This window comes from Cavia porcellus, unplaced genomic scaffold (genome assembly GCF_034190915.1).
Source record: "Cavia porcellus strain 051 isolate PalLab524CR breed Dunkin Hartley unplaced genomic scaffold, mCavPor4.1 scaffold_25, whole genome shotgun sequence".
Lineage (NCBI taxonomy): Eukaryota > Metazoa > Chordata > Mammalia > Rodentia > Caviidae > Cavia > Cavia porcellus.
Window position 1 is genome coordinate 49,117,547 of NW_026947508.1, and position 283,365 is coordinate 49,400,911.

A 283,365-nucleotide genomic window follows, 5' to 3' on the forward strand; every position below is an offset into this window, starting at 1 on the left:
TCGCTTTGCCCATTCCTAGAGTTGAAGGCAGAGCTGGCCTGCTTTCAGTGAGATCCTCAGCCTGTCCAGGGCTGTGGAGGGCCTGGCAGGTTACTGGACTTCTTGCTCAAGAAGACAATTACCACAGTTTACAAAGTTTTTGTCCCTTTATTCTCTTCTGAGCCTCACACCAGCCCTGGGAGACAGTGGGTCAAGGGAGCCTAGGAAATGGAGACTCAAAGAGAGTCTTGACTTGAGGCCACCAACGAGCACCATCCCACCCTGCTGTGCTGCCCACACCACCTCCCAGGGATGCCAGATGCCAGTTTCCTGCCCTGTCTGCTCACAGCAGCATCAGGACCACGATGGCAATGAGCATTAGGATGCCAGCGAGGATGCAGAGGCCCAAGAAGACGATGTCACTAGTGTCCTGGGCTACCATGGTCACTGGGCGCTCCAGTGCCTCCTCCTCATCCCTGGGCGGTGCCTCCTGAAGGTGCTCGGCCGCGGCAGCATAGGGCCCAAGCCAGTCAGAGCCGGACAGCAGATGGACAGAAGCTTCCTTGCGCCGCGGCTCGCAGCGGACCTCGTACTCATGGACGTCCTCCTGCCCAGCCACCGAGAAGTCGATGTACAGCACACTGACGATCACCGAGGTATTGTTTCTCCTCTGCAGGGTCACAGGGCACTCGCTAGCACCGGCCAGGCCTGTGCCCCTAGGTTTGTGTAGCCCTGGGTTCCAGCTCTAGCTGGACTCTAGCCCCAGCCTGAGCCTAAGTGTCCTTGCTTCAAAGGGGGCACTCTGAGGACAGGCTGTCTGCCCTGGAGGGCCATGTCAGAGTCACAAGCAACTGTCTGCTCTGGCTTGAGGATGCAGGGTTGATAAAAGTTGTTAACAATAATAACAGCTAACATTTGGGGCCATCTCCTATGTTCTGGGCTCTGTATTTTAAGTGCACTGTATCTTTTCATTCTCACAGTAACATGTTTTGTTTGTTTGTTTTTATTTTTGTGTTTTTTTGAGATAGTGTCTCACCCTGTAGCACAGGGTGGCTTCAAACTCATGTCGATCCTCCTGTTCCTGCTCCCCCAGTGCTAGGCCCACAGGCCTGTACTACCACACCCTGCTAACGCTCCTATTGGTACTATAAATATGCATATTTTACATGTGAGGAAACTGAGGCCCAGAGATAAAGTCTCTTGTCTGAGATTGCACTGCAGACAAGTGACAGAGACCATATTCTCCTCCAGCACTGCCAACTCTTAATGGTGCTCCTAACATCTCGCTTCACGCAGACCAACGAGCATCTAACGAATCCCATCAGGTCAGGGATGTGACTACGAGGCCTACTGACTTGCCCACAGTGAGGTCCAGAAGCAAGTCCCCTGCCTCTCAGCAGCTTTGCCCTTCCTGTCCTACGGCCTTGTCTGGGCTCTTTCTTCTCCATTACCTGTCCAGCAGCGTCCTTGCTTTGAGCCACTCAGGACACCACCCTACTGTTGGAAGAGCCCCGAAGAGGGACATGTATGTAAAGGGGCCGAGGAAGCAGGGATCTGAGTGCCCTGAGTAGGGCCAGGGCAAAATCGTGGTGGGCAGAGCGGCAGGGTATAGGGCTATTCCCACCCACGCTGAATCCACAGCAGCCGTTACACTTCCAGACTGCCCAGCTCCTCCCTCCAATGGGCGCCTCTTCTAGGATGTAGTTCTAAAAGTCCACGCTGTCCAAGTCAGTGGGAGCAGCTGTGAGTGAGGGGCTACCATCATTCGGCCCCCTTGGGAAGGGTGGAAGGGGGAGGTCACCATCAGGAGCTTCATGGACCGGTGGCGTGGGAGTCTCAAGCTCTGATCTCCTCAAGGGACCCTTCTGCATCTGCACCTCAGCCTGGCTCCCTTCCCAACCTCTGAAGGGGTTTGGGGACATGGGGCAAAGTTAGACAGAGCTGAGAGCAGAACGAGACCCACCAGAGAACTGAAATCAATCTGCATAGTAAAGGAGAGAAAATCCCAGTGGAGGGGTGGGGGAAAGCAGGAGGTTCTGACAAGTGACAGCCTTGGGAGGGAGGGGAGCCCAGAGATGTGGCACTACAGCGGGGAGGCTCCGTGGGCCCCTGAGCGGTTCAGAGGGAGGCGTGGCAAGGCTCCCGCGGCTCTTGGCCATCTGAGCCTCTGGAAAGCAGCTCCATGCAGAGACGGGGCCTCCTGGTCTAGGCTGATGAGGGTAACACTAAGCATCTAGGGGCCCACGGCTCTCAGGTTTTATATTTCCATGCAACTGACTCCGCGATTCTGTGGCTCTATGGTTCTGGCCTCTGGTGGTGGCTTGGTGACTTAGAGACTAGGGGCCACCTGCCCTTGGTTCACGAGTACAGGATCCCTTGTTTCAGGGATTCTTTGTTGCTCTTATCCTATGATTCTATTTCTTTCTCCCAAAGAAAACTCTGGGGGTCACTAGCGTGGAGCTGGGGTGACCACAGGAGGTCTTGGTAGCCTGAAGACCTCCCCACCTCCATAGCCTCTCAGGTCCAAGGGTGGGTGCTGAGCAGCAGGGGGCAGCAGGGCAGCAGGTTCGGGGGGGGGGGGGGGGGGCGGGGCTGCTGGCGCACCTGGTGCTGGAAGCCAGGATCTAGGCCAGGAGTCTCTCCGGCAGACCCCACCGTCCAGCCCCCTGCCTTTTCTGACCCATTCATCAGAGCACAAACATCCAGGATGCTTGGTCCACTGCCCAGGGACTCTGAGCAGTCCGGGCCTGGGTTCCGGGCCTTTGAAATCCATGAGTAGCAGAACGTGGTCACGCACAGTGCTTGCAGCACAGGGTATCATTTGGACCCTATTATTCAAAGGCCCTTTTGTTTGCAAAGCTGGGATGGATTTGGAGCACCAGTTGGACAGGGTGGGTAAAGTTGTGTAGGGTTCTGATGCTCTGCATATTAAAGGGTTGAGGAGCTGGGTCCTCTGGGGGGCTCCCAGGGAGAAGGGGGGACAGCAAGGAAGTTTGTGGTGTTCACCTCTAGGCCCCCTGAGAGGTGTGCAAGGAGGCTGCGGGCTGTGCCTGGCCATCGCAGGGACCCTCTCTTCCATTTCTACTATCTGAGTTCTTAACTGCTGCAGCTACCCTGAGCAAGGCTGTGGAAATCAGAAAACTCAGGAAGAGGTGAGTCCCGTACCGGCTGAGGCAGAAGCCCAGGGACAGCAGGGCTGAGCCCCAGCTTATGCCGGCCCTCTTGCCCGCCCGCTGGGCCCCTACCTGAGACTCCGTACCGCAGGTGTCAAAGCGGGCCTGGATCCGGAAGTTGCTGCCAACTTCCTGGGCAGCACAGTTCCGGCTGCCCAAGTAGACCTTGGTCCGCTCCAGCGGGGCCAGCGCCTGCGCAGAGATCAGGATCTGGAAGTCTGTGCGGGAGCAGCTCACGTTCATGGGCACCACTGGGAATGAGAGGGAGGAGCCAGAGGCTGCAGGGGCGGGGCTGACCCCCACCTCCCCAGAGGAGCGAATGAGGAAACTGAGGCTCAGAGGGGGAAGGCCCTCATGGAGACCGGTAGAGCCCAGTGCAGGATGTGTTACAAATGTGAGCACTTGGGCAGTGAACTCCCGCGGGCAGACACTGTCTGATCCTCTCAGCCTCCTCTGAGCCCAGTGAAAGTTAAATGAATGAATGAACTGAATAAATGAACATACTTAACCATAATAAAGCTACTATTTGCTAGTTACCTTGCCATGTGCCTGGCAATCCATTCAATCGGTCCTTTATTCAGTCATGTCGTAAACATCTATGGATGGCCTACTATGCACAGGCTGCTATGCTAAGCACGAGAGAAAAGACGTAAACACAACAAAAAATCCAGCCCCAATCCCTGCCCTGCTGGAATTCTAGTTGGCAGAGGGGGTAACACATATGTAAAATACACGTTAAGTGTAGAGGGCTCTGAAGGGAAAAATCAGGAAAAGACAGAAGTCAGAAGAGCGGCACGGGGGAGGACGGGAAGGTGCAGGTCTGAAGAGGGAAGGGAGGGAACCCAGTGTCCCTTCCTGTGGTGACCCTGTGAGGAGGATCCACTAACCCCATTTTATTCTAGAAGTGCAGCTCTGAAAGGCAAAGTTGTTTGCAGGGCCTACATTGAGGTTTTAGTCTTTGGGTTGCCAGGGCCCCCCAAGTGCATGGTCTCTCAAGCTATTTGGCAGCCAGGGCAGAGTGGGGGTCTGGCTTGTGTGTCTGGGTCTGTGTGAGGGTGTGTAAGAGTGTGTGAGTGTGTGTGCTCGTAGGGGCACTCGGGTGGGTGTGAATGGTGGGAGGAAGCAGAGACCTGGCAGCGGATGCCTGATGGCTCAGTCCGTCTCCCGGAAATGCCTCAGACATATTTCAGCTCTGGTGTCTGGGCAGCCAGGGATTTATGGGGCCGCCGGCTCCCGAGACGATCTCCGTAGGGCTGAACTGTGTGTCACCCCAGGCTTGCTGTGCTGCCCTCCCAGAGGGGAGACTGCTAGCAGCCTGGTCTTCATCTGGAGTCTGGCTGGGAAGTTAGTGGCCCATATGACCCTGGGGAGGGGTGGCTTCGGGTGGGGGCTCCTGCACACAAGGTCCTGGGGTGAGCCAGGACCAGAGCCTGCCTGATCTCCATCTTTGCCATGCTGCAGGGGGATGGGTTGGTCCTTGATTAATGGGTTGAGAGGAGTCAGACCTGTGGGGAAGACTAGCAGAGGCAGGGACTCTAAGGACCCTGTGTCCCTGTCCTCACTTTACCAGTGGGAGACCGAGCCTGGAGAAAGGACAAGCCAGAGCCCCAGGGCACCCTCAGCTCCTGGCTCCCGAGCCCCTGCCTCCTAGAACCCGACAAGGGCATGGTGCTGAAAGGGCCCTGCCATCTGTTCCTCCTGCAGGGACAGAGCCTGCCAAGCCCAGAGGGGCGGGGTCTGCCCAAGGCTGCTTCTTGACCCCCAGCTAACTGTAGCTCTCTTTCCCTCATCGCTGGGGACCCAAGCTCCTCTGTCCATTCGGAAGGAGGACAGGTCCTAACAGGTCTGGGACATACGAGGGCAGAGGTGCTCAGGGCCAGGCCTTGGGACTTGTGTTCCCTCATTAATCTTTGTAACTGTCTGTCTAGGATATTTATCAACAACTGTACCTTCTTTTGTGGTACAGGGGATTGAATCAGGGACTGATATGTGTCCTAGCTTTTATTTATTTATTTATTTGAGACAGAATCTCAATAAGTGGTCAAGCACCCTAGGATGGGGTCAAATTTGTGATCCTCCTGCCTCAGCCTCCCAGAGTGCTGGATTTACAGACATGCACCACCACACTCAACTTCATTAACCCTTTTTTTTTTTTTTTTTGTCTTTTTCCTTTTTATCAGTACCGGGGATCGAACTCACGACTGCCTGCTTGCAAGGCAGGTGCTATGCTGCTGAGCTAAATCCCCAGCCCCTAACCCTTTTTACAAATACACCTGTGTGCATGGTCAGTCAATGGCCACCTCTGGGTGTGGCCCTGGTCTGCTTGTGCTCAGTCCAGGCAGCCTCCTTGTGTCCTGCTCAGATACACAGAAGGCAGGAAGTGAGTTCTAGTCCCACCTGTGCCCTGGCAGCCTGTGAGACTATGAGGACGTCGGATCCCTCTCAGAGCCTCCATTTCCGTATCTCCACAGTGAAGGCCCAGAGTGCAACAGGTCTAGGCACAGGCATCCAGGGCCCACGGCCCAGGGAGGGTGGCGGGAGGAGAGGAGAGATGGTGGCACTGTTCCTGACCAACCAGAGCTCAGCCTCCCCGGACCTTCTGAGGCAGGCTCAGCCATCTGAGTTCAGAGCAAGCAGACAGGAAAATCTGGTGAGGGCTTCTGGACATGCTTTTGCCTTTCTGATAAAAGGACACTTTGGGAGGATTCCACTCCTACCCTCTTCCAGCCTCTGCCATGGACATGATGAGCAGAGCAGCGGTGGTCATGTTGCAACTATGAGACTGAGCACTCCAGAGATACTGTTTGGGGTAGTGTTGTGTGCCTGAGCCAGTACAGTAGCTGCCTGGCTCCAGACTTCCTGTGTAGGGACAAACAAGGGCTGCTTGTTCCATCAGTGTCTCAGAAGGACATGAGAAGGCTGCTAGGCTTCTCCACGCTCCACCAACCATTGCTATAGAGAGCATTGCCATGCCTCGGGTATGACCCGTGGGCACAGGGGATCAGCCATGATAGGAGAGGAGCCGGGGCTCGTGGGGGAAGGGGACAGGTGGGGAGGAGTAGGAATCCCCAGTTAGGAACCGAAGAAAGAGGCTCCTACCACTACAACAATGGCTCCAGGAGGTGGCAGCTGAGGTCAGCAGAGGAGGGACTGGAGGGTACCTAGAGGTGGGCACAAGTCATGGGATGGAGGTGAACCCCACTCACCTCCAATGTAGGCCACGGAGAAGCCCCTGCCTGTGGTGCTGCGGTCTGTGTGCAGGACCAGCAGGAGCTGGTTGTGGCTGGAGGTGACCGGTGGCGGTGAGTGGCGGCCACACCACTTGCCAAGCAGAGGTGCGTCCTCACTGGCCCCATCAAAGGCTGCCAGGTGGTCAAAATCACAGGTCCTGGTCAGGCTGTTGGGGTCCTCCAGGTCCAGATCTAGGAAGAATGCCTTGACCCGGTAGCCTGGGGGCAGACGGACTGTCCAGTGGCACTGGATGTTGTTGGGATAGGAGCTGGGGTACTGAGGGCTGGAGAAGTTGCCCCGCACGGCCACGTACACCTCCTGGCATTCTCCTGGGTGCGGGAGGAGATGGGAGGAGCAACAGGGAGGAGGGAGAATTGCCCAGTGGAAAGAAGTTGGGTCATCAGGGTCCCTGAGGGGGACACCGGGACCCTAGTCCCTTCCTGACTCTCTTTTGCTTCCTGGCTGCCATGAAGTGAGCAGCTTTGCCCCACCATGATGTCCTGCCTCACTAGAGGCCAAAGGCAATGGTCAGCCTACCACAGCCTGAACCTCTGAACAGGGAGCCAGAAGAACCCTTTCCACCGTAGCTAAATCGGCTCTCCAAGGTATTTTGTCACAGAAACAGAGCTCTGACCAATGAACCCATTTGTACTCTATCCTTGCCTCCACCTCCCAGGGCTATGAGCGCAGCCCAGACTCTGCCCTTTGGCTTCCCACATGGCCTCCTCCCGCTAACTCCCTCCTCCCCCCGCTGACTTCCTGAGGCACTGCCCCCACCTCTCCTCCTCCAGGAAGCCTCCTGTGACTCTTGCTATTAGCACATGTCACCGTGGGTCATCCTCCCTCATTGTCTCCCGTCTCCCCCCTGGACTAGGAACCGTCTAAAGTTTCATTCATTCTTTCCGCTTCCTACATTCTAGATAAGGAGAAGCCTGTAAGGAACTCATAGGCGAGGAAGATGGACGTCCAAACCACAGGAATGGTATGTGTGAGGGCACAGTGTACAAATTTCTCTGAGTTCTTGAGCAGTGATCTCAGTGAATCGAGTCTCAGTGAATCGAGAAGACTTTGGCCTCTGGCAGGAAGAGTATGCTGGAGAACCAGAAGACAGTGACCAGCCCCAAGCCCCAAGAGACAAGCCTGTGGTTCTACCAGTGTAATAGGGAGGCCCAGGGTCAGGGGGGCTGCTTACCTGAGAAGTAGTGGGCCTTGAAGCCTCGGCCTCCAATGTTGAAGTCTGACTTAAAGACCACCTGAAGCTCACTGCCTAGTGACACAAGGGTTGGGGGCCTGGTGCCACCACAATAGTGCTGCCCATGGGCTGGCCCGGGTCCCCCGAGCACAGCCACGTAGTCATAGGTACACTGCTCACTGGCCTCCACCTGGAAGTCCATGAACACCAGCTTCACCGTGGCTGGCCCCGTGGCCCGGATCACCCAGCGGCACTCCATGTTGTTGGGGTAGTTGTTGGGGTACTCAGGGCTGGCAAGGACCCCCGACAGGCCAGTCAGGACGCCACCACACACATCTGTAAGAGAACCCTCTTGGATGAACTTTCCCTCTCCCCAAAGCTCCAAACCCCCAGCCCACAACACACACCCCAAATGCTGCTGCTAGAGGGATGTCATGGGATCCTCACCACCACCCAGCGAACTCTGGTGTGTGGCAGGGACCTGTGCCAAGTCACCTTCGCACACTGCACCCTAACCTGGCCAGGAGGATGCTGCAGCCTCCCCATTCTACAATGAGAAAATGAGGCACTAGGAGTTAGATACCACACCTGTCTGTGTTGGGGCTGCCTCAGCAGACCCGAGACAAGGACTGGGCAGAGCAAGTTTATCTAAGAGATCTGGAGAGCAGGGAGGTGAGTGTGAGGCTGGAAGGAGCTGGGCTGGGAGCCAGCTGTGAACCCCCTTGCATGGCCCAGGGATGTCGCTCTAGGGAGAGGAAGCTGTAGCATTAGTATCCTGTCTCCTAAGCCTAGGCCAAGGGTTGCTGGGGTTGGAGGCCTGCTGGGATTTTAGAACAAAGCCTGAATGCATGCATACAGAGGCTGGCAAGACACAAGGCCTAGAGGCCAAGCACAGTGCCCTGAGAGGATGTCCCAGGCCAGAAGGAAGATTAACCGGAGTCCTCTCACTCCATACCGGGACAGAGCTCTCCCATCGGGTCAGTGGGGCCCAGGGGCTAAGGCACCCAAATCAGAGATGGGCCTGAGCAAGTAGCCTCTGTGCCCTGTCTTTTGTCAACAAAGTGACCCAAGGCGAGTGATCTAGCCTCTCTGAGCCCCCTCAGAATATTAAGAATCACAGGAGCCGCCCAGCCCCAGCTCCTGGTCTCTGACCGCAAGTGTGGGGACATGCTGCTGACAGCCCTTGGGAAGTCAGCACTGCAGGTGACAGCAACTGCTTTGCGGGCTGGAGGGCACGAGCAGGGAAGCTGAGCTAGGGAGGTAACTCCTGAGCCCCAGGGCCTGGGCCTGCACGGCTGTGCGCCCAGAGCATGGCCTTGCGAAGCTCAGGACCTGGTTTCTTGTCTGAGCCCTGCCACTCTCCGCTGTGTGACTTGGCCTCAGCTCTGCTGTCTGCAAAGTGAGAGGGCAGGTGAGACCTGCTGGACGCTACTTAGCAGCGGCTCCCTAACTGGGCTGTGGGTTCCCCAGTGTCCAGGGCATCTGTTGGCCCCTGGCACAAACTTCATTCTTATGCTACATTTATTTCCAGCTATCTCAGTAAAAGATGGTACCAGCAGGGCACAGCAGTACACTTGGCATTTCAGCACTTGGGAGCTGAGGCAGGAAGATCCCGAGGTCAAGTGCCTCCTGGGTGCCCAGCAAGACTCTGCTCCCCATAAAAGAAGTAAAAGGAGCTGAAAACAGTGTCAAAGTGTCTGTGAGTTTCATCCTCAGCACCACAAAAATGGGAGGGAGAAAAGGACGGCACCTGCAGGCTGCATGCCTTAAATGTAAAAATTTAGCTCCCCAGGATCAGCGACATCAGCGTGTTTCCAATGGCTGGCTTATCATAAATAAATGTTAGACATATGAACTTAGAAATGTAAGTCACTAGGACACGGCCTGTGTCCCTTTCATCCGCTGGGAATTAGCACACAGTTCCATGCAACAGAAGAGGATTCCTGGTTATGAAAATGTTTGGGCTGTGCCTGTGGCATTTTGACTTTCCTGTCCTGTCATTCTTAGCCTCTAGGGGACGAACTTCCCAAACCTCTGATTCATTTGGCAGGGACTGGGTGCCCCCTGCACGAATCCTCTGGAGCCCGTGGAGCAGGAGCACTGGGCGGAGAGCAGAGCCTGTGCCCTGGCCTTGGGAGAAGGGGTAGGTTTGTCTGCCTAGAGAGGCCAAGGAGGAGGAGCCAGTGGCCAAGAGGAGAGAAGCAGGAGGTGGGGCAGGGGACAAGCCTGCTTGGGGACCCCGTGCACGTGCATGTGAGGGGCAGTTCAGGGAGAGGCATGGGGAGAGCCAGCAGCTGCACAGGGCCCGGGGTGGGGTGGCTGGGGTGGGGGCAGGAGTGGGGCCCACCAGGAAGTGGGAGCCGTGGGGTGGTGCCCCGCAGCCTGATGCCATGTCAGGGACTACGACAGGGCACGTGAGCTCGAGAGCCTCGTTGGGAGCCCAGGCTGGGGCGCCAGCGGGCAGCACTGGCCTGCGGGCCGCGTGGCCACCTCCCCACCCCGGCCCGAGGCAGCCGCACGCCTGACCTTTCTGGTAGCCCGCAGAGAAGCCGTGGCTGGCCACGTGCTTGTCGGAGTGGAAGACGACGGACATGACATGCCACGACGAGGTGAAGGGGGGCGGCGGCACCCGGCCGCAGAACCTGCCCAGCAGGTTGCCCTGGTCCGCCGAGGCGCCGTTGTAGATCTCCAGGAAGTCGAAGCCGCAGCTGTCGTGGTACTCCAGCTCGAAGGCGTGGAAGGTGAGCAGCACGGAGGAGCCCTCGGCCACCACGATCAGCCAGCTGCACTCCGTGTCGTAGGGGTACAGTCTCGGGAAGTTGGGGCTGGAGAAGTTCCCGGCGGGCGCAGAGAGGACCCCACCGCATTTGACGCCTGGGACAAGGGACAAGGAGACTGGTGGGTGCTGCTCGGCTGCAGCGGGCACCTGGGACAGCGCGGGGACACAGGCATGGCTCCTCCGCACACGTCTGCTCCCGAGCCTAAACAGTCTTCAAGTAGCCGCTTTCTGTTAGTCATTCCACAAATATTGTTGAGTGCTAGGCCTTGTCCTAGAGCTGGGATTACACAGGAACAAACCAGAGTAGCACTCCCGCCCTCGTGGAAATGAAATTCTAGTGAGAAGTAGAATGCGGAGAAACTAAAGAGATATTCGTGGTGAGGAAGAGCAAGCAAGTGAAGGAAGGAAAGCATGGGCCGGCCTCCAGCTTTAGTTATTTATGTATTTATACTTAATTTTTTGGTTTTTTGAGACAGGGTCTTGCTACGCCGTGCAGGCTGACCTTGAACTCAGTTTGTAGCCCAGGCTGGCCTAAGACTCACAGCAATCCTACAAGCGCTGGGATTACATTTTAGATCAGACATTCCCAGGCCCTAGAGGTGCGCAGCTGGGAGGTTAAACATGCACAGTAACAACTCGCCTCACTGAAAACGTGCAGGGTTAAATTACTGTGATAAATTCTCGGGTGATAGCTCGGTGAAAAAGCGCTTGCCCAGCATGCATGAGACTCTGTGTTGCATCTCCAGTACTGAAAAAAAAAGACATTCTATATGTTTTTTTCACTTCTATTTAAAGAGAAATGGTAAAGTTAGCTATGACGTCATACACTTGTAATCCCAGCCCTGTGAGATGCTGAGGCAGGAGGGTCCCAGGTTTGAAGTCAACCTTGACAATTTAGAAACTCAGTGAATAAAGAGGAAACAGTGACATAAAGCTAATAAGAATAATTATCTGGCAGAGATAAAAGTCAAAAAAAAGAAAAACAGAAAAGAGAAGAAATAGGATGTCTGCTAGACCTCTTTAAATGTACTTTGCTTCAAAATTTCAACTTTATAATCACATAAGATAATTCGTGATGTTAAAAGATAAAAAGTTAATATAAACATTAAGCATCCAGTATGAAATCCAGTATGAAATAAATAAATGTTACTATGTGCCAAGTTGGTGGCAGTCCAGGGAAAGTGATTTCAAGTGACTTCGGGCTACTTTATTTTAACTGTACATTCCCAGCACAATATATTCCTAAGGAAAAAGTGAGCCACGGAAAGATCTTAATATTTAATAGTCTTGTGTTAGTAATAATATCAAATATTGTTATTTCACAATATTTTAGATATTGAAATAAAGCAAATTACACTGTTTTTCAGTGTAAGAGATAAAAGATACAAATTTAAAATTTAAAAATCAGCCAGGCGTGGCGGTGCATGCCTGTAATCCGGCCTCTGAGAGGCTGAGACAGCAACGCTGAAAGTTCAAGACCAGGCTGGACAATTGGTGACTCAGCAAGACCTGGTCTCAAAACACTGCAGCTCAGCCGGTGTGGGGGGCACGCTTGCAGTCTCAGCACTCAGAGGCAGAGGCAGGAGGGTTGCTGCAAGTGTGTGGCCAGCCTGGGCTACGAAGCAGCCTGAACTGCATTGAATGAAAGGCCCTGTTTAAAAACCAAAAATCAATGCAGCTCGGTGTGGAGGCCCTGGGTTCAATCCCCAGCACTGAAACAAAACAGAACAAAAGTCTCTCCTGTGATCCTTCATATGAATTGAAAATATCAATTTGAATGTAAGATTTGTTTTTAAAACTATATTTCCTGTCTCTGTTTATTAAACAGACCAAGAAGCAACGATATTTCAGGAGCACTGTGCAGCCCTGAGCCTCAGATTAGGATTATTACGCCCAACTGAGGCAGGACTTCTTTGGGAAAGGCCAGTGCCGGGGAACGCACAGAACGTGCTCGGAAGGTCATGGTGCTAGGTGGAGAGGAAGCTGTCAAAGGCTCGGGAGCACATCGGGGGACACGGGGACCTGCCTGAAGACTGAGGAGATCCAATCCAGGTGTCATCAAGGAACAGTGATGGCAGGGAACGGAAACGGGTCAAATATATAAAACTCATCAATTCATAATGCAACTTGGAAGAAATTAAAAAGGCTTTCCTTTAGCGATTGCTAGGGCACTAATTCATTTTATGAAAATTGATAACCAGAAAAAGAAAGAAAATAATGTATTAGATTTTTGAAAACCAAATAACTGGCAAGGAAAAAACCTGTTATTTATAGAAGACTGCAGAAATAACTTCAGCACTGAAAAATCATAATTTTGCAAACCTAAATGAAATACTGGATGTAGATGACATCTCTAGTGTCTATTCTAATCACTGAGTTAATCCTAGATAGTTGAGTACATAAGAATTCTCTGCAAAGTTCTTTCGACTATGTTAAATGTTTTAAAATTGAGTGTGTGTGTGTGTGTGTGTGTGTGTGTGTGTGTGTGTGTGTTGAAATGGGTCTCACTGTGTTGTCTAGGCTTGACCTGAATTTGTGAGCTCAAGTGATCCTACTGCCTCATCCTCTCAGGTACTTTGAACTACAGGTATACATGAGCAGGCCTAGCTGAAACTTTTTATACTTAAAAAATACCAGGGCCAAGAATGTAGCTCAGTTGATAAAGAGCTAGCACAGCACTAAGTTTGATTCTAGCACCAGAGAGAGAGAGAGAGAGAGAGAGAGAGAGAGAGAGAGAGAGAGAATTAGTTAATTGGGAGGTTGAGGCAGGAGGATTGCAAGAGTGAGACCAGCCTTCCTGACTGAGCCCCTCCCTCGGATCAGAAAGTGTAGGACCCTGGGTTCAATCACCAGTATGGAAAGAAAAAGTCAGAAGTTAACTTTGTAGGGAACTTTATAATGGATGAATCAGACTAATAACCCCCAATCTGTGAGCTCAGACTGAAGAGCCCTATCATCACGGTGGAACGGTGCCCAATATGTAACACACACACACACACACACACCACCACCACCACCACCACCACCACCACCACCACCACCACCATCACCCAGTATAAAGTTTTCCCAAAAAACCCCTGAAGGAACCTGAATCTAATGAATCTCCAGATTGATGCAGAAGTTAGAATGAATGCGGGTGAGGAGACTGTTTGCTTGTTTGGTTTTTGTGCTAGGAACCAAACCCAGGCCCTCACACATGCCAAGTAAACCCTCTACCACTGAGCCACATCCTGGCCCTCGAGCACGTATGGTGTGGGGGCAAGGGGACTCTCACTAAAAATCTCACTAAGTTGTCCAGACTGGTTTGGAGCTCCTGGGCTCCCTCCTGCCTCAGCCTCCTGAGTAGCTGGGACTACAGGTACACCCAGCCTAGAGGGACATTTTTAAAGACAACATGATGAGATATTCAGCTGACTCCAGAATGTTACAAATTTGAGAAGATAAATAACTCAGAACTTCAAAGAAATTATGTGAGGGGGAGACATCATTGTTACAATAGAAGAGTCAAATATCAACCAATACAACGTGTGGATTTCTTTTGGATTCTGATTTGAACAAATCACCCGTGTGACATTTCTCAGGGTTAGAAGTTTACAAAGGCTGATGCAGAAGTTAGAACCCCTCCCCTCCCCCCACTCACAGAGGAAACCCTCCCCACCCCGTCCTCTCCTCCCCCTTGTGCTGTTTTTCTCCATTATCCCTCACTCTGGAACACCCTGCTCACTTATCTGGCTCATCACCAGCACCCCTCCTGCATCTTAGACAACTTCAGCCCCTTCTCTTAGACCCCACTCTCTCCTCGCCTCCTTGGGGCCCCTCTCTTCCTTTCCTGGGGAGACATAGGGACCTCCTGGCCCCCACCATCACCACAGCAACTGGTCTGTGGGATGGCACCTGCCCAGGCAGGCCACAGCCCTGCTCAGGATGTCCAGAGGCCACAGAACTTCCTCCCTACTCCCTCACCAGGAGTGGGTATCAGGGGCCAGAATGGGGCATCTGGGAGAGTCCCATTGGCAGCTGGCAGGGGCCATATGAAGGGTACAGAGGGTCCCTGAGGCTGAGCGCTCTGTCCAGCCCTACCTCCTCGGCCACAGAGCACCTGAGTCAGCCCAGCCTGCTCCCTGCCTGCCATTCAGGTTGGGCTTCTGCCACTGCAACCAAAGCATCCTGAAGAACAGACTTCGAGACAGCGACACATGGTCACCTGTGTGCTATGCCAGGTCCGGGCTGTCTCAGGACAGGGCCGCCACAGGCAGCTCTCAGAGGGCAAGCGAGATAAAGCCACACCATGTGCATGAGCTTTGCCGGGGCTCTGGGGTCCAGAGAGAAGGCAGATGGAGGGACATTCTGTCCAGTGTCACTCCCATGTCCTTCCCACAGCGGTGGGAAGCCATAGCAGTGGCCCAGGCCACTGTGTGAGTGGAGACCTTGTCCACCAGGCTCAGGAGGCATGCTAACCCCAGGGTCACTCCACTGAAACTCTGGTGGCTGAAAATAGGAGCAGTTAGCTTGTGCCTCCTGCCCCCAGGTGTGGGCTGAGACCTGTGGGTGCCCACTCCATCTCTGCCAGCTGTGGGGTGCCTAGAAAGGAACCTTTTCTCTCTCGGCTTCCCCAAGCTTGCAGAAATGTCTGCCAAGTCCCGAGGGCCTGCATAGCCCTTGCAGAAGGTGAAATGGTATCACTCCAGTGTCACAAAGGGTCACACAGCGCCAGAGTCTTCTGGAACCTCAGGGCAGCCAGGGGCTTCTGAGGGAGGCTGGCTGAATGTGGATAGCTTCCTGGAGGAGATGACATTTGACCTAAGTTTGAAGAACGACCCAGAAGTTTTCAGGTTAGGAACTCTGGGAAAGAAGAATCCTTTGTAGGCAGGAGAGCAGCATGGCTTAAGGGCCCCAAAGGTAATGCATCCTCAGAAAGAGTTGTGATTCCCTGCCAGAGCTCAGGATGCCAAAGGGGCACAGGGGACCCAAGGCAATGCCTAGGAGCCCTGCATGCCATGGTAAGGAGGCTGATGGCCCTGGCTAGCCCATGTAGCACAGCAAGCTCTGGAAAGATGAAGTGGCTCCTCTAAGAGTTGTCTGGGCCATTCTCACCACCCTGGGTAACTGTGTGACCTTAGACAAGTTGTTTAACCTCTCTAGTCCTCAGCTGCTTCAACTCTAAACAGAATGTGTGTATGCGCATGCGTGTGTGCGTGCAAATGCTCACCTCAGAGTTGCTGTAAACATGGATTAATGCATGTGAAGCAGACAGTTCAACAAACACCCCCTCTTCGTCCCAGACACAAAATCCCGTCCACCCAGTCACTCACCTGGCCGGGCCAGGCCTTCTGTTTCCTAGCTCTTTCCCGGCCCTCCCCGGAGGCCCTGGCCCAGCCTAGGTCCTTCCTGGCTCCTGGGGGCCCCCAAGAGCACCTACCTTTCATGGCCTGGGCTCCCAGGCCTATACTCAGCAGTGCCACTGCCAGCAGCAGATGGGATCCCAGCTTGGCCAGCATCTCCTCACCGGGAACCCACGGGGCTGCAGAGCTGAGTGGGCCAAGACCTGAGGGTCCGAGCAGGGGAAGAGAGGTGGAGCACAAGGGCCTCCCAGCTAATGGCAGTGTGAATAATTCATCAGCCTCGAATTAGTAAGCTGATCCCCAGGTGCTTCCTCTGCTCCGCCAAGTGGCCACCGAGGTGCTGGATCTGGTGTCACCAGGTTGACACGCTCCGAGATCTGCACAGTCACACTGTATCTGGAAGGGAAGCCTGGGCCTGGATGGAAACTGAGTGACAGAGAAAGGGCCTAAGTGTTAGGACCAGGCAGACCTGGGATTCACCCCAGTCCAGCCTCTAACCAGATAGGTGACCGTGGACAACTCACAAAACTCCTGTGGCTCCTGCTCCTCCTCCACCCAGGGCGCCACTCAGTGCCAGCTGCAGGTCCTGGGGGAGGGAGTGGGTAGCTGGTGCTGAAGCCCACTGCAGTCACCCACTCCTGGCTTTTCCCACTGGAGGGAGGAGCAGGAGCCTTGAATTCGTGGGACTCATGGGACAAGCTGTTTCCAGATGTGAGTGCTCACACAGACTGACAGAGAAGGCTGCTGAGTCATGAATAACAGGACTGGAACCTCGGAACCACACTGTGCCCTCTCAGTGCAGCAACGGCCCAAGGCTGAGAACACTGAGTGTTCCTCCGTCTCCACAGCCTTGCTCAGAGGCTGCCATGTGCTGGTTCCCTTGCTGGGAGAGCTGGGGCTGCAGCAGTGCCCTGGAGGACTCAGTCTCACAGGGAATGAGACCTTTCTTTCCCTCTGGGGCTCTGGTTCTGTCCAGCCCAACATATTGTTTTTTATTTTATTTTACTTATTTGCAGAACTGGGGATTGAACCCAGGACCTTTGCACTAAGCTGCATCCTATTTTATATTTTATTTTGAGACACTAAGTTGCCCAAGCTGGGCTCCAAGTTGGAAGCCTCCTGCCTCAGTCTTCCAAAGTGCTGAGGTTACAGAGCATCATGCCCAGTTTCAACATGCATTTCCAAACTCAGTTGCTGCACAGTGCCTGAGCCAGGGGTGGGAGCGCTGGAGGAAGCATGCTTCTGGGGTCCTGGGAAAGCTCACAGGCTCTGAGCCCAGCAGGTGTGGTAGTGGCCAGTGCAGTCTATAGTGTGGGTGAAGTGAGACCATGGGTGGGGCTTCTCAGCCAGCCCAGCTTGGGGCATAAAAAAGTGTGTTTTCTCTCTGCCCAGAGCATTTGACAAAGCAGGCATCTCTGGTCACCCACTTGTCAGCATGTCCCCAGGGAGCTGTGGTTGCCAGCAGAGGAGTCCGCCTGGAAGGAGTCCAGCAAAACGCATTGGGAATGCTCAGGCCTGAGGGGTTGGTTTACCTGCTGGATTGACTGGCAGCAAGGAAAGTTCCAGCTGCTCCCGAAGTCTGAGATGGGGCAGCTTGCACTGAAGTCCTACTGTGTGAAGGAGAGGAAGACAGAGTGAAACCAGCACCTGCTGGCCAGGGCTCAGGGACCCTCGCTGAGCACCGGTGATGGCAGCTCACAGTGCTCCTGCCTTGGCAGCGAGCAAGCTGGCACCAGAGGACCTGAGCTACATCTTCAGGTGGGCCCTGCTGCAAGGGGAGGCTGTGACCTTTGGTCTGCTGGAGAGGCTATCCAGGAAGGGTGCAAGACGGGGATGGGAAGAAGCAAGTGTTCTGGGCAGGTCACCCCTGTGGGCACTTCCGGGAGGTCGTGTGCCCCACTGGCATGGGAAGCAGAGAGTTTCACTACCCCTGGGAACATCACAGTCCCAGGATGTCCAGCCTGCCATGCCTGGCCCCATTGCCCATGGACAAGGGCAGGACCATGCCAGAATATCTACTGAGCCACCATAACAAAAGGCTGTCATCATTTTGTGACCACATCTTGAAGCTGATATCCCCAGGTCACCTCTGAAACATCTGTCCCACTGCCTTGAACAACTGCTTCTCTTCTGGAACTCTCATATGGGCTTTCCAATTGCACCCCAACCCTGGGCACTGCCATGGTGGCCCTCGGGCTCCCCCAGATCAGCATTTCCCAAAGTGAACCCCCCTGCCCATCAGCCCCTGCCTTGCTTGTCCTCCGGTGTTCCCTATTTCTGGTCGTGACACAACCAGCACACTGAGCTAGCAACCGGGGAGCCCGTCTCAGCTTCCTTCCCTCCACCTTCTGCCTGTTGCTCACGCTTGAGTTTGATCTCAACTCGCCTCCAAGTGACTTCTGAACCGTTTGGTTTTCACAATCTCTCCTGCACTGCTCCAGCTGCCCCTTGCTGGCCTATGTGTCCCTAGCTCCCTGTCCATCCCCAAACCACCCTCCACTCTAATCTTTCTAGAATGCTAACTGAACCATGGCTCTCCTCTTCTTGGGACAAAATCCGAAGTCCTTTGCTCAGCATTCATGTCCCTTCAAGGCACCTCCCCAGCTCATCACAGACTTTCTCAGCTTGAGTTGTACATCCTGGCCAACTGACCTTTCTTCATTTTTCTGTGTGTACTGTGTCTCCAGCCTAACTAGCCCTTCTTTCTGTCCCATTGTTCCTCGATGGACTCTACACACTGTTAAACCACCTGTCACGTTGTAGACGGTGGTGCACACCTGTGATCACAGCTGGTCAGGTGCTGGGCAGGAAGGTCACAAGTTCAAGGACAGCCTGGATAACTTAGCAGGACCCTGTCTCAAACTAAAATAAGATGAGGAGGGCTGCAGATATAACTCAGTGCTCCCTGGGTTTAATCTTCAGCACTGTGAAAACAAAACAAACTCTCATCACCTGCTAGAGGGTGCTGTCCTGACCCCACCCCAAGCTGTGGCATCCCTTCTCACTGGCTGGCGGGTCTTTCTGAGGTGCCCTGCCTTCTGAGCTGTCATCCAGTGTCCTGCATGGGGCGTAGCCCGGAGCACATCTTCCGTCCCTCTGCCTGCATGTCCTAAGCACTCAGCAGCATGGATGGATGGAAGGGCTCAGAGTGCACAGCGTCTCTCCCCACAGTGATGGGCACTGAGCACAGAGCAGGCTGCTCAGAGACTCTGCTCTGCACACCAGCAGGACCTGTGTTCACCTGGTTCCAAATCCTCTGTGTTTTTCACTGTGCTCTCTATCTGTCAGGCAGCCATCTACCGTGCTATTGACTGCTGGCTCCCAAGCAGACATTTATTTCTCAGAGTTACAGAGTTCAGAAGTCTAAGATCAAAGTGCTAGCAGGCTTGATGTCTAGTAAGAGACCATTTCCTGGCTGTATCCTCACAGGCTGGAGAGGGTGAGGGTCTCTCTGGGGACCTCTTTTATAAGAGCACTAATTCCAAAAGCACTAATCATCTCCCGAAGACCCCATGTCTAAACACCATTGTCTTGGGGTTAAGCTTGCTGAACCAGGGGAGTGGCAGCATGTTCTACACAGCAAAGCACAACGCTGAGTCACTAGCTGTGTGGTCTGGGTAAGTTGTGTCACCTTGGGACCTGGTTTTTGTGTGACGGTAGTTGTGAGTGTGGACACGCCCTATGCTGCCCCCCAGCACTGCCTGCTTCTCCCGTACCCAGATCCACCCTGTGCACACGCAGGGATCACCTGGTGATGCGCATCGAGACCTGCGTTATCTCCAGCTGTCGACGTGTCTGTTTCTCCCTCAGGACAGCCACAAAGATCTAAGAGTGATTGTCCCTCGCTGAAAGTACACCCAGCTCCCAGTGCCAGCCCCTGCTGAGTGTCAGGTGTGTGAGTGAGTGCCCATGGGCCAGCTGCCTGCCCATCTGCAGACGTGTATTTCTGCAGGCACACAGCTCCCACTGGTGTGTGGATCCATGTCTCTGGGTGTGCTCCTCTGCACGTGCACTCTCACTGGCAGGATGGAAACTCACACAGTCTCTGTCCACAGCTGTGTGGGTGTCTGGGGTGACGTCCACAGCTAGGGCTCCTCTGTAAGCCAGTTCTCTTCACACTTGCTTCTGTCACTGGCTGCTAAGCACAGGAGTGGTTCCTGTGTGACAGTCCCTCGATCCTACTAACAGAGGGATGGCAGAGGGTGGAAGCAGAGGGGCCAGTCCATCCCTGGGTTCCTGGTCATGTCTCGAGTCATATTACTTCCCTGACAAGGGCCCTGGTGAGTTGGGGGGATTTGCCACCAATATAGGCCCTGTGGCAGAGGCTGGGAGGGAGGAACAGCAGGAGCAGAGCCAGGGCTGGGCATGCAGGGCACCTATTGACCTGGGACAGGGCAGGAGCTGGGGGTCAGGCACAGAATCACATGGAGCTGCCACCCCAATGATGCTGGCTCACTGCTATTATCCACTGTTCAGCGGAAAGAGCAATGGTTTGGGTTTGAAACTCCCAGAATTTGGATCCTAGTTCCACCTCTAATGCATTGCACACTCTTGGCCAACTCCCTCTCCTCTCAGGGCCTTATGTGCAGAGAGAGATTCTTCATCATCTGTTTCACTGGGCTGCTGTGAAAACCAATTCTGTGATCCAACAGATGAAATTTGCACACTGTTGAGGGTGTGTCCACAGGTGCCCGTGTGTGGGCAGGTAAAGAGGGAGCTAGCATGGCCACGGGCTGAGCTGGGTGTTTAGTCCAGCACTTTATATCTTTATTTCATCCCCTCACAGTGCTCAGAGGAGCTACCATCCTCAACCGCTGCACAGATGAGAAGCCAGGGAGAAACAGCCACCCGAGGCCCCATAGCCAACGCGTGGCAAGACCAGCACTCAAATCCAGCACCCTCTGGCTGCAGGGCTGGAGCTCTGGGCCCTCAGCTGCAATCACCAGGAAAGGACAACAGAAAGGTGCCCTAAAGAGGACTCCAGGCCCGCGAGGCAGAGAGGGTGAGGAGGTACCCAAAGGGAGCATCCTGCTGCTCTGGCCTCTCCTCCTGTCCTTCCACAACCACCCAGGCTTGCTGCTCTGGCCAAGCAGGGGCCTCTTCGATCAAATTATAAGGAGGATAGTTAGAGGAAGTTCCTGGTTGCATAAGGGGCAACTGCTGTGCTGTTCTTCCTGCCTCAGGAGAGGCTGCCGGGAAGGCAGTCCCAAGGCCTGGACCTCTAGAGAGAGGTTCTGGAGATTCTGCCACCGCCTTTTACCCCCCGGGCTGTTCTGTCCTTCCCCCGCACTCTGCTCCTCAGCCTCTTTATTCATGGCCGGAGCTCAGGAGCCAAGAATGGCTCTGCACAGAACCTTCCAGGTGCCTGCCCTGTCCTGGAGGCCAAACGCAAGCCTCCTGCTCCACACGAGGCAACAACTGCACTTCCTATTGCCAGCCACATCCATGTGTGTTCCTTAACTCCCCTCCAGCCTCACCTGTAAAATGGGAATAATGCATTAACATTTTCAGAGGGTTTAGAACAGGGGAACACGGCCATGTGCTCTGCTCTATTTAGGCACTCACTAATTTAAATTAACTTTAAAACTTTGTAACAACTCTGCAGAGGTAAAGACTCCTGGCTCCATTCCACTGGTGAGTAGGATTCAGACATAACTACTTTATTATTTCAACAAGCATTTATTAAGTACCTACTTACTACACTGTCAGGCCCAATGTTGGATAATTATGCTCCTTATTCTACCTACTCCCCACAGCTCAGTGAGGGATATTAGTATCCCCTGATATTTCCCAAGTCCCCCTCAGGGGCAGGAGCACCTGCTGACACCGTCTGGTTACTGCTTCTCCAGCACATGCTGCAAACTACACAAATAGCTGTTGAGAGAAGGAATACAATCATCCCCAGTTTTCAAATGTGGGAGCTGAAGTCCAGAGAACTGAAGTCATTTGCTGAGATCACACAACTGTTCAGTGACACAGGTGAGGCTGGAACCTACTGCCAGCTCGAAAGTCTGAGTCTGTCCTAATTCTGCCCCTGTAGAGTGGCTCTGACCAGGTACAGCCACGTGGCAGTGCCTGCAGTGGGGTGTAGCTGGGCCAAGACCCCACCAGGCTCCTTCATTGAATACCCAGGGTCCTGCTGTCTCCCCTTGGCCCCTGGGTCTCTCACAGGCCACCAGCCATGCCAGCCAAGGAAGTAGCACTCCCTTTTCAAGTACTCCATTGAGAAGGGGAGCCTGCCAACCTTCCAGAAGTCCAGATGCGGAAGCTATGCCAGTCAGTTTCTGGGGCCTCCTGGCCGTACGCAGGCTCAACCAGCAGCTCCAGGTGAGTGGCCAGGGCTCCCTGCAGACAGGCAGCCAAGGTGGCAGAGACTTCAAAGGGCAAGTCAGATCACCTCTTCCTGCCCACCATCTGGGTACAGAAACAGACCAGAGAGGACAAAAAGAAAAGACAAACCTGCGCCCACAGAGTGTCTGCTGGGTGTCAGGCAGACGGCAGGGCCTTGTGTTCTTGCTACAGGGACTTCCGTAGCCCCCATGATACGGGGACACCCCCAGACCAGCAGGAAGGCATTTAGAAATGTTTGTTAACTTCTAAATGAACGCATTAGTCTGCAGAATAGTCAGGGAGGTAGGAATTATGATCCCATTGAAACAGGCTCAGAAGGGAGAGAATCAACAGCACCAAATGCTGCTGAGAAACGTGCTCTAGGCACCACGGGCCTTGGGAGGCAGCCAGAGTGGAGGAGTGGAAGGCAGATTGCTGCAGGGTGAGGAGAGGAGCAGGGAGTAGCTTCACGGTACAGGCAGCTCCACAGGGAGGCTGAAGATTAGAGAGGGGGAGAGAGAGCACGACCAGAGTGCATTCTTCTCTGGAGTAACATGGAGGTGCTTCCTTTCCCTTTCCCTTTCCCTTGTGTTAAAGTGGGGGAAACTGGGCCATGCTTTGGTGCTGGTGAGCAGAGCTGGTAGAGATTCCCAGGGGAGAGGATCCATTGTCAGGAGATCCAGGGGCTCACTGAGCAGGGAATGACACTTGGCTTCTTGGCAAAGACTCTTCCTCTTAAAGGGGCAGAGGAGAGGCTGAGGTTTCCTTTGGGCAGGGCCCTGAGCTGGGGCTTATCTTGTGCAATCTCCTGTACTCCTCAGAGCCTGGCTAGGAGGACTGGAATTACCATCCTCGTTTCACAGGGCAGGATCAGCGTCCCCACCATCTCAAGGCTTGCATCCACTCATTCATTCACTCTTTTACCTGTCGCTGGTCCTGCCCTCACTGACCACACACTGTACCAGACAGTGGCGGGGACATGGTGCCACGCCCTGCCCTCATCTAAGAACACCACTCTCCATCAGCTATTTTACCTTGTGAGCATCTCTTTCCCAATAAAAAGCCTGAGCATTAAGCATGACTCAGTAGGGGACTCCTGCTACCCAGCCTCTCCACCCCAGCCTGCTTGGAGGCCCAGCAGGAAGTTTCTGTGTGCACTGAGGGATTCCTCTCTCTGCCCGAGGGTTGCTCTGGTTGCCAATGAGTTTACTCAGTGGGTACCAGTAGTGCTAGGAGTTCTTACCCTCCGTCAGTGAGGGAGCATAAATGTGTGACCTCCTGGGATAATCCTAAAGCATGCTGCAGCCTCCTGGCAGCACCCCGAAGAGGTGGGCTCCAGCTGCTGCCAGGGCTGATGTGTTTTTCCTCCCCAACTCCACTTGCTTCCCTGATCACCTCCCACAGACATTTCTTGCAACCAGATCCTTGCTCCGAGCAAACCTAGCCTCAAACAAAGTAATTTTAAAATCTGGCACCCAGCAGACTTGTAGTAAATGCTCAATTTCATCTTCATAGGACATCTTTGAGAACACAGTTGCAGCTGCCGGCCTGGCAGCATCATCCAGGAGCAGTGGCTGGCCAGGGGCCTGGGGGCGCAGTAAGGTGTGTGTGAGTGTGTGGGGGGGAGTCAGGGCCACAGGGCCCAAGGCACTTAGAGTGGACGGGAGCCACTTGGAATCTCTACCATAGCCTTTCTCATCCGGGTCTTCCTAATCTTCTGTTCCAATGCAGGGCTCTATGTTCCGCATTTGAGGCTTCCAGCCCAAACGCTATTTGTCCCCAGCATGGTCCACCCTTGCCACATTCTTCTCCTGTTCCCAGGCATGCTGGTGGTCACCTGGCCAGAGGCAAAGCTCCTCTACATTCAGGCAAAGGTCCCAATGCAGGCTCACCGGCCCTCCAAACTGGCCTGTGTAGCCCACCATCCAGCCAGTGTGCCCTCCTGGCTGCCACTCTGAGTGCCGACATCCAGGACCTGGTCAAGGCTATCACCTCAGTCCAGAAAAGCTGATGTGCACTGCTCATATTGAGAGCAAGCGGCAGGATGGCATGCTTGTCTCTAGCCAGAGCCTGTGGGACCCGCGTGCGGACAGCTTTGCCACTCTGAACACCACACTTTTCTGCGTGGTGCTGGTGCCCACCTCCTATCTGCAGTAAGCTCTTCAGGCCGCAAGCTGCCGCCTGGCCTGGAAACTGAGTTCCTCGTCAGTGAGCACCTGGGAAGGCAGCATGCGTCTGGGACAGGCTAGCAACTTCCAGGCCTCAGGGCGGTTCAAAGAGAAAAGCAGCGAGACGCAGCTCCACTGACTGCTCGGCAGCTGTGCAGACCACGCGTGCCGCGGAGCTCCTGCTCTCCTGTCGGGACCGCGTCAGCTGCGGGCCCTCTCAGCTGGACACGCGGACCAGAAGCTCTGAGGGGCAGCTATCTATGTCTTTGATTAATAAAAAATGGAAGATAAATTAATAATGGCTTTAATACGTGCAATTTGGGATCAGAATCTTCTAAAGCACAGGGAAAATAGTAAGGGAAGGTTTCTTTTCCTTCCTTTCGTTCCTCTCTTTCTGTCAGGGTCTCTCTATACTGCCCAGGCTGAATGTGAAACTCTAGGCTCGAGTGATCCTCCTGCCTCAGTCTGTTGTGTGGCGGTGACACTGGGCAAAGAAGAAGAAGGAGGAGAAGGAGAAGGAGGAGGAGAAGGTGTCTACCACTGAGATGTCTGACAAGCCATTCTGTTTGAGTTGATGCGGGGGGAAAAGTGGGCCAAGCAGAGGGAAGAGCTGTCAGGGCTGACTATGGGAACGAGTCACTCTTTACTGCTGGGCTGCCCACACTTAGAAGATGGCCTGGCACACAGTAGGTGCCCAGGAAGAGTCCTAAATGACTGATGGAAGACTGTGGGGACACAGAGAGCACAGCCTACTGTGAGGCAGGGAGAAGTGAATGTTTTCAGACCTCTAGTTTCTGAAGAGCTTTGACAATGGATAATTTTTTTCTGTTCTTAATTTTATAACTGTATTAAGCACAGAAAAAATATATATAGCAGACAATAGGGAACCCACTACCCAGATATACCAGAATTCTAGTTTTTGCAATGTTTCATTTCAAATTTTTACAGGTGCAGATATGGTCAAAAGCCCTCCCCAGCCCACCCCTTCCCTTCATTCCTTGGGGCCATCCTTGCTGGTATCTGACGTGTCTCCTCCTTGGAGGATTATTTTGGGGCTGTACTCACTAGGTGCTTGATGTGGGTTTATAATCGATATAGGAATCCAAGCAGCCAAATTGATAAATTTTGGGATTTTATTAGCTGAGCCTAGCAACCACTCACATAGACCCGTTTCAGAGTCAAACCAAGTGGCCCCAAACTGAAGGGTTACAGGGCATTTAAAGCAGAAAACCACAAAGCAAGACATCCTGATGGAAACAATTTAGCTAGAATCTTAAATTAATTTTGGTTGATACCTGCACCCTGCTTCTTTGTTGAGCAGGTTAATTTTTTCTTGTGGATGCAGCTCATTCTGCCTTTCTCATGGGACTTATACTGAGTAATTTTTCACTCTTCTGGGTCAAATACAGGGCACATGATGGCATCAGTTATGCCAAGCTACAACAGTACTTATGAGGGACTTTAGGATGCTGGTACCACATAGCCCATGTTGGCACAGGGAGACCCAGTTCACTCATTTTAGCTCCTGTCTGAGTACCTGTTTGTTGGGGTCAGGGTGGGGTAGCTCAGTGGTAAAGCATGCTTCACACACATGAGGCTCCAGGGTAAATAAGTAGCACGCCACACGTGTGCACACTTGCATACACACATGCAGACACATATACACAAGGAAATGTTTCTGTTTTTAATGAGTATATATAGCTGGGCATGTAGCTCAGTGATACAGCATGTGCCTAGCATGCATAAACCCCTGGATTCCATCCTTAGCAACATAAAAACAAAAGTCATGCCAGGGATAAAGCTCAGCAGTACGAACATCTGCTTGGCAAGCGTGAGGTCAGAAGTTCAATCCTGGTACCAAAAAAAAGTAATTTTTCATAGATATATTGATAGGTTTTAGTTCGGTGTTTTTGGTACCAGGAGTCAAAACTCATGACCTTGCAATTACCAGGCAGGTGCTGTGCTGCTGAGCTATATCCCCGGCCTAGGTTTTAGTTTTTGCTATTTCAAACAGCACAGTAATGCACAAATTTTTATATGTATCTCCAGGGACACTCATGTGTTACATATGACCTTTACAATGTTAGAATTTGTGTCCTTCTACATGACCATGGCTCATTGCTTCATGTCTTAAAAGCTTAGTTTCTTCATCTACAAATCTGGGCAATAAAATGGCACAAACGCCAGAGGTGGTGGTACACACCTATAATCCCAGCACTGGGGAGGCTGAGGCAGGAGAGGAGCACCATGAGTTCGAGGCCAGCCTGGGCTACATGCTGAATTCAAGGCAAGCCTGAACTGCCTAGCAAGAACCTGTCTCAAAAAACAAACACAAAAACCAAAATGGCACAAATATCTGTGAAGATTCTGTACTTCAGTATAGATGACAGGTGCTCTGCCACCTGTAAAGGTCAGCCTGGTCAGTGTAGAGGAGGGCACAAAGGGAAGAGATGGGCTGGGAGACCAGTGAAGGTGACGGTGAGGTGTTGCGGGCTGAACTGAGGTGGGCATGGCTTTGGTTACCCAGATCTGTCCCCTAGCCCCTTTGCTAGGTGCTGTCATTGGAAGCCTGGGACTGCTGCAGATCCATGGACATTTTGAACTCCTTCTGTCTTTGGGACAAGCCCAAAGTCTGCCCCATTCCCACAGCATCACACAGCACCCATCAGCCATCAGCAGCACACCTCCTGCATGGGGGCTGTGTCAGGAGAGAAGTGAGGAACAGGAGGTGAGGAGAACTTGCCCCGGTCCCAAGAGGCCTGTGCTTGCACATGCTAACCGCTCTTCTTCTAGAGGGCTCGCTTCCCTGTTATGGTTTGTGTCTGGATGTCCCCCCAGAGCCTCATGCGGTTATGGGGGTGGGCTTCTAGTTTGTAATGACTCATGGCCCAATGCTGGGATGATGGGTGTGAGAGCAACACCCAACTGGGTGTGCCTTTACATAAGGGACGGCGTCTTTTCTCATGCTCCTCCTTTTTGCTCTTGCTGCTTGTGCTGTTTTTGCCACCATGAGCTGTTGCCCTCTGTCATGTGCCATTTTGCCTTGGAGCCACCTGATTATGGACTGAAACCTCCACAAACTATGAGCTAAATAAACCTTTCCTTCCTTAACTTTGGGTGTTGGGTATTTTGTCTCAGCAATGAGAGAAAAGTAACCAAGACAACACTCAAGTCACTAGAGCTCAAATGTCCAGGTGACAAGGACCACCTGCCAGGGCCCTCACCAATGTCCCAGGATAAGGGATCACACCCACAGGCAGACTACATAAACCCTACATGGGGGGAGAGGATAGGAGGGTGAACCCATGAGAGGACAAGAAAGGGCTGATCTTTTCTGCTCTCTGAACATCAAATATCAAAAAGTGGAACAAAGGCCCATGTAAGAAGTGTCTGACCCTCCATTCTTTATGCACCACTTACACTCCTAGTGATGAGTGTGAATACTGCTTTTGAAACCTCACTTCCCAGTGGCCATGCTGTGTCCCTGGGCCTCCCTCTCCTAGCTTGCACATCTAATGCCTGCCTTTTCCCTGGCTGAAGCTTCCCACGGAAAGGCTGTGTGTGTCTCACTTGCTGATGCTTCCATGTCAGCTCATGACAGGTGCCCAGGTGCATGAGCACAATCAATGGACACACTGGTGGAGGGACGGGAGAAGGGGAGGACGAGGCCTGGCAGGAGATCACAGTCCCTGCTCAGAGCGCTGACTCAGAGCCTTTCCTACTCATCATGCTGCAAAGAGCCTTTGAGACCCACAGGACACTGACCACTGAGCCACAAGAAGCAGCTTGAAAACCTTTGGGTTAAACAAATGAGAAGTTTCTTGGCTGCTGGTCTTTCTGAATTTTAGTATGTTCATGTGTGTGATTCTTAGAGGGCACAGCCCTTAGCTCCCACACCTCGCTGACAAGGAATCTCTCTTGTAAACAATTTGAGACCTCTGCACCACCCCAGCTGCTTCTCATGACTGTGAGTGCCCAACTCGATGTAACTTTTGGGCAGGACAGGAAAATCCTGACAAACAGAAACTACTTCAAGCCCCAACACATACACTGGATAAAAACAGAGCTGCTCTAGCTAAGTAGGGCCTGGGGACCCCTGGCCATCAATTCTGCTGCCATATGTGCCAAGGGCCCTAGTGCCCTATGGAGCTCGGTATAAAAAACAGCAGTGCAGGGGTACGACACTGAAGTAAGGGGGCTTGGCGGCACTCCACGCTGTTTCACCTCAGCAAGTCGTTTAGCTTTGCTGGGCCTCAGTCTTCCCATTTACATGGCCAAGCTGTTAGGCTGGATGCTTCCAGGCATCCTGAACTTCCAGCTTTGATATGAGGACTGCAGTCCTGGGACCATACACAGCCTAACTCGTAGGTCCTACGGTTCCCTGATTCTAAGCCTCTGTTGCTGTTTTTTCCAGGTCTGGGATGGCTCATGGCCATCCCTGTGCTAGGACAGCACACTGGAGCCCAGGCTGCGGCAAACTGAACTCTCTAACTGCTGCCCAGGGACTGGGTGGGCAGTGAGGGCGAGGTGGACCTGATCGGCAGTCACTCAGTGGGCAGAGCAGAGAGAGGAGCCCAGGTCTCTGACTCCTGCTCTATCTTTAGATCTCCATAGCAACTGTCTCCCGGGCACTGAGCTGAAGGCTCAGGCTGAGCCAGCTGCCTGCCAGACAAGGGAGGGGCACTGGCCTCTTCTATCGCTGGGAACGGCTTCTGGGCTGGGGCTCCTGAGGCAGGGAAGGAGACTGAGCACAAAGCTGGGAAAGGCTGGGGCCAGCACAGGGTAATCTAGGGTAACACCGTGCTCTGGGAACACAACAAAGTCACAGAATGCAAGGCCTTCAGCATGTCGGGTTCATGGCCCTGAAGCTCTGGATGTGACTGTTCTCCGAAGAGCGCCGGCCTCTCCTGGTGTTGCTGCCTAAACACCTGGGAGCACTTAATCTGAGCCAGAGCTGAGCACACAGCTGGAGCCCCGAACACCTCTGATCAGAGGGGCCAGACGAGCTCCTCTTGGCCCTTGCCCGCTGGGCTCAGCTGGCCCTCGGCTTCCTCAGAGGAGTCCTCCGCCTCCCAGGTCACATGCTCCCTTCTGTCTCCCTGGCAGACTGGATGCTAGGAGAGGATGACCAACCTCACGGGGCACTTGGCCCTGTGGAAATTCCAAGAGGTGAGGACACTTGCCCAACGTCACCCAGCGAGTTTTCAGCGGGCCAGGCCTGGACCCTTGACTCTAGTCTGAGGTCCTTCCTGTGGCCCTGTACCAGACCCTTGCGCAGGGCTCCTGGAAGGGAGGCCAGGGCTAAAAGAAGAAGCAGGAGTCCTTGGCCAGGCCTGCACACAGCAAGCACTTGGCCATGTCTTTGGTAAACTCGGGCGAGCCGCAGACCAATGCAAATGGCTTTCTCCGACAGCAGCCAACCAGTTCTTTTATCAGGCCCAGGCCCAGGCGGCCAAAGCGGGTCTTCTCTTGGTAACTCCAGGGAAGCTGTTCTAGAGAGTTCTCCTGAGAAGACAAGAAAGAGCAGGGGTGACTGTGGAGGGCTTCTTGGGGTTCACAAAGGGTTTGGCTTTTCTCTGCCACATGAGGAAACTGAGGCAGGGAGGGTGGGAAGCCAACCTTCACCAAGCCCAAACACGAATGAGACTTCTCTTCATCATCCTCACAACAGCTACTCACAGATGAGGCTCAGGGAGGATGAGGGCTTCCTGGGCACAGGAGGGGCAGCGGCAGGCCCAGGACTCAAGTCTCCCCACTTCTTGCTGCCTCCCAGAAGCTGCTACACCTGGTATCAGGTGGAAGTCTGCTTCACAGAGGGCTCCCCAGAAGTCCTTCAAGGCTGTCACCATCACGTGGGGAGCACTTCATGTTAATCTGTTCTAAGGTTTCAATGAACTGACACAGCCACCTGGTGGGTATTTCTTGAGGACTCATTTGGCACTGGGCTAAGCAATGAGGACACAGTGGCTGCTCAAACACGAGGCTCTGGCCTCTCCGGGGCTGCATGGAACACAGGTCCCAGGGAGCAGGCGCCACTAGCAGGCTCTGTCCCTCAGGAGAGCAGCCAAGCAAGCCCTACAGGGATGCAGGAGGCCCCGGGGAGGAGGCGCCTCTTCTTTAGGCCTCTTTGGCCTTTTCTCCTGGCGTCCCAAAGTCAAGGTCCCTGTTCCATTTTTTTTAAGTAAACATTTTATTGAAGTATAAAATATGTATATAAAAAGTACAAATCATTAAGAATATGTAGTTTAAAGTCTTTGGTTTTTGTTTTTTTTTTTTTTTTTTTTTTTTTTGAGATGGTTTCTCTGTTTCGGGCTGGCCTTGAGCTCCAGTGCTAGGATTCCAGGTGAGCCCTATCACATGCAGCTAGGAGAACTTTCAAGAAGAGAAGAAACGATGTAATGACCTCACCAATAAGGAAATCAGCCCTGCTGATACACTGCCAACCTGAGAAGTTTAGAAGTTTCAGAGACTCAGGGAACCAGGGTCCTTTGTAAACATTCTCAGCCTGTGCAAGAGGGCGTAGAGATGGTCTGAGTGCTATACTCGCCCTAGGGTGGGCGGCCTGCTCACAGCAGAAGGTAGGAAAAGAGGCTTGTTCATCCCCTTTTTTGCTGTTGCTGCTTTTTCTGTCTTCTGCCATCTTGCACTGTTGCCTCTCACCACACCACCCTGCCTTGGAGTCAGCTGATTCTGGACCGAAACTTCCTCAAACTGTGAGCTAAATAAAACTTTCTTTTCTTCACTTTGGTGTTGGGTATTTTGTCTTAGCAACTGAGAGAAAAGGAATCAGGACAAGCCCAGAGCAAGACATGACTCTGCATACCTCCAAAGGCCAGCTGATGGGGCCCGGAATAAGGGCACAGACGGGGGGCGGGGTACCAGAGCAGAAATACTAGCCCCACCTCCCAGCTAAGTGCCTGCTTCTCTGAGTGATAGGATGTGGGTATAGGCTGTGGAAAGCCATGTCCAGTAAACCACATTGAGGGCGCCACCCGTGGAGGTCTCTGGTCTGATGTGTGTGTGCGGCAGCCTACCTCCCAGGACTGGTCTGACCCACAGGCCCTCTGCTGCTGACAGGCAGTCCTTTCTGCTCTTCCGACCTCTCTGATAAGGTCTTACCTCCCTTTCCACTGCCAGAGTCCCTCAGACCAGTTGGCAGTGGCAGATGCCATCCTGACTGCATGGGCCAGTCCGGCGGTCGCTCAGGTGGGGAGGGGCCTTGTGAACGTGTTGTGTAGGACGAGAGCTGGGGTTGGTGGCAGCAGAAGTGCCAGCACCAGCCCCGGGGCTCTGGGACAGCTTCCAGGGGAAGAAGGGGGAACAGCCCTTGGCCAGGGTAGCATACGCACAGCTCACCTGCACCCCCAGAGACAGTGACTGAAGTCACGGCAGCCAGGGAGAGCAGTGGGGCAGGCTCTGGAGGGGGGCAGCGATGTGATGAAGAGCAGACAGGAAGTGGCCAGAAGAGGGGATCCCCTGAGGTTTGCTACTGGGGGCCAGGCAGGGGACGAGGCCTCCTGGCTCCAGAGAGGATAAATGGGTTACTGCCCTTTACCTACCTGGCCCTGACACCCACCCACCCACCCACCTGCATGACCCCAGGTCCCTGGCAGAGTCACACAGCTAGCAGGTGGTAGGCTGGGTATGAATCCCAGTGGTCCCCCTCAGATGTCATGCTTGTCAGGATAGATACCACAAAGCACTAGAGGATGTCCAGGACTCTGATGGCCAGAGGGAGGCTCATAGGCCAGGTGGCATTTGCACTTGGTGCCAAGGTGTGTGTTAAAAGTTCACCTTCAGCCTTGGGTGGTGGCTGTGATGCTGCCAGGGACCTGGAGTCTAAATCATTCTGGGTCTCAGTTTCCAAATCAGAGGGGCACAACGGAGGTACAAACCTCATGAAAGCAGTGGGATTGAATGAGTTAATGCACATACAGTCCCCTGCAGGGAAGCCCTTGCCAACTGCAGGCCTCTGCCCTAACACGGGGGAGTGTCCAGAGGGCTGGGAGAGTCTCTAGCACATGACATGTGCTTGGGGACAGCACAGGAAAAGGTGCTGGCTAGCAGCTGGCTGGCCCTGAGGCAGGGGCTGGCGTGGGCCTCAGAGCCTTCTTTCACCTCGTCCCTCGGGTGAAGGCAGCCTGGCCCTACACCCTGCCCTGGGCACTTCCTGCTGCTGCCCTGTCGACACGCACGCCTCTCTTGATGTTCGGGCAGACCCTGGCTTCTACGGAACCCAGGAACTCCTGCACTAGAGAAGAAAACCAAGTTTCCCAGCCACAATGGTGAGAATCAGCAAATCGTCAGGGGTTATTTCAAACTGCCTACAGGAGGAAATGGACAAGAGAAGTGTCCACAGCACAGGGCAAGAAGCCTAACCCTGAGTAATGAGGAGGAGAGAGGCAGCCCCGCCCCGCACTAAGTCCCCAACCCACAGAGCTCAGGGAGAAGTTGAGCTACAGACCACAGGACAGTGACCAGAGCTGGGCTTAAGACAAGATGTGAAGAGACCCCAGGCCACAGCCCAGGCAGGGGGCTTCCACCCAGAGAACCTGCAGCCTGGTGAGCCTGACAGCAGCTGTCCTGCCACGGAGGGACACAGTGAGGTGGCAGGCACCCTACTACACGAAGTCACCTGGAGCAGTGCCTGCTGTCTCAGCAGGTGCAATGCTGAGCACCGAGGAGCAAGTGTTGGCAGGGACTTGTGCTCCTAGTCTCAAGGGGCTGCCGATAGTAGGCAGGCCCCAGCCCTAAGACTGATAAAGCAGAAGGTAAGGGAGGCAGGCAAGGAAGGCAACACCTGGCTTCAGCCAGGTGCAGGGCAGGTGCTCCTTTAGGGTCAGGGCCTAGTACAGCCCATGGGATGGGTTTGAGGGGACTGCAGGTTCCCAGGGAAGAAAGGTGCCACCCTGTGCTCACCTGGCTAAGTATGAAGAAGATGCGGACGTTCCAAAAACGGGCCTGCTCCTGCAGAAATGTTTTCAGGTAGATGCTGTCAAAGGTCTTGAAGCAGCAAACGAGGGTGACGAAGGTCTCGTCCTCTGCATTGTCTGTGATGCTCTGCAGGATGGGCACCATGGGCGCCAGGCCCGTGCCCGCAGCCAGCATGAGGAGCTCACCATACTGGGGAGGAGAAAGACAGGGAGAGTGGGGCTCTCACCCACCCCCCCACATGCTGTGCTGCTCTTTCTGGGCTTTCTTGAACGGCCAGCACTGTCTTTCTAAAAGGGTGCCCCACCTGGTCGGCTCCTCTCCCCTCTCCCAAGAAGCGTCCTGGTGGAGGGCAGTGAGGTCTGTGGAACAGAGATTATGGAGCCTAGAGGTCAAAAGGGAGCCTAGCAGTGCAGCCTGCAGGGCCTCCTTCCACCTTCTGCTGGCGAGGCCCAAGTGGCCTGCTCCTCAGTGCCTGGCCGGCTGCCCTTGTGGGGTCTGCCCACCTCAAACAGCTGAAATCTGCTCCCACTAAAGCCCGCCCACCCCAGCTCCCTTCCATCGCTGCCATCAGGCTGCCTCCTCCATCCCTGCAGCTTCAGAGCCCATCTTGGACCTTCTTAGCCTGCTCTCTTTTGGTTGGAAGAAACGAGGTAAAGAGCCATGCAATAGTGGTGAGGGCCAGCACCATCACCTGCAATCCTCAGGGCCTCCTAAAGAGTGAGACTTTTCAGGTCAGTGCCCTAAAGGCTGTCTGATGCATGCAGAGGCATTGTGTCCCCTCACTGTGAAGGTTGGGCCTCTGTGTAAAGAACCCCCAGCTATGTGATGTGGGCAGGTTCTTTCAACATCCAAACTTGTTTGTTTGCTGGTTAAAAAAAGGGAAATACTGACACTTTCCTGTAACAGCACCTGTTCTAGAACAGAGCTGTCATGACTGCTGGGAGGACAACAAGCCAAGGTTGGATCCTGCTAGGTTTCTTCCCTCCTAAACCAGAGCCTCCCTCCAGGGCTTCTGCCTTCCTCTCATCCCCATGGGGCTACTTCCGGTGTCCCTGAAGCTCCCGGGACTCCCTTGGTACAGCAATGGCATGCTGCAGCCGCGTGTCCATATGCCTGTCTCCTCCAGCAGGCGTCTGGGTCATCTGGCTCACCCCTGGCCCATGCCTGGGTGCCAGCCCTAGAGGCAGCTGTCAGGCCACTGCAGAGGAGCAAGTGGGTTGGCAACACGGTCAAGCCCTGGCCAAAGGGTCACTGGCCAATTGGACCATCCCTGTTCTCTTCCCTCTGGCCCTCCACACCTCTACATGAGAAATCCGGGCTTTTGAGTGCTCTGTAGACACCAAGCAATAGCCATAAGGCATCAGGAAGCTCCCTCGAAAAGGTGGCCAAGATGCTCATCCAGCATCTGCTGCAGGCCAGGAGGAAATAGGAACAATTTCTATGCCTGCCCTCAAAGCCCTGGGGGACAGGGTAGGGCCACTGAGTTAAAATGCACTCGTGGCTTTGGAGGCAGAGGCAGCAAGACTGCCCCAAATTTGAGGCCATCCTGAACTACACAGGGAGATCTTACATCAAAACAAAACAAAACATAACAAAACAAAACTAAACTAACTAAACTAAACTAAACTAAGCTTAAAAAAAAAAGCCAAAACAAGCCAAGCTATTCCGGCTATTCCACCTGTGTGACTTGACATCCTTGCTGTGCTGGGGTTGAATCCAAGGCCTCCTGGGTGCTGGACAAGAGCTCTACCTCTGAGCCACACCCCCAGGCCTGACAATTTTCTTATACACACATCTCAGGTGTGTATGTGTTTGCAAATACTCAGGCAGAGCAGAGGACTTGGAAGAATGCACAGCAGGGTGTGTCTGGGAGAGGGCCTGGGGGTGTTTTCTTTTTGCTCCTCTGTATCAGATGGGGGGACGGCAGCAATGAACATGTGCTGCATTTGCAATAAGGAAAGAAACAAACAAAAACTGTTGGAAAATTAAACAAAAAGAACGGAGGGGCGAGCATGATTCACCGTTTTTTGCTTTGCTTTGCTTTCCTAATTATAAAGGCAATAGGTGTTCACTGCAGATAACTTGGAAAGTGTAAGGAAGGAAAAAATCACCTAGATTTGTACCATCTAGAGCTGCTAACATCTCATTGCATTTTCTTTCATGTATTTTGCACAGTCAGTTTACAAACTTGTTAAATACTCAAGTTTTGTATGTGGAAGTTGCCGCTTGGCTGTACAGCCTAGGAAACCACAGAAAACAATTGGAAATAGAAATTTAAAATCCAGGCTAATACCCCGTCTACCTGTTCCCCCTGCTGCTGGATCTTCAGTTGTCTCTAGTGTGTGCTACTTCAAACACAGGTGCCATGGTGCACCAAGGACTTGGGATTTTGGATTCTTTCTGTATGACAGACTTCCAGAAGTGAATTGCTGGGTCAAAGGATTTAAAGACTTCTGGTACATGCCGCCAAACTGCTTCCCATTAGGGATGCAAAGCGAAGGAGAAATCCTTTCTGAGGAAGTTACTGGAAGGATTTGCCCATGCCAGGAGGATGAGGGCAGCAGGGGCCTTCTGAGCCGGGAAACAGGGGCGCCTCCGACAGCAGCCAGAGCTGCATTTACTGTTGTGAGTGGGATGTGCAGCTGGAGCAGTATCTGAGCGCCACAGGTACTGTGGTCCCAAGCACCAGTGCACAAGCCTGGTTTCCTAAGCAACGGGCAGCCACGGATAGTCCTGGGATGTGGCAGACAGCTCTTCTGGTGCCTGTTCCATCTCTGCCCCGTCCAGTCCCAAGGGTCCTCTTGGGATTGGCTTCATCCTCGGGATCGGTAGAGGCAGATTCCATGGCCTAAAACATGTCAGCCACAGCCCTGCCGAAAAGGTGGGGACCTCTCGCCATTTAGGGAGCTGGCACTGACCTGGTTTGGTTTATAGAAGAAGTCTCCGAAAGGTCCTCTCCAGAAAGCTGTGTCTCCAGCTCTCCAGGACTCGACATACTGGGACATCAGCCCTGTCTTGTAGCACTGGAAGCACACAGAGAGGGAGCTCAGCGGGACCCGCACGTGCTGCCAACAAACACATGCACAAGCCTCGAGTGGGCACTCTCCTGCCGCTGAGGGCTCACAGTGTGACCCCAGGTGATCCTCCTCTGCGTCCTGTGGGCTGGTATCGTCCCACCAAGTTTCAGATGAGCCAGAAACTCCCACACACGGTGAACAGCCAGGCTGGGTTGCAGACCCACAGGACTGAGGCCCTCGCCAGAGCTCTGGAGCCCCTGGGCCTGCAGGTCTCTGCGAAGGAGCCCTGTGAAGAACCAGGCAGTGACTAATGGCAGCACACACCTGGGGCAGGGTTGGGGGGCAGCAGGGAGGCGGGAACAGTGACACACTAGTGGGGGATCCTCTGCCAAGTGGGAGCCACTCTGTGGGATCCTCTCCTTACTTTGAGAGGGTGATGCTACCAGACCTTCTTTCTAATTTTCTAGGAGAGGCAGGAAGTCTATATTTTTATTTAAAATCTCCTCCACACCTTTTTTTCTCCTGCTTTTTTTGAGACAGGTTCTCGCTATACAGTTCAGTCTGGCCTAGCACTCACTATGTAGCCCGGCCGGGCTCACAGTGATCCTCCTGCCTCAGCCTCCTGTAATCCCTCCTAAAATAAAATCTCTCTCTCTCTTTGTTTCATTTTTTTTATTCAAAGATAAAAAAGAAAGAAGGAAGGAAGAAAGAGAAGAGGAGGAGTAAGGAAGAAGAGAAGGAACAGGAAGAGGAGGAAGAGGGGAAGAAGAAGAAGACAATAAAATTTTAAAATATGTCAATCAAGAGGCAACAATGGTACACACATTGCACACTGTCATCCCCGAATCATTCACTCAGACCACAGACATCTGTGTTCCACTGTCCGACAATACCAGCACAAATCTTTCTCTTCAGGGAACTTAGAGAAATCAGTATAACTATCTTAACTGTTTTTTATATACATATACATATACCTATTTTTTTCAGCTTGTTACACTAGGAAACAATAAAATCTCATTTTTAAATGTCAGAAATTCAAAAGAATGTAAGAACATTGCAGGTTAAAACTGAGTACTGCCTTTGTGTGCCAGGTGCAGTCTGCAGGCCACCCTCTGCAATCTCTGCACTATCCTATGCCATCCCTTGGCTGGAGAAGGGTGTTCCTCAGTGGGGACAAGCACATGGCACTGCCTGGGTGCCTGGTGCCATGCTGGGACTGTGGGGCAAACAGCTGCATGAAAGAAGCCGTTGTCTGAAACCTGGAAAACACTTAACACCTGAGCAGATGGATGAATGAGCCCTTTAATACAGATCCAGGTCCTGCCCACACCTATGTCTCAGACACACACAAAGGAGAGACCACCTAGCACTTTGTGAGCAGGATAAAGCCCGGAGGAGGGTGAGGTCCCAGAAGAGGAAGGTTTGAGCTGGACCACGAAGGATGGGCAGGATGGCGTTCCCTGGGGATAGGAACAGCCTCTGAGCATTGAAGCAGCACACTCAAGGTTAGGACAGCCCTGCCTGGAGGGCTGTGGGAAGGGGAAGCACTGGAGACAGGTGTTTGGAATGAAGGAAAGAGTAGGCTTCGGCAGGACAGCAGAGCACAGCACTGTAATCCCAGCACTTGAGAGGCTGAGGCAGGAGGATCATCACAAATTCAAGGCCAGCCTGGGCTACAAAGTAAGTTCAAAGCCAGCCTGAACTACGTAGCAAGATCCTACTTCAAAACAAATTAGTAGGTCTTAGAATTGCTTTTGAGCATCCACAGCCACCTGTAATACCATCCTGGAGTTCTATGGCACTATCTTCGTGTGTGTGTGTGTGAAGGCACAACTCCAAGGGCACAGCCTTGTTCCTGCCTTGCTGGAAGCAGTGTATGTCCGGGCACTCTGCTTTCTAGCCCCAGGCTGGAGGAGGCACAGCCAGCCATGGCCATAAGTTCCATAGCACAGACACCACCACAAGAAGGGAAGGGTTCCGCTGTGGCCCTGACAGACACAGTGTCTCCCTGCAGCAAATGCTCAGCACCGTAGTGAACTACAGTGACTATCCAGTAACTTCTGTCCTCCCACCAGGGATTGCACTGCTGAAGGGTCCCCTGAGCTCAGTTTTTCCATCTGTTAAATGGGGATAATGAGAGCTACTTGTGGTTTTGAGGTTGAAACAAGACAGTGAGAACAAAGAGCCTGGAGCACTCCTCGGTGGCCAGCAGGTCTCTAGGAAGCAGGAGCCCTCTCTCCTTTAGTCAGGAAGGAAGCCCACACGCCCTGCCACTTTCCCAGTTTGCAAAGGCATTTTCAGCTCTTCCCACCAGCAGCTTAGGGATAATGAGGCTTCGTGCAAATGAAGAAGCAGAGCAGCCTTGCAGCTGGGCAGGCTCCAGCTGCTCCGGAGAACCGTCTCCAGGCTTATCCTCTCGGCGAAAGCACCCAGACAAGCAGCATGGGAAGCAGGCCATTTGGAGAGGATTTTCGGAATCTCCCAGACAAACATCAGTGTGCAGAAGGATCCCATCCACCGTGTAAAGGAATAAACACTCATGCTGTGCGGGCAGCGGGGGAGGCAGGGGCCGGGCACAGTGCCCGGGCACAGTGCTGGGCTCTGAGTCAAGGGCCAGGGTGACAATGCGATGCACGTCTCGTAGGGGACGGTGTGATGCGGAGCTCTCCTCCTGTACTCCTGCTGCCTAGGACTGCACTGGGGAAAGCACAGTCTTAGGCTGACCCACAGCAAACTGCTGTTTCTGTAAATAAAAGCATTAGTGCACCAGTAGTTCGAAATACCTGACTTAACTACCTTCTGCAAGTCACGGGCCTCTGTGACTTCTGACACGTGCCACCCAGGCCTCGGCTCTCGGAGGCATTCTGTACCCAACTGATTTTGCTTAAGCGCACTGCCGCCGCCGCTGCCCTACAGCCAGTCCCCCCTCCTGCACTGGGGTTAGTACAGTTCCCAGACCTGCTCTGCGTCACCCCCGTGTCCATCCCTTCAGCCTGCAACGCCATCCTCTGCCACCACCAATCGGTCCCGACTCAAGCGCCCTGCCCACCTCCCCGAGAGGGGGGGTCATGACAGCTCCCTCTGCGAGGCCCTCCGTGTCCGCCTAAGTGCACACTGCCCCTCGGCCTCACCTTCGCCTCTGGGGAGGAGACTGACCTCCCTGAATGATGCCTCTTGCCACTGTCTATGCAGGTAGCAGCCTCCAAGCTTCCTCCTAGCCCTTCCACACACAGCTCTGCCAGGAGGCCCAGGTACCTTGCTCACACTCCCCGCTGAGCCCCCTGAGCCGGGCTGAGCCTCCAGTCACAGTGCCTACCATGCTGTGTCATCTACATCCAGTCATTGTCCTGGCTGGGTTCTTACAGGGCAGGCATAGTGTCTGACTCACCTCTGGTCTACAGCACCCAGCACACACAAGGTGCAGGTGCTCATCCTCCTCCCTGGCCTAGCCTGAAGCTTCCTGTCTAGCAGGTAAAACCTCCTGGGAATAGGCGCCCTACCCTTCCCCTGCCCTGTTATTCCTCAAGCCAGCCTCCTCCCTCCAAATCCAGGTAGGAACTGCGCCATCCTAAAAGAGCTCGTGAGGGAGGCACTGGCCCAGTGCATCAGACAGCAGCCTCCACAAGTGCCAACTCACCTTAATCAGAACTTCAAAGTATCCTTCTGCACTGGGAGGGCTGATGGGAGTATAGGCTCTCTGAATTTCTAAGTCTTCCACTGTCCCCCTAAGCAAGAGAAGCAGTCTGTCAGGCAGTGGTCAGCTAGTCATTCAACAAACCCTCCTTCAGCACTTCCTCTGTCAGGCTGGAGAAAGTACCAGTGAAGTCTAGTCATTGCTAGAGGACATCCCTGAGGGGCAGGTGAGGTGCTGCAGAAGAGCACTGGCTCACAATGCTTGAGACCCAACAGGCCCTTTAATGTCTCAGCAGTTCCCACTGCAAAGCAGAAACAGCTTGTCCGGATTGTGCGGCCCCACTGGAACGACAGGAGAAGGTGCTGCCCAAATGTACCGCTGGGACTGAGGCTCTGGCTCAGAGGGCTCACATGGTGAGAGAGGCCCTGGGTTTTGCCCCGGCACAGAAAAAAACCAAAAAAAAAAAAAAAAAAAAAAAACCCCAAAACCAAAACCTAGCAAAACAAACAAACGAAAAAAACCAGAAGGTAAACTGACAATCTTGGGGGTTTTCCTGATCTCAACTCTAGAGTGGTAAAGAGAAAAACGACACTCGCTGCCACGTTCCCGGAGAAGCAGACCTGGAGGGCCGCCCCATCTCCTGTATGAATCCCCTCCACGCATTGGCCATGGTGGGTCAGGTCAGTAATGGCCAGGGCCACGTGCTTCGAGTGCCCACTACCCATCATGCATATTATACACATGATCTTATTTTACTCAAAGTGCAGCACAAACGCAGAATCTAGAGTCATGAGGAGGGTTCTTCGCACAGCCAGAACTTCCCTGCGTCTTTGAGCCGGGCTCCTGGCTACTGCTTGGCCTGGGAGCGCCCATCACCTCCTCTCCTCAGGCCTGAGCAGGAAAACCAGCTTCACTCGGGTGCACAGTGAGCAGGCCTCGCCCTGGTGTGCCACAGCTCGGGAACTGGTGGGGAACCGTCAGGCTGAGAGCAGGGTTGTGGGGGAGGAGGGACCTGGTGGGACGGCGTGTTCTAGAAGGTAGACAAATGGGGAGCTACATGGCCAGATGTATGCCTGCTGCGAACGTTACCAGTGTGGTACAGAGGGTGGTAGACAGGATGTCATGTGGAAGCAGGAGTTCCGGGCATCCCTAGTTCATAATGGGGCTGCAACCCACTCCGTGGCTCTTCTCGCCCCTGGAACAGTGAAATTTAAGAATTCCCAGTTTTGGCACAGGCCAGAAGGAGCTGGCCACGAGGACCTGGGGCCACTGTGAGGCAAGTGGCCAGCCTCGCCTGGTCCCATACTGTTTCTGGCTGTTCCTGCCATCTCCTTCACTGGCACCTCCTCTTGCCAATCCTACGAACCCCAGTGTTTTGGCGTTTACTCTTTTCATACATGCATGCTCCTCAGTGCCAGCAGGTTCTATGCCGCTGACTCCCATGGAACCGAGTGCCTGGCAGGTGCTCTGCCTGGACGTCCTGCAGGCTCCACTCCTGGGAAGCAGAGGGGTGGCACCAGGAGTGAAGCAGAACACTGGGGCAGGCCAGGGGGAACCTCGGAGGCATGGCAGGAGCCAACGCTGTATGGGTCCGAATCCTGGCTCCAAGGCAGGTAGATGATCTTGGCCAAGTTTGTTGTTCTCAGTGACAGTATCCTTTCTATCAACTGGTCCTAATCAGACTAGGTTAAAACCACAGGCTCTGGAGCCAGAGGGCCTGCCCTCAAATTCTGGCTCTACCACCTCCTAACTGTGTGACCTTGGGTACATTTGCAAACTCCTCTGATTTCAGGTTCCTCTGACGCATGATAATGGGCCCTGGCTCACAGGACTTTGAGGCTCACACTAGCTCATGGATATATGTGCGTGTGCTGTGCCTTGCTTGGTAAGTGCTAATAAAGGGCTTGTTTGTCTTGAAAATGTACCACCTAGCTCCATCCCGCAAACCCTCGGGGTCACATGTGACTGACTGTTTCTATTCTGAAGATGAAAAATAGGAGCCTGAAGGGAGGTCAAGCAAGTTTTCTGGATCACTCAGCTAGTCAAGGGCAAAGCAGGGTGGCAGGGCTCCAGTCCCCCCGGCCTGATATACCGTAGGATGAGGTGCTGCCCGGGCCGCAGGCCAAGCTGGCTGTTCCCAGGCAGAGCAAACCGGACATGGTAGGTGTCATTGGTGACTTTGTCCAAAGCACTGATGCGGAAGGCCAAGAAGTTCTCCGGGTTCAGCTTGGAGGGGCAGCTCTGCAAAGGGAAAGACCGGAGGTAGAGGCTGAGCTCCAGGGTGCATGGCATCACTTTCCTGACAGCTCTCACCTGGGAGGCCTTCTGTGTGTGACAGACTGCAGCCTCTGATCCCAGAATGCTCCCCGGAGCCCCAGAATCAAGCATGGGCCTTTTGACCTACATTCCAGGGCCCAGTGGATGAACTTCAAGCCTCATTCTGTCTCTCCTACGTCTGATGCCTGACTTTTCTCCCTCCTTCAAGCACACCTGCTGCCCTACCACTGGGCCCTCGCCACTCAGGATGAGCTCTCCCCCCAGAACACACCTCCACTGTGTGAAACACCTGCGTGCCCTGCCAATGTGTTCAGCTTCAGATCGGCACAGCTGAGAAACCGATGGGCCTTTTAAGGTGATCAAGTCCAATACCCTTATTTTATATGAGGACACTGAGGCTGAGCAGTAGCAGCTTACATGGCCAAAGTAAGCAGGGACTCCCATTTATGAGTCTCAGTCCACTGACGGTATCATTCCATCCCTCCTGAGGACTCCTGCACAGGCCTTCTCTGAATGCCATAACTCATCAAGTGCTCCTCCATAAAATGCCACATGCACAGGAGTCCCTTGTCAGGTCAAGCCGGGGTACCAACTCTGGAGCCCTGTTACAGCTGTGTCTGATGTTCCTCCAAAGCCTCATTTGGTCATGGACGGAGCTCTTCAGAGGTAGCTGGCTTTAGGGTGCATGATGCTGGGATTGGGGGTGCCCTACCCTGGGTATGGGTGGCATCTCCCAAAGGGCAGGTACATGGACAAAATACAAAGGCAGGCCTGGCTGCTGTGACTTCGCTGCTGGCTGCCATCCGCCCGCCACGCAGTTTCTCCTCCATGTCGCCCCTCTGCTGCACCACCCTGGCTTGGAGCCAGCGGACTCCAGACTGAAGCCTCTACACACTGACACAGACCTTTCCTCCTTTACGTTTTGGTATTGGGTGGTTTGTCTCAGCAACGAGAAAAGTAAGACGAAACCCTAGTTACCCACGGCAGGGCCAAGTGTCACAAAGCCCACAGAAACTTTGCCTCCACTATATCAGTTCCTGTACCACACTCGCCATCTCGTGTAGGCTGAGGTGACCTGTTCATCAGCAGCCAGAGCACCCAGACACCTGTCACAGCTGCCACAGCGACCAAGAGCACTGCACTAGGAGCACCAGGTCACCCCAGCTGAACTGCTGCCCACCTGCGCAGTCTCACGTGGTCACCTGATCGTCTAGGTTTCAGTTTCCTCATCTACAAAAAAGGGCTATTTGCTCCTGATAAATGTATGGAGTTATCCTAAGGGGCAGATGAGATAATAGAAAAACATTTTATAAAGTATAAACGGCTATCAAAATATCAAATCGTTTTTGATTATTTATTAAAATTATTAAATATTCTATAAGATTTATAAGAATCATTTAACTATTTGTCACAATAGGTAGAAAACATCTACTTTTTACTGACCCCCTATTATACGTCAGAGGCTTTACATATTTATCTTACGAAATCCTTGTAATAACTTACCAAGTATTAACAGCCACATTATTCAGATGAGAAGACTGAAGTTTAGCCAACTAAATGACACAAAAATATGTGAACAGGGGCTTAGCACACATCTTTTGTGGTTTTCATCCTCCTTCTATGCGCAGAGGTTTGTGTGCGCATGTGTTGCTGAGGCTTGAACCCAGGGTCTTGTGTATTCAAGGCAGGAACTTTGTCACTGAGCTGCATCCCCTGCCCCTGCACTGAGTTTTTAGGGTTGTAACTCTGGCATCTTTTTCTTTTTTTGATACTGGGAATCAGGCAGGTGCTGCACCACTGAGCTACATCCCCAGCAATCCCGGCACCTTTATCATCAACTTCTTTGCACCTAGGACACAGAATGTGATACTTGGCAGAACTGTTTACTCATTTAGTGGTTATTAAAAGCAATACCAAGACGCTGAGGAGAGAAGAATAAGCCAGAGACTCTTTCTCTTATAAAACTTCCATTTTAACAAGAAGATATGGACAAGGCACATGCAAACAAGGACATCTAGAAGGCGTCTGATGCTGTGGAGAATCAGGAAGAAGACCAGGAGATGTGCCTCCGTGCAAGAGTGCTTGCCTAACATTTGTGAGACCCTGGGTTCAATTCCTAGCAAAACACACAAACACACACACACGCACAGAGAGCAAGATTTGAGCAGAGTCACCAAGCAGTGGTGGAGTGAACTACATAAAGGTGAAAGCAGTGAGAACAAAAATCACAGGGCTCCCCAGTTATTGGCAGAGGCCCAAAGGCAGAACTCTAAGGAGACACTGAACTGGAACCGAAATAGTCATGCTTTGGAGTTTTTTTAACTGCATTTGTTCAGAATCTAAAATCTATATGATCTATAGCTTAGGAATCACATGGATAAAAAGAACTACATTTTGGGGCAGTTCAGGTCAAACTGTGACAGCCAAAAAGTAACAATGGGGCCAAGCTGCGTGAACAGAGGCAGTAACAGGAAGGTCTCTACTCCACAGTGGCCAAAGGAGACAAGGACTGTGGCATCTCCACTTGGACGCAGGAGGCCAGCATAGGGACAGATTCAAAATTTGACCTGTGCACAATGTTGGAATGGGTCTCAGTTTCCCAAATTGTAGAACATGGAGTTGAACTCTCCAGTGTTAGACATCTGTAACTGAAATTCTGAACCCTCTTTTAAACATTATAATTAAGGCTTACATTGCTTGGTCCAGATGATAAAATCCCTTGGAGTTCAGAAAGGGAAGAAAAAAATCAGTCGGGATAAAGAGGAAGAAATAACAACAGTGTGCTCCACTAAACTAGTATGCACTATTAGCTCATCTGTTCCACGGGGCAAAGACCATGTCTGTCTGGTTCACTCCTAACTCTTCAAGAGCTCAGAGGGCCTGGTATAACATGGATACTCAGCAGGTATTTGTTAAGTGAAATAAATCCAGGTTTATGTCATACATCACAAATGTTTACCCCCCTTTTACAGATGAAGACATTAAGGCATAACTAGGTTAAGAGACTTTGACTACAACCACAGAGTGTTTCAGGCCTGGACTTTGTTCCCAGAGTACCTGCTTCCGGTAGAGACATTTGTTTCTCTGGCACCCAGACCAGGTAAAGGCTGCCCCCGTGGCCCTCTAGTTTGAAAAGCAGCCTGCTCACCTGTGGCTGCTTCCCGCTCAGCAGGCTCCTGTCGTTGCTGGCGTGGGCTGCCTCCCACCTTGCCAGGTCTCGGTGATAGAGGTCAAACACGCAAGGTGAGCAGCCGCTGCCGCAGCACTGGGACGGCAAGGGCTCCACAGGCCGCAGCTGCAGCCAGGCTTCCTCAGCATCTTCCTTCTCCCTCTCAGCCATTGTCAGCGGGGCTTGGGCAGCCTGGGTGGGACAACTGTGTGTTCTTCCCAGCGCAGGTCAGGCTCTGTGAGGCCTCAGGCCCAGGTCCGTCCTGCCTTGCTGGTGTGGGAGAAGGAAGACATGGGAGTTATGCTGTTGACTCCTCTCTTGCTCACCTTCTCCCCAAGGAGTGCTGGTGCCAGGCTCTGTGCATGACTGGGGCAACAACAGGTCAACCACAGACTCTACTATCTGGGTGGGATGTACTTACACTTACTACTACTGGTTTCTCTATACAAAATAAATCTTTTCATAGTAGAGAAAAGTTTTTGGCTTTAGGAAACCTGGTTCTACTACACAGGAACTCTATGACTTCAGAAAAGTTCAGTAGGCTGGGATCCTGATGTAGGCGAGGACGGTGTCTTACTCTTTCAGTATTTTCCAAAACTGAGCCCAGCCTGGCATACGGAAGGCTCCAGTTCATTCGTTTTACAGATGTGGTCTGGGAGGGCTGCAGATGTGGCTCTGAGGCCAAGCATTTGGCTAGCATGTGAGAGGCCTTCGGTTTGATCTCTAGCACCACAAAACAAATGAACAAAATACAAAAGAGAAACTTCTAGACTAATATGATCTGAGAGCCAGGCACAGGAACAGATTCTGAGAGACAACAGAGGGAAACAGGGTCAGGCAGGCCCTGCTCATAGAGCCCAGCAACCAGCATGGTGTGCCTGCGATCCAGCCCATTTGAATTGTGTGCTACGTACCAGGTATGGATTATGAGTGAGGTCCAGTCCCCTCTTTATGCCCATTTCTTACTTTGTGTGGTCCTGGGGGTTAAAGGGAGAAAAGGGAAAGTGTTCTGTTAACTGTAAACTGCTAAATAGTGTAAGAGTTAGTCTTATCAGTCTACCTTAAATGTACTTTTCCATGTTTTAATAATCTCTACTCTTTTAGACACCGGTGGAGAAGTTGGCCACATTAGCTATGCATTTTAAAGATATGATCCACGCTCCCTTTCCACCTCTGCTTTTTAAGTCTACCAGGTGCCATCAAGTCACATTCTGACAAATGTCAACTCTGTCTGGTTGCTTCTCCCAATCTCCAGACCTTGGCTGACAGCTTCCCTCAAGGGCATCCCTGAACCTCCCCCTTGTTATTCTCTACCACTCTTTTGTTTTGCATTCGTTTATTGAACATCCATTGACCATACGCCAGACACTGTTCTAGGTGCCCGGGACACAGAAGAGAAACAGAAACCTCTGCAATCACGGGGAGTCATTAAACTAAATCAAAAGGGAAAAGATACAATATGACAGCGTTAATCTAGAGAAAAGTATCCAGAGAGAAGCAATAGGATGTACTGTTTTCGTTGTCGGCCTGCGTGCTGTCCACGTATCCTACTAAAACTCTAAGCTCTACGCGTTGCATGTGGTATTCACCATAAAAGCACCCGCAGCGGGGAGAAGAGATCCGTGAGGAAATCACTAAGCACCGATTACGCGCTGGGCGCTGCGCTGGGACGTTAGCTTAGGCACCGTACTACTTTTTTCTTCTTTTTTTTTTTTATCGGTACCGGAGATCGAACTCACGATCTCGCGCTTGCAAGGCAGGCGCTTATGCCGCTGAGCTAAATCCCCAGCCCCTATACTACTTTCTTTTCACAGTGAAAGGAACTGGGGTCTTACACAAGTGCACTACCCTGTTAGCCATGAAGCAGTCTGGAGCTTAGCTATGAACTGCGGCGCTCTTGTCGTCCAGCCCTTGGTCCTGCCGCGACCACTCACCTAAAGTTCGCAAACTTCCCTCACGTGAGACTCCTCCACAATCCTCTCCATCCCCGCCCCCGGGAAAGGTGAGCGCGTTCAGTGGGCGCCACCTATAAGGAAATGAGAACGGCTCGCGGGGTGGGGACAAGGCAAGGTACGTTGACTGTGACTGGTTGAAGTTACTGCCATTCACAAAACGAGCCTCGGCGCCCAGCCCCTTTTGTTCCCGGCAGGCCCTGCGGGAAAGATGGCGGCGTCCGGGTACAGTTCTAGAGGAACCCTGATCGGAATGGCGTTGGCGTCTAGGCCCGCACAGCGGGCCTTCCTTGGCTCTGGACAGCTTGGCTTTGGGGCCTGCGGGATCCCGAGACGCGAGGCGTACGAATGGGGAGTGCGCTCCACCAGGAAACCTGAGCCTCCCCCACTGGACAGGGTATATGAGATCCCCGGACTGGAGCCCATCACCTACGCTGGAAAGATGCACTTCGTGCCTGGGCTGGCGCGGCCTGTCTTTCCGCCCTGGGACCGCGGTTGGAAGCACCCAAGGTACCACCGCTCTCCCCCGATCCACGAGCAGCCGCTGTACAAGGAAGAGCCATGCTACATCTTCCACCAGCGTTGCCGTCTCCTCGAGGGTGAGACCCCAGCATATACGGGAGGGGACCTTGTGCTCTGCCCGGTACTAACCCGGACCCTCTGTGTCTTTGGGCAAGATACTGAAACTCTGTGGGTCTTGGATTCTTGGCGAAATGTAGTCATAGTGATAGCTGTCTTCTGAGAGTTATCAAGAGTAGGTGGGTGGAGAGAACTGTGCTCTCATTTAAGGAGTAATCGAGTTTCAGAGTGAAAAGATCTAGTTTCCAGGTCTAGCCTCAGCTGTAACTCTTAGGGTGAATTCGGGAGAGTCCTCACTGTCCTGAGACTCCAGTTCGATGAAATAAGTGGCGTTGACTAGGCAGTACTTGTGCATTTAAGGAGTAGAAAAGAGAAGTCGTACTGAAAGGAGATAGCAGAAACAGTGTTTAATTTGCAGGCTTATTACCTCATTTACAGGGTTGCTAATTGTAAGAAAAAGGAAGTGATTTTCGTACTGAAGTATTGTCCTTTTTCAAAGGTGAGAACTGAGATGCTTTCAAGGAAAGGATCTGGGCCTTTCCTTTTCCCTACTTCTGTTCCTATGTCACTGTTTTACCAACACATTGAAATGATTAAGCCAAAGTCAGTCGTCTTTCTTGAGCATTGTCAGAAATTATTTTCTAGAGTGCGTGAGAGACCGGGTAGGGGGAAGGCGGTGTTCATTGAGAATGCCATTCCCCATCCCTTGTTTCCCACCAAATCAGGATGGGAGCAGGGCATGTCTTGAAAACAAAATGGTTGAGGTAAGTGGGAGTAGTATTTTCCAAGGCGTAATCAGGAAACATAGAGATCTGGCAGGATTTGGGGAGTAAGAGAATAAATCTTAAATTTGCAAAAACTGAAGTCAATTGGCCAGACTGTTAAGCTGCCAGCTGGTTTGCCAGCTGTTAAACATTTGAATGGTCCTCACAGGATGCTGTGACGGAACGAACTCACAAGACTTGGCACCCTTGAGTGACCCGTGTAACAGAATACCAAGTAGATAAATGTGGTAACAGTATTTAGAAGTTAAGATTACATTCATTTGACTAGGCTTTCAACACTAGAAGAGGTTTTATATTTTATAAAGTCAGTGACGAAACTGCAAGATACAGGGCTAGAGAAGCCTGTCTGGATAATGAAGAGATTATGGACTTTAGGGTAAACAGACTGAGTTATCCCTCCAACGCTGTCACTTTCAAGGTGTGTAATGGGAAACAGAAATTCCTTGGTCTGTGTTTTCTCTTTCATTTCATAAAAATCATGTCTTAAATTGCAGATAAAGCTGCTGGCAAAGGGTAGATAGTGACATTCTGTAAATGGCAACTCTGAGTAGTACGTAGTATGTATTGTACCAGCAAAGCATAAAATCTTAATGTTTTTTCCATTTTTAAGGTTAAGGAACAGTGGCAGTGGCAACACTAAAACAGTTTACCTGACTTGCAGTCCAGGGTTCTCCTGCTGCACCACCAAATGTAAACATGTCTAAACATTTGGATTTCTAGTATGAGGTCCTGTGAGTCTTAAAGTGAACCAAGTCCTGCTGCCCTTCTGGGTGGTTCATGTTTCCACAAGAGAAATTGCTTGAGGTGTTTCCTGCAAAGCCTGCCTTTATTCTTGGACACAACTTTTTGAATGCAGATGTATTCCAGAGTCAGTTTTTCCAGCGGGGATAGATAGTAGCCTGCCAACCAAAGCAGTCGCCAGCTCCCTTGTGAACTCGCAGGCATAATTAGTGAGAAGAAAGGGTGTAGTGCTATTTTCCTCTAACAGTAGAAGAGTTGCGTATTTACTTATCAGAATTTAGTTTCTGGGGCTGTGCCCTCTTTGGGGACCACAGTCCATACCAGTGAGAGTAGGTAGGCTCTCTAAGTTTAAAAGGACAGTCTAAAGTGAGTATGTTTAGTTTGTACACCCCATCTTTCTGAAAGGTATTTTGGAGAACTTAAAAATACTTTATAATGTTAGCAGATTACATTAGAAACACATAAAGATTGGAGATGTAACTCTGTGGTAGAGTGCTTGCCAAGTGATACACAGCTGGGATCGGCTAACTAGGCCAGCCCTCCTGTTTTTGTAAATCAAGTTTTATTGGTTACAACTGTGTGCACATGTTAGCTTGTGGCCTCTTTTGTGCTACATTGGCAAGGATGAGTAATTGTACTAGAGACTACTGAAAGTTTACTGTCTGGACTTTTTAAGAAAATGCTTATTGACCCTCAGTATACTGACAAACATTTTCATTTATTCACTGTGTCCAGCCTTTTTTGAGACACGGTCTTGCAATGTAGTTTAGGCCAGTCCTGAACTTACTGTGTAGCCCACCCACAGTGGCCTTGAATGTGCGTATGCCACGTGCAGGGATAAAAGCCAACCTTTCTGTACAAGGGCCAGTGAGAATGTCAGAGGTCTTAGAAAGTGAATTAGAGCAGCATCCTTATTAGTACAATTCTTGTGACAAAAATAGCAGTGTCTTACATAGTGCTGCTTTATATAAAAACCTGTTTATAAAATAGTTCCTAATAGAATATCAGGGTTAATTTAAATAAGATGTGAAAAATTATTTGTCCATATAGTCCCAAACTCTGGGCTTCTGAAATTATTCATGAAAGTCTAAAGGGATTCGTATTAATTCCAAAAGACACTTGGTAAGGTAGTATAGGTCTACGCCTGGACTCGTATCTAATAAATGAGGTATGTTGGGCTTTTTTAATTGGAGCTGGAGTATGGATGCATAGGAGAAATCTTCCTTTTCTTTTTTTTGGAAATAGGATCTCACTGTGTAAATCAGACTGGAACTCACTATGTAGTCTATGCTGGCTTTAAACTTACAATGTTCCACCTGCCTCAGCCTACCAAGTGCTGGAATTACAGGCATGTGTGACCATGCCTGGCCTCACAGGAGGAATTTTTGACATCCATGGTGTAGTTCCATGTCTCCAATGTGGCTACCTCCTGCAGGATTCCGCCGCATGACCTCAACTGTCCAAGCTCCCATATCAATGTGGCAAGTGCTTAGTACCTCAGTCGACTGACTGGTCATCATTTTTAAGTAGGTGGTGGTTCTTGAAGTTGAGTTGAAATCTGATTCCCCTGGCTTCCAGCTCTTCTGATGTGATCCACGTAGGTGTCCCAGACCAAATCCAGGCCCCTCTTGAAGCGGCTTTTTCTACATGATTCTGCCTCACCACCATGAGCATCTCCTTCTGAACCAGCTTGTCTTTTGTTGTTTGGTGTGAATTACTGAAGGAGTGAAGCAGGCTCTCTGGCTGACCAAGACCAAGCTAATAGAAGGCCTTCCTGAGAAAGTTTCCAGCCTTGTTGACGAGCAGCAGAACCACATAGAGAACCAAGATGAGCGTGTTCTGAATATTATCTCTCACGCCCGTCTCTGGCACTCCATGGAGGACATTCCCAAGAGAGAGACCTACTGGTAAGTGGCCCTAAGTAAATAAGATTTCTAACTGATGGGTCTTGGAGTCAGCTTGTTGCTTAAGTCCCTGTGTCTTTTTTTTTTTTTTTCTTTCTCCAAGCCCAATCATTGTGGACAGCTTGCTTCAGCTGTGTAAATCCCAGATTCTCAAGTACCCTTCTGTGGCCAGGCGGATTTGTGCCAAAAACCACTCGTTATCTGCCGCTTGGACTCGAGGTTGGTCATCTTGTACAGCAGAAAGTCTCGCTCTGTTTCTTTATCTTTCTACTCTCAGCTCTTCCACCACATTCCTCTACCTCTAGCTGCCCAGATACCTATCTACTCTTTTTTTTTTCTTTCTTTTGTCTTTTTGAGACAGGGTCTCACTATGCAGTCACTATGCAGTTCAGGCTGGCATTGCCGAGTGATACATAGCTCTTACTTTTGTAGCCCATGCTGGTCTTGAACTTGGAACGATCTACCTGCCTCGGCTTCCCAAGTGCTAGGGTTACAGGCGTGCGCCACCACACCCGTATCTTTACTCTTTCATGACCTGGTTTTGTAGGGTCAGATACATGGTCAGTATCATTAGTTATAACCCTATCTTTTAATTTTTAATTGCTTTTCTGAGATTGTTGATTCAGTTATTAACAGCCAACCATGTGCCACAGTGGGCTTGGGAATGCCTAAATGCTGACGATAAGGAGATAATAAAACACTGGATACTCTTCTCTTCATGTTCACATTCTGAGCAGTAGCCTTCTTGTCCCCTTCCAGCTTCAGTCTTTCCAATCTGTGCTGAATGTTAGCTACTAACCAGGCCTTTCTACAGGGTGGCTCTTTGTAGGTGTCTCCCCCAACTCAAATCCTTCACCGTCTCTCGTTGCCTTCACCCTCTTAGGTCACGTACCAGGCTGTCTGTGATTTGACCTAATCTAGGTTTGTCTCCTCCTCCAGTGCCCTCTCTCCTATCCTCAAACCTAAGTTAGCTCTGGCAACTTTTCCATCCGGAAGGCTCTTTTCAGTTGCTTCATGTGACCAAATTACACTTGGCTGCAAGACTCAGCTCAAGCCGTTGCTTTGGAAGTCCAGGCTGGCTTCGTGCTCCCCCAGCACGCTCCTGATGCTGCCATAACACTTCACACTCTGTTGCATCTTCCCGATGGCTTTTCTTACTTCTTGTATCTGCAGTGTCTCATAGGTTGTGCCACACAGTAGGAACTGACTGAAGGGTTAGCGAACGAGTACCAGCTCTCTGATGTTGCAAGGATGTCAGAGGACACAGATGCCCTGCAGGGTGGAGTCCTAGAGCAGGGAAAGCAGCTATTGAGTGATTTGGAACTTAAGGATGTCTCTTTGGTCACATTTCTCCAGTTTGCCCCTTTGCATATGGACTTCCTGGCAAGAAGTCAGCCTTGCAGAGGTAATGGCACCACTAAGGAAATTCGTGCACCTCATTAATGGAGGAGTCCTTTTTGGCCCATCATCAAGTATCACCTCTAATTAAACTGCCCCATTTGGAGCTGTCACTGGAGGAGAGATGTGGAGGGAATTGAATCAGTAACCACATTAGAGTGGTCTGTGGGGAGAGTATAAACCCCAAGGTTAGGAGAGGTCCAGTCTCATTTAGATTCCTTGAAAATTGTATATGAAGAAACAGGAAATTGGGGGCTGGGGATTTAGCTCAACAGCATAAGTACCTGCCTTGTAAGCAGGTGGTTGTGAGTTCGATCCCCGGTACCGATAAAAAGGAAAAAGACTGAAAAAAAAAGAAACAGGAAATGCTTTAGGAAGCTAATCTCAAGCTGTGATTATGATATATTTTAACAAGCAGACCAAGGTTTATTAATCCATAGATATTACATCCTTTTTTTTACCCAGTAAGGGAGGCTATATACTAATTAAATGGCAGTGCTGTTGACCAAACTAATTTTTGGGCTTATAAGATTAGCCTTAGCTAGGCATGGTGGTGCACACCTATAATCCCAGCACTCCAGAGGCTGAGACAGAAGGATCACTGTGAGTTCAAGGCCAGCCTGGGCTATCTTATAAGTTTAAGGCCAGCCTGAACTACATAGTGAAACCCTATTGCAAGAAAAGAAAATCAGGCTTATGTCCTCTCTGGAGCTGGTTTATTTCTGCAGAGTAAAGTGTGTTCCTCAGAGCCCTGCTGGCTATGCTCGAGGAACCTTACTGGGTGCATTTTGTTTGCTGGTGGCCTGTGCCCCCTGCAGGGACCCTGAGGAACATTTGCCCACATGGTCACTGGGGAGTCAGCCTCGAGCTTGTTCCTGCAGGCCCTCTGCAGCTGTGTAACATGTCTGCGTCCGATGGGCACAAAGCTTTGGCTCAGCGTTTCCCCCCCAGCCCCTGTGGGTCATGTGATCTCTGCCCTCCGGTCTCAGGGCTTTTCCCTATCTTTAGAGCCGGGTCACCCCGTGGTCCTGTGGGTGCATTTCCCTCTGGCGTGGCCTGTGTTACTCCCCATTTCACTTGCCTGGCAGACACCTACCTCATGGGTTTTCAACCAGAGCAGTCCCAGGGGACACATGGTGGTATCTGGAAAGATTTTTGATTGTCTTGTCTTGGATGAGGAAGGTCTTCACTGGATAAAGCCAGGGCTGCTGCCACATACCTTCCAATGCACAGGATGGCTCCCCTCGCCGAAAAATTGTCTGGTCTAAAGTGTGAACAGCGCCCAGGTTGAGAAATCCTGCTCGTTCCATATCTCTCTCTCTCTCTCTCTCTCTCTCTTTTTTCTTTCTCTCTCTCTCTCTTTTAGTTGTTTTTTCCAGTACTGGAGATTGTACCCAGGGAGCACCAAACTATACCCCCAGCCCTTCCCATTTTTATTTTGAGACAGAGTCTTGCTAAGTTGTCTAGGCTGTCCTCAAATTAGAGACCTTCCTGCCTCAGCCTCCTGTGTATCTGGGATTATAAGGCATGTGCCACCAGGCCTGGTCAGAAGACTGATTTTAAGGCACTGCTTCTTTCAGGAGTTCCCCAGGCTCCCCAGAGAAGCCCCATCTTCTTGTCTGAGCTGTATCCAAATCTGGCTCCTACTTTTTGCTATAGCATTTGTTTCCTGATAAGCATCATGACAGCAGATCTGGTCCCTGACTTAGAGCTGTGCTCCGGGACACTTGCGTGGGGCAGCCCAGACTCCCAGGGAACACAGGAAGAAGTACACGGGTTCATCTCCCACCTAGGACCCCTCCACTGACATTCTGCCACCAAGTCCTGCGTTCAGGCTTAGGCCAGTCATCTAGTCATCAGGTTATGGACCTGAGGTGCAGGGGGCTGAACGCTACAGATTCCGCCGGGCAGAGGAAAGCTTGAGGCCAGGTGGGACTAACCATCTTTTCCCCCTTTTAGAGTCTGTTCTCCTTCAGGTCCGAGGTACTAGTGGCATCCGACTGAGTGCCAAGGATCCTCTGCCCCCCATCGCCTCCAGAGAGGAGGTCGAAGCCACTCGGAATCATGTTCTGGAGACTTTCTACCCCATATCCCCCACGATTGATCTTCAGGAGTGCCATGTATACGACCTGAAGGATGACACAGGTGGGAAGCAGAGCCTGTTATTTTTACTGTGTGGAGATGAGGGAAATGACTTTGCTGAAGGGAGAAGGATATTCTGAGAACTGAGCAGGTGCCAGGCACTGGCGATTGAGAGATGCTGCCGTCGAGGGCACGGGGGCTCAGAGGGAGTGGTTAGCTCACAGGCCAGCTCATTTTCAAGAGGACTGTGACATCAGCGTTTTAACAATGGCGTGAGAGGCTTTATTTGTAGGTCCTGTGAGCCATGCACCCCTGTCTTCCTGGATAAGGCTTTGTAACCAGAGTCCATCCCACAGAGCTCAACTCTGTTGGACTGCAGGGAGTGAGGAGCTGGCCTGGGTGCTCCGTGGTGCCTCTGCGCACCCCTTCAGCGTGAGCTGTAGGGCTCCTCCGCACCCTCTCCCGCCTCACAGGCAATGTCACTGGCTGTTTTCTCTCCCTTCCTTTTAGCTGGTAGTTCCAGGGTAGCCTTGCTAAGCCAACAGCTTAGCCCCAGGCCCCTCCACGCCTCCTCCCACTCCTGCGGTGCAGCGGGTTCCCCTCCCCTCCCCTGTGATGGCCTTCACCCTCTTTGTCTTCAGCCTCATCCTTGCTCCCCCTGCCCCTTCATTTCAGCTGCCCCTGGAACTCAGGCCCCTCCTCTCCTGTGCTTCGCACATCTTTCCCTGTGCTAGACTCTGGTCCGTCTGTCCCTGTTGCCGCAGCTCGCCGACGCCTCACTTCCTCCCAGGAAAGCTGCGCTTTGTTCCCATTCGGGGTCCTGTATCTTCTCCCCACAGCGCCCTGAGTCACCTCACATCTGGATGTGGTCTCTTCCTTCTGCCTCTCCTCTGCACTGAGCTCCCAGAGACCGTGGCAGGCTCCTCTGGGGCCCTGCTGCTGGCCCCTGGCTCTGAGCCTGGCGCCAAGCGAGTGCTGAGTAGCTGCGCGGCCCTGAGGAGCCAGGCCTGCGGGACAGCCGCAGTCATCAGCTAGTGCTTGCCTCTCTCTGCCTCCTTCCACTCCTGTTCTCTGCTTCCGTCACTTGTCCTGGAAGCACCACCCTCCCCAGGTTTACTCCCAGCCGCAGCAGAGCAGGGTCAGGCTTTGTCAGGGTTGTGGCTGAGGTGCGCCGGTGCTCAGCTCTGAAGACTTGTGAGGTGTGAGGCAGCTCCTCTGTTACTGATGTTGTGAATTCTGCAAACGACTGGAGCTCTTTGAATAGTCACCACCGATTTCCAGGCACCCGTCTCCTGCTGTCATTGTCATGCAGGTGTTGACTGAGGAAGGGCTGGAGTCAGAGTGAGCACGGGAGAGGCAAGCGCCTGTCATAGGTTGCAGCCCTCTTCTGTAAAGAGCCAAGTAGCAACCATTTTCGGTTTCACAAGCCACATATGGTCTCACAGCTACCAGGAGACATATGAAATTGAGCGATGTGTGACAGGACAAACAGTATTTGTGAAATAGGTGGCAGGCAGTGTGTGGCCCAGAGCTGAGGTCTGCCACTACCAAGTGCAAAGGTAGTGCGTGCCTCCCACAGTCTCAGGTACTGAGGCTCCGAGGCAGGCTGGCTTGTCATCTGTGGCTCTGTCTTGCAGGGTTCCAGGAGGGCTATCCCTACCCCTACCCCCACACTCTATACCTCATGGAGACAGCCGACTTGCAGCCACACCGCTTTCATCCAGAGCAGCTGCGGGCCAAGATGATCCTTTTTGCTTTTGGCAGTGCCCTGGCACAGGCACGGCTCCTGTACGGGGTATGTATGTGGGGAGACTGCTGAGCTGCTCTGCTGTGTTGGTCTCCTGGCTTAGGGACATTGCTTAGAGCCTGAAGGGCCCTGTGGAGACGCACTTACCTGTGTGGGGCCAGCTTTTCTCAGACATGCAGCTTACGAGGTGGCAGTGCGTCACATGGCGCTCAGCTGCAGTGAGTGGCGGGCGAGGATGACACCAGGGCCCATGCCCTAGGTGCTATAGAACAGAGGCTGTGTGCTTGTCCCAGTGGCTGGGGGAAGCAGGAACAAAGGCCTCTATGCACAGGGGAGCCACCTAGGAGCCAAGACTGGCTCGGGGGAGGGCACAGAGGTGCTGCTGGGGTTCCTTAGGGCATCTGCAGGAGGGAGGAAATTCTCACTATCTTTTCCATCCTCCTGGTCTGGCATTAAGTCGGGTTGGAGAGATGTAATTAGCTATCTGAGTGGGAGTGGGCTGGACCGTGCCTGTATTGGGCAGATCTGCTGCGATCCAGGCATTGATCAGGGTTCTTGACACTAGTGATTTTCAAAATGCAGATGCCTCTGGGAGCTTATTGGAAATGCAGATTCCCAGGCCTGCTGTCAGAGAGAGGCCTGGGCTCTGGCTTAGCATTCAGTGTTTAAACAAGCTGAGTAAAGCCGAAACAACCTCAAGTTTGAGAACTCTGCACTCACATTTGAAGAACATGGTCTGATTCATACCTGGGAAAGCCCATGTGGCAGACACTTGGTTCGCTTGGCACCTGAGGAAGCTCAGGCCCAGAGAGGCTAAGTAACTTGCTAAAGGTCACACAGCTAAGAGATTGTCAGGTTGCCTGGCAGGGTAGCTGGGTGGAAGAGTACTTGCTTAGCCTGTGCAAAACCCTGCATCCGACGCCCAGGGCAAGTTAGAGGTCACTGGCATCTTTGTGTGACCTGGTGTCTTTCTGATCCTCAGGAGACTAGCTCTATTTCTGTCCTCTTATGCTTTCTGAAGGCTGTGGAGGCTTAGAATCTTGCCTGAGATCCCACAGCTGCTGAGTGGGGAAGCGAGGGTCACACTGAAGGGTGTGCTGCCTCCCAGCTCAGGCGGTGGAGGGAGGGGAGCAGTGTGACCACTAATTGCCACCCAGTTGGGTAGGGAAGGAGGCCTTCTCCACCCCCTCTAGTACAATTTGTTCCTGAGGATATACGGTTGGGCAATTATGGGAAGAGCCTCCATGTAAAAGGTAAAATTGCTGAGAAATTTATGTACTACCTGCAGTTTTATTGATCTGTAGAGGAGATAAGAGTCAATACAGAATCTCAGCTAACACTTCCAGGTATTTTCCTTTTTATTTATCTTTCGTGCAGCTAAGAGCAGGTATTTCTAAGGCCGGCACCCCGGTGTGATCCGTGCCGAGGTCTGCCATTGCCTCTGCCTACGGCAGATCGCCCTGGGGGCAAATCAGCAGCATTGTGAATCAGGAATGCCTGGCCGTGTGGGGCCTGCACTTTGAGTCTTTGTCCAGAAAGTAGCATTCACCAACCTGAATTGCTACAGAGTCTCTCTGTAGGTTGACCAGGTGATTTATCATCCAAACAGGGACACAGCTGAGAATGAGAGTTACTGCCGTCAGATATACCAGGGCCCCAGGGACCCGGAACGACAGGGTTTTAAACAGTGTAACTAGTAGCCTCAGTTTGATTCTGGTTCACACCTCATGGGTGATCTTGAGCAACTTATGCCACCTCTTTGGACCTCAGTTTCCTTAGCTGTTAAGTGGGAATGTGCCTCAAAGTTTGGGAGAATAGAGAGCCTGTTGAGATGTCTTGTGCCTAGGGTGTCTTCAGTGTGTGGTTTTAGTATGGTCACTAGTATGAAGACTAGGTGACTGTCCTCCACTCACTAGAAGATTTGGTGAAATCCTGGGCCACATGGCTTCGGTGGACTGCAGGGACATGGCCCGTTCTGAGTTGCAGTCAGAGTGTGAAGCTCAAGTGACTGGTGGCTGGTGTAGATGGTCCAGGATTCTGGGCACTTGGAAGCAGGGTGCCTGAGCTACTTTGGGGTCCAGTGACACACATCTTTGTGACTTCTGACAAGTCATTTTACCTCAGCAAGTCTCAGTTTCTTTGTCAAATAGGATGAGAACTGAGTGGCATTATTCATGGATCCTCCTCGTTACATTTGATAGTTGATGTCACTGTCACCTTGAGCTTACAAGATTGTCATTAACCTCCCAGTCGCCTGCCCAAGCCCTGTGGCCAGGAACTGCCTTGTAGTGATGGAAACTCTCAGTTTCCTGTGCTGGAGGTGAAGTGTCAGCTTCTTGGGGCTGTAAGCACGGGAGGCCGCCGTGAGCCAGGGATGAGGGCGGGCCGGCCCTAGAGAGCCCTGAGTGCCTCCTGTCTGAAGGCGAGCTGTGAGATGGGAGCCGGTGAGTGGCAGGGCAGAGTGAGAGCCTTCCCAGTCCACGCTGCTCCTCACAACGTTCCTTTTCCTCTCAGAAGGACAGCAAGGTCTTGGAGCAGCCTATAGTTGTGCAGAGTGTGGGCACGGATGGACGGGTCTTCCAGTTCCTCGTGCTACAGTTAAACACCACAGATCTGGCCTCGAATGAGGGCATCAAGAACTTGGTCTGGGTGGACTCGGACCAGCTCCTCTATCGGCACTTCTGGTGTCGCCCCGTGATCAAAAAGAAGGTGGTAGTGGTGAGTGTCCCTGTCTTCAGCCAGGCGCTTGGATCTCGGGGCACCCAGGGGATGCTGAGGGACGAGGGCCTGGCTCAGCAGTGGTTGAGTCTGTTGTGCCGGACCTGAGGTGTGATGGGCATGAGCGCAGGGGGCGATGGTGCTGTTCGGCAGTGCCTGTGGGTGCTGCACAAGCCCTGGGCAGAGTTGCTCAGTGGACTTGGGGGCCCTCAGCGTGCCGGCATGCTTTCTCTTTGCGCAAACTGTCACTGCCCTGTGTGAGCACACAGCCTGCTCCGCCTCTCTGTTCTTAGTGTCCTCGCCTTCCTGTCATTGGTCCTCCAGAATTTGATCACAGCACCAGGCATGTTGCTGTGGTCAGTTGGCCACCACTTCGTCCTGCAGCGGCAGCCCTGCCATCCCACCCACCACCCGACCCTTGACCTGCCTGCCTTCATTCCTGCTGCCCCACCACAGCTGCCTGTGCTGTTCTCGGAGGCTTTCTGGCCCATTCCCGCCCTTCCCTGTGTGCGAGTGAGTGAACTAGTCACTTCCCCCACTTTTTCAGCTGCCTTTTCCAGCTCTGCCTGGGCTCTGTCACTTTTAGTTCTGTCTGAGCACCTGTCAGCTCTTTGAGGAAGCAGATTCTTGCCCTGCCGAGTCTCCCACACGGGGGCCCAGGTGCAGCATGAACAGCATGAATGGGGCATCCCTAACTCTGGGACCCAACAGTTAGCAGAGCACTTGTCCTGTAGTTAGGGAGGGGCTGTGCCGGCAGATGGCTTCAGGAGTGCTCTGGCCTCCTGGCTACTGTCCTTCTGAGTCTCCTCACTGCCAGCTGTTCAGGACCCTTCTTGGTGCTTGAGTGATAGCGAAGGAAAGGAAATGATTGTCTGGGCACTGCAGATAGACCTGTGACCAGCTAATTTTAATGGCTACTGTTAAGCCTAGTACAGGGTCTTAATGGGCTCTGTTCTTTTCAGGAGCCGGTTGGGCCTGTTGACTTCCAGCCAGAGACCTTCAGGAAGTTCTTAGCTCTGTATCTGCACGGATGTCCTGAGCCCTGACGTTTCTCCTCCTAAGGAGCCTGCACTCTGGGCGGTGCCCAGGGTCTCTGTGTCCACTTGGCCCGGTACTTTCTCTGGCAATAAAGAGCCCTTGGCTGCCCTGGAATGTGTTGATGTGAGGTACAGTGCCACGTTGTCCCTGCACAGCTCCAGGCCGTGGAGTGTCCTGCCTCAGCCCGTCATGACCTGGGTGAGCTCATTTGCTTGAGTTTGAGTTTCTTCACCTGAAACCTGGGCTAGCATGACCTTTAAGACTGCCTGCCCACTGGCAGATGTTCCGCATGGTGCCAAGCTCTTATCAGACCACACACATCAGGCAGTACTCCACGGTGCCTGTGGGGATCTGAACAGAATATTCAAGGCAGATAGTTTCCTGCTAGATAAGCTGAGCACCCCCAGTCACATGGTCTCTGCTTGTTCCAGGGTCATTGGGTCCTGGCTGGACGCCACGTGGCCATGCCAGGCACTTTGGTGTAGTTCTTATCTTCACACGGCCTCAGGGTCTGGTAGGTGCAAGGCTCCAGGGACCCTGTGCAGGGCCAGGGTCATTCTCTGAGCTCTTTGGAGGCCAGGGAGCACTCTTCCCCTTGGTCGACAAGGGTCTGACTAGTAAGGCTGCACTGGAGCCTGTTGGGGCAAGTTGGGGCTGGGGAGCAAACCCACTGCTCCCTGCTAACCTCGAGAGGCAGAGCAGCCACCAGTGCGCGTTGTCGAAGCCTTGTACCTGCTGTCCGCATTGCACGCGGGGATCTGCGCACGTAACGAGGGAGCCGCAGCTCCTCCCCTAGGAGCTCCCTGCCTGTTCGGTGGCCACGGATGGCAGCCAGTCCCCTTTACCAGGCCTCCCTGTAAAGGACACTCTTTCCCTGCACCTCATAGGTGACAGCACAGTGGGGAGGGCTGTACCTGAACACATCTTGGAGGAACTGCTCATGGCTTTCCTGCATCAGCCAGGGCTGTGTGATTCTGGGAACAAGGACAACTCGGACACAGTCCCTGGCTTAGAGGAGGCAGGTACTTCACTGGGACTCAGGATGCCCCAGCCTACAAGGGTTTCTGAAAGAAGGGCATTTGAGCTGGGTTCCACAGGGCAAGCAGGAAGGGCAAACACCTAGGTAGGCATAACTGTAGGGTTGTGCATAGCTGGGTAGGAGAGGCCCATGAAAGAGGGCGCATGTGGGCTTGGGCTCCTCCCAGCTGAGGCGCTGCTGCCTGTCCACACCATTTTTCTCCACTTGATCCCTGGGCCCGTGGCGCTCTTGCTCTCCTCCCCTGCCACCTTCCCAGGTTTCTGATCACTGAGCACTTGAGGGCCTAGCCATTTACTCAGATGACCCAAAGCTTCTGGGGCCACCCAGTGCCACAATGCCAGAGATTCCCAGGTCACTCCAACCCAGACCCGCCTGCTGCCTTTGCTGCAGGAGATCTCATCAGTGTGTCAGTTTGCTTGCCCAGTTCATCTCCACTGCAGAAGGCACGGCCATGCTGCTGGGTCTGTGCTGCTGCATTTCAGCACTACACCGAGAACTGCTCAGCCAGTCTGTGAGGACTGGAGGGGAGAAGGAAGATCTGGAGGCCCAGAAACGAGCCGTGTGCATCGGCAGGACAGATGGGCAGGGAACCCAGAGGTGGCAGACTGTCCAGACAGCTGCTGCCAAGGGCTTGGGCTCTACAGGAGGAAAGGCCAGCACAGGGCATGACAAACCTTTACTTTTTCATGCCCCTGCCATCACGTGGTTCATTTCCCTCCCCACCCCCCATGCTAGCCCAGGCCTGGCAGAGCAGAGCCAGCTGCCTCCACCCCTTGCAGTGAGAACTGTACACTGCAGCTCCAGGGAGGAGCCGCAAAGGGCCAAGCCAGCTCTACCTGCACCATTCAGCTTCTCTGCCTCTCTGCCCAGTCCCTGTATCCAAGCCCTGGCGATCTCTGGAGTGTCCTGGCTCCACCTTCTAGAGTCTGGAATTTTCAAGTGATATCCTCAACATCACCATGGAGGCTGGGGCAGGTTCCTCTGTCATGAGAGGCAAGCTGAGTGGCCACAGCTCCAGCAGAAACCGGGGATCAAACTCATGACCTCGTACTTGCCAGGCAGGCGCTTATGCCACTGAGCTAAATCCCCAGCCCTAGCAGCAGAAACCATTTCTGCAGGCTGCAGCAGCATTCCCGGAGGGCCCTTTCTGCTTCCAGGCCCGAGGTTGGCCATCCCGCTGGAGCGAGGGCCTTGTGGACATGAGGACTAGCAGGGAATCAGTGGCCATGCTGGGCTCTTCCACCCCTCCAGGTGAGCTACCCTTGATTGAGGAAGGCCAGGCAAGACTCCCTCCTCCAGGGCACTCATGCTGGTGCAACGCAGAGCCCGGGCTGCCCCTGTGTCTCAGGCTGGGGCTGGGCAGTGAGGGAAACAAGAACCAGTCCTGTCCAAAGACCCCATGAACAACCCTGGCTGAAACTGTTGTGAAAGGAACTAGAAGGCCACTGGGGGGCCCAGTGGGGCTTCATTCTCTACCAGTTCCTGTCTGCAGGAACACAGGTGGCGTCTGCTGTGAACATGCGCCCCATCTTCCCCCTTCCCCAGCCCCAGGGTGTGCAGCAGATGCACAAGGCCAGGGGTAGACAGCCTGAGTTCCATCTGTCCAACAGAGATGTCCCCAATGGCTCAAAGACGTCTACACCAAGGAAAAGCCTGAGGAGTGAGGAGGTTCCGGGTGAGGAGGCCAGAACCAGGCAGTCTTCCAGATCCCATCCCAGCCTCAAGGCTGCTCCCCAAATCAACAGCATCATGGTTTCAGTGCACACCACGCTGACAGCTGTTCCCAGCTCCGTGAGGCAGGTAGCCACTACCTGATTCAGGGAGGGGCCTCAGACAGTGGCATGTTAACCTGCCACCTAGCAAGTAGCATCAAAGCACCTGGTCTGGTGCTTGGCAGCCGGCCAAAGGTGGACACGGCCACAGCTCACTTGCGCACTGCCTTCTCCCACCCTGTCAGGCCTGGGAAGGAATCCTCGGCACTCTGGCACTAACACTGCTGATGACCGGCCCGGCTGCGCACCTCATCTCAACCCTCCGTGTGTCCTGCCTGTGTGACAGCTGAGAATGGCTCCCCCCAGTACTTTTTCTACATCCAGCTCAGGCTGTGCTACCCTGAAAATCCTTCAAGGGGTCTCCACTGCCTTCAAAGTAAAGAAAACCATCTTCCCGGGGCCCAGCACCCACAGACCCTCCAGTCAACACTTTGGTTCTCTCTACACCAGGCCCACGGCGTGCTGCCCAAGCACAGGGTCATCCTGACCCCTTAAGTCCCGCAGAGGACATGGCAGCAGGAAGCTCTTCATCCAGAACTAGAGCTGAGCACACTGGCACATGCCTGTGATCTCAGCATTCGGGGAGCCTGAGATAGGAAGATGCCAAGTTCAGGCCCAACCTGGGCAACCTGGTGAGATGCTGTCTCAAAGCATTTAGGGGAGTCCCCCTTCCTCCAGGGACATAGCTCAACACGAAGGCCCTGGGAGTGGAAGGGGGACACATGGGGGGACTGTTTTTAAGACCTGAGAAAGGGAACCTGGCTCTCAGACTATTTGAAGTAAGGCCCATTCCCAAAGGGCCGTGATTCTCCATAAAACTTTGGACCAAGCTTGCCCAGGGAGAAGGCAGACACCAGCTACAAAAAGGAGAATCTTGTTCATACCAGGAATAAACTCAGTGCCCAAAGAGTCACCTTGCATTCTGTGATCAGTGTAATAAACTCCAACCCACATTCCCCAAGCATGTCAGGAAGGGCTGCGGAAAAAAGATGTCCCTTTAATAAAACGTTATCAACATATATCGTACACAAACTACAATGTATCATAATTACTTTTTTTTCCTCTCGTAATTCAGAACCAGACTACAAGGTAAGAAAAAACACAGAAACAGCTACAATGTTCCCAATAATCCGCACAAGGTCTTTTTTCAGGCAGATGGTATCTCACATAATATGATATACATGGATCAGAAAGGGACAGTAATAAAACAAAGACCAGCTACAAGGGGCGGGGGAGGGGGAGTGTAAATGTACAAAGAATTTGGTGTCTTCCAGGTGAGACACAAAGGTTCCCATGGGGGTGAGGTGTCATAGTCACCCCTCCTAGGAGGGGACAGGCTCCATCATTGAGTTCGTTGGTTTTTGAAAATAAAAACAGGACTGGAAACAGTACGTCTGTTTGGTGCTCCCCCCACCCCCCACAGCTGTGTGAAGTCTTCCGTCCAGTTCCAAGCATTTATAGAACAGTTCTGGTCAGCAGCCCATCTCTGGAAAAGGAGGGCAAAAAAAGAGGGGAGCAAGGGGTGGGGGAGAAAAGAACCCCAAATTCCAGCCCACTCTGCCCATGCACACAGCCACGATGCGAGGCGGCAGGCCCAGAATGCAGACGTCGCGGTTTCCAAGTCCCAGGTCATAGCCATCCTGTCGGTGGTGGCCGCACCTGCTCTGCCCAGGGCCACCAACCAGCCGGCAGGATTCTCGCTGGGAGGTCAGGGTGGGGCTGAAGAGGCAGGCGGGGGAGAAGGCTGTCCTGGGGACACAGTGCATGTGCCGGTCAGGTCAGGTCACAGCAGCAGCGGCCGTGGGGATCCTGGAGGGGTCAGTCGGGGCCCGTGGGATGGGCTGCGTCCAGAGGTTCAGGTGCGCTGTTGTTGCCAGAAACAAAGCAGGTTCCTGTCTGCCCCTGCCTGTCCCACAAACCAAAATCCCCAAGCAAAGAAGGGCGACTTCCTTTCGATTCCTTCCCCAAAAGGTTTTCAAAGAAACTACACATTGTGAACTGTGCAGTTCAGTTACTGTTTTTAGATGGCTACGAAGACTGTGGCATCTCACACACAGACTAGCTCTCCTGTGGCAGGGCCTGGGGACAGAGGGCCAGCAGGGCTTGTGGTTTCTTCTTTTTTCTTTTGCCTTTTCCTTTTTTTATTTTTTATTTTTCAAAGAAAGCAAAGAGGTTGGCTGAGGTGGGGGCTTGCTAGAAGCTTCCATTTTTAAAATTTTTTTCCCAAAGAAATCCCTCCTGAAAACAAATTAAAAAAAAAAAAATCCCAGCAACAGTAAAATCCTAAACAAACAAACAAACAAAACAACAACAAAAAGTGTCATGTACAGAAAAGGTCCTTTTGGGAAAGGGCAAGGGGTGGTTTTCCAGGTCTTTGACTTGAAATATATTTTTAAGTTTTGTCCTTCATGTTTTATGGAATAAAAAGTTCAGCCTTTTTATTGCATGAAACTAAAATTGGGGAAGGTGGGATATGGAGGAGAGGGTTGAGGAGAGTCGGGAGACGCCCTCCCAGCTCCTGGTAATGACACCTCACTTCTTGCATAATTCCTGGTATCTTCCCGCCTGCAAGGCCCAGGCTGGCTCTCTCAGCTTCCTGGAGAAGGGGGTCACACACTCATCGTCATGCTTGGAGAATACTAGAGGGAGAAGCAGAGAACAAAGACGTCGGGCACAGGCCACAGGTGGCACGGAGCTCAAGAGCACAGCTGAGGGTGCAGAGTGGCACTTGGTGGACAAGGGGCTGGGGAGACCAGGGTGAAGGTAAGCAGGTGGCAGCTCAGGGGCACCCGCCAGAACTTGCGGCAGCCACTGTGGCTTTTCCCCTCTAAATCAAGCCTTCTGCAAACTGGGGCTGCAGGGACCTAGACTCTCAAAGGCTGCTTGCTGCAATGAGCATGCACAGAATCCCACTGCAGAGAAGCTGATGGAAAAGCAGACAGTGCCCAGGTGGGGAGCCAGCCTCCCAGAGCCACTGTGCCCCCAGCCCAGGGTACCCAGACATGCTGTCACCAGGCAGGCTTGGAGGCAGGGGCCAGGACTCTGTGCTAGGTGTGGAAAATTACCAAGGTGAAAAGTCTGCAGCTTGGCTGCCAGGCCGCCTACTCAGTTGCCAGGTTGTAACCACAAGGTCCTGCCCCCCCCTCCCTGGGGCTGGGGGGAGAAGAGGAAGAGGACCCAGGGAAGAGGAGCACGAGGAGTGCGGGGCTTACGTTGTCGTTCTGGAAGGAGTGGAGAAAGTTCCCTCCGAGCTCACTGTCGTCCCGAGGGGTTCCTGGAGGATTGCTAATGCCACTTATGTTGTTAGGAGAATTCTGTGGAGAGAGCAGAGGCAGTTGAGTCTTGGGGTCCCCAACAGCCTGCCCTACAGACAGGGGCACTGCCAGGAGCAGACACTGGGTGTGCACTTACTTTTGGAAGTCCATCTATGTCGCCTGACCCTGGAAGGGAAGAAGAATCCTGTTCAGTTTCTTGCTCGCTCTTCCCTAAGGGATCTCTAGTACCCGAAAAGGACCCCTTCCTCCCTGGGCTCCTTGGGAGACCCAAGCCCTTCCCCTGAATCCCATACTCTATAGGGATCTTCTTAGGTAGGCATCCTCTTTCTCTCAGGACCTTGCTGTATGTCTGGCCGAAGCCAAGACCTAGGCTCAGCTCTGCCAGGAGATGGGGACAGCAAGGCTGCTGGGCAGAGTGGGGCCACCTTACCTAAGGATCCATTCATGTGGTGTGGCTCCATGCCGCCCATGCCGCCCATTGGGCCATCCGAGCCAGGACCCATCGGGAACTGAGAGAGAAGCACACGCATGGCAGTGGGCACTGAGAATTGGTCAAAGCCAGGCCAGCACCTCTGAGGGCACCTGACCCGGAGAAGGAAAGGGACTGGCTCTCAGCCTCCCAACCAGCACCTCCTGGATCTCCATCCCCAGGCCGAGTGCCAGGCTCAGCAGCCACACCTGCACACATGGTATTGAAACAGCCAGCCTCAGCGCAGCAGGGAGCAGGGTACAGAGTTGGGGTACGGGCTAAGGTGTGAGGCAGAACTGGGCTGACAAGGAACCTGCTCTGTGCCCCTCCCCAGAACCAAGTCCAGCTCAGAAAGGCTGCAGCGATGGGAGGCCGCAGAAGTCCCGTCCCATGCTGTCATCGGAGAGACTGGACAGAGATGGTGGTGGGTGGAGGACTGCTGGGCACGTGGCTGAGGCAAACAGCAGTCTGCACTTCAACCCCATACCCAACTGCCTCATGGGACAGAGGGCAGAGGTGCTAGGCTGCCTGGATGCGAAGTGGAGCATCTGTGACGGGGAGAAAAACGGGCAGGCACAGCAGTCTCAGAAGGCATTCCCCGTGTGCAGCCCAAGCAGAACGCTGCACACGGGGCAGCGTGGAACAGGAGTAGAGAACGGCCCGGGGGCAGGGCTGCCACCTGCACACGCCTCAGCAGCAGCACCTGGCCACACTCAGGCCTAGACGTGCACTGGGCCACCCAAGGGCAACAAACCCGAGCCATGCAGGATCAAGGGTGACCACCTTTAGGAAGCCGACCCCAGACAGTCATTCTAAACCATGAAACAAAGCCGTAATGTGTACCAACTTAATCTACACACTGTTACTTAACAAACACACGTATCTTCGTATTAAGCCCATAAAATATACTTTCACATATTTGAAATTGTTGTGTACTAACAGTGGTATTAAGCTATAGTTTACACATCATATGTTGACCCACTTAAAGCAAACAATTCAGTGGATTTTAGTATATTTATGGAGCTGTGCATACCATCACCACAATCAATTTTAGGACATTTCCATCAACCCAAAAAGAAATCCTGTGCCCATTAGCAGTTATTCCTCAGTTCCCCTCCAATCCCAGCCTTAAGGAACCATTCACCTACTTCCTGTCTCTCTGAACCTCTGTATTCTGGACACTGGATATAAAGGGAACTATGTGACCTTTGTGTTTTCAAGATCCATCCTTGCCACATCCTTGTCCTTCCCGTGGACAAACAAGTCCGCGGGATGGATCCTGCGCATTCTACTTCCCAGTCACCAGCTGGTGTATAGTCTGGTGGTGGGCACTCTGGGCTACTGTGAACACTATCATGCAAGTTACCACGTGGCAAACAGGTGTTTCCTTCTGTGAGATGCCTAGCAGTCAAGCGCCGACTCATGCAGGGCTCCATGCTTAACCTCGGGATGCCAGACTCTCCGACCCAGCAGCTGCACCCCAACAATCCCACGGGTGCTGTGTGAAGGCTCTGGTCTCCCCACCCGCCCCACGGGTCAGTATCCCCCTATTTGACTACAGCCATCCTAGTGGTGTGAAAAGGTGGCCGAGTGTGCTGTAATCTGCACTGCCGTCGAGTACGGATGACAGCACCCATTAATGTGCTGCTATTTGTGTATCTAGAATGTCTATTCAGATGCATGTCCCGTTTTAACTGAATTGTCTTTATCCTTGAGTTCTTTATATATTGTGAGTTCAACGCTCTTCTCAGATATGTAACTTAGAAATATTTTTTCCATCGCATGGGTTGTCTGTTGAAACTTTTTTTAAGAGACAGAGTCTTGCTATGTTGCCCAAGCAGCCTCAAACTCTTGGACTCAAGAGATCCTCCGGCTTCAGCCTCCACAGCAAGTAGCTGGGACTATAGGTGTGTGCCACTAATCTCTTTCTCTCTCTCTCTTTTTTTTAAAGTGGTAGAACCAGCTCAGGCTTTGTTTTGGAAAGGATAATTAAACTGGGTTTTGGTGGAAGGCATGGGCAAGAAAGGGTATCCCAGGCAGATTCCTACCCTGGAGGGTTGGCTGAGGGCCAGGCTGAGCCTCAAGAAGGTCTCTTGTTCCCAATACTCCCATGTACAGCTGTCTCCCCCACAGGCTATGGGGCAGGTATGGAGGGGAACAGGCTGGGGGAGGCTGTTGTGGCCATTCCCTTAGGCAGGAAGGACAACAGAGCTGTCACCAGCTTCCCATCTCAGGTCTTGATCTTCCTTAACCACGGCAGATTTGGTGTGGGGAAGCCAGGGCCTGGGAGGTCCCCATAGGGTGAGCTCACCACTACTGTACAGTCAGCGGTGGGCTGTGTGGATGCTCTGCTCTGCACCCTGGGCTCCAGCAGCTCACTGCAGGTAGTGATCTCGATGTGCAGCACCAGCCTGACGTTCACAGGCTCCTGGTACTCATGCAGCTGCCGCTGCTTAGCCTTCTACATGGTGGCCTCCAGTTGGGCTGGCCTGGTGTTGGCATCCTTAATGGCCAGCTCAACGTTGGTGATGGCAGTCTCCAGGGACGCCCTCTGGCTTTTGAGGCCTTCAATCTCCGCCTCAAAGCAGCAGAGGCTGCAGCTCAGCTCAAAGATCTTGGGAGTTCATGTGGCGGCAGAGGTTCTCCCTATACTTCCCAGCTAGAGCCTGCAGCTCCTCACATTCCATCTGGTTTGCACTCAGCCTCAGCCTGATGCTTCTGGCAATCAGCTCGTACAGTGCCTTGACCTGACCCATGTTACTGTCCAGGTCACGCAGTGGCCATCGTCCATGGACAGCACCACAAAATGTGTGTGAGATCTAAGCCTGCAGCTCAGGCATATCCTCTTCATACAGCTGGCTGAGAAGCTGATCTTGTCCATCAGTCCTTCCAGGGAAGACTCTACCTTGTTCACTTAAGTTTCATCCCCTTCTTTATTGATGAGGACAAATTCACTCTCCACCTGTGTATACTTCCTGATCTCATCCTCGTGCTTACCACTGAAGTCCTGCACTGGCCCCTACATGCTGCAGAGCTCCGCCTCCTGCTTCAGCTGCCAGCCACCTCGGGGGGTGGGGGAGCTTTTGAACACGTGGTCCACGTTGCCCAAGGACGGCTTCTGCTGCTGCAGGAGGCTTGGTCTCTGCCATGCTGCTCTGAGGCTCCAGGAACCACACCTTGTTGATGAAGGAGGCAAACTTGTTGAGATTCTTATTTACTCCTTCGTTTGAATGCACACCACTTGGATATTGGGGTCCACCTCCAGGTTCAGGGGGTTCAGCAGGCTCTGGTTTACCTGGACAGCCGAGATGTTCCCCATACCAATAGCCTCGCCACGGCTGCCAAGCTCCAGGCAGACCCAAAAGCTGCCACTGCTTTGGGAAAAGCTGGAGGAGCTGATCCAGAGACCCAGCTGCTAAGGATATCAGAGGCTGCTAAAGATCTGGGGGCCAGAGGTGGACACTTCATAGGACGCCTGGGTCACCCACATGGACATGAAGGAGGCTGAGGTGATGGTAGGTGGGTTCAAGACACAAGCAGCCAGGCAGCTGCTTCTGGGTGGTACCAATCTCCCTTTCACTGTGTGTCCTTCTGATGCACAAAGTACCCGACTGGTCCACTTTCTTTTCGTGTTATTTGTGCTTTTGCCGTTACTTCTAAGGCAGCTTTGCCTCCCCCAGGTCATGAATATTACCTTCCACATTTCAGGTGCTTTATAGTTTTAACCCTAATACACGCATGTGTGATCTACTTTGCGCTTGATTTTGTGTACTTGTGTCAGCTCACGCGCCTGCACAGGGATATCCAGTTGTCCCAGCCTGTTTATTGATTCTGTGTTCTTTACTTTTGCTATGTAAAGGCTATTATTTGAACAAAGTAACAGCAGGACACATTAATGGTGGCAATGAGTAAGATTAAATAAATGACATCAGCAAGTATGCTGTGACATCTCTGTGTTCCCATCCTTGGGTACAGTCACTCACCTGTTCTTTCTGGCCCATGACACAGTAGCAAGCTTGGGCTCAGCTGTTTTTCCCAGAGTGACTGCTCCTATGTGGAAGTGGCTTCCAGCTGAAATCTACACTGCAGGCGCCAGGCTGGCTTTGGGCTGCTCGCCAGCAGGGCCTCTCTAGCTGAGAGCTCTCGGAGGGACCCAGCCTGCTGTGCTGCCCAACATGTGCACATGCTGTGAAGCACACAGCGTGGAGATCACTAGAAATGAAACTTCCACTTCTCAGGAATGGTTTTAAAGCACAGAGGTACAGAACTTGGGAGACCCAAGGGAGAGCCCAAGTAAGGAGCAGGTTTTAACAAAGAAACTGAAGAAGTCCTGTTTAACTGGGCTTCCTTTTCTGAGGACGCTCATCTATTCAAGCAATTTCATTCGCAAAAAAGTGAGTTATTATGTCTGTAGTGTAAGGCTCTGTGGCAACCACCACACGGCAGGGAGCAACTCAGGTGGCCTGAGTGGCCTCTCGCACGAGCACAGCCCTGGAGGAGCAGTGACCACTGCTCTTCTGGCACAATTCCATCTCCACGGTCACAGCCGTTTCCACAGCAGAGATGGATTCTGACACCATTCTTGGCTCCCACTTTAATAAATATGGACTTTCAGGAGGCCACCGGTTGAACACTTCTTCTATGGCAGCAATAATGACAGTCACCCAGTGGGCACATGGGAGACATTCTCCATTTCTACGGGGTCAAAAACCTAACTTCTTCTGCATGCTTTGAGGACACTGAAAAGTGACCCAAAGGGACTAAGACATGGAGGACAGGAAAGGGAAAAGGAAGTAAGAAGATTTAAGATGGGTCTGCACCCGTACCGATTCCCCACGATGAATGTAATCATTATGTACCACAAACATGTACACACACATACACAAAACCTTTCTTTAAAAAAATGACCCCACTTTCCTTCATACACCTGGTATCACAGGTAGGCGCTCATAGCCTGGCGCCTTTTGTGGCAGTGTTTGGTACATGGTGTACAAGAACTTTAGCAGGTAAGGTATTTTCATTCCTGATGGTAAGATCCCATCTTTTCGTTTGGTTGGGGTTTTTGTGTTTTTGTTTTGTTTTGTTTGGTTTGGTCTCTCTCAGACAGGGTTTCACCATGCAGGTCATTCAGGCTGGCCTTGCACACACTTTGTAGCCCAGACTTACAGTAACCTGTCTGCCTCAGCCTCCCTAGTGCTGGGATTACAGGCATGCACCACCATGCCTGGCTCCTGACGGTGAAGATGTTTACAGACGAATTGAAATTTACCAAAATTAACTGTGTATTCTGCCAAACATGCAGATAAATGAGCACTGCCTAGTTTTGTGTTTGGGTAGGAGAAAAATTATTTGTTTCCTGCAGTTTTATTAAAATCTTCATACACATAAGGACTATTTAAAACTCCAGATTTTTAAATCACTGTACTAAGACCTGTCAGGAAGTTGGGTTTTTGAAAAATTTTGTCCTGCAGTCTCGGGGGAGCTAAACCCAAGGCTTCAGACCTGCTAGGCACGTGCTCTGGCTAAGTACTCTGCACACACTTGTTTTGGTTTATGTGAGGTGCTGCTGCCGTAGCTAGTGAGAGGAGACAGATCTGCTCCTCACACGGCCAGGACAGCTGCCATCAAAGCTTCTCTTTCAAGCACAAACGGGACTTTCAACATCGCCACCTTTGAATCAAGAAATGTAACCTTCTCCGTTCACGGTGCAATCAGGGAGTGAGATAATGCCACAGCTCACTCCAGAGGGTGCCCAAGTCACTCCACAGCTATTTTTGACTGAGTACCAATTCCTCTTAGACTCAGAACTATATGCCTGCGTGTCCGTCTCCATCTTCTGCACAGCCACGTCTAATCCCAAATTCTTTTCTGCTGTCTGCATTGTCTGGGTTCTCTTCTGCTCTAATCCAGTTGTGTGTATTCTTCTGGCTGTCACTGAAATAACACGGTCACTTGGCTTTCTTTCCCAATGATGCTAGGTCATGCTGGTACGGAGACTGTGTTGTTGCTCTTTTTTTCATGATCTGAGCTCACAGAAACCCAGTCACAATGCTAACAATGAAACCACCACTATTTCAACACGAAGTGCATGTGGGAGTCCGCAGGAGGCAGAAGGGACTCATAAATTAGGATGCCTGTGACTGTGGCACCCTGAGGAATGGCCTTCAGGCTGCTGCACCACAAGGAAGGCATTCCAGCATTTGTACTCAGGACAAATACAGCAACAGTGACCATGGGAAGTAGATAATCTGCACTGAAAACAGTGTTCTTACTCAAGAGGCTAAGGCAGGACGATCACAGTGAATTTGAGAGCACACTGTACTACACAGCAAGACCCTGTCTCAAAACAGCAAAACTCCAAACAATACAAACAGTATTCTCCGTTTTGTCTTTTGGGCCTCTGTATGAGTGTTATGCTTTTCTACTCAGTGTTGTGCATCTGCTGCTAGCACCCAGGACATTTCATGCCCTGAGATTCTCCGGGTGCAGAGCCTTCAGTGCTATTATCCCAGTAAGGAGGGGTCGGTGAGGCTGGGGCGGCAGGAGGTACTGGCTGACCAGGAGTGTCTGCACACTTCCTAGCCAGGAGAACCTGGTGACATGCACAGGTCAGAGAGTGTCCATAGAGGGCTGGGGAGGTGATGTGTGGGCAGTAGCCCAGGTAGCCACACCCTGGCCTTAACACATGGTGTAATTTGGGGCAACAAGCCCAAACAGTGTGCCCCAAAAGGCCTCACCCCATGACCCAGGCCAAAGCAAGCGCCTGGCCTAGCTCTGCAGCCCACAGTCCTGCTCTCTGGACCTGTAGTTCCAGGGCCGAGGCTAGATGGATCCTCTGCCTGTACACAGGACGTTGAGACTGGGCATGTAGGCAGCTCTGCAGTCAGTGAGCAGTCCAGGCTCAGTGCCGGGGCCAACTCCTAGCTGGCCAGGAAGGCAGCGAGGCCACACAACCAGCTTACCCCACAGGCTCAAGCAGGAGGCAGAATTAGGCTTTGTGCTGCGAGGGGATTCAAAGGCTAGACGCTCGTGAAGAAGGGAGTAGCGTGGCCTGGGCAGAGGCAAAGCTGCTGGGCAAACAAGTCTCAGAGGCCAGGGAAGCAAGGGTGGGTAGGTGGGTGCCAGACAGTCCTGCTGGAGTCTCTCCCTTCACCGCCTGCACCAGGACACAGCCTGGAGCCCAGAGGAACAGCCCAGGCTACACAGCCAGCATTTTGGGACCCACAGGCCTCACGCCCATTCTCTTTGTCTGCCACCCCCGCTAGCCATGGAACTGGCAGTGGGCTGCCCAGGAGTTAATCACTTTTCTGACAGTTTATTTTATTCATCTTTGGTAACAAATGGCTGAAATCAATTAAACTTGCTTTCCCTCAGCTGATGAAGTTAATTATGATTTGTTATGGGATCTGATATGTAAATTACTAGAAAGCAGACTTACGTTGGACCGGCTGCCTCCGGGCGGCACCGGATTAATCATTGTGTAGATGTTGTCACTGGAATTTGTTGAATCTGTAGAACACAGGAAATCCGCAAGTCGAGGTGATTAATTCATTTCTTAATTAAAACAAACTCCTGGCACTTGAACTCATTCTTCTGTATTTTATCACCTAAAATTTCCTCTAAGTACCACCATTTTCTAGTTAATTTGTATTTAATGAAGATTCACAAAGTTTTTAATCACAGAAAATTCAACTGTGAAAACCACTCAACCACAACACGAAGCATTTCAGGGTGTGTGGACAGCAGTGTGGACATGGAGCGGGAACCACAGGTTCTGTCCTTGGCTCCCCAATATCACCACTGCGGGGCGGGGGAGGGAAATGCTGCATGTTGCCCCGGGGACAGGCCTGCCAGGCGGAGGGGCAGGAGGGAGAGGCAGGGACGGAGATGGAGACACATTAACATATGGAGCGGGTTAGCATGACCCAGTCTGAATGTAGGTCACGCGGCTCATCAAAATGCAGCAGCAAAAGAGGAAGCCGGAGTGCAGCCTATCTTGGCCGCCAGTTCCAACCCGCAGTGGAGCAGCCTCTGTGTGGGGAGGGGAGTGGGGAGGGTCCCCTCCGGCTCCCCACTTTACCAGTGAAGTCTCCTTAGGAAATCAGCTAATATGCTTCCACAGGTGCAGGCCCTGGATTTCTCAGGCAGAAATCCTGACTGCCTCTCACTTTATTTTTGGGCTGGGGAGGGGCTGTGTTGAATCCCTTCTGGCTGGCGGGTGTGCTATTCTTAGCTGGGAAAGACACAGAAGTGTGACGCTATGTGAGCGTGTATGCACATGCCCACGTGTGCAGGCTCGTGTACTCTTCTGAGTAAAGAAAATGGGACAAGGGACCTCCTGAAGCGGCATAAAAGCCCAGTGCTCTGGATACTCAAGAGGGACCATGGCTCATAATGCCAGAGCCCCAAAGTCCATCTTGCATCCTCAGGAAATGCTCGCCCTGGACAGGGTTCTGCCTAAGAAGGAGGAGAAAAGGCCAGCAAGGCCCCTGGTTTTCTGACCTCTACACTCAGCACTGCAGTGTCCAAGATTCAGAAGAAGTGTGTCCTGTCTCACTGAGGCCACACAGTGGGTCAGGGGCACCGAGAGCCTGTAACTCCCTAAATGTCCTAATGTTACATTGCCCAGTGGAGCTGTGCTGCTCAGGAAGGAGTGGCTGCTAAGTTGGGCTCTGCACCCCACCCTCCAGGACTCCCTAGCAACTGCCACCCACAGGATACCCCTGACCCCCAACCCTCCTACCTGCGGGACTAGGCATGATAGGTGTTCCTGGAGGGCCGCCACCACCGGGGGGTCCCTGAGATGAAACAGAAGTTGGCATCAGTCACCCAGGGGTGTACCAGGTATGAGGAGAGGCTGCCACACCCCCTCTTGCAAGCAGTAATCACTGCCTGGCCTGGGTACATTCCTCCCACTGAACTCCAGGTCCTCGGAGCCAGGTATGAGCCTGTGGGGCTGGGCTTAGAGTCCCTCTGCTGAAGTCAAGAGGCATACCTGTGGCAGCTCATCAGCATGACATGTGGTGACAGCAGAGGCCTAAGGGCTGCCACACAGCCTGCTGGGTGGCTTCCTAGGAGCCCCCTCCCAGGCCTTGTTTGGGGATTTTGGGCCACCCAGGCCTACACACTGACTGCAAGTCACAGCAGTTTGGAACCTGTGCCCAGAACATGTCTGACAGACAGGTAGGGACCCTGAGTAATTTGCATGTGCAGCTGGTCCCATGTGGAAACCCAGCACCTTGGGCCCACACACTTACCACATAGGTGCCGGGCGATGAGGAGGAGTATGGAATCTGGAAAGGAGACGTGGGAGCTGCATGTTGGGGTCGCCTCCCCAGCATGCAGTGCCCCTTTGCTTAGCAACCCCTCTTCCCAGAAAAGCTGCAGGACCCAGTGAGCTTAGTGCTAGACAGCTCCCCAGGAGAGCTGGGTCCATCACACCCAGCACTGATCCATAGAGTCTTCAGAGGGTGCTGGGGCCCGTGTGGCCTCCAGTCCCCACCCTCTGGCCTGGACTTCAGTGCTGAGCCTCTGGCTTGCTGCTTCCTGGGATGCCGGGAGCCAGACCTGCTAGAGGAGACTGGCAGGGGTCTCTTCCTCAAACACCATCTCTGACCCCAGGGACAGCCCCACTGACCCCAGGCAGGTGGAATCCTACTTCAGGTTCCCCTCCTGACACCCCCCTGAAGACAGGAGTCACCCTGCCCTGCCTGGATACTCACTGAGTTAGCACTGTTGGGATTGGGCCAGGGTCTGCCAGCTCCCGGGCCCCTGGGAGGGAGAGATGAGACAATGAACAGGTGTGGCTCATCTAAGGGGTGAGCTGGCAGGGGTGGAGCAAGAGGGCTGACATCTGGATGGGACACCCTGCACACAGTCCCAGGGGCTCAGCGGCCAGCCGGCTCTGCCACAGTAGTGGTCTGTTGCAAGGGTGGAGATGTGTGAACTCCTTACAGTTCCATGTAAAATACATAATGTTTGCAAATTCATCTACGAAACACACAAAATTCCTTGGAATGTGTGCTTTCCTAGGAAAGCAAGCCACAATTCAAACACACACACACACACCAAAAAGGTTCAAATCATTAAGCACTCGTGAACAGCTGCTACCTGTTTAGGGGTACAAATTTTGACCCAGCCAATAAAAATTGTATGGACCTGCGAAAGTCATTGAGCTCTCTGTGCCTCAGTGGCCTCATACACAGGATGACAAGTGCCTCCCTGAGCTATCATGAAGATCAGGCAAATGAGTCCCCCAGGATGCTGGAAATGCTGCCAGGCTCACGGCCCTGGTGGAGGCTGGGTTCCCACCCCATCATCCTGCCGCCGAGGGGACTGAGGTCCAGAGAGGCCCTGGCACAGACTCCAAGTGTGAGCCTGCCGGGTGCCTGCAGAGGGCGGGGAGGGCATGGGCTCTGAGCCTGGCCAGGGCCCTTTCGCCTTACATGTTAATCCCAGGCATGGCGGGGCCGAGGGAGTTGGGTGGTGGTCTCATGCCGCTGCCGTAATTCTGCAACGATAACCAAGGGTCAGTCTATGAGAAGGAGAAGGGGACCAAGAGAGGAGGAAGGGAAAACGGACAGACAGAACACAAGCGAGAGGGTTAGTCTGTGAAGGAATCGATGAGAAAAAACAGTACATTCTTTCAAAAAGGGTGGGGTGGGGACCACAATGACAAGCCAGCACAGAGGGACAGTCACAATGATCAATGTGTTTTATGGGGTTTTTGGGGTGACAGCTCAAAAGCTTCTCACCTGTACCTCCCCCACAGGCCTTGAACTGACCAGTGATAGCAGTCATTTAAACTCTGAAGACTGGGAGTGGGGGTGGGGAATAGGACAAGTCTGAGCACAGGAGAGGGTGTGTGGCATGGACAGAACCCCAGCTGCCGCAGGCAGGTCCCCATCCAAGCCACGGGTCACAGCGCTGGGGAACAGGCAGGGACTCCACTTTTACTTGCGAGATGGCTTTTTGGCTGAGGAGTCTACGAACACCCAGACATGTCTCGGATCCACACACAGCTCAGTACAGCTAGCTGGGGCAGGGGCTGGGGAGGAAGAGGCTCCTGTCCTCCCACGCCATGCACCATCTGTCCATGTAGTAACCTCCCTTCCTGTGTGCTGTCCTCTTCACAGAGGTAACCACTGCACCTCTGTCTCAACTTGGCACCTTCTCTGTCTTCTCGACCCCTAGTTCAAGAGGCAGCACCTCTGTGACACTGTCACCACCAGCCCCCTGCGAGTTGCTCCCAGAAGGCCCGGTGCCCTCGCCCCAGCACTGCCCATACCACCCTGTGCCGGGACATGGTGGAGATGGCATTGCAGGTGGCACTGATCAGCTCAGGAGCCAGCACTGAGCTGCCAGGGAAAGGTTGTGATGGAATTCAGATAGCAAAGGAAGAGCAGCATAAGTGCCCTTCACCGAGCCGAGCAGGGTGCTTTACGGTCAATCTCCAGCTTGATCCTTCCAACAGCCCCACGAGGTCCATCTTATTATTTCCATCTTACTGCCAAGAAGGCTGATGGTCTTGGGAGGCAGGTTTGCTAAAGCACAGTTGGGGGGCTGGGCTTTACCCTGGACTGGCAGCCCCAGCGCCTGCATTCTTTACCACCCTCTGGAGGACAGTGCCAGAGCCAGACGCTGGAGGCATGACCAGCCATCAGGGTGACCGGTCTTTCGCCAGGGACTGGATCCACATCTCCCTGCTGTCTTAGGGCTACGTACTCTAGTCACTCATGGAGGCCTGAGTCTAGAATGCCCAGGTAGGCTGCTGAAACCAGGGAGCAAAACCAGGCTGGCTGGCCGCCAGCAGGCAGGCCTGGAGGCAGGGAAGACAGGAAGCCATGGAACTTGCTGGGAACCAGCACACACCGACTGGCAGCCTGAGCATTGTGAGATGAACAGCAGATATCCTGGGGCCCAGGCTGCAGGGCCAGGCCATAGGGAGACAGGTGCCGAAGCAGAGCCTGAGAGTGAGGTCAGCACACAGAGACTGGCCTCAGCATGGCTACTTACTGGTGACCCTGGCAAACCACACAAATAAGAGACAATGCTTCCTCACACCAGGCTGTGCTATCTACTATCACTCCTGCCTAATAGTCACAGCAACTCCTGTACTCCATCAGCTTTAGACACTAAAATCTGAAGTGCCGAAGCAGAGCTCCAGCCCTGGGCCCAGCTACACGCTGACTGGGATGAAGCCCTGTGGCCTGGCTCTGGCTCACTGCCTACCCTGTAGGGATGAAGAGGCCCTCAAGCTCCATCTTTCCAGGGCCTGGAGGACTGCACTGTAAGCTCAGGAAGCACACACTGCTGACAGTGACAATGGAGCAAACACAGCAGTCTTTAACGCTGCTGCGACACAAAGCACATGAAGCTGACCCCATGGCAGCGGCCTCTTGTCCATCGTGCACAACCCAGCCTGCGAGACACGTGCTCCAGGGGCAGCTGCAGCGGCAACTTCCCCAGCTAGGGGGACAGGCCTGCAGTCAGTGTGAGGAGAGCTCAGAACAAAAGGGGTCCAGTGCATGCTCTCCCAGAGTGGCGAGATGGCTGGCCATGCAGCGTGCAGCTGTGGGCCAGGAGGATGCAGGGAAGCGAGTAAAGCCCCGAAGCACCGGTGCCCTCCTGGCCCGCAGAAGCTTCCCATCAAGTTGCCTCCTGCGGATGCAGACCCCGAGGGTCCTCACTTTTACCTCACACAGGACAACCTGCGAGCCCAGAGAGGTCAGAAACTCGGCCAACGACATCTGCTGAGCTGGGAGTGAAAGCTGAGTGGCAGTCAGGTTTGGGCCAGTTTTCTAATGAGAAACTGGGCTTCCACACAGGGCTGCAGGCCCAGCAGTTGGATTCTGAGCCCCCAGTGCAGTGGGCTCCTGCCCTCCCAGTTCTTCCCTGACTGCAGCAGGTGCTGCTGGAAGAGAGGACACAGTTGTCACCAGACACTCCCCTTCACTTGCCACCAACACTGCACAGCAAAGACGGGGCTGTCAGTCATGTTGTGTCTATGTGCCCCAGTCCACATCCTCACATCAACTGAAGAGACTGACACCCTAGGCAGGGCCTCTGGGCCGTGGTCAGAAGCAAACAGGCCTCACCCTCTTGGTCTCAACCTTTGCTCCATGAGGTCCACAGTGACACAAAAACGGGTCACACGATGCCGTTTCCTGCTTTCTCTCTATGCTTCCTGTGATGCTGTCTGTACCACAGGACAGGGGATGAGACATCTAGTCATCAGGGAGACTGTCTGGAAGTTGCTGGGAACCCCATTCCCTCTTAACTGCACCCCCGTGCTCTGCACCAAGTACTGACGATTTGATTCCTTCACTTCTTTCTGTGTCCTCCAAAGAGACTGCTTGGATTGGCCCTGGGTCAGCAGGGGCCCAAGTATGACACATGATTGTTCCTGGGGGTTGTATATTACCCTTCACCTACACTCCCACAAACATAATGACATGATTCTGGCTCTGTGATGGTCACTTTATTTTGTCTTTCTTGAGGGAGGGTTCCACTATATGGTTCAGGATGGCCTTGAACTCATTTTGTAACCCAGGTTGGCCTTGAACTTGTGGCAATCCTTCTGCCTCAGCCTCCAGAGTACTGAGCTTACAAGAGTGTGTCACCACACCTGGCAGTGATGGTCACTCTTGACTGTCAATGTAATTGGCTTGAATGCACTGAAGATTTAGCAAAGCACACTTCTGGTGGGCTGTGGGCATGACCTTGGGGACCGTATCCGGTCCCTGCTTCACTCTCCTCTGGCTTGTCTTGTTCTGCTTCTTGGCTGCTGTGAGCTGAGCAGCTTCCGCCCCACCACAGTGCTTCTCCATGCCAGCCCAGCACTGACTGAAGCCCCTGAAATGGGGAGGCTACACAAACCCCTTCTCCTCTGTGTCATGTCTTTTTGCCACAACACTAAAAAGCCCCACTCCAAGTACCAGATCACTGAAGGGATGATGACCCTGGGGACCAAGACCTGTGGGTCTCTGATAGTGCCTCCCTGTTTGTCAAGGTCTGACCAGGAGCCTTGCAGCTTCAGCCTCATCTAAACGAATTCACACTCAAAGCACCTGGACAGAGGTCATAAGCAGCTTACTAAGGGGGACTTCCAAGTTCAAGGCAGCACATCCAGAACTTGACCACGCTCCTTTCAGCAACCTCCCAAGGCAGGTACTGTGCTAATTTCCACTTTACCTCCCAGGGCAGATACTGAGCCATGGATGGCGATGGAATTAAAATTGCCCTCTGCACAGTCCGTTTTCCTGAATCACTAAGAGCCCTCTGATGTTTCAGAAATCCACATCCACTACCAACTCCTCATTGCCCCGTGGCTGGGGCTGAAGGGGTGGAGCCTCACTTGTGACTCCACAGAAGGAGCCTACTTTCTGTCCACTCCACCAGCGGCCCTGCGGAAGTCAGCTTGGGGAAGCAGCCAGGCAAGGTGGAGCCAGACTCATGGCTTAAAAAGAATAAACATGAACCCTGGGGGCTCGAGGAAAAATACAACAACAACACTGGAGTTATCATAGAGGTCGACTTGCTTCCTTTTAGGAATATGGTCCAGAAGACAAGGACCCCCTAACTGTCATCACCGCAGATGTTCTAACCAGGATGAACTGAGAAGCGCTGGAACAGAGCTTGGGTCTGCAGAGCAGAGAGCTCCCTACAAAAGAAGGGGAGCATGGGCATGGGGGTACTGCTGTCTGCTACGCTGGGACCCATGAAGAAGCCTGGATGCCAAATACCTGCACACAAGGAAGGGTAGGGCAGCCAGAGCCAGGAGGGAAGACTGATGAGACCCCGCCCACCGCACACCAAGAGAAGCCCTTCTCCTGACGCTGCCTTCCAACTTCTTTCAGACAGTCGGGTCCAAAGGGTTCCCAAGGAGGGTGAAATGCAGCAAATGGCCATAGCCAAGCACTCAAGACGGACAGGAGCAACTGGGGGAAGCTTCTAGAAAGGCAAGGCTGGTCACATCTTGCCAGGGTGGTCCTTCCCTGTGAGGGATGCAGCTGTGCCCATCAAGGGCTGCACAGGGCCCCTGAGAATGAAACGTCTCCTGGAGGTTTCAGAATTGCTTTCTGACAACACAGCCCTCTGGTCCAAAGGACTCTTGCACCGAAGCCTGGCATATGAAGCAGGCTGAGGCCTGGTACCCTGGCAACCTGTCTTCCTCTCTCTCGAGAACACAGATGCGACTCACTGCTCATTTAACAGGAGAGGAAACCAAGACTCTGGCCTCAGTGGGTCCATTAGGACAAACGGAAAATGGCAGGCCGGATGAGAACAGCCCTCAGCTGCCCCACCTCTGAGTCACAACTCTGTGACCTCTGAGCCATCTCAAGTCAACTCTCCCCAGAGTGGATGGCTTTGGGATTCCTGGACACCATCTCCACCCATACACCACACACCAGGACATCTCACCCCTGAGGGCTCGGCCAACCAGCAAACTCCTCAACTCTGCCTGCTGCCTCCTGCCCTGGGGAGTGGGGACCCAGGCATGGTCTTCCTCCCACCACTGCGAGCCACAGACACGGAAGACAAACAGACTGTGGAAAGAGGAGAGGAGGCGGGTGCACACAGATGGCTGGGGAGACAGGGAGACAGACAGAACGGACGACTGGTTACCTGCGGGCCAGGACCCATGGGCCCCATGCCTCGGGGAGGGTTCATCCTCTGCATTGATCCTCCCATGTTGGGGTGGCCTGCACAAGAGAGGAGCCGAGATGAGCTGTGGGCTGGTGGGAGCAGAGCACGGAGCCCTCCTGAGGCCCTGGGCCGCCTGCCCCACCCTCTCTACCTTGTTGTCGTGTGGGATCCATAGAATTGGGCAGCAATGGCTGTGTCCCAGGAACTCCTCCTGGCGGCTGAAAGAGAGGTGAGACACAAGCTGAGCGGCTGCTCTGCAGAGTTTGTGGCTGGAGGAAAGAGGTATCTACTTGCCCCACTGGGTCCCCATCAGACTGTCAAGGACCACTCAGGGCCTCCTAGGACTATCCCTGCCATCTGGCAGCTGGGGACAGAAGCCCAGCACAGAGCAGCCAGCCCCGCAATCATTGCAGCACCGCAGCATCAGGCAGCGGGGAACGGGTCGCAGAGGCGGCAGCGGCGCAGGGTGGTGGGACGGTCGCCACAGCTGTCCTGCTGCGGGTTTGCCTGCGCCCTGACCAAGAGCATTCTGGAAGTCACACTCTGGCTGCACTGCTCACCTCCAATGCCACCCTGACACAGTGTCCCGTCCCTCCTGGGCTCCTAAAGCCTGGTGCCGCAGTGTTCAGCCTCCCCCAGCTCTCTTTTGGCTGAGATGTAGCACATTTTAATTCTCCATTCAAAGCTTGGGGGCTGAGAGATCTGCTGCTAAAACCCCATCATCATAGGCAGCCTTTTAAAGGGAGCAGGGCAAGAAGGCCTTCGGGGTTCAGAGGGCCAGGTGTCCAAGGGCCCTGGGCCACTCATCAGCTGAGCAAAGACAAGCACCCAAGCCTCCCAGCCCGGGGGAAACGAGGTAGCCTCAGGCAGCCGAGCAAGAGTTGCTGAAGGAGCCTCCTCCCTGAGAGCTACGGGTGCCAGTGTGATTGCTGCCCAGAGAGTGGGACAGGGTGCTGCAGACCCCAGGGGGTGTGCTGGACACAAACGCTGTGGAAACGTGCTAAAGCAGTTTACCTCTGATGGAACTTATTTCAGCTGCAATTTGAAAAAAGAATGCAGTAGAACCTGGGCAAAGTGAGACCAAACACAAGTTCCTCTTTCAGGGAGGAAAACCTTTGGTGACCACTGGCCATCACTCCCCAGCTGCAGATGCCAGTACTTCTGAAGAGTGCAGCGCTGGCAACAGGGCACCCATTCCTGAGCACGGCCAGCCCTGATGGCCCGAAGGGACCAGGTGAGCAGGGAACTTAACCTGCTCTGGGCCCAACAGCAACCTCTCAGGTTTGGAACCAAGCTGTGGGAAGCCAAGGGACAAACCTCCACGGCTTTCTGGGCTTCAGAAAGGAAGAGGGGGTGGCTGGGGCAGGGAGGATATGAAGAGGCCCTTTAACATCATGCCCACCTGCCCAAGGTACCTAACATGGTCCTAAGCGCCAGGCTCCGGCTGTTCCTATCACTCACTTTCCGCTCCCTGCTTCCAGGCCCAGCTTCCATCATCTGGCTGGTTTGTGTCTGCCCAGTGGGCTTGGAAACTCTACAGAGATGAGTACAGGTCTCTGACAGGCCCCAAGAAAGCCACCTCTGAGGCTGAATGGAAAGAGGACCTCCAAGTCCCAAGGTACTCAGCTCATGAACACCACCCATCCACCCAGCCCAAAAAAGCAGCTACACGGGGTGGGCAGCCATGCCTGTGGCAGGTGGTATCACATTGACACTGGTTCTCACTCCCCGCTCAACCTGCTATGTCCCCTGCCTCCCAGAGGAAAGGGAGGCGCCGAGAGTCACTTCTCTCCCTGGGGTGACCCTGGGATAGAGACGGGATAGTCTGGGACCTCACAGTAAGGGAAAGGAGGTACGCAATGACCAAGGAGGAAAAGTATCACATAGAGAAGGCTGAAGTCCTCAAACACAGCCAGGAAACACAAGGGCTCCTACGCAAAGCTGCAGAGGACAGGTGCTCTGGGGCTGCCCACCCCAGCTCCCACAGGCAGGTCAGACACCTTGCCTGGAGCTCTGCACGGCCAGGAAGAGGAAGCATGAATACTCGCTGCTCCCACAGCCCACTCACCTGTGCCCCAGTGAGACCTCTCCAGAGGCGGCAAAGGGACATCTGACCACCCAGACTCTAGTCTCTCCATTCTCAAACCCAACTGAACCCCCCTCTTCACCACCCACAGCCACCTTGGCTTGAAAAGAAGGCATGGGGGCCAGGTGAGTTGGTTATCAGCTTCTGGTTCCCCAAGCACTCTGCGTATTGTCCAGATGGCACAGGAAGTGGCCATGTGAGCTGGAGCAAGTCCCCTGCCTCTCTATTCTTCCACTTGTTGTAGGAGACGACTGAGCTAACATGGGGGGGGGGGGGTCCCAACTGAGGCACTCTCCACAAAACCTCCAGGGGCAACACTATGAAGGGGACACACCTGTCTTTGGGAAACAAAGATACACGGAGTTCAGGGTAAACTGGAAAGTCAGTGTGGATTTCTGAAACAGGCTGCAGAGAGACTGGGAAAATATCCCTAACACAAGCTGCAGATCTGCTCATGCCTCACTGCCGCACAGAAACACTCCTCCCCTCCCTGCCGCTTAACTGCTGGAAGAAGGACCACCACGACTGCAGCAAGGACAGCTAGTTTAGGCCAAAGACAATTCCTAGCAGACAGGGAAGACAGTCATTCCTAGGGCCTGTGCACGCAACAGCCACGGAAACCAGAAGCTGGGAGCAGCGATTTTCCAACTACGGTAACTGAGCAGCTGGGCAGGCCTGGAGTGGAGACCACACTAGGCTGGGGGCTGGGCCTGCACCTCTGGTCCTTGTCTGTGATGGGTCCAGGGAGCCCTTCTTGCTCAAGCTGGTTTTCTAATTTTTTATTCAAACCTATTCTTTTTGTGTCAGAGAAAATGAGAAATAAAGGATTATGGGAGATAAAACATGAAGCAGAAGCCTGATCATTTCCCACTGAGATGGGGGGCCTCTTCACCTGAGGTCCTCACCACAGCCCCTGAATCATCTCATGCAGAAGTTCCTTGCAGAGCAGAGAGAGAATGCCACTCAGACAGCATCAACCTGGTTGGTAACTCAACCACTTTCAAAGGTGGCGAGGGCTCAGTATGCCAGTGTCACTGAAAGAACCACTAAAAAATATTTTGGCAGGTGTTGCCAGGTGTTGCTTTCCTCTTTCTTCAAGAGAGGCGACTATTCATCCCGACCTCTCTGGCTCCCCTCCTGCCTTTGGAAGAGCTGAACAGGGGAGAGCAGCATGGGGACCAGTTTCTCTGGACCACCTAGAACTGCCAACCCTCCCGGGGCACTGCAAGGCCTGCAACCTCAGGCTGAAAAGCCCTTTTCGTAAGCAGACTGCTTTCCTAATTATGCAAACAAATCCTGCCTTGTTTTGAGTTGGGTCTGGGAAGCAGGCAGACATTGCTTTAAAACTCACAAATGCCCTGTTCTGCTGCAGCCAGGCTCCTGATCTAAGCATTCCTATGGGCCACTTCTTCCCCTAATAGCAGGATTGTATTTACCAGCCTTGCCAATCTCAAAAGCTCCCAGGAAAAAAAATGCACATTGTCAATTAACTTCATTAAGGAAGAAGACCCTCTTCCAAGAAAGGGCTGGGAGGGGCAGCAGCATTACTACCTTCTCTAGAAGCACAGAGACCTTGCAATCCCACCCAGACTGCAGACGCCACTGCCCTGTAAGGCTCAGAATGGGCCGCCTGAGGCCGCCCAGGACAGGCAGGTCAACACCCTACCCTCACTATGGGTGAAGGGGTAGGCCTGCTAGTAAGCTATCCCCAGCTTAAGAATAGGGCCCCCCACCCCTCCATCCTTCCCCCAGTCTTGATTTGAGTCAAAGTGCACCTAGAGCCACAGATGGCTGAGTGAAAGAAGAGAGAACACGAAAAGGTACAGTACCTGGTTTCCCATTCTGATCGGGGGCCTGGGGCCGCCTGCGTATCGCGGTGACATAAAAGGCTGCAATTACAGGGAATTAGTTCAATGACAGCCTGTGCTCCTGCACAGTGACAAACACAAATGCTCTCCACTCCACTGAGTCCAGTTTGTTACAACTAACCATCTTTTAAACTCTCTTCCTCCCTGTACCCTCTTCCCTCTGGACAAAACTTCCCGTGGGCAGTGATTCCCCACAGCAAATGTGTCTCCTCACTCTGCACTGGTCCGAGGAGATCTACTAGATGGTGGGGTGGCAGCTGGGAATTTGTACAGGTCGCAGAAGAGCAGTTAAATCAACACAGGGTGAGGGAGGCCACCACTGCTCCCCAAAAGGGTAAACGAAAGAGTAAGAACAGGGACTTGTATATAACGTCTTCAGGGTTTGCACACAGAGCCGGACACGCGTGCACACTCACGCACATACACGTGCACACACAGAAACCACCGACAGGGAGGTATGGAGGGGAAACGGAATGGAAACCTGCGGGGACAGCGGGGTCCCTAACTGGATGCAGGAGAACGGGCCAGAAAGCTTTCTCAGCAGCGAGAGCGCACAAAGAAAAGGCTCAGGATGCAGCCTCAGTTACAGACGAATGATTAACCGAACTCAAAAACCAAACCAAAAGTGAGAGAGGAAAAAACAAAAACGCAAAGGCCGCTGACAAGGTCACAGAAACGATTTTCTTTTCTTTTGGTTTCGTATCCAAGCTGGGTGTGATGGCCAAGGAATGAAGACTAGTTATTTTTCCAGGGGAAAATTTTTTTGTTTCCTTTTTTCAATTAAATTTGTCTCTAAAGACTCAAAGGCAAGGACTGAAGCACATTTTGATTTTTGTTTTTCCTCTGCTGGCTCTCTCCTTCCTCCTGCCCCGCGCCCCTGCGGGCAGGTGGGCGGATGGCGGGGAGCCGGTGCGTTTACCTGACTGTGGGGTCCCATCATGCTGCTGGGATTGTGAGGTGGAGGCTGTGCGTGCGGCGAGGGCTGTGACCCCGGAGGACCCTGTGAGGCCAGACAGTAGAGGCAGGTTATAGATCACAGCACATGGAGAAGCGCAGAAGCTTAAAAGAACAAAAATTAAACCAAAATGCAGGGTGGCGGCGGGCGTGCAGGTGGGGCTCTGGCTGGCGGAGGGGGGGGAGCTGCCGCGTAGGTCCTGGGCGCAATGTGTGGATGGCGGGCAGGGAGGAGGCTGACCAGAACACTCACAGGGGATTTGGAAGAACAAAAAGTCAAATGAAGCGCCTTCATCAAAGCACAGGGGAAGGGGGCTGCAGGGATCTGCCGTCTGAGCGGAGTTTGCCATGTTAAATACGTTGGTTGAGATGGGCCCCCAGGATACAGCGAGGCTCACAGCTGCTGCCTGAACCCGATGCAAGACGTGCTTGAGCAGCATGTGGGGAAGAACCTGGGGAGGCCCCTGCCCTCGAGGAGCTCACAGTCTGGAGCGGAGGGTCTCCCTGACTTGGGGAACTCGAGGATTAAGTGAGTGGGCGGCAGGTGCTGACGCTGTCGGTGGTGAGATACCTGTAGCTACAGTGACCTGGCTGCCACACGGATGAGATGGAGTCACTTAAAACTATGGAGTGGGTCAAACCCATTAGTGGGTAGTGAAATCAATTAATTGGGTTACAGCTGTTATTTTTCTATAAGCTGAAACATTAAAAAAATTACAGAGCTTTGTGTGTGTCAAGGCAGGTTATCTTTCATGAACCTTTATTTTAGTGTAAGTTGTGTGTAGAAACAAGTTTCCTACTGCGGGTCACAGCTGAAATGTGTGGAGAAGCCCTGCCAGGCCACTTGGAGCCGAGCTATGGCATGGGGACCAGGGAGACACACCCCAAAGTGTCTCCACCACGGATTGTGCTGTTAGCCTTGAAGTCACTCGTTGAGAAAACTTCACAATGTACATGGAGACTAGGTATGGTTAAACTTTTAAAAAGCGAGGGCACTGAAAAATGGAATCTTTTTTTCTCAGTTTTCTCCTCCCAAGTCAGGCCACCACCAGGCTCTGCTAGATGGTGCTGGGGTCACAGCCCAGAACTGGGGATGTAGAAGGGAGGGCATGGAGACAGCAGCGAGCCGAGCAGGGTGCAGGGCCGTACGGGAGTCTGAAGATGCCTCAGACAGGCGCAGGAGCTTCTTGGCTATGCGAGGGACTGCTCACTTCCGGAAAGCTCGCGGAGCAGATGTTCCCCTACCTGCCACGCTACTAATTTCAACAAGTGTGTGTCTTTCTAGTGGCTGCCAGCAACGGCATGGTTTGTTACCATGAGCAATTTTCTTAATTAACAGACATTAATTAGCCATTTAGCAATTTTGCAAGCATTTGTTTAGCGGCTTTCCTAAACATGAATACCACTGTGATAATGGCACTGATTAGAGGGTCCCCTAATTAACAGTACAGGGAAGGAAAATTGAAATCACATAAATTAAAAAGGGAGGGGAAGTTAATGAAGGCGGGACATATTTGCACCTGCAAGTCTTTTGTACCATGAAACTTGGGTGTAATATAAACAAAACAAGATAATTCGAAGCCAACTCCCCAAAAAAAGGAAAATAAAAAGAGGAGGAGAGTTCAAGGGTGAGGTCCAGTTGCCAAGAGGGGCAAAAGGCTTTCTGTTGCCGCCTCAGCTCTTGGCAACCAGTGAGCGCCTCCTCCCTCACCAGCCCTGTCTCGCTCCTGGTCGCCTGCAGTGCCTTGCAGAGCAGGCAGCTGGCACTGGGCAGGGCCCTCACCTGTGTGCCCAATGGCTGCGAGGTCAGTACGGACTGCTGCTGACATAAAACCGAAATCAGCACCTGAGGGGACCCAGTACACAAGGGGGCCCTGTGTGAATCAGTCCTCATTCAGGATGCACACTCAAACCTGGGCTGAAGGGCTCCCCCTGGAGACTCCTGAGGTTCACAGGGCAGATCCAGTGTGTGCCCCTCCTCTGTAGCCCTCAAAAGCTCACTCAGAGGGTCTCGGTAACTTGTCTCTAACGTGTGAAGGTAGAAAGTTTGCCCTCAAAGCCTCAACACAAATGCAGACAGCAAGGCTGCTCAGGGAGGCTGTGAGTGCACACAGGCTGCTGAGCCTGAGGATCGAGCAGCAGCTCAGCAGTCTCCCCAGGGACTAGGCCTCACAGCCCTGTGCACCGGGGGACCTGGACCTAGCCAGTCGCTCAGCACACACAAAATCTGACTGCAGCCTGACCTTGCCCTGGCAGCCCTGTCAGGTGCTGACCAGGCTCGGCTGGGCACCAGTTCTTCTGGGCGGAAGCGAAACCATCTCCCAGTGGGTCACCCACACCATCTGTGACTCTGCATCCCTGCTCAGCTTGGTGCTCTGTCTGGGCTATTCCCTGCCCTGCACAGCCTGCATGCCCTCAGAAGCAGAGGATGGAGGCTGCGTTCAGCAAAGAGGGCCTAACACCCATTGCGCGGAAGAGGCAAGGGCTCTAATGCCCTCCTCTCACTAGCCACAGAAAGCCCATCTGGTCTTCCCTGCCAGGAAGCATTCTCAGCAAGAGACCTTCAGCTAGGCTTAGAGAAAGTGGACCTTACCATCTTCTCAATTCATTACCTATAGGGGCAAAATGTTAGACAAAAAGAAAGGGTCTCACCCTTGTTGGGATGGGAGCCTTTCTCATTCTAAAGTCTGATCAGATGGGGCAGGGAGGAAGAGAGGACAGAGAGGAAGGAGCCCAAGGCTGCTAAACCTGGATCTGTTCCCCCATGCAGGACACACCGGTGGGCCTGCTTGTGAGTCCAGTTGCTGAAAGCTTTGGAGGGGCCCCAAACAGGCGAGCCTGGGAGCTCCATGCCTGGGTCCAGCCTCTGGGATGGTGTCCCCAGCTCATGCATGGAGGCTGGCTTTCTGTCACTGGTGTTACATAATACTGGGTGAACAAGTTGTCTTGCCACACACTTAGGGGCCCCAGCTGCCTTGCTGTCACTCGTTCATTGTGTGACTGTCGTATCTTCTGAGTGTCTTTTAACCCATTAGAGAAAAGAGAGGAGAAAGGTGAGACTTGTTCAAGGCCTCAGAGAGCTAACTAGCTGGCCCCTGAGCCAGGTGTCTTAACTCCAGCCAGGGCTCTCTCCATGACATCATGCTGCCACCCACATCTAATTAGAAGAAGAATGAGAGTTGGGAAAGGAGTGTGTTTAGAACCTGGATCTACCCTGACTCCCCTGGATCCTTTCATCAGAGAAATGGCTGAGTACAGTAACCCCAAGAGTAGGTGGGCTCTGTCTTCACCAGCTCACTCAGTGCTGGGCCCCTCTCAATAAGGGCCACGGATCACTTCACTTTATGGCCAAGAAGCCGGTTTCACACAGTGAGGCTGCTTGTTAGCACTGTGGAGTTACCAAATGGTGGAGCCAGCCAGGCCTCGGGATCTGATTCTGGAGCACGGGGGCCCACAGCAACCTGCGGTTCTCTAAGTCTGTGAGCACCAACTCCGTGTCCTGTGTCAGCGTGCAGAGAATCAAAAGTCTGCAGGATGCTAGATTCATCTTGACCTTGCAGAGCTCTGAGGCCAGATGGAAAGAAGGATGCACACCCGAGGCCTAACAAGCTTAAGTGTTGGTATAACCTCCTCGGGGCTCCTGAAGGAAGAACCCCTCTCACTTCCTGGTTGTAGAATGCAGGCTCTGTACCTCCTTGAGCCACTGGGAGCTTGGATGATAGCCAGGGCTCCCAAATGCCCAGAGCACTTTCCACTGTACCACACTGGTTCTTCAGGGGACCTTATTCCTAGAGGACCCTAATACAAGGAAATTCCTACTCTGGAATCTTGAAAAAAAGGCAGGAAATACACCGACTTCCTGTGCAACCTTCACGATGCCTCAGATTCTATGAATGGACTTGCTGCTCCATCTCAGCCAGCCCCTAGATCTTTGACTGTGGGCATCTGGCTTCCACACTTTCTTTTTATCTTTTTTCCTGTAATTTCAGCATTGAGTAGTGTTACAGCCAGCTGCTTCTGAGAGCAGGGTCCAGCAGACACTATTATGGGTGTGGTCAAGACAAACGTTTGTCACTGAAAGGCCTTTATGGGCATCACCACAGAAGTGGTGAGGGGCAAATTCCCACAGCGACAGAAAGGAACCCACTGTGGAAAGACACCTCAAAACTGTCTGCAGGTGTTTACCCTCCTGCCACATCCTACACCTCCACTGCAGCCTCGCTTGAGAGATGGGCTATGGCAAGAAAGGCAGTAAGTGACACAGGCCTGGGACCCACACTCAGCTCCTTTAGCAAATGTGGTAAAGCCAGCTTCCAATGACTCTCAGCTTTACCTCCTGAGGGTGGCTACTGACACCTCAGGGGTGTGGGCCAGCTGACGGTATGAGGAAGTCTAGGCTCTATGTTCCTGAGGGCCAGGAAAGTACTCTGCCAACTGCTATCAGGCCACATCTGCCTTCTGTCATCAAAGAAGCCATCAGGAAAAGAGGACTTGAAAGATTCAGATTGCTAAGAGAAATCATTCCACGTATCCCTCACCACTGCTGACCCTGGGACATGGCCACCAGTCTGAGGACCTAAAGGGGCAGGTACGCTGACCAATGTCAGGATGGAGAAGGCCTGCAGTGCTGGTGGCCAGTCTGGGATGCCTGTTGCATGTGTCTTTAACTGAGTGAGCGTAAAAGCACAATGACTATTCACAGACGCGCAGTAGACACTCCGATTCGTTTCTGGGCTATGAGGACTACACTGACAGAAAGGCTGTAAGTAACCCCACTCTGTGGCAAGGGCCAAGGTGAATCTGGGTGCCATGGACATCCTGCGTCTGTCAGCTGGTCTGCCCTCAGCCCCCAGAGCTCGGGGGCGGACTGCCAGCAGGATGGGAGGAGGAGAGCAGGTCAATTTTGCACGTAGCTCATCACAGGCAGTGGTTTCCTCCCTGCACCCCACAGGAATGAGCTCAGCATGAGTCTAGAGAGCTGTCTTTCAATCTTGCTTCCATCTGTGCCCTGGGAAGAGACTATGTATGCAGGTTGAGGGCTGGGGCTGTCAGAGTGAAGGCAGAGGGAGTCTGAGTGTCTGTGTGACTAACCGGGGGCCCAAGCCTACCATCATGACCCTCCAGGGGCACAAGACACAGAGTCTGGAGGCCCTGCAAGCCGTGGGGGCCCATCTTCCTGTAACAGCAGGCAGGGAGCAATTAGAGCAGGGATACCACATCTCTCTTTTGGGGTTACCCTCCTTTCACGCAAATGTCAGGAGAATACCACACTGAGCCTCCTTGGTGAAAGTTCGGCAAAGGCTCACTGCCCTCCTCCTAAGCTAAGACCTGGCTAATCTCACCTCCACCCCATCTCTAAGAAGCCAGGACAGCGCTGAGCAAATGACAAGGACACGAGTGGGCAGCATTAATCCCTATCCACACCCCAGGGCACATGCGCAGGATACACTCAGCTAAGGTTTTGCTCAATAATGTAAAGCATGCTTGCCCCATGGAGAAGTGGAATCAGCAGCCAACCGTTTTCAAAACAAAGCGAGGAAATATGTAAATGAAAGCACAGCCAAGCAGGGCACAGTGGCACACACCTGTAACTCCAGCCACCAGGGATACTGAGGAAGGAGGATCCCAAGATTGAGACTAGCCTGGGCAACTTAGCAAGACCTGGCTCATAAAAACCTGAATTAAAAATGGGTGGGGACTGGAGAGGTAGCTCAGTGGGAGAGCTCCCCTAGATTCACTCCCCGGAACTTAGGAGTTCCTCCATGCACAGCTCACCCTGGCCCTTGATTATGCCATTACACAAGGAGGAAGACCGAGCCTTAGGGATGTGTACTCACTGGCTCAGGCCTGCCCCAGCCCGGCAAGGTGGAGGGTCAGGTTTGGCTACTGCACCACTCTACCGTGTCAGAACACGGGTTGGGGCAGGGGCAGCAGCAGCAACAGGAGGTCCCCAAGGGCATGGCCACCATGTATGTTGGCTACAGTATGCTCAGGGTTGAATCTGGCCTGCCAGCTATTTCTGTAAATAAAGATTTATTGGAACACATCATAAGCTTTACTGGGACATGGCCACATCCATCTGTGACCTGTGCACTGTCTATAGCTCCCTTCAGGGACTGGATGGCTCACAAAACCTGCAACCTTGGCTGGCTTTTCACAGAGAAAAGTCTGCCCACCTCAAAGCCAGATGACAGCTCTAAGACTGAAGATGGAAACACGGGGGTCTTTTTAATTCTTACGGAGAAACAGAATAGCACTATGCCCGCTTTCTGGTTTCAACCTCATGTCTCTAAGACAAACAAAATTTTACAAATCTCTTGTTGCCAAGGAGAAAATTCAAGTCCAGTGATGTCAAGGCCTTATCAGAGCCAAGAGTCACTGCCCATGGGTGACTGGAATGAGCAGAGGCCTGAGGCCAGCAGTGCGGCACCTTTTCTGCCTCTCCTGTGAAGCAGCCCCAGAGCCGAGCTTGGCCCCGGTCCACTTGTCTCCCATTCCTGAGCAACAGCAGTTTCCCAGCACAGCACACTGGTCTGGCCGATAGAGTTCAGGGTCTCTTCCTGCTGATGATCTCCCCAGTGTCACCCTTGTCACAAAGCTCGGGACCCACGGGAGTGTGACTCCCAGCCCTGATTTCCTTCAGCAGGTTTAAAGGCCCCTTCAGGGGCCTTTCATGTGGAGTAAATCCACAGAGGATCTGGGACTGACCATCAGAAAATGGCTCAAACCTGAAAGGTCACAGCTAGGATGAATAGGGGGAAAATCAGGTGACTTTTGGGGACCACTAAGCAGGCCTCTCCCTCCTGGAGCCTGGCTATGTGTGTTGTATCTACATAACCGGGTTCCCTTTTCAGGGACCAAAAAAACAAAACCATGCAGTAAGATCAAGAACCACCGGGCAGAATCTACTTCTACCTGCCAGTCAGGCCATCCGGCCACCAGGATCCATTCCCTCAGCCAAGGCCGTGCTGAGCACTGGGGACACGCAGATTAGTAGCACTCTGCCCTCCCTTCAAGAGTCTCAGGCCTGGGGGACACCAGGATGTACCTAATACCACAGCACCACTCTAACGGGGCAGGGACAGGGAGCACAGGATAACAATCACAACACTGTCACATGTAGGCAGGGCCCTGAGGGATGGAGAGCTGTACTCCAGCAGAGAAGGGTGGACAGAGGATAAGAGTGTAGACAGCCCCAAAGCAGTAGGGGATGTGGTTCCGGAGGACCTTACATACAAGGAGAAAGGAGTACGGGAGCTCATGCAAGGAAGAGGCGATCAGACCTGTGTCTTAGGAGTCACACATCCACCTCGTACTCTCCTAAAGGTGTTTCTACACTGCCACTCAAGTCACAAACCAAGACATGTGGCCACAGGAGACCAGTGAGTTGTATAGGGTGCTAATTCTCATTTTTTGCTGACTACATGTGCTATGAGGAAACCCATTAGCTTCTCATTTGAGTGGTTCCTTCCATCCTATCAGCAGCCCACCAAGCCCTATCCTACTCCTAACCAGCCAGCTCCTCTCATGGCGTCAAGGAACTGGGTCCCATGATCAGGACAGGGTCTCCCATACCCATTCTCCCTGGTGCTCATGAGTGGCAGGGTCCAGATGGCAGGTGTCTCCTTCCATGCTGTGGAAGGGACATGCTTTGGGTGAGGAGGAAGTTAAGTCACAGACCCCTGATCTTGAACCCTGCCAGACCCTTGGGATGCAGGGAGAGCATGCTTGCTTTGCCAGGACAACCAGGTCCTGTCCCCATAACAGACTGCCTTTTGCTCTGACAGTGGATAGTGCCGCTGTCAGATGAAGCATGCTGCTGCCTGGCACCCTCCATCCCAGTGCTCAGGCTCCAATGCTCGTCATAACAACACCATAAAGGTGAGGAACACACTAAAGAGGCACCACTGTGCGCATCAGGAAAAGCCTTGCTCTCTTCTGGGTCTCAGAGCATACAGCCCTCCTGCTTCTCACTGGATGCAGAGATTCAGCAATTCCAGCCAGGAAAGGACTGCAGACCTGCATGTGTGGCCACACATCCAGAGTGTCCTGTGCAACCCCAACTAGCCACTAAGTAGAGGAGGCCTAAGAATGGACCAGGAAAATGGGCCAGGGTTTTCTCTTTGAGTGCAGCAGGTCTCTCATGCTTCTTCTGCCCTGGGTAGCTTGGGGAATGGCCTCTTTTCCCTTTCTAAGGTTAAGGTAAAGCAATGGGAGGGAGCAAGGCCAAGAACCAGGACCCTGGGGATGCACAGATAGGCTGCCTGGCCCAGCTATGTGGACAGCAGGCAGTGATCCCTTGGAGAACCACAGTAGAAATGCCAGGAGCAACTGTGGGGTGATCCCACAGATCAACGAGGTGGGAGCCCAGCCTGTGCATACGCACCAGTATGGAGAGCTGTCACACCTGCCTTGCCTTGCGGGAAATATGGACAGGTCTAAGGTACATGGTCAAGTACTTTCTCTGGGAACCGATGGGAAACCGGCCCTTATCGAAGGCCACTGCTGAGTCAGGCTGTGGCGTAGGATCCTCCGGTCTCCTGGAGTCCTTCAGAAAGCCCTCCTCCATCTCTGACTCAGCCTTATTATTCCAGTCCCAGGAACTGCACCCCCGCGATCCCCGGGAACCTCGCCGGATGCTGAGGGCTCTTCACAAACTCCATGAGTCATCTGGCCCTGGACATGGTGCTCTCTCTTTTTGCTCCCAAAGCCTCTGCCTGGTACCCGAATGGCCAGGGGTTAAACTTCTGCTCATCACTGCACCTCCCAGATCCACTTCCTATAATGCTGCTGGGGACTGAGACCCTGAAAGGAAGGCTACTTCCCCAGAACAGACCTGAGTCTCATCACACTTCTACAACTTCAGTGATTTCCTAGATCAGATTATCCCCAAGGAAGAGGAACTTGGTGAGAACTATTTGTTGGGCATATTTTTTTAACCTTGGGGCACACACTGGGCTAGAAGTTGTCAGTACCTTCTCAAATAAAACTGACCCAAGGACAGAGAGACTTCAAGAAAGGAAAGGGAGAATTCACATAGTTGGGTAGAGGGTCAGAGGCCAGATCTGAGCAACAGCTCTGGTCTTGTCCTGGGGACGGAGAGATGGCTCAACAATGGGCAAGGCAAGACCACAATGCACTCCAAAGGCCTTACCAAGAACATGCATGCTACTGTGGTAATGCAGGCTCACCACAGAGAGCAAGAGTTCTTGGTGGAGAACATGCCATCCTCTGACCTGCAGTCAGCCCAGTCTGAGTTTGGCCTATGGACCACAAACATGAGGGCCAAGAACTGCCTGGCCTCCCAAGCCTAGGACCTTGCAGAGATACACAGAAAGCTGTCACTTATGAATGCTGGAGGAATGAATGACTGAGAGCTGGCCTCTTAGAAGGAGCCCCAGCCTGCCTCCCATTCTTGGCATCATCCCAAACTCTCTGCTACCACTGACAGCAGTGAAGCAGGTAAAACCACGCCTGTTTTATAGGCTGAGAAAAAGAAAACTCCAATGACACTCTGATGAAATTCATTAGAGGCAGGACCCAGGTATCCAAGAGAAGACACAGCCCCTTGGGGCGGACAGCAGGTCTCCCTCCAGCTCACACAACCAAGTCTAGACTAGCTGGGACTAGAACCAGAAGCTCCATGACTTGCATGCTGCTTGTATCTTTCCAGGTGGCTCTTGTTGGGTGGGTCAGGGTGGTAACACCCAAGGAACCAAGTCAGGTGGGCAGGATTAAGTGAGGTAACATGTTAAAGGGTTAAATGGGACCCAATGTGTAATATGTGGCAAATTTTCAGTTGAACTGAACAAAAAGTCCGCTGCACTGGAGAATCCTTTGGATCTCTCCTGTACCAGTGCCACAAGGCTATGCTGAGCCCCTAAGACTCCCTTCTGTAAAGAGAAGAAAACTGGAGGTAGCCCTTGCTCATGGAGAAGCTGGAGGCTCTAGCTCACAGAAAAGAAAAGAAAACTAGCCCTAAGACACACAACCACCATCCAAAAGCCAATGGGCACCGAGCTTCACCCAGCACCAGGAGCAGGCAGATTTCCGTGTGTGACACGCCATCACTGCCTCACAAGGGCCCCAAGAGACCAAGGATTTCCTCACCCTCAGTTATCAGATGGAGACTGAGGTCCACAGAGCTTAGCTGACTTTTCACAGGACTACTCGCTTCCCAGCCAGGCTGTAAAACACCAAGCTGCCAGGAAGGGTACCTTGCCTTCACAGAAGATGTCAAGGATGGGGCACAGCTTCTCCCTATTCAAGGGAGAGGGAGTGGACAGGCCAGGGATCAGGCAAAGAGCTCCAGACCCAGCTGCTGGGCTTCTGTCCAATGGTCAGCACAAATCTTGGAGCCACCTAGTCATAAACTAGGACTGAACATGAGTATAGGTTTCTCTGTCCAATCAGTCCCCCACAGCAGTAGCCCAGCTTCCACAACACCACCAAGGAAGCAGTGCCTGAGGGATGGGAGGCTGTCAGGTCACACTCCTCCCTCTTCACAGCCACTTGCTGGCTTGTTGAGCCCAGCAGGGTGCCACCCACTCCCACCTCATATAGAGCAGGTGTGGTGCCCCAGGGCTGCAGAGCCCAGTATGTGACCCTGAGCTGGTACTTGATAAAGGTTGTGCCCTGTCTCCAGCTCTCCAGACTCTTTCCCCAACATTCTGCTCTTAGCGGGGGTGTGGGAGGGCAGTTTCATAAAGGACTCTTGGTGCTGGGCTCGCTGCCTGATTCACTCCATGCCTTCACTGGGGAAGGGAGCTTTGCAGGGAAAGGCTGCTGGGAGTGGACACAAAACAGGGCATGAACCTGAAACTCAAGACGGTAGCCTTGCCACAGCCGCAGCAGTTGAAGCCTCATACTATACCAAGCAACGCCTGGCCCTGACCCTGACCCAAGGCCACTGGCCCACAGCTGGCCCAGGTTCTCCCAAAGGCACTTTCCTTCCGCTGTGGCTTGATCTCCTCTGGGGGTCCATCCTATTCCAGGTATTGCTGTAGGGGGGTGTTATTAGGGTCCTGCTGGAACCCCTCTTCCTCAAACGTCTTCTGCTCAAGAGCTATGGAATCTCACTTTTTTTAAAAAAAGCAGAAACCCTCACGGCAAGTCTGCTGAGGCAAAGGTAGAGCAGGAGCAAAGGAGTTCAAAACAGAGACAAAACAAACTGCTCTACCCTGCAGGGGCACCCCAGGGGAGTCTCTAACAGGGCAGGAGGGCAGCACAGAGCTGGATGAGATGGAGCACAGCAGGACAGAACTCACTGCTAAGTGCCAGCACAGGTGTGAAGGGGAGAGGACAGATGCAGCTGGCTCCAATCCTTCCAGCATGAGAGCCACACAGATCAGAGAGACTTGGGAGTTCACTCACTGCTCTCGGAAGAGGAAGCCAGAGAGGGGCCAGGAGCAGAAGCAAGATCACATCCAGGGCTGCAGCCAGCCCCAGGTCCCATCACCCCAGCCTGCCTGCAGGAGGAGAGAGACCTGAAGGAAGGTGCAGAGGAGGAGGCAGCGTGCAGCCCGCAGGCTGTGCTCCGCGTTAGGGGGCAGTCAAGGCCTGTGGAGCCGCCAGGGCTTTGTTACCAGCAAATCTCCCAGGCGCTGACTGCTGAAGCATAGCTAACTGGGCAGCAGACATTGATTTATGTTCAACTTTCCATTTCATCAGTGAGAGTTACGGTGCTACATGTGGAGTGTACGTTTTTTGGGGGGAGGGGAGCCTGTGTGTGAAGACACAAACAGGTCCACAGGCGTGCACACAGGCAGGCGCACCCGTCAAGGCCATAACTTTTTTTTTTCTTTCTAGGGGGAGTGGGAGGGGGCCTGAGCAGCCGCAGAGGCAGCCTGGCACGTCACGAGCAACCTTTTGTCCACCGTTGCTAGGCTCCCTAGTGCCGGTCATCTGCGGTGGGGCGACGTTAGGCACCAGGCTGGCGGCAGGGCTGGAGCACAGCCTGACCTTTGTGGAGGTGGAGTTGGCAAGGAAATGAGGCTTTCTTCACAGTCCTGCCCCAGACCTCTTCACACAGGCCAGGAATGGGGATGAGGAGGTGCAGATCCACAGGGCCAGCAGCCCTCACTGAACAGAAGGGCAAACCTGGCCTGGAGAGAACAGGGTGAACCCCAAGGATGCAGACATCTGGTGCTGGGCCCATTGCCTGCTCCAGGGGCAGGGGCTTTCACCAGAGTAACTAGAGGAGGGGTGGCTTGAACAGGTGGGGGATGAAGGAGGAGCAGCAGTCCCCACCCCCACCTGTGGCCTGCAGCCCAGCATTTGGGGTACCCTGCCTCCTCTCTAATCCTTCTCAGCAGGGGTGACCCTGCCTTCTGTCAGTGTGGAGGCCTACACCAGCGTAAGGGGCTGGGGATGCTTCTGTCCCCTGGAAGGAAGCAGACACAGCACCTGTGTTTCCGCTCTCTTGAGCATCGGAGAGCAGACAGAGCAGAGGCTGGGGTTGGAGGGCAGGGCCCCGAAAGGTCAGTTTGAGCCTGGGTTTCCTCATCTAGTCAGCAGAAATGCTAGCCTCTTTGGAATCTGCCTTCTAGTGCCAATGAAATACAAAGGGACCCCTCTCCTATCCTGGAGAATCCTTCTACCCAATCTGACAGTGGTCACACAGCTCAACCCAAATGTCAGCTCCCGTTCCTGAAGGGCCCTCAGGCCACACTGCCTGTGCCTCCCAACCCAAGGCATCTCCTCCCATGAAGTCAACCCTGCTGCCTTTACTGAGAGCCGGCATCCTGGGGGCAACACCTGAGAGGCAGGGCCAACTCACCCCTACTCACCCTACACTTCCAACAGCCATCAGAGGCTGTCTCCTGGGGAGTCCCCAGCACTGTCTACCAGAGATGGGAGAAGGGCTATCCCCGTAACGGCGGTAGTAAAGGTTGAGGGCCCTGTGTGTCTCTCTCCCTTGTTTGCAAAGGCCACTTTGGTTTCTGGGCAATGCACATGGCTTGCTCCTTGCAGTCCTTCCCTCAGACAAGATGGGGGAGGAGCCTATAACCTCAATTCCAAATGCGTGGCCTTAGCTGGCAGGAATGAGGACCCACAAGGACAATGCTGACTACTCAGGAGGCTGTGAGCGGGACAGACTAAGCTTTCAGTAAAAGGAGCCGAATCCCTCTGCTGCCCCATTGCTTCAGGATTGTGTTTTCCAGAGAAGGCGTGGGCTTTAACCTCCTGGCCTCTGCTGGGCCTCTCCAAGGCCAATGTCCATGTCCATGTGGTCAGCTACTTCCGGAGCACCAGCTACAGTGCCCTCATCCCTGCCTCTCCAGAGCCACCACAGCACCCCTGTGGTGAATGCCTGAAATACAGATCTGGCCCAGACAGTGCCAGTCCAGACAACCCAGTGCCCACCAGACAAAGCTCCAACAAGGTCTTACAACTTTTTGGCAGCCCCTCTAGTGTTGCAGCAAGCACTAGTCACTCATCTCCTTCTAGACATCCAACCAGGACTTGTTCTCTTGGCACACAGGGTTCACCTGGCTGATTCAGCTTCAGCCCAGAACCAAGCTCTGTGCCTTGTGCCTCTGGGGTGGCCAATAACTACACTAACTTTTCCCCTTATCCCTTTGGGATCTGCTTCCACATCTCTAAATAATAATTGTGAGCAAATAAACAGGCATTTTCCTGGTAGACATCACCAACTGGTACCTGTGGCACAACTTCAGAATCACTCCCCACAGTATTCTGAGCAGCCACTGTGAGTTGGGCCCAGCTGGCATCTGAATGGAAATTTATTTGCTACTTCTGAGAGAAATGGTCACAGTCTTACTCTCTCCCTCTTGACAATCAATCACACATGAATCTACACCTGAACTTGAGTGTTGTGGAAGAACAGTACAGCTGGGATTGAATCCCAGTACAGCCCCGGTTGGTGACGTGGGACAGGCCAATCACCTTTCTGAGTCCTACTCTCCCAAGCAGCCGCACCTCCTCTGCAGAAAAATCCTGCAAGGTGAAAGCAAACTGCTCATTTAAAAATGCTACATAACCGAAAACAATTATTGGAATTTAAAAACAAAACAAGAACAAAAACAGCCTGGATGTAGCGCTCTGTTCCCTGTGACCCCTGCTCTCCTGTAATTCCCCACCTACAGACCAAAAAGTCCTTAATGGCCAGCATCCCGATAAGGGCCCCTATGAGGCTAAGGAACCAGAGAACCCACCCAGACCAGTGGACCCAGCCAAGGCCAAGCTGGGTTTGCCAAATATACAGCCAGAGTTAAGCTGCATGAAGAAGAAAAAAAGCCCCTGCTTGATTATGTAAAATATGCCTGGATCCAAAGCAGAAAATCAAAGTTGGAAGGACACTCAGAGACCAGCCTGCTCTACCTGCTGGTGAGAAAACCAGGGCTCAGAGGTAGGAACCACTTGCCCAGGGTCAATCAGCAAGTACAGAGCCAAGTCCAGAATACCAGTCCCAGCCAGCTTCCTATGAGACACTTCCTGTCGGAATGCTGGGCCTACTGCTTTATGGCTGGCAGGCTTCTCTCCCATGATGTGAGCTGCACAAATAAACTCAGTTCAAACATGTACCATGGCCCTCATACATGCCAGGTGTTGGGGATGCCAAGATTAGAGCTTTATTTATTTATTTGCTTTATTTAAATAGCATGGAATTAGACTACTTTCGCTAAATTTTGCCAAGAACCCCATACTACTAATTGACCATGAGGTGTGGTCAGATCAGTTTCTAAATCATCTCTCTGCCAGCCCGTAACTTGCTACCAGGTATGTTATCATGTCGTGCCGCAAGACAAAACAGGCACTTCCCATCTTAGCAACCTGGACACCGAAGATGACAAATCACACAGAGCTTGGCGTGTGGCTGTCCCAACCTGCAGTCTCCAGGGTGGCTCTGAAGCCTGGCAGTCAGAGGCTAGAGACAAGCAGTCCTATGTGCTGCTTTCTAAGGGGCTGGGATGGGGTGAGGGACACAGCTGTTCCCAGACACCCCCCTGCCTTCTAAATTTAGGCCCAAGTTGGTGCAGTCCTGACATGAAAACTGGACTGGCCACCATGGGACTTAGTTTGAGCACAGCTGGACCAGCTTTCCTGGTACAAAGCTCTCTCTGTGACAGCCACCCACCAAGGCCACAGTCAAAGAAGGGAAGAAGGACAATTGTTGGCAGAAGGTAAAGCCCTTGATACCATCTCTATTTCCCTTCTAATATCAGAGTAGCCATCTGTAAGATGAATGAGGGGCAGGTGGGTCAATCAATAGCTAATATTCCTGTTGTAAGCTGACCTGCTCTGGAAATGCACCACCACTAGCTCATGACCCAGCCCAAGTGCTCAGCATCGTAGCCAGAAAGGACTAGGCTGTCTTGCCCCATCCCTCTGCATCCAAATGATGGTGAAATGACGCTCCCAAATGAGAAAACAATCACTCAGAGCCACCCAGCCTATGCACAGAGCCCAGGGCAGCAAGCTCCCTACTGGGTGACCCAGCTAGTCCTTGATAATTCACCCTGACTGGGTGACAAAGATGACCTCTACTCAAGAGGGTCCAAAAGTTACTTCTGCTGGATGGTAGCTGGCAGTGGTAAATAAGAACAGGAATCAGCCTGGGTTTTTTGATCACGCACCTCCAAACATCACAGGGGAGGGGCCCAGGAAGAATGTCCGGAATTAGGTCTTGACCATGGACAATTATACCCAAGCAGGAAGCTGGGAGCTGCCCACATATCAGGCAGTCCTGTTCTTTTTCCTAGATTCAAGTCAAAATAAAAGTCGATGACCTATTTTTAAAATTGCAATTGGCTACTGTCCACCGACTCCCACCAGAGTGGCCTTCACAAACACCCAGAGACCAGCAAGCAGCATGCACGGTACATGGCTCCTGGATGGACTCCACTTGCCAGGCAGGGAGGCCACAATGCACCCTTATCAAGGGTATCCCTGGGATCAGGGATGAGGAAGGACACCTGAGCCCTGAATGAACTCAACTCCCAACTGTATCAGATTCCAGCGGAAAAGGCCCCAGGTGAGCACACAATACTCACCTGCAGGGCCAGGAGAAGGTGCTCCTGGTGTGGGAGGTCTCAGACACCAATCTCCTGGCTTCCCCACTGATATGGGGCAGAAGCCAACTGAGCTCCTGCCTTTCCAGGGTCCATGGGTTTCCAGAGATCTTAATCTTTCTCTCAGCCCCTCCTTCATAGATCTACAGTTCAACTATAAGCCAAGGCTCTAGTGATATTTTAGTTCAACCTAGAGCCTCACACATCTCAAGGTTTGAGCTGTACCTGACTCCACACCTTGCACAGGGTTGCAGCTCAGCAGTGGGCCAGGAATGGACACAGATACGTCTTTCCACCTATGCTGCATCTCTCCTCTCACTGTCAATGTCTCGGGGAGCTTGCTGCTTCTGCTTCAAGGGATACCAAAGTTCACTGGTGTCTTCCTTCGCTTGCAAGCAACACGATGCAGGAGTTGGTATCAACCAAAATGTGCAATCTTGAAAAGTCAAAGCATTTTCCACCAAGGGAAGCCCCTAACCTTCCTAACAGAAATCGGTCCTATCTTTGCTTAGCTATCTCAGGGACCAAGCAATCCTTCACCCCCCAGGGCCACCTGCTGGGCCTGTACTACTGGGTGAACATGGATGCTACATTTTCCCTGGACTCTGTCTCACTGGCCCCAGCTATGCATTCCTGGGCTTCGCAGGAGAAATCTCTGTGCTTTTGTCTACACCACAGCTCTTCACATATCCTTCTCAGCAGGGCAAGCCTTTCAGAAGGCGTGGAGAGTCAGGCACATTCTGGAGCACGGCACCAACAGGCTTGGGCAAATGAGCAACGTCACAATCAACAGCTTCATCAAAAAAGGGTCCTCCCAGCCGGCATGCTGACACCTCTCCAAGACCACATGTCCCAGTACCAATCTGGCTTAAGTAGAATGAGCCACCAGGAGAGAAGGGAGGGATGGAGGAGGTGCAGCACAGCTAACCCCAACAAGACAGAAAGCCTGATTCCGTGGCACCCCAGAAAGAGCCCAACAAGGTGTCCCAGAGAAAGCAAGGCTGGGGACCCACATGGGATCTGTTCCTGCTTGCATTGGGCACGGTGGGCACACATGCTTGTGGGATGCCATCTGTGATCACACTCGGAAAAAATCAAGTGGTTAACCAGGGGAAAGGATACCGAGACCTGCCAGGATGGTGGGGTTTTTTGATTTTTTAGATTATGCCTAAGGTTTGTCGTTTGGACAGGCAAAATAAACAATGACAACAACAGCGGCAACAAAACTGAAACAAAGAACAAGTTTACTTGTTAAAAAAAAAAAAAAAGAAACAAAACAAAAAGAAAGAAAATTTTAAAAAAAGAAAGGAAAGAAGCCTTTTGTTAAAGAAAGTTCCACATGGGCTTGCGGGCAGCCCCGCCGCCTCTCCGCCCAGGCACAGACAGTGCTGTGCCCGTGATGCTGGCATGAAGGAGGCGAACTGGGCACAAGGGCACTGAGTGCAGGAGCTGTGTGTGTCCCTGTCCCTGTTCTTCCTTCTCAGGTCTCAGGGAGAAAGCGATGGGAAGGGAGGATTTCAACCAGCACAAAGCAACTGTATTTAGACCATGGCAAACTGGGCTGTCCTCCTCCTCTGCTCTCCTGTCTGCCGCCCGCCCGCCCGCCTGGCCCAGTGTACGAGACGAGCACAGGCCCCAGAGCCCAGCACGTACCTGAAAGAAACCTGGCGGGATGGGGCCTCCGGGCATCCCATCGTTGGGCGGAATGTTGCCAAGCACTGGGCTCGGGGCAGCTGCTGCACTCTGTGGGAAATAAAGCGGAGGTCAGTGGCCAGATCCCCAACCAGGCCCAACGTTCCAGGCCTTGCACCGCTCACCCTCCCTCCCCACATCCCTCCTCCAAGGCCACCTTGCATATGAAGCCTTGCTGCTCCTTGAGGCCCAGATGCAGTCCTCACAGGGAGACAGTGACCTGCACAGCCTCAGTGCCCACCACTGGGGTGAGGACAGCAGGAGAGAAGAAAGTGCCAAGCGTATTCTGCATGGGACCTGGCAGAGGACTGCAAGCAGGCCACCACAGTGGCTACAAATGCATCATGACGCTCTTGCCTTCCCCACCCAGCTATTTCAAGATGCTCTCTGAGGGCAGGAAAGCAATTGATAATTTCTGGCACCCTTTCCAAGTGGCTGGCATGATGCACACAACAGTCAATACCCAGAAGACTAAGGAAATGTTTCAGAACAGTGTGAAGGCCAGCGTGTCCTTGGCCCTTTCAGGGGACCCAAATGAGGGGTTGGGGTGGAAGGTGCACATGGTGGGCTGCTGGTACTGTCATTACATTTCTCTTTAAATGCTGCTATGCTGGCACCCACCTGGTACATCTGCCTCAACAAACGCTCCCAGGGGTGAGCAGACGTTGCTCTCCCCGCCTGGCCCCTTTCCAACCATCTGTGTCCAACCTGTCTGTGTGACCAGCATGTCTGTGCCTAGCACTGTCCTCACACAGACACGACTGAGATCTGAGATGCCACGTCATGGCCACGGCCTGAGGAAGCCACAGGACTTCTCCTGGCTCCCCCTACTGATTCTAAACTACGGGCTGCTTATCCTGCAGAAGCCCCTTCCACCAACCCTGGAGGGGTCCACCTAGGTCTCCTTCCCCAGCCTGAGGGCACCAGCTCACTGATAACAAGGAGAAGACACCTGCTTTGCCCCAGCCACTGCTCCAGCATTATGGGGATACCCCAACTCCATCGAGGTAGAGACTGGGAAACTTAGCATCATTCCTCTCCTGGAATTCTGGGTGGAAGGCCACCCCACCCCGAGTCAGGAAACACAGCGCCTCATTCATAAACACAGCTCCCTCCCATCGCTACATGAGGAAGTCACTTCTGCTTTCCTACCTCAGCCATATGGCAGGATCTAAGCCCTCGCCTCCAGCTCTTAAGGGAGGAAATGTGGGACCCCCATGAACATACCGTACACAACAGTACAAACTAATGCACTTGGGTTCAAGTACCATCTGTCTCAGCAAGTGAAGGAGTTGGGGCAGACCACTGGGCCTTTCTGAGCCTGCTTCCTACACAGCTGCAGGGTGGGGAGGACTCACTGAAGGGACAGGAGGTGTTCTGGAAGCCAGGAAAGCTCTGTGAGTGAGCGAACGAAGACCACCCAGTGCGGGCACAAGAGGTTGCCAGGCAGATTGCAGGTAAAGCATCAGGGTGAGCTGAAGGTTATTTTCAGAAACACACCCTCTGCAATTAAAGAGACTGCTCACCACTCTAATGAGCATACAAGTCTGGAGCATCCCAAACTACGTCCACCTAGGTCTCCTTCCCTAGCCTGAGGGCACCAACTCACTGATAACAAGGAGAAGACACCTGCTTTGCCCCAGCCACTGCTCCAGCATTATGGGGAGGTGACCATAGAGGACATCTGCACTGTTTCCTGTGAGCAGCATAACTGTTTCTTTGTGGTTTGTGATTCCCATAGAAATGCAACTTTTTGTGCAATCAACAATTACGCCCCTGTAGAAGGAGCACATCATTTAAAAAATTGGGGTGAGCTGAACATCTACCTCTATCTTCCTCATTTCAGACATTTATGTCAACACTTGGCTCTAATCCTCCTTAACTGTACACTATTTAAGTAACTTAATAACACACTACATCATCCTTTGCTAACTTGTTTGTATTGCTTTGGTATTTGATATTCTGACTTATCTGATGGTTTACAATGGGTGTCTTTTTTTTTTACATTGGACATCTTTAGATCTATTTTATGGTACAATGCTCATGTCCTCTCCTGTCCATCTCTGTTATTTGGGTGTTCGACTTTTTTATATTTTTAAGATATAAGATCTGCTATAATAAGAAAAAAATCTTAAATAGAATCTTGAACTCCTAAGAATACTGTTGCATACTTAGGAAGCTCCTTCATTCTAAGGTGTGGGCTTCCTATGGGGTTGGAGTGAGTCAATGGTTCCAGGAACAGGGGCGCAGGGTAGGGTTGGGCAGTCAGTCACTGGTTCTTTAAACGAGCGGCCAGGGTAACCATGGTCCTAGCAAATGGGTGGAGTAATTCTCTGAAATCTGGGGAACAGGATGGGTTTTGCTATCCTCCAATGAAAATCAACAAAGAAAAACCATGTTAGCAATGACTACGGGGGGCAGGAAGCCAAGGAGACAAATTTTATCATAAAGCCTTCTCTAGCGGCAAAACTATAGCTCTGCAGTGTTTAAACTTGTGCCTTGCTTTATGATACCTATTGCTGTTCCTCTTTGATTATGAGGTGAACAAGGCTTCACAACAGAAAATGTAAAAGGCAGAAAAGCAGCAACTGGTGGTGTCGGGAGACCAGAGAGTAAGAGTTTGGGAAGGGCTCAGAAATAACTGTTGTGCCAAAGATTAGCTCAGTGGCATAAGCACCTGCCTGGTCGGGTCCTGAGTGTAGGGTGTAGGGTCCTGAGTTCAATTGCTGGCACCAGAAAGAAAGAACGAACGAACAAACGAACCAACGAACTGTTGCTCACACAACCCAGCCTCAGAACCCTCACACACATTTGGAGATGGCACGCTTAACAGCATAGACAGGTTTACTCCACTACAATGTAAGTAAGGCATACAGCAGGTATTCAATAAATGATTCGACTTGTATTTTTCAAAGACTTGCTCAAACCTGACCATCTGGAGCCAGGCCTTTCTGGATTGCTAGAATTGGCGTCTCCTTGTGGTTTCCAGCTTTGAGTTAGCGCTCCATTAAGGCACTCAGCAAAGCGTCTCATGTGAGTTTTCTCTGAAAACACAAAACCCAAACCCAAACCCCCTGACATTCACCGAGGCCCATGGCATGCTGAGGCTATGGTAGGTACATAGGATGAACCCCTCTGCGAAACCAGGCAAGGAAACATTGGATTCAGAAGCCAGAGACTATAAGTCTTAGCTGAGAGCCCACAGACAGGCCCCTCCTCTTTGAGGGACTCAGAGTATCCATCTGTCCAATGACGGTTTGGAAAGATGACCACTGAGGCCCCTCTTCCAAGTGCCTCTGCTCAGTCCTGTCCACGTACCCAAAGGAACTCCTAAAGAAGAGGATGGCACTGCTCCTACCAGAAGACCTGGAATTCCAACTCTTCTCTGTTCATCGCAGAACATTTAAAGATCAAAATATTAAGCAGCACTGGGGCTGGGGATTTAGTTCAGTGGCATAAGCGCCTGCCTTGCAAGCATACAGTTGTGAGTTCGATCCCTGGTACCGATAAAAATAGGAAAAAAAAGATTAAGCAGCACCCAGAGATCAGCCTGTTATCTGAGCCTGCAGGGAACAGTGGTGACATATATACTCCAGTCACCCACACTTCCCCCAGCTTTTGCCTATAAATATGTAGACATGGACTAAAAAGGCCTGGTCAACCGGGCAAGCAGCTGGTTAAGTTGCAAAAATATAAAAAATAAAAACAACAACAACAACAAAAACTAATGTGAAAGATCGTGCACAGGGCAAGATGGCCCACTTGGTCAGCTGTTTTGTCTATACCTGGCCAGTCAGGCCATCTGAAAGGACTAACATTTTCATTCCTCACCAGTCAGGCTTCTGAGCAGGGCTGAGCCCATGATTTTCTAGAGTGTATCTTTTGGATCCCAGGGCTGCAGGACAGGCAGGCATAAGACCCCTCAGTCCCTCCTCCTGTTCCTGTGCCCCATGGCAAAAGCACAGGCCACTATAATCTCAGGTGTCCCTGGCTGGTGGCTTTAAATCCTGAATGCCACCTGAATGCCTCACCTGCAGCACGGCAGAAGGGGATCAGGAACCAAGATTTGAACATGGGGCCTGAACAACTGGGCAGAGCCTTGGAAGGCAGGATAAGGAATTAGGACTTTCACTCTGGAGAGCAGGAAGGGTTTCTAAGCAGAAGAGGAGAGAACTTCACAGTGCCCCACCTCAGCCTGTGCCAAGCAGAATGCCTGATGACAAGCCTACCCGCGCCATCAGTGCCACTGCCCCGCCTCTACCTCAGCAATGCTCACAGGCCTGGGAGCCTCTCTCCTTCCCCAGAGGAGCGCCCTGCAGCAGGCATCAGCATTCATGTTTTCTTTAAGGAGCAAGGGACAGGAGATTCTCTCTAAGACATTATCAGGCCTCACCACAAGAACCCAGCTATCCTCACCCAAACTAGCACATACTCTGCCTATCCTTTTGTTATTCTCTTTAAAAACAGTTCTATGTTACTCGAAGCTCCTGGAAAACCAAATAAAAACAAGAGCTGAGAAGCAAACTGCAGGACTCCTACTAGATCAGCCAAGCCCTCCAGATGGATTTAGAAGGCTACAAAAACGGTACTTTGCTCTGCAAATTCCCTCCCTCTTCATCCTGCCCCAGTACTCGGGCGTGCACAGTACTAGCCATATGCAAAACACCAAGCGCAACTCAGCCCAGGCCAAATGGCCAGGGGCCCATGACACCAGCAGGTATGAGGTGTGGCCTGTGGATAGGCATGACCACCTGTACCTGGCTGGGACAGGGACAAGTAGGAGGAGACAAGGATACGTCTGAAATGGCCCAGGGAAGTAGGATAGGCTTCAGCATTCCTGGCAGAGTCCTGGAGTGGCCTGGCCTCTCTGGGGTTAAGTTTCCTGGAGGGAATTTCAGCAGTGTATCTCAGCTGAGGACTGAGATGCAGGAATGGAAGGAGCTGGGACAATGTCCTCACCCAGGTGCAAGGGCCAAGATGGGGTGTGTTGGGATCCAAAGAGGAAAGGAGAGAAAGAGGCCTGACCGCAGGGCAGGATGTGCCTGGGAGAGCAGGGCTTCAGTGCTGCAGCGTGGAGACAACACAGAGCTGCTGCTACATGGAGAGAGAGAATCAGCTGGTATTAAAATAAGTCTGGGTAACACAAGGGAGTAACACAGGATCCCTGCCTTCAAATAGCAATGGGGTGGTCACGTAGGAGGAAGGGCAGGTGTGCCTGCCCAGCACCAAGGGGTGACCCTAGGTCCAAAGCTTCGCCAACTCGAGTCCCAGAGCTGGCTGCCTCGAAGGTGGTGGGCTGTGCTAGTCTGAGGCACTCAGAGTAGTGACAAGGAAGAAGTCCAATTAAAAGAAGATTTCCACATTACTCGCCACTGCTAGTGTCTCCTGGGGATTCTTATAAGAACCACCCCAGACTGAGGGTCCCAAGGTCAAGGTTCAGCTCTGGCTGCAAAGCCCTCTCCCCTTACATGGTGCCAAGGGGCTTCGGATGGTCTGCCACTTCAGTAGCACTATGGAGAAGTCACACTGAGCTCTCCGCCCAAGCAACCTAAAAATGGCCATGTGCAGATCTGACCTGCCATAGCCAGGCCAGCAGGCCCAACGGAGTTAGGGTTTTGAAACCTGTGCTGCTTTCATAAAGCCCCGTCTCACTTCTCTCTCCTAGGGACAGGACTGACCCAAGGGCTTGCAAAGACGTGGAGAAGCAAGCACTGCTTGATTCTAATAACCCAGGACAAGGGGAAGGAGGGAAATATTTATACCCCAATTGTCACAAGGAAGAAACTGAGGCCCAGAGAGGTGTGTTAGCTTGAGGTCATGCAGCTATTAAAAGCTCTAAATTTGGTCCCTTTGTCCCTCGACTCCATCTTGGGCTCAAAAAATCATTAATAGTTTCCCCACCCACCCACACCTGCAGTTTCCAGAAAAGTTCTGTGTTTTCTAACTCATGAAAAGAAACAACAGACTACTAAAAACCTCTGATAATCACAGTTGTTCTCTGTGCTTGTGATCACCTATGTGTTCTCTTCTGTAATAGGCATGACCTTCTAACTTGGCTCTTTCTAACAAATATTTCAATAAGCTGGCATCCACCTAGAGGCAGGGCTGAGTGTGGGCATGTGTCTGTGTATGCTAAGAAAGGTGAGACCCCACCAGAGGGCCTGCTGGACCTAAGTGACAAATTACCCTGGGAAGAAAAGGACAAACCAGGCAGGTGGGGAGGTGTGAAAATGTTTCAGGTGCTTAATACACATTGGGTGCATCCAGTAAACCCCTGCTCCTGGCGCTGCCTGGAGGTGCTGTGCCCACCGGCCCAGAGATGATAGGGCATGGTACTGCAAGGAAAATCTCCAAGAGGAAATGAGTCGTGACAGAGAACTGAGGGATGCGGGAAGGTGCTCCAGGCAGGCTCTGTGGGGCAGGATTAGGGGGATCAAGGAGGCTTTGTGGAAGAGGCAGCACTCAGCCTAGGCCTTAAAGGACAGCAGGACTGGAAGATGTGGAAGGAGATACAGGGTGAATGATTACCACTGTCATCACAACCCTGTCGGCACGGGCTGCCAACAGCCACTCAGAGCCCAAGTACCCTCGGCACTCGATCCACTCAGCCTATACCCACCCACCACGGGGTGGTGGCAGCACGGAGCTTGCTACCTTCCCCAGCACAGAGGGGAGGAGGCCACCTGCATGCTACTGCTGTCACTGCCTGCCTCACACAGCAGTGCCTCCTCCCAGTCCCCTAACACTCTGGACTCACTCCCCCTGACAACAAGGCTCCTCCACACAGAGGGACTTGTCCAAGGTCATGGGCTCACAACGGGCAGACCAGGGGTCAAGGCTGACCTTTACAAACCACAGCCCAGCTCTTGGCCATGCCCCAGCTTTTCTGGCCCAAGCTTCAGGATGGATGTTAACAGCCGCCCCCAGCAACAGAGAGGTCTAGATTTACCCCTTCCATTCACCAGGACCCAGGGTGCCTCACTTTACCTTTCTGAGCCCTCAGTGGCCATGTACAGAAGAGGGGAGCCTCTTATCATCTGTGGCTGTGAACTTAAACACGACTCTTATGCAGGGCATCCTGCCTGGTTTAGATGAGGTATATACCCAGCAAATGGCAGCCTCAAAGCCAGTGACCCAGCCAGCACCAGGCAGTGACAGACAGGCTTAGGGCTTTTTATTGTTTCTTTTTTTGTTGCTGTTGTTTTCTTGACTTTTTTCTCCCTTCTCAGTGATCACCTTAGAGAAATGTTAATAAAATAAAAATGAAAGAAAGGAACTTCATTCAAAAGAAAATGGGATGTGCTACCCCGGGCAGGCGAGGGGACAGCACCAGCCCATGGGCCCTCCCTGGCCATCCCAGGCGGCTCTGGGGTGCTTCTGAGAAGTGGATCAACGGGCACCATTTGGGTAGGAAGTGGAGTCCCGTGTAATTAATCCCTGCGGGCACCGAGGCTCCCAGCCAGGGCATCTTCCTCCACATGTAAACACCTGCCCAGCTGGGCTACACAACACAGGGCATGGGTCCTACATGTGTGCGTGGAACATACAGGAGATGAGGGACAAGTGGTTCCCCACCTCCAAGAACTCTACAGAGAGGGTCAACAGCACACTATTTGCACAATGCTGATTTTCTTCTTAAAAGACAGATGAGCTTTCAAAGCCCTGGTTTATGCCATTGACAAAACACACACACACACACACACACACACACACACTCTCTCTCTCTCTCTCTCTCTCTCTCTCTCTCTCTCTCTCTCCACAGTCTTAAGGAGCTACTTACAATCACAAACATGTCATAGTAGGCCAGTGACAGCTCCTTAACAAGAACACTGGCAGTTGCTTCTGTGAAGTGGAAAATTCCCTGGCGTGGACCAGCACATGCACTCAATTCCAACGACAACTTAATCCTGCCAGGACCGAGGTGTGCACAGAACAGAAAGCCACCCACTTCTAGAAACTTTTTTTTTAAATTTAAAAGAAACCACTGAAGGCAAGTTCCTCTGAATGTCTATCAAGGATGGGAACACCACTGCCTGTCCCCTTCTGCCTCCCCATCCACTCGGGCTGATTCCCAGTTTAGTGGGGACAGAATTCTTTCTGGCCGCATCCTCTGCTAACAGGACCAAAGTGCACAGCTTGAAAAGTTCACTAGGGTCCCCTGATGTGGAAGCCAGGGAAGCTTACCCTTGGCAGGGAAGAGACACACAGCTCAAATAGCATGGCCTCTCTTGTGCAAAGACACCAGCTAGGAGCCCCTGCACTCTCTCAATGGGCCAGGAGAGAAGTGATGAGCAGCCGCCTGCCGTGGTTTACACAGCCATCCCTGGAGCGCACCTGACACACAAGCTCAGAGCAAGCAGATGCCGCCTAAGCCTTTAAAGCACGCACTAATTGCACTAATTTAGCTAACAGTCTCTGTTTTGTCCCCCACCCTGAGTCAACCAGCATCTTTTGGTACTGCTGGAGAGACGCAAGCTGTTGGCTTTAGTGTTATTTTGTCAGCCATTAAACGATTCATCGGAGTCATTAATTGATTTATTACTGCTGCCTGCTCAGAGGGTTTAGCAAATAAAGAATGATGTAGGTCACAATGCAAAGGAAATTGGACCAAACAACGCCATGAGGAGTGGGGCACTTGCAGGATCTGCCGCTGTCTGCTGCAGCCCTCTACTCCCCACAATCAGGCAGGGGACAGCGGAGAAGCTTCCCTGCCTGCAATCAGGAGCCAGCTGCCTCCTGCACAGGCACCAGAGCTGTCAAGGATGTGGGACTTGGGAGGCATTGTCTGAAGTCTTCAGAAGCCTGGCCCTGAGCACCTGCTAGACCCTGTCCAACTCCCAGGTGGGCCTGAATGCTGGGACCAGGCTTACTCCTCTGGAGGTGACACACTCCAGCCATGCCCTCTTCCCCGCACTGCTTAATGGAGCGGTAGGACAGCAACACTCGATACACTAACAGGTGCCTCCTAATGCTTGGCCTTTTATGTACTTATCTCTGATCCTCTCAACAGTCCTACGGAGCAGTGGCATTATCTTCCCTGTGTTACAGAGAAGCGCACTGGAGCTCAGGGAGCTGACCTGCCCCAGGCAGCCTAGCGGGCCAGAAAGTGGCAGTCCTAGGACTGCAGAGCAGCCTACCTGGCTTTAAAGCTCACATTTCTCCCCTTCTACCAAATTCACAGACACAAAAGGGCCCTATACTCACAGCATGGTTCCACAAGAACCCAGACAGAAACAGGACAAAGACTAAGGGCCAGGGCACCCGTGCTTCACAGACAAGCCAGATCTGCCCATTACACCCAGCCACATGGCAGCAGGGGTAGACCAGAGAGCTGTGACCTGGCCCACCCAGCTCCTGGTCTTCTGGGCAAACATGAGAGAGAGTGGCCCTGGGGCTAGGGCAACGCTGGCACCTCCAATGATGGGACTCAAGACCACAAACTTGTGTGTATCCTTAGCTGTGTCTGTCTCAGAGCAGGAAAGGTAACAGCCCTGCTCCTGGTTTCCTGGGAACCAAAGAGCCACTCTAGACTTCTTGCATTCTATTGTCATAGCCGCACAAAGAGGCCCCAGAGCCCTACACGTGTAGTCCAAGACACAGTCCAAATCTGGCAGGCTTTTCAGGTTTGGTCCTGAAATGATAAAGAGGTGGTGAAGAGGTGGGCCAGTTTGCCCACCAAAAACCAGTCCACTTCCTGCTTTGTCCCCAGGTTGGCTCTGGCCTACAAGTCCAGTCTGGGTCCTGCTGAGGTCCAGCAGCAGACAGCTACAAGACAGGGCAGGCTGCTGCTCACACTCACAATGGAGAGGCCCAGATATCTGTTGCAGTCTACCAGGCCCACAGGACAGGGCTTTCCTGTTGGAACCTCTTAGTCTGGTGCACCCAGGGACACCCATCCTAAAGGGAACTGCTTAAAGGGATGGACCAGGAAGCCAGCTGAGAAAGACCACAGGTAACCATTCAGAGGCTTCTGAGCGGCATGGGAGTGTACCAGCGGAGAATCTGGACTCACATCTGGCTCCTGAAACAACAGGATCCCCTGCAGAAGAGCTGCCCCCCTCCACCACCCACAAGGTACCACGGCACAATAAAGCTCTTCATGAGACTGTCCTCCGGGTCCAGCAAATGAAGGGACCCACATTCTATGGGGTAGCGGCTGGGGCTAATAGCTAATGGCTACTCTTTAGCATTGATTTACTCATTTATTTTGTATTTAGTCTCCACTTACAAAGGCCTTCTTTTTACACATGTGCTTACAGAACTTGCCCTACTAACCTTCCTACAGGCTGAGTCTCTCTCTCTGGAACTCTTACTTCCTCTCAGGCCTGGAATGATGCCTCTTCATCCTTTTGGCTCTTCATCACGGCACTGCTCACACCTGACTGTTAATTCCTTATTAAATTATCCAGCTATCTTTGCAGGGATGGGGCTGGAGTGGTTTGCATAGCAGAAGGAAGACACCAGCTCACCAAATATTCTGGGGTGAATATAATTCCTGCAAAAATTCTGTCTTTCAAGAGTAGGGTCACATCTTCAAGGTCAAATTCCACAGCCAGCTAACTCAGTGACCTTCCACTGACACACCAGAGGGACACATCCAAATGGCCAGCCTCTCCCCCTTGGAGTCACCACCATAGTCCTTAGGAAACACTGTTCCCTCTGCCTGGAACACCCCAGCTTTAGGCTGGGGCTGCTTGGCTTGGCCACTAAATCTCCCCTGGAGTTACTGGTCATGCCAAACACCATGGGGAATACTATATAACTATATATACTATATAACTTTCCCCAAGATGACTGAGAGGACGGCTTCAGGAACTGTCCTGGGAAGGCATCTGTATCCCCAAGGAAGGGCCAAGGCAATGAGTGGGAGTCGAGTAGCCTCAGGTAGCAGAAACCTTTTGTCATTTCTACTTTGGGAAGAAGTCAAGGCTGGGCCTTTGTGACTGGGTGCAGGAAGGGGACCCAATGGCTTCTGCAGGCCGCTAAGAAGATCTAGCTGCCTCTTGGCCTGTCAACCCACCCTCTCAAAGCTAAGCAAGCCCGCTATTTATATTCAGACAGGTTCTGTGCCCTGGCTCTTGGACTCTGTAATGAGTGCTGTCTCTTCCAGCCACCACGAGGACGGGAGCCACTTTACCCACAGGCCTCAGAAAGGGGCTGGCAGCCAATGCATACTTCTTACAGAGTGAGGATGGCAGAAGGGCAGGGGCCAAAGGAGACAAGGATGGCCAGCAGACGCCACCTTGAGAAGGCTTTCTCTGTATCCCAGAAGAGGCACAGATTTACAGGAGATGCCTGCTTGGAAGCAGAGACAAGCCACAGCGCACGCCCTAAGTGTACTCAGGAAACACATCATCTTCATTAAGTGAACCCCACCCCTCACTTGACAGGAGAAACAGTTGTGAGGGGCAGAGGGAAGGAGAAGCTGAGGGACTAGGCCCTGGCACCCCATTCTGCTCCTCCCAGTGCTGACCAGGTTCCAGGAATTACACCAGTCCCTTACCAACCCGGTCTCAGGTCCCCCTCCCTGGGAGACACAATGTACTGCTTTTGCTTTCTCTGCTCAACAAGCTTCCCCTTCCACTTCCAGTCATCTGCCCATGGAACTCCTAGCCATCACTGATGCACAGCTTAAATGTCCTTGTATCCTGGGCCAGAAGAGGCAGAGAAACCCTTGTGCCCTCATAAGCTAGAACTCAACACTAGAAGATGCTGGTTTCCGGCCAAACAGCCAACAGAACACAGAGCCCACCAATAGGCTCAGTGGGATGAAGAAGATCAGGCACCAGACTCAGCAGGAACAGCAGGCTCCCAGCTCCTTAATTCAGAAGTGCAGGCAAGTTTCCCCTGGTGTGGGACATGCCCTATAACACAGGTTGGCATGAGACTATAAGAAGCAAGGAGAACAGTAAAAGGGCTAAGATCTCATCTCAACCTCTCCTTCTTTCCAATCTCACATTCATTCTGTTTTCATCCCCTGAGAGGCAGCCACTAGCAATGCCCACCACCCTGCCAGCCTCTGCCACTCCAATGCATCCCTCCAGCTGCCCTGGGCACGGGCAGGATGACTTAGTCATTCTCCAAGTCCATATGAGTTCCTATCTGGCCTTATCACACAGACAAAGACTATCTCCCTGCAGGACTGCTGGTTCCAGAAAAGCAGAATCCAAATGCTTGCTGTATCTAATAATCAATACACATCAAATCACCAGGAACTGTGAAAGAGCTGGCTAAAGCTAGGCCTGGTCCTGCTGGGAAATCTCTCCCTTTCTCCTCCTCTTCCTCCTCCTTCATAAAGACAAAACTTCAAAGAGCAGAACAGACTTATATAAGCCCAATGTCAGGCAGAGAGGTGACCTTAACTCCCACAGGCTCCATGCTTCCCACTTGGTGCTGGTGGTAGTTGAGAGGGCAGAAACACAGTAGCTCCTGGAAAGATCTGAATCTGAACCTTGGTTCCGCTCCCAGCTCAAAATTCAGAAGTTACATAGCTACAGCAGGATCATCCTCAACAAATGACCCATCTTTCCATTCTGTGGTAAACCTGGCCTAAAACAATCTTACTTTTGCTTTTGTCTAGTTCCATTTAAAGCCATGACCTATGTCTTCTCCATCCAAGACAGGAGTTTTTAATTAAATATGGGCAATGCTTGAGTCTTCACAAACTCTGAGTAGAAAACCTTGCTAGGAAGGAGTCCCACAGCCCCCCTAGCAGATTCCAGGGCTAAGTGTAGAAAAGGCCTGGAACCCTGGTTTTTCAACCCAGGTTCTGTGTGCCTCCCCTGGAAAACCAGGACAATAACCTGCCTGCCTCCCAAGTCTGTGATAGCAAGCCTTGTTCCAGCTGTATCCACAGAGAAGTGCCAGACAGGTGTTCCGTAAATACCTGTGGAATGGCCACTCCTAAGTCTTCCCTTACACCTGTCCTCCAGCCAGGAAGGCTGCCCCTGTGGGGACCAGCTAATCACTGCAGCCCTGCCTCTGGGCCCCAGGTCTGCCGTAAGCGCCCACACTCTGAGACTTGCTCTGTGTATACATGGAGGGAGGTTAGCTTACTTACTCTCCAACAACCACCCAAGGTCCATAAATCTGCCTCTTTATGTGTATGGACCCATCCTGTCAGTGACAACTCAAATAGGTAAGTGTCTTGTACAAGGTTGCAGTTAACAGGTGCTGATTTTTCTTCCCGGCTGGATCCAGACATCCCAAGCCCACAAATTCCTACCATGAAAACCCCCATGCGAACCAGAATAAGACTTCAGTCAAAAAAAGAAAAGGCAACTTGAGGGTCAAGTCTCCTGGTTCTGGTGTTTATTTGGGACAAGTCCCTTCAACCTTAATTTGTCCACCTATACCCCACCTGGCCTGCCCCACACAAACCACAGTGGCATCAAAAAACAAAAACGGAAACAGTCTGTGAATGGGATCAATATCAGACCTCCACCTGGACAAACCCTGGAGCTAGGAAGGGAAAGGTGCTTCAGAGACCTGGGCACAGGGCGAGGACTCAGCCTAGCCAGCTTCCCCCACCCCATGGGCCTTTCTCTCCATAAACAAGGGAATGCGCTGAAGTCCTGGTTTCCCAGCCTGGCTGTGCAGGGAAATCCCCAAGGGAACTTGGCATCTCCCAGGCTGCCAATGCTTCCCAAGCAGGCATGCGCATGTATGTCTGTCCGTCTGTCCCAGCTTTGGGAGCTCCTGGGTTCCAGTTCTAACCTGACCTCAGCAGGGGAACAGACCACAGGCCTGGGGTTGGCTGAGCCAGATGGGCAGGCTGCAGCTGTCCCCTCACCCTCCCCAGCCAAGCTCCCAGGCGGTCTTCAGTTCGCCTCTGGGTGCAGGTCAGGGCTTAGACAGCCGCCCGAACATGTATGGGCCCAGATTTAATTGGCCTCTTGGTTAAGCTTTCTAATCTCATTAAAGCTGCCTCCATCATGCAGACTGAGGTCCTGAATTTAATAACAGAAGAGCACTGTCCTAGCCCACTATAAGCTGATTAGGTCTTCAGAGGCCCAACTGGACCCCTCTCTACCACATGAAGGACACAAACTCAGGCTTACTAAGAGGACCAGGGATTGGAAGGAAAGAGACCAGACCTGCCTGTGCCACCCTGGGGAGCCTGTGCTGTCCCCAAGACTTTCAACAAACACAAACCACAGAGTATTTTTGTTTCATATCTTATTGAGCATTTAAGAGTTCTCCCACCCCAGGAGATAATACCTCAATAGTAAGAGCACAGCTACCTCCCCTCTGTCCTAGCCCCCTTGGTCTTAGATGCCTGCTTCACTTGGGTGGAAGGCTGTGGTGTTGGGGTCCTGCAGCTGCTTTTCATCTCTGCAAGAGAAGGCTCTTCCTATTCCTCACTCCCTCCCCAAGCCCATCCACCCCCTAAGAGGGCTCACCACAGGCCTCCTCTGTAAGTACTAGAAGGCTGAGGAAGGGTTCCACTCCTTGGACATCAGCTCCTGAAACACCACGGTCAACGTGTTCAAACATCCCTGTGCAAACACACACCGCCTACTTCTCGATCATCTAGCTTTATCTAAATATATCCCAAGAAAACAACTTGGCAGCAGTGAGAAATTCTGTGGTGGGTCCAAAATAACAAAACAAAACACACACACACACACACACACACACACACACACACACACACACACACGGCCCACACACGCGCGTGCACATGGGCACATACACTGCTCTCTATTCAAAGTGCCACAGTGGGCCAAGGACAAGCACAAAGACACAAACACTCTGGTGACACCAGCTAGGTGTGCTGGGCTTCCGTGCCACAGAGAGCCTTGCTTGTTCCTAAGAACACAGAGGGAAGACTTCAGGAGGGGATGGACAGTGTGCAGGCTCCTAGGGGGCCAGCACAGATGCCCTGTCCAAGGGAGACGCTGGGGCACACCCAGCAGAGCGCACACATGCCCGCCCCACACCCTCTGGGGCTCCCTGTAAGACACTGGCATTTTCCACTCTGCTCGCCAAGAACAGAGCCACCCTGCCCTACATGCTTGAGCCTCCAACTCCTGGAAACAAAGACGTCAGTCACAGGGGCGTGCAAGCACACCTTGGCACTGGTTTGTGCTCTCCTAACCCCATCATTTTCACCAAGAGGGATACTAAGGCCCAAAGCAGGAGACAGACACACCCACAACCCAGTCTGGGTACCTCCAAAGCCACTGCCTTGTCACCCTTTAGTTGATTTAAATAGAGGCGACATTTTCATTTTTCAACAAATCCAGGCTGTTTATAATCAGCCCTAAGCTCACTCTCCTACGTGGAGGGGTACTGAATCATTAGGGAAGTATCCAAAGGCTGAGGGAGTGTGTGGGCCCCCCTGTTCATGTCAGTTCTCCAAGTTGGCCACAACTGCCCCCAGCCATCTGGAAGTGGACCTCGAGCTTGCCCACTATGGTCGGCCTCCTTCCTGGATTCTGTGCCTTTGTCCCCCCTCACCCCTGCACCTTTCTCCAGACAGCTCTAACCCGGAGAGCTCAGCCTGCTCACCACCTCGGAGGTTCCCTGCGCCATGCTGCACGGTGGCTTGGCTGGGCCCTGCAAGACCTGGCCTGACCCAAGCTTCAGTTGCAGTTCGCCCACACAGGCCCTCGCTCGCGGAGCCAGCATGTCTTTTCAAGCTCCCATGCGTCTGCACACTCTTCCCTCCCCTGGAATGCCCTCTTTACACTCTGCCCTCTCAATTGCTGAACTGTAGTTCTTTTTCCCATTCAGGACCACACAAAATTCTACTTCTTCAAGAAGGGCCTCCAGGGGGACCTAGTCAGATCCTCTCCGAGGAATCCCCAGGAATACATCCCTCTCAGGGTGCTTACGTCTCTAGCCAGATGTGAGATCGCAGAAAGCAGACAGCGTCTTCCACATCTCCAGTTCCCAGCCCAGGGTTCAACACCTCAAAAGCATGTGCAAACCAACATCATTTCCAAGAAAACCTTAGTCTCAACAACAAAGAAATCATTTAATCCAATCCTAGTTTTCTAAAGTGAGTAAAGTGAAGGATAAAGGAACACTGGATATCACATTGGTAGCCACACTAGTGAAGACTTTTCTACCTCTTCTACGCTGGCCCAAAGCCCCAACCTACCAGCCTACAGAAAGACTCAACGCCAGAGAGGGTTGGCCTCCTTACAAGGGCCACTGGGAGGCGCTGGCTCAGGCTGCATGAGCCCAGAAGAAACAAAAGCATTTCTGGCTGGAAGCCCCAAGTGTGGAGAGAGCCCCATGTCATGCAGCCATGGTGGCAGCACAGGTGCCCACAGGAGGAAGGACCAGGGATGGTACCTGGCACACGAAGGCATTCAATAAACATTTGCTATGGTCCCAGTGACCAACTACAAAAGGACACGTGCACAGTGCTGCACAGGCCTGTGCTCTGCTCCGGGTCACCAGAGAAAGGAAGGATTATTTCTGCTGGAGGGTGTGGCAGTCTGGGACCGCCTCACAGAGCAGTGTCATCTGATCAGACACCATCTGTTATTTTTCTCTAACTGTTCCACATGTGTGAAATTTTGATTCTCAAGCTAGATTGTACACTCCAGGAGGGCTAAGACCATGCCGGCTTCCCTGGCCCCTCCCGGTGTCCATTCCAGCAGACGTAGAGGAGGTCTGTGAAGAGGGACCACCCTCCTTATTTTAAAGGCAGGTCAAGGCACCGCTGCCTTCTTTTTAAGTCTGCTTTCCTCTGCTGAGGCACCCAGAACCCCATCCAGAAATCCAACGGTGCTCATGGGCACTTCTAACCCCCCAAGTGCTCTGGGTTCCAGCATGGCACGTCAGGGATGGGCATTCTCAGACTCCACTGAACACATCCAGTGCCCAGAATGTGGCCCTGAGCTTTACACACCTATCTCCTTCCCTGTCAACAACACTGCAAGAGGGCTGGGAGGGCAGCTCTGTGTGCTCACCTAGCACACGTGAGGTCCTGGGTTCAATTCTCCAGCAATGCCAAAAAACAAAACCAAACAAAACTGCAAGACAAGAATGAGTATCTTGGGTGGGAAAACTGAAGCCACTTCTTGAGGTGAGAGGCAGACCCGCATCAAATCTTCTACCACATCACACTACTCGGATTCATTCTGTACACATTTCCTGTCATGGAAATCTTGCCAGGACCACCATCCAGCAGAAAGGCAGTGCCCATTCAGAAAGTCCTTCCGCAACCAAGTGTGACTTTGATAAACAGCATCAGCGCATCACCTTAGGTTTAGCAGCACAAATCAGCCTAAGAGGCAACTCAACCAGGTGGCGCTCACTTACATTCGTGATGCTATAACCCCCGTTTCTGCAGACGACACATCACCTTCTCATTGCCCCACACCCTGCCGTGTCTCTGTCTTCACAGAAGCCGGGGAGAATCCATTTCTTGTTCTCTTGCCCACAGAGGGACCCTCTCTCTGCTCCTGAGGCACACAGCTCTGAGCAGGGCCAGGAAGAGAACAAACGGGTGGGGAAGAAAAGCACACAGCAGTAAGCTCCAACCCAAACAGAACTAATCCATTCAGAGCCAAGCTGGCTGAGCAGATGGAAAGCCAGGCTTCCCCCACCCGCCACGACCCTGGGTTCTGGGGCCTTCACCACAGTGGTGTAATTACAAGGGTGGCCCAGCCACATATCCCAGGGCTACCCCTGCTCCCGGGAACCGCGGGCACCACCTTCCTCTGGTTTGGGTTTCAAATGCTATCCATGCCTTGCCCAAATCATGCTGCAAAGGTACGAACATGAACACCCCAGCCTTCTGTGCCGCTGTGGGAGGCAGGATGGTGTAAGCTCTGCACCCTCCTCCAGGGGTCTCATAGAGCCCCTGGGGTTACCCTGACCTTCCCAGCCTTGCCCTGTGGCTCTTCCTCCAGCATCCCATGGGCTGTCTGCTTGCCTGTCTCCCCTCCAGCTGGGGACGGGGTGAGGGCAGGGACAGGACAACCTCTATTCTGCTCTGTGTGGCATCCCCAGTGCTTAGCATAGAACACTGAGCATAATACGGACAGGTTTAGTCCTCTAATGTTTCTTTCCTCCTCCAACTTTAGGGACTCTGAAGAAACCCCACATGCTCCACTGTCTCCCCATTGCCCAGCACTAAGCAGGCACCAATTGTAAACCCAAGGAGGAAAAAAATGCCAGGGCTCAATAGGTCCCTTTACTTGTGTGCAAGAGGAGGAAGAGCAACTTGCTTACAGCTACAGGCCAAGTCTGTCCACCCAGGCAGGACTCACACTTGGGCTCCCAGACCAGGTTCTGGGTACCCGCCTTGTAGTAGTGGTGCTAGGCCCAGAAGGGGACATAAGACAGGAAGGACAGTGCCTGCTGCTCAGAAGGAGCAGGTAGTCTTCTGGGGCAGGGCAGCCCTGACAAGCACGTGAAACAATTAGTGAATGAGGTGACTGCCAAGCTAACGGTATTATTTCCTCATATAATAAAGTACATGCTGAACAACACAATTAGAGATGAGAGTACCAGGCACACCACACTAATTACACAGGACAAAGAGTGAGCCACCGGGAGCCATGGGGCATGGGTGCTGTCACACAAGGCCCTGGAAGCCAAGGGGCTGGAGGAGAGCCTTTGCTAGGAGGCTCTCTGCACTGCAGCTGTCTCCTTGGTGCTCCTGCAGCCCGCTTACTGCATGTTAGAAGGTTCCCTCTGACACTGCTGCCTGCTCAGGTGGTCTGATACTGGCTACTGGAGAAGCCAGCCCTGGGGACAGGGGCAGGCCCTGGGGACAGGGGCAGGTCCTGGGCCAAGCTAGGCCTCAGTTCAGTGTTCCAACATATACAACTGTGTGCTCCCACTGTGCAGAGCTCTTGCACACATCCTCTCACTCAACCCTTGTGCCACCTCGGAGGTGCAGACAGTAAGGACAGAGAGGGGAGGTCACCAACCCAAGGCCACAGGTAGTGATGAGAGCATAACAGGTCACACTTCTGCAAACTTTGTGCCCTGGAATCTCTACACCCACAAAGAAGTCCTGGTCATCAGTGACACCAAACTCTTGAAATGTGGGCAGCTCAGAGATGTGCTGCAAGCATCACATATATACTCACAGAGGAAGGGCACGGCCCAAGTGAGATGAGGGAGTGGGGTGCATGAAGGAAGGAAATGGGAGGCGCAGCTTCCCAAGGCAGATGATCCGGTACACTTGAAGGTCACAAGCCTAGGGGAACAGGTGGGAGGGCAGCCACAGCAGAAGAGCACGTAGTCCAAGTGTCCTGTCCCACAAGCAGACCCCTGATTTGCTGCTAGAGGGGAAGGATTGTAGAAAGACTTGGAGACCAAGTGTAGGAAGCAAGCCTGGACCCAGGACCAGGTTCTCAGCTGTCCACGGCTGAGATGGGTCCTGACCCAGCCAGGGCAACCGCTGAAAAGGTGACTGCAGACACAGGCGTTCACGTGGCCCAGACACATGCATCACCAGCAGCCCTGTGAAGAGGCCAGGCTGCACTTTAGGAGGTTTCTGAAATAAACAGAGGGGAAGCCCACCTCACTCCCAGAGTCCATGGGAAAAATCACTGGGTGGTTTTGAACACAGACCCAGGCTCTTCCTTCCAAGGTTATGGGTTCTCTCAATGGCTTTTTTGGGGTGGAGGGCCACAGCACCTGCCCAGCACAGTGGGCTGCATGGCACGGGTTCCATGTAGAATATGTTTTCTATTTCCAGGTATTGGGGCTGACGAAATGGCAGCGAGATGTAGCTCTGGCTAGAGACTAAATCCAGGAGAAAAGGTACAACGTGACCCTGAAGTAGAGGTGCCAGGGAACATTCCTGAGAGAAGAAAAGCTTCAAGCTGGTGGCTGCTGCTAGGCTGGCCAACCAGGAGCCATGGACCAGAAGCAAGTTCGAATATGCTCATAAAAGATGCAGCAGAAGCGAAGAAACCCTCATCAGATCAGTGTTGGGACTAAAGAGTGTTACTGTCTGGTGCTCTGGCTGGCAGATTTTTCTTCCTAAGCTCAAACTGGCAAGGTGCTTCCTATGCCTTCATCTTTTACCAAGACACCCCGTCACAACTCCTCCCAGGTGCCGAGTGCCACCAACCTTCAACACCCAGAAGCCGCATTCCTCAGGATGCCCAGCCACTGCTCCTAACTAAGGATGCCTTCCCTTCCACCTGTCACCCGCGGTGGTGTTGTCCCAGGCAGGCTGGCAGCCATGCTCACTTTTTATTCCCTTCCTGGGTTACCAGCTCTACTTGGTCTACTAGACCAAGATGTGCCTACCCGGAGCTCACACGCTGCCTTCCCAGAGGAGGGGCCACAACCCACCCTGAGTGAGAGAATGGGAGGAATACGATAACACGCACTGGGTGTGATAAGCCCTGGGCTGGTGTCAGCCATGTGGCAAAGACAGCGTCCATGTTAAGACAGGGAAAACTACAGGACCAAACAGGCCAGGGCACCAGGCTCATTATTGACAAATGCCAGGCTATTTAAAACCAGCCTGTACAACAGAGATAAAAAGCCAGGGCCACTGTACCACCTCATCTGAAGTCATCTTCCCTCTGACCTGGGTCATCTCTGCGGTGAGGGGGAAAGGGGCTGGGGTCAGGCGGGGACTAACTCCCAGAAGCTGCCACTGGTGTTACTAGCAGAAGGATAATAACAACAGTGCACGCTAACCTGATGCTTCTATATGCTGAGCATTTCGCAAGATCACTTACTCCTCCACCCACCTTCGCACTAACCAAGACATGAATGCTTCTAAGAACCATTTTATAGAGCAGGAAACTGAGGCTTAGCTGGCTGAGTCACATGGAAGTAGCTGCTACCACCTAACACTAGGCTCTTTTGACTGCCAACTGTACTAGCAGGCCTACCAAGCATTCTTTACCCCGGCATCTTGCCGTTCTAGAGGTCAAACAACAAAGATAAAAACAGCACTACAGCCCCAGGAGGAAGCACAGATTTCAAGTGGCCTCCTAGCCCTACTGTGTAGGCCCTGTGCTGGGGCTCCTCGCACTTCCACCTCAGGGTCACAATGCACTCTTTAGCTGCTCTTCTGATCCCAAAGCACAGAAGGTCATTAGCTTTGTGTTTCTGCAGCTAGCCGCCACTTTGTGCTCCTGAAGCAAATCTAACATCTCCTTCTCTACCAGCGTTACACCCCGCCCTCTGTCTCTCTTGGTCCAGAGAGACCCAATGTCTCCTGCTTTCTCTGGGTCCTTCAGAAGCCCCACCACTTCGCTGTGTCTAATGCTGCTTCCTGCTCCACTAGATGTGGGCTCCTTGAGGTGAGAGCCTCTGCCTGCATTGCTTTTTGCATCCCCAGTGTTCGGAGAATCCATTAAGTCATGTTCCAAAGCACACCCGCCTCTCCTCAAACAAACAGCCTCTCCTCACCAGAGATCCTCATTAATAATTAAAATAAAAAGCAGAGCAGGAGAGGCCACAATCACTAGAAAATCAAGGATTCATTCCAAGGGCAGTTCTGAAAACTAAGAACTTGAATACCTAACAACCAACCAATCGCACTGGTTTGGAGTAACCAGGGACAGCTGAAGGAATGCCTGTCTGGCCTGTCCCTCTAGCTGAACCACGATGTTCTCCTGATGAAATATGATGGGCATCGGGCGTCGAGAACACAGCTCTGGTGACTAAACAGGGGACATCTCTCAAGGGTGCACCCAGTACAGTAAGCAAACCGGGCACCCTGATTTGAAGCAATTTAAGATTATCAAGCTGGAGGAACGTATTTATCAGGTACTACTACAAACATGTATGTATGAATATATACATACATACATAAAATTGAAAAGAAAGAAAATAAAGATTCTCAAGCTCCTCTTCTCGCATTTTACCGCTTCTCTGCTGGGCAAACATGACTTCCTCTCAGCCTGAAACAGTGAGGCACAAGCCATGTCCCAAGAGAAGTTACAAACTCCTATCACACCCATCAAACTGAGCCCTCCCCAAATAATACACAATTTTTCAAGTGGCCTAATTGCAGCGATGATGCTGAATCCAGCCAGATCAAGTGGACACCGGCCAGTGTCAAGCTCAGCCAAGATGCAGGAATAGCAGCACCAACACCAGCACCAGCACCGTCCCCTGCATGGCACAGAGAGAAACAAATGGAGCCGCGAACAGCCAGCCTGGCCTTGTGCTGATCTTTGGGCAAACATTCCTATCAGGATCTGAGGCAGGCTGTACTGTGAGAAATTATTGTCCTTTACATGCATTTACAATGAGCCAGGCGGTCAGAGAGTTGGCTTCAGTGCCACACACTTATTTCTGACACCACTCAGTAACTCTAGCAGCCTGGAGTGGTCCCGAGTCTCTAACTCCCCAGTTGCCCTGCACTCAGAAATAACCAAAAGCTTCACCCATTGCCAAAAAAGGAGAAAGAAAGAAAATCCTAGGAACACACCAAATCCATGTCCAACTTCTTTGCCCCTTAGAACAAAACTCATTGCGGGCGCATACAAAGGGAGGGAGGCAGGACAAAGGAGAGGCCAGGTCACACTCGACAAGGCACTCTTTTGTCGTTTTCAAAACAGAACTGTCCTCTATTAAAACGCTCTTGTTGCTCGGATGGGGAGGGGGGCAGGGGCAATATCACAAAACAAAAGGCGAGGCATGGCGGGAGGGGAGCCCCGGGCCACCCCCTTCTCCCTGCACACTTCTAAGCCTTTCAATGCCTGTGGAGCTCAGTCCAGAGCTGGCAGCTGTCTGTTATTATCCCAACTCCTAGGGACACTGGAGCACTGGGGAGCGTGTCCCGAGCAGGTGAACGCCATCTGCCCGCCTCTGACAAGATGCCCGTCTTGGTGCCTGCTGCTGCCAGCAGGCTGTGTGGACCTAGGGAGGCGCAGCCAGACTCCCCACCCTCTTCGACACTCCATCAGGCTCTCTCTTCCCTCGCAGGGCTGCAGGCTCAGTCACTACCTGGCACTTATCACAGAAGGAGAGTTCCTTTAAACACTTGGTCACCTTCCACAGACGTTCCAAGGCAGCCACAGTATGGCTACCTTTTTACAGGAGGCGATGTACAGTTAGCTACACAATTTTTAAAAGGCCACTGATACATCTTGCCAGGGGTTAATTTTATGAAGGGTTTTTAATTGTTCTATAAAGAAGAAGGTTTCTACCTGCCTTTTAAAAATACTCCTTACATTAGCTAAAACATTCCCAACACACCCACCCTAGTCTATTTCCTCCCTCTCTACCCCTCCCAGTTTTAATTGGGGTAAGTGGCTCCCTGATGTAATCTGTAAAATATACCAGGGAGAATGAGGTGGGCAAGAGCTAAGTGGAGAAGCGGGGCTGGATGGGCAGAACTCTGGTTCCGGGATGGACTTGGGAGGCCTGCAGTTCCGGCTCAGGCTTCCACTATCAGAGAGAGGGTTACCCCCTCCTCCCTGCACTATCTCACAGGTCACAGTATTCTTACCTGCTGGTCTGCCAAACGACTGAAATACCCACACCATGCAAGACAGGCAGGGGGAAGAAGTATCACCGCTTTAGGAGGCCAGGTGACAGGCCTCACCCAGAACATAGGTTCCTCAACAAAGCCACGCCTTCTGGGTCTGGATCTCCCTGGGGGCCAAGTGCACTTGGAAAGACCAACCATCCCTATCTGCCTCTCTCTCTGGGGCTCTCAAGCAGCAAGAAATATGTGGCTGACGCCTTGCAAGACACATTTGCTGGGGGCTGTTTCACTGACACCAGTGGTTACTGATAGGGGACAATTCTTTGATTGAAAAGGAGGTGGGGACGATGCCCGGGAGATACTGGCCACCCCAGAAGGGGGCAGCAGAGCTAAGGCCTAGGACTGGGCAGCCTCTACCACAGGCTTCAGTAGGACCAGGGCCTCACATGCCTAATGTGGTAGCTGAAATACCCTTGGGAAGGGCTGCTTCCAAACAAAAGCCAAAAAGGAGCCAGGCATGTGGACAGCCCATAACGTCAAAGCCAAGCCCAACCTCTACTAGACCCAGGCCCTGGGGCAACTCCCTGGGCTTAACTTCAGTAGCCATGGTGGTCCAGGCAAAAGAACCTGGAAAACAATAAAAGGCTACACTGACAAGATGCTCAAAGGCAACCCCATCTACCTAAAAGATCTTCATCAGAAGCCAGTGAGCTGGCTGGCCAGGCAGTCCACAAGGCTGAGCCATCTCTGGTCGTGGTTTCACTATCCCTCAGGAGAGGGAGACCAAAGGACTGTGCCAGTAGGTGGCCCCTCCTACCCCTCCCCCAGTATCCTGTGCAGTGTCCAAGTTCTGAGTTCCTCAGCTGGGGGACAAGCCAAATTGCTGTCACTATAAAAAGCAAGAAGGCTCATACAGAAATAATCGCACTCACTCTATCCAAAGTGAGCTCTGTGTTGCAGCCCCAGATCCACAGTTCTGGGAAGACTCCTACATTTACAGCAGCTAGGCCCTTTGCCCAGGGCACCCTATAGCAGCCTTAAAGACTCATTTGGATCTGACTTTGCCCAAATGCACTTCCACTCCTCTCCAGCATCCACAGGCTGACCTGCCTTCTCTCATTCTCACACAACAATGCAGCAGCTGTTGAGAAAAGGGTCCAGCACCCAGCACCAGTTCTGAACACTGTAGTAACGTGAAGGAAACGGAGATTGTTTGGGCAAGCAGTCAGACAGGGCTTCCTTTCAGGAGGGTGTCACTTTCAGTGACTCTTGAAGAATGTGCAGGGGGTTACAGAGGACTGGGGCACATGCTCCTGATCATTCCTCAGTTGTATCCTGTTGTCAAGTTCCAGGCCCCATGTTTAGTCCAGATTTCCTCTGCCATCCCAGGGCCTGCCAGGGCTCACACCCTGCCAATCCCACCTAAGAGAAAGAGCCCACGGTGCAGTGCCCACCGAAACTCCTCCTCTGGTAGGGGAAAAGGTCCACAATTCCCTGGAAATGTCTCCTCCACTCTGAATGCATTTCAGAAAGGCAGGCCCATGTGGGAGGCTGACTAAGGGCTGGGAGAAACATCCTGTCTGCATCTGCAGGGAAGGTGGCTCTTAGGCTGCCCATGTGTGCTTTGGGCTTTTTCCCCCCATTGAGCAGGAAGTGTTCACTGGACTGACAAACAAGCAGCTGGGGTCATGGTAGGGTTAGGGCGGTGGAGCCAATCTCTGATTTGTGGAAGTTAGCCATCTAAGACAATGAGTGTACAGGCGGAGAAATCAGCTCCAGATGCAGGCCAGAACCAGCTGCCCAGGGACCAATCAGGGGAGTCAATCCTATTGTTATGTTTATTCTCCAAAAAGAGGACCTGGAGGAGAAGGCTGAAGCCTCTGGCTCCCTAGACAATGGGAGGCAGCTGGAAGCCCAGGCCTGGGACCCTCATAATGTAGGCTGCGGGTTGGGCCTGCTCTTCTGCCTCAAGGACTTCCAGCTTCCACCTGTGCCATTTGCTGTAACAGTCCACCATTTCCCAAGGTCCTGCACGAAAGAGGGGGCTGAGACTCCCCTCACCGTGGCTGTAGGCTACATATGGCAGCCTTAAGGAGATGTTACTTAGGGTCAACAGCGCTACTGTCCCCTACCTCGGGGCAGCCAGGAAGCAAAAAACTTGGCATTTTCATTTCTCAGACCTGGTAGTACCAGGATGGGTAAGATGGAAAACAGGGGCAGGAGGAGGCCAGCTAGGCAGTGTATAAGGATCAGACTTGAGGCCAACACCTGGGTTTCTCTCCCTATCCTGAGGATCCTCCACACAGGCCCAAAGTTTTAACCACAGACCCTAGAGGAGACAGAGTCTGTGGGGCAACTGAGGGGATGGGAGGCACCCCCCACAATGACAAGCCAGAGCTGCCGAATATACACACAAAAGGTGTTGAGGATCAACGAGGTGACACAAATTCCAGTGAGAAGCAGATGGCATGAAGGACTTGCCCACCTCACGGAGCTCCCAGGCCCACAACAAGGGCACAAGAACCTCCCCATCATTCAACATAACCAAGTGCTGTGGCTAGGAAGCTTGGCCCTGACCTAGCTGGGTGCAGTTCCACCAGCAGGCTCACAGGGACACCCCCACCCAACATATACAAGTGAGCCCTCATACAGTGAGTGAACAAAGGTACACTATACAGATGACCAAATGGATGAGAAGGTGGGCCTGATACCTCAATCTCTCCCCCAGACAAGAACTCTATGAGCTTAAATATTTCTTTAAATTCTGATTTTAAAGGACCTCAAGAGGCACCCAAAGAAAAGTCTCCTGAGTGGGTTTCAGCAGGTCAGGAGAGGGAGCCACTCTTCTGGGCATGGAAAGCCCATGACGTTCAAAGCCACTTGGGGATACGCAGCGGACACGGAGGCAGTAACTGCTGCCTTGCCTAACCTACCTTGGAGAGCAAGAACGGGGGAAGGGAGCTAAAATCCCAAGAACAAAAGACCGGCAGAGCTTGTCACTCCGGCCCTGATCATCCATGGCACCCTATGTAGCCATCTGTCACATCATATAGAAACTCCCTGTGTGTGATTCTGTCTGCCTGGAGAGACTGCTGGCTCTTAGCCATCTTCCAATCCCTACTGAGCTCGATGCCCACGAGGCCCCCAAAACACTGTTGAACACATGATGCTTAATGGACATGGCAAGTACTAGTTGTGCCCATTCCTCAAGGTCAGGCTCCCTAGGCTACACAGCCACCTTCCCTCATCTTCCATGAGGACAGGCAGCCCATCCCGCACACTGGAGCGTGGGGTCTTCCTGTCTACCTTTGTTCCCACCTGCTGCCTGTCACCCCTCACGCAGGCAGCCTCGGGTGCCTGGAAGCCAAGGAGCAGAAAGAATGCACCCACCACATACCACTTGATGCTGTGCAAAGTACACACAGAAGCTGGAACAAAAAAATAGAAAAGGCACCGTTATAACACTTTGCATCTAGAGCAAAAGATTTTCCTCAAAGATTTATTTAATGGCCAGGCACCTATAATTCCAGTACTCTGGAGGCTGGGGCAGGAGAATCACTGTGAGTTCAAGACCAGCCTGGGCTACACAGTGAGTTCAAGGTCAGCCTGAATACAAAGACTTAATCTCCAAAAAAATCTGTCTAATAATCCTCAGTGTCAGTATATCTATAGTTAAAATATTCATCTATTGCTCACATCAGCATAAATCAAGTTAACTCTTCAGGAAATAGTTTAGCAAAATGGTTCAAAGGTCTTAAAAAGAGCCTATACTTTCTGGCCCAACAGTTTCACTTCTGAGAATGTGTTTCAAGGAAGCCCCCTAAAACGAAATACAAAGATGTTCACTGCAGTGTTGTATACAGTGATGGCAGGGTGACCAGAGGAAGGAATGGCCAGTGATAAAAATCTATGCACTCCTTAAAAGTGTACTTATGAATAACTGGGCTGGGAATATGGCTCAGAGGCACAGTACCTGCCTGGCAAGTATGAGATCATGAGTTCAAATCCTGATACCAAATAAATAAGTAAGTAAATATTTTTAAAATAAAGTGAAAGCTTTCAAAAAATTATGAATAACTTGAAACAAGTAGCAAAAGCAAAACCATCAAACCCCAAACACGGGAAGCCCAGGACAGCACTCTGTCCATGGCCAGAAGTTCTGACGGGGCAGTAACAGCAGCAATGTGTGCCTTTTACTTTCCAAGCTCTCTCCAAGTCATCTGAAAGCAACAGGGCGCCACCCTTCAGCTGGAGCCCGCCTCATCTCCAGGCCTGGCCACAGGCAAGGAGCGATGGAGGAGAGTGGAACCAGCCAAGTGAACGCGGGTACCAGCAGTGTTAACACTACACGTTTTAGAGTGACATTTAACCAACAGGAGGTATCTGAATACCCTCCGAAAAACCAAACCAGGCAGGCTTCATATATGTGATGTGCACGTCTGCCCAGAGAGCCATAATTTTCAACACAGAGAAAGATACCATTCCACTCTACAGAGCAGCAGTGGTGGCCAACTTTCTTCCCCAACCAGCCATCTGGGGCTCAAAGGGAAGGTGTCAGATTGATCACCAGGGTAGGATTAATTTTTTTTTTCTTCTTAAATCCCCTTAACTGAGAAAGCAGCTTGAGCCAATTCTGCTTTTCTCACAGACACCAAAACACTAAGCTAAGTTACACCAGTTCATGTTCACACCCCCAGAGCTTTCCAAGAGCTCTCGGCTGAGCGCCCCTCCCCACACAGGAGCTGGAATCAAGGAACAGGGATGTTGGGGGAGAAGCCCAGCATCCTCCCAGGCCTGCTTCAGAAAAAGGGGGCAGTAGTACCTAGCAGGAGCCTCTAGCTCCCTACCCGATGCTGGTCATCTTTTCCCCACTGCCAAGATTCTCCGGACTATTATACTTCTGTACCAGCCTGCTCAATGCAGATAAACTATTCTTAAAACTAAGAAAGCAGTGGGAAAGACCAGGCAACCCCTAAGCCATGATTCAGCAATTCAGGAAGTGGGCATTCCCATTCTACAGGTGAGCAAGTTGAGGCTTGGCAACACTGCAGTCCACGTTACAGGCCACCTACACCACACACAGAGAGCTGCAGCATCCTCTTGGGGAAGAAGGGCAGGACCAAGCACCTGGGAGCATTCTTCTAATCCTCCTCGTCTCTAACTTCCTTCCCACTCATCTGCTAAGTGGCCGCCTCGAAGAGACTGGGTTCACATTTGCCTCCACACAAGGACTGTTCAATTACCTTCTCAATCTCCAGCTGTCACACCTGATGGACACCAGGTCTGGGAGACCAAGATTTCCTGCTAGTGGGGGAAATTTCCAAACACACAAGGATGCTACCCACCCAACACAACAAGCCCACTACTGCTGGCCACTCTTCTTCCCACCAGAACTCCCCTGGTCAGTTAATCATCAACCCTCCAGCTGCCAGCTTCTTACAAAGAAGACAATGATCACCTCCAGAAAAACGGCCAGAAGCAGGTTCAGCACCAATTTACTAGGCTGTAAAAAAGTCTGGAAGAAAGAAGTAGGGAGGGCCTAGGACACAGTGCTTCTGGTATTTTTATTGTTCTTTTGTTGGGACCCTTCTCTTTGAAGGAGGCAGGTGGCCTAGGAAGGGCCTGGGGGATGCGCTGATTTCAACACTGTCTAGACAAGATGTCACCATGCCCACTCCTCATCATTGGCCAGGAGAAGGGGTTCCTCATCTCCTACCCCACTCTGAAATGCAGCAAGGAGGCAGCTGGTTGCTTTCATATAGCAGGCACCTGCTTCACCTGGGACAGGGAGGACTTCAGAGGTGAACCCAGGGTCCCTGTCCTCTGGGGCTTCCAATCCAGTGGCAGAGCTTCTGCACAAATGCAGAAAAGCACTGAATAAAAGTTATGTGAAAGAAGACCCATTTCCTAAATGAGAAATGCTGATGCTGCTGGGGGCAGCAGGGAGAGGAAGGAGGCCCTGCTTCAAGGAAGTCAAAGACAGGTTAGCCAGGCAGACCTGAACACCAGTGCTCAGCACCCCAGGTGTCAGGAACCTGGGGCAGACACAGAGTGACGGCCCTCACTTCAAGGAAACTGAGGACAGGGAAAGACAGCAGGCAGATCACTTGGCAATGCTAGCAACCAGCACAGTACCGGGCCAAAGGCAGGCGTTCGATCAGTACTTCTGAAGAATGGGTATACAGCAGTACCAAGCCACAAAGAGTTGTCATCAGGAGCAAAGAACCTGAGACCAGCTATAAAGGGAAACTTGTCCTCCAAACAAAATGCAAGGAGCCGGCCAGCAGAAAAGACCACGTGTGCAAAGGCACGGTGCAGGCAGGGGCGTGGGGGGTGGCAGATCCAGGAACTGCAGAAGAGACGGGATACTGCAGGCAACGATGCTGATCCCGTAACAGTCTTAGCGGCCCAGAGAGGAGCCCAGGCTTCAATCTGAAAGAGGAAGAGAAGCTTCTCAAGATGCAGACTGTGCAGCAGGGCCAGATCTGCATTTCAGAAAGTGGAGTCTGGCAGAAATCTGCTCATCTCAGTGACCAGAGCATTGCCAGGAAGCTTCTGTGACATGGGGAGGCTGAGATGTATGGAATGAGCAGCAGTGGCCAAGGGCCACCAGCATGGGTGATGGACAGCCTTCCCTTCCCTTCACCATAACCTTCTACCCTGAGCCAGGAGGCAGACAAGCCCTCCAGGACTCCCAACACACCTCATCCTTCCTGTCGCCACCATCTCATAACCCATGTGGCACTAGATTGATGATGACATCTGCCGAATTCCAGGTGGTCGTGGCCAGGTCCAGTCAAACATGATGTGTTTACTACAGAAATGCAGAAAGCATGTGCTTCCTGCCCCTAGAACACTGGAAAGGGGAGAGAAGGACCAGCCAGTCTCTACAAACAAGCCTCTTCCCCACCGTACTAGTCCCTCAGCATATCAAGCCAAGTACAGGCAAAACCAACAATCTACCTACCAAGGGTTAAGTCAACTGGCGTGACCTGGCAGCCTTCAAAAGTCTAACACAGCACCTAATATATGATTATATATATGGTTCCCCTAAAAGTATGCCAGGCATATTGCTGGAGGAGGCTGGGAATAAAGGCCAGAATCTGTCCTTTCTGGGACAATAATGATAAATAGTAACTTACACTCCACAGGTCTGGTCACTGAGCCCTGACCTATGGATTTTCAAAGAACGTGGGAGAAGCCCTCAAGCTTCCCATACAAAGAAAAGGCAGCTGCACTTTGAAGTATTAAGACCTTCCAAGGCTAAGCAAAGAGTATATCCTTGTACTTTCCCTCTCCCAGCCAAAGATCCAGGGGCAGCCTCTGAGCAAGTCAGTGAAGTGGTCAGAGCGCTTAGAAGTCAGTTGGGAAAGCAAGCCAGGGAGGGAGGGAGGGAGGGAGGGGAGAGAGAGAGAGAGAGAGAGAGAGAGAGAGAGAGAGAGAGAGAGAGAGAGAGAGAGAGAGAGAGAAGAGAAAGAAAGGAGAGAAAGAAAGGAAGGAAAGAGAGGAGGAAAGAAAAAAAGAAAGCCTAGCCCACCTGCCCACCCCTCCCCCACAAAAAAAAGCTAATAATCGAGGGATTATTAGCTTTGTAAAAGGCCAAGAAATGTACAGATACTTTACCCCACCAATGGGGGTAAAGTACTCCAGAAAACAACCACCGAGATCCATGCTCCAGGCCTCTGGATCCCAGGACCCTTCCAGCAGGCTAGCTGGAAGTCAAGCTGTGGAAACCAGTTCTTCCAGCAGGGCAGGATGCCAAGGCATCCTGCTGGAAGCAGGCTCCTTATCTTCCTGGGAAGAGGTGGTGCTCCAGGCTCCTGTCCCAGCCTGCTTGCCAGACCCTGTCCCAACAGGCAGGAGGGACTGCTCTTGGCCTTACCCCCATGCCATCTGCCTTCCAAAACACCAAGGGCAGGAAGAAAGCCTCAGAGGTGGTAGGTGCTTGGGATGGGTGGGCTGGTCTTAGATCACCAAAGTCTGGATTCCAATGACCCATATATTGGGTGTGCAAAGGACTCACATCTTGGAAGGACAAACGGAAGACTCTGACCCCCAGAGGCAGCCTGCTTCTAACTAGTAATTCAGCATCCACCTCTAAAGCAAGAAGGGGCAGGGAGACAGGAAACTAGCAAAAAACCATTGTGTCCCCCTTCAGCTGGCCCGAATGTGCAAATGGAATGCAGCAGGGGCCCTATTTGTCCCCCTCTAGTAAAATCTACCAAGTATCATTCATAAGAAAGCCAGCATTGTATCCAGTATTATCTGAAGCATTTGATAAGAATTATCTCACTTAATCCCTCAGCATTCTTGGATAATACATTTTATCCTCACTGTATAGCAGAGTCAACACAGGAGCAGGGAGGTAAAGTCCCAGTGTTAGTGTCCAAGAAAGCTTAACACAAGTGCACTGGGCTCCAAGCTCCAGAAACAGACAGTATCTTCTCCCAAACGGAGGAAGCCTCGTCATGGAAACCTGCAGTGAGGACAGAGACTCGCTCAAGAAGAGTCTTTGAAGCTGTGGTTAAAGGTCCTTCGCAATAAAATCCCTCTTTGGCACAATGGTCCTTATTCCCAGTCTTTGGCACAGCCCAGTACCCAGACTGGCTTCTGTGCCAGCAAGCCTTGCGACACTGGCTCACTGGCCCTTGGATTTCCGTGCCCACTCGACTGACCCTCCACTACTAAACCCTCAGCACAGGCCAGCTGGGGAGCGAACAGGAGAAAACCAGTCTGATTTACAGAATTCACCAAATTGGTCTGTTTTCCCCACATCCTAGTGCTTTTGGTAAAAACCCAGTTTTTAGGAGTAGTTGATTAATAGCAGGGAGTTAATGGGGCAGTGATATATCCTGCCTGAAATTTTTTTGAAAAGTTCTGCGAGCAAATCCAGTGGTCCTGCCGTGATTTAGTATGCCAGCCCCAGAGCACAGGCAGGTCGGAGGTGTCAGTAAATCTGCTAAACGAGGTAGTTTCTGGAGGGCGGCTTTCAAGATATACAGCCGGACCTGTTGCCAAACTTCAGAGTCCCTGCTCTCCTGAGGGGAAGGCGGGATTCGAAGCACTCAGAGCCGGGCTGGATGGAGGACAGCTAAACTTACAGCCTCAGGTTTTCTGTTTTGATGGGAGAACGGTGGTGCGAATTAAGTACTTTAAGAGGGGAAAGCCGAAAGGAAACCGGTATCATCTATGGCATTTCCATTTTATAAACAGGGGAAACAGAGCAGTTGGGGTGTGTGCTGAATACCAGCACCGAGCATGCACTGCCTTCCAGCATTTTCACCACAGCCCTGCCCTCTCCTCCAAATCCTAGCCAGACCGTACCAAGCAAGCCGTGCTTTTCTCCGTTAGTCATGTTAACCAGTAAGATGGTTCGTGTGCCTCTGACCTCACAGAAGAACTCTGGAACCAAGTGTCTTGGGCTCACCAGCTTCATGAGCCACACTCCCTGCCTGACAGGAGTGGAGTACAGACAGAAATGCTCCTTTCCGCTATCCTACCCTGCCGGGACCGGTCAAACCCATCCCACCAAAGCTACTCAAGGCCAGAATGTCAGAGGCACAACATAGCCAGTCTCCATCAGGCCTCCTAAAATCAAACGTACACGGTTGTTCCCACTGATAAAAAAAAAATCTGTATCCGATCAATTACAATGCCATTTTTCCCCATTACCTATGCTGGGTGAGTCAATTACTGGATTAAATTCTAATCTGCCTTGCTGGCTGTCTTTTGCTTATTGTTATTTCTTTTATTTGTTAACTAACCAAGATGACATGTTAAGTAGAACTTAATCGAACAGTCCAGAAAGGCATCTGAATTTGTCTTGACGGCTGATGTCAATTCATTAGAGATGTTATTATTTTTCCTCTGGTTCTTTCTGCATTCCTCTCCTCGTTCTGAAATCCCTAGAACCAAATCTCTTATCTGCAGACTTAACATAGGGGGGCAAACATAATCAAAGGAAAATCTTGCTTGCCATCAGGGAACTGTGTTCTCTGGTGGATTTTGCAGGAAGGGCCCATGCCGTGCAGCTTGTAGCATGTTCCTGTAATGGCTTACCTAGTGCCTGGCCAGACTGGGCATGGTGGGCACGGTGCAGGGCCCTTTTTGAGGGGACGGTGTTGCCTGTGGTGGCAATGGTAGCAGCTCAAACTCTCAAATCTCCCTCCTGGAATTCAGGGTAATCTGATGATAGCAGTAGATAATTAGAGTCTCTTATCAAAACAATTAGGAGATGAATGAACAGCCAGTGCCATCTCTGACAAGACACAGGCACGGCAATGGGGGAGAGGGACAGGGAAATGACACTTTCCAGCCTCAGCCATCCTGTCCTGCCCACTGCAGACGACAGAGCTCCAACCTCACCTCCAGGCTCTCCAGCAAGCCAAGGGGGTAGCACCTCCTTGAGATTCCTCTCTGTTCCCTGCCATGTTTTAGCCTTTCTCATTCAGAGCCGCCTCAGACACCCCCCACACACACACCCGTGCAGATCCACTTGCCCTGGCCCCCACAGCACCCAGCCACAGCCCCTAAGCTGCACTCACTTTACTGGGCTGGGCCACCCTGGCACACTTAACGGCACTGCTCACCACAGCTCCTGGCACATGAATACCCAGGTCGTTCCGTCCACTGCCCTCATCTGTAATTTCATTAGCTAATGCTCAAACTTCAAAGCTCTCTCATCATTTCCATGTCTCCCCATTTGTAAACAGGTCTGTGGGTCCAAAGCCATTTATTTCCACCACCAAACATACACAAGGATTAGCCAAAAAGCCTATTGGAAACCTAATCCTAAGCAGCAGGATCTTGAGGCAGGGACCATTTTCCAGGAGAGCCCAAAGTTGGTGGTGTTTGGTTTGTGGCCTTGGCAATGGGGCCAAGGAAAAGGCGGGGCAGGCCCAAGATATCACTCGGGTTTTCAAGGACAACTGAGGGAAGAACAGGCTCCTCCTGGTTTCTACGGAGACTTCAGGAATTTGGGGCTGGGGATGCCTCATGCTGGACCAATGACCTCTCTGCAGCATCACACTCCAAAGTGATAGGACCAGGGCCCCTGGGGAATGTGCACCCCTCCCCCACACTTCCTGGCATTCAACAGAAAGGGGAGACAAAAAGAAAGAAAAAAGAGGCCAAAATAGGGTTCTCCATCTGCTTTTGTTTTCCGTCATGTTCTTTTCAAGGCTGGGGGTCTGCTAAGCCCCTGAAAGCCATCATCTGTCCACTTCCCCCTCTGCAATCTGCCTGCCCTGCCTGCTCCTGACAGCCATCAATCACCCCATAATGTGTCGACCTCAAGGCTCAGGGGACAGAATTTTCAAGTCAAATGTAACCCGTTAACATAAATAAAGCATTGCTCTGGATCTCTCTCCATCTCCCTCTCTCTCTCTCTCTCTCTCTCTCTCTCTCTCTCTCTCTCTCTCTCTCTCTCTCTGTCTCCATTCTTCCCTCCCTCCCTCCCTCCATTCTTCCTCCCCCAGTGATTCTGCAGCTGCTGCTGGGGACTCGGTAGGCAACAAAAATGAAGGCAGACGGGCAATTCTACTTTTCTGAGCCATAAAAATTATGACTGGTGAGAAATAGTCTCTAGAATTTTTACGTACCCACCAGTTGTCCTGTTTTGCAACTGTCCCTGGGGAAAAGGACGACAGATTCAACAGGGTTGAAGGCTACGACATCTCATCTACCCTAGCCAGGCAGACCCTAGAAACTTTCCCCACCCTATCTCATACCTTCCCTAGCTGGGGATCCCTAGGCATCTTAAATAAAGCAGTTGTCCTCTATACACATTTACATGCAAACGACTTCCATATACCAAATATAGTTCTGTAAGCCAGCATTTATTTTTAAACACGAAGAAGTCTCCTGTAATAAAGCTTGTGATAAATGTTATGATCTTCAAAATGGTTTTTAGGGCAACTTGGAGGCAGGAGAAGAACTGGGGCTTTTCCTTGACCCCCTTCCCAGGCAGTCACATTCAAAGATGTCCCTCCCCATCTACCTTTCTCCCTGTGGGTCACAGGATCCAGCGGGGAAAGAATGAGTATGGACAAGGACCATGTCATCCAGGGTGTTCACAATACCAAAGGGACAGTCTCCCAAGATAAAGACTCCTGCATCTAGAATAGGGCAAGTGAGGATGCATGCCCAAGCTGTCTGCTATACCCTGGTTCACACGCTAAAATCAGGACCCCCAGTCATCAATCAGCACAGCCCACCTGAGCCAGACAGAGGAGACAAAAGCTTGGAAGATTCTGCCTACATGCTCCTCTTCTGTGTGACCTTGGCCAAGTCACTGCCCTCTCTGGGACTCCACTTCCTGGTGTCCAAGGGCAGAGGCCCCGGGCCTGACCATGTAGGGCCACCTCCTTGAGGCCGGAAGCTGGCTCGTAGCCTGCCCTTGAGCAGGACACTATTCTAAGTCCTCACCTGAGAGCAGTGCCCTGACATCTTCCCTTGCACTGAGAAAAAAAACTGGGGTTCCTCCAATTCCCTCTAGGAGGAAACCAACAGTTTTATAAAAGCCACACACAATGACAGTAAGTTATAAATCCCAGAGACAGCCTCACCCTCCAGTGGCATCTCCCTTGCCTGTGGCCCGACATCCACTGGTCCCAGCTTAGCTTAGAGAAGGTGGTTCTCCCAACCGTGGAAATGGAGCACTGGCCAAAAGGCACCCCACAAGCACACAAGCCCCTTCACCCAGCCCTCCTTCCTGCAATACTGGAATAGGGGTCTGGGCTTTCTGATACAGACAGCAGGGATTACAGCAAGCACCTTGGTTCCTCTGACTCTCCGTCAGGTGGGGTCTCAGGGCAGAAATAAAACTATGTGGATGGAAGTTGCTGCAGCCAGTGCCTAGTTCAGGGATCTAATGGGAACGTCCTAAAGTACAATCTAGAACTCTGTGCAGCTCTACCAGCCTGAGAATGGGGAAACAAACGTACCTCCTGGGTTTGGGGAGGAAGGCAGCTTGCTTCTGCTCCCCAGTCTGTCCACTGTCACACCACACACACACACACACACACACACACACACACACACACACACACTCCCCTCTGGAGGACATGCAGCCAGATCATCGCAGGTGGAGGGAGGAGGCAAGGGAGCTGAACAGCCTGTGACCCTGAGGATGAATGATACACTTTTTTAAAGGGCTGTTGAAGGCAGACACATTAAGAAGGCTGCATATTTATCTTTCTGACATTTTAAAATATGCTGCAAAAAGCTGAATCTTAAATCAAGGTGCATTTTTAAAGGCATGTTAGATCAGGGACAAAACCACTTCCCTTCTTCCTTCAAGGAGCATGCCTGCCAAGGAGCAAAGATTATGGTGTATGTCAGTCTCAGCCTCCTGAATAATCAACACTGAGTTATGTTTTGGGAGGCAGCAGGAAGGCCAGCCACACTGCAGCTCATACCCACACAGGGCCCACGGACAGCCTCTGCCTCCTGCCTGGGCCCTGGGCTACAGGGGCAGCTGAACAAGCCTGAAGAAGATCCCTGGCTCAGCAAGGGGTCACCAGCAAGGCCAGCCTCCCATCTAGCTCAGGGATGCAGCCTCCAGTTCAACTGTTCCAAGATACATAATACCAGGCCAGGAGCCCCAGCTTCTGAGACTATGGATGCCATGGCAGCAAACGCTCAACACAAAACAGCTACCCCAGCTGCACCCTCTCAGAGAATTGGGGGAGGCGACAGCTCTGGCTGGCTGTCCTCCTCACCCCACACTGCATATTAGGCTGCTAGGACTGATAAGGAGGCAGAGGAACTGTGGGTTGCTTTGGGGGTATATTTTAGTTCAAAGTCCAATAGTTAGCAGAAAAGCCTCCAGCATACACTAAAAGGACCATACATCCCAGACAATCCAGGCTTCCATCTGCTGCCCCTGCATACGGACCAAAAAAATCAATAAACAACTGTCAGCACCATGGAGGGGGGACCCTAAGGGACACTAGTATCAGGACAAGTGAAGACCAGTGTGGGACCTACAAGCTCCCTGTAATGGAGGATAGTGTGCAGCTCAGAGAAGAGCAGGTAGCAGCATCCCCACGACTCAGCCAGCCTGGCAACCCGAATTCCACTCACTTCTTCTAGGTTGCCATCTATTCCAGCTTATCTTGTGGCTACCAAGCTCATCCTAGCTCTGAGTCTAACATGCCTCTCTGAATCAGTCATCTCTTGGGACAAACAGAAGCCAGGATGACCCCGCTGTTTGCAGTGGTCCCTCTCTGCCATCATCAGTCAGCTCATCCCCATGACTCTCTCTCATGTCCCCTGGCCATCCTCTGCCAGATATGAACAAGGCGCTCACATCCTCTGCCTGTCGTGCTCGAAGTAACACCACAGGCTCTATATGCACAACCAATGGTTTCAACCTGGGTGGTCAAAATATTTCTTTCAGAGCCTAACTCTGAAGGACACAACCACCTGAAACCCCTCAAGCCAGGTTCTCACATGCTCTAACAGGCAGTGACAGGAACAGATTACTTACACAGGCCACCCTGAGCATGCAGCTGGGCACCCATGGGTGAGGATCTCTCTGAGGGGTGGAAAACATGCATCCTGTGACGCCTGCTACAGCAGAGCCTGGAAATAATGGGGTAATGGCTAATTACAGTCACTGATGGCACTGTTAAATGGTTTATTAAACTTCGTAAAGAAAAATACATTAACATCCATCACTGCAAATGCTTTTATATCCATGAAGCCCTTGAAATTTTCTGCATTCTAAGGAGAAACTGAAGTTTATACATGTGTACACCAAATACGCATATGCCCCAACATAATAAGGTCCACATGTAAGATCACTACCCAGAAAGGAACACAGCTCTATGCCTGGCTGGAGAGACAAAGGCATATTATCTGAATGCGGACCCGTTATACTACAGAAGTGAGTGCACACATGCACACACATTTCCTCAAGCCAGATGCCCAATCACTTCCAGATGTTAGGCTTGTGATAGCGTGTGTTAAAGAGGAGGAGAAAAAAGCTTGCCCTTCGTGTCCAAACACTTGAGTTCAGGTTACAGAAAACAGTGCAACCTCACAGCCAAGCCAAAAACCAAAGGATGAAAACCAGGTCAACAGCCAGCACAACAGCAAAACTGGACACTGCCGAGGCCAAAGGCTTTGGGTTTTACCTCGCTCGATGCCTCTGTTGTAGTGCACTTCTGATCTAACTAACCAGTGTGGAGTCTCCCTAAATTAATAATAACAGGAATAACATCCAATCCAGGAGATAACACAGGACTTGGTACTTGCCTGTGCCCAGCTGTCATCCTGCCCAAGGCTTTGCCAATCAGCTGGCTGGGCGTGTCTGCTTATAAGCCCACCAACACTCTTAAGCCTGGCAGTGCCACCAAGGGAGAGCAAAGCCCATGCCTACAGCATAGGGGGAGAGAAAGCAGCAGCAGGATAGGGACCAACCGAAGACAGTGGGATCCCTTACTCAGGTTGCATGCGGGTGCCTCAAACTATTCTCCACTGATGCCAGAGTTGTAGAACATGGCTCTACCCCCCGAGAGAGCTCTTCCCAAGAGTCCATGCCACCTGCTCTGCATGAGGGTCTCTCACCACGGTTCAGTGTGGCTCTCCCACCTTTCACAAAAAGCACCAGCTTGCAGGGCTGGATGGCCCCTAGAGGTCACCACATACAAATCATTCTGGCTCCCCGGTGGGAAACTGGGACTAAGGAAGATTAAATAGTCCATGCAAGGTCACACAGCTCACACCCGCAGGGAAGCCGGGTCTGGATTCTGAGGCTGCCTACTCAAGCTGTGCTCCTTCCACTCCCCTCCAGCCGCTCCTGGGAGACAAAGGAAGTAAACAGGATAATCAGACAGGGCACCCATGGAGGGTGGCAGGAGGCAGGCGAAAAGACACCTACAAGACAGTCACAACCACTCTGCATCAACCCAGCAGGAGGGCAGCAGCAGTACTGAGACACAAGAAAACTGAAAGAGAGGTGGGCGTGGGGGTGGGCTGTGGGATTCGGTGCTAGGCGAGCTCCTCAGCTCCAGTCCCAGCTCTACCATGGACAACCTTCAAGGCCTTGCCGGTCTGGGCTTCCCTTCCTCACTGTAAGATGGAAGGGCCATACAGGGTAATCTCCATTTCAAGTCACCAGGGCCTCCCAGCCTACACTTGCTGGTTTGGTGGCTTCCAGTAAATTCACCCCATCTCTCTGGGCCTCCACACACGCCCACAACTCGGCCAACTTGCTCCCCTGCCCCACAGCCAAGGCTGCGGCTCCCTGAGTGGGAGTTGTACACTGCCAGTCAGACTGAGCACCCACAGGGATCCAGAGGGAACAAATAACATGTGTCAGTGTTGGCACTCAGGTCAGGAGGCGAGCAAGCACAGGGACAGGCCACCTACTACGCCCACGCAGCATTGTTCACCAGTGCCGCCGTCAGCACTACTGTGGGGCTGGACAACAGGGCTTCCTAACACGGTAGGGCTGGCTGCGGCGAACTGCCCAGTCACTTCCCCTGCAGCGATCTGCAGGGACCATCATGGCCGAACACACCATGGCCTGGAGATAGGGGAGGTCCAGGAAAGCTAGCCTTGTCGTCAACAAAGCCCTGGGAGCCAGCCAGTGGAGTGACACATGGGCCCCAGAGACTTCACGTCCAGCAGAGAAACATCTGTCGGCTGTCATACCATATACTTGTATAGGGACCTCAGCCTCCCCCGTCGGGGGCGTCCTCTGATAACAGGAGCTCACTTTCTCCCTCAAGGAGCCCACATTCCAGCTGATGTCCACCCGGGTAAAGAGGCAAAAGCTGTGGACCAGCCTTGGTTGGTTGGTTCAAACAGAACCACTACTGTCCTGCCAAAGAACACAAGTCAGACCTCTCTCCACCCTGTCCAGTCTGGTAATTAAGAAATCTACGCCATACTCTCTAGGTTTGGATCCTATCTTTGCCACCTACAAGCTGTAGAATCTTGGGCAACTTAACCTCACTATGCCTCAGTTTCCTCATCTGTAGAATAGAGGTAACAAGGGAGCTGGCCTATATAAACTGGTCCAATTGGTGCCTGGCATACAGCCAGAGCTGCACAAAAGGCAGGTACTATTAGAAATGCGTTGAGCAAAATAAAATTAAATAAATGAATGAACAAACAAATGAATGAACTGCACTGAGCTACACACTCTCATCTCCTCTGGCATTTGTCACCCAGAACCTCACCACCTACTGACCCTCAAATTCAGTCCAGGTGGCAGAGACTCTGTGAGGGTCCTGGGTCAGCTCATTCTGCCCCTTTCATGCAATGGAAGGCTAGGCAAGTTGTCTTCCCCCCAAAAATGACAGTCACCAGGGACATAGCTCAGTGGTGCAGCACCTGTCTGGCAAGCACAAGATCTTGAGTTTAATTCTCAATACCCCCCACAAAAAAGAAAGAAACAAAAAGGGACAGTCATATGACTCACCTCAAAGATGGTTTTAAGGCAGAAAGATAATGCACATAAAGCACCTCACTATTCTTATTCATTATTAACAATAACAGCATCAGCTTTCTGCTTGTGGACATGATGCGTGTGCAGGAAGCCTGCGTTGCTTCCCGAGACAGCCGACTGCTGGCACGCAGAGCCAAATGTCAGGTGAACCTGAGGGCTGCTTTCTCACTCACTGTTAAAAGACTCTTCCTCATCCTGTGCCTGTGAAGCTGATATTTTTGAACCCACACACGGGACTTTTACATTTATGCCTATTAAATTTCATCCTGTTGTTTTGGGCCTGGAAATGGAACCAGGAGATCTACTAATCAGCACTGGCCCAGCCCGTGCAAAGGCTGAAATGGAAGGGCTGCCATCACCCAGGAAAGGTTGGGGTCCAGAGAAGCCACACTCTCAGGGCTGAGACGAGAACGTCCACGCTGTGAGGCCCTGGCCAGCACTGCCCTTTGTTTGTGTACCACCCAGACAGAGATGGAAAGCACCTCACCTTCAAGGGAAAGCCACATGTGCAAGCTGCGCTGATAACACACAGCCCCTCACCAGAGGCCTCTGCCACACTTATGCATGACTATGCAAAGAAAAGGAGACAAAAGGCAAAAGCACCTTCTGCCCTGCAGGCCATGAACTGCCTCAAGAAGCTCTGTGCAATGTGATCCCGTGAGGCTGCTGGGGACAGAGCTGGGGCTGGGGTAGGTCTGTGTCCTATGCGACTTGCAACCTGCCTGCCGCCAGCTGCAATTTCGCAACAAAGCCCAAACATGCCAATTCCATGAGCTTCCTAGAGCCCAAGCAGCCCAACAAGGCCTGAGGCCATTCTCTGCCTGTCCTCAAGAGACAGATGTTCCCTTGAAAGGTATTACAGAAGCAGAGAGGGGCCAGCTTCGGGCTTTTACTCAGATGTTCGGCTCAGCTCTTCAAGCTTCTCCCTGGCTGGATGAAGCCACATCCAGAGGGATTTCTGGGGAATCCAGGCAGGAAAAGGAAGTGAGAGAGGAAGAGCAGGAGAAATGAGTCTCACAGAAGGGAGGACTATGAGCAGAAGCCAATGTGATGTCACAGGACAAGTATGGGCGCTGGAGCCAGAGAGTCTGGCTTAAATTCCAACTATACCACTTCCTGTGTGGCTTTGGACAGATTCCTTAACCTCTCTGAGTTTCAGTTACTACATCTGTAGAAAGCAGGGAATAAACAGAACCTTCAACCTCTAAGGTTCTTCTAGCGCTAACACCTCCAGGTTCTTAGCCAAGACTTCTGTGTCCATTCCACAGAGACTATGATACATCAGGCATCTTCTTTCTTTTTTTTTTGGTCTTTTTCGTTTTTTTTATCGGTACTAGGGATCGAACTCACGACTGTCTGCTCGCAAGGCAGGTGCTTATGCCGCTGAGCTAAATCCCCAGCCCCCAGGCATCTTCTTTCCTTTTGCCTATTGGCTCTTTGCAACAAGCTGGTCCAATATGATACTAGATTCAACAGGTACTGACCAGCACGGGCCCACCACATTGAGAGACCCACCTGCACCCCTCTGGATTTCCACACCTCCCCCCTGCCCACAAAACACTAATGAGGAGGCACTGGTATCAAGTCCTTCCCAGGCTTGGGGGGGCACCCTGGCTGGAGAGGGGAGGAAAGAGCCAGCGGCATCCAGAGCTGCCCACACCCACAGAGCAGACAGGCACCAAGCAGATGCCCCCTGCCTCTGTGCAGATGGGCCCGGTTCAGCAGCTTTTCAAAGTCAACAAAGTAAGATTTCCAAATCCTAAAAGGCTCCTCGAGCTCCTTCTAATCTGTCTGCCATTTTGTTTCGTCTGCTCAGCTCAAGTCAAGGAGAACTTGACATTTAGAATACTTACTGCAAATAATTCTATGCCAAGGACAGGGCCAGGCATGCTGCACGGCTCATGAGGTGGTGGGGACATGCCAGCTATGTGCGCAAGGTCTCAGAGGCGAACCTATGCAGTGACTAACTTACATGCTGTAGCACCCCGCAGGAAGGCTGCATCGAAGTCACTGGCTCCTCAAAGCCTTGCCTGGGGCATGACCAAGAGAGACAGAGCCCAGTATCTGCTGGAAGAATCTGGACATCCAAGTGGCAGAAGCGAAGGAGCACTGAGCTAGTGTTTCTGCTACAGCAGATGTGAGTCCCTTCTCCAAACCAGCCTCAGACAACCACGCTCCACAGTCTTAAGCAAAATGCTCTGCTTCTCTGCTTTCTACTTTGTTCTAGCCTCTGAGTCTGCTCTCAGTCCTAACTGGGCTCTGCCGGCCACCTCTACCAGGCCACACACCCTGCTCCACCCTGCCAGTCCTGCAGGGTGCACGGGCAGGCCTTGTGTCCATCCCAGCCTCACACACATTCAGGCAGCACTGGGCACAAGGCAGTCAGCACTCAGCTGTGGGGAGCTGGCTTCATTAACCCCCGTCTGCAATGAACCACTGTGGCCCGGGCTCTCAAGAGGAAAAAAGACAAGAACCTGATGCCCAAGCTTTGTTGTTACAGCCATGGATGCTCCCATGTCTGACCTCTGCCACATCAAGGGCTGAGCTGCACAAAACATTTTCTTAAACTTTTCAAAGACAGTGTGCTCTTCGGGTAGAAACATAAAATCCCAGGACGCCAACTGAGTAATGAAACAGATACGACCACAACCACCCATACAGCATGTATGTATGTTCAAATAATGCTCAACAGCAGATACTCCTAAAGTATACACCTTTATGGGGGGAGGGCAGTGTTGAGAATTAAATATAGGAATTTGCACATGCTAGGTCAATACTCTGCCACTAAGACACACACCCAGCCCATACTTGAAACCTGCAACACGGCATCTCCTCCAGGAGCCACCTCTGGCCAGCTCATAGGACCCAGGCTCCTCCTCTGTACTCCCACAGGCCTGTGCTCCTCCCATGGCCAGCCCTGCACTACTGACACTTCCTCCAGAGCCTGGTTTGCACATAATCAACTGAAGGTTTATTTTTCCATTTCCTTATACTATAAAATCCTTAGGGACAATATCTTTTTCAACTTAACTTTGCAAATACCTGAGAAAAGATCTACCAAGTGTCTCAAACTGAAAAACTATCTGTTGAACAAAGAAGAATGTGGATGAGCAAAGGCCCTTTTGTCCATGCCCCGCATACTCAGCGCCCCTACTTGCAGGAGCCTTCTGAAGAGCCCCAGAGAATCTAAGTCCTAATAAGACAACTCCAAAAGATCAGGGTAAACTGCACGTCACCTTGCACATGTCACCTTGGGTCCCTCTGCCTTTATAGGAATAAATATACCCCAGGAGTACAAGCTCAAGTTTCCGTACAGACCCAGACAGCAGAGGGAGTTCTCTCCTCCCAGCTGAGGCCAAACAGGGACCCAACCACAAACATCCAGTAATTCAGAAAATGACGTGAACAATGCAAAAATAGCTCCTGTATCTTGTTGCCCCCACCCTTCTCCCCAGCAATACAGAGGGTGGAACAAAGTGACACTCCTAACAAGCCTTAGCTTGTTCTGACATGGGCAGTCCCAGTCTCCTACATCTGGACCAGCTGCTGTAAGCCAACAGGGGATCCCAAATTACATTTTAATTACAATAATTTTTCACAGGCACCTGAAACCAGATCATGACAGTGGTGCAAGAAATGCCCAAACAGTATGGCTGTCATCCAAGTTACAAGTGAATACTCCAAACATACACCTTTGCTCACATGCCTTTCATTTCATCAGCACTTTACAGCTTACAGAACACTTCTTTCCCCAAGGCTGTGCATGAACACAACATGGTTTTTTCTTAATGTCAGTACATGGCTGCAGTCCCAGCTATCCCAGAGGGTGCAGACAGGCGAGTCACCTGAGCCCACCTGAGTTTGAGGCCAGCCTGGGCAACTGCAGAAAGATACTATCCTATGAAAAGGAGGGGGGCAACATAACATGGGTCAACTCCAGCCTCTGCGAAGACTTCAGATAAACCCCTTCACCTATCACCACTAGCACCATTTTTGAAAAAACAAATGGGAAATGCGCATGTGGGGGTGGTGCTGGTGTGTCTGTTGTCTGAGGTTACTACAAACATTAAATAAAGCACATGGAAAATGGTAAAGGTTCTTTTAAGAGAAAGCACCTATTTAGGATCATTCATGCTGGGCCCACAGTGGATTCTCAGCAAACTCATACCCTCAGTGTGGACGCATCCATGGAGCAGGAGGTGAGGATTTGAACTTTGGAATTAATCTGCTTGGATTTGAATCCAGACTGCAACATTTTAGCTGTGGGGCTCTGGGCAAGTTAATTAACCTTTTTAGGCCTCAGTTTCATCAACTAGAAAACAGGAATGAGAGCAGTTACTTCATGGGCTCATGCCAAACTCATGAAATAAATGCAAGCAAAATATTAACCCAATCCTAGAGTATAGTAAGCAATCAAGAAAAGAAACACATTTCTACGACGAGAGGAATCTCAAGTACCTTAAAAGGGCGGAGAGATGTAACCCAGCAATGTCAGATGCTTCAGGTCAAAGGGCGGTTGGAGGAGGAGGAGTTTGTGGCTCTGGGTCCTGCTTGCCGTAACACTTATGTCTCTCTCCCCAAGCTCAAGGATAAGTGCCTTCCAGAAGACACTGTGTCATGTAAGCACTCATCCCTGTCACATGACTTGGCACAAAACCTCTGATGGGTCAATATTTACAAAATTAATTGAACACACTAACATTATCTCCCTTGCTTCTCTGTATTCCAGGTATCAAAAAGTAACAGCCTGTACAAAGGAAGTCCTCTAAAGGTGTCCGGCCTTTTTGGCTGCAGTCGTATTTGCAAAGGGAGTCAGCATCCCCACGTGTGCCAAAGCCACCACTGCACTGCCTGCTGCCAGAGGACCAGGGCTGCTTCCTCATAGAAGCTGGGGGCTTCTCTGCAGTGAGGCACCCTGCCTTGTAGGGCTCCCCATGCCTGCTGGAAGGGTGGGGGCAGAGGGCAAGTGGCATCCATGAAACTCCAAGAGAAAACCCATATGCAGTGAGGAGAAGCAAGTACATACTTTATTTTTAGCCACAAAGGATGGAAAGTTACTCTCCGAATAGTGCAAATTTTGCTTTGCCATCCTCAATACCTTTTCAGGATCCCCAGTGGCTTCCAGGGAAGTAGCAAAGGGAAGGAGAGAGGGGTTTCTGGGGCTCCCCGAGAGGCAGGAAGAGAAGAGACATGAGGAGGTGACGCTAGATGGGGGAGGAGAGGCTGTCTCTGTGGACTCCAGTCCAGATGGCTGGAGGCAACAAGGGTCCTATGAGTGGCTACAACTCCATGAGCTAACAGGGCACAGAGGGTCCCTGGCACAGCAGCCAGGAAGCAGGACTGTCCCTCACCCCACCTTGTTCTGGGAGGTGCCAAGCTCCTGGCCTCTGGACAGTTGGTAAAATCTCCTCTGGAGGGTCAGGGATTGTACTGTGAAACTACACCCTGCCCTCACAGCATGCCCACGGCTTAAGGAACACTAGTGAATCACAGCCAATTCTGAGTGCAATGTTACTCTCTCCACCTGCACCCAGGGCCCACACAGAACAGACCCTGACCTGCCGTCCAGGTAGGACTCACTGAGGGCGGAGGGTAGGTGCTGGCCAATGATTGTTTAGCCAACAGCAGCCAACTCGAAGCATACCCAGGACAGGAGAGGTCAAAAGAGAAGTCCTGAGAGCCAGGAGATGGGACAGGCTCCTGAGGAAGCACCCTCAGCTGAGATCTGAGGGATGAGCAGGTACTGACCTGGACAGCAGGATGGGTGGGACACTTTCTGGGCAGAAGGGACAGTGTATACAGAGGTAGGCACCGGGCATGAAAACCAAGAGACAAGTATGGCTCACAGATTGCAACCACACAGCCCAAAATGGGCCTGGCAAGCCCGGCACTCAGTCTGCCACTGCTCCCAGTAAAGTCACCCCTTCCCAGACCCTCTGGATTTGGATCAAATCCCCCTACACAGGCTAAGGCAGGAGAGGTACAGCTGGCCCAAGGTGTGAGAGAGGACAACAGTGCTGGGACCCAGGCTTAGCATCTTGACCTGGGGCTTGGAAGTATTTTGAAACAGATCCCCTTCAAAGGCCCTGCCAGTTTTCCTAAGGTTTTGCTCCACCCCACTCCACACACGCTTGTTTTGCTTATCTTATTTTTATTTATTTTTAAACTGAGGCCTGCTTATGGTCAGGTTAATACATTTTTAAAAAGAGAGCCTTGAATCTGCTGCAGCCTCCATCCCTGGGAGGAGACTATGGATCGATAGGTCTCTGTGCTTCCCCCTCTGCTACTAGCTGTGGTCCCTGCAGGGTGGGGACCAGGGCAGGCTCCCTACAAAGCAGGCTCAGAGCAAGGGTTACAGCTCTCAACTCTCCACCCCTCCCAAACCCCGCTGCGCCGTACTCCAAGGTGGAAGCTCAGAAGCAGGAGGGACAGACTGAACAGGGCCAGAACCCCAAAAGGCCGAAAGATGCTTTCAAATTCCAACTGCTCAGCCCCTTAGCAGCCTCAAAGGCCTGGACAAGAAAGAGGTAACCTTTCTGCATCTCAAATCCAAAGTGGAGCACTTCTTTACAAATTAAGTTTCGGGAAGGAAAAGGGCCCTGGCACGGCCTGGGAGGGAACCTAATCTCAGTCTCGCACCACCCAGCCCCCCAGCTCACCCATCACAGACCCCCCCCCTCACCCGCCTACCCCTCCTCCTGGTGAGCTGGCAGCCTTGGAGCCCCCTCAAGGGAAAACGCTTCCCAAAGCGACAGATGGGGAGTCCTAAAATACAGCGTATGGATCATGTTTCGTGACTAACAAAACATACCAGCCGGGACACTTTGAAACCGCCCGGTTTTCAGGAACAGGATTTTACACCTTTCCCAGGAGTGGTGGAAGGATGCTCGCCTCCACCTGTCCTCGAGCTCTCTAAAGCCAGGTCCTGCACCAGGGCAACACTTGGCACAGGTGTGGGCTGGGCAAAGGAAGGGCGTGACCAGATCTGCTGCTCCTTAGCACCACCATCACCGTTTACTGCATGCCGGTAAGTTCCTTGCTGTAAGTCAGGCGCCAGGCTCCCATCCTGGCTCTTACAGAGTCTCCATCACATTCCCTCTGAGTGTCAGCCACACTGCTGGTGTATGAAAGGGGCTGAGGCACCCTCCTTTCACTGGGTCACGTGACACTGGGGTGACTACCATCAGAGGCGTCCAGTGGATGCAAGACACAAATGTAACCATCACTGTTCTCACAACCACACACTCTGGGTGACTCACTACAGCTGTCCCACAGAAGGTAAAGTGGACACCAAGAGGCCACCCAAAGGCTACAGAGCATGCCTGTCTCTAAAGGGCCTCAGAATGTACCAAAACCATAGGTACTGTCTGTCTTGGGGATCTCAGGAATCAAAGTCAGAGTTTTCCACACCCTTGTCTACTACACACACACACACACACACACACACACACACACACCATCCTATGCCACAGCCCTAGCCTCTGGGACTTGGAGCAAGGATTACACTCCACCTCCCCACTCCAATGGAAAGAAGAGGCAACACCAATTACACTTTCTGATTGGGGACAGTGCTGGGAGAGCGAGTGGCAGCGAGGCCTGAGAGGTGCCCCTTGTTGAAGCAAGCTCTAGCATTTTGGAAGAGGTCACAAAAGTCCACAAATGGAGGAAAGGGGTGGTCTGTCCTCCCAATGTCTACAAAAACCAGAGGAGCAAGGAGAGATGGTGGCAGGGAGACAGGCCCCAGGGAACTGAGGAAGCACAGAGACGAAGCGGGCTGAGGACCAAGAGGAACCTCTGATTAACAAGCAGACCAATGCCACCCCCCAGACATGACCCCTAAGGACAGGGACATGTTTCGAAGAAAGGTCATACCAACAAGACGTCACTTAGGGTATGAGCAACACTAAGCAGGGCTACCAGAGACTTATGTTTATTATCCAACTTCCTTCACTACGAACCTATATCCACACATGCTTTGGAAATACAGACACAACATCAAGCTACTTAGGAAAACACCTCTGCTGTGCACACAGTCAGTCTTAACATAATAAATCTGTCCCATCAGACTGCTAAGGGCCCAACTGGGAAGGAGTGGGGCCAAGCCACTCCCAGGAAAGGCATCTATTTGGGGACAAAGAAAGGGATTTCCCCCCCACCTTTTTTTTTTTTAAACCGGTACCAGGAATCAAACTCACAACTGCACGCTTGCAAGGCAGGCGCTTATGCCGCTGAGCAAAATCTCCAGCCCCCAAAGAAAGGGATTTGTACATGCAAGATATTTCTCAGATCCCAAAGCCTGGTGTCACAGGGGCATGAAAATGTGCTCTTCCCTGGGCTGGCAGTCAGAAAGCACAGCTACACTGCTGGGCCCCAAACACAGTCTGTAAAGGGGACAGAACTGGAAAAACACCCCATTAATTTTCTTCTGTTTGGGGTGGGAGGGAGAACAGAGACCAGACTATGAAGGACTGAGATAAGGGTCAAGGTCCCCCACTACCTGGGTCCCTGCCACCTGCAGACAGCACGCTTGAGCCCATGGGCATACAGTGGTGAACTTCACTGGGCGTACACGGTTCTCCACAGTGGCACCCTCAAACTGTGTGTAGTCCAGACTTCCTAGTTACAGCCTGTTGGTTTTCACCAACACAATAGCTGCAGCACATCTTACCCTATTCCCATCTCTGCACAGAAACTCTTCCCAGACGCGAGTCCTAAGAATTCATACATGTGGCAGGAGACTCGGTCTTGGTTCTTTCTGCTCGGACAGGAAATTTCTGTGAGGGAAAAAAGCAAGCTGGCCCCAGCCATTAGGCACCAACCCACACCTGGCTTCTTCATGTTTACCTCCAGTAAAAACATGAAAGCCCCTATTTAAAATAAAACATCCTTATTGACACCACACAGTATTTGCCCTTCCAATAAAAGTTACCAGCTACCCAGGCTGCCTGGAACAGATCACACCAAGAACTACACTTTTAAAACCATCTAAATCCTGTCTTCGTTTACCAGGATAAGTGAGCCAGGCACAGAAATAGCCTCACACCCATAAGCTCCAGGCCACTCTCATCATCATCTTCTTCAGAGAGAAGGGACAGCAAATTCTGGTTTGAGCCAGGTGGTCTCAAAATTAATAGGGTAGGAGGCTGAGGTAGGAGGATCCCAAGTTCAAGACCAATCTGGCCAACAACTAAGTAACACCCTATCTACAAAAAATGAAAAAGGGCTGGGAATAGAGCTCAGGGGTAGAGCACTTATCTAGCATGTGGTGGGGAGGGGTTCTGGGTTCAAACCCTCTCCCCAGTGCCACAGAAAATAATAGGGTAAGAAGGGAAAAAAACCTGACTGAGTTCCTATGGCCATCCCTAAGTAATCACATCAACACTTCCTTTAAGCTTTCTTTAAAATTCTGTGGTTCCCACAGAAGTAACGCCCCACCACATCACTTCTATGCCTGACCAAGACCACATATAGCACTCATGAGATTCCTAACGTAAGTTTAGCAGCCGGACCAACGTGACACATGGGATAGAACATTTTTTCCCCACTTTGGGTACTGAGAGTTGAGCACAGAGCCTTCACTCATACTTCATCTTTCTTTCTATCTATCTTTCTTTCTTTCTTTCTTTCTTTCTTTCTTTCTTTCTTTCTTTCTTTCTTTCAATATTGAAACCATGACATTGTCTAAGTCATTACAATGCCCGAGGTGTACACGGACTTGTGATCCTCCTGCCTTGGCCTCCCAGAGTGCTAGGATTACAAGCGAGCACCACCACACCCCACTGCATAGGATCTGTAAGGCCCCTGATAACAGGAATTTGACTACCCCTCTGACTGCAGGCCGCCTTGCACTACCATCTGGTACTGTGACTGACTTGTGGCCCCAAAAATCATGCTCAAATCCTAACTCCTGGTACTGGTGAATGGGAACTTATGTGGAAGTAGGTCCTTTGCAGATGCAATCAAGCTAAAATGAGGTCACGCTGGATTAGAATGGGCCATAATCCAATGATGGTGTCCTTATAAAATGAGGAAAATCTGGGCACACAGATGTACAGGGAGAAGGCCATGTGATAAACAGAAGCAGAGACTGCAGGGACACAAGTTACAGGATGCCAAATATCACCAGCAACTCCAGAAGACATTGAAAAGCATGGAATACAGATTCTAGAAACTTGAGGAAACGCATGGCCCTGCTGGCCCTTGATTTTGGACTTCCAGCCTCCAGAAATGTGACAAGTACGAATTTCAGTGGCTTAAATCCACCTGTTTGTGGTACTTGGTTACTAGAGCCTTGGAGATATGTATCTAGAATTATTCCCAGCCCTCAGCACTCACCCACCCTCCCTTCTTCCTCTTCTCTGCCCTGTTCCTGCTTCGGGGTGAATGACCAAAATGACAGCCACACCTTGACATCCGTGCAACCAACCTTGACCTTGCACCAACACCATCAGGGAGGCGACCAGAGCCCCGCTGCCACTTGAGTCACAGCAATATGAAGTCATCTTTATTAGTGGTGGACTCTGCCCCTTGGCCTGCCAGCGAAGAACAGCCAAGGAGCGTCTGAGGCAACGCACCAGATGTTAGGAAACACGGGCAGGAAGCAGGAAGGGAAAAGTTGGCAAGAGCCAAGGAGAAGGTCCAAAGTGGAGCTGAAAGTCAAGGGGGCAGATAAGAAGCAAGGAAAGAAGTCCAGACTGACCTGTCCCCCGTGGCGGTCCCAAGCTTCAAACTCCCCTACCGCTGTGAAGCTTGGCTGGACTCTTATGCCAGACACACAGGTTAGTGCCAAGCACTGTCAGCCCATACAGCTGCTGTACTTTGAGCTTCTGCAAAGAGAAAATCAACCTGCTGCCAGTTGGGGACTGGGCTTTGTTTGCTATGGATTTCTAATACCTGGAACTTACTGGGGCCAAGTCAACAGCGGAAGGCTAAGGAGCTGCTGGCTGATGTACAGGCCTCGAGATTCTGTACCCTGCCCTACCAGTGCCAGCTTAAGGTCACCTACGGCCCTGAGGCAGGAGGTAGGTGTGCCCAGTTGCCCACCCCATCACATGTGCAGCTGAGAGAGAAACACCAATGTACCTCAGCAGCAAGGCCAGGGACTCACAGAAGTGAGTGGCCTCGATCTCCCCTCCGCGGTCACCAGAAGCAAAGGAATCCTCCCACTGTGGCAAGGGTGGTTAACACAGACCCAGCTGGTTACAGACCAAACCAGGACCTTGTAGCAGTCTTCCTAGATGTGGCGCTCGCCCACTCTCAAACAAGTGTAGAAATGGCACATATCCATAATGCTAGCATTCTGGGAGGCCAAGGCAGGAGGATCACAAGTTTGACACCAGCCGGGGCAACTTAGATCCTGTCTCAAAATTCAAAATGAGTGTAGGAGTGGGGAATCCTCAATGTGAAAGCCCTGGGGTTGAACCTCCAGTACTGAAACTTGCCCAAAATAACACGTTTCTGGCCCTAGAAAGACACCTGATGTCCTGCTGAGACATCAAATAGGCTAGCAATCTAGCTGCTGCCATGCACTCATCCCACAAGGATTTACTGAGTGTTTAACATGTCCTGAGAAGTAAAAATGGGGTGGCAATACCTACCTGAATAAGGCCCTTCTGAGCAGGGAACACAGGGACACACAAAGTGCTCAGTGCACAGCCAGGTACATGAAAAACCACTAAGAACAGATGAGAGTTACCATGCCCTCTCTTCCAATCTCAAGAGATCTCTAGACCATCCACTACAGCATCCACTCAAGGATACAGGAAATGCTGTCCCCTGGGGTGGTCCTAGCCCCTACAGCAGTTTCTGACACACAGCAGGCACTCAAATGTTTGTGATGGTAACAAAATGACTACGAAGCATCCACAAACCCCAAAGCTAGATACAGAAAAATCCAAACTGCAGGCCATACTGTTCATCTTGAAGAAAAATGATGGAATTTGAGGTCACAAAAAGGCAGCCCCACCACCACCACAGGAAACAAAAGGTACAAGAGGCCAATATTGCCTCCAAACAAAACTCAGTGAGACCAGCAAACACCTGCCCCAGGCTCTATCCTCAGGGAAGAATGCTGGCTTCTCCAGAACAGGCAGAGGATTAGACATGCAGTCTTAGGCTCCCTTATACACAGAGGGCCATGGGCCTCACAAGATGGTGGTCCACTGAGACAGGACGGGAATAGCCAGGAAAACACACACAAATCATCATTTTCAGATGACTTTTTCAGGCGCTGGCTCCTACCTCAGAGAGAATTCAAACCAATTTCATTTTTGCCCCCTCCCTGTGCTCTACCCATTCCCATTTTAGGTTCAGACACACCTGGCACATGTCCTGTGATGCACAACATAAATCCTGACCATCTGGAACCTGCTGGTATTTCACCCACCCAGGGTCCCTTGGCTGTTACTCTGGCCCTTGTACCCCAAGCCTCAACCCCAAATATTTTTATCCAGAATTCCCCTTACTATCGCTGGCACTACTGGTGGGCCTGCCCTGCCCTGTTGTGCAGCTCCAAACCTAGGATTATGCAACCCATTAACAACAGCAAGGAGACTTCCATTTGGAAAGGCACTGACAGTATGCAGATCTGGGAATCGGAGGCTCCATCCAGCACTGCCTCCTTTAGATGACCTGAGTTTGGACTGGGCACACTTTCTGAGTGTCCATCCAATCCATAAAAACTGGCATCATGGTAACAGCACCTCTCAACAGGAGGTGGAATGCAAGGAAAGAACATGAGCACATCCCCTAACTGATCCCACCGTAAGGTGCGGCACAAGTGCTGCTACAAGGAACTCCATTTTCCTTTTCCAGCAGCACAGGAATGAACCGAGGTACAAGCTGGAAACTGCGCCAAGTGCCGGGCAGCCCTGCAAAGCAGAAATGGTTCTCTTTTTCTCAAGTGATTAACAGGTCCAAGAAAGGCTGCGGTACAATTTACGAGGGCCATGGCCAAGAGAGATTTATCCGTGTAGGGCCTTCAGACGGTTTGCTAAGACATGCGTGCAACCCTAGTTTGGCTGAGGATTTCAGCAGCAAGTAATTTTCTAATTGATTCATTAGCACTCCAATCAGTGACTACTTTAGACACAAAAGGCCCTGCTTGGTCTGGATGCAGGAGCGGGGATGCTGAGCTGGAAGGACCCATCCTGCAGCAGCCCAGGGCAGCACAGAAGAGAATCCCACAACAGCAGCCTCAGAAAAAAAAAAAGAAAATCACAGTAACATGGAGAGAAAATTCAGTCCAGAAACAAAGCACAGCAAGGTATGCAAAAAGGTGAAGAAGACCACTAAGCCACAACCCCTGGCCCGAAAAACAACTGGGAAGAAAAGACCTCAGGACATTAGCACAAAGTTCCACTGTTAGAATTATGGGTGACTTGCTTCCTGCAACTTTTCAGAAGGAACACATACAGAACATACCTGCAGTCTTCTCAGGGCCAGGACACTGGCAATTACACCCATTCCCAGGGTTACTGGAAGGATGAACTGAGATTATGCAGGAAACCAGCGGAGCCTGAGAGTGGCAGCACTGGATGGAGCTCCAGGTGAGCCCACCAGCCTCTCAGGCAGGATTCACAGCTCCGGCTCAAGGTCAGAAATCATTCTTGGCCACTTGTGAACTGTCACGGTCATAGATGCTAAAACTCACAGACCCTAAGTCTAAATTAAACTTTAAAAACAATCTTTATGGGGCTGGGGATTTAGCTCAGTGGCATAAGCGTCTGCCTTGCAAGCAGGCAGTCGTGAGTTCGATCCCCGGTACTGATAAAAAAAGAAAAAAGAAAAAAAAAAACAATCTTTATTCACTGAAGGATCTTAGAAATCTGGCCCACTCCTTGTGAGAGCCCATCTTTCAGATGCCCGGCTGTGGAAAAGTTTCTGAATGCCACCACGCACTCTGGAAGGACTCCTCGCCCAACTTGCCCCTCATGGGCACCTTGTTCTACCTCCCCATCCAGCCACCCACTCTCCTGAAGGAGCTGGTGAGCCAGGGAGCGGTGTGAGCACCCAGCAAAGCAAAGCTCCGTATTACAAAAGGCAAACACACGGCTCCCTTCCAGCTGCGTTAGCTCTGAGCTAGACAGGCTCAAGGTACACAAAACTACAAAAAAAAAAAAACCCCAACATTTCAAAACCAGCAAGCCATCCCTGAGGAAACCTGAAGGAAACTCAAGCCCTGCATCACCTAGCAGGGAATTAGCTCTTGACCCTAGGAAGTGGCATTCTCCAGGGAAGCCAAATGGCTCCAGACTTCCTTGCTGGTAAGGAAGGTGGCTGCTTCACATGCAATCACGGAAGCCAAGCTTAGCCACAAAATGTCCCCGTCAGAAACTATTCCCACTGGTTCACCTCTACTTCCGAAAAGATTTCATCTTTTTTTCCACAGTCCCTCCTCTCTTCCCCTCACCTCTGCCCTCCAGAGCAGAAAGTACTCGGCTGTGTCTCACTACGGTGATGTAACATAAACCGAAGAGACTGCCACCCCTCAGGTCTCACGCTGCTAGGCTCTGTCTCACTGTCTATCTGACATGAGCCATGATCAGCACTGTCCTTCCTACTATCACTACTTCCTGAAACAGTGGGCAAGATTTAAGAGCCACCACCTCAGTCACGGGCCCTGAAGTGTCAATATGAGGGTACGTTCTTTGCCGTTTTTCTCTACTCTAAGCTGAAGGATGATTAATGACAGGAGAACCCCAGTAAAACCCATGGGCCCCATTAAGATGCCCAAGATAGACCATAAAACCCACCTAGCCCTATAAAACATTATACCAGTGGCAAACCCCAGGACCACAGCAGAATCATGAGGCGTGGGAGGAGGGGTGCTGGCCCTAGGGACCCAGGTTTGGGTGCTGGCCCCTGCAGCATTCCATACCATGTGGCTCTGTTTCCTCACTCATCTATAAGAAGGCTCCATGAGGTTCGAGGTTCCCCACACAACCCAGCCATTTGGAGAGTGGTTCTCAGAGGTCCTCGGACAATTCTTCAGGCTGGGTAGCACACAGTTCATATTTATTGTGCACAGAATCAGGCCTCATCTTTAATTATAAGAGGGCAGCCCTATTTCCCCCATAGAAACCAGGCCAACTATGAGGAGAATGTCGAGCCAAAATTCATACCAATGTGAGAAACAGGAAAGTTACCTCTACTTTAGCATCTTCCCTGTCCCAGAGGCCTTCAGCTCAGCCCGCCCCATGGACCCCACGACCCCTACACACACTCAGCCCCAAAGGCGGGCCTTCAAGATCTGTGCTTCGCTCTGCTTCCATTCTTAAGACTCTACACACTCGCCCTGCCTCCAACTCCAAATTTCTCCTAAAGAAAAACTAGGGTGACAGAGTAGCTAAGTGAACCCCACACAGTTGCAACCCAATTCTGATTACCTCTCAGAGCCCCATGGAGGGTAGACCAAAGCAGGCAGGGTCCTGGGACTATCCTTGGTGTACAGTCTAAGGTTAACTCCTTACCCAGATAAACCCTGAAGTTACTTCTGCACTGAGAAGCTAGTCTGGGGTCCAGAGCAGGCCTAGAAGTACAGCGATGCTGCTAAGGTATTTCTATCCACAAAAGCAGGGAGGCCCAGTCGATTCCTACACTTCATGGAGACCACAACACAGAGGGAATGGCTCCCCCAAAGCACGCAGGGACCAGAAGCTGAGCTGGAGCTGACCACTATCCACCCAAGAAGAGTCACACATCCCAGTGCTGTTGCTTCTGAACCAGCAAATCTGAAGCCCACACATCCGTTTTTTAAAAAATTTATTAGTACATAATGATAGCATTCGTCAAGGGAGTTGGTATTCCTTTTATATCCCCTACCCCTACCCCGAAGCCAACATACCTTACAGTCCAGGGCCTCCAGCTGTCCAAAGACACATGGCAACTCTGCTTTTTGCAGGGCTGGTGCACTTCCCCAACCCCAAGACCCTGCTCATCCAGAGTTGGCTTCCAGCTCGCCCCTTCTCACACACCTGCCACGTGGGTAGGAATGACACAGTGGAGTGGTACAAGTCCTTGCTTGGGATCCTAGACCCCCAGGAGTATATAAAGCCACCTCTGTCACGCTAGGACCTCTCTGATCTCAGTATTTCCATCTATGAAGTGGGAACAAGGAACCCCCAACTCTACTATGGGGCTTTAAAATAAGAACTCTGCTCTGAGGGGTTAGAAGGAAAGGACAGGAAGTAAGCACCCAGAAACTCAGTGAGTATATGAATCACCCTCCACTCTGTACCTCTCCTCCCTCCCAGGTCCCAAGAACACTGACCTCTTGGAGAGGAAAAAATCCAGAAAAATGGTCAAGAAGCTGACCCATCAGAAATTCCTTAGGAGCTGGGGCTGGCCTAACACAAATCCTGGTGTGAGACATGATGCCCTTGGAGGGTGGGCTTCAGAGCTTCCCACCCGGGCATGCCACCCCTTCTCAGGGACTGCATCCCAGAGAAAACAGCCTGGAGCAAAGAGAAAGGTGGGAGGAAAACTGACGTCTGCATCCTTTCCCAGGGCTAAAAGATGATCAGTTGCCCTGACAAGATGAGGAAGCACCCCAAGGAAGGGAAGGGGAGCACTGGATGGGGTGCTCCCTCCCTCTCTGGCTTTCAGGGCCCCGCACACGCCAGAAGGCCTGGAGGCCACAACAGTGTGACCTGCCTTTTCTCTGCAGCACCTGTCACATGGGCCACACCTGCGGAAGGATGAATGAAGCCAGGCCCTTTGCCCACAACTCCATCCTTACCACTGAGCAGACAGCAGGCCAGTGGGCACAGCGAGACCCAAACATCTGCACAGGAGCCACTCGGTAAATAGGAGGACACCAGCTATAGACACTGTGACTGGGGACCTACCCCACACTAACCAGACCCCAAATACAAGGACTCCGGGCCAACTAAAGTCCTCCTAAAAGGCCAGTCCCTCTCCAGTTACTAAAAACACGCCAGGATTCAGCTTGTTCAAGGTGATGTTTCCAGAAGACAGCTACCGTATACAGGAAAGCAGACCCAGTCGCACCACCCTTGGTATCTGTGAGGGGAGAGCCTTGTGTCCCTCGAAAGGGTCTTGGAGCCCAGCTCCCTCTCACCCGCCCACCCTGCTTGGCCAGACCCCCAATATTGCGCGGCTCCTGCCATCCGCACTGCTGTTTTGGAATGTGCCAGTAATTCTAGTGGCAGGAACAGCAAGCTTTAGCTCAGCAGAGAAACCAGCTGGAGAGGCAGCCTCATGAAATAATGAAATGCCACGCTAACCCCTACATCTTCTCCAGTCTCTCAGGTCACCTACCAGATTAGAAGGCCTGTTGCTACGGCAACCATATCTTGCAAGTGCCGGCTGAACTTCCCCATAATTTTTAACCCTTTAACTAGCTGGCAGAAAAGGGAGGTATACAATGTAACCCAAATCCTGGAGAGTTGGCTTGCTCTGGCTGTGCTCTCACAAATTTAAGCAAGAAAAAGGAAAAACCAGCAGCTGGGGAGGGACAGGAGTCCCCAGTTGGACAAATGAGACAAACAGCGCCCCACATAACAAAGGAGACAAACTTTTCCCACACCTGGCAACTCTCAAGCAAGCCAAGCCAGCAAGGACAGGAGCTGCAAGGGGCCCGAATAAACAAAGGCAAGATGGAACTCTGCCTGCTCCTCCCGGCCAGGCTCTATGCCCTCGCGCTGTGGAACAGTGCCGGGCCCTTCTGTGATAAGCAGAAGGCAGCCACGAGCTCGGCGCTGGGGACAGATGGCCACGCTAGCACTGGCACTTTCCAGTTGTCTGATAGGCTCCTGCTGCCAAACAGGCCCCCCACCTCCTTGCGGGCAGGCGTTCCCACCCCGACTGCAGCTTGGGGCTGCGGCACAGGCACTTGCTTCCCACGCATTCCACCCACATCTGCAAGTCATCCCTGCGTCCACTCTGTCCACTCCCCGGCGCCCAGGCCTCGCCCTCTCTCCATGTCAGAGGACACCCCACACTACCCCAGCAGCTGTCAGGGCCCACAGGGTCTTTCCAGAGTGAATCTTCAGAATGACTTTCCGCAACCCCAGACTTCCTAAAATCACATGCAGGTAGAACAAGGCGGTGGTGGATTCATCACTGGGGTGAGCCCACCACCCTACCTCTTCCTCTGGACAGGAGAGGCGGGACTGTCACAGGGAGCAGAGGTGTCTGGTCCACCAAATGACTGCATGACCACTCAGAAGACCAAGGAAAGGTGCCTGGGCAGGCCGGCAGGGCAGAGCAAGAGGAAGAGGACGGAGAGCAGAAGACTGAGGAGTCGGAGGCAGGCACGACGGACAGCAGCTCACCGGCCAGCTCTGCTGTAGGTGGGGACACAGCTGGAGGTTGGCCCACAGCACTGGGCACTGGGGCCCACCACAGGCAGAAGAGTGAGGCCACTGCACTACGGGCAGTTGACAGTGGCTCGGAAGGAAGCTAGGAAGCTTCCAACACATGGGCTGTGCTTCAGCCAGTATGTCCTCTTTGGGGGTGATGGGGGTACTTGGCACTACTCACACAGAAAAGACAATTCGACCCTGCACAGACCCTCCATCTCGCCTCGCTCTCCCCCTCCCTAATGCAGAAGGGAACACCTGAAGGAACCCAGTGCAGGGAATTAAAGTGCTAATATCCTCTTTGCTACTAAATAACCTGCAGAGCAGGGATGGTTTTCTCAGCGTGCTCCAACATCATTCAGCCTGCCCTTCCCTGCACGGAGCCCTCAGAGGGGTAAAGGTGGTGATGAGCAGGCCACAGAGCGGGGCTGAGGATGAGGCAGGACCTGCACCTGAGGCAGGGTTTCCCCAAGCACGGCCCACCCACGAACAGACACATTTGGGCACCAACAGGGACAGCTTTGGAGGGAGCCCCCTCAAGTCCAGCCTCCCCTAAATCCAAGCAGGCAAGTGTCAGAACCCCTACCCCAGCCCCACTCCGGCACAGGGAAGGTCTCTATCCCCAAATCCCCAGGGCCAAGGCTGGGACTACACCTTTATACCCTCTGCAGTGTCCCAGATGAGATAGAAGCTCCCATGATATTCTTCAGATAAAAAAGAATGCGCTTTCTCCATTTTAACTCACTACTTAGGCAGGCTGCCTCCAAGTTCACCCATTATTTGGTCTCCTTTACATCCAAATCTTTTGATTCATTCTACAAATCTTAATCGGGTACTTACTAGTGCCAGGGACAATGCAAACAAAAATGAAGACTGATACACCTGCCTGCCCTCAAGGAATATTTCTCACATAGCAACCAAATGCTGTACTCAGTCTCCTTGACACAAAGGCCTCCTGGGTTCCCTCACACAAGTCCTGCAGCCCACCCACCTCAGGCAGAGAGGGAGCAAACCCTACGGCCTGCTCACCAGCAGACCAACTGGACGCTTCCTAAGCTGTGCCACAACTAAAGACCAACACGAAGCTAAAAGTCACGTCTTGGGGAGTACTGCCAGACCCCGCTCCAAGGCAGAGAGCACTGTAATAGTCAAGAAGCCTGGCTTCCAGCTATGAGACAGGGGAAGAAAAGATGGACCACCCTCCACATCCTGTGCCTCAGTTTCTCCTGGTAAAACAAAGAACTCTTTTGACGTCCTGATGAATATTAGACTAGCCCAGCTGGCCAGGGCTAAAGTAACAAGGATGTGCACAGAGGGACCCAGGCAGAGCAGGCATCTCCCGCCCATGTGTCCCCACCTACACGCACTCATCGTGTCAGGGAAATCCTGCCCACAGCTCAGAATAATAATAGAAGTAACATTTAGGTAAGGTTAGAGATTAAGTTAAACCTCACTCAAGAAGCAGGGTTATCGGCTTTTGGGAGCAGGAAACAGGCTTGGGAATGCAGATAGTACCTTCTCAGAGGAGAGCGGATCCCTGCTGGCTCCTGACCAGTGTCTCCCTCCCCTGCCATCTCCCTTTTGCCAACTGCAGGCACCTCCAGGGCACCAGGCCACAGAGCAGAGAACAGGGGTCAGTTCCAAGAACATTTTCATAAGCCAGGGAGACACCTTTCAAATCAGAACTGAGGTGACGTGCACAGAAATGCACCATGGAGATGAAGACGGTGGAGGAGATGCCCCGAAATGGGCTGTGGGCACTACCACCCCGCCCCCAAGGGCTGTCACAGGAGCTACCCAGGTGTTCATGACGATACCTAGCACACAGATTTCTAGTCATCAAAAAACTGCAATGGGCAGCTCTCTCTGATGTGTGGGGGCTTTACACATTATCAATTAACAATATGCTGATGGGAAAAAGTACAGAGGGAGCATTCAGGCCTTCATATTTTAAAATAGCCTCTCCTTAAAAACAAAGTCTAGGATTCCAAAGAAGGGCCTAGAAACATTTCTGCCTTTTTATAAACATCAGGTTTCCTTGCAGCCTTGGTCAAACCCCACCCACCTTCCTCCTGGCTCCAGAGGTCACTGTGTTTTTGTGGCAAGAGCTGCAGGTGGTGACTGAAATGCTAGAGAAGTAAGAAGGGCCCCATTATGCAAAAACACAAACATTTAGGGGACTTCTGTAGAGCAGAAAATCAGAAGTCAGTTCTGGAGACTTGTCGGGCTTCAGAAGAGCAGGAGGTTGGTGGCTCTGCTTTATTTACGAGGATGTGCACCTATGGGTCTCCTCAGCAGCATCCCCTCCTGGCTGGCTGAGGACAGGGAGCTGGGCACCCTGATCCAATGAGGCTCACTACATACCTGGGCGAAGAGCTCGTCTGAGGGGGGATCACCAGGCAGCCAGCCCTGGGCCTCCCCCTACCCGGGGGTCAGTGTGTCTCAAGCACATCTTCACTAAAGCACCTGATCCTGCACTTTCGGGGTTCTTGGAACCTAGGTTGTACTCTGATACACACACCCGAAATACCTTAGAAAGGATGAATTCTTAAAATAAAAGGGCAGGGGCTGGGGATTTAGCTCAGCGGCATAAGCGCCTGCCTTGCAAGCGCGTGGTCGTGAGTTCGATCCCTGGTACCCGTAAAAATAAAATAAAATAAAAGGGCAAATCAAGTGCCTCTTCTTTCTGTTTTGGACACAGCTATATAACTTCTGTTTACCTATCTCCTTGTATTCTGCTCAAAATACTACTCTAAAATTATTCAGAATTCTGCATTCCCTGAACCCATGGTGGGATTTAAAGGGAAAAAGAAAAAAAGATCTAACAGACTAGAGAGAAAAATTACAACATGGGAACACAGAAACCTCAATGTGACCTCCATTAGAGTAGGAATTTCTGTACTTTGTGCACTGCTCTATCGCCAACATGCACTCAACAAACACCCAAAAAGCATCAACACACATCTTTGTGATTTCAACCAAGCCAATTACCTCTCTAGATCCTTTTTTGTCAACCACAAAACAACAATGCTGCTGAACCCAGAGGGCCTCAGCCAGTTCTACTATATCTCGAAGTTTAGGTAAACTGGCCAAGGCATGGCTTTGATCAGACGCGTGGCCCTCAGTGCTTCCACAGAGAGGAAGCTAGGAGGCAGTGTGGTGCCACAGAAGAGCAAAGCCTTTGGAGCCCAAGGCATGATTCTTGGCTCTGCTGGAGACACATGACCTTGGGGAAGTCACTAACTCGCCCTCCGAGAGCCCCAACCTCCTCATCTGCAATGGGGACCATGCTAGCTATCTCGCCAGGCTGGAGCCTCAATTTGAAAAATGCACATGAAAGCACTTTGTGGGAGACAGGTAGCACAGGGGAAGAGAAGACTCCACACATCATTCATTTGAGAAGAAACTGCTTGCCTCCAGCTCTCAATCTTACAATTACTTTCATTTGGGACAAAGGATAATTAAGACCAGTTTGTAAAATATTATTATACAAAGACTCAGGCTAGGCTGGGGATATAGCTAAGTTCAATTCCCAGTACCCACAAAAAATAAAATAAAACAAAAAACATAAAATGTATATGATATTTTAAACAAACAAACAAAACCTATAGGCTCTGTAACCTGGCTGGTCTTAGCTATAAAGATGAAAATTTTGACATACCTCAATTCATTTCAGAGTTTTTGCTCCCTTCTCAGGAAACTGAATGGGAAGAAATTTAAAGGATAGAAGGGAAAATATTTGGCAAATTGAATTGCTATAGACAAAGAAGAGTCCTTCCAAAGTTGCAAAAGAACCCCACACTCACTATGCATGATATAAGCAGAGAAACAGTGCCAGTTTAGGAAGAGCCTCTGGGATAACTATGGTCCTTCCTGTGAGCAGCCTAAGGAGCAGATACCAAGGCACAATGTGATGTGCATCAACAGTGCACTTACAAGTGATGGCCAAAATCAGGATAAGTGACCTTTCAAGACAAAACAGATGCCTGCAGCCCCAGCCCTCTAATGACTGTGGTAGCATGCGTCTTCACATGCAGGCAGAAGTCTCCCTGACCAGGAGGTCTCGCCACCCTCCTTCCCTTGGAGTTCAGCTGTCACTGCCTCAGAAAGCAGATGCAACCAGAGATTCCGGGCATCTCTGTATCCTAAGAGAACTCAAGAAGGTGAGGGGTTTATGGTCTCACTGAAGGCAAAATTCAGAATATGTACCTTCACATTTGCAGTCTGGCATCTTAATTTTATCTTATCCCCCATCATCACCTCTATAGTAAGGACAAGCAGATAAACACGACCACACAATATCCTAGCAAGAAAAAGTCCTCCCTTATCTCACTGCTCATTCATTTCCTCTCTCTGGACCAGGAGTTCCCAAGAGCGAGCTCGGGGGTTGTTGCCAACACCACAACCCCGGACAGTCCCAGAACCAATTAAAAGGAATCTCCTCATTCTTGATCTTAGTCTGACCCCTAACGGCATGGCAGTCCCCTCAGGTCTTCTCTTTCCCCAGACAATGCCCTGGCATAGCACGGGTTTCCGGGGCTGGCTGCCTTGACTGCCCTGAACGGAGCAGGGCATCTCAACTCAGGCTGCCCCATTCGCCACTCAACAGCTGCACGGAGCCGAAGCCTCAGTGCCACATCAGTGCTTCTGTAGGGGAACGGGCTCCTTTGGGCCACGGAGGGAAGCTGTCCATCTAGCAGGAACATACCATGACAGATCCTGGGCTTCTAGGGCCATGAAAGCTGCAGCAAAAAGCTGGAGGCCTCAGCCTGATTTTTTCATAGACCAGGTAGTTGGTTTTATTTATTTCAGTTCTAGTTTATCTTCTTAAGCTGTCCAAACATTTGCTGAGCGTCCCAGCTGCATGCCAGGCCGCCTTGAGGGCCAGCTCTGCTTTCAGTGGTGGGCTCCTCCATACCCCCCAGGATGAGCCACACTGCCCATCTGTAAGAGCCGATGCTTCCCAAGAGTGCAATCAACTGGAAGAGTAGGGGAGAAAATGAATGGTCTCCAAGCTGGAGCGCTGTACACCATTATTGTACTCAGACTGCTGTTTATGTGGGGAGTCCTGCAAGAAGGCTGTAATCCTCCCAGCCCCCACAGTCTGGGGCACCACTGTCAGAAGGGAGGTGCTGGCCCTCAGAAGCCTGCTCCACCCAGCACTTCTGAGGAGCCCAGGGGGTCTCCACTTAGGCTCATCTCAGTTTCCATGGGCTGTGGCCACACGAGATTCACAAAGCAGAACTGTCTAACCCTCTTCTCTGTGAAATGCCTCGCTTTGCCAACCTGGGACACAGAAGCCAGCTTCTCCCTACCAGCCAGCTTGAAGGCAACTGCATAAATGATGGCCCTTCTTCACTGGAGAAAAAGTATTTAAAGTAATTCAAAGAAACACAAGACAACTTTGCTACCAAATCAGCAATCTGATGCCACAGTGGACCAGTTATAAGAGGTGCCCACACCTGCCCTTCCAGTCCCTTCTCCATAGCCACCCACTCTTCTCTGGCCTTTTAGGAACCAGGGAGAATACTGCTACCTCTGAAACCATCCTCAGCAACATTTTTTAAAATGTGAAATTAAAGACAAAGAAATATCTAAAGTGACAAAAGAACCAAAGTTTGGTTTCTTCCCCTTTCAATGTAGGGGTGTATCAGGGACAGACATATTGTTTTGTTGTAGACTGTTTCTCCCATGGGATTTACCAAATCCCCAAGTTCTGTAGAACCAAGGTGATTTGCATCGAGCTAGGTACACCTGCTCTAGGACAGGCCTAGCTGGGCCACCTCCCCAGGGGTAGCCAGTGAGGCACAGACTGTATTTACAACAAGGTCTGGCCTCAGTACCTAAATCAAATAAGGATTCCTCTTTGCCAAGTGTGGTGGTACATACTTGAAATCCCAGCTACTTGGGAGGCTGAAGCAGGAAGATTGCAAGTCGGAGACCAGTCTGGGCAACACAGTAAGACTCTGTATTAACAACAAAAAAAACCTTCCTTGCAGACATTATAGAAACCTACTAAAGCTGGAAATGGACACTGGACTTGATAGCACACACCTATAATCCCAGCACTTGGGAGAGAAGCTGAGGCAGAAGGATCACTATAAGTTCAAGCCCAGCCTTGTTACATAGTGAGTTCAAAGCTAGTCTGAACTACACAGCGACCCTATCTCAAAATAACAATAGTAATCATTAGGGGCTGGGGATTTAGCTCAGCGGCATAAGCGCCTGCCTTGCAAGTAAGCAGTCGTGAGTTCAATCCCTGGTACCGATAAAAATGAAAAAGACAAAAAAAAAAAAAATCAAAATAACAATAGTAATCATTAATAAATAAATTTAAAGCTGGAGTTAGCAGGGCTGGAGATTTAGCTCAGCGGCATAAGCGCCTGCCTTACAAGCAGGCAGTTGTGAGTTCAATCCCCGGTACCAATAAGAAGGAAAAAGACACGATAAAAAGGAAAAAGACAAAAAAAAAAAAAAAAAACTGGAGTAAGGCCTATGGGCCAAGACTGGCCCAACACCAGTTTTTATAAATAAAGTTTTACTGGCATAAGCCACACTCAGTCGCTTTCTTACACTGCCTATGTCTGGTTTTGTGCTCCAAGTCACTATAAGAACCCACGTAGACCACAAAGCCTAAGACAGCTACTCTCTAGCCCTTTCCAGAAAAGTGTTACGACCCCGACTCTAGGGGCAAACACAACCACTAAAAAGGGGCTCTGAAGAACAATGACAGCTACCTCTGCACCTCCACTTTGTACATGGAGAAACTGAGGCCCAGAACAGGAGGCTTGACCTTTCAGAGTCAGACTGCTACCAAGACTAGGGTCCCAGGTGCCTTTCAACCCAGCACTCCATTTAGCACAAAGCAAGCAGAGAGGTGCTCAGAACAAAACACCAGCAGTAAGGCAGTAAAGGAAACATAAATAGCACAGTAAAACCCACACACACATCCAACCCTGTCCTATGTTGAACATCAGAAATGTGGAAAATGGGGGAAGGCATGGGATGGTCTAAGCAAGCCAACAGCCAAAGGACAGGCTATTTTAAGCCCTTCACAAGTACTCCTTCCAAACATCCAAAAGCACATGTGCTCAACACAAGCCAGGCCTCCCTCCGCCCAGCAGAAGGTCACTCCCCTCTCAGCAGTGAAGGTGAACTTGGCAAAGCTGCACACAAACAGCCTTTCATTACCAGCTGTCTGCAATGTCAGCTTTTCAGGTTCTCACTCAGCCCTGCCCTTGAGGAGTCCAAATTAGTGAGGTCTATGCTCAACTTTAACGCTTTCCCCAAGGAGAGTGTTCTAGACCGCTCCCAAAAGGCACATCTGTCACGTCCCCCAAAACAGCTGTGGCAAATCAGGCCAGGAAGGACATGCAGATGGAAAAGATCCAGGCAGAAGGAGCAGAACCCGCTTGCTCTGTGTCTGGCAACACTGCAAAAGCACCAGACAGCTTCCCCTGCAACTGTACTGGGAAAACATCAGAAAACACGAGCGGTGCGTGGAGGAGAGGCAAAGCTGCAGTTAGACTAATTAACTGGCATATCGACAGAGGCCCTATTGTGCCAGGGGGCGGTTAAGCAATCCAAGGCCAGGGCATCACCCACAATGTCGAGAGGCCCTTGGCAGTATAGGTACAAGAGACTGAGGACGTGCTCCGTCGTGTCACCAACGTGGCTCCCTGCAGGGAAGGTGTGCATGCTTTTGTGTGAACGTGTGTGCTGATTAGATGGCTGGTGGTAAGGCAAGTCCACGGTTAGATTTTCTTAAAATTAATTTCAGAAAAATATGAGGCAGGAAAACTGTGAATTCAAGGCCAGCCTGTGCTACACAGCAAGACCCTGTCTTTTAAAAAAAAATCCAAAAAGCAATACCCAAAAATACTAACAGGAACTACTCTACCATTTAAGAACCTCAGTGAAAGGCCACAACTGGAGAACTGGGCAGTGCAGAGCTTCTGTAAGCGTCCCAGCAGCCTGTCAGCTGAGGCAGGAGGTCAGAGACAGCACACTGGTGCGCGTCTGTGTGCTGGGGTGGGAGGAGACTATCACAGGTATTGGTGATTTTCTGCCCACAATCACCCCTCTAGCTCTGTCAAGAATTCCCACCTGTAAGGGGCTGGGGATTTAGCTCAGCGGCATAAGCACCTGCCTTGCAAGCAGGAGGTCGTGAGTTCGATAGCCAGTACCGATAAAAAAAAAAAAAGAATTCCCACCTGCCCTCACCAAGATGCCCTACATTTCCCAGACAGTACCCTACTCGTGCCAGTCTTGCTGACTTGGCCCCTGTACTCCTCCAGCCTAGTCCTTCCTGCCCTCTCTCTGCCTTGGCTTCTACTAACAGTTACTCAAGTGAAGAGTTTATTTACAAAGAGCACTTAGAGCCCTTGTGGCACGATGTCAGAACTGACAGGTTAGTGGCATCAAAATCTTCAGCCTTCTTTGGATAGGCCCTTTCTCCAGAAAGTCTTCTCTGACTCACTCTATGGGTTAACTGCTCCCTAGTGGTACCCCACCACCACCACCACCAGGGCCTGGAGCTCTGACTGCAGCTAACACCTCTCAGGTATGCAACACCCATATCTGTATCCTACAACATGGGGCATGGTTGCAAGCAACTTCACTTGCTGGGTACTGGACCATGACACAGTTACTGTGGTTAAGCAGTAGCTTTGGATTCAGACAAACCTGCTTCCGGTCTCACTAGGGCCCATCCTTTTCACAGTTGAGTGACACTATTCGTATTCGTAAGCCTCTGAGAACCTCAAATTCCTTGAGGTTCTAGAAAGGGAACAGTGACCTTGTGGATTTTCTGAGGGTCAACACAGTCCCTAGGCAAGGCTCTAATAACAGCACCCTGCACATGGGAGGCTGCAGTAGGGTGGCCTCCCACTGCTGCCCAGTCTGACCTGCTGTCTAAGGATTAATCCTTGGCTCTATCCAAAAGTCAAGTCTTCTCCAAAATGATCTGCCTGGGCAAACAAAGGGGCAGGGACCAAAAAAGCCATCAACCCTCTTGCACATCAATCCCACCTTAGAAGACGCTGTAGTAACTGAGTCAGGCAAGACCCAAACAATAAAAGTGAGGCAGAAACCTCCTTGTGAGCCAGGTCTCTGATGCCCTGTTGTCTCCACAGTCCAATCTGTGCCTCTCATGCCAGGCTTTGGGGACATAAGAAAGCATTCAGATAAATGGGCCTGCGTGACTGAGCTTGCACTCGGGGAAAAACATCTAAATATAAATCCATTAATATGTTCTAAGTTCCTACAGAGCTAGTGCTCGAGCACAGTGTTCAAAGAGTAAGTACAGGTGCTAAGGTACAGGGTCCCAGCCCTCCAGGGCCTGCCCTGCCAGATAAGGCAGCCCAGCAACTCCTGCAGGTCTTTCTCAGACCTCCCAGGGACTGGGGCTCCATGGGTCAGGCAGCCTCTGCAGCCAGCCCTTCCAATACTACTGATTAGTATTGGCCAGGAACGATGCTGGGAAGCAAAACTCAGAGGGTTCTTTTAAGCAATGTTCTGACAGTTCTGATGGAACTTTTTTTTCTACAGTGTGCTCTGTGTGCCAGATGACCCAAGATTCCCGTATCTAAAAATACCATCGTCTGTAGGGGCACAGATATCTAGCCACAATGATGTTCAGGAGGGTGCTGTTTACAGCATGAGAAAATCAGAAATGATCTTACTATGAGACAATTTACATGGAAGATTAAAATCAATAATAATAAAAGACCAGAGAGCTAAGTATGACACATCTAGCAGGATCTTCAGTGATCACTAAAAACGATGAAAAACTTGATGATATGGAAGGAGCCCTTGGGACCACCTCACTAACATCGCAATGGGCACTCAATAAGGAAGACACAAGGCTCTGCAGGACAGGGATGCTACGCTGCAACCCTAGGGACCTGCGCCTGGACTGTCCGCTGGACCATGCAGCCCTCCAGGGCTCAACAATTCTCTACATTGTGTGGGGGAGGGGCACCAACTCACAATCCAGGCACCTCTCAGCCTAGAGCACTTCTAAAAATTTTTAAATTACTCAACTAAGTGAGGGCTTGCAGTCAAATAAGCTTGACAGTTCTGGTTTTTGTACTGCCAGCCCACCCTACACCTAACCCCATTCCACCGCTGAGATCCACAATGCAACCCAATAGCTAGAATCTCTGAGAAGCCCTACATGACACAAACTGCTTCGTCTGGCATTACCCAGAAGCCTGGATTCATGCCAGCTTCTGAAATGCATCTGAACATCCCACTGGAGAGCAGAGGGTTGCCGGCAGACTAGAAAGTGCCACAGGTGGCAGGGCTCCTGGGACCACCATTATCTCTCACTTGCTGGGGAATCCTGGGTCAGGTCTTCATCCTGAGAGTGGCTAAATGGTGGGAGGTGTTGCAGTACTAGGGATGGAACCCAGGGCCTCACACATGCCAGGCAAGCGCTCTACCACTGAGCCACACTGCCACCCTACAGAGGCACCTGAACGATACTGCCTCAAAAATGAGACCTGTGGTGATAGAAGGTAGGAATGTGAAAAGCTCCCAGGCAGGCTGCTCAAACACAGATGGGTCTATTTTTTTGTTTTTTAACTTGGGCTTCCATATGGACCTGCGTTAATGAAAAAGGTTTTCCTGCTTAAGAAAGTCAGTCAGAATTACTGCAGCCCTCATCCTGTGAGGTCCCCTCCCCACCACTGCAGCCAACTTGCCTTAAATCTGCTTCCAATGGGAAAAGTCCTCTCAAGTGGGAGAGGCTTCACAAAGAAGCTCCTTGGCAACAGGGATGGGGATAAAGCAGCGAGGCCTGTCTGTGGGCAAGAGGGCAGGGAGCCAGGGTGACCATGGCTGAGGACATAAGATGAAAAGGCTCCTCAAAATCCAAGGTCAAGAATATCCACATGGAGAATGAAAGCAAGAAGTCAGCTGATGTTTGGCTTATCTGATCACAAGGAAGCCAGCAGTTAGGCAAGTGTGGCCAATGCGTGAGGAAGGACTAGAAGAGATGTTCTGCCAGTCCTGTGGTTGTATCCTGGCTACACGAGGCAGGTGCAGAGTTTGGGGTTCAATCTGAATGAGAACAGATCACATCCGGTACAGGAAGACACCCAGGATGAGATCAGATACTCACACTCTACATCTGTCTAATGACTTCACCTTATATCCTTTTGGACAACATAGGCTTTCCAGGGACAGTAACCAAGAGTGTCCTTGACACACTCCAATTTCTTCCATCTCCCTCCTGGAAGATGGTGGTTGGCCCTGTCAGACAGGTACAGGGAGGGCTCCCAACTGGAATTATTTACAGTGTGCGCCCAACTTGACTTACCTGAGAATCCAGAAGACCCAGAAACATACACAACATCACAGGCAGATTCTACCCTGGAGTGTGGGCCTGATGACAATGAACTCACCTAGTGGTATCTGACAGCCAACAGCTGAACAGGATGCTAAACAGAAAATTCTACACCTAAGTCGGTAGGAGAAGAGTTACTGTCACCAACTTCAGTGTCTGACGTGAGCAAGGGAGAATGTCAGAGCGTGTGCCAAGCGTCTGCCATCTGTCCTATACTAGCCTTCAGTTAGATTTTTACTCTTAGCTGCATCACACACCGGACATGAGACTTCAGAAAGTCAGTAGAGCCACCTGCCTTTTCATCAACAAAACAGGATAATAACCCTTGTCTGTCACTCCCCCAGGACTGCTGGAGGGTGCCAGCACACTTGTATACAGGAGCCCGCTCTGTAAAGCATCCATTGCAGGGGGTTATTATATTTAAGGGATTATAGCCCTTCTCCACAAGAGTGGCCTCGAGGCACTACACGATCCTGAAGAGGCGTCCAAATCAACAAAGAATTAGCACACGTGTGGTGGCTTACAGCAGTGGCAGCCCTCAGCTCAGCTCGGCTCAATTCTCAACCTGGGAACAGACTCAAGGCCTGGTTCTCTAATCTCCACCACACAGAATAAAGGCACCCAGTGTCTGCAATGGTTCCCATTAGCACTGCTCAGCACAGGGCCATAGGTCCGCGTGGTCCAGAGACCCGAACACTCCAACGTCGCCAAATGGAACCCGAAAGTGAAATGACAGAGCCAACCAGCTCTTGCCAGTGGTAGTGGGCAGGAGAAGAGCACCAATACTGTTGCCAGGAGTCCACTCAGAGTGGGTAGTGACCAGGAAAGGCAGTAGGTTTGTTTGTCCTCCGCTGCATGATTTTTATAACCACAGGGCACTGCACACTCTCTGCATACAACTGCATCTTCCTGCAAGACCAAGTCCAGAGTCTGGATCAGGTTTTGGCTACGTTAATATACCACAGCACAGAGGAGACCTGCATCACTGGTAGACAGACACATACGTAAACTCAAGACTAGCGAGAGAGCATCTATGGACAGCACCTACGCATGCGCAAGCCTCGCTTCACACAGCCTGCTCACGGTGAAAGGCTGTCTGGGAGAAAGCCTTGGACAACGGCAAGCCCTGTTTTACAGTGCACAGGGAGAGCCTGCCAGAGTCTCCTTGTGACGGGACACAGGAGCACGGGAATTGGACTCACCCCACTTGGTGTTTCAATGTGTCTCACCGATTACTAAGACTCTGGACACGTGACTGACACTCAAAGCTGTTCTCACTTCCATCAACTGAGGTTATGCTCACCCCTAAGACCGATGAGAGGACCGTCAGTAATAATTACTAACACGGACAGATAAGACACAATAACGAAAACAACTACTGCTTGCAGGGGCTGTGCACGTGCCAGGACTGTGCCGGGCACTCTGCCCGCATTTTATCTAATCCTGCACAAGTCTAGTGAGCTTGGCCTCTGAAACACAGGCTCAAGGCAGAGGCAGGGAGTGGCCGCCCGCCAGATGCAACACCTTTCTACCTGCAGCCACCACCAATGCAGAGCTGGGAGGAGGGGGTGATGCCTCCTCACACCAGGAACCACACTCAGAGCACACCACAACCCCCAGCCCCTGCCTCTGCACAGCAAACACCAGCCAGAAACCTCACGTCACTTCACTGACCCACCTCCAGTGGGCTGACACTCACATATATATCAGGAAACTCGTGCTGGGGATTCAGCTCAGTGGCATCAGCACCTGCTGTCAAGCTTGAGGTTGTGAGTTCGAGCCCCAGTACAAACGTACACACACACAAGGACACTAAGGAAAGGGGAACTCACTGAACTGCCCAACCCCACACACGTTAAGGCTCACAGTTCAACAATCAGACCTGGACTGGGGGCCAATGGCTGGGCCCAGGCCATTGGAGCCTGGGTGAGGGACCTCACTTCTCTGCGAGTTTGTTTTCTGATTTCAAAATAGAGTGACACCTGCCTCACATGGGTGGGTATAAGGATTAAAACCCTTCCAAATGGCAGACAATGGCCTGGACATCAGCCACCGTCAGTCCTCCTGAGCCACAGTGCTCCCAGACCAGCATGGGCACCTGCCTGGGATGCCCTCTTATCCTCTTTCCCACCCTTTCTTTGAGGCCCAGCTGCAACACTCCCTCCAGGAAGCCCTCTCAGCCCCAGAGGCAGCCAGCAGCTCCCCTCTCTAGGCTGCCCTCAAATTCTGACCATAGCCCACTTCGTCAATCAGTCTGTCTGCCTTTCCAGACAGACTGGACCATGGTCAAGAGTCCTCACTGGACGTTGCATCCCTGGTGCCACACCTCCACAGGACCTGTATGTCTCTTGACAACTGGTAACCAAGTGATTGGGAACCTCCAGCTGCAGGTTTCTAACTCCTCTTGCACAAGCGACCCCTGCACATTGATCACTTGCACATTGGGCATGGCAAGCATTGGCAGCCAATGGGCACCCTCTTCTGGGCCTCCCCTCTCCTGGGCCTCCCTTCTATAATAGGTAAACTGAAGCCCAGAGGGGTATAGTGATTAACCCAAGGATGCACAGCTAGAAATCAACTGAGACAGGACAAAAGCAAAGTACTCCAGTAGACCCACTCCCCAGTCAGCCTCTTTTTCTTCCTTTTCTATTCTTTTGTGGGAGGGAGGCAGGCTTTTGCATCAAGTATGATGTCTCTGCATATAATTTCCTCATGACTGGGAATAACTAATAACAAACCAACAGGCTTGTGCACGGATGGGTCTTCTGTGCCTGGGTCCTCCTGCCAGTGTCACCAGCACTAATTCAACTGCCACTTGACTGACAGCCTGGCTTCCACCTTCCTCCTTCTTCCCCTCAAGGGCCCCCAGAACCAACAGGGGAAGCAGGTTGCTAATGGCAACAGCCTTAGGAGCAAGGTGAGACCTACCAGTCCACTGCTCAGACAGAAGGAAAATTTTCAACAGCCACTGGGGCTCCTTTCCATCCATCAGGATGGCATCTTCCCTGCTCAAGACTCAGTTTCCTTGTTTCTGAAAATCAAGTGTCACCTTTCATGACTCCACTTACAGAGCATAAACGGCAAAGGGAACCCAGTCACTTTTGCTTCTGGTGGTAGCCTGAATACACTTAGATGGCCTCGCAAAGGGTTGTTTTTGAAGAACAGGAATGCTTGCCAACAAGAACCAGCTCAACAGAAACCCCACTCTCCCTACTCATGCCCAGGGCAGCACACACAGGTGTTTGAGCGGAGGGCCCTGGGCTTCCTGGGGAGATGTGGGTTCTGACCATTCTGCTCCAGCAATGTGCTCTGGACCCTGGGGCTACAGTTGCCAAGACTTTCCTGCCATCCTCCTCTACAGGAAAAGCAGGCTGTTCCAATGTTTCCCAGAGAGCTGGTGCACACGAGTTCATGAGAAAAGTTCACTGAGGGCTTAGGAGGGAATAGGCACTAGCTGGAAGCCTCTGCTGGAAAGAGGCAAAGTAGGTCTGTGTAGAAGCTAGGCTGACACTGGGCCTTGGGGACACAGACTGTGCTGGGAAGATACCCTTGGGCCTTGTGGACAGGTGCAGAGGGCAGGTAGTTGGCAGCCCCAGTGTGCCTGGTGACGGAGTACGACCTCCAGGAAAGGCCATCTTCGTCACTAATCTCTCCAGCAAGCCACAAAATGGCATCATCAGTTCCCTCAGTCACCACCGACCCAGCCCTTCCTACCTACAAATCCATAACCCACCCAAGCTTTTCTGGGGTTATCAACCTTTTCCAGAGTGAAATCTGTTCATAAACCACCTCAACCACCCTGTGACAGATGCTGATACTGTGTGACATTGCCCCCACCTCACAGGTGGAGAAGCTGAAGCTCAGAAATGAAGCAATGAGTAAGCCTGTGCGACTCAGATGCATTTCCATCCCTTCTGCACTCGGTGCTTGCCTGACCTGGCAAAGCACAGAACGCAAAGCCAAGGTGCTCTCACCAGCCTTGGCTCCCAAAACCTCAAGGAAATTGGACCTAAAACGCCAATCCCATGAGATACAACTGGACAGAAATGACCAGCAGGGTGGGGTCTTGCTTAAAAATACCTTCTAGTCCTCATTTTGCTTTTCAAAAGACCACAGGCAGGCTCAAGTCAGGCAGGTGGGGAGCCCGGACACCCTGGGAAGGTGCACACAGCAACACCCCTTCCACCTCCCTGCAGGGCTCGTCTCCAGACATACCCCTGACCCGTGAAGCCAAGCAGAGCAGCAGATGAGCCTGCCCTGGCTGCAGCTCCCCCACCTACTCCTCCTCCAGGTGCTGGCAGTGGAGTCAGGGCGGCCCTGTCCCCAGGTGTGGGCAGGACTGGGTCAGAGTTCAACACCTCAGCATGGCTCAGCTTGTTACCACCACCTTGCCTTCCAGATGGAAAAAGAGCCCAGAGGTGGGCGGCAAGCCAGGAAGGTTGCACACAGCGTACACGCCATCTCTCCGTTCATTCAGGCACCAGCCGCCCAGATGGCACTACTGAGGGTCTGCAGGTGACAAGAAGTGCCCCAGTCTACTCTGTCTCATTCCCCTTCTCACACCAGTGTACCACACCACTGCTCAGTACACGCTTACCCAGCAGCTGCCCTTGATTCTGTGGCTTCAGGAAACAGATCCCAGACAAACACCCCAGTGAGGGTCACCATGAGGTGGCCTCTGGTTTCCTGAGCAAGCCCCTGGGTGTGCACAGAGTAACGGTGTAGTACCAGCTTGGGAAGACACACAGCTGAAGCCCTGCTATCTCCACATGCCAGGAGGTCGGCCGCAGCCTGCCTACCACTGGGCCAGGCAGTGGGCAGCCAGAAGCAAGCCCGCCCAGGCCAGCAGCTAACCAGAGGCCTGCGAGGCCAGCGGTGCTGACCAGACTGAGGCCAGGCAGGGGAAAAAGAGACAGGAAGGGGAGGGAGAGGGACAGAAGGAGGGCAGGGGAAAGGAGGGGGTAGGGAGGGGAGAGGGAAGGAAAAGGCCTTTGTGTTGGCCTCCCTCTTCCCCAGGAGCAACAATCAGTTATGCAAATAGGCCCCTCCCCCACCATCCAGGCTTAGGACCCCTCCCCCACCATCAGTCCTGAATGTGTGTGTGTGTGTGTGACACACACACACACACACCCAAGGCCTTGGCCAATCAAAAGAAATCCAGCCCTAGTCCTGGATCCTTCCTCAAGTTCTCCAGTCCACATAATCTTTCCTTTTCTTTTTGAGACAAGGTCTCATTGAAGTCCAGGCTAGCCTTGAATTCACACTGCAGGGTGTCCCCATTCCCACGTCACGGTCCCACTTGTGAGACACAACTGACCCTGACCTTAGCACTGCCAAGGATGCAGCTTCTAGCCCACCGCTGGGTTCTGAGCTCAGCATCAGGAGAGGGAGCTCACAGCTGGAAGGAGGAGACAGCACTCAGAGCTTCAGAATCTGAATGTCACCGAATGCACCACCTGTTTTGACTTCAGTAATTCTCTCAATGCAATGCAACCATCTGAAGGGAAAACCAGCCTTGAGACTGTCCTCCACATTAGTCAGTCTGGACTCCTGCAAACCACATGGAAAGTCTCAGCCAGGGGACAACTTCAGGCAAGGGGGCTCTTATGCCCCTCCTTTTCTCATGAGATATATACTTTTGATCGTTTCAGTTTCAAATTACATCAAACATCTAAATTGGAAATCCCAGCTCCTCCACCACCAGCGCATCTAAGGTGGATATTCAAAGCAGCACTTATTTACAAACGGCGATGCAAATCTGTCCCATCAATCTGGGCAACCCTGACACACACCTCTGCGATGTCCACCCCAGGAGTTTCCATCCCAGGCAGGACTGGGGAGTGAGTACCATCTGTCACCCTGTAGCTGACAATAGCCATGACAATGAGGACAGCCACAGAAAACCTGGCCCCTATTACAACTCCAGTGACACTTTTGACAGTCCTAAAATAAAAGGCAGTTATTGAAAAAAGACAAAGACTAAATGCATGAGTCCTTTCTTTTTTTTGTTTTGGTTTTTTTGGGGGGTGGGGGGGGTACCTGGGATCTAACTCATGACCTCACGCTTGCCAAGCAGGCACTCATGCTGCTGAGCTAAATCCCTGGCCCTGAGTCCTTTCTACTGACATCCTCAAAGCAAGGGTATTGACAACACTCAATTCCAGTGCCAGAAGGAAGGTTCTACATCCCAAGCACCACATTTAAAAGGTGGGCGACCCACAAATGACCCATTACTGAGGGCAGGACCCTCTTCCCCTGGGATGGAGTGCTTTTCCCAACTCTAAAACCCACTGAGCTCCTGGTTTTCCCCAGCAGCTCTGCCTCCAGGCCTTGCCTGGTAGGCCCTCAAAGCTACTGGGAGTGCTCCAAACAGCCCAGCCTACAACAGTGAATATGTGCGTGTTTGCCACACAGCACACTGCCTGAACCCTCCACATCCTCACTCCTGAGCGGCAAGCCTGGGGCCTGGCATCTCCAGGGGAGGACACCCATAAGACACACTTCTACAAAGCCAATGTCTAAATGTTAACAATGGGTTCCTGTGGCCGGGGACACAATTCCTAGAGACAGCATCAGGAGGGCAATCAAACTGTGATACATTTCCAACAGCTCAGGCCGAGTGTGGATGACATGTTAGAAAGGGAGCAAAGAAAAGAAAAAACTAGCTTTCGTGACAGTATTTAAAGACACTGATGTCCTTAAATAAAAATTGTATGTAAGTTCAGATGAGAATACAGTTTCTAAACTCACATGTTATCCTTCATTACATTATACAAACATGGACAGTTAAATTAATAAAGCAAATATGGTTAAGAAGGACAGAGAAGAAAATACTTCCAACAACAATGAAGCCACATCACTGACCACAGTTCTGCCTGGGCTTGGCCCAGTGCAAATCCACACTCCTCTCTGCAGAACCTCCACAGATCTGGGCTCCACTACAACAACAGGAGCCTGGTCACAGTAGCCCAGGAAGCAGCCGCCCTCAGACCTCCGGCCATCAGGTTAGAAACTAGATACCAGAGTTCCCATTTTCATCATAAAAACCAAACCAAGCCCAGCTTGCCCCCATTTTTAGCAACCTAAGTTCATGATAGATTTTTCCCCATCTTTCAGGTTTCTCCTCTGATATTTTGCTTCACACCCTAACAATTGTGGACCCCTGCTTAAAGAGATGACAGTGTCTTGTAAGAAACATCTAATGCTTCGCTACCCAAAAGAGTGGACCAGGCTCTATTAACAACACAGCTCAGTAGAGGCTGAGAGCCATCACCAAACTTCAAAATGAACTGCCATCTTTCGGAGGCTGGGGTAACTGGTTCCTTTCTGTCCTAGGTGTGGAGACCCTGGCCTGGACTGCCAGGCTACTATTGCCTCCCCAGAGCCTCCACTAAGTTAAGTTTCACTGGTGAGTGGCCAGCGGGGCACAAAGGAAGCAACCACTGGGGGAGGGGAGGCGAGGCTGCAGAGCTGAGGGCTGGGACAAAGGGGACTGAGAGACAAAGGGACAGGAAGAGAGCCTGCTTTCTCTTCTGAGGAAGGAACTCCTCATTCAGCCTAACATTTCACTCACACAGAACTGCGCCATCACACATTTTAAGTGGTGGCTTTGTGCCCCTCCTAGCCCGGGACAACGCTGGCTCTCCAGACCCCTGCCGGATTTCAGATCCCTCCTGCCCACCGTTCAGTCAGCCACGCTGCCACTCTAGCCCCAATCTGCCACCCTGAGGAGACAAAGAATTATTTATTGGAAGAAAAGAACCCCACTTGGAGTGTTAGCCCGTGCCACACAGGATACTCAACTGTGCAGGGGTGAGGTACAAGTTTTCTACCGGGGGAGAGTGGGCCAGTGCCCGCTGCATCCCCTCCAAAGCCCTACCTGCCTGGCCCTTTGTTATGTTTTTCTCCTGCCTTCCTCACCCTGCAGCTGAGGAATGGTGAGGGGAGAGTGTCCAGTCCCTGTCCAGTCCCAGAGAAGAAGGTGTCTGCCATCCAGACGGCAAAATCTGAAATAACGTGGGTGAAGTCAGCCCAGACACCCAAGTCTGTCTTGCATGAGGCTCCTGGTCTGTTCTGGTTTTGGTTTGCTCCTCGTCTTAGTCCAGGACAGACAGGCTCCCATCACATTTGATATCAACAAAGCCATCAGTGCTCAGAACTGTGCCAGGAGAGGGGTGACAGTTCAAGGGTGGCTGTCCCCACCTGCGGGGATGGCAGGAGAAAGCCAAAAGCCAGTGGTGACCCCTTCCCTAGACCCCAGCTGCCACATATGCACTCATCCCCTACTCATGAAAGGTCCTGTTCCATCAGATACCTCTTGGCTTACCCAGAGAGTCCTGCCGTGTGCCAGGCACAGCTCAGGGCAGCGTAGACCTGCCCCATCCCACTGTGCTTCCTTCATCAGCCCTTCCCAACCCACCAGCACACAATGCAGACCTTTAGGGCTGGGGATTTAGCTCAGCGACATAAGTGCCTGCTTTGCAAGCGTATAGTATGAGTTCAAACCCCGGTACCAATTAAAAAAAAAAAAAAAAAACCCACAATGCAGACCTTTACTGCACACATCAACTGCATGCCAGGCCCTGGGGCCCCCACAGGTGCAGGGGCTGGGAAGGGGCACCACTGGCCGCGAAGGGGCACCACAGTGGGGCAGTGGGAAGCCTGAGGAGCTGCCTGCTAGCCAGTCATAATATATAAATTCAGATGAGAGGAGCCCTCCCGCCACAGGGAAGAAAGTGGAGCCAGAGAGACTGCTCCAAGCACCTCCCTCCAGTGGGGGTAGGGGCTGGGGGGATGAGGGTCCTAGGGCGCCCCAGGCTGCAGCAGCCTCAGCTCCCCCATTAGTCAGGGCTGAGTGGCAGCGGAGGACAGAGACAGGGTAGGTCCCAGCCTGCCTACCCCACCACCACTCCCCAACCTCTCTACCTCCACTCCAATGCTTGGGCCTTGACTATACTCTGGACAGGGCCCCAGTCATCAGCCTGCCAAAAATTAGACCGAGGACCAGGCCACAGTCGGTGCTGGATTGGAACCAGTCTCTCCACTGGTGCAGCAACAGTTTCTGTCCTCGTAAAGAGAACATTGTGGTGACACATGCTCAGCGCTAGAAACATTTTCAAAGAGAAAGCAGGAGGGGGAAGGAGCTATCTGTGTGTCTCACGCTCTGGATGGGCGCACCGGCTTCCTGAGAAGCTGCAGTCTCAGAGGCCCTGGCCCCTGACCTCAGCCCTCACCAGGAGAGGTACTCCAGGACACTGACTGACTCACCGGAAAAGGGTGGTGCTGTGGCCAGCACCTGTGCCTCAGAGGTAGCCCATGCCTAGCTGCAGTGCCTGCCCAACCCCCAGGTGGGGGCTAGGAGGGGCCAAGATGCTGAACTTTTTGGTGAAGCTGAAAAAATTATTAACAGTCTGAAAGAACTTGGGCTCCTGGAAAGCCTCCTGCAGACCAGCCTATCCTTTTTATTTAGGCTTTTGTGGACTTCTGTTTCTAATAATCAGGGTTTTCCCCCCTAAATGTTGTTAGAGTAATGGCTTTACAAGGATATTTCACTTCGAACAGCAGCTCCGACCAGGGCTCTCCCATACCTGGACCAGGCCTCCCACAGCTTAGTTCAGCCCACTCACATCTAAGCTGGGACCACAAAAGTATTCTTTATCAGTGCTCTACTGAGGAGGAGGCAAACCCTCAGTTACCGAGTCTAAGCAATAAGCACCAAATCCAGAGCTGGCCCAGGCTGCACAGGGAGCCAGAGTGCCAGGACAGCCAAAGAGCGAGCAACCTGGCTGACCCCCACACCAGGCAGGGGAGGAGGTGAGGAAGCATCACCATGCCCTCCTGGGGGATAACCAGTACAATGTCACTTATATTTAAAGACAAGGAGCTCCAGCCACAAACACACAAACCCTGATAAAGGGACAGATGTTCTGCAAGCACTATGTGGGTAAAGGATTTGCTAGTGTCCTTCGCTTCTGTAGCAACATGGCAGAGACACCAAATATTTGAAGAATGAAAGACCAGACAGACAAGATGAACATCTGGGAAAAACAAATATCTGCCGTGACCCAAGGTGCATTTTTGGAGAAACTGTCCTCCTGAACTGTCTTAGTAGAAAGTGGCGGTTGAAATGGAGTAAGCTATTTATTTCAGCCCAGCTTGCATAAGCCTGAATGGCCGGCTTAGAAAGAAACTCTCCGTCAGGGTGTGGCTGGATCCTCCTTGAAGAACAGATAAGAGCCACTTACAATTAGAAGCAACTGGCTGCACACAAAAACCCAGGGCCCAGGGCCCGGGACCCACGCCACCCCCACTGGAATCTTGTTTATCCTTGGCTAAGCAAACAGGAGTCGTCTCAGATAATGCAAAGGTCAAATGTACACTTGTAAGGCCTGATAAAATCACCAACAACCCTGAATTACAGGAGGCCAAATAATAAAATATGTCTATACAGATATGCAGGAAAGGCAGATGAATCAGAACCGGGCTATCTTCTGTCATTCTGAGTTAACAACTCACTGAGACACAAGCTGGCCTGGGTGATGGTCCTCTGGATTCTAACCACATCCTCCCCACCCCCTCCTCAACTCCCACACAAATGTGGAAATGATCACTGGGCTCCCAGCCTGAGAGGCTTCAGAAGTTAGCAAAAGTTGGGTTCGTAGAGGACTGAGCCTTATCTGACACATCTCTGAGGACACTTCACATCTGAAGCTCCATCCATAGGTCAATCAAAGACCTACTTCAGAAAAGAAAGGCAAACACCAAGGCCAGGCTCCCAATGAGCAGCCAACTCAGACTTGCTCTGAGAGCAGGGAGACCTCGAGGAGCAATTCAGGTGCACAGGACTGCACGCAGACAGGTCCAGAGGTGAGCAGCCTCTGGGAGTTGCTGATCACTCTTTCTGTCAACAAACGTGAGCTGGGTCTCCACCGTATGGCCCTACGTCTACAGGCTCCATTGCCAGAAGCTCAAAGATAATCACATGAAATTTCTTAGAAATAAGGGACAACTAAATTGACACATGAAAAACAAACAAGGTTCCCCCAGGAGGAGAAAGAATAGGGAAAAATGTCCAAAAGGGAACGTAAAGCCCCTGAGGCAGAAAACTGGTGCTCCTCTTCCTTAACAAGGTCCTGGCATTGCTCTCTAAGACTCAGAGTTCATATTCCAACCCAACAACAAAAAATTCAAGGCCGTAATTTCTATTCCAAAACTCAAACACTGCAAAAGCCCCTCAAATTTTTTCTTCTGACATACAAGCCCACCACCTTCTCTTCTCTCCCTGCTGGTCACTCTGCATGTCTGCAGGAGTCTTCCCAGCACAGAACCTCCTACTTCCTGGGCAGCTTTGGGGACCTGCAGCTTACAGTCTATAGTATACCCCCCTCGCTTGCCATGGGTCACCCCAGTGCCTGCCCATGACTCCAGAACAGGCTGAGCAGGGTCAAGGAAGATGTGCTTCCTAGCCAGAGGAAAAGAGCAAACTACAGGGCAGGAAGTCATCCGGAGTGCAGAAACCCTCACTCATCCCTAGATGCCCAGCAGCAAGCCACAGGTCCTCCATTCCTGGGGACCTGAAAGAGCATCTGGGGATGGAGAACAAGAGGAGACGCGCAGAGGAGTCCCTGGCCCTTCTGAAAGGCATGGTGAGTACTGAGGGACGGACAAACACTTCCAACCCAGAGACACTTGGCTTTCTCAGCTGCCTCTGTGCCCTGCCTCCCACTCTCCACCAAAAACAGACTTCAGCAAGAAAATGAATCAAGTTTTACAAGCTTCCCTATTTACCCAGGGCTACAAATCTATCAGTGGGGAAGCTTTTAAAATAAACTCTCTCCTAGCACTGCTGCCACTTCCTTTCTTCTGTTTGCCACCGACCCCAACACATGCATACCACCTTCGGTGGTCTCTTTAACCGTGCTGAAGATCCTCACTCAGTCTGAAGGAGGAATCCCAAATTCTGAGCCCACACCAATCCGTATTACAACTTGCTGCTTTGTACTCTACTCCTCTCATTCATGTGTCTAAAGATGACCCTATGTGGGGACGCCTCCCCAAGAACACTGTCACCTGTTAGCCTCGGATTCCTTCATTCTAGAAACATCTGCTAGGCAACATTTAAGATTCTCTGCATTATCTCAAATAGCCTGGGAGATTGGGTACAACCCCCCTTTACAGATGAGGACATTGAGATGCGGAAGTTGTGACAGGCACAGATTACACTGTGACCAGAACCCACATGGGGATAAAACTCAGGCTGCTCCTCTTCAAAAGCCTCTGTTCGCACCTTGGATTCCCAGCACCTTGTATTTATGAGACACCAAAAACAAACTGCTGTAAACTTGCAATCTTGAAAACTAAAAGGAACCAGGGATTTAGCTCAGTGGTTCAAGTACCTGCATAGTATAGGCACAAGGTCGGGAGTTTGATCCCTAGTACCAAAAAAAAAAAAAAAAAAAACAGAAGACGAAGGAAGGAAGGAAGGAAGGAAAGCAAGCAAGCAAGCTACAGGTCATTTTAATTGATGCTTCAAAGAATTCAAAAAGTACAGCTTCAGAGAGTGGACCCTGTGCTTCAGCCCCATGGATGCGGTTCAGGGTGGCCCGAGACACACACAACTTTCCCAAGACAGGGGTTGCCTCTTGGGCATCATCAGGGACCTGGTATTGATCTCAACTCCTGGCTTACACAGCACTTTGGGCAAGGAAAGGTGAGACCTGGCTGTGTTCCCTTTAGGGCTTGAGGTCCTTCAGATAAACTGGCCCTGTGTACTGAACCTCTCAGCTTCTTGGGGGTACCAAGAACATAATGGTCCCCAAGCCAAGGAGGCGATCCAGACTTGCTGGGGTCTGAAAGCTCAGATTTCCCTCTCCCTACTCTCAACACTACCTAAGTGCCATATTCCAGTGCTATGGGGGAGATGGCTACAGAGCACTTCCCAGAAAATCAAGGGCAAGAAGGGTTTACTCCGTCAGTAAACTGAGTGACCACATTCAACCTGAATTCACTGGCCGGCTTTCTAGGCCTCCAAATCTATAAATTCACATTATGTTCAGACCCATCTTCCTCCCAAGAAAGCGGCTCCTCCTTCCTGCCTATTACCATTCCACCTCACCCCAAAACCTCCACCCCAGTGTACCTCATTCCCCCAGCCCTCAGGTCTCCTCTGCCAAAGAGCAAGTCACAATCCATCAAGAAAAGAACATACAGTCAGAACTTTCCTCCCGGGGATACCCGGGGTTGAAGAAAATACTCTGCACAGAACTAGAAGTGGTTTTTCATACATGCTGGGCTCTGCCATCTCCCAGAACTCACTTACTGACATTTCCCCACTGGATTCAGTCCACTGTTGCTTTTTGTTTCCAGGGTGTTGGTCAGAAAAACCCCTGAAGGTAAGAGACTGCAAAGACCCTTGACGAGAATTCCATGACTCAACCCCTCCAGCTGAAATCCAAACCCCTGCTTACAGCAAGACAAGAGCTGCAATCTCCTTGAGCCTTCTTCCAGAAAGCAAGGTTCTCACCAGCATGGAAGTCCCTCCCACTCCGCTGAAGGCCTTCTCAGATTATTTTCCTTCAAAACACGCAATTTACACATCCAGTGTCTTTACTTTCCAAACTATTCAGAATCAGAGAAAGGGGGGAAAACTACGTCTGTTTCTATTTGAAACTGTCAAAATTAGCATTCGGTAATTAAAAATCACACCCTTTCTCTTAATAACCTAACCAGCATGATACAATCAGGTTGTGCCAACTCTTTAATCTAATTGACTAATTACAGATTTTAATTTAGTCAGTTACTGAACAACTGTTGACAATTTGTTTTCATTAGGGACAGAACAGAATAAATATTTAGGCTTCCAGTCACAAAGACTCCTGCAATCACTCGCCACTGTGACCCCAACTTCAGAGTGGGAGCTCTGGCTCCATCACCATCTTCACGTACTCTCCTGCCACTCCTCGGCAACCTTCCACACCCGAAAGATCTTTCCAGAAGCCCCTTTTCAGACAAAACCATCAGTACAAACAGCAGCCTCCACTCCCAAAGATCAGGCAATTCCCAAATCCACACACGTCACTCAAGAAGTGGTGAATGCTTAAACGTTGTGAAGAAAAATAAACGCAACACTACGTGTGTCACTGGAATTTAAGCAACAAAACAAGTTAACAGTCAAAATAGGTTTATCTGCATTCATCTCACCGGGAAGCAAACTGTCACTGACATCTTGTGTTTTTTTAAAGACACATTTACAGGTTTGTGTAACGAAATGATTCAACTCTTTCAAAGTACAATTTTCTCCAAGGCCCCATTTCCCAAAGCCATTCGAAAGTCTGTCAGATGAGTGGTAAGGCTCACCAAGTGGGGCCCTATGTTTAAATCCTGGCTCCCTATTAAATGACTTCATAACCGTGGGCTCGGGGCTTCTCTGTTTTCACGGTAGGTCTTCTCATTCAAGCAGTGGACTGACAGCCAGGAACCGCCCCACAACCCAGCGCTCTGGGAGGCTGAGGGAGAAGGATCGAAGACTGGGAGTCCTGTCTAACCAACCCAGCAAGTCCCTATCTCAAAGCAACAAACAAACAAACAAACAAATAAATGGGCCTGGAGGAATAGCTCAGTGGTAGAACATTCCCTGGGTCCAATCCCCAGAACCATGTTTACATTGAAGTGATCAAGACAGCCTCTGCTTGTAGAACTTAACAGGGATGAAATAGCATACCCATGTGCACAATGCCAGGGTAAATGAGCAATAAAATATCGGCCACCACTGTTTCATAACTCCTTCTTATATCCCTCCCCATCCCTGGAAACTTTTTGGAGGCCCCAAAGAACACAAGACCCACTGAATGGTATACAGCTATAAAGTTGAGGAGCTGGTTGAAAACGTCAACTCCTGGACTTGCTGTCTGGGGATCCATATCCTCCAGGTACCACCAGCTGAGAATGGCCAGGAAGCCAGGACTTCTCCCTTGTCAAGTCTGCAGGGAGAAAGAGCATGCAATATCCTCTGCAGATAGGAGCTTCCACCCAGAGATGTGTCCTCCCCAGCAGGGAGGCCTCGCTGGCCGTCTCTGGGAAGCACTGGTGGCTGCTCTGCAGAGGAGCCTGAATATTCCCAGGCAGAACACATAGTCTGAGCATCCAGACTCCTCAGGAAAACGCAAAGGACTTCGTTTGCTAGGGATCATGACCATGCGAGAACAGACAGTGCCTCTGATGCTGCTAGGTAGGCGAGAAAGCAGAGCCAAAAGGTGAGGACCCTAGCCTTCCAGGTCTCTGGAAAATTTGATGGTGGCCAAGCACAGTGGCACACGCCTGTAATCCCAGAACTCTGGTAGGCTGAGGCAAGAGGATCAAAATTTGGAGCTCAGCCTCAGGAACTTAGCAAGACTTTATCTCAAACTAAAAAACAATAAAAGGGCTAGGGATATGGTTTAGTGCAAAGGCCCTGGGTTCAATCCCCAATGTCACCAAAAAACAAGATTGTGACCACTTAAGCCATCACTAATGTTTTTGAAGTTCCATGAGAATTAGATCTGCCTCACTGATACGGACCCCAAATTCCCAATGTTTTCTGTTCACTAGAATTCTGCTAAGGTGGTGAATTTTTACTGCCCCCCCCCCCGGGCTGCTAAGAAGCTCTACTCATGACCATTGTTCTTACTTTCTGTATTTCTTCATTGAAATCAGTGGTGACTCAATGCATTCCAACTCTTTGCAAATAAAGTATTTCCAAGCACAGAGATCATGGCGGCAGTAATGCTCTAATAAAAGAGAGCCTTGTAATGAAGAGATGGAAACCCTTTCTGTTATGTTACACAGACCCAAAACAAGATATTTTCTTCCTGGATGATGGTACCAAAACCAACCTGTCCCCTGCCCGTGGAGAAGCTGGAACGGTCAGCCCAGGACAGAAGCCTGCGGTCCCAAGATAGGACCATAGCCGGCCAATCTCATTCAGAACCCACTCCCCCGCCCCCCCAGCTCCTCTCCTGCTGACCCAAGCATCAAACCACCAGACCACGGAACCGATTAATTTGGTAGAAAAAAATGGTCAATTTAGTACTAATTTTTTTTTCTGTGACACTGGGGACTGAACTCACAACCTCGTGCTTGCCAGGCTGGTACTTATGTCACTAAGCTAAATCCCTAGTACTAATTCTTAAAAGATACCATGATATCCTAGTGAAGACTGTGTGAGGAAAAAAAAAGACAAGCCTAGAATTTATGTATTGTTTTGCAACACTGGGGCTTAAACCTCAAGAGCTCTGTGCACGCTAGGCAAATGCTCTACCACTGAGTTATACCCCAGTTTTCTTCAGTTTATCATAAGAGAAGGTCTCATTACATTACCTGCCTAGGCTGGCCCAAAACTCACAATCCTCCTGCTTCAGCCTCTGGAATAGCTGGAATTCCAGGTGTGTACCCACCATGCCCAGCCATACTAACTTTAAGTCTTCCTTCAACTCTATCGAATTCCTCGAAACAACCCCATTTCCCTATCTACAAAATATGAATAGAAACAGAACTGAACCCACAGGACTCTGGAACACAACTTGAGATAAAACCTAAGGCATCAGAACAGTGCCTGGCACATAGTTAGCACTCAGTAACTGCCTGCTGTTATTAATCCTTCCTTCATGAAATAAATGGGCCAGGGTCCTGTCCCCTACTTTGTCCAAACAGGGAGGGAACTGAATAGGCAAACTTTTTTATGGGCTTAGGCCCACAGTAAGTGCTCAATAAACACATTTCCTCATTAAATTATAGTATTAATTATTACTACGCTATAATGTTGCTATTTAATAATTTACCTCTTACCAAGAAGCCACCCTGACTCCCCGAAGCTCAGCACCCCCAAGACTGCCCCTGTCCAAAATCACAGGGACCAGAGGCCGACAGAGAGACCTCCACCCAGTGTCCTCTCTTCAAGCTCCCACTGACGGAGATGCTACTAGCAAAATAATGCTGAAGAAAGTATGTGGCGACAGTCGACTAGATTTAAGTTCATTTTCTGTAGCTTGGGGTCAGAATCGACTGAAGCACTCTGGTGATCAAGTTTTCTCCAATTCCCTATTCCACGCATTAGCTCGCTGACAGAAATTCACTGCGGTATTTAAAGTGGCAGCCATCACAACTAACTCAAATTGTATTGGCTTCCCCAATGCTGAAATGCTCTGCTGAAACCATCAATTGGCCAATTCGGAGATAACACAGAGGCTGAAATTCCCTGTCAGGCTGTAAACCCCCTTCGGAAGCGGCTTGCCGCTCACCCAGAGACGCAGGCCAGAGCTGCCTGGTGTAACCCAAGCGGGCTGGTAGGGCGGGACCTGGCGGGCGGGAGGACGACACTGCCAAGAGGACGGGCCTCCAGAGAGAGGATAACATTTTGTCCTGGAAGCCTTCTAAAAGACAGCGCACACGCCTGACACCAGCCTGCCCACTGGGCCGTCTGCCCCCTCGGCGCAGGCTGGGCAGCCAAAGCCACAGCCAGTGCGTGGCCTCTCCCAAAGAAAGCTGCAAAATTCCTGAAAGATGGCACAGACACAGGCGAGGCACTGGCGCCAGCCTCTTAGGTGAGGTTTTCTGGGGCCATGGACTGGCTGCTTCTCCACTCCAAGCTAAGCCTTGGTTTCCCCAAACAGGAACTGAGAGGCTCCTGCCTGAAACACATTTCGTGAGTTGATGGCCAGTTCAAATTCAAAATAGCGTGCTCGGAAGGGCACAGCATGTGAGCATACCCTTATCCGACTCCCACGAAGCTGGAGAGGCCGACAGAAGCCAGCCGGATTTCACAACACAGCACTGTGAGGGATGAACAAACCAGGCATGGAGAGGCCAAATGACTCGCCCAAGGTCAGCTGAAGGAGTCAGCCTAGTCACGCTGGTCCAAATCTTCTGTACACTCCATGACACTGCATTAAGTCCCCAGCATCCAATGACACAAAGGCAAGCTGGCAGCAGTGGCAGCACTCAGGAAAAAAACCAGCCCCCACCGCTGCAGCCACGTCCTGAGGGGGAGGCTGCCATCCCACAGCCTCCCTGCCCAAGCAGCCCCTGTGACTGGGAAAGGAGGAGCCCAGAAAAAGCCCAGACACTGAAAGGCTCCAGGGAACCATGCGCTTCTTAAGGTCAGAGGACTGTGGAACACAAGAAAGTGTCAGCACATCACCGGAAAACACAAAGAGCAGGGACACAAAGCCTGCCCTAGGAACTGCGCAAACAGATGTCACTAGGAGGGGACCAGGAACTTTCGAGGCTGGGCCAAACTAGGTCACACAGTGTCTGCCACCTACTTAGCAGGGTCCTCACTGCAGGATTTGGACAACATTCTGGGGGGCCAAGAACCTCTGCATCACAGACAGACAGAAGGAGCTGCCTGGCCCCCAGCAGCAGAGCAAGCTGAACCATACTTGGGGCTTGCTTAGGATCCATGTGGATTCTGCTCTGAGAAGCCAGGGCACCCCTTCCCACTTGGGGTCTCATATCCTGCACAGCCTCCAGAGTGTGAACCAGCCACAACCCCCAACCCTTCAAGTGGGGGCTACTGCTACTCACACACACATGCTGAGCACCAGCTGTGTGTCCAGCACCATCAAAATAGTACCCACCAAGCTCCCACACAGAAGCATGAGATGTGGCAGGGACAGAGTCCCCGACTACTCTGCAGTAGGTATCATTTCCTTCTTATTACAGACCTGGAAACAGACTCCACAACTACTTATCACTATTTTGGGGGGGAGGGGGTACTAGGGATGGAACTCATGACCTCGCACTTGCCAGGCAGGCTAATACTTATGCCACTGAGCTGAATCCCTGGCCCTCCACAACTGCTTATCACTTGACCCAAGTTACCCAACCTGAACAACCAAGATCCTGCCTCAGCTTTCTCTGAGGCAGTGTCTTTCAAACTTTAGGCTGAGACTCACAATGAGGCAGATTTCCAGGGCAAACCCAGGGCACACATACATCACAGGCACTTGCAAGTCTTTGAAAACAGACATTTCCAGAAGCAACCCTTATGCAGACTCTATGTGATACAGTGCTTCTTTTTTAGTAATTGCCAGTCATGACCCGCTAAGTTGATTTCACAATGCACTAAAGGGTCACCACTCACTTTGCAAAACAATGCTTTTCCATACGCCACTTGTCCATCTTCATTAAAAAGTGTCTTGAACATGCCTGCTGCCTGGGCAGGGATCGAACACTTCTCACTTCTCAGGGCAAGGAAGTCTTGCTCACTGGTGTCAGGGTTAATTCAAGACTCACAGTGGGGGGCTGGGGATTTAGCTCAGCGGCATAAGTGCCTGCCTTGCAAGCAGACAGTCGTGAGTTCGATCCCTGGTACCGATAAAAATGAAAAAGACAAAAAAAAAAAAAAAAAAAAAAAAAAAAAAGACTCACAGTGGGCCCCAGGGACATGGGTAGCAGCAGCAGGGGATGAAGATAAGTTCCTGCCCTCAAGGAGTGTTCAGTCCAGAAGGCAGAGAAGAAATGACTCAACCTCAACTCAAACAACCCTCCTTCCAAACGGCAGGTCCCAAAGGAGAGAATTAGGGTACCTGGGGTAAGAAAAACACTTGTGTTCCCTCAGGGTGGCAGTGGGGTGACTTTTCAGGCTGGTTCCATGGAAAGGACAGTGAGCACAGGAGTAAAAACGCCCCTCTCTGGTGCCATAGCACCAAACATAACCATGGGCAGGGCCAAGGCAGCTGGGGAAAGAGCTGCTGCAGGTCCTGAGTACAGGAAGCTGGCAGAGGGAAAAGCAGGCATTGAGGGAAACACACTAGCCAGACACTGGCCAGGGGCATCGCTGATCCTCTCAAATACCAGGGGTAGTGCAGAGGCTGCACACGTGACCCGTCCACCCCCATGACTCAGGAGGCGGACAGAGACTCAACAGGTGAGAGGACACACAACGGCCATGCTCCACGGTCATCCACTTGCACCCACAGACCCCTCTGCCACTGCCCTCTCGTATCAGTCACTGACAACACTGACCATGGAAAACCCAACATTACAAAAAGACAATAAAAAAGAAAATGGATAGCACACATTAAATAGCACTTACACCATGCCAAGCACTACCATGTGCATAGTGTGTGTGTGTTACGCATGTGCGTGCACACTCATGTAATCTCATGACAGCCTTCTATGGTGGTTAAATAAACTGTATCTACTATTTTCCACCTGATGAAACAGCCACACAGGTAAGAGTGTCCATGTTCACACAACTAAAACATACCAGAAGTCAGCACAAGGGTAAAGAAAGAGCCCAGGTTGGGCTTACAGCCGTGGGTCCTACTGGTTTCCTCTCTGGGTCTAGGATGACCAGGTGACTAGGTGACACAGAGTCCCACCATCTGCAACCCTGCTGTTTCCATTAGGATCAGCACACATTATGCTGGGGTGGGACTGCTGCTAGCTCCCTGTCCTGACCCTCTGTGCAGTGGTTCCAGAGCAAGATCATGCCAGGGGCCTCTTTCTACCACATTTCACATCTTGGGCCACACCTGGCTCTTCAAGACACATGGCAGGGCCGGTGCCTCGCTGCGGTGACACTCAGCAATGTCTGGAACTCTTGTTCTGGGGCCTGACTGACCGAGGCTTGCAGCTCATCCAGGAACTCAGAGAAAAAGGCCGCCATCAGAACCGGCTTCCCCAGGTCCACAAAGGCCAGTGCAGCTCTCTACCAGCTTGGCTCCTCCTCAGGCTCATTCTGGGACTCACTCAGGACCCTTAACTCAGGACTGTCTACCCACTTCTATTAGCATTTACACAGCACAACAGCATTCCCAGGTTTCCTTTCCAGGCCTTCTACAGACAGTCCTCGCACCGTCTGACAGTGAAGAGACAGACCCTGAGAACAAAGGTCCCACACCTAACAGGGGGTGTGCGGCTGAAATTCAGACCACACCCCTGTGATATGGAGTCACAAGCCTCTGGGCCTCACTGCTCAGCTATACACACCAGGGCGTGGCACGGGACCACTCTGTCCAACACAGATAAGGGCACAGGCACCTCAGGGAGGGATTTATCAATGCCAGCCTATGGCAGGATCACCAGTCCTGTGCCTCACAAGGGCAAGACTAGATGGCTGGGGTGAAGGGAAAGCACCCCATGACACATCAGGGAAGCATCTCTGGGAAAGTCAAGCTCACTTTCCAGAAAAATACGTTATTAAGGTTTTCCTGGGAAAACTTTAGAGCTGCAAAGGGCAAAGAAATAAACTCACCAAGCACTAGCCACAGGAGGTAAGTACCTCAAGTGTATTTTATTACTTAAACCTCAGAGCACCAACATCGAGGAATCACCCTCCCCCACCACACAGACGGGGAAACTGAGGATCCCTAAGTCCATGCTGCCAGGAAATGACAAGAGTGAGGATGAATTCAGGTCTGAGTCCAAGTCACCAATTAGAGTCCAAACCCTTCAAATTCCAGAGGAGTCAGGGCCCAAAAAAAGAAATGCATGAAATGGAGGGATGCATTCCTACAGCTCACCTCGCCAAGGCTACAGAAAACCCCTCTACCCTGCAAACCAAAAACAAACAGTCATGATTGTCTATTTGCTGTCAGCTCCCAGCAACATGCATTAAAGGAGTCAATGAATCGTCTGATGTACTTGTGCCATGGTCAGAATTATTACCTAGCTAAAAAAAAGATTAATTTTTCTAAATATTCTAAACCCTCAAACGCTACTATAGAGACTACCACTAGTGTAATATTTCTGTTATCTAGGCAGACAGGCCTCAGGCAACCCCCCCCCCACAGGCAACCCCCCCCCCCAACACTTCTCTCTCTTAAGACTCAGATGCATGCACTCAAACAGAGGTGGGAGGTCAAGGCAAGGGCGGCACCCTGGGCTGGAGTTCCGGCCCTCTTACAAAAGGGAGCTGAACTAAGAGACTGCAGGGAGAGCTAGGTGTCTCCTGACTCCCTCCAAGTGTTGGCTGGCACAGAGTGAACTCTCTGTCCAAGTTTGCAAATGCTTAGCTAACAGAGATGGCATTATGCAAAACGCTAGCGTACACTGCTTGTCTTGGAGTTCAAATGAAGTGACCACTGCCAAAAACTTTGTTTGGGTCCCCACCGCTCCTCTGCCTCACCTCCCTGCCTCGAAATAAAGGGCAAGGATTTTCAATTTGGGGTCTTGCTGCCACTTGAAACCCATTAAGGTGGCCACATTGCCTGCGGCCTGGCAAAATGCAGTTCCAGTTCCTCATTTAATGTTGAATTAGCTACTGGTTAAGGAGTCTGGCAGCCTCTGGGGCTAAGAGGAATTGCAGAAAACAGGGTGGGAGCCCAAAGAGGGGATTCAATACAAAGTCTAAGCTCCAAGGGGAGGGGGGAGGGAAAACAAACTATGCATATGTTTTGTTTTTTAATCTGCCACACAAGGGTGCCAAGGGTCAGAGCCAAAGGCAGGCTGTGAACTTGCCAGGACCTCTAGGCAGATAGCTAGGCTGGCTTATCGCGGGGGACAACACTCCCCCAGCTCCCTGGAGCCTAGCTGCAGGCCGCCTCCTCCCACCCCTCCCTGTGGGCTCCATCCCTGCTGGCAGGAGCCTCAGCTCAGCACATCCAAGGAGAGCCCTCTCAAATATCACTTTGCTATTTCAAACCCACCAAAGATGCTGGGCCCCTGCCACACAGCCACAAATACCTCGGCGTCCGTCCACACCCAAAATTCTGGGCACTTTCCTATCAACCCTCCTTGGAGACAGTCTCCCAGCTAGGGATGCAGGAGGGATCAAGAGAGTCTTGCTGGACATGGGCAAGCACAGGGTTAAAGGGCATCCTAGCTAAAAGGGGCGGTGAATCTTCAGAGCAGAGAAACTGAGGCAAGCAGGGAAAAGCTGCTGAGTTAGGGAATGTCACACCCATTACACTAAGGGTCACAGGGGCCTGGGGTTGGAGCAGCAGCAGTTCACAAACCTCCTAAAATCACGTACAAAGCACCCTTTCACAGGAACGAATGCATGTGTCATAAAGAAAGTCCAAAGCTTTTATCATGGCTTCCCTGCCAAAAGGGAAGAGCCACTGTACAACAGCCTCCCTCACTGGAGGCCGGCACCTCCTCCTGCAGGCCCTGGGGGCTTGCTGCACTGGACCCCACTTCCATGCTGTACATTCCCTTTTTCAGGGATACATGTGGGGCAGCAAGGAACACCATGGGTCAGGTGTGAGTCCCTCCCTGTTCTGCAGGGGTTTTCTATCAAATGAGTGCTGTCAAGAGCCAAGAGCTGGAACTCGAAAGGAAGGAAATGTCTAGTCCCGATTCTGCCACTCCTAGTTACCTGCTCTTGGACGAGGCTCCAAAACTCTAGACTTCAGTTTCTTCAGCTCTGCAACAAGGTAAGATTTAATAAACAGCCCAAACAATAAGGCAGACATGAGGCCCAAGCACAATGACGTCTGTGAAAAGTATGCTACGAAAAGCAAGCAGACAGAGCCCTGCCATGCTCCCAGCGCAGGATCCTCAAGCCCCTGCAGCACAGACCTACTCTGCGCATTTCTTGCCACCAAAAGACACAAAATGAGTTCCCAAGAGGAGGAAAAGGACCACTGGTGGTCGGAGAAGGCACCAAACACCTTCTGCCTGTAGGAGGTCCAAGAAAGAGACTCTGGCATAGTTGAGAGCATCCTCTCTACAAAAGGCCAGGCCAGACCAGTGTGGACAGGAACTCAGCAGGACCACCAGGGGACCCCAAAGAACTCAGCAGGACCCCATGAGACCTCTTCTCATGGCCCCAGGCACTCTTCTGAGTTAGGGCAAACCCATTTCTCAGAAAACTTCACTTCAGACCCTGAATCCCCAGAGTTCCACACTGTATGAGAGCAACATCAGAGCTAAACTACAATGAGCCGAGAAAACCCAAAGGGCCAGGTGTGAGTGGAAAATAGACGGTGACTCAAATAAAAACTCACGAAGTCAAGGACAGTTCATAACCGCTCCCTGCCGAGTTGCTGGTCTCACTCCAGGCCCCAACCCTCTGGCCTTGACCCGAGAGGGGCTTAGGAGGTGGGCCAACTCCTGAAAGCTGTGAGGCACAGGGCTCAGAGCTCCACTTCACAGAACCAGGACCAGAACTTTGTACCCCACAGCAGTCAGGGACCTTTACCTCCTCGAAGCCCCCAAAGATTTCACTACCCACCAAACACTGGGTCTGGTGTCCAGAATACCCAAATCTCCTGGACAGAAAACACAACGCCAGTTAACACTCTTTATTCACACTTTACTTGATGTCTAAAAAGAACTTAAAAGCAACTAGGTAACTGACATTAAAATCACCTTGCTCAAGCTCATCCACAAAATAGGAGCCACCCAAACATCTTGCAATCCTAATGGTTGTCCCAGCCCAGGGTACTCCACACACAAATCACATGCCGTCCTGGTTCTAACCCTGACTGCCTCATCGCATTACCACACGTGCCCACTATGTGCAAGGCACTATGGGAGCTTCAGAGATCAAAAGCTCGTGGTCTCTACCGTAGAAAAAATTAGTACACAGACAAACCTGAAGAAGTTAGCCAGACCGGTGGCACAAACAAATGATACCTGTAGGGTGCAGGCCATGTTTGCATTTGTATGATTAACCTCTCAGAATTCTCAGCTTCTTCACCTACAAAACCAGAGTCGGCAACATGCTTCCTCTCACTGGTGGGTGACAGGAGGGACCAACCCCACAGCAGTTAGCACACAAGCCCAATACGTGGGAAGTACCAGCAGTGACTTCAGCTAGATGGCTTTTGTGAACAAGGAGACAGAGTGATCATCATGGCCTGAGACCTCTCGTGATACCCTCCAAGGAGAATGAAAAGATGGATGGGATGTGAGTGAACAGAGAGAAACACATTCCAGGCAAGAGGAAGGAGTCCAGTAACAAGCTAGTGAGTCAAGCAAGAAGGAACCAAGGCTAACCAGATGGCACACATGGGATTGAGACTAGATAGAAGATTTCAGGATGGAGAGAAAAGGCCATCCCTTTTCTTAGTTTTCTGCCTATGTGTGTGTGTGCACATTGTCATAAGGATCAAATCTCCAGGTTAGCCAGCACTTGATCACTGGGCTAAAGCCAAGTTTCCAGTTGCTTCTTTGATGCCCACCCCTCCAACTCAATGCCACCCTTTCATTTCCTTCAAAATCTCCTAATTCATCACTCCAATCCCCCTCTCTCATGAAACACGACATCGGATGGATCCCAATCTAGGAAAAAAGGTCTTGAGCCTCAAACCTATGAATCATAGGTTCTTATGAGCATGACCTCATTTCCGGTAGCATCTTCTAAACATGCACATCAACCTCAGCAATCTGCACAATGCCACTGCCTTTCCTCAACAAGTTATGGACACCAAACCTGTGGGCAAACTTCAGCTGCAACTTCGTGGCTTCAAGATGGCAGCAAATACCAAAAATTACCGAGGAGAGGCTCACTTTATTAGAATACCAAATGTAGTTAAAAATCATTAGCTTCCCTGAAAGGTACTCTGTAAAATAGCACAGATCTTGATTTTTATCAAAAGACTGGTTTAGTAGGCATATAGTGATATACCACTATAATCCCAGCTACTGAGAAAGCTAAAGCAAGAAGATTACAAGTTCAAGGTCAGCCTGAGCAGCAGAGCAAGACCTTGTCTCCAAATATAGTTTGTTTGAGACAGGGTCTCATTTTGTAGCACAGGCTGGTACTCAACTCTGGTACTCAACTTGCAACAATCCTTCTGCTTCTTCCTCTCAAGGACTGTGTGCCACTACACCTGGCTCCAAATAGTTTTTTAAAAAGGACTGGAATGTAGATCAATGGTAAAACCCTTACCTCACATACTCGAGGCTTTGAGTTCAGTCTCACTCGAGGCTTTGAGTACAGTGCCCCCAAAGAGAGAGACCTGTTAGAAACAGGCACCCCGTCCTCCCACTATAAAAATGAAACCATGTGCAAAGTCGTCAAAGATGAACCATGAAGAGCTAGTTGTCCATAGATTTTGCTTTTTTTTTTTTTTTAAAAGGCAAGACATTTGTACAGGTACAAATGTCAAAACCACCAACTATTTTTACATAGTTGCTGTTCCTTTCACCCTCCCCGAGCTCCAGTTCAAGAAACTCTATGATTGGCACCATGGGAATTTTCCCAAAGAACTACATCAGAATGAAACAGTTATCTCTTGCTTTACTACTAACAGCTTACCAGGTTGTAAGTGCCACTCGTCAGCCTCCCTCTCAACCCCAGAGGGGCACAAAATCTTGTCAGCTTCCTCAGCATTTCACTTCAAGGGCATTAATTTTTCAATCACAACAAAACCCCACCATATCAATATGCTCAAAACCAGGGAGCCTCCAGCTCAGTGCCAACACCTCCTACTACAGGAGAAACTTTCACCATGACAGTACTCACAGCACTGGGATCTGATTACCTGACGCTCACCCAGATAGGCTCTTGCGTGAGTCAGGTTCAAATCCAAGTGCAGGGGACACAGAGGGGCTGGGGGTGCAGACGCTAACTTCCATGCACAGAACATAGGGCTAACCTCATGGCAAAGATCAAGGCAAAACAGATCACCGAGCATGCACTCAACCATCCACAGGGCCAAGAGGAAGCAAGAACTGGAAGGGAACCCATGAAGGATCTCCTGCCACCTTCTTTTCTGCTCTCATCCTACTGATCTCACAGATCCTAAAGCCTGACTCCAACCCTAGTTAAGATTTTTATTTGGCGGTACTGAGTATTGAATTCTTAGCACTGAGCTGCATACCTTTATGAGGCAATCTCTGGCTAAGCTGCTACCGTGCTCAGGCTGAGTTTGAAGTTCCAGTCCTGCCTCAGTCTCCCAAACAGCTGGGGTTTTTTTGTTTTGTTTTGTTTTGTTTTAAGGGAACCACATGGTAGATGGAACCAGGGCAGATCTCTCATAACAACTTCATAAAGCTTGAGAAACTCATGTAGGGAGAAAGTGAATGATAGGTTAATGCTAACTTGATGAAATTGACGAGATTCGCAAGAATGTTGTAGACACAGGATTATAGACCAAGTATCTAAATTGCACACTGTCCTACTGGACACAGCATGACATCTACCCACCACGCAGACACTCACATGTACCTCCCTCTCCCTTAACTTTAAAAATTGCTATCTGGAAAATAAGGCAAGTGTCCATTCCACCAAAATCTTACTCCGTCGTCCTTCTATTCCAAAACCAAAGTTTCACAGCTGCTTCTTTTTTGGCTGCAGTCAATCTTCTCTAAAGCTGACAACAAATAGGCTCAGCTAACTGTCCACTCTTAACACAAACCTGAGTGTGAGCCCTGAGCACCATCCCTCCATTCTCCAGAGAGAATGTAATGACAGCATTCTGAAACGCTGTTCGCCAAAAGTCAGAACACCCAGTGCAGAGGGCACAGGGCAGACGGCAGCAGAGAGGTGGGGAGCAGGAGAAGGGGAAGGCAAGGAAAGAATGGAGACCACTGCCGATTGGCAGTGTGTTTGCTTTTGGTACTAAAGGAGTTAGAGCCACCCAACCCTGCAATTATTGTCAGGATTAAAAATCTGTTACTCACGTAATCGTGAAAGGCTTTTGCTTCACTTGAATGTTCACAAGTGTCTCTCCTTTCAGGAGCTGCACAGTAAAGGTCCCAAAACACGCTGCAAAATTGAAAAATAAAATAAGATCAGGTTACTAATGATTACTTGTGCACACAGCAGCAAGTGCAGAATACATGATGCAAACAGCACCAGGTCTCCCAAAGCTGTCCCACCTTACCAGCTCCACTGGGCAAACTCAGCCTAGAAAACAAAATAAGGCAAGCACTGTAATAAATTTAACAGTTGCCTCCTGCCACATGCCCAGTGCCTCACAATGAGGGCCGCCACATACTTCATACTTGGGCTACTGAGGCTTGGAAGTGTGAGCACAGCCCACCCATGGGTGTCCAGGAAGGAATTTGGATGGAAACCGATGCTTCTCTCCTCCACATTCCTTCTACCCTGACCCCAAACCAAAAACCAACACAAAAAGAAAGACAGCAGAGTCAGGACATCACTGTGATTCCCAAGCACGGCAATCTGGGCAACTTCAGGAACAAGGTAACCTTATAAGTTCTTCATCCCAGAGCCTACACCCCACCCTCCACCACCCACTGAGGGAGAGGTGGGGGGCATCAGTGAGTCTTGGGTGCTCTCACTGAGATAGTGGGCTCTTTGGAGCACACCTGTCCAGCAAAGAGTGGGGACAGGCGGGCAGGCCCAGAAGCACCACCCGGCCTCTCTATAATTCTGGTGGTCAGTCCAGTGTTTCCTTAAAAAAGAGCACACAAACAAGTTCTTTGCCAACCAGGCAACACTAAACAAAGACAGGGTGGTCACTGGTACCAACAAGGGGTCTTACAACATTCTAAACCAAGAGCCACACGAGAACACAACCACTCTGAAGGGCATGGTGGGTCCTGGAACTTAAGTCTACCACGCAGTCCAGTGCTCTGGTCCCATCAGAGCCAGCTCCAGTCACCAGACAGGCATCTCATTTGAGGGGCATCAATGACACGCCCGCCTTCATCCCATCAGCTCACTGCTTCCTCTTCCTCACTGTCAAATCTCGTGAAGCAACTTCTCTCAAACCCAACCACAGGGACTCAGGGCCAGCAGAGCACAGCCTGAGCCCGCTACACAGATACCATGCTCCTGGGTAGAGAAGCTTCAAGGATTCTATATATAACCAGAAAATCAGGAGTTCAACAGTAGCAAAGAGGGATTGGAGAATGTTCCTTTCTGCCTCCAGACTGCATGCTGTAAGTATCACCACCTCCACACCTAAGCCACCTTCTCAGCCTCATCAAGGTTTCTCTACAGTCCAGGGCAATGGGACACGCAATCCCACCCCCACCCAGCCCTCCAAAATCCACTGCACCCAACCCACTCTCTCCTACAGGTGTGATCCTTGCGCCACACCGGACACCTCTAACACGGCAGTTAGGAAGCCGGCAGAAGTAATTAAAAACTCATTTTCTCTGCACAAGTTAGAACAGACACTTCAACTCCTGCTGTTCAAAGAGACTTGAAACAGTAACCTTAGCTGGCAGTCAGGTAAATGTGCTAAGATCCCAAGGACTCCAACTCCGTTTTCCTGAACTCCACCAAAATATCAAAAGCGACTCTGCTTTCTTTTCCTTTTCAAAAAAAGATGTCAAAGACTCCACCAGCCGGTCCCACAAAACACCCAGGTTACACACTCATGACAACTTGCTTCACTGGACCAGAAGCCTCCCTCCCGCTGCCTACCACAAACCCCATGCTGAGACAGGGGGTACAGGGTTCAGGGGCCTGGGGAGAGGGTGGAAGAGAGAAGAGAGCCCCTAACTGCAAGTGGCAGGCACTCGCAGGACCGACTGCAGCCAGCTATGGTTCTTGGTGAAATAAAGCCTGTGGTTCCGAGGATGCTGAGGGGCAGGGGCAGAGGACAGGAAGGTCCAGTCAGTGTGAATCAGAATCTTCACAGGAAGTACAGCCCTTTCTTGCTTTCTCTCAGAGTGCCTGGAAAAGGCCCAGTAGATGTTCTCTCTTCAAGTTTGTAGCATACAGAAGAAAAAGGTAGGGACAGGCCAGTTGTAGAGCGGCCAGAGTGTCCCCTCCACTCCGCCCTACCCCCATGCCTCTCTAATTAAAGCAGCATGCAGGACTGACAAAAACCCTTCCAGTGGCCCACAGCAAGAAAAGCAAAGTGCTTCTACCCCAGCACCACAAGGTTAACAAGCATTCTGCACTGGACAGACACCACAAAAAAACTTTGGGCAGCTTTTTCTGCCCTTTTCTCGGTGGCCAGGCCAGGGGTATGCTGCTCCATACAGCAGAGGGGGAGAGGGCCTGCTCCAGGCCTGTCTTTGTTCACTGGGACCCGGGGATGGGACACATAAACACACAACTGTCACCCAAACTTACCACCACCAAGAGTGCAGAAACCCAGGCGGCTCGCCCAGCGTGATGTTTTTTTCCCATCGAATCTGGAAGAGAGAAGCAGAGGCAGCTTAGGGCAGAGGAGGGGTCTCAAGGGCTTCTCAGAGCCAAAAGGCTGTGAAGATCAACTAACAATAAATGCCAAAAGGTGATAAAAATTCAAAATGGTGGCCACAGTGGCTGCTCCTGAAAACAAAGGCTCTAAGAATAGTGGGGAGGAGGGGGTGTCAAGAAACTGGATGGTGGGGAGTCCCACTCACCTCTGACAAGAAGGTCTGTGCAGATTTCTGTGCTCCTACATGCAGTAAGTATTCATAGACATATAAAGCTAACCTGGAAAGTGAACAGAAGCAAGAGAGAGAGAGGAAAGGGTCAGGTACACCGGGTGCCTGTTCTAGACCTTGCCATCTGCTCTGTCCGCTCTGTCCCATTGTGGCAGTGGCAATCAGAGGTGAGCTGCTAACCCACCCCAGGCAGGGCCGCTGGGGAAATCAGTTAGGAGGTGGGTACCAGGCAAGACGCGCTGCCTCTAACCACCGGGGTTAAAAAGCGGCCCCCAAACTTGAATTTACAAGTGTTGTCGGGGACAAACCCACCTAGGTCTTTCACACTCACTAGCCACCCAAGCCTCCCTCCTCCTTCTGAACCACTCCTGCCTGCCACCCTCGTTCCAGTTTTGGGGTCTGGGCACACTTAGCCCGGGCCAGGGTGCTCCGCGCGCTCTAGAGAGGGAAGCAAAGTGCCGCCCGCACCGCCTCCCCCTGAGCAACTGTCCCCCAAGCCCAAGCCCGAAGCCAAGCTGGCGCCGCCGTCCCTGCCCAGCCCGGCGCCCCGGAGGGCGCGGAGCAGGCGGCGAGGCAGTGGGCAGGGACGGGCGAGCGCTGCCGGCCGAACAAAGCCACCGGCACGCACTCCTCACACCGCGGGCGGACAAAAGGAGCACCGGGGCTACAGAAGCCACGCGCCCCCTGCCCGCGCCCGGTGGGCAAAGTGCAGCCGCCGCGACGAGCGCCCCGGCCAGGGCGAGCGCACGGGCTCGCCACGGGACCTCGCCCACCCCGCGTCCCCGCGCCCGCAGCACTAGGTGCGTGGCCCGCGCTGCCCTCGCCGCCCTTTCCCAGTGCCCAGCCGCCGCCGGCTCCCAACAATGGGGTCCCCGGCGAGCCGTGGCGGCCGGGGTCACGGGCTGGGAGGGCCGCGCGGCCCTGCGCCCAGGGGAGCGGCCCGGGGCCCCGCCACCCACCTGCCGCCCACCGCCCGCAACCCGGGGCGCGCGGCCGCCGCTCGCAATGGGCTTACTTTTCCCGAGCCTGCCCGTCCGAGGGCACCGCCGAGCCTTTGCCTTTGGCAAACATGGTCTGCAGAGAGGAGGACGCCGAGCCCCGCCGCCGCCGCCGCCGCTACCGTCCGGCTGCCCCGAGCCGCCCGCTCCCGGCCCCCTCCCGGCGCTCGCCCGCTCGCCCGCCGCGCTCCCTCCCTCCGGTGCTGGCTCCGCGCTCTCTCCAGCTGTCAAAGCGTCAGCCCGGGCCGCGGCCCCATCGCCCTGGAACTCCTCCCGCGCCGGATCGGCCTCGCCGCGCCGCTGCCTGCCCGGCTGCCAGCCGCTTGCCCGCTCGCTCGCTCGCCCGCAGCCCGCCTGGCCCGCGCCGCCCTCCGCGCCTCCGGCCCCGCTGCCGCCGCCGCCGCTGGTCTACTTGGAGCTCAACCGAACGTGGCTGCCCGGGCAGGGAGCGCGGCGGGCGTCCACGCCCCGCGACGGACGGGCGCCTCGGCCAATCGGCGCGCGGGGGCGGGCCCGGCGACCGGGAGGGACGCCTAGTCGGCGCGGCCGCTGCAGTCCGCCGCGGCGCCGGCCGGGGGTGTCCGGGGGCGAGCCTCAGCCCGGGGCGGCGCGGGGACCTTGGCCGGCGCTCCCGCGGCGCGCACGGCTGAGGCAGGGGGTGCAGACCTGGGCGTAGCGCCGGCGCCCTCCCGCGGGCCCCTCTCGCTTCCCCGCTGCGGCCGCGCTCGCCTAGCCCCGAAAGCGTCCTCCCTCCCGGGGCCCGCCGGGCTCCCGAGAGCCGGCAGCGGCTGAACGTCGGGAGCTGGGCGGTTCGCGCCGACGCCAAGCGTGCGGCTGCTCCTTTACTAGATCATTGTAATACTTTGGAAAATCCCAAAGTAGAACCACGCAAAAATGGCCCTTGGCGTGCTGTGGGGAGCCCCAGGTGAGGGAAAGAGGGACTTAGACTAAGAGGGAGAGTGACTTCTCCCCAACTGCCAAGGTTTGCCAGCTGTGGCAATGGGCTCCTCGGCTTTTCCACAGGAAAGGGTGCTGTTCGGGGATAGGGAGGCGGGGGGCTCACTTGGGCGCCCCTCAGCTGAGAATGCGCCCCGCGGAAATCTGCAAACTTCAAATAAATAGAGCTAAATTGGGGAGTGAGGGACTTGAGTCAAGCGTAGGGGGAGGGGAAGCTTCCATTGTCAGTGACCCAGGTGTACAATGGGAAATTGAGAGGGGGCTGGCAGAGTGACCCAGCTATTTGCTGCTGACATCTTTCTGCCCACGCCAAGGGCCCTAAAAATACTCTGTGTTCCCTTCATTGGATACTCTTTAAGACCAAAAGCCTGGCGAAATAGGGGAAGGCTCCCCCATTTCCAGACTGTTTTAGAGCGCGGTTCTCTTTAATCGTGATAAAATACAGTTGGTACTGTCTCTTTAAAAGAGTGGAGCAGAAAAAGCTGTGTAAGCGCTGATTGGCTGCCTGTTTGGATACATCTTTAGGGGAGCCTTGAAACTGTTAGCCTAGGTTGATTTTTTTTTTTTAACTGCGCTGTTCCAATAAACAAGTGACGCCCCTCCCCCTAACATGCCTGGCACCAAACAATTAAAGGATAGGTCAGTGTCCTGGGGAAAACACGTTTCAAGTAGAAAAACTCCGAACTAGATTTCAAGAAAATAAACAATTCCTTACATTAAAGTTTGCTTATTTTGCTCAGTAGAAGAGAGAAAAGGGGCTTTTAGAAGAAATGCCCCGCAGCTAAAGGATCTGCAAAGGTTCAGGAAGGAGACTGGATGCATTTTTGGAATAATGTTCTGCTCAGTGTAACAGTCTCCTTAAATTAGAATACAGCCGGGCCCTGCAGTAACGTCTGGATTCACCACTGCTCTTTGCCATGCACCCAGAGCCCACAGGGGAAAGAGACAGAAAAAGGGGAAACACCCTGAACCCTAACTGTGGGGAGTGTGTGCTAACTCTGGTTTGAAAGGTTGTTTTGCCAGTGACAGAATTATGGAGGTTGGAAGGGAGTTGAAATACGACCATAGGGGGACAAGGAAATAATTACAGTTATTTTTTCCCCCAGGCGCTTTAATTTAATAGGGCTAACTTAAGGTACCTGAGAGCTTGCACTAATTAAATCGGCCTGCTCGAACCCTTCCCAGGACTTCCTCTTATTCCTGATGGACTGGGACTGGCCAGGGATGGTTGTCAACACTGACTCACGAGATTCCTGACTCATCTTGTGCCTGCAAAGGCCCATAGACAGGATGGCTGGTCCTGGCTGGAGAAAGGCGCTGCCCTAATGAGCCATCCTCTCCCAGGCTGCTCATGCTCTGCCAGCGTCCAGGCTGCTGTAAAGCATAGCCATCTATGCCTCGGTTTCCTTGCCTGTCAGATGGCAAAGGGGGTAAAGATCTCTTAAATATCTCCATAGTCTGATGTTCTGTGACATTATAATTTCCCTTTTAGCCAGGTGTGGTGGTCATTCCTGAGATCCCAGCACTCTGGGAGGTTGAGGCAGGAAGACTGCAAGTTCAAGCCCAGCCTGGGCAACTTATGAATTTAGCAAGACCCTGGTTCAAAAAAAAAAAAAAAACAATTCAAATATTTGGGAATGTAGCTCAATTCAGAGGTCCCAGGTTCAATCCCAACTGCCACTTTTAAAAAATGCCTTCCTTTCTCTTTCTCTTCCCTTCTCCTCTCCCTCCCCAACCCCTTGCAAAAGGACTAGTCTGTCCTTCCAGAGCCTGTGTGAGAAGAAGAAGAACAGTGATGTTCTGGGACCCTGTGGCAGGCAGGCACTCAGTCCTTGGGCTGAACGCAGAAGGAGGCTCCCAAGGGCTGGTGAATCCTTGGTGGAGCTAACGAGGAAGCTGAGAGGAGCCAGAAAGAGAGAACAGGGAGATCATTCTGCAGCCCCACTCCAAGTGCATCTGACAGCACAGTGATTCAAAATGTGGCCAGGTCTCAAGCACCTCCAGACACCAGGTAACATTCAAAGTCCCCCTCTGCCTCCCTGCACTGGATTCCTCCAATTCCGAGGTCCCCACACCCACATCCTGGGTGTGATGCCTCCCCCCTTCTCTCACCTCCCCCTTCTCTCACCACTTGTTATTTTTGAGGAAGGGTCTCAATATGTAATTCAGGCTGGCCCAGCTGGCTTCAAACCTATGGCAATCTGCTTCCACCTTTGGAGTGCTGGGGTTTCAGGCATGCGTTGCTGGGCTCTCTCACCATTCTTTGAAGCTAACACCCTCTCTGGAGCTATCTTCCTCAGAAAACCTCCTTTTGCTTCTGGAGCAAGCCCATCCCTTACTCTGCCTCTATCTCATTTGGCTTGACACCCACCCTGTTCCATAGTTCTCCAGGCCTTCTGCTCCTTGTGTAGCCTAGTGTTTGCAGACTACCAGACTGGAGGGCAGGATCTGAGTGTGAGTCATCTGTGTGTCTATGCCCAGCAGGGGTCGAGAGGATCCTGCCATCAAGCAGACAGTCTGGGAAAACATGAGGAGTCCCAGGGAGCCTGGGCAGGAGAGTTGTCCCATGCCCCATCCTTTAGGTAGCTCTGGCCCATGAGAAGATAAGAAACTGGACACCACCTACAATAGGATCAGATAAGGCCACACCCTCCACTCAGCTCCTCCCAAGGGGCCACAGCCACCTGGAGCTACTGCACTTTCAGTTCCCAGAGTGACCACACCATTTCACACATCCACCCTATACTCGTGCTTCCTCTTCCTATCCCTCCCTGTCTCCTTCTTCCCTTCTTCCTGTTCTTTCTTCCTGATTATTGAACTGTATGCTAAGCGCTGTCCTGGTCACTGAGTAATAAACCAGACAGAAATCCTGGCTTGGTAGAATTTATGATCTTTGGACTCCTCTGCCCTAAACCTCTTCTTTTGGCACAATCCTATGAATCCTTCCATCCTGCAGCTGGGCAGGGCGCATCCCCTCCAGAGGGGCCTTGCCAGGACTCCTTCTTGGCTCCAGCCTGGAGTCAGGGGGCCTCCCCTGATTAGGGTTTACTACGTGGGACTGTCAGTACACGCTGTCAGTACCCAGCAACACAGCGGAAGGGACCGAAGACAGAGAAGAGCTGAGTTAGCAGGTGTAGAGAGACAGTGGCCATGCATGTGTGCTCCAAGCTTAGGCTGATAGAGAGAGGAGCAACGGGGAATCCTGGCCTTGGGGTCTCCCGGAGGTGGAAGTTAAGGAGAGAGGCTTCAGGCCACAGGGGCCAGCCAGGAGGTGGACTGCCCAGGCTGGGGGGATACATAGTGCCTCCTCTCCTTGGTGGCAGCTTTGTTTTGGTGACGCTCACAGCTGTAGGGAGCAAGACAGGACTCCCCTCTGGGCCATGGGAATGGCAGCTGACCGGTTACTCTACTCCCCTTCTCCCCAGCGAGCTCAGTCCTGGAATTGCAGGAAGATTTTTTTTTTTAGTATGACCTCACATTATAAAGCAAGCACCTGAGCCACTGAGCTAAATATCTGTCCCTTGCATGAAGACTTGTGATCCAAATCTTGAGCTGTTCCCCAAGCAGGTTCAGACCAGGATGGTCAGCCTGGGTTTTAGGTAGATATTTCCCTGAGGGGATTCAATCTGGGCCTCCCTAGAAAGAGTGCAGTCTAGCACCCAAGTCGGGGCTTAAGGGCCTGACATCACCTCTTTGCTTTGGGCAGGCTTTGGGCAAATGCCATCCCCTCTCTGAGCCGTGGTGTCCTGTCTGTGCAGTGGGGGTGTCACTGCCAAGCCAGAAACAGGGAAGATGAATGACAAGACTCTTGAGGACCCAGCCAGTTAGTGTTTGTGGAGTCCAACATCCTGGCCACCTCTGGACAGTGGAGAGCGGCTATTCAGAGGGGGCCTGGGCACTCCATAGAGATAACATCTGGGGAGACAGTCTATAAAATGAAAAGGACAATTCCACTGGTGTTACTACAGCAGCACAGTGAGCCACCAGAATGACGGTGCTAAAGAAGAAGGAAACAAATTCAAGGTTAAAATCACATATGTGGGGGCCAGGGATTTAGCTTAGCGGAATAAGTGCCTGCTTGGCAAGCATGAAGTCATGAGTTCAATCCCCGGTACCAAAAAAAAAAAAAAAAAAAATCACATATGTGTTGAAATGTCTTCCAGCAAACACTTAGTTGTCATAAGCCAGTGTAACAGCAAAACAAGATTTAGGTCATGTGCAGGATGGGTTTATTTTGATCTAGAAAGCACCAACTATGTACACAGCCCTGTGCCAGGGATTTGCAGAAGTGCAATGCTAGGCCCTGTCCGGTTGGCTGTGGAGATGAACCTGCTATTTGCTGCACCTCCCGAGAAGCCCACTGTGGGGGCCCAGTACCAGCTGCAGTGCCACCTTCTGTCTCGTGGCAGCTGTCCCCTGCCCGGAGCACATCCTCTGCATGCCTTGGACCAGCAGAGGTGGTATGTCCACTCACCGCAGGTCCTTGCTATGCTGTCCCCTCTACTCAGAGCTCTCTTCCCTCCTCACTTCCCGTGGGTCAGGTCACCATCTCCCCCCTAAGGAACCTCTGCAGAAAGGCACCTGCCCCATCTTGCTCTGCTTTCTCCATAGCAACCATCATCACCCGATGCAACATTTATTTTTTTTTTTCTTACCTGCTTTCCTCATTAGGATATAAGCACACTGTAGGATTCACCCTCACCTTTTAGATCAGGAAGTCACGTTTTAAAAAAGCGTTCCATGTTGGATCAACTGATTCATTTAGTGAGGGCTTCCCAAACACCCGGTATGGGCCAGGCAGCATTGGTGAGCAAGACCAAAGTCTCCCTCTCTGTGGAGTTCACAGTCCAGTGGAAATGACAAGGGGAAGGACAACAGGTGCCACCTTCTGGAAACAACCAGCAGAGAAGGCACCAACCAGGTAAGGGCAGCTGATGAGAGGTGGTCAGGAGGGCTCCCCTGAGGAGGTAAGGCTGGAAGGCAGAGTGGGAGTCAACCCTACAGAAAAGGAAGCATCTCATAGTGGAGAGGAAGGTGTTACTGACAGCTGATCCTTCTGCAGGAGTAGAATGCCCATGGGATCTGAAAGGATCCCTTGCTCTGGTGTGCGGGAAACCTCAGGAAACAAGCCAAGAGTTCACTGGGCAGGTACTGGCAGGCAATGGTGCAGGACGTGGGCCACCACGTGGGCCACTACAGCAAGGGCCGGAGTCAGGCTGAGGCTAGTCATGTCATCAGCACAATGGTTACAAAAGGCAAGACAAGCCCAACCTGGTGTTGTATGCCTGTAATCCCAGGATTTGGGAGGCTGAGGTAGCAGGATCACTGTGAGTTTGAGGCCAGCCTGGGCTCCATAGTGAGTTCAAGGCCAGTCTGAACTACATAGAAAGACACCCTTGCCAAAAAAAAATCAAAAAACAAAAACAGTAGCCAGGTGTGGTGTCACACACCAGTACTCTCAGTACTTGGAAGGCTGAGGCACAAGAATCATTGCCATACTGCCATGAGTTTGACTCCAGCCTGGATTACATAGTGAGTTCAATAGACTCTGTCTCAAAGAAAGAAACAAACCAGACATGGTATACACCTATAATCCCAGCCCGTGGGAAGTTGAGGCTAAAGGCTCATCACCACACATTTGAGGCCTGTCTGGGCTACATAGTGACCTCAAGACCAGCCTGGGACTACATAGCAAGACCTTATCTCAAAAAGGACAACAACAAATTAGTCATAGAATTACCACATGATCCATCAATCCCACCTGTAAGAACTGAAGGCAAAGATTCCAATGTCCATATGCAATGTTCGTAGCAGTATTTCTCTCAGTAACCAGAGGATAGAAAGGATTCTCTGTCCTTTGACAGACAAGTAGATGAACAAAATAAAGGCTCCATCCCAAGGAGCTATCCTCAGCCCCAAGAAGGAATGCCACTGTGACACACACTTGCTGTAGCGTGGCTGGACACTGAGAACCTGTGCTGAGTGAGGTAAACAGACCCCAGAGCACAAAGGCTCTGAGATACCTAAGGCTGTTGGAGTCAGGGACACTAGTAACTAAAATGGCAATCACTAAGGGCTGGGAGAGCAGGCAGTGGGGAGTTTTTAACAGGTCTGGAGCTTCAATTTGGGATTTTTTGATTGGTTGGTTGTTTTTTGAGACAGTCTCACTGTGTCTTTCAGGCTGGCCTTGAGCTCAGTCTGACCTTGAACTTCGGGCAATCCTCCTGCCTTAGCCTCCTGAGATTATAGGCATGCACCATCACACCTGGCCATTTTGTTTTGTTTTAGTTTTTGAGATAGAGTCTCAATATGTAGTTCAGGGTAGTGTTGAACTCACTATGTAGCACAGGCTGGCTCACAGTGATCCTCCTGCCTTCAAAGTGCCACCACACTGCGCACACCTGAAAAACTTTTTCTACAGAGTCCCACTATGTGGTTCAGCCTGGCTTGGACTCACTGTAGAGCCCTAACTGGCCTTGAACTTGTGGTGATCCTATCCACCAGCCTCAGCCTCCCAAGTGCTGATATTATAGGAGTGTGCCACCATGCCCTGCCTGGTACTTTTCCTTTGTTTTATTTCATTTTGAGACAGAGTCCTGTGCTATGTAGCCCAGGCTGGCCTTAAACTCGTGAGGATCCTCCTGCCTCAGCCTCTCTAGTGCTGGGATTACAGGTATATACTATCACACCTGCCCTCCAGCCCAAAATTTTAAAAGAGAACAAAAAACTAGACTGAGAGCCATAAGACAGGGCATGGAGTTGTTCCATCTGGATATCATGAGGCTTCCATGACGACGCATAAATGCAGCCACAGTGATATCTGCTTGCAATGCCAGCTCCCCAAGAGGCTGAAGCAGAAAAATCGAAAGCTTGAGACCAGATTAGGCAATTTAATAAGACGCTGTCTCAAAATCAAAAGCAATAGGGATACAGCTCAGTGCTCCCTGGGTTCAATCCCCAGTATCAGAAAGAAAAAAAAAAGAAGACATCTAAACTAGCATGGGAGCCGAGGGGAAGTTGGTCATGAAAGAGGCCAGGGTGGACAAGGTGCTAAGCAGCTTAGCTATCTTCTTGCCAGCTCATAGCTTACCTGGGGTGGTGACCGCCCCGCCTGGAAAGAGTGCTATGGGCTCCAAGGAAGGGAAGTCACCACGTAAGGAGTCCTGGTGGCCAGGGCTGGGGAGAGGCTGACGGCTGAGCATCTCCCAGGCTGGGGACCCCACGGGGCCTGAGGATGTGCAGAGGGGCTCCCAGCTCTGTCAGGGTGCTGGTGGGGCATCAGGGAGCCTAGGACATGAGCAATCTGTGGAGGCAGAAGGATGAGGTTGGTCTCGGGTAGGCTGATATAGCAAACCCATCAAATGTCTATGGGAGCCGCCAGGAGACGAGTCTTCCTCTGGAGTCATCAGCAGTGAGAAGCTAGAGTCACACCTGGGGAGCGAAAGGGTTTGGGATTGTCCTCTGGAGCCCAAGGCTCCATGCCCCTGCAGCTGCCCGACTCGGTTTTATTATCCACTTTCTCCCTTCTTTTGCTTTGTTCCTCCTGTCAACCTTGAAAGGACCCTTTCCCTCCAGCCTCCTGTTAAAATGTTATTAGTCAGGCTGTTGCTGATTCGCTGCTCCATAGCACACAACCCTCAAAACTCAAGATGAGGGCCCAGGATATAGCTCAAGGAAACATGACCTGCCTGGCAAGCATGAGGCCCTGAGTTCCATTCCTGGTACCCGCACACACAAAAAACTCAGGATGGAAGCCGTCCATTGCTTACTCCGGGTTTGCCTGGCATGGCTCTGGCTGGGAGGCAGCTCAGGTCTGCCCTGTGAGTCTCCTGGCTTAAGGGCAAACTTCCCAGCACATTGCTGGAACTAAAGGAGCATCCAGGCCAAGATAGCTTGTGCACATCTGTACCTACTTTCCCGTCCTGGCCGCCCAGCCCATCACCCACAGGGCAGGAAGGGGACAAGGATCTGCAGGACCACAAACCCAGTCTACAGCATCGGGCTTCTCTGGGCTCAGTCCCGAAGCCACCAGCGGTGCCAGCTGAAGCTCCCCACCCCGACCCCCCGGGGCTCTTCTTTTTTTTCTTTTTCTTGTCTTTTTGAGACAGGGTCTCTCACAGTTCAGGTTGGCCTGAGCTCATTTTGTAGCCCAGGCTGGTCTTGAACTCATAATGATCCTCCTGCCTCAGCCTCCCAAGTGCTGGAATAACAGGAGTGGGCCACCACGCCCAGCTTCTCTCAGCTCTTGTTTCTCAGCACCTGTGACCTGTGTTCAGCTCCAGGGTGTCTCTGCTGGATGTCCCTCTGGCGCCTTGGTGTTCACATGTCCAGATTATATGCATTATTGCTCCCTAACTGGTCGCTGTCGCTGTTTCCCATGGCACCACCTGGCTGGAAATCTTGGAGTCGGTTTCCACTCCTCCTCTCCCTCCTCTGCCAGTGCAGAGCTTGATGCACTGGAGCTGGTGAGTGTGCTGTGTTCTGCCCACCACCCTCCAATTACTGTACAACCCCCAGATGTTCACCTGCCCTTCCTGGACAGCTACAGGGATGTTCACCTGCCCTTCTGGGCAGCTACAGGGATGTTCTGAAGCCACAGGCCTGCTCCTGCCCTGCTCCTGCTCAGACCTCTCCCTCCAACCCAGTTTTCGCCAGGTGTTGTCCTGGGTGGTAAGCACAGATGTGTGGACAGAGAGCCTTGCAACCAGTGACGGGCCATGCTGGAGTGCACAGGCCCCTGTGGGCTTCGTGCAAGTACCAGACTGGTCTGGGCTCAGGGAGGGGCCCAGAGAAGCAGGAGTGGAGTGGATGAGAAGCTGAGGGAGGACTCTTCAAGGGCTGAGCACCAGTGAAGGAGGCCAGACAGGATGGCCAGAGGGCACCCACGAGGACTCCCAGGAGGAGCAGCAGGCTGACTTCCTGGAGAGAGTGGCCAAACCATGGGGTGCATGAAGCACTTTGGGACAGAGTTCTGTGATGGGCTCAGTTGGATGATGAGAGCAGTTTGGGGGTGCCATGGGTGCAGAGGTCAGATCCTGTCGGTGGAGGAGTGGGGAGGATGGGAGGGAGCGGCAGGCACAAACTCTATGAGGGATGTGAGAACTGCTGTGTTGGGCTAGAGACAGGGAGCCTAGAACCTGCGCAGATGGTGATGGAAGGAGCCCGGAGAGGGCGGAGGAGGCAGAGGACACCGTCACATAAGGTCCCTAAGAAGAGGGGAGAGAAAGGGACTCAACACAGATGGAGCTGGCATGAGGAGATGCCAGCTTCCGCCTGTGCCTGGAGGTGCTCTGGTCGCTCTGCAGCCGGTGGGCTGGGAGCTCGGCTTTGAAGGAAAACAGGTGTGCGTCAGGCAGAGCAGCACCAGGCAGGACCTGGCCTGGGTAAAGGTCTGAAGGCTTCAGAGACCCCACCAGTGGCTCCTGCTCACCGCTGCTGTCCAGTACCACTCTCCATGTGGACTTAATGAGAGGCCCAAGCCTTGCACAAAGCCTGACAGACTGATTCTGTCCTAAGGATGAAGACCCCGTAGACAGCAAGAGCTCTTTGTCTGAGTCATCCCGTGGGTGCATTCCCCATCAGGGCCCAGGGAGTGTTCTGCAAAGGTGAGCTGGATTGGGGGTGCCCACGCCTCAAGCCTCCTCCCTCCCAGCCCTCCTGCAAGCCCAGAATCCCAGCCAGCCCCGTAGAGGGATAGAGGGGCTGAGGGACTCCAGAGCCTGCGGCAGGAGGAGGGGTTGGGGGGGTGCCCTTTCACCCTCGCTATCTGGGGCACTCAGAGCAGAGCTCACAGGCTCAGTCTCTGATTCCTTCCCGTTTCCACGGAAACAGACATAGGCAACCGTCAAAGTCCCAGCTTTGAAACAGAAGCCTTTTCCAAAACTTACTCTCACGTGATTCTTAGACAACATGGTTGTTGGGGCTGCACGAACCCAAGAGTGCTTCCTCTTATCCCCACCCCCACCCAGCCAGAAGGTCCTGCCTCCACTCTAGCACTGGGTCCTTAGCTGGGCTGACCCCAGCCTAGAAGGCCCAGGCAGCCACCCTCTGCTGTGATAGCTCAGGCCTCAATTTACCCAAAGCAAGGACCCCAAAGCTAACAAGCCTGATGGGAATTTCAGGATCCAGCTGGCTCAGCACAAGGGGACCCACAACAATAGGTCTCAGGAGTGGCAAGGGGGTCACTCAGGCCATCATCTGGGAGGCTGATGTCAGTGGAACCCAAGCGCCACTTCCTGGTCATTGAGGATGGGGGCCCTACCTCGGAGGACACTGGAGTGGGAATGAGAGTGCATGTACTGGTGGCACAGGGCAGGCTCCCAGTAGAAGCACTTGTGTAGGGGACACCTACTAGGCCCTGCCTCTGAATGCTGTCCCTCTGCTTGTGGCTTCCCATCTTCCTGTCATACTCTGTCTGTGTCCCCACCTCCCCTGGGTCAGTCCATGGAACCCCTCTGTTCTCTCTGTGGGCTCCCCTCTGCGTTTCTCTGTCTCTGGGTTTGTCTGTCCCCCACTCAGCAGACCCACAGAGACAGAGACTGTGTCCCTTCTCTGTGATGTCACATCTCTGGCACCCAGCACAACACTGGGCAGGTCATAGGTGTTCAACAAACACTCAAGGAACCAATTCTCTGTGCTGCCTGTTCTCTTCTTCCCCGCCCTCCCCACTTCCTACAGACTTCTGTGCTCCCCCTGGGCTCTTTCTTGGCCTTGTCGGCTGCTCTGTGTATCTTTTGAAATCTGTTTTCCTGGGGGCTGGGGATTCAGCTCAGCAGCATAAGCGCCTGCCTTGCAAGCGGGCAGTCGTGAGTTCGATCCCCGGTCCTGATAAAAAGGAAAAAGACAAAAAAAAAGAAGAAATCTGTTTTTCTGTCTCTCTCTCCTTTTCTTTTCTCTTTACCTATTTTGCTCCATCTCTCTCATTCTCTCCCTCCTCTGCCTCTCTTGCTGCCAGCCTCTCCTATACATGCACACATTTGCCTGTGGGCACACACACATGCACACACTGACTTGGCTATTTTTCTCTTGTTCCTGAGACAAAATACCCAGCACCCAAAGTTAAGGAGGAAAGGTTTACTTAGCTCGAAGTTTGTGGAGGTTTCAGTCCATAGTCAGCTCACTCCAAGGCAGTGTGGCATGTAGCGGGGCATCATAGAGAACAAACAGTTCATGGTGTCCACAAGGTAGCAAAAGCAACAGGGGGGACCTTAACAGCATCTGTCTGCCCCTTTAATTTTATCCAGGCTGCTCAGGGTGGTTAGATAGCACTCACACATTTAATCCTAGTGCCCTTGACCCTGGCATTGTATCATGAATCAATCCCAGAGTCACACTCTAGATCAGCCACCTCTGAAAGACCCACCTATGACTGTGTAAGGCTTTGGGGGATGTTTAAACAGAAGCCATCACACTCAAACACACTCACACTGACTGCCTGGTGTGACCAGACTAGTCACCATCGGGCAAAAAATAGTAGAAGGCACTGGCTTCCCCAATGCTATCTCACTGGCTGTCATGACAACCCTAAAAGTGGACACTATTACACCTTTTCCTAGTGCAGGAAACTGAGGCGTGGACAAGAGGGGCGATGCCTGTCTTAGTTATTTTTTTAGTGCTGAGACAAAATACCCTAACCCGAAGGAGGGAAGGTTTATTTAACTCACAGTTTGTAGAGGTTTCAGTCCATCAGCAGCAGGCTCTGTGGACGTGGCAGCGAAGAAACAGCTCATGCTGGGCAGAGAGTAGCAAAACAGGGAAGAAGCAGAGCAGCAAGTGACAACAGCAGCAGAAGCTTCTTTCTGTCCCTGGTGTTTTGTCCTGACTAGGGAGGGCAGCACTCACCCGTGAAGGCAGCCTCGACCCTAACACCGCACCATGAATCCATCCCAGCACCACATCCTGCATTCCAGCATCACGTATTCCAACAAGGTCCAGCCACCTCCCAAAAGTCCTATGACCGCATGAGGCTTTGGGGGACATCTAGACCCAGCCGTAACAATGTCTTAAGTCACTTTCCTCTTGCTTGGGCAGATTACCTGACCCCCACAACTGAAGAGGGAGAGGTTTATTTTGGCTCCCGGTTTTAGTCTGTAGTCCTCTGGCACCAAGGCAACAGCATGGCAGATGGGCACGGGGGAGAAAGCACTCACCCATGACAGCCAGGAAACAGGAGGGCAAGAGATACACGGCTCCGGGTGACACCAACACTCACCACTCCCCCCGCCACAGCACATTCAGGTTTGAAGTCACCCGGGGATGGACCTACTGATGGGACAGCACCTGCGTGATCCAGGCACCCTCCACGCACAAGGCTCTGGGAATGCTGAAGATCTAAACCATAGCAGATGGTTTACCAGTGCCCTGCTAGCAGGTGGCAGGGTTAGGGCTGGAATCTGGACATTGTGGTGATAGCCTGCTATCACTTTTTAAACGCATCTTTCTCCTTCTGAAACCCCGAGGCCAGGCCCCAGCCATGGTCTTCCCTGAACATGAGCTGCACTGACTCCCAGGAGGCAGCAGTAGGGTTACAAGGGGAGGCCACATGGAAGCAAGACCCCTGCCCGGGGGCCATGAGCAATAGGACATTGGAAGTCCTTAGCAAACACGCCTGCTAGCCTGTGTCCAGGGCAGAGCCATTCAGGAGTGTGGTTTGGCGCATGTGCAGACTGTCGCTCTGAGGCTGTGCACAGAGGGAGAGGGAGCTCAAGGGGTGACTCGCAGACGAAGGCCCCGAGGCAGGGCACACTCGGTAAGCAGCCTGCAGTGGAAAGACCCAGCTCCATCCTAACATCTGGGCCACATATGCTCCTTCTGTCCCCGCGCTGGCTCCTGTCCAGGAAAAGGGTGGGACTCCTCTTGGAGCCATCTGGGGTGGCGGGGGAAGCCTGGGAGGGGCTCCGGGACCCGACAGGGATCAAGATAACCAACAGAGACGCTGGCTGGGGGACACCTGACAACCCTAATCCCCCACTTTTTGTTTGTTTGCTTTATTTTATTTTATTTTATTTTATTTTATTTTATTTTTGTTGTTACCGGGGATTGAATCCATGACCTCGCACTTGCCAGGCAGGCCCCATGCCACTGAGCTATATCCCTGGCCCCAATCCCCCTACTATCTAGTACCTGCTTGGTGTGTCTCTGACATGACAGAGCTGTGAGTCACCCTCTAAGCAGAGGGGTTCCCGTGTCTAGGTGCTGGCTTGCTTGGCAAATGCTGAAACGAATCAAGACCCAGTGGTGAAGTGCTCAGCTCGGTTCACGTGAGTTCCTGGGGCAGTGTTCTCGGTAAGGCATAGTCACATTTTAAAAAGTGAGCTCTCTCATTGCTCCAAGTTCCCTTTAGGCATTTATTTACCCCTTGCTATTCTCTAAATATGGTTCCAGAGAGCTTGCAACAAAAGAATTGTCATCAAGTTTAGCTAAAGACTCAGTGTGGTGTGCATGCTGGTAATCCCAGTACTTGGGAGGCTGAGGCAGGAGAATCACTGAAGTTCCGGGCCACCTAGGCTACATACTGAGATCCTCTCTCAAATAAAATAAAACAACACAACCGAAAAACGTATCTACTCTAAATGAGCACCAAATGAAGCTATAAGTTCCCCACTGGCCAAGAGGAAAAGAGAAATGTGATCATAGATGGAAGGAGGTCTTCATATAAAGGATTTAGAAACTAACGTTTGTTGAATGAAATTTCAGGGTTTTGGCAGAAGCCACGCGGCGCACTGCGCCTTCCTCTTGAGGAGCTTGCTACTTTCGCGGACATTGGAACGTGTAGGTGCTCAGCGGATGCAGGCCCCTGGCCCCGTGTGGGCTTTCCCTCTGCAGTCGTTTCTGCCCATGGAGGCCTCTCCATTACCTGCGCAAAATGTCCGTGTAGGCCAGCAACTTGCAGTCCTCTTGCCTCAGCCTCTCCAGCAGCCGAGATTAAAGTTTACTTGAATCTGTTTCTGGGGACTCTGCCCTATAAAGGTGATTTTGCGGGGCCTGGGGATTTAGCTCAGCGGCATAAGCACCTGCCTTGCAAGCAGGCAGTCGTGAGTTCGATCCCTGGTACCGATAAAAAGGAAAAAGACAAAAAAAAAAAAAAGTGATTTTGCTACTGAAAAAAAAAAAAATTTCAGGGTTTTAAATGTGCATTCTCATTCCTTCCAAGTTTCTGTACCAGTAAACCATCATTGTTCCCACCTTGTAACTGGAGTACATGAGACTCTCACTTGCAGTGAGTGTGGAGGGTCCCTCACTGCACCGTCCTCTCCAGGCCAGCATGCTGATCGCTTCTAAGAACACTGGCTGCTGATGGCTCACAGGTGGGTTCCACCCTAGGAACTGCTTTCTGCTTAGGGAATGACCATATTTCACCAGTGTTAGATCTGCTTGCTTACTTCTTCGGCTTTGTCTTTTTTAAGACAAGTTCTTGTTATGTAGCCCAGGCTGGCCTCACACGCTCAGTGAGCCTCCTGCCTCAGCCTCCAGAGTGCAGGAATTATAGGGGTGCACCACCATATCCGGTGAAGGTCACCTTAGGGGCACCTTTCTATCTCTAAACACAAGCCTCTGAGGGTCTCGGTGGTCCCAGAGGGGAGCACACCCACTAAGAGACAGTGAGAGCTCTGTTGGATCCAAACATTACCCCCCCCCCCGCTTGATTTTTTGAGCTCCTTGAGCTAAAAGGCCAACCAAAACGAAAAATGACTACCCTGGCCATCAGCAGGTTAAGTAAGAGGAGCAGTGTGAGTGCATCATACTTGGAGGAGTCACGGTGGTGCCCCTGGTGCTACTGGCCTGGCTTTCTTCTTCTTCCCCTTTCCCTTCCCCTTCCCCTTCTTCTTGTTCTTCTTCTTCTTCTTCTTCTTCTTCTTCTTCTTCTTCTTCTTCTTCTTCTTCTTCTTCTTTTTCTTCTTCTTGTTCTCCTCCTCCTCCTCCTCCTCCTCATCCTCCTTCTTTTTTGAGATGAGGTCTCACTGTGTAGCCCAGGCTGGCCTCAAACTCTCGGTGATCCTCCTGCCTCAGCCTCCCCAGTGCTGGGATTATAGGCTTGGGCCTGGCTTTCTGGGTATGTGAACAGGTAAAGCCACCATGTGCTTAGCAGTATGTAGGAACCTGGGGCTCCACTCCTTCCAGTTGGAGCCTGAGTGTCCACCAGGCCAGCTGCCTACCTTGGAAGGCAACAGTGCCAAAGGTGAGGGACTCTGGAGCAGTGGGGGTGGGGAGGGGTAGATAAGGCCAACAACGAACCAGCAGGCTCCGGCTCCCAGCTGAGACCTCAGTGACAGTGGCAGCAGGTCAGTTTCAGCCCTGAGCATCCTGTCCTCCATGCCCTCCCCATAGGCACATTTCTGATGAACCCTGGCAGCCACTCTCAGAATCAGTGCCCATCTCCAGGGACCCAGCATAGGGCAGAGGTGTTGGTTGGCAGCCCTGACGCCCACTTGCCCATGTCATTGCTGTGTCCTGGAAGTGACTCCTCAAAGTTGACTAATCTCTTCTTGCATTAAGCTATAAAACTTTAATTTCTTTTTTCCCAGTTTTTTTTTTTTTTGGTCTTTTTCCTTTTTATCGGTACCGGGGATCGAACTCACTACTGCCTTTCTTTTTTTTTTTTTTTTTTTTTTTGTCTTTTTTGGTACCAGGGATCGAACTCACGACTGCCTGCTTTCAAGGCAGGCGCTTATGCCGCTGAGCTAAATCCCCAGCCCCAATTTCTTTTTTAAATTTTTTTTAAAACTCTGCACTTCTTTCTTTATTTCTTTTTTTTGTACCAGAGATTGAACTCGCGACCTTGCACTTGCAAGGCAGATGCTTATGCCGCTGAGCTAAACCCTCAGCTCAAAAACTTTAATTTCAAATTTAATCAACAGCTAAAATGTGCATGCTTTCACCTGTGAATGGTCGTAACTGCCTGTAATCCCAACACTCTGGGAGAAGCAGGCAGAAACGTCACAAATTCAAGCCCAGCCTGGGCAATGTAGCAAGACCTTGTCTCAAGATAACAAGTGGTGGGGCTGGGGATTTAGCTCAGCGGCATAAGACCTGCCTTGCAAGCAGGCAGTTGTGAGTTCAATCCCCAGTACCGATAAAGAAAACCAAAACAAAACAAAACAAACAAAAAAAAACCAAGTGGTGAGGATGTAGCTCAGTATGAAGGACCAGCATTCCCTCTCCACTAGGGAAACAAGTGTATGCTGTTCTCCACAGCAGCTCCCTTCCTTCCAGGACCTAGTGTCACATGACAGACGGCCCCAAAGCCAGCAGCTAAAAGGCAGCAGTCAGTGAAGAGCAGGGACACGGTGGGTCTTACCTGAGGCCAACAGGGATGAGTAAGGCTTCACTCTCTACTGTCCCGGCCTCAGAAGAAGGTTCCTGGCGCACAGGGCTGCAATCGCCCCCAAGATTCTGCTTCTACATATCTTGGCTGGTGGCGTGGCCTTTAGGTGACTCAATCACTGCAATCACTGCATGCCAGATTGGTTTCAGAAGGGAAGCCTCCTGGGAGGGACATTTCCAGGTGGAAGCTTCCTGGACTTTCATGGCCCAGCCTTGGAAGTCACACACTGCTTCTGCTGTGCTCTGGGCTCACGGCAGCACAGTTGCACCCAGATCTCAGTGGAGGTGACACAGACCACAACCCTTGTTTGTTTTTTGAGACAGTTTTTCCATGTAACTCAGGCTGGCCTTAAACTCACTATGGAGCCCACACTGGCCTCAAACTCATGGTGATCCTCCTGCCTCAGCCTCCCAAGGAGTTACAGGCATGCACTACCATGTCTGAATTAGACAACTCTTAATAGGGAGTATATCAGAGTTGTAGTCATGTGCTTTTTACTTTTTTGTAAAAGGCTTTCTCTATATTATCCAGGTTGGTCTCAAACTCCACAGCCCAAATGGTCCTCCTGCCTCAGCCTCCTCAAAAGCCAGAACTGTAAGCCAGGCATGGTGGCACACTCCTGTAATTCCAGCACTTTGGAGGCTGAGGCAATAGGATTGTTGCAAGTTCAAGACCAGCCTGAGTACAAAGTGAGCCCAAGGCCAGCCTAAACTGCATAACTCGGCCCTGTCTTAAAAAGACACACACACACACACACACACACACACACACACACACACACACAAAACCAAAACTATAAAGCATGACTGCATCTGGCTTCATCTTTTTCGTTTGGGATTTATCATAGGGAAGTAACATAGTGTCTAAGACCTAAGTAAAAGGAAGTGTACTGTAACATCGTTTATAATGCTTAAAAACTGAAGACAATTTAAATGACCAACAGGAGCTGAATAATTTAAGGCACAGTATATCAGTATCATGAAATACTATGCAGTTTTGTATTTTATTTTTTTTTTCTTTTGAGACAGTGTCTCCCTAGGCAGTTCGGGATGGCCTTGAACTCACTTTGTAGCCCAGGCTGGTCTTGAACTGTAATAGTCCTCCTCCCTCAGCCTCCCAAGTGCTGGGACTATAGAGGTGTACCACCATGCCCAGCAATACTACTCAGTTTTGTTTTTTTGTTTTTTTTGTTTTTGTCTTTTTCCTTTTTATCGGTACAGGGATCGAACTCACGACTGCCTGCTTACAAGGCAGGCGCTTATGCCGCTGAGCTAAATTCCCAGCCCCAATACTACTCAGTTTTTAAAAAGATAGTATATCTGGGCATGATGGCACACACCTGTGATCCCAGCAGTTGAGAGGCTAAGGCAGGAGAAATGCCAGGAGTTCAAAACCAACCTGGACTACACGGCAAGACCCTGTCTCAAAAAACTAAAACAAAAACCACCAAACCAACCTTATGATGAGTGTGATAGTTATGTCTATCCCAAATGTACCAATGTAACTCATTTTTGAAAAAAGATGATAAAATGTTACAGAAGTATTTTATATCATGTTGTTTATTAGAAAATGCCGGTTGTAGATAGAATGTTTGGTAAGATGCATTTTGATTTAAAGAGCAAAGATTTATTTATTATTTATTTATTGGGGTTGAAGCCCAGGCCCTCACACATGCTAGGCAAGGACTGCACCCCTGAACTACATGCCCAGCCTAAAGCTTGGTGTTCTGGTTGTTCGTCTAGGTACTATGGGTTGAAACCAGGGTTTTCACACCAAGCCACATTCCCAGCCTAATTTTTTTATTCTTTTTTTGAAATGGGGTCTCACTATGCAGTTCAAGGTGGCCTTGAGCTCACTTTGTAGCCCAGGCTGGTCTCGAACTTGCAACAATCCTCCCGCCTCAGCCTCCCAAGTGCTGGGATTACAGGCGTGAGCCACCGCACCCGGCAACTTTTTTATTCTGAGACAAGGTCTCATTAAGTCACTATGTTGACAAGGTTGCCAGGCTGTCATGAACTTGCAATTCTCCTGCCTCAGCCTCCTGAGTAGTGAATGTGCCATCATACTTGGTAATACGTCAGTTTTGAAAAAAACTTAGCAAGTTCTGAAAAAACTTAGTGGTAGAGCACACCTATAATGCCAGCACTTGGGAGGCTGACACAGGAGGATCACTCTGAGTTTGAGGCCAGCCTAAGTGAGACCCTGTCTCAAAAAACAAGAACAAAAATGTAACCAGACTAATGTAGAGGTGGCCGCTATTGTCTCAGGGTTGGGCTTTAGTATCCCTTCTACCAACTTTAATCTCAATCCTGCTGCTATAGATGGTTTAGTGGCAGGCAGGTGATGACTACTCATGGCCCCCCTGAGAGTGAAGTCTCTAAGGGCGCTGAGAAAAGTTTCCAAATGACCAACAGAGGGTCACCACTTGGGGTCCACTTTTCCTCCTGGGAAGGTTGTCACATAGGATGTGAAGCTTGGATCTGCACTATGCTCCTCAAGCCCAGAGAGGACTCGCCTTTAGGAAGAATCTGCCTGCCTGGGGCGCAGAGGAGCTCCTCTGAGTTATGAGCTGTGGATTATCCGGAGCCTGGGTTCACCAGCCTGCCCATCACGAAAGACAGTGTGTTCCTGATTGCTTCTACCAGTTTGAGTTGGCATGGTTAGCTGGAGCTCAGCTACTGTAGAAGGGTGGTTCAGGCCCAGAGATGGCACAGGGAGGGACAGAGCACACATCATGTGCCGCAGGGCTGCCGGGCCTAGACAGGAGGAGGGACACTGCCCATTGCCAGGGCTTGACAGGGCCCCAGGTGCAACAGGGTTTGCTGTTGGAGGCACCAGGTCCCTCCTGGAGGCCGATGGGGAGCTGGCCAGAGTTTTAATGGTGAAGTAAATTGCTCCAATTTGTCACCTAGGAAAATCTGGGAGCTGGGGGTTTTGAAGAGAACAGAGGTGGAGAGCGGGCAAGTGCGGTAAGGCCGGTGATGGGGCCAGAACAGGGAGACTGAGAGCCAGAGAGCCCAGAAGTCTAACGTTGACCAAGTTGGGTGACCAGCTGGGTGACCAGCTGGCCGTGGAAGGGAAGGGAGGCAGTCAGGACCCTGCCCAGGTCTCAGGCTGGGCACCTGGAGGACAGCAGTGCTGTGCACTGAGAAGAGAAGAGATGCTGGAGAAATCTGCAGTGAACGGGAGCTCAGGCTAGAGATAGTGCACAATAGTGCACCTCACCTCACAGTGCCTCAGTGCAGGAGCCAAACAGTGTGCGTGTGTGTGTGTGTGTGTGTGTGTGTGTGTGTGTGTGCGCACATGTATGTGTGTATGCATACGTGTGTATATGTGTCTGAGAGAGAGACTTGGGTTTGAACCCAGGGTCTTCCCAGTGAGCTATAGCCCTACATCCCAGCCCTTTGCTTCCCACTGTCCTGGGATTACAGGCCTGAGCCACGGTGCCTGACCATGGTCACCACCCTGAGTAGCTTTGGCTCTGCCCCTTCCCACTGGACAGAGCACAGAGGAGCTACCCTCGGTCTGGCCAACGGGTGGCCCCTGACCTGGGCCTGGCCTGTGAGATGCGTCTAAGCTTGGCCTGTTTGCACGAAGTAATCAGTTTATCATCAAAGTGGGGTTCTCTCTTCATCTTGGCTCCCAGACTTTGAGCAGAAGAAAGGACTCTTGTGCGGGAAGCATGGCTGGGCAGTGATTCCGGAAGCAGGAAGAGAGAAACCTCAAACAGCATTGCTGGCACACTCTGGCCCTCTGGGAGCTGAAGAGAGGAGTGCGGGACTCACAACAGTGCCGGGATGGCAGAAGGCGAAGCTTGAGTCCCGACACCTGCTTCTCGGGCTCACTCGCATGCGAGTGCCCAGGCGCCCCAGGCCCTTTCAGGTGACTGAATCAGAGCGGCCAGGGCAGTATGGGAAGGCAGCCACACTCTTATTTGAAAATGAAATGGCACCAGGCCACACAGAGCCCAAACAAACCAAAAGAAATGACCACAGAGGAAGGTGAGAGGCCTGAGAGGACATGAGGTCCAGAGGCCCAGGGTTGTTGTGCCCTCTGCCTGACCTCCAGTGCCATCCCCAGCATCTTCTTCAAGGACTAATGGTTCAGCTTTCCTCAGTTTTATATGAAAAAGTTATGTCATAGTGCCCCAGCAGATTCCTGTGGGCTCAAACAGCTACTGTCGGTTTCTGTTACTTCAGAATCAGCTTGTGACACCACAGAGAGGGAAGTCCAACACTTCCAGGGATGGTGAGGCTCATGGCAGGGCCACGTGTGAGCCCCTGGGCTCAATCCCAGGCACCAGATGTAAAAAAGTAACTGTTGGGAATAAAACACTTTCCTGTTGTATTATTTATTATTTGGGTTTTTAAAAGCTGTATTTATTTATTTATTTATGTGGTCTTTTTCCTTTTATCGGTACCAGGGATCGAACTCATGACTGCCTACTTGCAAGGCAGGAGCTAAAGCTGTATTTATATTTTAAAAAATTTTTTCTGCGGGTCAGAGATTTAGCTCAGCAGCTTAAGTGCCTGCCTGGCAAGCATGAGATTCTGAGTTTGATCCCTGGTACCACAAAAAAATTTTTTTTTGAGACAGGTTTTCACTATGCTGCCCAGACTGGTCTCAAATTGCTAGGCTCAAAAAATCCTCTGGCTTCAGCCTGCTGAGCAGGTAAGACTACAGGTGTGTACCATCACATCTGGGTCTGTGCTGTCATATTTTGCAGTGCTGGGGAATTAAACTCGGATCCCTGCAGGCACTAGGCAAGCACCTCACCACCATCTGCACCCCAGCCCTCTGTGGTCCTTCTTGAGAGGTCCTTTAGTAAACTGGAGAGCTGATCATCTCGCAGAAGGCTGTGGCTGTCTATGTCCACCCTGCATGGAAGCCAGCACTTGGATGGAGGGCAGCTTTCCACCTGCTCTGTCTCGAGCACCAGGACCCTATCTGACAACAGTGAGGACACACCTGTGTTCTCATCCAAAGGCCTGAGCAAGCACCTGACAGAGTCTTAAACATACGGCGCCATGGCTACATCTGCTTAGACCAAGGTCTGCTCCCAGCCTGGCACAGGATAGCTTGTGGGTTCATAGGTCCTAGATGGAATCGAACCAGGAAACAAGAAGTGTCTGGGTTTGCACACATACCTGCTCCGCTCACTATGCAGAGACAGTGCCCACTGTTATTCACCAGCTGTCACATTTTAGGAACCATGAAGCAAAGACAGAGAAAAGACATCTTAGAAAGCAAAGATAAATCAGTGGAACGGACATGTGCAAAGCAGTTTCTTTTTTTTATTCAGTAACTGTAAACTGAGATTAGATATTAGACATCTGGACCCTCAAGGAACTCCAATTTGAAGAATGCTTTCAGGCACAAATATAAAATGCAACAAGAAATGGGCCAGGTATGGTAGCGCACACCTATAATCCCAGCACTGGGGAGGCCCAGGCAACAGAATCACCATGAGTTCAAGGCCAGCCTGGGCTACATAGTGAGCTCAAAGCCAGCCTGAACTGCATAGTGAGACCCTGCCTCAAAAAGACAATAAATAAATAAATAAGAAGAATGGAGGCTGAGGGGTGCATAAGGGTGCAAAGGAATAAGCATGTGTGTTAGCAGGTAAAAGCTGGAAAGATGGCTCACGGTAAGAAGTGCTTGCTACAGGTGCCTCAAAGGACAAGGAGGAGTCACCAGGAGGATGATGGAAGACAGGGAAGAGAAGCCGAGGCATGAGCACAGCACAGCTGCAGAGGTGTGAACCGCATGGCATGAAGGCAGGAAGGAGCTGCCATTACAGTTCAGTGTACAATGGTCAGCATCTTGGGTCTCTCACAAATAGTTTTCACACATTGCCAAACACATTAGATATACGGTACAACTTTTTCTAACAAGTGACTGCAGTGTGTGTGTGTGTGTGTGTGTGTGTGCATCCACACTTTGCATGTGTGGGGGTGTGGTAGGGGTTATTAGTACATTTTTGTTTTTTTGTCTTTTTCCTTTTTATCGGTACCGGGGATCGAACTCACGACTGCCTGCTTGCAAGTCAGGTGCTTATGCCACTGAGCTAAACCTCCAGCCCCTATTAGTACATTTTAACTATGTAGATGAGCACATTCATCATAGGGAATTTGCACCTGTATATGGTACACCTGGCTTCTTTCTTTCCCTGTTGTCTCCCCCTCTCTTCAAACCCTCTTTCCCTCCTTATTTACAAAGGCTTTGTTTCTAATTTTTTCTTTTCTTTTTTTCCTTCTTCCTTTTATTTTAGACTAGCTGAGAGAGATGGCACACACTTATTATAATCCAGTCTACTGCGGAGGCTGAGGCAAGAGGATCAAATATCTGGGGCCAGTCCAGCCCAGACAATTTAGCAAGATCTTTGTTAAAACAAGATAAAAAAATATGGGCTATAACTCAGTCGTAGTGTGCCATTGGGTGGTTCAGTCCCCAGTGCTAGAGAGGGTATTAGGCATCTTTTCGCATAGAAACAAGCCCTTCTTTTCAGTGGCTCCCACAGTACAGGTGGACAAACTGCCTTTCAAAACTATACAGCAGAGGGGCTGAGGATTTAGCTCAGCGGCATAAGCGCCTACCTTGTAAGCAGGCAGTTGTGAGTTCGATTCCTGGTACTGATAAAAAAAAGAAAAACAACAAAAAACAAAACTATACAGCAGCTACGCTTTGGTGAGTCCGCTCTCTTCTCAATATTCTGGTGATCTATCTGTTTTGTTTTGTTTTTTGAGACAGCCTCCCCATATTGCCCAGGCTGGCCTTGAACTTCTTCTTCTTTTTTTTTTCTGCCTTTTTCCTTTTTATAGGTACCAGGGATCGAATTCACGACTGCCTGCAAGGCAGGCGCTTATGCCACTGAGCTAAATCCCCAGCCCCTGGCCTTGAACTTCTGCCTCAGGCTCCCAAGTGCTGGAATTCCAGGCCATGTGTGACTATCCCCAGGTTCCCTGGAAATCTTTTCAATCTTGACAGCCTTGCAGGTGAAAATGCTTTCTCATTGTCTTAATTTGCATTAATCAAATTATAAGCGAAGTGCTCAATCGCTATGCTGTTTATTGGCCATTTATGTTTCTTCTTATGCAACTCATTCACATCTTTTATCCACTTTTCTGTTTATTTATGAAAATTATTATGAAGTTTAATGAAATTAAACTTTTGCTTATAAAATAAGTTGCACTAGTTTTATACATATGCTAATTATCATTTGCCGTTGACAGTTTTAGTTTTTTTGTTGTTGTTCAGTACAGGGGATGGAGCCCAGGGGTCCTGTCCAAGTGCTCTGCGGCTAAGCTTTAGATATATACAGCAAATCAGCTGTGACTTTCTTTTCTTTTCTTCTGATACTAGGGATCAAACCCACATCTTTCTCACTCCGCTACATCCTCCGCCATTTTTTTTTTTTTTTTTTTTTTTTTTTTTTTTGAGACAGGGTCTCATTAATTCACTAAATTGCATATGCTGGGCTCCAAATTGCAGCCTTATTGCCTCAGTTTCCCAAAGTGCTGGGATTACTGGTATGCACCACATGCCTGCCTGCCACACAAAAATTTAATTTTCTCTATCTAACATTGTGGGGGTTTTTTTGTTTGTTTGTTTGTCTCTTTTGGTCTTTTTGAGACAGAGTCTCACTATGCAGTTCAGGCTGGCCTTGGGCTCACTTTGTAGCCCAGGTTGGTCTCAAACTTGCAGATGATCCTCCTGCCTCAGCCTCCCAAGTGCTGGGACTACAGGAGTATGCCACCAGGCCCAGCTAATATGTTACTTTGTAGCTTCTAGTTTAATGTCATTCCCAAAAATCTATACTCTTGGTTTCTCTTCAGATCATATACATCTTTCACCTTTTACCAAAAATCTTTGTCCACTACCAAGTTATGAAACAAGTAACTAATGAATGTTTTCCTCTAACATTTATGATTCCATCATTTATATTAAAATCTTAAGGTTTTTTTTTTTTTGTCTTTTTCCTTTTTTTTTTTTTTAATCGGTACTGGGGCTCGAACTCACGACTGCCTGCTTGCAAGGCAGGCGCTTATGCTGCTGAGCTAAATCCCCAGCCCCAATAAACAAAGTCTTGATTCTTCCTGGAGTTTAACTTATATATGTAGATCCTGAGCGCTCATTCTGCTGTCTTCGTTGTCCACAATATTCTCTGTCATTTCTGTTCGTTCCATCTCCTTAGATTTTCTCATTCCCAAGCTTCAGCTGAGGTTTACACTGAGTGTGCACACCCAGGCCCAAGCAGTAAGACGGAGGGAGAGGAAATTCTGAAGCTGGCGCCCTGTCTGTATTTCATATTCTCCAAGAGGAGCAAATGCAAATGCTGACACTCGTTACAGTGCAGAAAGGGGACTGACAGCGATGCTGGTAAGGCGGAGGTGCCCTGGGCAGCCTTACAGCTGCTGCCAGGACTGCACCTGGGCCACTCCTCCTGAAGCGCTATTTCTGTCTGGGTGCATGTGTGTGTTACTGGGGACTGAACCTCTTCACTGAGCTAATCCCCAGCACCCCCAAAAAATAAAAAAATTTATTTTTTTATTTTTTGAGACAGTCTGGCTAAGGTGCTAATTTACTCAGGCTGAGGGTGAAGTTGAGTCTCCTGACTTAGCCTCCCATAGTTGTGGGACTATAGGTGTGAACCCCATGCCTGGCAGGAAGGTTTAGTCTTTCACTTAGAGGTATCCCATTGGGAATTAAACATGAGCAAGTAACTACACAGAATATTCACAAACTAGAGAATTTATCACATAAAATCAGTACAAAGACACCAAGACAGTTGCAATGCCACTAGGTTACAAACGGTACACTGAGCTGGGGGAGGGGTGCGGGGTAGGGGAGAAGTGATCAAGATGCCATATGTAGGTATCCCACCTCCAAGCTGAATGTAATCAATGTGTATCACAAACACACACTAATAAAAAATAACCGATTTTTTATTAGTGCTGGGCTGGGGAATTAGCTCAGTGGTTCAAGCACTTACTTGGTAAGCACAAGGTCACGAGTTTGATCTTTAGTCCCTCCCCCAGTAAATGAAAGCAGGGAAAAGTAGAAAAGTAGGTGTGCCTAATGACGTTCTGGTGTTGTAAGAGAACATATTGTCCGTTAGTACTTGTGTTGTAAAGGAATATTCAATGTGATGGGAGAATGTTTGTGATATAGTTTTAAGTAAAAATGCAAGTAATACAAATTACTGCCTGTGTGGTGGTGCATTCCTATATCAGCCCTCAGGAGGCTGAGCCAGGAGGATCTTAAACTCAGCCTAGGAAATTTAATAAGACCCTATATCCCAAAAACTGGGCCGGGGATTTAGCTGAGCAGCATAAGCGCCTGCCTGGCAAGTGTGAGGTGGTGAGTTTGATTCCCGTACAACAAAACAAAACAAAACAAAAAACCTAGGTGACTGTTGTGGTGCATCTCAGCACTCATAAAGCTAAGACAGAAGAGTCACTATCAATTAGGCCAGTAGCCTGGGCTACATAGTGAGTTCAAGGCCAGTCTGAACTGTGCAGCGAGACCTTGCCTCAATTAAAATAAAAAAACCTGAATAAAGACCCAAAAGATAAAAAATAAAAATAATAATAATTAAAAAAAGACCCAAAAGAACTGCCTTCAAAGCCCAGGGCTAAAGAAATGAAAGAAAAGAAAAAAAAAAAAAAAAAAAAAAAAAAAAAACCAGGGCTGGTGTAGTTACCAGATGCTTCTCATTTTCTTCTTTACAATATTTTGGTATTTTTCAATTTCCCCAAAATGACAATGTAATTAGGACATAAATAAATTTGTTTAAATGAGTAAGCAAACTGTATTTTTTTAACAAATTGATTTTGTCATGCTACTAAACAGTATTTTATTTATTTATTTATTTATTTTCTTTTTGAGACAGGGTTTCATTCACTATGAAAGGACCCAGAGCATCGGCAAGAATCCTAGCGGCTCAGGAGGCTGAAGCAAGAGGATCACCTAAATCCAAGAGTTCAGGACAAGCCTGGGCAGCATAGTGAGAACTCATTTTAAAAAACAAAAGTCTAGTCTACGGCCATACCACCCTGAACACACTGAATCTCTTCTGATCTCAGAAGCTAAGCAGGGTCGAGCCTGGTTAATACTTGGATGGGAGACCGCCTGGGAATACCGGGTGCTGTAGGCTTAAAAAAAAAAAAAAAAAAAAGTCTAGGGGCTGGGGATTTAGCTCAGCGGCATAAGCACCTGCCTTGTAAGCAGGCGGTCGCAAGTTTGATCCCTGGTACCAATAAAAAAAGTTTTAAAAAATTAAAAAATAAAAACAAAAGTCTACAGTGTCAGTGTCCACCCATGTCTTCCCTTTGCTTCCAGGAAAAAATCAGGTTTTCCTTCAGAGCCCTGGCCCATCCTAGGACAGTTCCCTGGCAAGGACTTGGGCCTCCCTGCATGTGTACACCTTTAGTAAACTAAACGCTAAGAGGTGGCTTCCTTTTGTTCCCACAGCAGTCCTGCTGAGGTCCATCCCAGCCTCCTGTCACAGGTTTCTGGAGCTTTCCTGCTGCTCTCCAGCCCCTCAGACCTTCTCACTCCTATCTGTGCAGTTCTAGAACGTTCTTTCCTCCTTTTCTGACCAACTCCTGCCTATTTTCTGGGTCTTTTCAGGTGAATTCTTCCCTCAGCCTTCCACCAACTTGCTTCGTTATGCACTTACAACTTGAACACAGGGCTTATCACATCTTTACTTTGATGGCCCCGTGACTCACGGAGTGGAGAACTTAGCCTCATACTTGGCCCTCCAGGTGACTGCTCTCAGTGTACATCATCCCTTCCCGAGACGCGTTCTTGCTCCTGCTCCTCCCTGCTCCTGCTCCTCCCTGCTCCTGCTCCTCCCTGCTCCGTTGGCCTGACCTGGGGGGAGGGGGCATGTCAGCTTGCCTCTGATTTCCTGTGGATTCAACTAGCAGGAGGTCCCAGCAGCCGGAGACAGGAAGGAGTATTCATGCTTCACCTCCCACTCCAGTTCTCCGTGCTCACAGCCAGGCCTGTGGGTGCTAAGGCTCCCCACTTGCCTTCTGTCCTCTGTAGGTGTCTGAGCCCTTCCCTCATTCCTGTTGCTATAGTCATCTCTCACATGCCAGGACGCTATGTAGTTGCCAACATCCACAGGTACACAAGTCCTTTATATGTACAGAACTGATCCCATCTTCTTGTGTACTCATAATATCCACTGTAGTGTTAATGCCATTAAAATACTGTTACTGGGGGCTGGAGGCCTGGGCAGCATAGTGAGAACTCATCTTAAAAAACAAAAGTCTAGGGGCTGGGGATTTAGCTCAGTGGCATAAGCACCTGCCTTGCAAGCAGGCAGTTGTGAGTTCGATCCCTGGTACCAATAAAAAGGAAAAAGACGCCCCCCCCCCAAAAAAAAAATACTGTTACTAGCAGGGTGCGGGTGGCCAGGGAGGCACCAGGTATAATCCCAGTACTTGCAAGGCTGAGGCAGGAGAACCACCATAAGTTTGAGGCCAGCCTGGGCTGCACAGTGAGTTCAAGGTCAGCCTGAACTACAAAACGAGACCCTGTCTCAAACGAGAAAAGTAGCCATACTGCTTTACCTATGCAATAATAACAAGGGGAAAGTAGTCTACATGTTCAGTACGAGTGCAATATTTTTCCCTGAATATTTTTGACCTGTGATTGAGTGAATCTGCAGTTGTGAAATTTAAGAATACAGAGTGTCAACCACAGCCCCTTCATTCAATTTTCTTTTGTGTATGTGTTTATGTGTATGCATGTGTGGGAACAGGGATTTATTTCCAGGCCCTTGTGCATGCTGAGCAAGTACTGTACCAGCCCTTCTTATTAGGTTATTTTCAAACAGAGTCTTGCTAAGTTGCCCAAGCTGTCCTCAAACTTGTGATCCTCCTGTCTTAGCCTCCCAAGTAGCTCAGACTTTGGTCTATGCCACTACATTTGGCCCTAGAAACTTCTAATAAAACTAATAAAGATAGTGAGTTTCCCATGCTGGAAGTATACATGATCTCTAGGCAAACAATTTCCTGAGGGTATTGAAACAAATCTCAGCAAAGCCTGTGGCACAGAACTTCAGGAGTTAAGACTCTTAGAGACCTCACCAGCCCCAGGAATTCTGCAATTGTCTGACCAGAGTCAGAACAACAGAAAACAGAAATCCCTTAACTCAGGTTTTGAAGAGTGAACTCAGGATTTGGTCTTAGGCAGCTTTCAAATGCCACCCAAGTAGCCAGCCTCATTTATAGAGTACGTGAAACCCAGAAAGAACAGCCTGGCTCAGGTAAACCCAGATATGCTAAGCCCCGACTTCCCTGGCCAGTCTGTGCTTCTGTGTTTACCAGCTTTCAGTCATTGTAATGAAATGCCGGAGGCGACTAACTTACAGAGAGAAAAGGTTTATTGTGGCTTATAGTTTTCCAGGGCCCAGTTCAAGACCAGGCAGACTCAGTGCTTGGGCCTCTAGAGTACAGGATGGGTGGCAAAGACAGGGGCAGGTGGCAGACCAAGCTGGTCACCTCATAGCCAGGAAGCAAAGGGAAAGAAGGGGTTAGGATCCCATTGTCTCTTCTCAACCTCAAGACCTCCCCAGGTCCTCAGGACCTCCTGGCAGCACCACCCTGGGCCCAGGCTCTCACACAGCAACTGGAGGACGGTCACTGTGCACACTGCTGCAGCTATGTCTCTCACCAACCCTCATGGTGACTTCCTCCATGCTGCTCTGGTGTCAGATGCAGGTGACAACAATGAGTTAGGCACACACTTGTAACCCCAGCACTCAGGAGGCTGAGATGGGAGGATCACTGTGAGTTTGAGTCCAGCCTGGGGTACAAAGTGAGTTCAAGATCAGCCTGAACTGCATAGTGAGACCCTGTGTCAAAAAAGACAACATTAAAAATTTAAAAAATAATAATTTGTAAACAGTTCAACAGGTGGGACAATGGACCGGGTTGGGAGTTGGAGCCAGCTGGACCCTTCCCAGAACAACCAAGGAGAGAGGGAAGACACAGGGGTGTACAAGAGCTGTGTCCACACCCTAGGAGGACTGGGGACAAAGGGAGCAGATGTGGTCAGTGTGGCCCCAAGCAGAGAAGAGGACCTGGTCAAACTGGGGAGAACTAGGAGTTTCCCTAATCCATAATACAGCAGAAGCGTAAGATTGGGAAAAATTACATTCAGCCGGCTGAATATCCTCAAAGGAGTCCAGAAGCATCTCTTGTGCATGCTGTAGGAGCCTGAGTATAAGAGGGCTGGGGTATACTCAGGGAGAGTGCTCACCTATAATGTGCAAGGCAAGAAAAGAATCAGAGTCCTCTGCCTGGCCCCACAACATCCCTGGCTCCCTGGTCTCTGCACTGCCTTCTTTACGTTTCAGTTTTTTGCTTGTTTTGAGGCAGGGTCTGGTCTTGAACTCATGATCCCTCCTGCCTCGATGTCCAAGTGCAGAATGACAGGCTCACACTACCGTGCCCCGTGTTCAGCACTCACCTGCTAAACCGCACTTGTCCAGGCCCTCACTGACCGCCGACACATCTGCAGGTCCCCATCCTCCTCCTTTGGGTGCTGTGGGACACTCGGTGGCAGGTGTGGCCCTCTTAGCGCTGGGCTCCTGGGCCCCGCAGCCTGGCCCCGGCCTCCCTCTCTGATCTGGCGGTTTCTCAGCATGGTGTCTGCCTTATTCTTTGATCTTAGCCCATGCAGTGGGTGCCACCAAGACCTCCCCTCAGGCCCAGGCCTTCACTCCCCAGTGCCCAAGAGTGCTGCAGTGACAGGCCTGGGGGGGACCGTGGGTAGTGTGAGCTTTGCCTGTGGGGGAAGGGCAACTGCACCCTCGGCTGGTCTGAGCAGGGGTACCTAGGCCTGTTACCTGCTCTGGGCTCTGTGGGGTCAGCTGAGGCCTTTGCTGGACTGCAGCACTGCCTACCTCTTCCCATACCCTTCGCTGGCCACTATGGTGCCCCCCCATTAAGCTTCCTGGTGCAGACTTTCTGACCCAAGCCAGTATGCAGACTCTCTGAGTGCAATGTCTGCTCATTAGTCCCAGGGCCCCCGCACTCTGTCCTCCTGCCTCTGTGGGCAGTGTTTCCCAGTTGCTCTGGGAAACCCCATCTCATTTTATTTGTTGATCCTATTTTATTTTATTTTATTTACCTCCCCAAACTACCTTTCATGGCTGGTCGCTTGTCATTTCTGGTCCCCCCCTCCACCGAGGGTAAGTTCCTCAGAAGCTGTTGTCCTGTCTGTCCTTTGCCATGTCCCAAGAGCTGAGGACAGTGCCTGGTGCATAGCTGGTGCTCACTAAACACACGGATGGGGTGGGAGGACACACATGGGTGAAGAAATGAAGCCCTGAAAAAAAAAAAAGAAATGAAGCCCTGTGCTGGGCTGCTGTCCCCTCCTGCTCGCCCCTCTCCCCCGGCCCCCCCAGGCCTGAGGCCCGGGGGCCCCTCCCCCACTACGTGACCCGGCTGAGCTGGGGCCTCCTGGGAGAATGGAGCCTGCAGCCGCCTTGGCTGCTTGCCCTGTATTGATCAAAGCTGGGAGGCCTGCTGGCTGAGGTCTGTCCCAGCCCGTGGGGGCGGGGAGGAGGGGATTCTGGCGGAGATTTGTCCAGGGCTTGCCTGGGGCACAGTAGTGCTGCTCTGGCTCCATCTGCTCCACACACCCTCTTGTGAGAGGGAGAGGCTCCCCCAGCCCCTGAGGGATGCCAAGCCAGGCACTGACCACAAGTCCCTGTCTATGAGTCCCACTGAGCACCCTATTGGGGTGGGGAGTGTGATGGACACAGGCCTGTGGAGCAGTGCTCTGTGCAGGACCCAGGGTGCTGTTTGCAAGGAGCTGGGGCTTGGATGGAGTCCTGTGTCACAGCTGGTTCTTGCTGTGACCCTGGGGCACAGGAAAAGGAACACAGAGCTGGAATCCCACAGAAGAAGCTTAAGAATGGGCTGGGCTGGCCCTGGAGGCCTCATCTGAGCATGAACAACTCAGACTCATCCTCTGTGGACCTAGAGACAGGGAGCTTAGTCTCAGAGAAGGGACTTGGCCTGGGTCATGTGACTGCCAGTATTTAGGCAGGGCTGGAACTCAGCGTCCTACCCTCAGTTTTGCCCGCTAGACTAATCAAGTAACCAGGCCCTGGACACCTCCAGGCTAGCCAGGTCCAGGGCTGGAGATGTGGGGGGCAGGGCATCCAGCTGAGACATGCAGGAGCAAAGAACCACCTCCTGCTGCCTGGGTACAGGCTCAGCCCCTTCTCTTCTCCAGATTCCAGATTCCTTCCCTCTGATATAGGATCCAGGCTGGCCAGAGCCCTGCAGTGTCCTGTCACTATGGAACTTGATGCTAGAGGTGACTCCAGCATCCTATGTCCACCCGTTGTCCTTTTAGGAAAGGGAAACTGAGGGCCAGTGGTCCCACAGCAAGTTGGGCCCCCTAAGAGCTAAAATAGTGACTTTAGAGTCCTGCTAGGGATGTCCTTTCCTGATGTCACACCTCTCCCTGATTTACAATGCCTAGTGGGCACGGAGAGGCTGAGGCCAGTCAGCTCTGGCTGGAGCCTGAGATCATCAAAACTGGGAAAATTCAACTCAGGCACCTCCCTTCACACAGTAAACTAAAGCCAGGAAGGCAAGAAGCCTAGTGACCATCATTTTGCGGTTACTGTGACACTTTTCTTATTTAATGGTCACAATTTGGCAATAGACTGGGTAAAAATTATGCCTACCACGCTGGTAGTACTTACTGGTAATCCCAGAGTGAGGATTGACACAAGTTCAAAGCCAGCCTGGGGATACATAGTGAGTTCAAGGCCAGCCCGGACTACACAGCAAACCCTGTCCCAAACAACCAAAAAACCCCAAACCCCAGACATGATGGCATATGTCTGTAATCCCAGCATTCGTGAGGCTGAGATGGGAGGATCACTGTGAGTTCGAGGCCAGCCTGGGCTACAAAGTGAGTTCAAGTTCAGCCTGAACTGCATTGTGAAACCCTGTCTCAAAAAGACAAAAAAAAATATATTTTTTTTTGTTTTGTTTTTTAAAGGGTTGAAGAGAGTGGTTCAGTCCGAAGGCCTTGGGTTCAAATCCCAGTACTGCAAAACACCAACCAAGACAAAAAAATTACAGCGCCCATTGGATAGGTGAGGAAACCAAAACCCGAGGAGTAGAGCGGTGGCTGAGGGTGACGTGTGCTGGGCTCTTGGCTCATTATTCATAGATGCAGGCTGCAGATGCCCCTGGCAGAGCCAGGGCGGGGACACAGCAGTGGGGCAAAGCCTCTGCCCAGCCTTCTTTGTGCTCAGAGTTCCCAGGCAACTGACAGGCCGTGTTGCCCTAAGGGGGACACCAACAAACACAAGAGCCAGGGCTGCAGAGCCACAGTGGGGGCCTTAGGGAGCAGTGGGTGCTCTGGGGGTGGGGGCTCAGTCTGCAGGAGCTCTGGGCTCAGCCCTGCCAGCCTTGCGTTTCCCGCCTGCCCACTGAGAGCCTTCCTGAGGATTTAAGACTGTGTCGAGCAGTTGTTTTAAATTTCCGGGCAGGGGGCTGCCAGGGGGGCAGGGGAGGGGTGCTGCAGGCCGTCAGGGGTGTGGGCTGCGATTTACCAGGGCCCTCTGTGGGATGCAGCGCTCCAGGCTGGGGGCTCCAGCAATTGCTTCCAGCTGGGCTGTCAGCCAGGCAGAGGGGGAGCTAGGGCTAGGAGAAGGGGGTGGCAGGAGAGGACTACCAGGGCACAAGGCGGCTCTTTCAGCCCAGTGTCCCCTCCACCTCCCTGGGTGGCTGCTCCATCGGGCCTGGCGGGGCATCCTTGAACATAAATATATCTATAAACCGGGAATCCATCCGGCCTGGACAGCGCTGGGCTTTATGGCCTTTATGCCCTTAATCTTTCATTTCCTCTCCTGCTTCATCTCCCTGCTCACTTCCCCTCTTTCCCGGGAGGAATTGCTGGTCCCCTCCCCCACGACACCGAGGCTCTACAGCCCCTTTGTCAGAAGTACCTGTGTGTACAGCTGTCCCTGCTTCCATGGTCTCTGGCTGGTCCCCTACTCTCTCCCTGTCTGCAGCCTGAGGGGGAGCTGGGGAAGAGATGCTTCTCTAGCTCCCTGGCACCCCGAGGGCCAGCCCCGCAGCCTCCTCTCTCAGGTCTGCCCTGGCTCGGGCCAAGGGAGCTGCCACAGCAGCCCTGGCTTTCTGTCCCTTGGCCAGGGCAGGCCTCCCAGACCCTCACTTTGCATTCCTCTAGGCCTCACTCTTGAGACACCAACTCCTGGGGCAGGGCACAGCCTGCCCCTTGGGACCTGTGGCCTTATTTTTCTGCAAAAAGAGGATACAGTTGGTCTACTTTGTCTCACAAATTTGTTTATAGGTGAGGGGGTGAGAGAGCTCTTTGGGTACAAAGGATGCACCAGCCAGAGAGTGAGGAGGCCTTTCCCTTCCACCATCTGCCGGGCTCCCTTTTGTGGAAACACTCTGTGGTCCTTCCTGATGGACCCCCAGAATGAGCCCTGGGACTGGGGCTGGTTTCCTATCTGGCATCTGGCCAGCGTCTGGTTCAGGAAATCTCTCCTGGGAGAGATGCTCCCATTCTGACCTTCATCTCTGTTTTGTTTTGTGTTTTGAGACTCGGTCTCACTGTGTTACCCAAGCTAGTCTCAAACGCATGATCTTCCTGCCTCAGCCTCTGGAGTGCTGCGATTGCAGGTGTGCATCATCCTGCTTCCATTAACATCAGAGAGAACAAGGCCAGAGGAAGCGGGCAAAGTGGGTGTTGGCCCTTGTGCAGCCCCAGCCCACCCTCAGAGAAGTCCTAAGGCCGCAGTCCCTGAGCCTTCTCTTGTCTCTCTCCTGGCTGTTTTCCTGCCTTTGAATTCTGGTCTTGGAAGTTGATGTCTCTGAAAGCGGGTTCTGCTCCTTTAAGGCCCCTGAGTCTCCTGTGCAGAAGCACGCTGGAGAGCTGGCCAGGCTGGGAGGTGATGGCAAGGCCCAGATGCAGGACCTGGTGGGTCTCAGATTGGAAGAATGAGTCTGCAGGAGACAAAACCTGTCAGATCTCCCTTTTGTGCTGGAGAACTGGGATGGGGAGTGGGGGGTGGTGGTAGGTGGATTGGGGGGGTGGTGCTGGGGCAGGTGAGAGGGGACTGAGTGTGGTACCTGCCCCTCCCAGGCCTGAGAGGGCTTTGGCTTCCTGGGGCCGGCCCACAGGTGGTTGTGGTGGTCACTTGCCTGGTCCCCCAGCCTACACCGCCATCCCTGTCCTGAGCTCCCTCTGCTGTGCTGCCCTCTCCCAGTCCTCTGAGGAACCCCACAAGGAAGGTCTCACACTTCCCACTTCACAGGGACCAGACAGGACATTCAGAGAGGGGAGTAGCTTATTTCTAGGATTTCTGCTAGACAAGACAAATAGCAGGATAGCAGCAAACAGCAGGACAAATAGATTTGGAATCAGCTGAGGTCAGTGCTGGTGAACCTATGGCACGAGTACCACAGTGGACATATAGATCCCTCTCTGTGGGCACTAGGGACAAGTCGCCCCAGTATTGCCTTAGTAGCTGAACATTGGATCACAGAGGACATAGGCATGTGTTGGCACTTTGTGATAAATAGGTGGGTTTTGGGTTGTACTTTGGGCACTCAGTTCCTAAAAGGTTTGCCATCCTTGGTCTAGGTCTAAAACCAGGCACTCATCACCTTGCCCTGGTAGCCAAGGTCACTCAAGTGAAGTAACTTCTCTCAGGTCATTTGTGTACTGGAAAAGGTCAGGCCAGCCCAGCCCTCCTGCCTGCTCTGACTTCTATTGACCTCCAGATGGCTGAGAGACCTTCTCTAGGACACTGGCCTCAAGACGAAGAGATTCTCCTTTGACAGTCAGTTAAGCTCCTGGACCCACCTTGGGGCCCTGGAGTGAGGCAGGAACAGGAAGGCTGGCTCTGTCCGTGGCGGGGCTTCCATTCCCTCCTCTGTGAGGCAGGTTCTCGGTGTGGGGTGGCAGGGCAGACTCCCTAGGATAGAGGTGAAGGTGGGCAGGACCGGGTGCTCAGCAAGAGCAAATTCCCTCCTTCCCCCTCCCCACCCTTCCTGTCAGCCTCTTTTGCCTTGAGGTCAGGCAGGCCTCAGCCCTGGGCTGACAGGAAGCCAGTTCTACAGGCTGAGGGAGACAGGCAGAGAGGGGCAGGAGGGAGGAGGAGGGCTGTCTTAAACCGTCTGTTTAGGGCTGGAATGTGGCTCAGGCTAGCACACTGGCCTAGCCAGTGTGAGCCCCTGGGTTCTTGTCCCCAGCACTGAAAAAAAAGTCCTATTTAGAGGCAAGAACTCATGCCTGAGAGCTCACAGGGGTTCCTCACGCCAGACTCGTTCCGGAATTTTGGACTGTCTGGACACACTGTCCAGCCGAGGAGGCTAGCAGGCCTGTGAATGCTGGCAGGGCCCCTGAGCACCCCACACGTGGGTGCCCACTTGATGTAAGGGGCAGGAACTAGACAGGAGGGCTTGTCTGGAGTGTATCCCCTCCTGCCTCTCAAGCCATGTGTTCATTTGCAGTGACCTGGGGAGTCCAGTGGATCCAAGGCTGGGCAAAGTCCCTTACTTCAGGGTCTTCTGAGTCCACCACCTGTTCCCCACTCTCCACTGAGGCTACAAACTGAGACCCTTCCAAAGAGGGAGATTCACATTCACCTCAGCTCACCTCTCTCACAGGAAAGGCGATGCTCAGGCTCTTTAAAAATAAATAAATTGAAGATCAGGCTTAAAATCCTGTGTGAATACTCCCTGGCTGGCTTCCCCTCCTCCTCTGGGTCCTGTGCCTGAGCCCCTGCAGGTGAGCAAGCCTTCCTGTAGTGGGAAGGGCAGGAAGTAGCCTGTATTTTTTTTTTTTTTTTTGTCTTTTTCCTTTTTATTGGTACCAGGGATCGAACTGGTAGGCACTTATGCCGCTGAGCTAAATCCCCAGCCCCTGTAGCCTGTATTTTTGAGAGCCCCACCAGCTCACCTCCTTCTGCCATCCAGCCTCCCCATATCCTTACCAGGGAGACAGAGGATCCCTATTTTTACAGGACCTGGGAGGGGGAGCTGAGCTCTCTGTTCTTTCACAGGCTCAGGCCTCCACGGGTGTACATCTGCAGGGAGGCCTGGCTGGGAGGCCTGGCAGACCAGAGCAGAGGTCCCTCAGCAAGGGGCTGGGTAGACTGAGGTCTAGAAAGAAAGCAGTGAGCATAGCTGGGTATTCTAACTTTTTTTTTTTGGTACTGGTTTCAAACTCACAACCTTGCACTTGCCAGGCAGGTACTTAAGCCAGTGAGCTTACCCCATAGCTGGGTATTCTAAACTCAGCAGGGTCCTAGGGACAGGGGAGCCATGGAACAGAAGGATAAGTGTCGAGTCTCAGCAAACTGTTTTTGAGGGCGAGATCCGCAGACAGAAGCCTTAGAGTTCTGATGAGGGATGGTGGGGGGGCTCCAGTTCCACAGCCTGGGCTGTAGGGGAAGGCTACCTACAGGAGGGGACTCCCCAGAACCAAAAGGTGGCTGGAAGCCATCAGAGACAAGCCGGGGAAAGGATGGCATAGCCCTGAGCTGTCCCTCCTCTGCCCTCCACTGGAAAGGCTGAAGTAGAAAGGTACCCTGGCTATGGCCTGCCAAGTAAAATCCAACACATTCAGTAAGCTTACATTTCAGATAGATAACAAAAAACACACACTCAAGCTTTCATTTTCCTTTGCAACAGAGTCTTACTAAGTTGTCCAGACTGGCCTCGAATTCACAGTTCTGCTGCCTCAGTCCCTGCCCAGCGTGTCCCCAGTAGCTGGGATTACAGGGCCATGCTGCCACCATGGCTAGCAATGAGACATTTTCGTTCAAGTGTCTCCCGTGTAGTACTTGGGATACATTTACACATCATTCATGGCTTAACTGAGATTCAGTTTAACTGATTGGAAATTTAATTCTGACTCTGATTCTCAGGCTAGATGATCCTTGGGCCACTGGCCTCCACTAGGAGGCTGGCTGGGCAGGAGGGGACGGCAGGGGGTGGGGGTGGCCTGAGGGCAGGTCCTAGAGGTTTTCGGAGGCAGTGTGGGAGGGGCAAGACCAGCGCTGGACCTCGGAGCCTGGAGCAGAATGGAAGCCACACTCCTAGGGCAGAGGAGGACACAGGAATGGGGCTCTGGATGGCTATGGCTGGGGTTCTCCAGGGCCCTCCCCGAATGACTCTGTCACTGCTGGGGACAAGGTTATTAGCACAGCAGCCCTGTCTCTGCCCAGCACTCCCATTGGACACCCCCCTTTCCACACCTGGCTCAGAGAAGAGTTTGGGGGACAGGCCACATGGCAGCCCGGCATAGTCCCTGGCAGTACCACCCCAAGTCTGCCTTCTGCGGGCTTCTCAGGGCCTCCCTCTGACTCCTGGAATTTGACTTTATCTCCCCAAAGGTCACCTTGCCCATGGCCCTGCCCTGGGGGATGAACATTCCTCACATTCCATGGCCCTCCTTGGAGATGGCAGGCCCAGGTTCCCAGCTGTCCTCTCCGCACCCCTGCCCCTTGGTGGGGACCTCCTTAAAGGCCTGCAGTGGGTCATAGGGTCTGGGCTGAGGCCTGAGTTTGAATTCCCAATTTCTACTCTGGCCAGGTGACCCTTTGGCACACTGTCACTTGGCAGGCTGTCAGGTGCCTCATGCCATGTACTTAGAACACCTGTCTCGGCACTGGGCATTCAGGGGCCACGCTGCACCCACATTAGCTTTTGTGCTGTCTGGGAGCTGAGGTTCCCTCATTTTTTTTTTTTAAATTTCTGGTAGTGGGAATTGAACTCACAACTGAGCACTTGCCAGGCAGGCGCTTATGCCACTGAGCTAAATTCCTGGCCCAGTTCCCTCATTTTTTTAATTTTTATTTTGTTTATTTATTTATTTATTTATTTTTGGTCTTATTTGTTTTTATCAGTACCAGGGATTGAACTCACCACTGACTGCTTGCAAGGCAGGCACTTATGCTGCTGAGCTAAATCCCCAGCCCCAGTTCCCTCATTTTTAAAGGAGAATAATAACAGAACCTCCCACAATAGGTGAGGGGCTGGTGGGAACAGAGGCAGGGGACCCCACGGCCGTGGGCACTGGGCCTCTGCTCTGAATACTGGTAAATGGGTTCCCTGTGCTATCCTGCAGTCTCACCCCTCTCTCCAGGACACTGGGTGGGGATTATTTGGGAACACACTCCAGATCCCTGGGTCCTGGACTTCCCCAATCCAGGATCCTGAGCCCCTCTCTCAAGACCTGGGTCTGTCCTCCCACCGGACTCCAGGCCCAGAGGGAGCCTGGCCGTGGGGGGGCCCATGTGTGCATACAAGGACCCTCTTAGTAAGGGACAAAACCTGTAGCAGAGAAGGAGCCATGCAGGAGGGCACCTGGGAGTGCTTGCCTCTGGCCATGGGGCTAGCGGGCTGTCTAGGGGAGGGGCTCTGTCTAAGGAGATTGGCAGGGGCAGCTCCGGCCCAGCTGGGTCAGTGATACCTGCCCAATCCCAGGCCTACGCTGAGAGCTCACTCCTGGCTCCAGCAGAGGATCCAGGAATGTGCACATTAAACAAAAATGCCTTCCCTGAGCCAGAACCCACGCTGAGAGCCTTGTGTTCCAGCACCCCGTTTATTTCTGACAGTAATCCTGCAGGGTGGGGAGCAAGGAGGTAGCTGAGGTCTGGCAGGAAAACTGGTCTAAGACCGCATGGCTGGTCAGTAACAGAGCTGGGACTGGTCAGCATAATAAACGGCCTCCTTGTATTCCTCTGTCCCTCTCCCCAAAGTGAAGCCCCCCCAACTCAGAACAGCCCATATAAGGCTAGGATGTGTGGTGGTGCACTCCTGTAATCCCAGCACTAGGGACATTGAGGCAGGAGCTCACCATGAGTTCAAAGCCAGCCTGGGTTACACAGTGAGCTCAAGGCCAGCCTTGGCTGCATAGCAAGTCCCTGCTTCAAAAAACCAAAGCCAAATAAACAGACAAACACAATAAAAATAGCACCTGTAGGGGCTGGGGATTTAGCTCAGCGGAATAAGCGCCTGCCCTGCAACTGTGTGGTCGTGAGTTCGATCCCTGGTACCGATAAAAAAGAAAAAGACAAAAATAAAATAAAATAAAAAATAGCACCTGTAGACTTCCTTAGAATTCCTGAATCGATCTTCCTCCCTGCTTCCCTCCTCTCTCCCTCCCCTCCTTTCTTGTCTTCCTTCTTCATCAGCTGGGGATGGAACCCAGGGCCTAGCGCAGCCTAGGCAGAGGACTACACTGAGCTACATGCCCTTCCCTGAGTTTCCTTTGAACAGAGTCTGTTTGGTCCCCAGGAAAGAGATGCTTGGAATCCAGTCAAAAAAGACAATTGGGCCTCTTCTCTGTGGAAGGGGCTGGTGGGTTGGCAAGACCTTCATCCTCCTGATGACTCAGAGGCAGCGAGCGCTCTGTCTCAGAAAGGGTTGTTCCCATCCAGACCGTACTGTCGCATGCTGACCTCTCCGGCCCAGAGCTCTTGCTCCACACTGAAGTCCTTCCACCCTGCCCTTGCTACCCAGCGGCACTCATCACCACCCACCCTGTAACACTCCCCCCTCCAGAGCCAACACCAAGTACCCATCCTCGGGCCACCATCTTGCTGCCTCTCCCTCCTCAGGGCCATGATCCTGCCCTCCGCTTCCCCTCCTCAGGCCTCCTTGTCTCCCATAAGGACCACTTGCCCCTCCAAACCAAGCCATACAGGGCAGCCAGAGACTGGCAGGGAAACAAGGGACAGTGTCACCTCTCTCTCCAAAACCCCACACTGTCCAGTGAAGCCCACACTGAGTGCCTTTGGGAATGTGTGCCCCCACCCTGCCATGCGTCACCTCCAGGGCCTTGCTCAGGCTTTCCTGGCTTTTTCTGACTCCCAAGACTCCAAGCTGTAGTACTTCAAGAAAGACCCCCCACCCCAGGCTGGGCTAGGGCCCTCTACCCGTGCTTTTCTGCAGTGCTCACAGCCTGATGTAAGAATAATAGCTGAGGGGCTGGGGATTTAGCTCAGCGGCATAAGCGCCTGCCTTGCAAGCAGGAAGTCGTGAGTTCGATCCCTGGTACCGATAAAAAACGAAAAAGGCAAAAAAAAAAAAAAAAAAAAGAATAATAGCTGAATAGTCACACACACAAACACATTCATGGTACAGACTGAACCCAGGGTCTTTGCACTAAGTCACATCCCAGCCCTTATTTACTTATTTATTTTTTGAGTCAGGGTCTCCTCTCCCTATGTAGTTCAGGCTGGCCTGAACTCACCTTACAGCGCAGGCTGGCAATCTCCCTGCCTTATCTTTCCCTCCCAAGTGCTGAAATTACAAACATGTACCACCATGCCCACCCAGTCTTGGCCCTATTTTTAAATTTCGAGACGGGGTTATCATAAGTTTCTAAATCACAAAGGCTGGGTTTGAACTTGCAATCCTCTGGCCTTGACCTCCCTGGGTGCTAGGATTCCAGGGATGTACCACCACACCTGGCCCCATAGCTGATACTAATTTAATGGCAGGTCACCTTCCTTGTAAACACAGGGGACTTTTTAAAACTTTTTTTATTTTTGGTATGGGAACTGAACTCAGGACCTTGCAGTGGCCAGGCAGACGCTAGTGCTGCTGAGCTATACCCCAGCCCCAGCCGATACTGAGTGCTGCCGCTACTTTGTTGGTCCATCTGCTCACAATCATTACAGAAGGCAGGTGCTCTGCTCACCTCCATTTTTCAGAAGGGTAAGAAGTTCATCTAAATACTGGGGTGGGTGTGTCACCCTTCTAGGATCCTGGAACCCAGGCCATCAGACTCCAGGAGGTAGGTCCCTAATTCTGAGATGCTCCCCTCTGCCACACTGGGCAGACACTGAGGCTCTACGCCTTCGTGACTGACAAGGGACATCTCAGAGAGCGGGGTGGTTCTGAGCCACCTTAGGCACCCAAGCAGCCAGCACCCGAATGGCTCTGGTCCAAGGCCACTACAGCAGGACTGTGAAGGCCCCAACAGAGGCCTCGCTGGGCAGCCAGAAGGTAGCTCCTACGCAGGGAGGCCATGGCGCCTGGGGGCGGGGAGGGGGAGTTGCCATGGGGACCCCGGTGGCTGCCCCGCCCTAGTGGGGCTGGGGAGCAGGTGGCTGGATGGTGCGGACTGGGGGAGGGGGAGGAAGAGGCCCATGGGTCTGCCCTGAGCCCCTCTGCTCCTCGGGTAGTTCCCTCAGCGATGGTGGGGGAGGTTCCAGATTGGGCCCAGACTCCGGCCTTCTCCAGCCTTCCGAATAACTTGGGCAACTCATCACCTCCGCCGCCCTTACAGGCCTCAGTTTCCCCAACTGTGGACCGAGGTGTTGGCCCAGGTTTCCCACCCGTGCAAACCATTTTTTGTAGCTCTGGGATAGGGCTGAAAAGATTGATGGCTGGGAATGTTTCATCCTCCTGTAAGGAGGCCTCTCATCAAAGGATGCACCCTCAAAGATCCAGAACCAGGGGTGCCTGCTGAAGGAGCCAGCAGTCTCATACCCAATATCTGCTGTGTACAGCCCAGACAGGGTGGGGGACTTCTCCAGACTCACCCAGCAAGGTGGAGGCAGAAACACTGAGAGACCGTGGTCGTGGTCGTGGTCACAGCCTCCCTGGGCTCCACCCAAACTCTGGAACCAAATCCGGTGGGGGGGGAGGGGCTCCAGAGGAAGCAGACTGGCCTTTCTCAGCTGCTGAGGTGCAGGGAGAATTGTTTGAGGCACCAGCCAGAGGCCGGAGGCCGTACAGGGAGACCCCTCAGGCCCACTTAGAGACTGCACCCAGCCGTGTGCCCTGGCAGCCTGGGCAGAGGTGCCGGGTGCAGCCTCCCTGCCTTGTCGGCCCTGTCCCTGTCTGTGTTGGAAGAGGAGCGCCCCACCAGGCCATCTTGCCCTGTGCCCCAGCTGGGCTTTTCTCAGGAATAAGGCCCTGTCTTCCCTGGAGCACGAGGTCCCTCTGGGAGGCTGGCTCTGAGCTGGTCTTGTAGGGCGCTGTGGGCTGTGGGGGGGTCTGGCCTCTGTAGATGTAGAGTGCCAGGAGGAGGTAGGTCTGTGCCTTTAAGGCAAGCTTGCTGCTGGAGACACACACACACACACACACACACACACACACACACACACACACACCCCACAGTCTCCTGCACACAGTCATGAAGCCACACACACTCTCCCAGGCTGTGTTCTCTCCCTCTCCTTCCCTCCCTCTCTTCCTTCCCTGTTTTTTCCCCTCCCTTCCTCATTTTTCCCTCCCTCTCCACACACTGCACACACACACGCACAGCCACACACACAGCCACACACCCAGAGTCACCCACCCTCTCCTCTCCCAGGTCTCCTCCTCTCCTCGGTGACAGGAGCAGGGGAGAAGGCAGGGCAAGGAGCTCTGACCTAGAAAATGGGCCCTGCCGCCTCCGTGCTGGTTCCTCTTGGCATCACTGCTGGGGTCAAGGCTGTGGGAGGCCTGGGGGCCTGGGGAGGGGGGTCAGGCTTGAGCGAGGGGGAAGGGATTGCTTGGCCAGGGGCCCAGGCTGTTGGCCACAAACCCAAGAATCAGAGGGGGCCTCCCCCTTTATCTCTATACAGAAAGGTGGGGCTCACTTCTAGCACAAAGGAAGCAGGCTTTAGGGGCAAAAGTCATGGCAACTGGGCGGCTTGACCATAGCAGGATGAGCTATCGACCTTCTGATGTGACGAAGGGGTCTTGGACCCCCGCTTAGGTCATTTTACACCTTTAGTCCAATCCCAGAGCAGAACTGAAGAATTCTCTCTTTTGCTTCGAGGGCTGCAGATGGATCCCGAGGGGCATGTGTGTGCGCGCGCATGTGTCTCCTAGGGATTGCGCTCCAGAGTCTCATCCCCTACAGTTCCAGTGCTGTTTCATCTTTTATTTTGAGACACGGTCTTCTCATGTTGCCCAAACAGCCTCAGACTTAGTCTTCCTGCCTCAGCCTTCCCGAGCCTTGGGGTTGTATCCATGTGCCACCACACTTGGCTGCACCCAGTGCTTCTGGAATGCTAGGCGAGCCCTCTACCACCAAGCTACGCCCCCACCCCTGAAGACTTGAATTCTTCCCAAAATTCTGGAATGAATCCTTTCTTCTTCTTACTCAGAATTCTCCTTGGAGAAGTTCCATACCTTCTCTCCTAAATCTCAGGCTAATTCACTGGGGAACTCCTATTTATGCTTCAAAACTCAAACCAACCAGGGCGTGGTGGCGCATACCCTGTCTCAAAATAAATAAAAAGGGCTGGTGATGTGGTTCAGTGGTAAAGTGCCTCTGGGTTTGATCCCCAGTACCATGAGGAGCAAAACAAAACAAAACAAGCTAGCTCAAAAGTACCCTCCCAAATATAGCATTTTCCCTGTCTCAATATCTTGGGCAGAATGGGTTTCCATCTCTCATAGGCATCTGGGCCTCCTGCACTTTCTGTAGCTGCAACACTTGTGTAATTTAATAAGGACGTGTGTTCCTGGCCTGTGCATGTTGCTTTACTCACACCCTGTCACCTGTCATCATACGCCTCACCACAGGGGTGTATGTGACCTCTGCGATGAGGACTAGGGAAACTCCGTCTCAGCTAAGTCAGCCTGGTTGCATAGCTAGACGTGATACGAACCCAGCCACTTGGCCTCCCTGTTTTCCGAAGCCGCTTACCCAGGAAGACAAGGCTGGAGAGCTCCTGGAGAGGTGGGAACTCATGATCACTCTGTGCGCTGAGACCCAGCCTCTCCATCAGCAAAGAAGTACTAGAGGAAGATGCCATCTCCACCCCTGGGGCCACAGGCACAGGGCAGGCAAGAAGGGTAGGTACCAGGGTCTACTGGGATGGCAGGAAGCCAGGGGCCCTTAAGAACCAGTGACCCAGAGGGGGACTGCCGGAGGCCCGGGGGTTTGAATCAAATGGAAAGGTGGGAGGCAATTTGGGGAGGACACCCAAGGATGTGGAGTCCCCACGAGGTGGTAGAAGGTACCTCCCCCTTTGGCCTCACCTACCCGGTGCTCCTAGCAGCCTTAGGGCCGGGGACCTTTCCATTCGGGGACCTCCTGACAGCTGCTCTCTGCCAGTACTGAGAGCGTAAGTCCAGCATTCCAGGAACATAAAAATGGGGACGGCAGGGCCTTGGTGCAGTTCTGAGGCCCAGCGCCTGCCTAGCATGGGTGGGAACTGTCACTGGCCAGGGCCAACAACCAGCCCAGCCCGCAGGCTCCCTTCTCCATCTGCCATTCATAGACGGTGGACCTTTGAGGTGGGCTTCATTCCCTTCCCCAAAGCCCAGTGACATGCTGGCCTCCCTCTCCCAGTTTTTTCCTCCTGGCAGTACTGAAGCTAGAATCCAGGGGTGCTCTACCACAGAGTGATACCACCAGCCCTCTTTATTTTGAGAGAGGATCTCACTTAGCCCTCAAATTACCCAGGTGGGGTTTAATTGTGATCCTCCTGCCTCAGCCTCCCATAGTGCTGATTACAGGGATTTTCCTTTTTGTAGGGATAGGTCCCTGGACCTCTGGACCTCCTCCCCAATCCTGCTGTAGCCTGCCTGTGCTGCACTTGGGAAGACTGAGTACCAGCCCTCTGGCTCAGGGAGAGGAAGAGTCACATCCCAGGTCATTCAGTGAGGAAGTAGCCACCTGAGGAATCCAGGATTTCTCATCGAGGGCGGGGCTGGTAGGAGACACTGCAGAGGGACCGGGTAGAGGGGAAGCCCAGCTCTGCTGCCTACCTCTATGTCCCGGGCAGCTCCCACTATGGCTGAGCCGCAGACCTGTCTTCTGTCCTTATGAGGATTGATCCCTCAGCCCCACTCTCAGGCCCATCTTGTCTCTTGTGACCTGAAACACAGGAACCCTCAGGGCTTTCCCACGGCTGACAGGGCAGACCCCTGACTCCCAGGCAGGACCCACAGGCCACGACCCCGACCCTCTGCTCTCCCTGCCGTGGTCTGACCCCTACCTGCTCCCTGGCTACTTCCTTCCTATCTCACGGGGCCGGCTTTGCTGAGCCCTCGGCATCTATTGAGCTGAGCCAGGGAATCGGTGATTCTGTGCCCCATCCTCAGCCTGGCGGATCCTCCCTGTCTCCAAGCTTCTTTTCATTTCTCCACTCCCTGCTTAGATGCATCCTTTCCAAGAAGCTTCCCTGGAATTCCCAGGAGGAGCAAGTCACCCTTGCATCCTGTGGGTATCTGTTCAAGGCTTCCTGGCGCCTGGCGTGGTGCCCAGGGCAGCAGGTCCCTTCCTTGGGGCCCAGCCCCTGTGTTCCTGTCCTGCTGGCCTCTCTGCCCTCCTGACTGTGCACCTGGGGCTCCTGGCTTGCATCTTGGTTGGGTTTTGTTGACTGCACCATGGACTACCGCAGGGCTGGCTTGGGGGGATTCATGTACCGGGGCATAAGAGATACTGGCCACTATTCCGGGGACCCAGAGCACCTCCCCGATACCCCCTCACCTAACCACCCCGACGGGACACACGGGAAGCTGGCAACCAGGACCTGGGACGCCAACCTGGGCCTTCAGGCTCCTGTCTCTCCTGCAGCCCCTCAGCCCTAGGGGAGCCTCCTCCCCAGGCTGGATTCCAGGCGGCTCCACACACCCCCTCCCCCAGCACTGGCCTGGCTTCCTGGAATTTGTCCTCCTAATTGAAACCAAACACCGGGGCTCCTCAAGGGCTGTGCCCCAGAGGCCCCTGTGGGTTTCTCTTTTCCTCTGCCTCCCTTCCCTGGCTGGGGGTGGGGTACTCAGCCTGGGAGGGGGCACACTTCCCCTGCACTGGGTGTTGGGGGTAGGGAGCCTCCCTGCTTGGGGGGATATGAGCCTCCTGCTGTTTCCTGGGCTGGAGGAGTACAGGAAGGCAAGGTGGCAAGTGAGGGGAAAATGGTCCTGGGAAAACTATCAGGCTGAAAGCCTGCCACAGGACAGTTCTGTATGCTTAGCTGCATCCAGAGCTACCGTGTGACCTTGGGTAAGTCACTGCCCCCTGCTGAGCCTCAAGTCCTTCACAGCACAAACATGGGACTATCTGGAAGCCATCATACAGGCTTATGGAAAAGAAAAAACAAGATAACCATATAAGTGCCATGTGGTGTTTAGTAAGTGGAACTGGGCACCATCACTAGTACTGGCAGTAAAATGGGTCTATAGAGGTAGGGTAAAGCAGGTCTGACAATACAGGGCTTGTGGAAGGAGATGGTTAGAAAGGCGGCTCAAGGGGATTTAGCTCAGCAGCATAAGCACCTGCCTTGCAAGCAGGCGGTCGTGAGTTCGATCCCTGGTACCGATAAAAATGAAAAAGACAAAAAAAAAAAAAAAAAAAAAAAAGAAGAAGAAGAAGAAATTCTGGAGCCCATCGTGGTGGCTCACGCCTGTGATGCTGTAATCCCAGCACTCGGGAGGCTGAGACAGGACTATCACTGTGAGTTCAAAACCAGCCTGGGCTACAAAGTGAGCTCAAGGTAAGCCCAAACTAAGACCCTGCCTCACAAAACCACAAAAAAGAAGAAAAAGGAGAAGAAGGGCCAGGGATTTAGCTCAGCGGCGTAAGTGCCTGCCTGGGAAGTGCAAGGTCAGGGATGGCTTCCCAGAGAAAGCGACAGCAGAGCCTGACCCTACTCCATGCCTTGTTCCAAACCAGCCCCTGGCCGCTGCCACAGCAGCTGTGCTGAGACACCTGGCTGGCCAGGGCTCCGCTCCCTGAGCCTGCAGGGTAGTGTGTTTGCCCCGCGTTGTCATTATGACTTTGGTGCCAACTCACAGGCGTAAATGTGAGTCACAAAACATGAACCACATCAGTCATTTGGATTCTCTAGCAGCCACACTTTTGTTTTGTTTTGTATTGGTATCAAACTCACTACCTTGTGCTCCCCAGGTAGCTGCTTACGTCCCTGGTCCCTAGTAACCACGTTATTTTTTTGTTTTTGTTTTTTGTTTTTTTGTCTTTCTTTCATTTTTATTGTTACCTGGGATCTAACTCACAACCACCTGCTTGCAAGGCAGGTGCTTATGCCGCTGAGCTAAATCCCCAGCCCCCAGTAACCACGTTTTGAAAGGAAAAAACACTCTGGGCTTGGTGGCAGAGGCCAGAAGAGAACATCACTGTTTGGAAAGTGTTGCTGTCATAATAAGCTGCACAAGCCGGGCAGAAGCCAGTGTGCCAAGCTGCACAACCAGCAGCACCGCAGCGGCTGGTCACATGAGCTGCCTAAAACCTATACTCTCGATCCAGGCATGGATTGGGGAAGGAACAGCACCAAAACCTGAGAGCAGCAGGCACAGCCTCTCCCGTGAAGAAGTTCGGTGATTAGTCAGGATAAATGCTCAGGTTAGAATAGCATAGAGAGGGCTGGGGTGTAGCTCAGTGGTACAGCACTTGCCTAGCATGTGTGAGCTCCTGCTTCGGGTTCCAGTAACACACACACACACACTGGAATTACTTTTATACATTTCACTAGCTTTTTGTATCCAAAATATCTGAAACATGTAATTAATATAAGGAAATCATTAACAAGCTACCGCTCATGGTAGGCACTGGGGATCAAGCCCAAGGGTGGTCCATCCTCACTCAGTTCCCCCCTCCTTTTTTTTTTTTTTTTGTCTTTTTGAGACAGGATCTCGCTATCAGGTCAGGCTGGCCTTGAGCTCATTTTGTAGCCCAGGCTGGTCTCAAACTTGCAGTGATCCTCCTGCCTCAGCCTCCCGAGTGCTGGGATTATAGATGTGCCACCACACCTGGTACCCTTTTGGTTTTCTTAGATGGGGTTCCCCTGTATAATTCAGCCTGGCTTTGAACTCACTATGTAGCCCAGCCTGGCTTTGGACTTGCCACAACCCTCCTGCCTCAGTCCCCCAAATGCTGGGATTATGGTGTGCACCACCACACCCAGCATAGCCTTTTTTATATTTTTGGCACATGGAATTGAACTCACGACCTCATGCTTGCCAGGCAGGCACTTGTGCTGCTGAGCTATATCCCTAGCCCCCAGCCTTTTTTGAGACAAACTCTCACTAAACTGCCTAGGCTGGCCTTAAACTTTCAGCCCTCCCACCTCCGCCTCTCAGGTAGCTACCATTCCCCCACCCCCCATTACAGTGAGTCTTTGCAGACCTTAGTGTTGTTTATACTTGCAGAAAGGCTCAGTTGAAGCTGCGCATACTTCACGGGCTTCTTAGCCCTATGTGGTGGACAGCTACCATACTGGGCAGTGCGGCTCTAGAGGGCAGGCTGTTTGAGGAAGACAGGGGCTCTGGACTATTCCTCTCATTCTTTGTGGCTGAGGCCATCCTAAAAATGGGTGCAGCGTGTACACAGACCCAAAGGTATGGAAAAACAAAGCATACCCGGGAGGGGAGAGCCCTTGGTGTGCATGGAGCGTGAGTTACCAGTGTCTACCACCTTCACAAAGGTCTTGAATCATGTGCTAAGGCATTTAGACTCCAGTCCTTTGGACAGCTAGAGCTGGTGTACTGTGAGCAGAAGGGTGATATATTCAGGTTAAGGCTTCCGAAGAGCCCTAGCAGGCTGCATGGAGGATAATTTGGAAGGAACCAACCAGGAAGCAGGGAGACCAGCTAGGCAGAGACACAACGGTGCAGGTGAGTGGCGGAGACTGGGGCTGAAGCAGCCTTCAGATGCAGAACCGCAGCTCCTGGAGACTGCCTGTCGTGGGGGGAGTCAAGAGTAAACCCCAAGGGGCTGGGGATTTAGCTCAGCGGCATAAGCGCCTGCCTTGCAAGCAGGCAATCCTGAGTTCGATCCCTGGTACCGATACAAAGGAAAAAGACAAAAAAAGAGCTCAATTTTGCTGTGCATGGTAGTGGCTAGGACTCCAGAGGCTGAGGCAGGAGGATCACCATGAGTCTTAGGACACCCTCAGCTACAGCAAGAGTTCAAGGCCATCCTGAACTACATAGTGACACCCCAATTCTTAAAAAACCAACCCTCTCCAAGTTCCATCTTGGTACCTGCTTACTTTAAGATGACAGATACCAATACCAAGGTATTTTGGAGGGCACGATAAATTGTGCCAGTGTTCCTATACGGTAATGAGCTCCCCATCACTTGTGGCATTCAGATAGAAGCTGGACAAACACTGACCTGGAATTAGGTTAGCTGGGCCTGGTGACCTCTCAGCCTCGTTTTTCCAGGGTTTTGATGTGAGTGTGGCAGAGACAAGTCCCAGGAAAATGGGGGCAGATCCATAACTTGGGGAACCTTTGGTGTCTAGAGATGCTTTGCTCTTTGGGGTCTTGACTCACAACTGAAACTGGGAGGCATGATATAGGCATGGCAGCTGCACGACGGCTGAGGTTCCATCTAACAGCACAGGAGAGGTTCTGTTGGACCTGTATCTAGAAGGATCCTTGGTTTTCAACTAGCTTCCCTGCTCCTGCCCAGCATGATCTGTGGGCAAACAGGGGTGATGGTGGTGCTTTCTTAGGGTCACACATCAGGGGAGAGGGACGCCTCCCTCTAACAGTGGGATTGCACTGTGACCCTGTACTGTCTCCCCCATCCTGAGTGCCTCTGCAATCCCTGCCCCTTTGTAGCCCAAGAGATGTTCCCTAACACTCTGTGTAAGGAATCCTGGCTCTTTTTAATTAGGAAGCTACAAAGAGAGAAGTCAGACAGCCGCTCCCACCCACGGCCAGGGAGACTAAGTGCTCACCAATTACACGCAGATGCCAGGGCTCCTGCAACAAGACCTGGCTTGATAGCTTTGTGGCAGCAACAGCCAGCATAATTTTATTTTTATGTTTTAACTCCTCAGTGATATATAGACTTCTCACAGGCATGAGAAATGGTATCCAGATCTTCTCCCTTAAAAAAAATTTTTTTTGAACTTGTGCAACACACACCCAGTTTAATTAACCCTTTTGTCAGGAAGTTTGGTCTGCCCTAGGCAGGTTTGGTGCAAAACATGTGAGAGCTAGCTCAGCCACTGCTGTACTGTGGGACCCCCAGCTGTACCCCACCCCCAGCCTCTGGGTCTCATTGGACAAGCAATTTCAGTATCTCCTTTGGGGTATCTATTTTTTTGTTTGTTTTTCTTTTGTTGTTGTTGTTGTTGATTTATGTTTGTTTGTTTTGTTTTGTTTTGTTTGGTACCAGGGACCAAAACTCAAGTGACTTCATGCTTGCCAGGCAGGCCCTTGTGCCATAGAGCTAAATCCCCAGCCCCTGCTGATTTGTTTTTTTATTTTGAGACAGAGTCTCACTCACTCAGTTCAGGCTGGACTTGAACTCTGTGAACCCCAGGCTGGCTTTGAATTCACAGTGATCCTCCAGCCTCAGCCTTCCAAGGGCTGGGATTACAGGCACGCGGGCGCCACCACGCCTGGCTTCTTTCTGTTTAAGAAAGCAATGTAGGTTGCACAGCTCAGTGGTAGAACACTTGTCTAGCACATCACAGTCCTGGATTCAAGCCCCAACATAACCCCAACACCAAAAAGCTAAGTTCAGCCTACGATGCTGTTCCCTAGGAGTTCTGTGTCTCCCAAACCCCCACCTTCATGTAGACTTGTGACTCAGAACTGGAGCCAGCATGTTTTGGATTACAACTCACCCTTCACTCCCTCACACCCTTGTTTCAGACCCACAGTCAAGGGATAGAGGTGCCCCCGCCCCAGCCCTCCACCTTCCTAGTGTCCTCTACTCCAGCCACACTGACTGCCAAACATCCCTTGCATTTCTGCACCTCTTTGGGGGCTCTCTTGGTTCTCTCACATTGTAGTCAGATAACTTCAAGGCCTCCTCCGTGTCTGAGGACAAGAGCCCCAGCTCCTCCGTCTCCTAGGTCTGGTACCCCAGAACCTAGTGCCTGGTCTGGTTTGCAGCCACCCTTTCCCATTCTGTTTTCCAGATCCACTCATTGGCCGTGAAGAATTTGTTGAGCCCTTACTTTGTGCCAGGAGTGGTGTTAGTACTCAGGAAAACAGTTGATGCCCAAATGCTCAGAAACTAAGTGTGTTTTGAGAGCCTGGGGTCCACGGGCTCTGAAGAGGGGCACCAAACTGAGACAGGGCCTGGGCTGCCGCCAACTCCCATCTCACTGGTTTCCTGTTTACTGCTAACAGCTGCCCATCCCGCCTAGCACACAGATGCCCCAGCCAACCTTAGTGTGTTTTCAGACCCAGGTTCAATCACAAATGTGAAGCAAGCAACTTGAAATCTGTCTTCTTCGGCTCCTTGGAAAACCTACAAGGAAGCCCCCCCATTCTCCCTGCCCCCCCCCCAACTTCTGCTTTCTTCTCCCCCCTTGGAGGACATATGGCCCCTTGAAGTTTTTGTTTGCTTGCAGAGGAGGAAAAACACCCAGCCACAGCGTTGGAGGGGTTTTCCTTTTTATATTTTATTAAGCATCAAGAGACATAGCAATCTGCTTGCAGATACTGTACGTGCATAATTAATAAAATCTCATTATTTATTTATAAAGAGACACGAGGAACTGGAGAACGAGGGCTATCCCCATTAGATAGGAAAAGAAGGGGAGAGAAAGAGCGGGAGAGAGCCGAAATGCCATGCCGTGCAGTATTTTCTGAAGGCTGGATCCTTCCAGAGAACTGAATCTCTTACTATGCCGTGCATAAAAAGGCATGTGCTCCTCAGCGGAGTAGCTGTACACAGAGCTACCAGAAAGCAGAAACCTGGTTCAGGAGCTTAAAAAGGGTAGGGGACCAAGGAGTCTGCTCTGGCAGCGCCCAGCGCGGTGGAGGAGAGCACCGCGCAGGGCAAAGCTGCGGGGAGCAGAGGCTTCCAAGTATCTCGGACTGGGACCTGGGGCGCAGGCTGCTGGCAGGTGGGGGAGGCAGGCACGATCAGTCGGCCCAGGGGCCCCTGGTTGATGTGCACGGTCACAAGGCAGGTCCCTAACTTGGCAGTGTGGGCTTCTAAATGACAGCTTTGCCCTTGGACCTCCGCCTGCCGGATGCCGGATGCGGGGGCAAGTCCCCCACTATCAATGCCCCAACTTATTATAAACAGCCCCCAAGGGCAGGCGGGCGGGCAGGCTGGGCGCGCTCCCTCAGCCTCCCGAGTGGAGAGTGGACCTCCTCTCTGTGCCTCTCATTTTTTTTCTTGAGACATGCTTTAAAATAGAAAACAGGCTGCAGCAGGCACCAACCCCACAGCAAGGAGGTGGCTGGCAGGGACCGTTCCCCCCACCTCCCTCGAGGGCACGCAGCTCCTGCAGCGGAACGCTCAGCCTTCCCGGGCGGTGGGCTCGGGAGGGTGTGGGGCGCGCTGGGTGGGGGCGCGGGCAGCAGCCCCCGCAGGGTTACCCGGGCGCGTGCAGGGAAACGTCTCAGCAATTCCAGCGCTCGGGCGCAGCGCGCGGGGGGGTTGGAGGGCGTGCGCGGCGCGGGGCGCCTTGAAACCGCCGGCGGCCGCGCGCTGATTGGCCCAGCTGCCGCCTCGGCGTTCCAGCCAGGCGCCCCTCCCCCCGCGCCGTCCACCCCGGAAGGAATTTCCTCCTCTGGCGGCCGCTATTGTTGTCCGCCTTCGCTGTTTGGGTCTGATCGCGTAACCATAGTATCCAAACTGAGTCCGCGCGGGGCTTCAGCGCGGGACCCCTGTGGCCCCCAACCCCCCGGCCCACCCCTCAGTTTTTTCTTTTTGCAGCCTACTTATGACTTCATCGGACTCCGGGGAGCAGGGGAGGGGGATGGGGCGGGGGGTGGGGTGGGGAGCTGGCCCATTCCTGGCGGCCCTGACTTCGAGATGTTTTCAATTATAATTTTTTAAAAAGTCTGCTTTGTGGGTTCGGGGCCTTTACATTCTTCCTAGGTGCCTCCCCCCCATTTAAACCGTTGGGCAGAACTCTTAATGATGCGGTTCTCTGCGGGCCCCCGACTCTGGCTGGCCTTGGGGTGGGGCGGGGATTCGCAGCAGGAGTCGCCCCCCTGTCGCACCCCGTGGGGACGTGCTGTGTCCCGGCCCCAGGCCGGGGTTTGAGCTGAGAAAGGTGAAGCTGTAGTTTTGCGGCTTCCTGGCGGGTGTGGGAGCTGGAGGTGGGGCTGGGGCGGTTGTGCGGGGTTGGTACCTGTCACCCTCGTGGAGGGTGCCCAGCGATAAAGGGGCAATGGGCAGCCGCTGACAGGTCCTCGCCCGCTCCCACTTACTCCCACAGATCTCGGCACAGCCTCGACCGCGCGGGCAGCCAGAGTGGGCGCCTGTCCCCTACCTCCGAGAAAACACACTCAAATCCTTGTCCCCGCGGAGGGGTTGCTGTGGGGCGCTGCGGGAGCCCCAGTTCCCAGAACCCGCGTTTCTCTGCGCTCGCCGGCAAATTCGGGGCAACAGTGCCCCCTAGGGGCCGCCGCCCGAGGCTTGCGGGCGGCTGTTGAGGTCTGGAGGTCCGATCTTGAGCGGGGACAGGGTTGGCCAGGCTGCTGGATCCCCTGACCACGGAGCCCCTCGGATGGCCTCCGAGTGCCAACTGTGGGGTCCCGGGAGAAGGGCAGTGGGGTTTTTGTTGTTGCTCTAGAAAACTTCGGGAGACAGCGTTTGGCAGTGGACGGGATCTCTGAGATCATGAATCAGTCCATCGTTCTGCTTTGGGGGACCTGGCATCTGCATCTGGCATCCACAGAGAGTAACGTAGAACTGGGGACCCAGAGTTTGACCCTCTTCACTTGCAGCTTTGAGGGTTCAGATTCCTTCCATTCCTGATGACAGCCTCTTGTCATGGTCCCATCTTAAGAGACCAGCACATCTCCACTTGCTGTCAATTTAGCGAGCTCAAGTCCCCTGCCTCCAGTACAGCCCTCTGGGCATGGGGACCTGGGGCCCTCTGCTGTGGGCCCCACGACTGACTGCTGCACCCCCCTGCGGCCTTGGTCGGAGGTGGTTGCTTCAGGCTGGAGGGGGTGGGGGGAGAGCGATCAACAGGGAGCAGTGCTTGCCAAACCTGGGTTGTCTAGTCTTTTTGCCCGCTGCCATCTCTGGGCCTCAGTGTCCCCATCCCTACAGTGGGCGGTGCATGAGGAGGGGAAGTCAGCAAGTATCTTCCCTAATATGTGATAGGGCTGGGCTCCTGTTCTCTCTGCTCTGCCGGGCTCCTCTTTGGGGTCCCCAGGCTGGCTTCCTGGCTTTCCCTCCCCCTCTGGCCTGCAGACTCCTCTGTCCCCCCTCCCTCCCCTGCTGTCTGCACACAGTGGACTGCTGAGGGAGGAGCAGCGGGCCAGGAGCCAGCAGAGCTGCACACGTCTGCCCCTGGGGAGGATGTGTGTGTGCGCGGGCGCGCGCATCACAGCACCACACTAGTGGGGGCAGGGTCCCTGAGGGTTGTGTCCAAGGTAACTGGCTCTCGACCTGGCTGGCTGCTGGCCTCCTCCCTCTCTCCCTGGAGACCAGGACTGCTCCAGCTCTTTACCTCCCATGAGCAGTCAGGCTCCAGGTCTGACCCTTTCTCCCATTAAACATCTCGGGTCAGTCCCTTCTCCCCATCTCCTCCTCCACAACTCAAGCCTGCTGTCTCACTGGCCTCCCTGAGCTTGCCTGCTTGGTACCTTACCCTGCCCTGCCTGACATGGCCTCTAGATCAAGCCCAGGCTCCCCTCTCCCTGCCCTAGGAGGCTGTTGTGTCTCTCCATTTGCATCTCTGGAGCCTTCTCTGATACATCCTCATGTCCTCCTGAAGCCTGTGTGACTCCCAGCAGCTGCTGTGCCCCTGGGCTCCTACAGGTGGTTGCGCAGTTGGTTCTGCCATTCGTTGGTGAGAGTAAGGTGAATTGAGAGCCAGGCCACTGGAGGGACAGCCAACATGGCTCATGGGTGACGATGGAGAGACACAGGGATGGAGTGTTCCGTGTGTGCTGGCTCCCTCTGTTGCTATGGGGCACGATGGGGTTCATATGGCTGGCCTGCATGTGGAACCCAATCCTGGGGAGCCTGGTCTGCCTTTTTCCCACCACACCCTAAGGAAGAGTCAGGTTGATCCTTGCCTTCCGGACCTCCAGGGTGGGTAGGTAGAAAAGCTGCTGCTCAGAGGGGGGGGCTGGGGATTTAGCTCAGCAGCATAAGTGCCTGCCTTGTAAGCAGGCAGTTGTGAGTTTGATCCTTGGTACCCATAAAAATGAAAAAGACAAAAAAAAAAAAAGCAGCTCAGAACCAAGTACCTGAAAGCAGGGACCTGGCTGCTCCTGCAGCTCAGGTACTTGGGCACATAATAGGTGCTCAGCGAAATTCTTGTTAAAGGCTGCATCCTCTTCTTGGGAAAATAAGGATACCAGACATTTACTACTTGCCATGTGCCAGGTACTGGGCTGGTCCTTACCCCATGTTAGCTTTTCTCTTCTAGCAACCCTAGAAGGTCGATAGGATCCAATTTTCTAGAAGGGGAAATTGAGTCAGGTGGGAAATGGCTGTCAAAATAGCTAATGTGTTTGTCAAACCCATGGGCTCCCTGGAAGTTAAGATCCAGGTATGCAAATTATACCTCAGTTTTTCCCTTTTGTGGTGCTGGAGATAGAACTCAGGGCCTCACCAACCCAGGCTAGATTTGGGAGGGTCAGGGACATGGAGATGCATGGAGGAGAGGGAGAGGTGGATGGAGGCTGAGGTGGAGGAGCCAAGTTTAACACTCAGCAGAGTTGGGACTGGGGTGGACTCGGAGAGGGAAGAGGCTGCCACCATGGTCCAGACCTGGGGTCTACCCCAGCTGAGCAGCCTCAGTTTTCTCATCTGAAACCTGGAGATGTTAAGCGTCCCTGCTTCAAAGTGTCCCTATTTCAAAGTCAGCTGAAGCAAAGCTCTGAGACCTGTACCCAGCTTGTGCATCCTCCCTTTCTCCTTAGGCAGTCTCCTCTCCCAGGCTCCTCTTCCCATGAGCACCCACTCTGCCGAGTTCCATTTGTGACCTTAAATATATGCACATGTCCAAAAAAGTAGGCATTGCCCTCTGGGGTTCTGTAGCCACTCTGCAGCCCCCACCATCAAACTCCCCCTCCTTACTTGGCAGGGTGTGAGGGCCCCTCTGGCCAGTTCCAGCTTCTGTAGTTTCTCCTATGCATGCATCCAGTGTGCACTGTCCCCATTTGTTCTCCTGGCAACCAGCCTTCCTTGCCTCTGACCTCTGCCGTCCCAAATTAGCCCTGGCAAAGCAGCCTGTATGTACCTAGTGGGCCTGGTGAGAAGTGCCGGGAGATTCAGGCATGCCACCGCTACCACACGAGGCATACACTACTCGGTGTCACTAAATAGAATCAGTTGCTTTCCAGAATGACCCAACCACTTCGTGTTACCCACCATCCTGCTCATTGTCACTGTCCTGGGTGTAAAGTGTTAACAGGTCACATTGCATTTCTTGGGTCACTGGTGAGTGTAAGTGGCTCTAGGTTCTTATTAGCATCAAGCTTTTCTTTCTGTGAATTGCTTGATGTGTGTTCCGCTCCAGTTTGTACTTCACAAGCAGTGGCCATCGAGAATAGCCTGTAGCAGCCATGACCCATAGTGGCTCCAGGTATGGAGTGGTCACTTTGGCTTGAAGGGTCTGAGGTAGGGCAGATGGTCCTGCTGGGCCCCTTATGTCACTGCCTCTTGAATTGCTGTCATTTCATAAACTTTCTGAGTTGCTTGTGCCATCTGTATTGGGCCCTTGTGGGGCCCAAGGACCCACACGAGTCATGTAGGGCCTGCTGCTCCAGCGCAGTGATGGAGACAGCTGAGAGGTGCCCCGAGATCAAATGAGGCAATGCACGCAAAGCATTGTTCAGGGAGAGACTCTCCCCACGTGATGGTCCTGGTAATACAGGACAACGTCCGCCGCACACTGTGCCACCAAACCCATGCCGTCCTTTTAAGGAAGCTCTGTGGTCTTCTGAGAATCCCAAGGGGTTGCTAGAGCTGAATTAAAGGCCAGTAGGCCTGGAGAACCAGTTAGCTTCCCTGACAGACACATTTGTGTGTTGGTGGCACCAGGGACAGAACCCTGGGCCTTGGGAATGTCCGCAAGTGCTGACCCACTGAGCTGCCTCGCTAGCCCTTTGCATATATATATATATATATATTTTTTTTTTTTTTACCTTTCAAACAGTTAATCCAATTCTCTAAATTGCCCAGGCGGGCCTTGACCTTACCATCCTCTTGCCTCAGCCTCCTGAGTAGCCAGGATGATAGGTGTGCACCACCATACTTGCTGGCAACTGCTTGGATGAGATGGAGTTGAAGGAAGGCCGGAGGAAGACGGCCGACATGAAGGAGAGGAATGGGCGGGGGAGGGGAGGCGAGGAGGCCGGCAAAGGCCCAGTCTGAATGCGGTGATGTCTAATACTCAATCCCAAGTCACCCTCATTGCTCCTTGTCCCTTAAGTCCTCAGCATAGCCCACCATACCTTTGTCTTAGGTGAGTGTTCTATGGAAACTGAGGAAGGGATGTCGTTTCAGTAGAAGCCTCGTGGCTTGGCAGAATCAGCATTGCAAGCCAGCAAGACAGTGCAAAAGGTGGCGGAAGCCAGCTGTATTGTCAGCAGCCGCCTGCCCCAGAGCCACCTGTGCTGGTTTTGCAAGATCACATGTCAGTGAAGAGCGGGCACTCACCACCCCCAGCTACAGAAGTCCTCCCTATTCCATCTCCAGGTGACACCTGATGGCAGTGCCTTGGGGACCTAGAGCCACAGCTGCCCAGCTGTGCTCTCCTAGGACTGGGAGAGATAAACGGATCACTTGTTTAATCCACAAGATATTTGGGATATTTGTTACACAGCAGAGCTGATCCAGACAGGCTATGCTTACCATCAGTCTTCCTGTTGGGTGACAGTGACTGCTTTCTGCTCTGGTCCTAGCACTTGGCTTGGGACGCCCTAGGTGCCCCACTAATCTATAATGGATGTAAGAATGAAAGTTAACAGACCATGCCAGCACGCTGCCTGCCTGCAGGGTGTGTGGCAGCCAGAAGGGCTGCTGCCTGAGTCTGGGAGCTCCAGGAGGGCTTCCTGCCTGTCTGGGTCCCTTCCCCAGCCCTCTCCTGCTCCCTCTTCCTCCCTGTGGTGTAGGCTGCTGCTCTGCCAGCCGCCTGCTCCCACTCTGGATCTGCCTAGAGAAAATTAAGTCAATAGGGAGGGAGGAGTTGACAAATAGACGGGCTGGTAATTGAATTTTTCCTCTCTCCCTCCCTCGGCCCCCTGGAGAGAAGGAGAATCAGCTATGGAGACAGTGGCTTTCCTAGCTTAAGGGTTTTTTCTGCCAGTGGTCCCTTCCCTGCCTCCTTAGACCATTGGCCAAGTGCCTAGTGGCATGCAGAAGCCTTCAGGAAGTACTAGGGGCAGGCCCTGCTCAGAGGAGAAACTGAGGCACATGGTGCCCAGTGGGTTAGATCTGAACCTGTGCGGAAAGAGAAAGGCCACCGGGGTCAGTGTCCTGCCCTAGGAAGCAGGGAGCAGGCATTGGGAAGGCTTGGTGTTTTGCAGGGAGCTCATGTGTCCCAGGTAAGGTCCCTTTGGCATACAGTTGGCCACGGGCGGGTGGAGCTGATAGAGTTGCCAGGGTGCTGGCACCCAGTGTGTGCCCTTGGCTCCCCGCAGGTCTCTCCTCTTTCCTTTGGTACAGTGCCCTTTAGAGGGCGAGGCTGCACCCCGCCCCCACCAGCTTGTTACTGTCGCCAAAAGGGAGGCGGGGTTGTGAGGCTCACCCTCCTGAAAAACGGGGCCGCGGGCTGTGAGGCACAGAGGGTGCAGTCCCCAGGCTGTCCTCCCTCCCCTCCCCTGTCCAGCGGGCCTGCGGGCGGCCGGCTTGCCCCGAGGCGGCGGCTGGGGAGCATATGATTTACTCAGCCCCTTTTCCGTGCACCTCAGTGTCCCGTAATGAGCTGTCTCCAACACCGGGTGTCTGCGGAGCCTCCGCCAGCTTCTGGTGGGCGGGCAGGCGTCGGGGCGGGGGAGGGGGAGGATGCCCAGTGGGCGTTGAAAAATCGCCCCAGGTCGGGTGCCCGGGAGTGGTGAGGGGGCTACTTCTATGTGGCCTGGGCGGGAGCTCCCCAACCCCAGGTGTTCTGGCCCCGCCTTCTGGCCTGGAGCACCCCCTATCCCACCGCAGGGAGGTTCTGAGGGTTCTGGGCTCAGCCTGCCTCACCAGGGCTAGCATTTCTGTATGTCCTTTGCAGGAGATGGGGTCCAGGCTCAAATCTCAGCCCAGCCACAGTCCATCTTGGGCTTCTGAAGCATCCCTGACCCGCCGGTCTCTGATTCCTGTTCTGAGGTGGTGGGGAGGAGCTGGACAGTTGTGAGGGACAGCTTAATGCAGGGCTGTACCGACACCACGGGGACGGTGACAGGTGGAGCTGCCGGATACCACCATCAGGGAGGGCACTGTACCCTGCAGCCTTGCCTGCGGCAGCCACACCAGCCCCAGGTCACAAGGGTGCAGAGCTGTGCTTGCCTCCTAAGGTGCAGGAGGGTCTTGCTATCCTGGCCCTAAGAGACCCCTCCCCTCCCAGCCTCTGCCTGGGGTCCTGGCTTGGGTGGCTCACAGGGCAGTGAAGCCTTCTGCCCTGCACCTCAAAGATGCTGATGGAGGGGCGGCTGTCACTGTTTTGGGCACTGATCCCTGTGAGGGGTCAGTGGAGTGGTTAACGTGGACCCTTGAGAGCTGACTTGTTTTTTGCTGCTAATAGCACAGTACCACAGACTGGTGAGTTATGAAGGCGAGGGCTGACTGGGGCCCCAGTCTGGTGCAAGGTCCAGGAGCTGCGTCTGCTGATGGCCTCCTTGCTGGCAGAGCCCTGAGGGACACAGTAAGTGTGGTTTTGGACCTCCCCTTCCACTCCCCTCTCCCTCCCTCCACCCACCCTTCCCTTCCCCTCTCCCTCCCTCCACCCACCCTTCCCTTCCCCTCTCCCTCCCTCCACCACCCTTCCCTTCCCCTCTCCCTCCCTCCACCCACCCTTCCACTGCCCTCTCCCTCCCTCCACCACCCTTCCCTTCCCCTCTCCCTCCCTCCACCCACCCTTCCCTTCCCCTCTCCCTCCCTCCACCACCCTTCCCTTCCTCTTCTCCCTCCCTCCACCCACCCTTCCACTGCCCTCTCCCTCCCTCCACCACCCTTCCCTTCCCCTCTCCCTCCCTCCACCCACCCTTCCACTGCCCTCTCCCTCCCTCCACCACCCTTCCCCTCTCCCTCCCTCCCTCCACCCACCCTTCCCTTCCCCTCTCCCTCCCTCCACCCACCCTTCCCTTCCCCTCTCCCTCCCTCCACCACCCTTCCCTTCCCCTCTCCCTCCCTCCACCCACCCTTCCCTTCCCCTCTCCCTCCCTCCACCCACCCTTCCCTTCCCTCCTTCCTCCCTCCCTCTCCTGGGGATTATATCCAGGAAGCACTGAACTACATTCTCGGTGCTTTTCATTTTAAATTTTGAGACAGGAGCTTGCTAAGTTGCCCAGGCTGGGCTTGAACTTGTGGCCCTCCTGTATGAGCCACGCAGAGTGCTAGGATTTCCATTGTGCACTACCATGCCTAACTTCTCTCTCTCAAAAAGCCCCTAGGATTCATCCTGGGGATCCCACACTGATGACCTTATCTAATCCAGTTGCCTCCTAAAGCACCCACCTCCATGGTGGGGTTAAGTTTCTACTCTCTTACACATGAGATTTCCACATGAGCTTTTGGGGGGCCCAGCCTTAGCACGACTGACACCCTGTCCCATGGTGCTGAGCCTGCTTGCCTCCCCGGGAACCGTTACCTCCACCTTAGAGTTGAGTTCTTTGCTCAGGCACCTAGGGCGAAGTGACAGGGCGAAGTGGCAGGGCGAAGACACACCAGTCTGCTCGCTGTCCCCCAAGCCAGCTCCTCCCTGTCTGCTGCGAGGTCACTGCAGTGCCTGCTCGCCACTAGGCCCTCCTGAACTGCAACACAGGACGAATTCCCAGCTTCATCCTTGCAAGCCATGGGCCAGGGAGGACTGGGTCTTGCGGACCCTCCCAGTGGGGTCCAGTCTGGAGTAGGGGAGGGGTGGGTTCTGCCCAGGACCGCCTGCTGCCCAAACCTGCTGTCTCAGTTTCTGTCTCCTACTGCTGTCAGCTGGGACCATCAGGCCACCTCCCCAACCCAGAAGCAGGCTGAGGAAGTGAGGGAGGCCTGGGTGGACGAGGTCATTTCTGTCCGTGCCCTCTGGCAACAGATTGAAAGAAATCCACAGCAGGTATCTGCTGTCCCTGGCCCTGCTGGCTGCCTGGCCTCCGTGCCCTCTGGCACGCTGCTTGTGGTACCGCTGGACTCCGTTCCTTCCTGCTCTCCGAGCCTTGGCTCAAGCTTCTCCCGGCCTGCTGGCTTCCTCTGTGAGCTTTCAGTCCCCTCTCAGCCACCTCCTCGGCTGGGTCTTCCTGACACCTGTTCTGGAGAAGCCGGAGAGGCCCAACCACATGGCTACTGTCACTTGTCTTTGTGGGAGCCACCAAAACGTCCTTGTTTATTGCCTGTCCCCCTTGGAACAGCAGGGACCATGGCTGCCGTGAGCCCAGAGAGTGCCCCGGAACCCGGTGGTAAACAATCTACTTTAAATTCCCTCTTTCTCGAGCTGGTATGGTAGCATAGCTATATTCCCAGTTATTCAGGAGTCTGAGGCAGGCTAACTTGAGCTCAGGAGTTCGAGGCTAGCCTGGGTAACACAGTGGGCACTAGTCTCCAAACAGGAAAGAAATTCCCTTTCTTTTTAGATTCACCAGGTGCCAAGTGCACATGCCTGTGCTCCCGAGGCCTGTGGCTAGCAGGGCCTTTATGCCAACAGTGTCCTTTCCTCCTGCTACGCCAGCATGTTAGCTGCGGCAGGCGATGTGGCTTTCCTGTATTCCCTCTCGCAAGCCCCAGAATGCCCCTTGAGGTGGGCACTATTGTCATCATCCCGATTATAGACACGAAAGTAAAGCTAGAAATAGCCAGCCTGGTTGTACACGACCAGCAAGCAGCAGGGCTGGGGTAGAGCCAGGCGGCTGGCCCTCCGCACCTTGGCCCGGGTTCATTCCAGAAGCACACAGCGCGAGGCCTGCTGCTCCCCACCACCCTCGGGCCAGGGCCAAGCCTTGGCATTCATTCTCCACATGCCTGCTATGGTCCAGAAGCATTTCTTCCACGTCCGTAGCTGTTGGTCCCTGCTCCCCACGTCTGGATGAGCGGAAGCCAGCATGGGGCAGGGCTGTGTTTGGAGGACTGGACCGGTCTAGGGAGGTCAGATCTGGCTCAGAAAGCTGCCTGGGGTCTTTCTGTCTCTCAGTGTCACCTGCTCTTTCCTGTCCTTTGTCTCCTGTGCAGCCTGGTTTTCTCTGTGCTTGCTGGGCTCAGAGTACATGAGAGTGGGTGCTGTGTCACATCCAGGGGACTGTGTTCCCAGGGCAAGGGACAGTCACATGGCTGAGCTTGGGTCCCTGGCGTCTGGGCACAGGCCATGATGTCCTTGCCCTTTGGGGGACTGGCAGTCGGGTGGGCAGACAGTCCCACAGGCAAGGTGCCAGCTTCAGCCAGGAGGAAGTGAGGGACTCTCCGTGAGCCGAAGAGGGTTCAGTGTCTCTTGCTGCTTCATACCTGGCTGAGGAGCAGAGGCGACACAGGAGACTAGTGAGGAAGCTGCTACTTCAGTGTGAGGAGGGTACAAAATTCCCACTGCCCCCTGCCCTGGGCCAGTTTATCTTGCCTCAAGGCCCCTACTTTGGAGAGAATGGCTGTGGGCAGAGGCCAGGGGCTCCAGAGAGTTGAGGTGGGGAAAGAGAAGCCTGAGGATGGGCAGGGTGGGCGCTGGAGAGAGGGGCAGCAGTTGGAGGACGGAGCAGTGGGTTGGGGCCCCCTGTGGGGATGGCACAGCATGGGCAAAGGTACGGAGGTGGGAGAGGCATGGCTGGGGACATGGGGACACGGGAAGGCCTGATCGGAGGCATGTGGAGAGGGCACTAGAGGGAAGCAGGGCCCTTTCTGTCTCTCTTTTTTAGGGTCCTTTCTCTGGATGCTCCACGAGGACAGATGTTTTCCACTTCTTGCTGCATTGCCTGGGGGGGGGGGTTGGCTGTGAGCAGAGCACGGTGTTGTCAGTGTGTCCTTCAGGGCTCACCCAGCTAGGTTCTAGAGTTAAATGGGGGGAAATGGCGCTGATGATGTCAGAGTCTGAGGGAGATGCTGGAGCCTTGAAATCCCAGAGAAGGCCACCTGCATCCCAGGGCATTCAAAGGACAGCAGGGCGACCCCAAGGTCAGTAATGTGTGCGGCCTTGGCTGAAGTCAGACAGAAGTTGTTAGGCAACACATAGACTCCATCCCACCTACTGGGTGGCTGGAGGAAGAGGACCAGTGTCACTGTCTGTCAGGCAGAGGTCATGGGGGCCCAGTCCTGTAGATGGTGCTAGGACAGGGCAGGTAAGGCTGGGCCTAGACCCTGTCTGGGCTCTGTCATGTTTGATGATAAATCAGAGCCCCAGACTACCTTGAGAAATCATCAGGGGAGGTGGCCTGGGCGTGGTGGGGCTGAGGGGAGGGTGAGGCAGTGGGACTCCAGGCAACATCCCTTGCTTCCAGCCGATTTTTCTCTCCAAACGGAATCTTATTGGTGACAACAAGACTATGGAGACAGAAATCCAAGTGTGGAGGAGGCATAATCCTGCTGGACCCCATGTCCCAGCCCAGGTCAAGAGTTGGTTTATATTTCAGGTCCAAGGGTCCTAGAACCACATTCAGATTCTTGCTAAGACAGTTGCTGCACTGTGGAACATTCCCAGACACTCTCAAGAAATCATTTTTATTTAAAAATATAATAATACAGCTGGCTCAGTGATGCACACTTGTAATTCCAGCACTCTGGGAGGCTGAGGCGGGAGGCTTACAAATTTGAGCCCGGCCTGGACAACTTAGCAACTCGGCCAGACCTTGTCTCAAAATAAAAAATAAAAAAATTTAAAAAAAAACATTGAGGATATACCTTGGTGTAAAGGCTCTGGTTTCAACCTCCAGTACTGCCCCCCAAAAGCAGGGTGTGTGTGTGTGTGTGTGTGTGTGTGTGTGTGCGCATGTGTGCGCTATATATCTACCCCCTCTTCTGTCCCAGACTGTGGCCTGAAAGTCTCTTCAAGCTGAGCTGGAGAGAAGACGCAGTGCCCCAGCCAGTTTTCAGGCTGCGCTGTGGCTGCACTGGAGAAGCCTCAGGGCTAGCCAGGGCCCCATGTCCTTACAGATGAGGCCTGAGGCAGAGAAGAGGCAGAGGTCTAAGGAGCAGCAGAAAGCAGAATTGGAGGGAGCAATGTCCATCAGAGCTGTGCAGGGGCCGGGAGACAGGCCCCTGTCTGAGGGTGTGGCTGCAGGTGTCTCCTCTTGCCTCCGTTTCCCTCCTGGCCCCTGGGGGAGATGTGTGGGATGAACAGTCCTGTCTTCCCCCTCCATTCCTCTGGCTTATTCTGTGGGTAAGGAGGAGGCATTGCCTGTTTGTTGATGAAATCAGAGGGAGCTGGGTGAGCTGGGCAGAATAAGATGTGGTGCCCTTGGGGGTAGAGTATCTGGGTATTTTGTGCTTTGTAACAATTTAGCTCAGAATTTAGCAGTGTCCAGAAGTCCCAAGTTCTGCTTATGCACTGTGAAACTGCTGTCTAGGTGGTGCTTGCTGGGTGCTCTGCCGTGCAGAGTCTCAGCATAGTGCAGACAGCTTCTGGGTCAGGGTCTCGCCTTTCCCCTATTCCCAGGTTCTGGGGATTGAACCCAGGGCCTTTGCACTGAGCTACATCTTTAGCCTTTTTTTTTTTTAAATTTTTTGAGACCAATTTTCACTAAGTCACTAAGCTGTCCAGCCTGGGCTTCAATTTGAGATCCTCCTGCCTCAGCCTTCCAGAGTGCTGTGATTTTAGGCATTGGCTAGCAGGACTGATTTGAGTTTCGCCCTCTTTGGATTGTGGTTGTTGGGACAGGGAGTGCCGTTCAGCCATGTCTGTGCTGATAGCTGGGGGAGGTAGAAGATTCCTATTACCCAATCTAGCCTGATTAGCAATAAAGTAGATTCTTCCCTCTGACATTCCTGGAGTTTTGGGGGCCTATGGACGTTGGGGGAAATGATGGTTACCCTGCCTGGCACTGTGGGACGGAGGGATGAGCTGTGGGCTCCATGAGCCCAAGAGGGGCATTGTGACAGGAAGGACACATGCTCCTGTGGGTCTGGGCAGATAGGGCTTCACAGAAGCCTGTCCCATTTGGTCCCTGTGCTGTCCTGGATTCTTGGCACACACCGTGATGAGCTGGGGTCTTGTGTGAGTGGGGCTTGGGGTGCTGTGGAGGGAGAGGAGTGCTTCAGGGTGGGGCTGGGACCCAGGAAGCAGGCAGTGAACTGCCTGTAGTAGCCAGGGTTGGGGAGGTGGGGGTGGGGGCCCAGGGCCTCCCACCTTGAACCAGCCTGGCCAGGGTGGCTGAGTGAGTGGAGGGTGAGGAAGTAACTCCCACGCCTGGATGGCAGAAGACATCTTGGCTTCCACTCTGGACCTGGCTGTCCTGCGCCTGGGAGGTGGGTGCCACTAGCAGGAACTCTCAGGAAGCCCCAGGGAAGAGCTTTGTGGGCAGAAGCCAGGGCTCTGCCCAGGGCTGCACACCCACCTGCCTGCTGTAGGGTGCATCACACTGGGCTTGTGCCCCTAGGTCGAACCCATGATGCCCGCGGCCAGGCTGACCGCTGGCAGGAACTCAGCATCCCGTGGTGGCAGGTGGATTGCACCACTGTGTCCGTATCCTTCCTCATCTGGCCCGCTTGAGTTGCTATAACAGAATACTTTAGCCTGGGCCCTGTGTAAACAGCAGAAGTTTACTGCTCACTGTTCTAGGGGCTGGCAGTCGGTACAGAGGCATACAGCGAGGGCCTCTGTTTCCTAGAGCATAGCTGCTCATTGCATCCTCGCCCGGTGGAAGGACAGACAGACAAATCCCTCAGGCCTCTCTTACTGAGGCACTAACCCCACTCACAAGTTAGAGCCCTCCTGGAGGGCCCCTGTCAGTGCCACCACACTGTAGATGAGTTTCCAGATGCCCAGGTTCAGACCGCAGCAGCCCCATCTTCGCAGCCTCCAGCATAGAGGGAAGATGTCTTTGAGGCCAGCAGAAGAGTGAGGAAGGAGAGTGACAGATCTCGCCTTGTCCCAGGCTGGGGAGAAGCAGGGCTGCTCAGCCTGAGCCGTTCACCCTGCTGCAGCCAGCCAGGCCTTCGTTGGAGGGTTTCCCGGCCGTCTCGTCTCCAGGGTGACATGGGGCAGGGTCCCTACATCAGAGCAGGCCTGAGATTTCTTGGTGTAGACATTCCTTGTTTAACGAGGGTTTGGAATCGTCTCATCACGTGCGCTGATGTCCCGTGTGCACTGAACTTACACTGGGGGACTGTGAGAGGCCGTGCGGCCTTGGGGTCTTCTCCTGCAGCACGGACTGGTGTCTGCTGATTGCGCTGTGCAGCACAACACTACAGTTTATGTCCTGTTATACATCACAGTACTGCTTGTAAAAGCGAAGTCCTCAGGTTGGAGTTTCCTTTGACTCTTTCTTGTTCTGAATACTGTAACGTACATACTGTATGCAATTCTTTATTTAGCAGCCGATCGATTTAATGACCTGGCTTCAGGAATGGAATTCAGTTGTTAAACTAAGAAAGTTTCTATTGGGGATCAAACCCAAGGGCCTCTTGCATGCCATGCAGGTGCTGTACCACTGAGCAACAGCTGCTGCCCTTTCAAATATTTTTATTTTGAGACAAAATCTTGCTAAATTGCCCAGGTCGGCCTAGAATTTGTGTGATCCCCCCACCCCAGCTGGGGATTAGAGGTGGGTGCCACAGCATCCTGCAGGAAACTAGTTTTGGACGTGTAGTGTATTAGTCAGTGCTCACCAGAAAGCAGATTTAACCCAAGATGTACAAATATATAAGAATTTACGAGACTGACTTATAGGAGCTGCCCAGAGTCAGGTGTGGAAGAGGGGTTGTCTGCACGCCAGAGACCCCAAGGATCTAGGTGGAGGCCTGGAGGTCAGTGTAGGGTCCTGCATGAGTCCTCATCAGGAGGCTGAAGGATCTGTGCTGGAAGCCAGGAGACGATGTCCAACGTGAAGGCGAAGATGAGCTCCTCCTTTGATTCCAGTTGGGCCAAGCCCAGTGGTTGCTGTCAGTCACATCCAGTAACCTGCAGCAGACCTCAGTGAGTCCCCTCAGCCACGTCCAGAACCAGCGGTCCAATTTAACTGGGCGTTTCCTACTTGAATAGATACAATCAGTTAACTGTCCCATGTGGGATGTGTCCAGCATTTTAGCCTTGTGGAGACAGGAGAAAATCATGACCTAATTCCAGGCCTCCTCCCTTACCCAGGGGAAGCACAGGCTCCCCTCACCGTGGTAGCCAGAGAAGAGGAGAGGGCTCGGCCTGCGGAGATGCTGGGGCTGCAGCCTGCACATGACCCTAAAGGCAGTGAGAAACCTGCAACTCAAGGGCACAGGGGGACAGGACAGGAAGAGGCCTGCGTGTCAGGAGGCAAGGGGCAACAGGCATTTGGAAAAGGGCCTTCTAGGGCCGGGGATTTAGCTCTGTGGCTCAAGTGCTTGACTGGCTAGTGCAAGGTCGTGAGTTTGACCCCCAGTACCAAAAAAAAAAAAAAAAAAAAAAGGCCTTCTAGACAGATACCCAAGACTCGGCTGTCTAGTTGAACCCCTGCAGGCTCTCCCCCATGTTTGTGGGCGAATGGGGAGGGGTAACCTCCAGTTGTGATTTCCCATAAGTGGGTCTGAGCACTCTGGAAGAAGACAGGGCTGAAGGGACACAGCAGGGGTGGCCTGGGGGTGTCCTTAGGCTCCACATTGGAGCCTCATGGAGGGCCAAGGATGCAGGGTGTTGGCTCTCTGCCTCCCACCTGTGGTTGGCGGAGCTGCATCTGGGCCCCTGCCCTGACCCTCTGGGCCCCTGTGCCAGGGAGGAAGCCTCGGAGAGGGGTTGCAGCTGGGTCTCCCCAGGCACCAGCCTTGGGTAGCCCTGCTGGCTATACCTGGGCTACACGTGGACCTTGGTCCCCCCTGGAGTGGGGTCTGGATTGGAGCGGACTGTGGGACAAGGCTCCAGGTGGAAATCAGGAGGAGATGGCCTGAAGGCAGACCCAGGCCTTTCCTCAGGGTATCATTTTGTTAGGCTTAGGTCTCCTTTCTCAGCCGGATTCCCTAGCCAAATGGGGATGATAATTCCTGCCCTGCTTACTCTGAAAGCTTAAAACATTGTACATGATATTAATAGTTTGCCTCCTAAGGTTAATATTTATGCCACGATTCCTGGGGAAAAGGAATCATGCCTGGGGAAAGGGATTTGTTATGGAATCCAGTGTAAATAGAACAATTAGGTAATAAAGTAAAATGCATGACTAAAAAAAGAAGTAGTTTCCATCCTGCTCCTCTGTCTAGTCCTCTTTCTTCTGAAATTTGAGGATCCACCCCTGCAGCTTAAACCAAATGGTTTGGGGGAGACCTCACTCTGGATCTAGTCGGTCTGAGAATGACGTTCCTCTGGCCTCAGTGAACTGGTTCAGAGGTAGGCCTGATCAACTAGGGTGAATCCCAACTTCCTGGGAGCTCTTGGAAAAACTCCTCGTTACTGGTGGACTCCAATCCACAAAACAAAGCTGGAGCAGCAGCAGCCTTTTTGTCACTGTATGGAGCCTTAGAAGGAAGCCAGCACGTCAGAGTAAGAACCAGAGATGGAGAAAGGAGGACCCTAATGCCTTTGCTTGAACCCCTGAGTCCACCATGCCTGAAGTAGCATAGTCCCTGGACTTCTCAGCGATGTGAGCTAAGCAGTGTCTTCTTTGCTGAAATGTGTTTGTGTCAGATTTTCTGTCACTTGCTACAAAGACTTTTTTTAGCTGAGGGACACTGGACACTGTGCTGATGTGAACTGGGACTTGAGCTGCAGGCTTTTATTTTATCGTGCTTAGGTGATTGTGTGAGACCATCCCATCCTGCTCTGTGGGGGAGGAGTGTATCACCTGGCTGTGGGGCCTCCCGCCCTGGCACTGAGCCTGCAGCAGAATGGACTCAGGATGAGGCAGAGCGCATGCAGGAAGCTCCCTCCCCAGTGACACTGACCTCTGTGCCAGAGGACAAGTTCCCTGTCGTCCTCTTCCTCATTGGTGTCTGGTGTCCACTTCTGCTGGGCCCTGGGGAGTGGGTACTTTCACTCCTGAAGCGGGACAGAGATTATTTCCCCCAACCCCTGCCTTCTGCAAGCAGATGGAAACCCCTTTCCCTTCCCCTACTTCCCAGCCAGGTGGTCACAGAAGCAGGGACCTTGAGCACAGGTTCTGCTTCTAAACCTCGGTCTCCTTCTTGGTGAAGAAGACAGTTTACTCTAGTGGCTTCTGAGAGGAGCAAGTGCAGAATGGCTCACGGCAGAGCTGAGCCCCACACATGACACTAAATGCAACCAAGGAGTCACCATCCTGCTTCCTCCAGGGGCTGAGGACCTTTCTGTGGACGGATGCCTCAGGACCGCAGGAGTCTGGGCTGTGTGTGCGTGTGGCATGGGTGCCCATACACACTGCACTACAGTTGTGTGCTCTCTGTGTGCTCCTGAGAGTGCCTGCGTGTAGACAGAGGCCACGTGCATGTGTGTGCCTGTCCGGATGTGGTCCCGTGCACGCCTGCCCTAAGCACTACGAGCAGAAAGCTGTAATTATGCTTTATGGCAGTGGCTGCGGCAGCCACTCTGCTCCCCCAGCCATTAAGCGACCTCCCTCCACTCATCCAAGGGTGCAGCCCTCCTGTCCCTGCATGTTGTACGAGGGCCCGGTCACCCCCCTTGTTCACCATATGCCTTTTACAGTTCTTTGGTGTGTGGTGCTCATGAGTGGCTAATTAGCTAAATGAATTAATTGACATCCATATGTGTAATTAGCAAATGGTTCTAAGCAACTCTGCTCCTTGGAATGTCTGAAGTTTCTAAGGGTCAGGTACTGGAGGGGGTGCCAGAGGGAGGGGATGACAGATGGGAACGGCCAGTGTGAGGGCCAGGATGGAGGGTCCAGCAGCTTGCGGGCTGCTGGGGCAGAGGCTTGTGAGGGAGGAGCCCAAGAGCTGGGAGGGGAAACTGACTCTGTAAACTGGGTGTCAGGAGGCCTGGGCCCCACGGCCACTCTTAGACTTCACCTGTGACCTTGGCTAGGTCCCTTTTGGTCTCCAGGACACAGGCTAAGCTTCTAACAGCAAGTCCTCCGGGTCTCTGGAGAAGTCTCTCTTCACTCTCCTTCTTTGCATTCAGTCAAATTTCCTGGCAAACAGGTTTGTACCACCTCTCACACCGCAGGGGCTGACGGGTGGTGCCCTCTGCTCCAAATGCCCTTGTCTATCTGCTCTGCCGTTTATGTCACCTGGAGCGGCGCTGTCCTGCAGAGCCCTCTGAGAAGATGGGCCGTTTCACCTCTGTGCGGTCTCCTGCAGCAGCTGTCAGCTGCAGGCAGCTGTGGACACTCCAAGGGTCGCAAATGCAACTGAGGGGGAGATTTACTTGCTTGTTCATTTATTTATTTGTTTTGGGACAGGGTCTGGCTATGTGGTGCAGGCTGGCCTTGAACTCACTATGTAGCCCAGGATGGCCTCGAACTCAGCAGTCCTCCTGCCTCATCTTCCAAGTGCTGAGACTACAGGTGCACTTGAGGGGCAGAATTTTAAATGTGTTTACTTTTGATTCTTTTAAACTCAAATAGCTGAATATGACTCGTGACTATTGTATTGAGTAGCGTGACCTGGGACCCTCTGTGCCTCAGTTTCTTCATTCACTCATTTATACATTCATCCAGCGAGTATTTATCGGAGGCCTGCAGAGGCTGAGCACTGTGGATGCTTCTGGGGACGTGCAGGGGTCATCTGCTGCCCCCAGAAGAGCTTCTCAGGGGAAATGGTGGAGGGAGGGGAAGAGTCAGGCACAATTGTGCTGATCGGGAAGGTGGGGAAGGACGGGTGCCAAGGGAGGCCGGGGAGGTGTCTGGGGGGAGGCGCCCCCACTGGGGCCAAGCCCACAGGGTGGCAAGGAGTCCTGGTGGGGGCGGTAGACAGAGAGAGTGGGGTCAGCCTGGGAGAGTGGGTGGGGTGGGTGAGGAGACCGCTGAGGGTGATGGACGCAGCTGAGGTGTGAGTGTGGCCACTAGGCTGGAGGACAGAGCTCACTTCAGAAGCTGACCTGGGCTCTGTGGTGAGGGCTGGGCAGGCCCTGGGGCAGTGGGGTGGAGCCGGGCTGGTGGTGCAGCACAAGCCGACCTGACCTCACTCCTGCTTCTGCCACCTCAGGCCTGACTCCTGCCCCCAGCTGGCCTGGTCTGTTCCCCATTTGCTCAGCAGAAGGAGGGCAGCTCCAGCTCAGCATAGCTGGGGTCCCCCCCACTCCTGGCAAGGAGGCAGTAGGGTGAGGGCAGCGGGGGTCAGTGGCCCAGCCCTGCCTCCTCTGTCCCTAGCTGACAGCTGTCCCTCTGTCCACCACAGTTCCCTGCCCCGCCAGTCCAGCTGCCCGCAGGGAGAGGGCGGAATCCTCGCCTTCCTGTTTTACAGTTGAGTCAATGGGGTCCCAAAGAGGCCACTTGGAGGCTGTGGTAGGATCCCCCAGCCCCTGGAGGCCGCAGAGTACAGAGGTTAAGGTTAGCATTCAGGTCAGCCAGTGTTGGACGCTGGCTATGAATCTCTTAGCTCTGTGACTCTGAACCAAGTGCTTACCCTCTCTCAGCATCCAGCATCAGATAAGGGAGTATGACTGCCCTGTGTCTCAGGTGAGTGTGGGTCTTCCAAAGTGCTGGGGAGCAGCTGCCACAGGAGGAAGGCTCAGCGCTGTGGACTGGTGTCATCTGGGAATGTGGTGCAGGTACTGACTGCTCATCCTCAAAGGCACACAGTTCCAGAAGTCTCAGAGAAGCCCTGTAGCCCAGCCATGGACATTGTGGGAACTCCAGGCCCCAGACTGAGGAATGAGAAACAGCTTATTTATAATAGTAGCTAACGAAATATCTAAAAAGGAAAGTATTGGAAGAGTAAAAGATGTGGGGCTGGGGATTTAGCTCAGTGGTATAAGCGCCTGCCTTGCAAGTGTGAGTTTGATCCCCAGTAATGATAAAAAAGAAAAAGACCAAAAAAAAAAAAAAAAAAAAAAAAAGAGTATAAGATGTATAAAACCAACCTAGCAAAAAATTGAACACTTAACTGAAAGACATTTAGAAAGCTTTAAATAGATGGGTGTAGTGGTACTTGCCTGAAATCTCAGCACTTGAAAGGCTGAGGCAGGAGGATCAATGCAAGTTCAAGACCAGCAGCCTGAACTGCATAGTGAGTTCAAGATCAGCCTGAACTATACAGAACTTGTCTAAAAAAAAAAATCTTAAATATATGGAAAGACTTAAGATTGATAAATATGTTATTGATTTTTCCTAGAATAATATATAAACATATTTAATGCAACTACAATTTAATATTCCAACAGGATTTTTGGAATCCTGTAGAAGTTGATATATTGATTCTGAAATACATGCACAAAAATAAAGATCCAAAAAATAGCCAAGACATTTCTGAGGAATAAAGTAGTCAGATTTTCCCTAGCAGATATCAGGGCGTATTATAAAGTCCTAAAAATTAAAGAAGTGCGGGGTTGATGGAGAAATGGACAAACTGTAAGAAGAATTAAGATGTGTTACGTACATGTACCAACTCCCAGTGATCTTCATGTACTGCAAACGTAGACTAGCAAAAATAAAAATAAAAGGGCAAATGGACCAGTGAAATAAAATCCAGGACCCAACACAGACCTCTCTGCATTTACTGTATGACAGGAGCAAAGGAGAGTTCAGTGATGGTAGAGACTGCGGCAGAGTCTGAAACCAAGCAGCCAGCTCTGCATCCTGGCCCTGACGCCTCCTGTGCAGCTGGGGGGTCAAACTGCAGCATCTCTCAGGCCCCACTAGTTCCTCTAGTGGGCAAGCAGGGTTTCTACAAATAGAAATGAAAAACATAGTTGCAGGCATGGAAAAATGAAATTGGATCCATTCGCAACTTTTTACCAAAAAAGCCCCTTTCAGATGGGCTCAGGACTCCCAAGTCAAAAGGAATACTTTGCCACTTCGAGTAGAAAGGATAAATGCAGGTCCTTCTGATCTGAGGGCTGTTCTTTAATCAGACTTGAAAAGTCTAATCAAGAAAGATTGGTATGTTTGACTACTTTAAAACCCAGAACCCGGCCAGAGGTTTAGCTGAGCGGCACAAGCACCTGCTTGGTAAGCGCGAGGTCCTGAGTTCACCCTGCTGCCAGAAACAAACAAGCAAACAACCAAGGCAAAGCTATAAAGACCCAGAACTAAACTGGGCATGGTGGTGTAAGCTTGTACTCCCAGCTAGGTGGGAGACTGAGGAAGGAGCATCACAAGTTCAAGGCCAGTCTGGGCAACTTGGTGGGACTGTCTCAGAAGTGCTCTGAAGGGCTTTGAGACGTAGCTCAGTAGCAGGGCATTTGGCTAGCACATGTGAGGGTCTGGGTTTGAGCCGCAGCGCTGTAAGGGAAAAGAAAAAAATGTAAAATTGGTAAGAAAAGACAACTACTTCAATTAAAAAATGGGGACAAGCCTGACCAAGGTTTCTCAGAAGAGGAAACGCACATGGCCAATAAATGTCTGGAGGGATGCTCAGCTTAGCAGCCACCCAGGAAGCCGGAGCCAAGGCCTCGGTGAACGTCACTCTGTAACCTGACTGGCCAGGCGGAAGGCGCTGGGCATCAGTGAGTGAGTTGCTTGTGTATTGCCGATGGACATATAAGTCACAACAACCACCTCAAAACTAATTTATTATTCTTCTGTAACGCTGGACACCTTCCTATTCCATACCAAGAGTCCAACTCCTCGGTATGTACACACAGTAAACCCTGGAACTGCACCAGGAGTCACGTCTCAGAACATTCCTGACAGCAATTTGCAAGGTGAAAATAATTCTACCACAATACCCAGCCCTTCCTCAAGGCAAGGGAAGGAGGTAGGGACAAATCCAGGACAGGAATTCGCTGGAGCTAGGGAGGGAGAGGCCTATAGGATGGGGAGGAAGGCATAGGTAAAGTTGTCCCTGACACTAAGTTATGGGTGATGGGCTCTCAGGTCTTCATTATATTATTGGAAATAAATGAGCTAAATGTAGTGATATACACTTGTAGTCCCAGGTACTGTGGAAGGCTGAGGCAGGAGGCTCACTTGAGCCCAAGAGTTTGAGCCCAGTCTGGGTTACTCAGTGAGATACTGTCTCAATAGACAAACAATCAAACCAATAAAAATAGATGCTTTGAAGACCCATAGAATGTACCATGCAAAGAGTAGACCCTAAGGTTGGTGTGCATTTTCTTAGCATATGTGGGGCGGTGGCTTCAAGCCCCAGTGCAGGAAGAGAGAGGAAGAGGAGAGAGAGGGAGGGAGACGGAGAGAGGGAGAGAGAGAGAGAGAAATAAATCAAAATGTAAACTGTGGGCTTTAGTTAATGGTAATTTATCAGTGTTAGCTCATCAGTGGTCTACTCATGAAAGATACTGCTAAAAGAAGGGATGGGGGATGGGGCGGGGCAAATAGGAACTCTAGAGTTGTTGCTCAAATTTTCTGTAAGCCAAAACTGCTAAAAAAAAAAAAAGTCTATCCATAAAAAATGGAGAACAAGCTGAGCGTGGTGGCTCATGTCTGAAATCCCAGCACTTGGGAGGCTGAGGCAGGAGGATCGTTGCGAGTTCAAAACCAGCCTGGGCTACAAAGTGAGCTCAAGGCCAGCCTCAACTGCATGGTGAGACCTTGTCTCAAAAAGACAAAAAAAGAAAAAAGGTGAGAGGGTAGGGGTCCAGACACAAGACGTAGTCCCCAAGGACCCACCCCCAACTTCTTTTGACCAGACCTCACCTCCTAGGTTGGCATCATGTCTAGTAATGCCATCAAGTTAATTCATCAGTGAGCGAATCCCCTGATGAAGTTAAAGCCCTCACTATCCACCCACCTTTTGACTCCCAGCTCTGTTCAGTGCTTCACTGAGGACCAGGCCATAATGCATGAGCCTTTTAGGGGACATTTAGATCCCGCCTGTGAAGACAGGAAACATGGGATTAAGTACAAAGTCCTAGTCTTGTCAGAATTTCAGAAGCCAGGCATCTACCTCCGGGCGACCCATTTGAAGACTGCTAAAGAAACTGGGGACCCCGCCACAAAGACCTGAGCAAATCTGCATCGTGGCCTGCGCCTACCCTCAGACCTGCCTGCCTTTCCACTTGCTCCAGCATATCAGCAGACACTTGAAGGAAATCTGACAACTTACCCTCTGCCAAGTGACGCAGTTCTGATGGATTCTGCAGGACGCAGCAGGCCCC

General features: G+C 52.0%; 4 protein-coding genes, 3 long non-coding RNA genes and 1 pseudogene across 15 annotated transcripts; 4 read left to right on the forward strand and 4 right to left on the reverse strand.

Moving 5' to 3' along the window:
* Positions 1-150: 150 nt before the first annotated feature.
* Cdcp2 (CUB domain containing protein 2) lies at positions 151-21,011 on the reverse strand. The gene is made up of 7 exons (XM_005008527.3): positions 20,957-21,011; positions 15,774-15,899; positions 10,102-10,449; positions 7,576-7,911; positions 6,359-6,712; positions 3,225-3,403; positions 151-649 (listed from the first exon to the last, which is right to left on the reverse strand). The coding sequence occupies exons 1-7, from the start codon at positions 21,009-21,011 to the stop codon at positions 323-325; spliced, it is 1,725 nt and encodes a 574-aa protein (XP_005008584.2). The 3' UTR covers positions 151-322.
* A 4,302-nt stretch (positions 21,012-25,313) lies between these two features.
* LOC100734877 (NADH-cytochrome b5 reductase-like) lies at positions 25,314-47,280 on the reverse strand. 2 transcript variants are annotated; one of them, XM_003464062.5, is made up of 8 exons: positions 47,160-47,280; positions 46,140-46,202; positions 45,205-45,495; positions 41,872-42,020; positions 39,783-39,870; positions 36,047-36,151; positions 33,114-33,317; positions 25,314-29,699 (listed from the first exon to the last, which is right to left on the reverse strand). In XM_003464062.5, the coding sequence occupies exons 3-8, from the start codon at positions 45,394-45,396 to the stop codon at positions 29,496-29,498; spliced, it is 942 nt and encodes a 313-aa protein (XP_003464110.1). In that variant the 5' UTR covers positions 45,397-45,495; positions 46,140-46,202; positions 47,160-47,280; the 3' UTR covers positions 25,314-29,495. The 2 variants fall into 2 exon arrangements, with proteins under 2 accessions (XP_003464110.1, XP_013001708.1); XM_013146254.3 differs by lacking the exon at positions 47,160-47,280 and adding an exon at positions 47,061-47,147.
* Positions 47,281-47,349: 69 nt separating this feature from the next.
* On the forward strand, positions 47,350-60,283 carry Mrpl37 (mitochondrial ribosomal protein L37). 3 transcript variants are annotated; one of them, XM_013146253.3, is made up of 8 exons: positions 47,350-47,776; positions 51,006-51,189; positions 51,290-51,405; positions 54,544-54,729; positions 56,304-56,461; positions 58,931-59,131; positions 59,456-59,644; positions 60,094-60,283. In XM_013146253.3, exons 1-8 carry the CDS (start codon positions 47,389-47,391, stop codon positions 60,175-60,177), a joined length of 1,506 nt encoding a protein of 501 aa, XP_013001707.1. In that variant the 5' UTR covers positions 47,350-47,388; the 3' UTR covers positions 60,178-60,283. The 3 variants fall into 3 exon arrangements, with proteins under 3 accessions (XP_013001707.1, XP_013001706.1, XP_003464109.2); XM_013146252.3 differs by having other exon boundaries at positions 47,352-47,776; positions 58,928-59,131; XM_003464061.5 differs by lacking the exon at positions 59,456-59,644 and having other exon boundaries at positions 47,355-47,776; positions 58,928-59,131.
* A 3,674-nt stretch (positions 60,284-63,957) lies between these two features.
* On the reverse strand, positions 63,958-207,148 carry Ssbp3 (single stranded DNA binding protein 3). 6 transcript variants are annotated; one of them, XM_063236541.1, is made up of 18 exons: positions 206,767-207,148; positions 205,728-205,800; positions 205,453-205,514; positions 203,079-203,163; positions 104,968-105,057; positions 87,246-87,326; positions 86,288-86,347; positions 82,524-82,590; positions 82,352-82,428; positions 77,170-77,234; positions 76,447-76,495; positions 75,982-76,017; positions 75,468-75,522; positions 74,163-74,233; positions 66,686-66,764; positions 66,392-66,420; positions 66,193-66,294; positions 63,958-65,619 (listed from the first exon to the last, which is right to left on the reverse strand). In XM_063236541.1, the coding sequence occupies exons 1-18, from the start codon at positions 206,820-206,822 to the stop codon at positions 65,590-65,592; spliced, it is 1,167 nt and encodes a 388-aa protein (XP_063092611.1). In that variant the 5' UTR covers positions 206,823-207,148; the 3' UTR covers positions 63,958-65,589. The 6 variants fall into 6 exon arrangements, with proteins under 6 accessions (XP_063092611.1, XP_063092610.1, XP_063092613.1 ...); XM_063236540.1 differs by having other exon boundaries at positions 77,170-77,258; XM_063236543.1 differs by lacking the exon at positions 87,246-87,326.
* A 60-nt stretch (positions 207,149-207,208) lies between these two features.
* On the forward strand, positions 207,209-210,718 carry LOC134473080 (uncharacterized). The gene is made up of 3 exons (XR_010043194.1): positions 207,209-207,674; positions 209,455-209,717; positions 210,191-210,718. It is a non-coding gene; the product is annotated as an uncharacterized LOC134473080 (long non-coding RNA).
* Positions 210,719-220,175: 9,457 nt separating this feature from the next.
* Positions 220,176-232,706, forward strand: LOC111755275 (uncharacterized). Its single transcript, XR_002789846.2, has 5 exons — positions 220,176-220,454; positions 220,898-220,990; positions 221,859-222,012; positions 230,852-231,025; positions 232,225-232,706. It is a non-coding gene; the product is annotated as an uncharacterized LOC111755275 (long non-coding RNA).
* Positions 232,707-234,067: 1,361 nt separating this feature from the next.
* On the forward strand, positions 234,068-234,186 carry LOC111755276 (5S ribosomal RNA; annotated as a pseudogene).
* A 2,234-nt stretch (positions 234,187-236,420) lies between these two features.
* Positions 236,421-250,195, reverse strand: LOC111755274 (uncharacterized). The gene is made up of 4 exons (XR_002789845.2): positions 249,616-250,195; positions 238,195-238,379; positions 237,204-237,308; positions 236,421-236,901 (listed from the first exon to the last, which is right to left on the reverse strand). It is a non-coding gene; the product is annotated as an uncharacterized LOC111755274 (long non-coding RNA).
* Between the last annotated feature and the right edge of the window lie 33,170 nt (positions 250,196-283,365).

Excerpts from the sequence above, each read along its gene's own strand:
- LOC100734877 (XM_003464062.5), bottom strand. The coding sequence starts at position 45,396 with ATGGCTGAGAGGGAGAAGGAAGATGCTGAGGAAGCCTGGCTGCAGCTG. Across the intron at positions 42,021-45,204 it reads TGAGCGGGAAGCAGCCACAG|AGCTGCCCCTCCAAGCTGAA; the intron begins GTGAGCAGGCTG and ends TTCCCTTTGCAG. Across the intron at positions 36,152-39,782 it reads ACTTTGAAGTTCTGATTAAG|TGCTACAAGACAGGGCTGAT; the intron begins GTGAGTTGGCAC and ends GTGTGCTTCCAG.
- Cdcp2 (XM_005008527.3), bottom strand. The coding sequence starts at position 21,011 with ATGAATAAAGAGGCTGAGGAGCAGAGTGCGGGGGAAGGACAGAACAGC. Across the intron at positions 3,404-6,358 it reads CTCCGTGGCCTACATTGGAG|TGGTGCCCATGAACGTGAGC; the intron begins GTGAGTGGGGTT and ends TCTCATTCCCAG. Across the intron at positions 650-3,224 it reads CCTGCGGTACGGAGTCTCAG|AGGAGAAACAATACCTCGGT; the intron begins GTAGGGGCCCAG and ends GTGACCCTGCAG.
- Mrpl37 (XM_013146252.3), top strand. The coding sequence starts at position 47,389 with ATGGCGGCGTCCGGGTACAGTTCTAGAGGAACCCTGATCGGAATGGCG. Across the intron at positions 47,777-51,005 it reads GCGTTGCCGTCTCCTCGAGG|GAGTGAAGCAGGCTCTCTGG; the intron begins GTGAGACCCCAG and ends GAATTACTGAAG. Across the intron at positions 51,190-51,289 it reads CCCAAGAGAGAGACCTACTG|CCCAATCATTGTGGACAGCT; the intron begins GTAAGTGGCCCT and ends TCTTTCTCCAAG.
- Ssbp3 (XM_063236540.1), bottom strand. The coding sequence starts at position 206,822 with ATGTTTGCCAAAGGCAAAGGCTCGGCGGTGCCCTCGGACGGGCAGGCT. Across the intron at positions 76,496-77,169 it reads GCCATGCCTGGGATTAACAT|GGGCCCGGGAGCTGGCAGAC; the intron begins GTAAGGCGAAAG and ends TCTCCCTCCCAG. Across the intron at positions 75,523-75,981 it reads CATCGCCCGGCACCTATGTG|GGACCCCCCGGTGGTGGCGG; the intron begins GTAAGTGTGTGG and ends GTTTCATCTCAG.